Source organism: Macrotis lagotis, chromosome X (assembly GCF_037893015.1).
Source record: "Macrotis lagotis isolate mMagLag1 chromosome X, bilby.v1.9.chrom.fasta, whole genome shotgun sequence".
In the NCBI taxonomy this organism is placed as follows: Eukaryota; Metazoa; Chordata; class Mammalia; order Peramelemorphia; family Peramelidae; genus Macrotis; species Macrotis lagotis.
The window spans coordinates 139,947,212-140,235,569 of record NC_133666.1 but is presented as its reverse complement, the minus strand read 5'-3'; the positions used below and the strand labels follow the sequence as shown (position 1 = coordinate 140,235,569).

General features: G+C 34.4%; 1 protein-coding gene, 1 long non-coding RNA gene and 2 pseudogenes across 3 annotated transcripts; 2 read left to right on the top strand and 2 right to left on the bottom strand.

Annotated features, from left to right (window-relative positions):
* The first annotated feature begins 65,657 nt into the window (after positions 1 to 65,657).
* On the top strand, positions 65,658 to 110,480 carry LOC141497278 (cytochrome P450 3A24-like). The gene is made up of 13 exons (XM_074199917.1): positions 65,658 to 65,734; positions 71,668 to 71,761; positions 73,742 to 73,794; positions 85,359 to 85,458; positions 86,937 to 87,050; positions 87,487 to 87,575; positions 90,070 to 90,218; positions 90,771 to 90,898; positions 92,147 to 92,219; positions 94,494 to 94,654; positions 96,396 to 96,622; positions 109,369 to 109,531; positions 110,107 to 110,480. Exons 1-13 carry the CDS (start codon positions 65,658 to 65,660, stop codon positions 110,200 to 110,202), a joined length of 1,524 nt encoding a protein of 507 aa, XP_074056018.1. The 3' UTR covers positions 110,203 to 110,480.
* Positions 110,481 to 125,209: 14,729 nt separating this feature from the next.
* LOC141502388 (cytochrome P450 3A19-like) lies at positions 125,210 to 187,118 on the top strand (annotated as a pseudogene).
* Positions 140,899 to 141,453, bottom strand: LOC141502389 (kinetochore protein Spc24 pseudogene; annotated as a pseudogene).
* LOC141502390 (uncharacterized) lies at positions 168,310 to 184,052 on the bottom strand. Of its 2 annotated transcripts, XR_012472512.1 has the most exons (4): positions 183,881 to 184,052; positions 182,834 to 183,006; positions 171,182 to 171,393; positions 168,310 to 169,059 (listed from the first exon to the last, which is right to left on the bottom strand). It is a non-coding gene; the product is annotated as an uncharacterized LOC141502390 (long non-coding RNA). The 2 variants fall into 2 exon arrangements; XR_012472511.1 differs by lacking the exon at positions 168,310 to 169,059 and having other exon boundaries at positions 170,571 to 171,393.
* Positions 187,119 to 288,358: the final 101,240 nt, after the last annotated feature.

The following is a 288,358-nucleotide window of genomic DNA, read 5'->3' as shown; positions in this document are numbered from 1 at the left end:
TCCCTGGTTTGAAGTGACTGCTGATTTTTGAGATGTCAGTACTCATACCAAAATTTAATAATAGACTCTAGCAAACATTTTAGAATTGACTCCAATTTATTCCTGCTTAACACTTAAGGACAATGATAATGTTGCTGTATGAGGAAAGGTAAGTATTCTAAGAAATGGTAAGGGAAAAATCATTGGAAATTGTGCCTAACTGGAATATTTTCTCTTTCTTAGCCTTATAAAAGCTAAAGTCTGGTTTCTGGATTACTGTTTTTCTGATTTTTTTTTAATTTATCTGTGTGTTGTATGTCCTAGGGAAGAGTCCCATGGAAAGCTTTTGATCAGAAATTAGCAATTTCCCTTTCAAATTGACCACTTTCAAAGGACCAATTCTCTAATTACAGTATGCCCAATTCTGATTGTGAAGTTTATACATGTATTTTTACATCCTCTCTACAATAGCAATTTTTTCTGAACTGTCCATGAACCCTGAGGGCCTTCCCCTCCCAGAGTTTTTTTGAGTAGGCAAAATGGAGCATCTATTTTCCTCTTTTCTTATTTAGCTTTAAATCACAGAATGAGTTTTACCTCAAATAAACTGAGGCCTGGAATAGACAGCTTAAAATGGTCCAAGTTTCTCACGGCATCTGGGGTCATCTCTAGTTGTTCTGAGTCATATCTTGCCCACTGGACTCAGATGACTAGAGGATTGAGTGAGGTTTGTGACTTTCACTTAAATCCAACTTATTTGCAAGTCAAGACATCACTCTCTAGATGTCATTGGTCTTCTTCTAGAATTAAGGACAAACAACAACTTCCTTAATGTTTCACTGCATATCTTTAGCATGACTAACAATGCTTAGAATAGGACTGCTGAAATCTAGTAAATTAAAGTTATAACAAAGTCTACAGCTATTTAATATTTGAAAACAGACTTTGTTCAGCTTTCTTTCCCTTGTGCTCCACTATCTCTCTTAAGGTATTTGGTTGATTTTTATTGATTGGTAAATCACAAATATTAATGAAAACTCACCCTGAAAATTAATTCAAAGTTTAGAAAATATTTTTGTTATAATACCTGGTGAATTATTTTAAATGACCTACTTAACTTAATATTTTTGTCTATGGTGTCTCATAGATCTTGAATACCTTCCTCACTCAGTTTTGTCAATTACAATCTTACCCATTCTTCAATGATCATTTCAGACATAATTTGGCCAAGAGGTTGCCCATGTCTCCTCATCAGAAATAATATTTTCCTGATTTGAATTTTCATAGACCTTTGGTTATATTTCATATGTGTACATTTAACATTTTATTTTGTGTCGATCAATTAATTAAAAATCATTTATTGCGCATCTGCTGGGTGACATGCAGTAAGATAGATTCTATAGATACAGAGCAAAGAACTTACATTCTACTGGGGATATAATATGTATATGGACTCATGATGTATATAGCATATGCATAAAAAACTAAATCCAAGAAAATTATGGAAAAGTAGGCAATTTTAAGGAGGAGGATGAGATAAGGCTTGTTGCAGATGATGATGTTTGAGCTGAGCTCTGAATAAAATTGGAATTCTTAAGAAGCAGAGCTGAAGAGGAAGAGAATTCCACATGTGGAAGACAATGTGTGCAAAAGTTGGAGATAGGAGATGGAGTGTGAAATATAAGGAAGAGGATGAAGATAAGTTTTACTGGAACATAGATTCTGTGAAGGAGAGCATTGTATAAGGAGACCAGGAAGTTAGACTGAAGACATTTTCATTGTGAAAGACTGTAAACACCAAATAAAAGATTTTGAACTTGAGTATAGAGGCAATTGGAATTTCTTGAGCAAAGTGCATGGAGAATATTATTTATTATAATAACTAAAAGGGGATGTTTTCTAAAGAAACCAATGTGAGTATACAGGGAACTTATCAGAATACTTAAATGTTTAGAAAGACAGGTAAGGAAAATGAAATCTATAGAAATAGGACAGGTTGCTAAGTCTCAGAATGAACTGAGGGTGTCAGAGAAAGCAATGTATAGCAAGTGTTATTTTTATGTCTGTTTGGGAAAAGAGAAAACTCATAAGAGGGGTAGAGCTGCTGCTCAGAATAGTTGGGACAATGACAAAAGATGATAGGGAGAATAAAGTTCCATAACTATTATTTTTGCTTCTTTTTTAATCTGCTGAGAGGAATGAGCTTTGGATTGAAAAGATTAGAACAAATTTTGGCAACAGGAATTAAATTATGCAAGTTATCTCAAAAGAGCTCTTAGCTGTCCTCTATGAGTTTCATCATCAGGTTTGTACTTCTTTCCAGAGTACCAAAAGACCTGCAATTATGGTGTTATTGAGTCATTATCAGTGATCTTCAAAAGATTGGAAACAATTAGAGAATTATTTTAGGATTGGATAGTGGCACATATTGACAAAATGGAAGAAATTAAATGTACAAATGGCAAGAGAATGAGTTAAGAAAATTTTAGAACAAATGAAATTTGCTTATTATGTTTATATGTAAAATATTTATACAGGTTATAAAAACAACTTCACAATTGATGAGACATGGCTAGACAGAAGTTTGTCTGGAAGTTTTTATGAATTGCAAGCTCAATATAAATGAACAACATGATATGGCAGCCAAAGGATGTAATATAATCTTAGTCTCAAACTATACAATGACCAGATGATGAGAGGTGCAGGAGAGGAAGAGGTCTAAGATGATAAATAGTTACCAATCAAACAACATAATTTCAAAGGTTACAGTGTCAGACAAGTAGATAAAAATGATTAATAAGCACTTTATATATTACAATTCACATTGCTGAATGATGGAAATTCTAATATAGCCAAAAAAGGCTGTTTTTGCTATCAGGCAGTTTACATTCTGATCGGGGAATATAACAAAATGGAACTGAAAAGTGAGGGATGAAAAAGAAAGAAGGTACAAGTGGCAGTTACAGTAGTGAAGTCCAGAGAGACATATGCAAAACTAGGAGAGGGATTAAGCATGACTTTCTTGGACTGTTTCTCAAAATGGAGGTCTCTGGAAGGGACTCAACAATAGGGCAATATATGAAGGGCTTATATGAGAGTGAGAAAGCTACAGTACTGAGGGTATTTCAAGATTGAGAAAGCAGCTAATCAGAAGCATATTATGGAGGGCAAGGTAAAGGGTAATCAGTTGAATTTCTGTACTTGATATATAGCACTAAGATGATTGGAAAAAAAAGGTTGGGAAGTGGTGGTATAAGGGTTGGTTGAATTTTGCTTAAGCATTCAGGGACATTGTATTACTTGAACTAGAAAAGTAAGTGATAGGCATTTCCTATACATAGTGTTCACAAAATCTTTTGACTCAAACTAACATCCTCAGGTGTCTTTTGATTGATAAAGACTCCTTTAATTTTATTTCAAGTTTTCTGAAAAATCTTGTAGATGAGCTACTGTTATATAAGTCTTTGACTTTGGATAAAGTCCCAAAAGGAATTGGCAGCTATTGGAAGCTGTGGTGCTGGGACCTAGTGTTATGGTACTTGAGATAAGATATAGGATCAGTCTTGAATCCTAGATATGAAGATATGATGTCTGAAACTCAAGTCTGGAGATGAAAGGCATGTCAAGTACAACTTTGGTCTTGGATTGCATCTAGTCTAGTAAGTGTCTTTTCCCTAGATATAGCACAACTGCAACATTGATGAAGTGAGTCTAGGCAGAGGAGTTTCCTGGTCACCTTGAGACCTGTCCACCTTACCTTCTTCTGTGTGGAGTTTCAAACCTTACTGAGTTTTGGTGGGGCAAAAAAACCCCATCTTAAATGGACCCTGCAATGTCTCAGGCTGTGTGTGGGAGCCTTGAAGTATTTGGAACTGAGTGAACTGAACCTTGCTTCAAAATTACTTCATAATTCAATTCCTTTTGATTATTGAGAGAAATGTTTACCACATTATGTATGTCTTTGTCTTAACTGATGCTTTTAAATTTTACCTTTACTTTACAGATATGAACACATGGGTGCTTCAAAGACCTGAAGAGTCTCTGGGCTAGCATCCCTGTCTTTAATTGGAACTATTTTAGTCTATTTCAATGTATTCCTTTTCACAAAAATACCATCTCAGCTCTACTCTACTAGCAATAATTTATTCTCTATCCAGCATCTAATAACAATAAAAAAATCACCAACCCAGAGTCAAAGGACTTGGGTTCAAATTTCACCTCTGATACTTATTGCATTTGTGATCTACCTTCCCTGGGCCTCAGTTTCCTCAAACTAAAATGATGGGTTTTGGCTAGATAAGTTCCTGCTACCTCTAGGATCCTCTGATTCTTTTGGAAGACTTCAGAGTTTTCAGAGATAAGTTAAAATGTTGTTGTCCTTGTGTGTTAGAAGAAGAAGTGTGCTAGATGCAGTTCCTCCTTTCATAAAAGGAAAGGGTCTTTTACAAGTGTTATAGACTGAATATCATGTGGTAAATTCTACCTAAATGTCTTTCCATGTTATAAAGTATTTCTTGAGGATTCCACTATTAATTCAATGGAAATTTATTTTTCAAAATTGGAACCTCTCTCCTCTATTGAAAAGTACTGGCATAAGAACTTCCAGGTAAATAACACTTGTTACCAATGTATATCAATACTTTGTCAAAAACATAGGATTAACTGATTTGCCCAAGATTACACAGCTAAGTAATTATTAAGTTTCTGGGGTTACATTTGAAGTCAGGTCCTCCTGACACTAGAACTGGCTCTCTATCCCCTGAGCCACCTAGCTCTCCCCTTACTTAATAATTAAAAATAATGTTTTCCCCATTCTTCTATGCCCTTGTTCCCCCCAATAAAGAGTTGTTTCCTTTAGGGCAATGATAATATCATTAGTACACAACACAATACCTTGGCCCTAGAAGAGACCTAATAAATTCTTTTTGAATTGAGAGTTGTTGTGATAATCAAATAAAACTCATAGAATTATATATTGGATTCATAATGACTTTAGAATATTTAAAGTGTTAAATGGACATTAAAATTAATTAATAATCATTAAACATTTATTAATCACTCATTATAAGGAAAGGACTGGGTTAGGTACTAGATCAAGGGTTCTTAACTTGAGATCTTTGAATTTATTTTTGAAACTATTTAATGTCTATTTAAATAATATTATTTTATTCTTTAATCTAATATATTTTATTTTTTGTATTTAAAAACCTGGATCTGAGATGGGATCCATGAAAAAAAAGCATTGAGAATGTCTGTATTGGGGAAACCCAAAGAGAAATAAGACATGGTGATTGGACTCAAAAGGTCTATAGTCTAGTACATAAAATGGTATGTATTGGAATAATTACTGTATGAACAAGAATATAGTGAGTGTACAATAGTTTAGAGTGTGATCAATGAATCAATGAATCAATCAACAAGTAATCATTGTGGTGGATAATGTTGCAGTCAATGAAATGATTCCCACTTTAAAGGAACCCAGATAGCATACCAAAAAACCCCCATTAAAGTCAAGAGAGTGCTATTTTGGAGAACTCACTTTCTTCTGGAGAACTTCTTCCTGGAGCAATCAGGAAAGGATTTATGGAAGAGACTGCATTGGGGCTACTCCTCAAAGGTTGAATAAGTTAAAGATATAAGTTTATCTTTACCTGATATATATGTATAAATATAATTTTCCTTACTCTTGATCTTAATCCCCATGGTCCTTCCCCTTTTCCTATTTTCTTGCTCTCTATTTTTCATTTGAACTTGAAAAGCTTTCATTTTTAGCTTTAAGTTTCTGGAAGCATTACTTTCTATTTATTTTTATTTTTATTTATTTATTTTTAGGTTTTTGCAAGGCAAATGGGGTTAAGTGGCTTGCCCAAGGTCACATAGCTAGGTAATTATTAAGTGTCTGAGACTGGATTTGAACTCCTGTCTCCAGGGCCGGTGCTTTATCCACTGCACCACTTAGCTGCCCCAAGGAAGCATTACTTTCAACATTATCCATAGTTGGTGTCTATGGTAGAAGATAGAGCTGAATTGTATATATGTAATGACCAGAGTCTCCTTGTTATACTATAGATAAAATCTAGTACTGAGATATCTCCATTATGTTTCCATGTACTCTTGATTTGATTAGAAAAATTGTGGGAAAGCTTTTACTAATTATTCTTATTTTAAAATCTGATAGCAATTATCCCCTAGATTGTAGGTGGGAATGGGATGATTTAGAAAGACTTCTGTGGTCAAGAGACCAGGACTGTAGAAAGAAAAAAACAGTTGATATTTAGTCATATAAAAAGGAATAATGAAGAATTTGTAGAAATTACACTTTTAGCACAGACACAATTGTAAATGAGACAGGTATGTGAAAAGAATAGAACATATTTGAAGAGAAATGCAGTCCAGTTTACCCAGTTTAGACCTAGTTTTGTGATAACTATTGTTCTTAAAACTCTTATCACATCTGTGAATGAATTTGAAATATTTTCTAGAAAATTTGGAAGTTCAGATAGATCTTTACTGATTTTTTATCTATTAACTGAAGGATATAACAAATGACTTTGACACAATGACTTTGAGTGTCTACCTTGTCTCTATTTTCAGTGCTGAGTGATAATGAAAAGGTGGCCCAATCCATTCATTCTTTTTTGCTGGTTATGAAACCACCACCTTCCTTGCTTCCAAGTTATGACCCCTCACTATGATATCCATCAGAGACTTCAGGAGGAGGGAGATTCAATTCTACCCAAGATGATGAGAGCCTGAAGCAAGTAGAGATTCAGATGTTATCCCTTCCCCTCCTACCTTCTATTCACCTACTTGCCTCACTTTTTGGTAAAGGTTTTGTGATAAGCCTGTTATTGGGAAATAGCCAATGCTATATAAGAATGAGTTGAAAAGACAAATTCATTCTGAAACACCCTATTTTATACAGCAACAAGCAACAACCCCTTCCCCCCAAATAACTCTAAAGCCATCAATGCCATCTCTTAGCAAAAGAATGAAAAAGGAAATTTGTTTCTATTTCACATGGCATGCTATGGTTTTTATCCCCATTTAATGACATATATTTTTCATCTCCTCTTGTATCACACTTAGTGTCTTGTCTTCTCATCTACCCTCTTACCTTTCCTCCCTTCCTGTTTATTCCATTTTTTTAGATTTTCATTAATCCATTGATGTGATTTATAAAAGAAATTATGACCTCTTTCTGTGTGTAGAACAGATTTTTGACATTGGAATCTGTCCATATTCAGAAGGCTCTTATTAATTCATCAGAATTACCTGTCCACATCATGTTTGACTATAGTCTATAGGACAATAAATCTTATTGAGCAAAGTCTGAACCTACATAAAGATGTAGAGACCATTCAAGTACACATAAGTGAAGAGAGCTAGATTCTGTTTCATCTTGGTTTGGAAACTGATCTTTCCATGTGTGATTTTCTTTAGTAGTCTGCAAGTTAGGAGCGTTTTATTTCTCAGAGATGGGTGGTAGTCATTAAGTGTCAATTCTCCCATCACCCAACCTTCATACTCTTCTCTGAGATATATCTACTGAAGAGTGTAGGAACATAAAAATATGAGTAGAACTGGCCTTGTTAATGAGTAACTGAAGTTTTGATTTCATGTGAGGTATACTGAGAAAGCCTCCCCAGTCTGTTCTCCTAAAAACTCCCTTACATATTTATGTCTTTGAATTTTTCAATTCTTAAGGTACCAATGAAAATGCAAATATCCTTTTAAGGAACAAAAATTAAATTGCTATCAACTAATACTCGAAACTACAGGTTGTCTTTATTTCACCCAGACACTCCTTCTACACAAGTGAAAATTCCAAAGAATTCTTGGCATTTCAGTTTTCCATCAATGAATTCTTTTTTTTTTTTAGGTTTTTGCATGAAAATGGGGTTAAGTAGCTTGCCCAAGGCCACACAGCTAGGTAATTATTAAGTGTCTGAGACTAGATTTGACCTCACTTACTCCTGACTCCAGGGCAGGTGCTTTATCCATTGTGCCACCTAGTCACCCCTATAAATGAATTCTAAAGCCTTTGCCCACTTAATATGAACTCATTATAGCTTGTAAGAAATGTTGATGATAAACCAAAAAATGGGGTTGGTAGAAAGACTAGATATTCACTCAACTATTTTTCTTTTTCAAACTGATATTTTATTTTTCCAATTACATATTATGAAAATTTTCAACATTTATCCACTTGCATATTTATAAATTACACAGTTTTCTACCACCCTTCCTTCCCACTCCACTCCCCTCAGCAGCAGTCTGGCAAAAGTTGTACATGTATATTTTTGTTTCACATGTTTACCTATTAGACATTTTTGGTGTATGAGGAGTTAGGACTAAGAGAAAAGAAAGAACATTGTGGGTTAGAAGGAAAAATATAAGAGAAATTTCATAGTAACCATTCAGATTCTGTTCCCCCCCCCCCCCCCCGGATGTAGTTGGTGTTGTCCATAACACTTCTCCCAAGACTGTCTTAGATGTCTGAACTTCTGAGAGGAGCTGCATCCATTATAGTTTTTCAGCTCACAATATTGTTACTAATATAACTGATGTTCTTTTGGTTCTGCTCCCTTTGCTCCACATCAGCTCTTGTAATGCTTTCAATGCTTCTCTAAAGTCATATTAATCCTGGTTTCTTATAGAACAAAAGTACTCTATAACATTCATACACCATAATTTGTCAGTGATTCCCCAATTGATGGGCGTCCCCTCAGTTTCCAATTCTTGCCACTACAAAAAGAGCTGCTATAAATATTTTCAAACATTTTGTTATTTTATTATTTTTTTATTTTGAACTTTTTCCATTATGATTTTTTTAAACATATAGGACTAATATTATATTGCTGAGTCAAAGGATATAATCAGTTTTATTGCTCTTTGGGCATAGTTCTATATTGCTTTCCAGAATGGTTGGATTAGTTCATAACTCCACCAGTAGTGTATTAATGTCTTTCCCACAATCTTTCTAACACTGATCAATTTTCCCTTTTTAATTTTATTTTATTTTTTAGGTTTTTGCAAGGCAAATGGGGTTAAGTGGCTTGCCCAAGGCCACGCAGCTAGGTAATTATTAAGTGTCTGCGACCAGATTTGAACCCAGGTACTACTGACTCCAGGGCTGGTGCTTTATCCACTGTGCCACCTAGCTGCCCCCCTTTTTATTTTTCTTAAGATTTGTACATCAATGTTCATCAGGAGAATTGGTCTGTAATTTTCTTTGTCTATTTTGGCTCTTCCTGGTTTAGGTATCAGAACCATATTGGTATTATAAAATGAATTTGTCAGAATTCCTCCTTCTATTTTTTAAAATAGTTAATATAAATTTGAAATTAATTGTTCTTTAAATGCTTGGTAGATTTCACTTTCAAATCCATTTTGACCTGGATAATTTTTCTTATAGTTTATTGATGGTTTCTTTCACTTCATTTTCTGAAATAAGGTTATTTAAGTATTTTATCCCCATTTCTGTTAATCTGGGTAGTTTTTTATTTTTTGCAAATATTCATCCTTTTCATTTAGGTTCTCAAATTTATTGGCATACAGTTGGGCAAAATAGCTCTTAATTACCTCTTTAATTCCCTCCTCATTGATAGTGAGTTCACCCTTTTCAATTTGATACTGGTAATTTGATATTCTTCTTTTTTTAAAAATCAGATTAATTTAATGTTTATCTGTTTTAATGTTTTTTATAATGCTAGCTTATTTTTTATTATTATAAAGATGGTTTTTCTTGCTTTTGATTTCATTAATCTCTCTTTTGATTTTCAGAATTTTTTATTTGGTATTTAATTGGGATCTTTAAGTTTTTTCTGTTTTCTTTAGTTGTATGTCCAGTTCATTTATCTCTTTCTCTATTTTTATTCATATCAGCATTTAGAAATAGAAAATTTCCTCTAAAACCTACTTTGCATCCCAGAAATTTTGGTATGATGTCTCATTATTTTCATTTTCTTGGTTGAAATCGTTGATTATTTCTCTGATTTATTGTTTGATTCACTTAATTTAAAAAAATTACATTATTTACTTTCCAATTAATTTTTGGTTTATCTTTACGTGGTCTTTTATTACATGTAATTTTTATTTCATCATGATCTGAAAAATATACATTTATTATTTATGCCTTTCTACATTTTATTGTAAGATTTTTTTTGACATAGTACATGGTTAATATTAGTAAAGGTGCTATGTACTACAGAGATAAATTGGAGATACTATCCCCATTCAGTTTTCTTCAGAGATTGATTATATCTATGTTTTCTAAGATTTTACTCATCTTCTTCACTTCCTTTTTGTTTATTTTCTAGTCAGATTTATCTAATTCAGAGAGAGGGTGGTTGAAATCCTCCACTATTACAGTTTTTTCTTGCTGACTCCTTGCAATTCATTCAGCTTCTCCTCTAAGAATATGGATACTATACCACTTGGTACATATATGTTTAATAATTATATAGCAGCCCAAAAGAAGCAATTGAAATACAAAGGAAACACAATCAGAATTACAAAGGGCTTATCAGTTTCAACATTAAAGGATAAGAGGACCTGGAATATGTTTTGAGAGCAAAGGACCTTGAGTTACAACCAATTAGCTACCTTGAAAAATTCAATGGAATAGATGAATTGTCAGTGAAATAAAGGACTTAAAATTTCTATTTAAAAAGACCAGAGCTTAACAGAAAAATTTGATCTTCAAACAGAGTACTCAAGAGATGTATAAAAAAGGTAAAAAGAGAGGGGAGAAATGTTAGTCAAGAACATTAAACTGTATCATCTATCTATCTATCTATCTATCTATCTATCTATCTCCTGTGCCTCCTTCTAACTGCCTTACTAAATGAGAAGATTTAAATAAGTCATCAATATCATCTTCCCATGCAGAAATACAAGCAGTTCAACATCATTAAGTCCCTCATAATTTACTCTTCTCATTTGCCTTTTCTGTTCAGCACTGGATGTTTCATCATGAAAGTTTGAAAGTCCTCTATTTCATTGAGTGTTCATTTTTTTCCCCCTGAAAGAGAACATTTAGTTTTGCTGGATAGTTGATTCTTGGTTTTAATTCACGCTCTTTTGCCTTTCAGAATATCATATTCCAAGGCTTATGCACCCTTAATGTAGAAGCTGCTAAATCTTGTGTTATCCTGACTGTAGTTCCATGATATTTGAATTGTTTCTTTGTTTTGGCTTGTAATATTTTCTTCTTGACTTGGGAGTTCTGATATCTGGCTATAATATTATTGGCAGTTTTCTTTTGGGATCTCTTTCAGGAGGTGATCAGTGGATTCTTTCAATTTCTAGGGTATCAGGGCAATTTTCTTAGAGAATTTCTTGAAAAGGAATTACAGGTTCTTTTTTTTTGATCACGACCTTCAACAATCCAATATTTTTAAAATTATCTCTACTGGTTTTGTTTTGCAGGTCAGTTGTTTTTTCAATGAGATATTTCCCATTTTCTTCTAGTTTTTATTCTTTTGATTTTGTTTTGTTTTTTATTTCTCAGTCATCAGCTTCCCTTAACTCCATTCTACATTTGAAGGAATTATTTTCTTCAGAGAGAGCTTTTGCATCTTCTTTTCCATCTGACCAATTCTGCTCTTTAAAACATTTTTTAATTGAAATTTTATTTAATTTTGCCAATTACATGCAACAATTGCTTCATTTAGGCCCCTTTAAGCTTATGCCTTTAACAGATATCAGTTTTACTGAGTTAACAATCCATTAAAATAGATAAGAAAGAAAAGAAGCAAAGAATGGCTGCTTTTGCATAGAAAAAAAAATCATTCTTGTAGTAAAGAACCTCAAGGTCAGAGAGTAATTACTTGCCCAATGTCATACAGCTAGTATTAGGCAAACCTGGGCTTCTGATTTCCAAGTTCTGGCTACCCTGTCAAGGATAAATCAGTGTTATAGTCTGACTTGTGTTATGGAGTTAAGAAAGCTCGGACAAAGGAAAATGAAAATATTAACTATTTAACATGTCTCTCCTCTCATAAAAGTGCCCTTCCTTCAAAACCATTGCTCCTTTTCTAAGAATGGATAGTGGGATAGAATCCTGGAATTGGTATTGGGAAGACCCAATTTCAAATCCTGCCTTTAGAAACTCAGTAGATTTGTGGTCTTAGGCAAACTATCTTGACCTCTGTCTGAGGCAGTTTCTTCATCTGTAAAAACAGGGTAATTGTGCCCTTCATATTTGTAATTTGTAATATTTGTCAAATGTTTTGCAATAGAAAGTTCTACATAAATACCAGCAATTATCATCATCATCATCATTTTTTAAAGCATGTGATTAAGTTTAATTTCTTATAAACTTTTAAAAAGGGGTTTCCTGGAATGATTACAGAGTGGCAGATATTTCAGTTAATTTAGAGGGGGAAAAGTGGAAATTTTTCCTTTACAGTTAATTCTTTTTTTTCTTTTGACTTTTTAAAATATTTAATATTTATTTATTCTCATTTTGTACAAATAATGTTTTTCATACATTAATAAAATATTCTTGTTTAAGAGTAAACAAAATACCCCCTCCCCCCAAAAATATAGACTCGCTTGAGCGATAAAGTAAAGGGGAGAGAAAAAATTTAAAATAAAAAAAATAATAGTAATAATTATAGCCAGGTGGCATAATGGATGGAGCACCAGCCCTGGAGCATCTGAGCCTATATCTGGTCCCATACACGCAGCAATCACCCAGCTGTGTGACATGCAAGCCACCCCAACCCCACTGCCCTGCAAAAACCAAAAAAAAAAAAAAAAAGAAAAAAAGACCCAAAATAAAATAAAATAGTAATAATAGTAGGGGTGGCTGGGTGGTGGACAGAGCATTGGCCCTTGAGCCAGGAGCACCTGGGTCCAAATCTCTCCTCAGACACGCAATGATCACTCTGCTATGCAACCCCAGGCAGGCCACCCAGTCCCATGTGCCCTGCACCCCCCACCAATAATAATAATAATAAAAAATGTGCTTCAGCCTTTGTTCTAACACCAACAACTCTGTCGTGGGTGGATCACATTCTTTATGATAAGTCCATCACAAAAGTTACTTCCATATTTTTCCACCATTGCCATTGCTGATCGCAACTCCCTCCTTTCATATTTCTCCACTACCATGTACTATATTTTCTCTCTCCTTTCACTCTGACTCTGTTGTCGGGTAGCTGAGTGGTGCATCAGATAGATACCTGATCCTGGGGCCACGAGGTCCTGAGCCCCTCTACCACCCCTTAGGCCCAGCATACACCTGGCCGAATGGTTCCAGACAGGCCATCCAATCCCAGCCGCTTGCAAGAAGTAAAAAAGAAAATGTGTTATATCTGATCACTCTCCCCCCATGGTCCATCCTTTCCTCCATCACTCACATCCCCCGCTTCCCCCTGTCCCCCCTTTCTTACTCCAGATGTCTATAACCCATTGAATATATTTGCTGTTTCCTCTCCTAGCCACCTCTGATGAGAGCAGATTCCTTCATTCCCCCTTGTCTTCCCTCCTTCCATATCATTGCAATAGTTCATTGTAATAAAGAAAAATCTTATTATATGTAATATCTTGGCCTATTCCCCCCTCTCCTTTTTCTTTCTCCCATTCTATTTCCCTTTTTTTCTATTGACTCCATTTTTACACACTATTTTATCTTCAAATTCAGCTTTCTACTGTGCTTCAACTATAAAAGCTCCCTCTACCTGTCTATTAACTGAGAAGGTTCATATGAGTATTATCAGTGTCATTTTTTCTATGCAGGAATACATGCAGTTCATCATCATTAAGTCCCTCATATTTTCCCCTTCTCCTCCAATCTCTATGCTTCACCTGCGTCCTGTATTTGAAGATTAAACCTTCTGTTCAGCTCTGGCCATTCCAACAGGAACATTTGAAATTCCCCTGGTTCATTGAAAATTCATCTTTTTCCCCTGGAAGAGGACATTCAGCCTTGCTGGGTAGTTGATTCTCGGTTGCATTTTAAGCTCTTTTGCCTTCTGGTATATTATATTCCAAGCCCTACGAGCTTCCAATGTAGTTGCTGCTAAGTCCTGTGAGATCCTGACTTCAGCTCCACAATATTTGAACTGTGTCCTTCTGGCTGCTTATAATATTTTGTTTTTGACTTGGGAGTTCTAGAAGTTGGCTATAATATTCCCAGGGGTTGTTTTTTTGGGATCTCTTTCTCGGGGGGATTGGTGGATTCTCTCCATTTCTATTTTGCCCTCTGCTTCTAGAATATCAGGGCAATTTTCCTGTAGTAATTGTTTGAAAACGATGTCAAGGCTCCTTTCCTGATCATGACTTTCAGGTATTCCAATAATTTTTAAATTATCTTTCTAACGTCTGTTTTCCATATCAGTTGTTTTTTCAATGAGATATTTCACATTTTCTTCTAATTATTCATTTTTTTGGTTTTGAAGTATTGATTCCTGATTTCTGGTAAATTCATCAATGTCCCTGAATTCTATTCTTTGTCTGAAGGATTTGTTCACCTCAGAGTGTTTTCTTATCTCTTTTTCCATCTGGCCAATTCTGCTTTTTAAAGCATTCTTTTCCTCAATAACTTTTTGAACTGTTTTATCCATTTGACCTAAGCTGGTTTTTAGCATGCTATTTTCTTCAGCATTTTTTTTGGATTTCCTTGGCTAGGCTGCTGACTTCATTTTCATGTTTTTCCTGCATCTCTCTCATTTCTTTTCCCAGTTTTGCTTCTAACTCCCTCATTTGATTTTCAAAGTCTTTTTGGAGCTCTGTCATAGCCTGAGCCCAATTTCTGTTTTTCTTGGTCTTTAGATGCAGTAGCTTGTGCTTCCTCATCTTCAGACTGAGTATTTTGATCCTTCTTGGGCTCATATGCAAAATATTTCTCAATGGTGTTCCTCTTTTTTCTCTGCTTGCTCATTTTCCCAGACTAAGGCTGTTTTTGTTGTGCTTCCTGAGCTTTTGGGACACTCCCACAAGGGTTTCAGTGTGTGAGGCTCTGTCCTCCCTCCTGGTCTATGAATGACCATGTGTTCCCCCCTCTGCTATGGGGCTGAGGTGGAGGGGGCCCCTACTGTTCTATGGGGTGGGGCTAGAATGCAATCAGGATCTGAATCTGTTCAGAGCCTCAGAGTCCTGTTCCCGGGGCAGAGGACAGAGCTTGGCAGTCTCTCTTCACTTCCCACCTTCAGCTCAATGGGCTCATGCCCTGGGGGCTCCTGCTTACCGGCTCTGCATGCTTATGTTTCCTGGATCTGGAATGCAGTGGCCATGCTGCTTGCTGTGTGCCCTGAGATCTGGAATTCATATGCTCCCTCTGGCAGAGGTCCCCTGCTGTTTCCCCAATTTGTGCCCCATGCTCCCCAGGGTGTAGCTCAGGAAACTCCCCCACTGCTGTGAGCTGTGGTTCTCAGCGAGCTGGGTTTGCCTCCAGGAGATTGAAGTTCTTTTGCTCTGGTGGGCCACCCCTCTGGTGGGCCGCACCTCCAACACCGGGGGAGCAGAGCCTTTCTGCTCTTTTCCAGTTTACCTTGAGTAGGAGAACTGCCTCACTGGGCCCCTCTGTGGGTTCTGTCTCTCGAAAATTTAGTTAAAGTCCTTAGTTTAGAAGATTTATGAGAGAGTGCCTAAGACACTATCTGCTCTTGTCGCCCTTGCCTCTGCCCCCTCCAATTTTGCTTTGTAAGGCAGTTTTTATCATCATTGACTTTTTGGACTGCTTTTCCAATTTGACCCAAACTGGTTTTTAAGATTGATTTTCTTCAGTATTTTTTGTAATTCTTCTCCAAGCTGCTGACTTTGTTTTCATGATTTTCCCACATCAGTCTCATTTCTCTTCTAATTTTTTTCCTCTACCACCTTTACTTGATTGTCAAATTCTTTTTTGAGCTTTTCCATAGCCTGAGACTAATTCTTATCTTTCTTGGAGGTTTTGGATATGGAAGCTTTGACTTTGTTTTCTTTTGCGTATGAATTTTGATCTTCCATAGGACCTCTTGTTTGCTCATTTCTCCAGCCTATGATGTATTTTTAACTCTTTGTTAAGGTGGAGCTCTACTTCCAATACATATAAGACACACTGTCCCAAGTTTTTGAGGGCTTTTGAAGCTGTTTTCAGGGATACCCTCTAGGGAACTCAATTCCTCCAAGGTCTTATGAGAGGCTAAGGGTGTTCTCTTTCCTTATGCTCTTTTCTGTGGGTGACCACAATCACTCCTTTCTGCTCTGGAACTGTGAGGAGAATCCCTGCTCCACTAAGGCAGTAAAGATTCTTTTACTGGCAGTGGGACCCCAGACTACAACCTGAATTTGAGTATGGGCAAAGCAACAGAGTCTTGCCTCAGCAATAGGAGAGAGATCTCTGCAATCTCCCCTGATTCCCTTCCCTTATTGTGCATGGACTGAGAGCTCCAGAAGCAGCTGTTGAGTGGCTTCCCAGGTCTAATCCTGGTCCTCAGGGACTGGGCTCCATTCTCACTCTGTGGCAGAGTTTTGCTGCTTTCCTTCTCAATTGTCCTTGACAATCCCTGACTAAGAAATCTGGAAACTGTCCCCACTGTTCTGGATCCAGACCCTGCTCCCCCCTTACCCCTCCCCTCACTGGAGCTGGTTCACTCCAGTGTGACTGGACCATACCATCGTCTTTTCTAACCCCAGTATAACAGACCTTTCCCATGCATCTTCCATGTTGTCTTGGACTGGAAAATCATTTCATTCAGGCTTTCTGTGCATTCTGCCACTCTCGAATTTGGTTAGAGTCATTATTTCAAGGTTTTTGAAGTGGTCTGGGGAAGAGCTTGTGGGAATCCCTGCCTTTGGAATTCTAACTTTGCTCCATTCCCCTCAACCTAATGTGTATCTTTTAAGTCCAAAACTATCATTATTGGTATTGCAGAAAATAATAGGCATTTTTTGCTTAAAGATAGATGACTGCAGCAAAAAATGCCTATTATTGACTTAGTTTTAAAAATTCTATCAATTACCATAGGAAAAAATGATAGAAATTAAATTGACAAGGAGAAGATGAAATTATATCCATTTGTAGATGACTCACCCAACTCCAGAGAAGTGGCAGTGAATTAACTAAGATACTGACTTCATTAAAACGATAGGTCACAAAACAAATCCAGAAAAATTACTTGCATTTTCATATCAAAATAACAAAAATCAAGAGGTAATAAGAGAGAAATAAATCACTTTAAAATAAAAAAATAACCTGGAATTCTAACTATCCAACATATAGCTTAGACTTATGTAAGCACTTGTGCTATTTTGGTCTCTCCTACTCCAGGTATCACTTAGGAGGTCATAACTTCTGCTTTTGTACACACACACACACACACACACACACACACACACACACACCATAGTGTCTTCCTCATTTCTTCCAGGAAGTTTGATCCTGATGTTCCAAAAGTAGGAGATGAGGAATTTGTAGTTGTCTCATTCTTTAGAATTGTAAGGGGAAGGAAAAAAAAGTGAGAGCTAAAGAGGTGGAAACATCTGATGAATTGAACCATAAAGGTTTCCAGTCCCCAGATCCAAAGGAAGCGTTTTTCAATGTGTAATTTGTAATGTTGAAGAAAAAATGTGGTCATCTTTTCCCTTCTTCCATTCAACTTTCATTTTGGAAGGAAGGGCTTGAATCTGATTAATTTCACTCAACCTCCACTTCTGAGATGCTTAATTTAGGAAGTTAGTACATGTTTCTTAGAAGTATACTTACCTATGTTTTTAGATTTAATTTGTTCTTAAGCTTGAAAGTATTGTGAAGCTGTCAGCTAGCCATTTTGCTAAACTGTTTGCAATAGTTATTTAAACACAGCATTTGAAGGGGTTTGAAAATCAGACATTTTTTCTCAGAGTGAGATTTCTGACTGGAAGCTTGGAGCTACATAGATGCTCTAGAGATTCATCTTATAAACTTGTCAGGGACAAAAATCACGTATTGCTAGGGAAACTAATCAGTGACTAGAGCTTATGAGAGCCTGGGTGAGCTGCCAATAAAGCAGTAATTTGCCATTTTTGAGAGCTAATTTGTAAGAAAGGTCTCTAAATGGTAGTGCTAAATGGTGGAGTAGCAGGAAGAAGTACAGTGAAGATTTCTTCCATGAGTCGTACAAGAATATCAAGACATGGCATGAGATCAAATTTTGATTGAGAAATTGAAGGGAAAAAATCTATGGTGAATATTTTTTCTCAGTGAAGGAAAACATAAGGATGCCAACAAAGAGATTTGCAAATAGTAGGGATGAGAAATAGCCAGAAATGACTGTGCAAAGCACTCTAACAAAACTGCTGAAAGAAGACTGAGGTTTTACATCCAGACAAGAAATGGTTCCAGTTACAACACAGAGTGGTCTAAATTTGTAGGTATTAAGAAACAGAAGCTAGCAATTCTTCTTCTCAATTCCCAGGATACATACCTAGTGGTGGTATCCATGCTATATGTCCTAGACAAATAAGGAACAAGTTCTGAATCAACCATTCTTAGATCTCAGGAGTAGAGCAGAACCTCAGTTTCACTTTGAAAGAGACAAATAATTAGGGTAGAATTTTCAGTTAAAAGGGTATCTACAGGGACAGCTAGATGGAAAAGGGGATAAAGCACTGACCCTGGAGTCAAGAGAACTTGAATTCAACTGTGGTCTCAGACACTTAATAATTCTCTAGCTGTGTGACCTTGGGCAAGTCACTTAATCCCATTGCCTTTCAAAAAACAAAACAAAGCAAAATTCAAAAAGGGCAATCTGAAGTTCTGTCATACTGAACCAACAGAGATTTCCAAGGGGCTGATCAAGTCAGATTAAGATCATTGGCATGTTGCTTAGACCTAATATCAGGTTAGAAACTCACAAAACTATATTAGGAGGAAAGAAATTAGATTTTCCCATATCAGATAACTTTGGGATCACAGAAGGCTTGCAAATCATAAAAGCTAAACTGTTCATAGATGTTAGAATAACAAAATTATCAATAGTCCAAGAAAGAAAGAGCAGGATCAGCTTATGTACTCATTGGACAAAATAGATAGGAAACTAGGATAAAATAAGAGAGTTAAACTATTATAATGGGAAACCTTACTCTAACCTTCTCAAATATAGATAAATTGTACCAAAAGTACACATGGAAAATAGAATTCTAGAAAAGTTAAATGTGTTAAAAATCTGGAGATGAATTGGAAATAGTAGGGAATATATCTATTTCTTAGTTGTGCATGGGAATTTTTCAAATACTGACCATATATTAGGGCAAAAAAACCTCACAATCATATACCTAAATATTAAATACATCTTTTATGAACCATAATGAAATATAATTACATTTATTAAAGGACCTTCACAGCATAAGTAAAAAATTAATTGGAAAAATAGATTAATGCAAAAAATGAGTAAGTAGAAGAACAAATCACTGAAACAATCAACAATTTAATTAAAGATAGTTGTAGCACTGACAAAACATACCAAAATTTATGAGAAATGGAGACACAATACATGGGGAAAATGTATATCTCTAAATGCTTTCATCAAAAAAAGAGAAAGAGCAGATATATAAAAAAAGCCAATTATTTCTAGGCTACATAAGTAATAAGACAGTAACCTAAACATATCCTCTGATTCCCCAAATTTCCCAGATCTCTCCAAAACAAATATTATGTACCAAAAATAAATGAATTTATTTCCATGATCTAGGACACTTAGAATTTAAAAGAAGATAATTTTTTCTCATTAAATCAGGAAGTGATGTTGATTAATCTTCAATTAACTTAGAACCATTCTCCCACCTCTTGTACTACTGGCAGCAAGACCATCACAACTTAATCATACTCCTGTGTTTCTCCTTCTTCTTTGCAGTGCTGTGGAAACCATGACTTAAAGTTGTGAAAATTTCTTTATGTCTCAACAGAGAGCTTGACCATAATCTGATAAGAGCAATGTATGCCAAGGGATGCAACCTAGAGGCAACGAGGACCATAGGTTCTCCCAGATATGATGATAGGAGAAAACCTTAACACTATAATGAAGGAAACTAAAAAAGAGAGCCCCTCAGAACTTCTGAACATAGAAAATAAAATTCCTATAGAAGGAATTCATGGATCACAACCAGGGAAAAAACCCAAGGCTGCAAACTCCAAAAACACTTGTGATTCAAAATAATAACCTTGATTCAGAAATAAAAAATTCTGCAAGTCATTAGAAGAAAAAACCTTCAAATAAAAAGGACAATGAATAAAACTTATACCCATTAGAAAAAGGAAGAGGAAATGAAATAATTTATTTAGAAGAATCTTGGTACTCAGGATGCCTCCTAGGGTGACCTGTTCAGCAAATCTAAGCTTCACCATATAGTACAAAATATGGATGTTAAATAATAAAGACAAGTTTGAAACACTTTTAGCAAGGAAATCAGATTACTTGCTTCTCTGTCAACCCAAATAGTGGAAATGCAAGTGTGTATATGTGCAGACAGAAAGAGCAACAGAGTGACAATAGAAAGAACAGTAAGAAACTTCTTTCTGAATGTACATAAAAAGACAGGGGAATCTGATGATTTCAGAAATTTGGTAGAAATAACTGAAAAGATGGATATGGAAGTTCATGGATAGAACCTAGTGATACTCTACCTACATTTGAAAGCTTCTTTTATGTTTCTACAAGATAACATGAGAGGTTACATGACACAAGTTGCGAAGAGGAACAGGAAGATAAAGATGAGTGAGAGTGATGCACCATAGGCAAGATCTACTAGTAATGGGAAGGTGACCTTTCTTATCTCAGTTCAAAAAGAGTCTATAGGAGTATGGGTGAGAAGCAGGGGAATAAACTGAAAAGGGAAGAGAGGCAGAAAGTTTTACTTTGGATCTGAGATGGGTTCCCCTGATAAATAATCATTTGGGTAAAAGGAGGTTGCATTGGATTATGACTTTGAAAAGTCTATTTGTTTTAGGAAAGGAAAATTAGAATCACCAGGGGCAACTGGAACCTGGAGAAATGGGAGAAGTGAACATTTCTAGGCAAATGTTTAAAAAAATGGACAAATGAAATGTTACATGATAGTGATGGGGAAAAAAACCCTGCCATGGGGTAGTATCCTGTCAGGTTCTTGCAATAATTGGCATAGTTATGAAAATGCGGCATCATGGAAAGGGGGAAATGCATGGGATGGGGTCCAGAAGAAAATAACATAAAGAACCTAGAAGGAAGAGCCTAGAATGGACACCAATTACCTGTACTGTAAAAAATGATTTGGACGATGAAGACAGAGAAATATGGAAACATATTTATTACCTGATGCAGAGACAAGTAAATAGCCAAGAAAAATGATGTGCATAGTAAATACAACAATGTAAATGGAAAGAATGACACACCAAAAAATCAAGTGTAAATGTAATAAAATTATAAAGATCAAGGGGTATTCAAATTAAGAGAAAGAATAAAACACCTTTAACTTACTCCTTTGTGAGATCTGATTTACACTGATATTACATGTTTTCCTGAATTTTTCAGTATATTGATTAGTTGTGCTGACTTTCCTCTCTATAACTACTATTTGTTATATGACATGGCTAAAGAGAGAAAGAAATGAAAATGATCCATAGATACTGAAATATTCATAACAGTTCTAAGAAATGCTGAGAAGGCAGATTTCAGAAAAACCTGTAAAGACTATAAGAACTGATGCTGAGTGAAGAGAGCTGTGGAATTATGAACTAAGAAAGATTTAGCTCTTCTCAGCAATATAGGGATCCAAGAGAATTCCAAAAGACTCATCCAGATAAAGAATTGTGAATGCAAATTGAATCATACTATTTTCATTTTTTTGTTTCTTTTCTTTCTCTTGATTTCCCCCTTTTGTTATGAATCTTCTTTAACAGCATTACTAACGAAGAAATTTCTTTAACATGAATTGTATATGTACAACCTATATCAGATTACTTGTCTTGGGGAGGAAGGAGAAGAGGGAGACAAATTTGGAATTCAAAATCTCATGCTGAAAAACTCTTTGCATGTAATAGGAAAAAAAATTAAGATACTATTAAGTGGAAATTAAAAAAAATTTTGCAGCCCTTTTTGTGGTAGCAAAGATTTGAAATCTGAGGGGATATCCATCAATTGGAAAATGGTTGAACAAGGTGTGGTATATAATACTGTTGTGCTGTAAGAAATAAAAAAAAACCTAGTTTAAATTGATACAAAATGAAGTGAGAAAATGAAGAGAATAATTTATACAATAACAACCATATTGTAAAAATAGTCAACTTTGAAAGATTTTAAAACTCTAATAAACACAACAACCAACCACAATTCCAATGAAACACATATTTACCTCTAGATAGATAGTTGAAGAACTTCAGTCCAGCATGAAACATATTTTCCATACTATCTTTCTCCCTTTTTTGGATATGGATAATGCGAAATTTATTTTTCCAGACTATAATATCTGCAATTGGTCTTCTTTTTCTTGTCTTCCTAATGGGTAGAGGTGGCAGCATGATGTAGGCAGAAAATTTGGCAGTGAAAATGTAATAAAATTTAAATGAAAAAAATTATGTCCTGAATGGCAAAGACATAAGTCCCAATGTCCTATGCCATAGCCAGATCAAATACCACAAATATAGTACTTATGTCAGGCCTGGGTGCTACATTTGAGAAATGACACTAAAAAGTAAGAGCATAATTTAAGGAGTATTATCAAAATTGGCAGGGAATTTTAAGGCATGTCATATGGAAATCATTTGAAGGAAGTGAGACTGTTCTATTTAAGACTGAAGCAGGTGAGGGTATGTTGTTTTTAAATGTTTAAAAGATCATCAAATTGAAAAGAGATTAGATTTGTTCTATGTGGCAGCAGAGAGAGAACTAGAATCAATCATGAGAGCTACAAAGAGATAGATGTTGGTTTAGGGAGGGGAAAATTCTTAAGCATTAGAATTGTGCTTTTCTAAGGAGTAATGGGTTTCCCTTCTTTGGAGGTATTCAAATAAAGACTAGATGAACTTTCTTGATATACTGGTCAACATTTGTTCATGTATATGCTATGGCAAAATGTCATTTCAGGTCCCTTTTAACTCTGAAAGCATATGATTATGTGATTTAGATAAGAATATAAACATATCTTTCCCCCTTGCAGTAATTGGAAGTTAGTAGTTAATCAGTTAGGGAGGCTATTCACTTGCATTGGGAAGATGGTTCTGATGCTGGCCAATAAGTGGTGATAGGTTGCATGATGGAATTCTGTGGTATGCTACCAGGTATGCTTTCATGGTGAGCACTTTCCTTTTATTCCAGCTCTTTGATATCTGGTATGAATATAGCTATGTCTCCTTTTGCCTCATTTGTGGAGAAAAGTATTAATGAGAGTTAACCTTTATGTATAATTTGAAGTTTGCAAAGCCCTCTGAATTTTTTGGTTATTTTGAGTTTCACAAAAACCTTTCAGACAGATACTAAAAAAATAGTTATTCTTCCCATTTCACAGATGATAATGCCAAAGTTTAATGATGATACATTTAGATTTGGAAAGGACCTCAGAACTCTCTGAATCCAATCCTTTATCTCTTTTTAATAAGGAAAACTGAGAGGTATAATATAATTTTCTCCAAAATTATACATATTATAAATTGCAGAGCCTGGATTCAAATTTGAGTTTCATGGATTCATAGTTGTCTTTTTTTCATAGTACCATGACTTATGACTTGCCTGTGTTTGTGCTCATATAGACTTATTTATTGTGAGGAATTTTGTATTTCAAGCACCTATAGCACTGTCTTGTCAGATTTAGATTTTTTTTATCTCATGTGACTAGTCTAGTATCTAGAACATGGTAGGTATTTAGTAAATTCTTGTTGTCTGTTAGGTTAATACATTAGTTTGTTTTTTGCAATTTTCTTTGCAAAATTTATGAGTTCCATGAGAAAGGAAGAAAAAAATAAAAAGTTTTTAAAAAGTGGACATATTATGTCTTCAAACTCCATAGCTTTTTCCCTCTGGATGTGTTTGTCATTGTCCATAGTAGGTCTCTCAGGGTTGTCTTTAATTTCTGGATTGCAGAGAGGAGCTGCATCCATTATAATTGATCATCTCACAATGTTTATTTTAATGTATATACATTAATTTTTAATTAAACTTTAGCTCTTCTAATTTTGTCAGGATTTCTGATAAGGATTCAATATCTTTGGATTATTATCTATTCAAAACTGGCTGTTTAATTATTGTTTTCTGTACTTAACTATGAAATGTTACTACAAGTTTTATAGTTTTGTTTAGAGAAACTAGCTAAGGTTAATTATTGCTTTGTGAACTTAATTGACCATCAAATGGTACAAAGATTTTTACTATTGTGCAACACATCTACAAAGAAGAACTTTGAGATTTCCTTGTAATAAATTTAGTGCATTTCCTCCTACTTGAATGATGAAAGTGGGAAATTCCTGAGGATTAGAAGAATCCAGAAATGAAACTTTAATTTCTCAGGAAGCAATGTGTTTCACTCATTGGAGATCTTCCAAGAAAGACCTGAATGAGCTCTTGATTAGTAGTCTGTAGAAAATGACTTTTGAGTCCCTTTCAGATTTGAAATAGTTTGATTAAGGAAAGAAGAGGAAATTATTTTTTCCATTAGTTGTTGAAAGTTAGAAGCTAATTAGTAGCTGAGGCTTCTTATTTGTCTTGAGAGGATTACCCTCATCTTGACCAGCATCTGGAATTTAATTGGATTGTGGGACATCCCTGGAGGCTGCCAAAAGAACATATGACAGATACTTTTTTTCTCACCTCAATGTTTCCGAACATTGGATGCTATATGTTCTATATACCATGTCTTATTCTGCCTCATTTTCAAAGGGGCAAGCTTAAAAAGTAAATTAAAATCTTAAAATGAGGGGCAGCTAGGTGGCATAGTGGATAAAGCACCAGCCCTGGAGTCAGGAGTTACCTGGGTTCAAATCCAGTCCCAGACACTTAATAATTACCTAGCTGTGTGGCCTTGGGCAAGCCACTTAACCCTGTTTGCCTTAGAAAAAACTAAAAAAAAATCTTACAATGAGTAAGATTTTGTGAAAAAATATAATAAAACATTATTGTAAGAATATTTAAGGATTCTAAGAAAACAACTCTAAGAAAAAATGAGCATCTATCTAATAATAGCTAATATTAATAATTTTTCAAGTTTTCAAAGTATTTTGCATATATATATATATATATGTATATATATATCTATATTAGATCTTTTAGTTTTCCCAATAAGCTTGTGAGGAAGATTCTATGAATGTTATTTTTCACATTTTTAAGATGAGAATGCTAAGATGAAAGATGATACATCCTGAGCTGAAAGGAATCTTTGAGTCCTCTCAGTCTATCTCTCACCTTTTCTTGATGAGAAATACAAGACAGTAATGTGAAGCAAAATTTACATGATCATAGAAGAACATGGATTCAATCTTATGCTTCACACATCCAAGTGCATCTCTTTTTAATTTGGTTCCATGACCCAAGATTTTGCCCATGTACATAAAGCAAAATTTTTATGCAGGAATTTTGTCTTTGTATTCCAAGGACCAAGTACAATATCTGATATATGATAGGTACTTAAGAAATTGTTGTTGTTGATAAAATAAACTGTTTGATGAATTAATTTCAGTTTTGTAATTTCCATAAATTTATGAGAATCAAGTTCTTACATTAGTAAATATGTAAAACTAATGGAGAGTCAGCTGGAGGTATCATGCTATTTGCTGCCACTTCAACATTTGTTGCCATTAATTTTCAAAGGTCTCTGATGGCTGCAAGGACTATCCTTAAATTATTCTCCAGAGTTAGGAACTCCATTAATGCGCTCTCTAAGAAAAATTTCCAAGAGCATGTGGTTTTACAACTGAATTCTCTGTAGATCAGTGAATATATAAGTAAAGACTACATCCCAATACTTTATAAAGTATTTGAAAAATAGGTAAAGAAAGGGTTCTATCAAATTCCTTTTATGACACTAATATAACACAAAGGAGAATAAAACAGATAAAGTTATTGGAAAATTTCCTTAGTGAGTATCAATATAAAAATTTTAAATAAAATACTAGCAAAGAGATTACAGTGATATATAGGAAAAGTCATACACTATGGCAGGGTGGGATTTATACCAAAAATTCAGGGTTGATTCAATATTAGGAAAACTATCAGCAAGATTGACTATATCAATAATAATAACAGCAAAAATAATATCATCTCAATGGATTCAGAAAAAGCTTTTGAGAAAATATAATACCCCTTCCTATTAGAAACACTAGAAAGCATAGTAGTCAATGGACCTTTTCTTAAACTAATAAATAGTATCTATCTAAAACCAAGAGCAGACATTATGTGTAATGGGGATAAACTTGACTTCTTCCCAGTAAGATCAGGGATGAAGCAAAGATTCCATTATTGTAATTATTATTTAATATTGTACTAGAAATGCTAGCTATAGAATTAAAACAAGAAAAAAGGAATTGAAAGAACAGACATTGGATTTGAGGAAACAAAGCTATTTTTCTTTGTAGAAGATATAATGACATACTTAGAGAACCTTAGAGAAGCAACTAAAAATAATTAGGAAAAAATTAACAATCTGAGCAAAATTGTAATACATAATGCAAGCCCACATAAATCATCATTATTTCTGCAGACTACAGAAAAACTAATAGGAAAAGACAGACTAATAGGAAAAGACAGAAAGAGAACTTCCACTTAAAATGACTGAAGACTATATAAGATACTTGAGAATCTACTTGCTACGAAAAACTCTAGGGTTATAGAAACCCAATTATAAAACACTTTTCACCCAAATATAGACAGATCTAAACAAATGGAGAAATTAAAGTTGCTAATAGGTAGGGTGACCCAACATAAAAAAATAAAAATTCTATTTATTGCTTTACTTATTCAGTGCCATGGCCTTTGATCCAACAATATCATTACTAGGTCTGATTCTAAGCGATTGAAGAAAAGGGAAAAGGATCTATTTGTACAAAAAATATTTATAGCAGTTCTTTTGTGGTGGCACAAAATTAGAAAATTGAGAGGATGTCTGTTAACTGAAAAATGACTGAATAAGTTGTAGAAGAATATTACTGTGCTATAAGAAATGATAGTTGAGATAATTTCAGAAAAGTCTAGGATGACTTAGATTAACTAATGCTATGTGAAATAACGGGCAACTAGGAGAACAATATACATAGCAACAGCAACCTAGGGATGAGCTACTTTGAATGACTTAGTACTTTGATCAAGACAATGATTCAAGACAATTCAAAAGGATCTGTGATGCAGCTATCCACCTCCAGAGAGAGCAAATGGATGAACAAATGCAAATTGAAGCATGATTTTTTAAAAATTTGTTTTTTTATTGTTTAATTTTGTTTGTATGTTCTTATAAAATAACCAATATAAAAGCATGTGTTGTGATCTCACATGTTTAATCAACATAAAATTACTTACCTTCCCAAGAAAGAGGGAAGGGCAGAAGGGAAGGAGGAAATTTGGAACTCAAAATAAAAAAAAAATTGTTAAAAATTTTTTACATGAAATTGAGAAATATTTAATGAAAGAAATAAAAATAATAAACAATCTAAATGAAGCAGTAATAATTGCTCTATGAGAGGGACAATTTACAGAAGAATTTGTACAAATTGTTTAATTTTCATAAATTGTTTGAATTGTACTTTAGACTTCAATTAAACTTTAGCACCACTGTGGTTTTGTCAAGTTTCTGAAAAGAACATGTTATCTTTGTGTCACTATGTATTTGAAAATCGCAAAAGTTAATTATTAATTTCTGAACTTAACTGACCATTAGCAGATATCATGAGTTTTTTTTCTCACAACAATAAAAGCAAACACTGAAACTTTAGAGATGAAGATTTGTGAGGAATTCAGATAGATCATAATTTTATTGATTATACTTTTAACTCTACCCCTTCATTTGTAGCATATGTATTCTTTTCAGAATTTGTCAAGACATTTCAGCAGCACTTGAAGTTGGAATATTGAAAACTGAGGTACAGAGAAGAAAAAGAAGAAAGAAAAAATAAGTGACTGAAGAGTATGTTAGTGAACATCATTCCAGCCCTTAGTTTTGGAGCTTGATCTCAGCTAGTTCTTTTTCTGACTCCAATTTCTATTATTGAGATCCTGCTATTTTTCTTTCACAATTTGCCAAGGGATTAAGGCCAGCTGCAATGTGTCTGTCATAGGATATTTTACAATGCCTGGTTTCCAGTGGCCACTACTCTGCATAACTTACCCAAAAACATGTTTATTATTTAGGAGATTTGTAACTGAAAATGCTGATATTTTTAGCTATGTGAACTGATATACTTTGCTAGAAAAAGTACAAATGGAGAATTATAGAGTCCTTGATCAAAGACCCAATTGTCTTTCACCAAAAGAACAACACTTTGAGATAGTCCTTTTTCAACTGTTAAGTGATTTAGAAAAGATTGAAATCACCTAAGGAAAATTGAGTTCTTGCATGAACTGATGCTGAGTGAGATGAGCAGAACCAGAAGAACACTGTACACCCTAACAGCAACATGGGAGTGGTGTTCAACCTTGAAGGACTCGCTCATTCCATCAGTGCAACAATCCGGAACAATTTTGGGCTGTCTGCAAAGGAGAGTACCATCTGTATCCAGATAAGGAGCTGTGGAGTTTGAACAAAGTGCAAGGACCATTCCCTTTAACTTAGAAAAAAAAAGATAGCTTATTGTCTGATCTTGTTACCTCTTAGACTTCTCTTCTCTTTAAGGATATGATTTCTCTCTCATCACACCCAATTTGGAGCAAGGTACAACATGGAAGCTAAGTAAAGACTGACAGAGTGCTTTCTGTGAGGGGGAGGGGGGAGGGAAGCAAGATTGGGGGAAAATTGTAAAACTCTAAATAATATCTTTAATAAAAATAAATTTAAATTAAAAAAGAAAAAAGAAAGAAAATTGAGTTCATATCAATTGTTCATTTTTTCTTACTTTTCCAATATTTTATCTGTCTTATTTTTGAATCCTTAAGAATTTAAAAGATATTTTCTTAAGTCCAAAAAAATGATAACATATTTGCTCATATTCATCATGACTAAAACACTTAGTCTTCTATCAGACAAGTTCCAAGGATGTTGTGTGACATATTTCCATGGTCTCTTCATCAGGGAAGGTCTTAAAAAGATGAACACTCCTGTCTCTCCCTTCCAACCAATTCCTTTTATATCTGAGAATTAGAAAACTTCAATTAAACTTTATCTAGATGGTGATTTTGTTACTTGTTTCTTGTTTTTTAATTAAAAATATTATTTAGAGTTTTACAATTTTCCCCCAATTTTACTTCCCTCCACAGAAAGCAATTTGTCAGTCTTTATATTATTTCCATGTTGTGTATTGATCCAAATTGAGTGTGATGAGAGAGAAATCATATTCTTAAGAAAGAAACATAAAGTAAAAGAGATAACAAGATCAGACAATATGATATAGTTTTTTCTAATTTAAAAGGGAATAGTCCTTGAACTTTTTTTCAAACTCCATGGTTCTTTATCTGGATATAGATGATATTCTACATTGCAGAGAGCCCAAAATTGTCCCTGTTTGGGTGTACAGTGTTTTTCTGGTTCTGCTCATCTCACTCAACATCAGTTCATGCAAATCACTTCAGGCTTCCCTGAATTTCCATCTGTCCTGGTTTCTAATTGAACAATAGTGTTCGATGACATACATATACCACAGTTAGCCAAGCCATTCCCCATTTGAAGGACATTTACTTGATTTTCAATTTTTTGACACCAGAAACAGGGTTGCTATGAATATTTTTGTACAAGTGATATTTTTTACTCTTTTTCATCATCTCTTCAGGGCATAGACCCAGTAGTGGTATTGCTAGATCAAAAGGTATGCACATTTTTGTTACCCTTTGGGTGTAGTTCTAAATTTCTCTCCAGAAAGGTTGGATGAGTTCACAGCTCCACCAACAATGAAATAGTGTCCCATATTTCCCACAACCATTCTAACAATGATCATTATCCTTTCTGGTCATATTAGCCAGTCTGAGAGGTGTGAGGTGGTACCTCAGAGAAGCTTTAATTTGCATTACTCTAATACTTAATGATTTAGAGCAATTTTTCATATGATTATGTATTGCTTTGATCTCCTCATCTGTAAATTGCCTTTGCATATCCTTTGACCATTTGTCAGCTAGGGAATGGATTTTTTTCAAAAAAATATGACTCAGTTCTCTGTATATTTTAGAAATGAATCCTTTGTCAGAAACATTAGTTGTAAAAATTTTTTCCAATTTACTACATATCTTTTGATCTTGGTTACAGTAGTTTCTATCTGTGCAAAAATTGTTTAATTTAATGCAATCAAAATCATCTAAGTTGGTTTTTGGTGATGTTCTCCAACTCTTCCTTAGTTATAAACTGCTCCCCTTTCCATAGATCTGATAGGTAATCTAGTCCTTGATCTTCTAATTTGCTTATAGTATTGTTTTTTATGTCTAAATCCTGTAACCATTTGGATCTTGTCTTGCTAAAGTGTGTGAGGTGTTGGTCTAACCTACATTTCTTCCATACTAACTTCCAATTTTCCCAGCAGTTTTTATCAAAGAGAGAGTTTTTATCCCAATAGCTGGACTCTGGGTTTATCAAACAGCAGGTTACTATAATTGTTTCCTGCTATTGCACCAAGTCTATTCCACTGGTCCACCCCTCTATTTCTTAGCCAATACCAGATGGTTTTGATGACTGATGCTTTATAATATAATTTTAGATCAGGTAGGGCTAAGCCCCCTTTTTTGCACTTTTTAAATTAAATCCCTGGAAATTCTTGACTTTTTATTTCTCCATATGAATTTACTTACAACTTTTTCTAACTCATTAAAGTAATTTTTTGGAATTTTAATTGGTAGGGCACTAAACAGGTAGTTTAGTTTTTGTAGAATTGTCATTTTTATTATATTAACTCTACATATTCATGAGCACTTGATGTTTGCCTAGGTATTTACATCTGATTTAATTTGTGTGAGAAGTGTTTTATAATTGTTTTCAAAAAGTTTCTGAGTCTGACTTGGCAAATAGACTCCCAGGTATTTTACATTATCTGAGGTTACTTTGAAAGGGATTGATAGTTATATATAGAACAGTTGAGGATTTATGAGGGTTTATTTTGTATCTTGCAACTTTGTGAAAATTGCTAATTGTTTCCATTAGTTTTCTCTAGGTATACCATCATGTCATCTACAAAGAGTGAGAGTTTTGTCTCTTACTTCCAAATTCTAATTTCTTCAATTTCTTTTTCTTCTCTAATTGCTGAAGCTAACATTTCTAATACGATATAGAATAGTAGTGGTGATAATGGGCATCCTTGTTTCACCCCTGATCTTATTGGGAATGCCTCTAGCCTCTCCCCTTTGAATATAATGTTTGTTGATGGTTTCAGATATATACTGCTAATTATTCTAAGGTACAGTTTATTTATTCCTACACTCTCTACTGTTTTTAGTAGGAATGGGTGTTGTATTTTGTCAAAAAGTTTTTTCAGCATCTATTGATATGATCATATAATTTCTGATAGGTTTGTTGTTGATATAATTGACTATACTGACAGTTTTCCTAATATTGAACCAACCCTGAATTCCTGGAATAAATCCTACTTGATCATAATATATTATCCCAGTGATGACTTGTTGTAATCATTTCCCTAAGATTTTATTTGAGATTTTTGCATCTGTATTCATCAGGGAGATAGATCTATAATTTTCTTTCTCTGTTTTCACTCTTTCAGATTTAGGTATCAGCACCATATTTGTTTCTTAGAAAGAGTTAGGCAGAGTTACATCTTCCCCTATTTTTCCAAAACATATATCTAGAATTGGAACCAATTTTTCCTTAATTGTTTGAAAGAATTCACTTATGAATCCATCAAGCCCTGGAGATTTTTTTCTTAGGGAGTTCAATGATGGCTTGTTGAATTTCTTTTTCTAAGATAGGGTTGTTTAGGTATTTAATCTCCTCATTTAACCTGGGAAAATTATATTTTTGTAAATATTCATCCATTTCACTTAGATTGTCAAATTTATTGGCATAGAATTGGGCAAAATAATTTTGAATTATTACTTTAATTTCCTCCTCATTGGTGGTGAGTTCACCTTTTTAATTTATGATACTAGCAATTTCGTTTTTTCTTTCTTTTTTTAATCGAATTGAACAGAGGTTTATCAATTTTATTATTTTTTTCATAAAACCAACTTTTTTATTTATTAATTCAATAGGTTTTTTTGATTTTGCTTTTTATTAATTTCTCCTTTAATTTTTAGAATTTCTAATTTGGTATTTAATTGGGGATTTTTAATTTGGTCTTTCTCTAATTTTCTTAGTTGCATATTTAGTTCATTGATTTCCTCTTTCTATAATTTATTAATGAAAATATTTAAAGATATAATACATCCCCTGACAGCCTCTTTGAGTGAATCCCTCAGGTTTTGGTATGTTGTTTTATTATTGTCATTATCTAGGAAAAATGATTAATTCTATAATTTGTTTTTTGATCCACTCATTATTCAAAATGAAGTTATTCCATTTCAAATTGGTTCGGGGTCTATATCTCCTTGTCCCAATATTATATATGACTTTTATTGCATTTGATCTGAGAAAAATGTATTCACTATTTTTGCCTTTCTGTAGTTGATCATTAGGTTTTTATGTCCTAATACGTGGTCAATTTTTGTATAAGTGCCATGTACTGCAGAGAAAAACGTATATTCCTTTCTATTCCCATTCATTTTCCTCCATAAGTCTACCATATCTAGTTTTTCTAACAATCTATTTACCTCCTTCACTTCTTTCTTGTTTATTTTATGTTTTGATTTGATTTATCTAGATCTGAGAGTGGGATATTGAGGTCTCCCACTAGTAGAGATTTGCCATCTTTGTCTTCCTGTAGATCTTTCAGCTTCTCCTCTAAGAATCTGAATGCTATCCCATTGGGTGCATATATATTCAGTATTGAAATAACTTTATTGTCTATGGTACCTTTTAGGAGCATATAGTTTCCTTCCTTATCTCTTTTAAAGCTATCTATTTTTGCAGCTGCTTTGTCTGAGATAAGGATTAATACCCATGCTTTTTTCACTTCTGCTGAAGCAAAATATATATTTCCTTCATCCTTTTACCTTTACTCTATATGTGTCTCTCTGCTTTAAATGAGTTTCTTGTAAGCAGCATATTGTAGGATTCTGGTTTTTAAATCCACACTGCTATTCGCTTACATTTTAAAGGAGAGTTCATCCCATTCACATTCAAAGTTATAATTACTAATTATTTTTTACACTCCATGCTATCTCCCCTCTGTTTGTATTTTTCCCCTTCCCCTCCGTTTATTCATATTCCCCAGTATTTTGTTTCTTAATACCACGCCCTTCAGTCTGTTTTCCCTCCTATATCCACCCCTCCCCTTTCTTTACCTTTTTCCTTTTTACCTTTTCCCTTCCCTTCCTTTTTTTAGTTCCCCTTTTTATCTCCCTCTCTCTGTCTCTGTTCCCCCTCCCCTTTTCCCCTTTCAGTACTTCAGAGGTTTGATGTTGTTTAATTAACTGAGTATGTGTGCAAATTGACTTTAAGCCAAGTCTGATGAAAAGAAGATTCAGGTGTTTCTCATCTCCCCCTTCTTCCCCTCTATTACCATACGTATTTTGTACCTTAGTGTAGAGATTTACCTCTTTCAATCCCCTCCCTCCTCATGTCTCCTTCCTGTCCCTCCTTTTAAGGAGGTAGTGGTTATAAAACATTCTGGGTCATAGAAAATTCTGAGTTGCCATCACTTTTAGCTAAGTAAATTCTATCTAATAGAATTACAATTCTTGAGTGTTATTAGAGTCTTTCTCCCAAGTAGGGTTATAGCAAGTTTCCACCCATTGGATAGCAGTCTCATGGATAAGTCATAAGTGTCCATCACTTCTGGTTAGGTATATTCTCTCTGATAGAGTTACAATTCTCAAGAGTTATGAGAATCTTTTTCCCATTCTGGGATATAGCCCATTTCAACTTATTGGATAGCAGTTTTTTCTCCCCCTCCTTTTTTTAACCTTTTCATGTGTCTCTTGAACCTCCTGTTTCAAGTCCAAATTTTCTATTTAGCTCTGGTGTTTTCATCAGGAATCTTTGGAATTCTTCCATTTTGTTAAATGTCTGTCTTTTCCCCTGAAAAAGAAGGCTCAACTTTGCGGGATAGTGGATTCTTGGCTGCATTCCAAGCTCCCTTGCTCTTTGGAATATCTCATTCTGGGCCCTTCAATCCCTTAATGTTGATGCAACCAGGTCCTGTGTAATCCTTACTGTGGCTCCTGGGTAGTTAAATTGTTTCGTGCTGGCTACTTGCAGGATTTACTCTTTTATCTGGTAGTTCAGGATTTTGGCTACATTTCTTGGTGTTTTCATTTAAGGATACCTTTCTGGAGGAGATCGATGTATTCTTTCAATAACTAATTTGTCCTCTGGTTCCATGCTATCAGGCAAATTTTTCATCACTAGATCCTGTAAGTCCAGGCTTCTTTTCTCTTCAGTGTTTTCAGGAATTCCAATAATTCTCAGGTTGCCCCTCCTCAATCTATTCTCAAGGTCAGTGAATGAGTTTTTTTTTTACATTTTCTTCTATTTTTTTAAATTTTTAAGTTTTGTTTAACAGGCTCTTGCTGTCTCATGAAGTCATTAGTTTCCCACAGACTCCATTCTTTTTTTTTTTTAGAGAGGAGTTTTCTTCATTTATCTTTTGCAACTCCTTTTCAAATTGGTCAATTCTACTTTTGAATGAACTTTTCATTTGACCAATTGAGGTTTTGAGAGAATTATTTTCTTTTTGCATTTTCCCAATTGAGGATCTGAGAGAATTATTCTCATTTTGTATTTGTCCAATCAATGATCTGAGAGATTTATTCTCACTTTGTATTTGTCCAATTGTGTTTGCCAACAATTTGTTTCCTTCTTGCAAAATTTTAATCATCTCTCCCAAATTTTCCAATTGATTTTTTTGCTCTCTTATATTTTATTTATTTTCTTTTTTTATTAAAGATATTATTTGAGTTTTACAATTTCCTACCCAATCTTGCTTCCCTCTCCCCACCCCACCCCACAGATACCACTCCGTCAGTCTTTACTTTGTTTCCATGTTGTACCTTGATCCAAATTGGGTGTGATGAGAGAGAAATCATATCCTTAAAGAGAACAGAATTCTCAGAGGTAACAAGATCAGACAATAAGATACCTGTTTTTTTCCCAAATTAAAGGGAATAGTCCTTGTACTTTGTTCAAACTCCACAGCTCCTTATCTGGATACAGATGGTACTCTCCTTTGCAGACAGTCCAAAATTATTCCCTATTGTTGCACTGATGGAATGAGCAAGTCCTTCAAGGTTGAACATCACTCCCATGTTGCTGTTAGGGTGTACAGTGTTTTTCTGGTTCTGCTCATCTCACTCAGCATCAGTTCATGCAAATCCCTCCAGGTTTCCCTGAAATCCCATCCCTCCTGGTTTCTAATAGAACAATAGTGTTCCATGACATACATATACCACAGTTTGCTAAGCCATTCTCCAATTGAAGGACATTCACTGGATTTCCAATTCTTTGCCACCACAAACAGGGCTGCTATAAATATTTTTGTACAAGTAATGTTTTTACCCTTTTTCCTCATTTCTTCCAGGTATAGACCCAGTAGTGGTATTGCTGGGTCAAAGGGTATGCACATTTTTGTTGCCCTTTGAGCATAGTTCCAAATAGCTCTCCAGAAGGGTTGGATGAGTTCACAGCTCCACCAACAGTGTAACAGTGTCCCAGATTTCCCACATCCCTTCCAACAATGATCATTATCCTTCCTGGTCATACTGGCCAATCTGAGAGGTGTGAGGTGGTACCTCAGAGAAACTTTAATTTGCATTTCTCTAATAATGATTTAGAGCATTTTTTCATATGGCTATGGATTGCTTTGATCTCATCTGTAAATTGCCTTTGCATATCCTTTGACCATTTGTCAATTGGGGAATGGCTTTTTGTTTTAAAAATATGACTCAGTTCTCTGTATATTTTAGAAATGAGTCCTTTGTCAGAATCATTAGTTGTAAAGATTGTTTCCCAATTTACTACTTTTCTTTTGATCTTGATTACATTGGTTTTATCTGTGCAAAAGCTTTTTAATTTAATGTAATCAAAATCATCTAATTGGTTTTTAGTGATGTTCTCCAACTTTTCCTTAGTCATAAACTGTTCCCCTTTCCATAGATCTGACAGGTAGACTAGTCCTTGATCTTCTAATTTGCTTATAGTATTGTTTATTATGTCTATGTCCTGTAACCATTTGGATCTTATCTTGGTAAAGGGTGTGAGGTGTTGGTCTAATCTAAGTTTCTTCCATACTAACTTCCAATTATCCCAGCAGTTTTTATCAAAGAGGGAGTTATTATCCCAGTGGCCGGACTCTTTGGGTTTATCAAACAGCAGATTACTATAATCCTCTCCTGCTTTTAGGCCTAGTCTATTCTACTGGTCCACCATTCTGTTTCTTAGCCAATACCAAACAGTTTTGATGACTGATGCTTTATAATATAATTTTAGATCGGGTAGGGCTAAGCCACCTTTGTTTGCATTTTTTTTCATTAAGCTCCTGGCAATTCTTGACTTTTTATTTCTCCATATGAATTTACTTACAATTTTTTCCAACTCATTAAACTAATTTTTTGGAATTTTGATTGGTAGGGCACTAAACAGATAGTTTAGTTTTGGTAGAATTGTCATTTTTATTATATTAGCTCTCCCTATCTATGAGCAGTTGATATTTGCCCAGTTATTTAAATCTGATTTAATTTGTGTGAGAAGTGTTTTATAATTGTTTTCAAAAAGATTCTGAGTCTGTCTTGGCAAATAGACTCCCAAACATTTTACACTGTCTGAGGTTACTTTGAATGGGATTTCTCTTTCTAGATCTTCCTGCTTTTTTTTGCTAGACATATATAGAAAAGTTGAGGATTTATGGGGGTTTATTTTATAACCTGCAATTTTGCTAAAATTGCTAATTGTTTCCAGTAGTTTTTTAGATGATTTCTTGGGATTCTCTAGGTAGACCATCATGTCATCTGCAAAGAGTGAGAGTTTTGTCTCTTCTTTCCCAATTCTAATTCCTTCAATTTCTTTTTCCTCTCTAATTGCTGATGCTAACATTTCTAATACAATATTGAATACTAGTGTTGATAATGGGCACCCTTGTTTGACCCCTGATCTTATTGGGAATGCCTCTAGCCTCTCCCCATTGAATATAATGCTTGTTGATGGTTTCAGATAAATACTGCTAAATATTTTAAGGAACAGTCCATTTATTCCTACATTCTCTATTGTTTTTAATACCAATGGATGCTGTATTTTATCAAAAGCTTTTTCAGCATCTATTGATATGATCATATGATTTCTGATAGGTTTGTTATTGATATAATTGATTAACTAACAGTTTTCCTAATATTGAACCATCCCTGCATTCCTGGAATAAATCCTACTTGATCATAATGCATTATCCTAGTGAAGACTTGTTGTAGTCATTTTGATAATATTTTATTTAGGATATTTGCATCTATATTCATCAGGGAAATAGGTCTATAATTTTCTTTCTCTGTTTTAACTCTTCCTGGTTTAGGTAACAGTACCATATTGGTTTCATAGAAAAAGTTAGGCAGAGTTCCATCTTTCCTTATTTTTCCAAAGAGTTTATATAGGATTGGAACCAATTGTTCCTGAAACGTTTGGTAGAATTCACTTGTGAATCCTGGAGTTTTTTTTAGGGAGCTCAATATTGGCTTGTCGAATTTCTTTTTCTGAGATAGGGTTGTTTAGGTATTTAATCTCTTCTTCATTTAACCTGGGCAACTTATATTTTTGTAAATGTTCATCCATTTCACTTAGATTATCAAATTTATTAGCATAGAGTTGGGCAAAATAATTTCGAATTATTACTTTTAATTTCCTCCTCATTCGTGGTGAGTTCACCTTTTTCATTTATAATACTAGCAATTTGGTTTTCTTCTTTCTTTTTTTAAATCAAATTGACCAGAGGTTTATCAATTTTATTGGTTTTTTTCATAATACCAACTTTTGGTTTTATTTATTAATTCAATAGGTTTTTTGCTTTTGCTTTTTATTAATTTCTCTTTTAATTTTTAGAATTTCTAATTTGGTATTTAATTGGGGATTTTTAATTTGGTCTTTCTCTAATTTTTTTAGTTGCATATTTAGTTCATTGATTTCCTCTTTCTATAATTTATTAATGAATACATTGAAAGATATAATACATCCCCTGACAGCCTCTTTGAGTGAATCCCTCAGGTTTTGGTATGTTGTTTTATTATTGTCATTATCTAGGAAAAATGATTAATTCTATAATTTGTTTTTTGATCCACTCATTATTTAAAATGAAGTTATTCCATTTCAAATTGGTTCGGGGTCTATATCTCCTTGTCCCAATATTATATATGACTTTTATTGCATTTGATCTGAGAAAAATGTATTCACTGTTTCTGCATTCATTTCTGCAGTTGATCATTAGGTTTTTATGTCTTAGTACATGGTCAATTTTTGTATAAGTGCCATGTACTGCAGAGAAAAAGGTATTTTCCTTTCTATCCCCATTCAGTTTCCTCCATAAGTCTACCATATATAATTGTTCTAATAATCTATTTACCTCCCTAATTTCTTTCTTGTTTGTTTTATGGTTTGATTTATCTAGATCTGATAGTGGGAGCTTGAGGTCTCCTACTAGTAGGGTTTTGCTGTCTATGTCTTCTTGTAATTCTTTCAGCTTCTCCTCGAAGAATTTGGGTGCTGTCCCACTTGGTGCTTATATATTCAATATTGAAAAAACTTTATTGTCTATGGTACCTTTTAGGAGGATAAAGTTTCCTTCCTTATCTCTTTTAATGCTATCTATTTTTGCTGCTGCTTTTATCTGAGATAAGGATTGCTACTCCTGCTTTTTTTACTTCAGCTGAAGCAAAATATATTTTGCTCCAACCTTTTACCTTTACTCTATATGTATCTCTCTGCTTTAAATGAGTTTCTTGTAAGCAGCATATTGTAGGATTCTGGTTTTTAATCCACTGTGCTATTTGCTTACGTTTTAAGGGAGAGTTCATCCCATTCACATTCAAGGTTATATTTACTAATTCTTTATTGCCCTCTGTGCTATCTTCCCTCTGTTTGTATTTTTCCCCCTTTCTCCCTTTTATCCATATTCCCCAGTATTTTGTTTTTGAATACCACCCCCTTCAGTGTGTTTGCCCTCTTATATCACACCCTCCCCTTTCTTTCCCCTTTCCCTTTTCCCTTCCCTTCCTTTTGTTATTTCCCCTTATTTCCCCCACTCCCCTTCCATTTCTCCATCCCCCCTCCCCTTTTCCCCCTTTAATACTTGAAAGGTTAGATGTTTTATAAGTTAACTGAGTATGTGTAGGTTGACCTTAAGCCAAATCTCATGAGAAGAAGATTCAGGTGTTTCTCTTCTGCTCCCTTCTTCCCCTCTATTACCATAGGTTTTTTTGTACCTCTTAGTGTAATGAGATTTGTCCCATTCAATCCCCTCCCTCCTCCCATCTCTTTCCTGTCCCCCTTTTTAGGGAGGTAGTGTATTTTTTTAGATCATTCTATCTAGGTCATAGAAAACTCTGAGTGTCTGTCCCTTCTAGGTCAGTATATTCTATTGAATAGAGTAAAAATTCCTGAGAGTTATTAGAGCCTTTCTCCCAAGTGGGGTTAATGCTAGTTACATCCCATTAGATAGCAGTCTCATGGATAGGTCATGGATGTCCATCATTTCTGGCTAGGTATATTCTCTCTGTTAGAGTTACATTTCTCAGGATTTATGAGAGTCTCTTCCCCCCCCCCCCCAACACACACATGCTGGGATATAGCCAGTTTCAACTTACTGGATTGCATTTTTTTCCTTTTACCACTCCCCCCCCCCTTTTACCTTTTCATGTGTCTCTTGAACCTTCTGTTTGATGTCCACATTTTCTGTTTAGCTCTGGTCTTTTCATCAGAAATTTTTGGAATTCTTTCATTTCGTTAAATGTCCATCTTTTCCCCTGGAAGGCTCAGCTTTACAGGAGAGTAGATTCTTGGCTGCATTCCAAGCTCCTGTGCTCTTCGAAATATCTCATTCCAGGCCCTTCGATCCCTTAAAGTTGATGCAGCCAGGTCCTGCGTGATCCTTACTGTGGCTCCTTGATATTTAAATTGTTTCTTTCTTTCTGACTGCTTGCAGGATTTTCTCTTTTATCTGATCGTTATGGAGTTTGGCCACAACATTCCTTGGTGTTTTCATTTTAGGATCTTTTTCTGGTGGGGATCGATGTACTCTTTCAATAACTACTTTGTCCTCCGATTCCATGATGTCAGGGCAGTTTTCCATCACTAGATCCTGTAATATTAAGTTCAGGCTTTTTTTCTCTTCAATGTTTTCAGGAAGTCTTATAATTTTCAGGTTGCCCCTACTCGATCTATTCTCAAGGTCAGTAGTTTTGTTGATGAGGTATTTTACATTTGCTTCTATTTTTTCTATTTTTTTAATTTTGTTTAACTGACTCTTGCTGTCTCATGGAGTCATTAGTTTCTGTAGACTCTGTTCTTTTTGGGGGGCGGGGAGGAGTTTTCTTCATTAACCTATTGCAACTCCTTTTCCAATTGGCCAATTCTACTTTTGAAAGAGCTTTCCATTTGACCAATTGAGGTTTTGAGAGAATTAATTTCTTTTTGCATTTTCTCATTTGAGGATCTGAGAGATTAATTCTCCTTTTGTGTTTGTCCAATTGTACTTTCTAAGGTTTCGTTTTCTTGTTGCAAGGTATTAATTGTCTCTCCCAAATTTTTAAGCTCCTTCCTTATTTCTTCAAGGAAGTCTTTCTGTGCTGGAGACCAGATTGTATTCTCCTGAGAGGTTCCAGGTCTCTCTGAGTTGGGGTCTTTCCCTTCCAGGAACTTTTCTATGGATCCACCTTTTTGCTGACCCTTCTTCATTATGCTAAGACCTTGAGTTGGGGGGGCGGCTGGTTCACCTGGGCTTGGGATTGTTAAAGGCTTTACTGAGTGAAGTTTCTCTGGCTATCCAGTAGGAGGTGCTGGTTGCTTTCTCTGGAGTGTCTGTGACCTTAGTTGCGAGGCTTTCTCCCTTTGCTTGAGGGCAGGAATTGGAGCTATTGAATTCTTTTGCCTTCAATCAATGGTGGGCTTTACCCTGGCCTGAGGTCATTCCTCAGCTGGGCTGGTTCTTTTGCTCACACACCTGGGCCTGAGGCAGAAGTAGTTTGCAATTGTTTGTTTTAGAGGAAGCTTCAGTGCAATGTAGGCATGGATGCAGAATTTCTCAGACCTGAGGAGCCCAGGGATGGCGTCCACAGCTCTCCTGCACCAGACCTCTCCCCGAAGCCCCTTCCTGAAGCTCCAGGGGGACAGCACCAACATCAGCCCCTCTGCTTCCCCGCGGGCCCAAGCCCCCTTCATCCAGCCCCCCTGCTGATGCAGCAGGTCCGGCTCTCGCGCCCTCAGACTCCCGGTTCCAATTCAGCTGTTAATCTGGCTGGTCCTGGGCTGATCTTTCCTCGGAATCCAGACTCACCTGCCGGTACTCAGCCAAGGCTGCTGCGGGAGACCAATCCTGAGGTAGATTTTCCTCTCCTGGCTTTTCTTTCTGGGTTTCCTGGTTCGGATTTCTTTTAAGAGGTTTGTTTCATGTGATAGATGGGGAAGAGATCAGGAGACTTTAGAACTTTGCCTGTCTTCTCTCCACCATCTTGGCCCTGCAATTGATTTTTAAACTCCTTCCTTATTTCTTCAAGGAAGTCATTCTGTGTTGGAGGTCAGATCATATTCTCCCTCCCCATTTCAAGGTCTTAGCAAAATGAAGAAAGATCAGCAGAAAGGTGGATCCATTGAAATATTCTTGGAAGGAAAAGACCTTAATTCAGATAGACCTAGAATTTTGGGAACGCAGGCTATTCTAACGGCCCCACCACCTGGACAGTCTCAGGAGCTGGCATGCTGCCCTGAAAGATAAGGTGCATCAGAGTCCTTGGGAGCTGCACATTCTGCCTCACAGCCCAAGGGCACAGGACACAGCTGTGTTTTACCACCTCCCCTCAACATACCCCCTTATCCTGTAACACAAGATGCTGCATGTACACCGCTGGTGTAGTACCCCATTCCCTCATTTTTTTTTTTTGTTCTACCCTGATAGACCTAAGAGTTGAACTGGAAGCATAAGGCAGTGTGGCTTGACTCCTTATTCTCAGCTCCCCTCCTGGAGGGCGGTCATCAGGTGAAGGTGAAGCAAGCTACAACATAGAATCTCTGAGGAGAATATGTTACTAGTTCCCAAAAAGAGTATGATATCTTTGTGTCATTCTGTATTTGAAACTGGAAAAGGTTAACTGAGTTTAACTGAACACTAACATTTGGGCAAAATAATTCTGAATTATTACTTTAATTTCGTCCTCATTGGTGGTGAATTCACCTTTTTTCACTTTTGAAACTAGAAATTAGGTTTTCTTCTTTCTTTATTTTTTTAATCAAATTAACCAGAGGTTTATCAATTTTTTTCCATGAAACCAACTCTTGGTTTTATTTATTAATACAATAGTTTTCTTGCTTTTGATTTTATTAATTTCTCCTTTAATATTTAGAATTTCTAATTTGGTATTTAATTGGGAGCTTTTAATTTGTTCTATCTATAATTTTTTAGTTGCATGTTTAGTTCATTGATTTCCTCTCTCTCTCTCTCTCTCTCTCTCTCTCTCTCTAATTTATTCATATAAGCATTTAAAGATATAATATATTACCTGACAACTGCCTTGACTTTATCCCATAACTTTTGGTATGTTGTCTTGTTACTTCCATTATCTGCGATGAAATCAATAATTCTTTCTATAGTTTATTGTTTTATCCACTCATTCTTTAAAATGAGGTTATTTAGTTTCCAATTAGCTTTAGGTCTATCTCTCCGTGGCCCATTATTGCACATGATTTTAATAGCATTATGATCTGAGAAGGATGTATCCACTATTTCTGCCTTTTTGCATTTGATAATAAGGTTTTTGAGCCCTAGTACATGGTCAATTTTTTGTAAGTGCCATGTACTGCAGAAAAAAAGTATATTCCTTTCTATCCCCATTCAATTTCCTTCAAAGGTCTCTCATTGTCTAGGTTTTCTAACATTCTCTTTACCCCCTTAACTTCCTTCTTGTTTATTTTGTGGTTAGATTTATCTAAATCTAAGAGTGTGAGGTTGAGGTCTCCCACCAGTAGAGTTTTGCTGTCTATATTTTCCTGTAACTCTTTCAACTTTTCCTCTAAGAATCTGGATACTATAGCACTTGGTGCATACTTAATTAGTATTGAAATTGCTTCACTGTCTATGGTAACTTTTAGAATGATATAATTTCCTTCCTTATCTCTTTTAATGAGATATATTTTTGGAGCTGCTTTGTCTGAGATAAGGATTGCTACCCTTTCATTTTTTGCTTGAGCTAAAGCATAATATATTCTTCTCCAATCTTTTACCTTTACTCTATTTGTATCTCTTTGCTTCAAATGCATTTCTGGTAAGCAGCATATTACAGGATTCTGGTTTTTAATCCACTCTGCTAATTGCTTACATTTTATGGGAGAGTTCATCCCATTCACATTCAAAGTTATAATTACTTTTTATTGTCCTCCATATTATCTTCCCTCTGTTTCTATTTTTCCCTTTTTTCACCTTCTCCCTGTTTCTCAGTATTTTGCCTCTGAAAACCACTTCCTTCAGTGTGTTTGCCCTTTTATAACCAACCCCTTCCCTTTTCTTTTCCACTTCCCTTTGCCTCTTCTTTCTTTCTTTCCTTCTGTCTGTTCCTCTTTTCCTCCCCTCCCCCTTTCCCCCTTTAATACTTGAAAGTTTCTAACTTATCTGAGTCTGAGAATGTGTGTGTGTGTGTGTGTGTGTGTGTGTGTGTGAGAAGGAGAGAGAGAGAGAGAGAGAGAGAGAGAGAGAGAGAGAGTGTGTGTGTGTGTGTGTGTGTGTGTGTGTGTGTGTGTGTGTGTATGTTAATCTTTCTTTGAGCCAAATCTGGTGAAAGTAAGATTCAGGTGGTTCTCACCTCCTCCCCTCTTCACCTCTATTGCAATAGGTCTTTTGCACCTCTTCATGTGATGTAATTTACCCCATTCAGTCTCCTCCATCCTCCTGACTCTTTACAGTCCCCCCTTCTTAAGGATATATTATTTTTCAATCATTTTATCTGAGTCATGGAGAAGTCATGAATGTCCATTATTTCTGGTTAAGTATGTACTCTCTAATTGAGTTACAATTCTCAAGAGTTCTGAGAATCTTTTTTCCAGGTTGCAATATAGCTAGTTTCATTTTATTCTATAACACTTTTTTTCCTTTTCTCTTTTTGACCTTTTCATGTATCTCTTGAGTCTCTTGTTTGAAGACCAAGTTTTCTATTTAGCTCTTTTCATCAGGAAAATTGGATGTCTCCTATTTTGTTAAATGTCTGTCTTTTCCCCTGGAAGAGAGTAGTGTCACATAGTGAATTCTTTGCATTCCAAGCTCCCTTGCTCTTCTGAATATCAAATTCCAGGCCCTTTGATCCCTTAATGTTGATGTATCCAGGTCTTCTGTAATCCTTACTGTGACTCCTTGGTATTTAAATTGTTTCTTTCTGACTGCTTGCAGGATGTTCTCTTTTACCTGATAGTTCTGCAGTTTGGCCACAATATGCCTTGGTGTTTTCATTTTGGGATCCCTTTCAGGACGGGATTGATGTATTCTTTCAATTACTATTTTTCCCTCTGGTTTTTGGGCAATTTTCCTTCACTATATCCTGAAATATGCACTCTAAGCAAGTTTTCTCCTCAATGTTTTCAGGAAATCCAGTGATTCTTAAGTTGTCTCTTCTGCATCTATTCTCCAGGTCAGTTGTTTTGCTGAAGACGTATTTTACATGTTCTATTTTTTTTTTTGTCTTTTGGTTTTTTGTTTAACAGATTGCTGTTCTCTCATGAAGTCATCAGATCCCACAGATTCCAATCTTTTATTTTAGAGAAGAATTTTCTTCATTTACCTTTTGCAATTCCTTTTCCAATTGGAAAAATTCCTTCTATTTTTGAAGGAATTTTCCATTTGCCCAGTTGTGGTTTTGATAGAATTATTTTCTTTATGTACTTGTCCAATTGTATTTTGATTTTCTTTTTGCAAGATGATAATTTTCTCTTGCAAAGTAATAATTTTCTCTTATATTTTTTAAGAGTTAATTTTTTATTGTATAAATATTTTATTTTATTGTTATATATATGTATATATATGTATATACATACATATATATATATATATATATATATATATATATATATATATATATATATATATATAGTAGTTTCTACCTATCATTTTTGGTAAGGTTTTCAATTTTATACATCTTCCCCCCATCCTCCCTTCCTTTCCCCTTTCCTCTTACAGAAGACAATCTGATAAACTTTACATTGTTTCCTTGCTATACTTTAATCAAAATTGAATGTGTTGAGTGAAAAATCATATCCTTGAGAAAAAAGTAAAATATTAGAGATAGCAAAATGATGTAGTATATATGACAACTTTTTTTAAATTTAAGGTAATAGTTTTGGTCTTTGTTTACAATCCACAGTTCTTTCTCTGGATACAGATGGTATTCTCTATTGAAGATACCCTAAAATTATCCCTGATTATTGCACTGATGTAATGAACAAGTCCATTAAGTTTGATCATCAACCCCCATATTGATGGTAGGTTGTACAATGTTCTTCTGCGTCTACAAATCTTGCTCAACATAAGTTCATTTAAGTCTTTCCAGGCTTCTCTGAAATCCCATCCTTCCTAGTTTCTCATAGAACAACAATGTTCCATAACATACATATACCACTGTTTGTTCAGACATTCCCAACTGATGAACATTTAATCAATTTCCAATTCTTTACCATCACAAACAGAGCTACTATGAATATTTTTGTATAAGTGATGTTTTAACCCTTTTTTCCATAATCTCTTCAGGGTAGTCATTTTGCTGGATCAAAGAATATACACATTTTAATTGCCCTATGGGTGTAATTCCAAATTGCTCTTCAGAAAGCTTGGATCATTTCACAGTTCCACCAACAATGTATTAGTGTCCCAGATTTTCCATATCCCTTCCAACATTGATCATTATCCTTTCTGTTCATATTTGCTAATTTGGGAAGTGTGAAGTGATACCTCAGAAATGCTTTAATTTGCATTTCACTAGTCAGTAATGATTTAGAGAAATTTTTCATATGACTATATATAACTTTGATTTCCTCATCTGTAAATTGCCTTTGACTATTTCTTAATGGAGAAAGACTTTTTTTTTAATACATTTGACTCAGTTCTCTCTATATTTTAGAAATGATTCCTTTAATTAGTTGTTAAAATTTTATTCCAATTTATTACATTTCTTTTGATCTTGGTTACAGTGTTTTTTTTATTTGTGCAATACCTTCTCTTACATTTCTTTTCCTAATTTTTCCAAATGATTTTTAAACTCCTTCCTGATCTTTTCTAAGAAGTCTTTCTGGGCTACAGACTGATTCATATTCTCCTCTGAAACTCTCTCTCTGGGTTTAGATCCTTGGCTTCAAGGAAACATTCAATGGATCCTGCTTTATGCTTGCCTTTCTTCATTTTCCTAGGACCTTGTTTTGGAGGAGACTCTTGGTGCACAGACCTTCGGTGTTGAGATCTCTAGAGGCTTTGCTCACTGGGCTAAGGAACTCCAAGTAGGTTGACCAGTATGGGATGCTAGACACTTTCTCTCCAGTGTCTGTCCCCCTATACCTGTGGGGGGTGGGGTGGGGAGCAGGATCTGGGTTATCCTCAAACAATGTGAACTGGGACCTCAGCTATACAGTCAATCTACTTAATTCTCAATCAACCATCCACGCTTGAACGTGGAGAGAGTGGGAAGGTTTGTTACTATGTTCTGGGAAGGGTCACTTTCTCCCACAGGAAAGGCAGGGTAATCAACTGGAAACATGAGGATTTTGCTGAAAATAGAGGGGCTCTTGGCCCTGATCTTCCAGTTCAGTTGAACTGACTGGATTGATGTCTAGCTGCCATGCTGGAGTTCTCCTGCCCCACGCTGTAACACTTATGTGCTGGACCTTTCTGTGCCACCATGCACACAGCAAATACTTTCCTGCTGTTCTCAGGTTAGTCCTGAGGCCTCTCCCTGCCACTCCTGTGCTGGCTCTCTGCTCTCTACCCCTAGCTTTCCCATGCTTTCCTGACACAGACCTTGTTGCTAGATATTCTTCTCCTCAGTTCTTCTCTGGGTTTTGTGGATACAAATTCTGTTAAGTGGCTTGGTTCATGTTAGTTATGAGGGAAAGCCAGGAGAACTTAAGACAGTGCCTGACTTCTCTCCACCATCTTGACTGGAAGTCCCCTGGGTTTGTGTTTTGAATGGTCCTTTCACCATAGTGACCTTTTATTGTGGGATTTATTTTATTGTTGTTGCTTGTTCATTATTTTCAATTTACTGACTAGACTTTGTGTTAGGTCCAAGTTCTAAACACTTATGGTGGGAATATCAGAGTTGATTTTGTTGCAGTTTTCTTGGGAGTATTGGATGTTTTCTTATTCTAGATTCCAAAGGCCAACTCATGATGGAAATTTACAAACTTTGGTTATTCTAAGTAGTTTTTTCCAGGGCAAAGTCTGATCAGTTTTTCCTTTCTTCTTTCCCCAGAGAAGTCTGAGCTCTGCATGTTCCTGACCTGTATTTGGCTTTAAGTAGCAACAGGCTACCGTTGAACTGAGATCCTTCAGATTGATTCAAATTTAGTTTAGAACAAACTCTTGTTTCTGGTGCCTGAGGCACATTGTTGCTATTTGCTTCTGAATTTTCCCCTTGTTTGTGACTGATCCTTACTTCTGGATACTAGTCCCCTCCACAATTCATATTATATCTATGACCTGTCATCTGATTGACCAATCATCAGTATGACCTTTCCTCTCAGACTTTCTGTCTTTAACTTGTGAACTATTCATCAGTATGATACAGTTGGCTAAAACTTTAACCCTCTGACAATGCCAGTTTGCCATTCTTTGTTCTATGCTGTATAGCTATTAGTATACTTCCTAGAGCTTGATCTTTAGATTCATTGAATGAAAGATTAGGGTGTTGGAGATTGTTGTATTCTTCTGGTAGATGTCACATGTTAGTGCTTGCCTGGTGTTGTTGGTGCTCCATGATTCCTCAGTGATGTAGGGTAAAGAGAAAGCAAGGAAGATCTGTTGAAGAAAGATTAAACAGATTGATTTGTCCATGGAAAGACAGATTAGGATGTACCTGGTAGTCAGATTCTGTTTTCAAATATCACATGCTGTGCTTACCTGGTGTAGATGATACTTCATGTTACCTCACTGTTAAAGGAGGAAATAAAGCCAATTTAAGGCCAAGAAACTCCCATAGCTGATAGACTATCTCTAATAATTCTGTTTCCTATAAATCAGGCCATGCAGAGAATGATTGTGGTAAAGACAGATGAGAATAACTTGCACAATAATACTCCTCCCTATAATAAAGATAATTGTGCAGCTCATGCCATCAATTGGTTGGTTGTGTGGTCCTCTTTGACACTGAAGGGATAGTAGTAGCTAGCAGTATATCAGTGGTAGTAGTAGTAGTAGTAGTAGTAGTAGTAGTAGTAGTAGTAGTAGTAGTAGTAGTATAGTAGTAGTAGCAGTAGGAGTAGTATCTGTGACTCAGAAAAGTGTAGGAACCAACAGTCTGGCAGCTGGCACGTATTTTTATAACCTGTAACAGATCCTAGAGTCCCCTTTTATTCCCTTTGGGCAAGGGCTTTAGTTGTTGGAATATTCCATAGGACTAATTTCTGGTCTGAATGTAAAGAATTTTATTTGTCTCCTTATGCCAACTTGGATTGGTCAAATGATTCATAGAGACATATAATTTATACTCTACTTTTTGGAGCCAGTTTGGTGCATTTTCTACACTTGTTTGTACATGGAGGGAGCTCTTTGCACTTCTCATTTCTCTGCCATCTTAACTCCTCTATTATTGCTCTCTTAATTCTCTAATATAATGATTTTTTGTTAATTTTAATTCTTCCTGAATCCATCACAGCATTTGACACATATGACAAATTAAATCATAGATTTAGAGATGGAAGGAAACTTAGAAGCCATCAAGTCTTACCCTTTTATTTAACAGAAGAAGAAACGTGTATAGAGAGATTACAACACAGTCCAAAGAATTTTGAGGATTCAGTTCTTTATTTTTTAGATATGAGAAAGGGAGGCCATTTATTCAACAAATAACCTAAATCTTCATGGAAATTTTAATTGAATCAAGAATAAGCATGAGGGGTGGCTCAGTGGTGCAGTGGATAGAGCACTGGCCCTGGAGTCAAGAGTACCTGAGTTCAAATCTGGCCTCAGACACTTAATAATTACCTAACTGTGTGACTTTGGGCAAGCTGCTTAACTCTATTGCCTTGCAAAAACTAAAAAAAAAAAAAGAATAAGCATAGGACACTTGATTTTGGAAAGAGATTCTGTTCTAGTGCTGGATTTTTCATTGACTCCCCCCCCCCCCAGCAACTCACAAATAATTAGTGATTTTAAAAAGGAAATGATTAAACCAATTACAATTTGTACCTCTGGTACCATGTCCTCATCTACATTCCAAACAAGGGTGATACCATCTCTCCTAAAATTTTACAATTTCATAAGGATATTTTTGTTTTTTCTTCAGAGATATTTCCATTCCTTCTTCCTTTGCTTAAAAATTGAGTGTAATTATATTTCCAAAGTAGTTAACTAACATATTACAGAATAAATTAAAAAATAAAGAAACAATGGAACAAAAATTCACAGAAGGCAATTGGGCCTCTGCAATGTTAAAATAAGAATATATGTACATTATTAATGGTTGTATTCTTTTTCCTCAGAGTAGAGCAAAGAAAATTTGTGTTCCATTTCACTTGATGTTTGACCTATATCACTAAGTTTTATTCCATTTCATTTGTCAAATAGATTTGATGAATTTCTGTAACATGAAGAAGTGTCACTTGGTGACCTCTAAGCTTACTTCCAGATTTAAATCTGTATTCATTTGTTCTTCTTATTTAATATTTGTCAGACCTTGTGATGTGTGTCTCTGTGAGTACAAAGAGAGAAAAGACCTTGTCCAAACTCTTGGTCTCATAGGTGGACCAAGATATATACCCAATTATGTACTGTGAATTAATGTGCGGCATGTAGAAAGAACCCAAGAGTGAAAGAGTTATTTCCCCCTTTCAACTTCTTATTAATTCGTTTGCCTCATTCTCTAGTCAGTTTTGTCAAAATCATCTGACTGGATATTTGTCCATTATTGGAACATGGTCATTGTTTGAAAAGGCAAAGTTATGTTGATATGATATTTGTTTGCACGAAGTTCTAATTGCAATATTCTGAAAAACCAATTTGTTCTCTCTTCACAGTCATTCATACTCCTTTCTTCACATAATGTTACTTATTTCTCATCTCTTCTAATACTGGATATCTTTGAGACTTTGGGTCTCCCTTTTACTCTTCATCTCTCTCCCTTTTGCATTCATTTTTCTTATTTCTTACTTGTCCTCCCCTTCTTTACTCTTTTCTCATCTCCTCAGATGCTCATTTAATAGCTCATGACACTAATAGCAGGTTTTAGAAACTCTTCCTCATGTTAGAAGACAAAATACTTTTTTAATGGACATTGGAGTTTGTCCATACCCAGGAATGTCTATTTGATACACAAGTATCATCTGTTTCCTTTCTGGATCAAACTGAATAATAACCATTTTAGGACTTAAACAGTCATTTCCTTATGAAGTTAGGGGATAACTTTGAGGATGTGTTGAAATAGACAATTTAAATAGTGATGAGTGAAGAAGCTAGAGTGGTGGCAGTAGGAATGAAGAAGAGAATTTATAAAGTGTCTCCACAGATCTCCTTGATCACTTGGCAAAGTCATACCTGATGCTCTATAACATGTTGAAAACAACCTAGAGGATTTAAATGAATGGAGATACATTCTGTCTCATCTTTGTTTGGGACCATATCTTTTTTGTATGAAGTTTGGCAGGATATTTTGTTTCTTGGAGATAGCTAATGAATACTAAGTAGTGATTCCACCATTCTCTTTCTTAAGTTCTATAATATTCTCTAAACTATGCAGAAGTCTCAGAATTGCCCTTGTAAATTGATAAGAATATTCAAAGTCCATCTCTGATACCACTTAGTTTTATAGCTAAGATGAATCACTATTCCACTATACACAGTGGCTCTCCCATTTTCATGCTCCCTTCAAATTTATTTCTCCTTCTCTTCTTAACTGAGAACCTTCCCTCATATTTTACAGAAAAAAATGGCCACCTTTAGTAAGTCTTCCTTAACTCCTCTTTAGTGCAGACACTTTTCTCTGTTAATCATATTCTATTTATCTTGCATACTATAAATTTCTTTTCTCATTGATTTTCCCATTAGATTTTAAGCTCTTTGAGGGCAAGGATTTTGTCTTCTAGTATCTCTAGCACATAACAGAATGCCTGACACAAGGCAGGTACAAAATAGATGTTTCTTGATTGATGCTTAATTTCCAGAATGAGAATCTTTTTCAACAAGGTTTTTTCTTTCATTCACCTTATTTCTCCTGTCATTTTGAAAAACCAGGTTCAGTAACAAGGAGAATATCATTCCCTATGTAAACTTGCCCTTTGGTACTTTGGTATTGGTCCTCAAAACTTATTTGCACTTATGAGTACAAAAGTTATTTTTACTTGACTCATGCATTCAGATCTCCTACACTCAAGTGTAGTCATGCAAGACATATTTCCATATTATCCTTGTGAAAAACAATTTTTATTTCAATTCTTAGGATTGTTTTTATATCAAGGTGATTTTATTTTCAAATTAGAGAAATACTCCATTGACAAATTTAATTGATAAAATTTGCTTTTTATTATGTACCTATTTATTATTAGCATGCTTTAAGAGCCAATTCACAGGCATTAATATTGAAATATGTAGAAGGCCAAGAAATCTATAATAAAAGCATTGTTAGCTACATAATTAATTTGATTAACTCAAAAGAATAATTTTAAATTCATGGTAGCAAACAATATGGATTCTGAAAACCAAAGAATAGCATTTCTGTTAAATTCCTTTTCTTTTAAATGAGAGAAAAACATACATTGCTAAAAGTCAGGGGAGCTAATAAATCTCTTAATTTCAGCAAGTTTTTCATCAGTCCTTTATCTGAATGTAAGTCTTTTAGAATTGTCTTAAATCATAGCTGAGAAGAGCTAAGTTGATCATAGTTGATCATCACACAGTATTGCTGGTACTTTTTGCAATGTTCTCCTGCTTTTGTTCACTTCACTCAGTATTAGTTCATGGAAGTCTTTACAGGATTTTCTAATATCTGCCTGCTTATAATTCCACTATATTCATATACTACAACTTGTTCAGTCATTTCCCATTGAATTAGTATCCACTCAATTTCTAATTCTTTGCTATCACAAAAATAGCTGATAGAAACATATTTGCTCATGTAGATTATTTCCCTTTTTCTCTTTGGAATGCATGTATAATCTGGGTATTGTTGAATCAAAGGGTGTGTACAGTTGATTGACCTTTGACCATGCTCCCAAATTCATTTCCAGAATGTTTGTATTGGTTCACAATTCCACCAACAATGCATTAGTGTCTGAATTTTCCCACATTTTAACCAATATTTATCATTTTCCTTTTGGATTATATGATCTAATGAAGATTATCAGAGTTGTTTTAGCTTGCATTTATATAATCAAAAGTGATTTAAAATATCTTTGTTTTTAGGTTTTTGCAAGGCTAATGGGGTTACGTGGCTTGCCCAAGGCCACACAGCTAGGTAGTTATTAAGTGTCTGAGGCCAAATTTGAACTCAGGTACTCCTGACTCTCGGGCTGGTGCTCTATCCACTGCACCACCTAGCTGCCTCTAGAATATCTTTTTATATGACTAAAGCATTGACTTTTTTCATCTTAAAACTGCCTGTTCATATCCTTTGACCATTTATCAATTAGGGTACAACTTTTATTCCTATAAATTCAGCTTATTTCTCTATATTTTTGAGAAATGAGGCTGTTTTCAGAGATACTTGCTGTAATGATTGTTTGTTTCCTGCTTTCCTTCTCTTCTTGATTCTTTTACTTTTGTTTGTGCAAAACCTTTTCAATTTAATATAATCAAAGATATCCTATTTGCATTTCAAAATGCACTCTCTCTCTCTCTCTCTCTCTCTCTCTCTCTCTCTCTCTCTCTCTCTCTCTCTCTCTCTCCCCTTTGGTCATAAATTCTTCCAATCTCCATACATCTGAAAGGCAAGGTATTGTTCTCCTTATTTGCTCATAGTATTATCCTTTATCCTTTGTATGTAAATCAAGTACCTCTTTACTCTTATCATCAAAAATGATGTGAGATCTAATTTCTGCCATATTATTTGCCAGTTTTTCCCAAGCAGTTTTTTTTTCCAAAAAAATGACCTTTTATTCTTGATGCTAGAGTTTTCGGATTTAAACTGATTGGATTTTTAAATGAAAGAAGAAATCCAAATTAACTTTCATAAATGAAAAGGATAAGCACAACCAGAAAAAATCAAAGCACTTATTGGGAACTACTTTACCCAAGAATGTGACAATAAAACTGACAATCTAAATGAAATAGAAGAATATTTACAAAAATATAAATTAGCTAGTTATCAGAATAAGCAATAGAATGCTCAAGGAATTTATCTTAGAAAAAAGTAATTGAGCAATCCCTAAATGAACTCTCACAGGTGAAAAAATAGGACTAGATGGATTTACAAATGAATTCTACCAAACACTTTAAGAACAATTGTTTCAAGTATTACATATACTGTTTGAAAAATCGAAAAGAAGAAGTCCTGTTGAATTCAAATTATTATCTTGTTATCTTTGCTAGAGAAGGAAAACTATGGATCAATTTCCCTAATAAATATTGATGCAAAAATCTTAAAGGAAATACTAAGATGTTAGCATATCGCAACAGATAAGATTTAAATCAATAACTTAGGGCAGATGCACTATTAAGAAAACTAAAATCATAATTAAATAGTAGTTATAATAAAACAAGTCATATATATGATTATTTAAATAAATTAAGAAAGCAGTTACAAAATATAGTCATTTTCATCAAAACATTATAAATTATAGGCATAAATGAATCTCTACTTAAGATGATAAGTGCCATGCACCTACAATGAAGAGTAATCATCATCTGTTATGGGGGACAAACTAGAAACTTTTCCTATATGATGAGGAGAGAACATTGCTATCTATGCCAATAAAGCAAGAGATAGAAATGAAAGGAATAGTTATGTGGAAAGAGGAAGTAATTTATCACTTTTGCAGATGATATGATAGTTTACTTATAGAAATTTAGAACACCAACTAAAATTAATTGAAACCATTAGCAACTTAGATATTGATTAGATGCACAGGATACACAATATACAAAAGCAAATTCCCACAATAACCTTGTGGGCTATAAACTCAATCCTGTGCCAATGTCTCCAATGGTGAACAATCAATTCTAAAATTCTTAACAGAGACCTTCAGGGTGTCCCAATGTCACCTTTCCTGATCCCCTTGGAATGTCTGCCATGTGAGTTCTCCATAAAATAGTCTTTTTGGCAAGTGTGCTTCTGGCATTCTGATAATGTACCCAGCTCATCATGGTTGTACTCTGTGTAGTAATGTTGGAATGCTTAGTATCTTAGCTCAAGAAAAGATTTCAGTGTCTGGTATCTTCCCCTGTCAGATGATCTTCAGAATCTTCACAAGGCAATTTAATTGGAAGCAATTCAGGTTGCTGACATGGCACTGGTAGGTTGCAAACAGCAATGAGGTCAGCACAATGACTCTTAAGACCTTCAGTTTGTATTTGGTCTAATACTTCTTCCCTGCTACACTTTCTTTTGGAGCCTCCCAAATACTGAGCTAGCCCTGGCAATGGGAGGGTCAACCTCATTGTCAAAGTGTTCCTCTTTGGAAAGGACATCACCAAGGTAAGTGAACTTGTCCACTCAAAACTTCATTTGTGGTTCCACATATAGATAGTATAGTGCTAGCTGACGGAGCACCTGTGTTTTCTTGGTATTTTTGTTAGGCCAAAACTAGCACAAGCAGCAGAAAATCAATTCATACTTTGTTGCATATCAGTTTCAGAGACTGCACTGTGTGTATAATCATCTGCAAAAAGAAGATCATGTACCAACAATCACTCCACTTTGGCCTTGGTTTGTAGCTTTTCAAGTTGAGTAATTTACTATCATGCAGTAGCTTACTTCAGTGAAGAATTTTGATAACATAGTTGAAAACATTATTCTAAAATGCATAGGAGCAAGGACACATTCTTGCTTCTGTCTATTGCTCACTGGGAAATTGCAAAAGCATTATCCACTACCCATATTAGGCAAGCATGCCATTATAAAATTGATGTACAATACTGACGAACTTCAGGTGTCCTAATGTCATTTCTTCTCACCCCCTTGTAGTGTTTTCTATGTGTGAGTTTTCCATAAAATAGTCTTTTTGGTAACTGTACTTCTGTCATTCTAATAATTTTCCCAGTTTATCATACTTACACTCTGTATTGTAATGTTGAAATGCTTAGCAAGAAGTTTTTGTCAAAATTTTCAATAAACTCTTATGACTGATAGTATCAAATTCCTTGTTCAGATCTAGAAACATTATATACAGCCTCTCTTCTGCTCCTGGTATTTTTCCTAGAGTTGTCGGGCAGCAGATATCACACTGACAAGTCCTCTAGTGAGAGTCACACTGGCTGTCAGGATGGTGACCATCTTCCAAGGAAAAGATCAATCTATTGAGAAAGATTGTGGCAAGAATCTTAGCAACAATGATTAAAAGAGAAATACCTCTGTGATTGTCACAGTACAATCTATTCCCTTTAACTTTATAGAGATGGATAATGGAGGGATCCTTGAATTTTTGGGGAAATAACCTCTTCATGACATATAATCTGAAAATTTCTGTCAACTTTTGGATGAGCAATGGACCCTCCACCTTGTAGATCTTAGAATAAAATCAGCACCAGGTGCTTTGCCACTTGAAAGGAGTCTAAGGGCATTCAAAACCACTTCTGCAGTTGGAATTTCAGCTAAGGACAAATTGATTTTAACTTGAAGTAAACAGTCAATGGCTTCTGCATTGCTTGATGATGATCTGTTAAGATCACTATGGAAATGTTCAATCTGTCTCTCTAGGATCATGTCTCTGTTGTCAATCAATGTGGCTCCATAAGCACTGAGTAGTTGATATGCCCCATAAAAGCACTTTGGATTGATTTTGCATTTCATCTGTCTTCTTACTGAGCCAAGGGTCCTGCATCTCTCTAAGCTTTATTTGTACTTTACTTTTGATGAATTAAATGCTGTCTTCTTAGAAGTGGATGAACTATCCTTCTGGGAAATCCTGTGGAGTTCTTTTTTTTTCATTTAGCAGCTTCTGTATTTCCTTGTCATTTTCATTAAATCAGTCTTGATGTTTGTAAGTGTTCTGACCAAGATGAATAAATGCAGTGATGTACAACAAATATCTGAACGTTTTTCCATTCTTTTACTTCTCCACTGGTGCCAACTCAGTTTCACCTCTAAGTTAGCAACAAACTCTTTCTGCTCAGAGAGACACTCTAATCTCTTGATATTAATTATTCTAGTAAACATTTTGCTTTAGGGCTGCCACTTTGATTGAATGTGAATATTTAACTTGTAGATGATGGATCTGTGATCACACCAGCATGCTGCACCGCATTGCCTTTCCCATTCTCACATCCTATCTATCTCTTCTTACAATCACATAGGTCTATTAGATGTCAATGTTTGCTGCAAGGGTGCATCTAGGAAGTTTTATTGCGTTCAAATAAATGAAAGACAGTATTTATGATGAGAACGTCATGAGATGCACAAATTTTCTGTAGTAGATGGCCATTTCTGTTGCTGTTTTTAACTCTATTCCTCTCAAGGACTCCCTGCCATGACTGGTAGTCAGAGCCTACTCTAGCATTAAAGTCACCCAAAATTACAAGCTTTTTATCAATTTTTTCATAATTTTTTCTTTGACTTTGGTGGGGGTTTGTCATGGTGGAAGCATAGGCACCGATGATAGTGATATGGCATTGTCTTGCAAGTGGCAATCTCATAGTCATGAGCCTGCCATTCACTCCTTTTGTTAGACATTCAAGCTTGTTGACTAGATTAATTTTGATTGCATGATGAATCCCTTCACTGCAGCCACTCCAAAAAAAAAAAGGATATCCAGCTCCAACATCAGGAAGTTGACTTTCATTTGCCAGCCTTGTTTCACTCAGGGCTGCTGTTTGGATATGATACCTGCTGAGTTCTCTTACAACAAGAGCTGTTTATCTTTCAGGCTTATTGGATCTTGTGTTATCTATGAGTGAGTTATTACATCCTCCAATGGATGAAAGGAATCTTTTTTTAATATTAAATAAAAAGTTTTATTTATTATTTTTTGATCACTTTTTTAATTAAAGATTTGATTTGTTTTACAATTTTTTCCCCCAATCTTACTTCCCTCCCCCCACTCCCCCACAGAAAGCAATCTGTCAGTCTTTAATCTGTTTCCATGTTGTACATTGATCCAAATTGAATGTGATGAGAGAGAAATCATATCCTTAAGGAAAAACAAAAAGTATAAGAGATAACAAGATCAGACAATAAGATATTTGTTTTTTTCTAAATTAAAGGGAATAGTCCTTGAACTTTGTTCAAACTCCATGGCTCTTTATCTGGATACAGACTATATTCTTCATTGTAGATAGCCCAAAATTGTCCCTGGTTGTTGCGCTGATGGAATGAGCAAGTCCATCAAGGTTGATCATCCCCCCCATGTTGCTGTTAGGGTATATGTTGTTTTTCTGGTTCTGCTCATCTCACTCAGCATCAGTTCATGCAAGTCTCTCCAGGCTTCCCTGAATTCCCATCTCTCCTGGTTTCTAATAGAACAATAGTGTTCCATGACATACATATACCACAGTTTGCTAAGCCATTCCGCAATTGAAGGACATTTACTTGATATCCAATTTTTTGCCACCACAAACAGGGCTGCTATGAATATTTTTGTATAAGTGATGTTTTTAACCTTTTTCATAATCATCTCTTCAGTGTATAGACCCAGTTGTGGTATTGCTGGATCAAAGGGTATCCTCATTTTTGTTGCCCTTTGGGCATAGTTCCAAATTTCTCTCCAGAAAGGTTGGATAAGTTCACAGCTCCACCAACAGTGTAATAGTGTCCCAGATTTTCCACAACCTTTCCAACATTGATCATTATCCTTCTGGTCATATTATCCAGTCTTAGAGGTGTGAGGTGGTACCTCAGAGAAGCCTTAATTTGCATTTCTCTAATACTTAATGATTTAGAGCAATTTTTCATGTGGCTATGGATTGCTTTGATCTCATCTGCAAATTGCCTTTGCATATCCTTTGATCATTTGTCAATTGGGGAATGACATTTTTAAAAAGAAATATGACTCAATTTTCTGTATATTTTAGAAACGAGTCCTTTGTCAGAATCATTAGTTGTAAAGAGTGTTTCCCAATTTACTACATTTCTTTTGATCTTGATTACATTGGTTTTATCTGTGCAAAAGCTTTTTAATTTAATGTAATCAGAATCATCTAGTTTGTTTTTGGTGATGTTCTCCAACTCTTTCTTAGTCATAAACTGCTCCCCTTTCCATAGATCTGATAGGTAAACTAGTCCTTGATCTTCTAATTTGCTTATAGTATTGTTTTTTATGTCTAAATTCTGTAACCATTTGGATCTTATCTTGGTAAAGGGCATGAGATGTTGGTCTAATCCAAGTTTCTTCCATACTAACTTCCAATTTTCCCAGCAGTTTTTATCAAAGAGAGAGTTTTTATCCCAATAGCTGGACTCTTTGGGTTTATCAAACAGCACATTACTATAATCGTTTCCTGCTATTGAACCTAGTCTATTCCACTGGTCCACCATTCTATTTCTTAGCCAATACCAATCAGTTTTGATGACTGATGCTTTATAATATAATTTTTATCAGGTAGGGCTAGTACCCCTTTTTTGCACTTGTTTTCATTAAATTCCTGGAAATTCTTGACTTTTTATTTCTCCATATTAATTTACTTACAACTTTTTCTAACTCATTAAAGTAATTTTTTGGAATTTTGATTGGTAGGGCACTAAACAGGTAGTTTAGTTTTGGTAGATGAATCTTTTTGGAAGAGATTTTGATAGTTTTTTTTGTGACTCAACCACAGGGTGGGATTCCCATCTGCCAGTTATCAGGACAGAGTTGGATAAGCAGGCAATTTTTAGGCCACCTTTTGTAGTCCTTTCCTCACACCAGGATACGAATGCTGTGATCCTAGGGCTTCTCAGTCACCTAGGTGCTGCTTAATCCTGCTCCTGATTTCATTGGAGAAACAACCCTATGGCAGAGACTGCCATGTACAGCAGGTTGTACCTGCTGTTTCATCATTTGTCTGTTGCCAAAGGACATTGAGATAGGAATGGTAAAGTGATATGGGTGATGTCTTTTGGATTTATGTATACATTGGATTTAAATGAGGCAGAGTTGAATGAAGTTGTCAGCCTCCTTCTCTCTTCCAAATTCATCATGATCCAGTAGCAAGAATTGTTCTAAATTCAGTAGATGACCTTGGAATCTTTGATGTCTAACCAAGCTTTAGGCTCACCACAGCATCTGCTTTCATGGCTTTGAAGTGTTCTCATCCACCAATTCCACCAGTGGAAGACTTTATATGTCTGGGGTAGATACTCCTGTCAACTCATCAATGAGTTTGAGACTCTCTTAGTTACTCTCAATATACCATCTGCCAAAATGCTTTACTTGGGTGTGGTCACTGTGCATGCTACAGTTTCTTGAAGTCACAGGTGAAAATTAGTTGACTTAAGTGGACATCAAAGGTGGAAAAGAAGCTCTGAAAAGGGCTCTGCAGCTCTTATACCAGAGGTGCTAGTCTTCCTTGACCATTCTCTAAACAAATAAAAAAAAGATATAAATAGTTGAAATAGTGAATTATTCATGGGTAGAGCAAGACAATATAATAAAAATGACAAATAAATTGACAAAATGACATTAATTATTTTATTTAATTAATACTACACCAATTAAAGTATCAAAGAATTATTTTATGGAGCTAGAACAATAATAGCAAAACTCATTTAAAGTTTTTAATTCAATTTAATTTCAAAAGCATTCGTTATATATTCATTATGTGTCAAGAATTAAGTTATTTGCTGTAGATATACATAAAAGTCTCATCTCTCCTTAAACTTGCAATCTTATTGGGGAAGACAATACAAGAAAGATAGAAATTATGATGGTTGAAGTAGGAGATAAGTTACTCAGAATAGAATGAGAATGGTAGAGTCGAATAGAAGGAGTATAACTGGTGGGAGAAGGAAAAAAAGAGATCAAGAAAATCCAGGGAATCAAGGGAAAAAAAATGAAAAGGAAGGGTGTTTAGTAGTGCCTGATTCCAAACTATGCAAACTATACAAAGTCATATTTGTAAAAATAAATTGCTTTTGAGAAAAAAATAGAGAGTTTAATCAGTGGAAAAAATAAGGAACACAATACACAGCAATAAATGAGCAGAATAAACAATTTTTGATAAAAGTGAGTATTTCAGATTTGGGCACAAGAACTCAGTCTTTAACAAGAACTATTGAAAAATAGCCAAAGTCAAACATATGCTAATACCTCTTATAATATACCAGACTAAACTCAAAATAAATATATGATTAAGATAGAGGTTAAAATCACAATCAAATTAGAGGAGTGTGAACAAATTACTTGCCAAGTCTATAGAGAGAAGAGTTTTTGACAAAATAAGAGATAAAAAAGATACATAGAAGGTAAAATGAACAATTTTGGTTCTATAAACTACACAATTTTGCATTAATAAAACTGATGCAGCTAAAATTTATAGAGAGAACCTGGGAAAAACATATTTGCAACAAATTTATCTGACAAGGTCTCAATTATAAGCCAAGTAGGACACACTTAAAATCAAAAGAACAGAGCCATTTGTCAATTGATACTTGGCCCTAGGATGTGAATAAGCAGTTTTCAGAGAAATCAATCCATACTCTTACAAGTATATGAAAATTGCTCTATCACTAATTTTTAGAAAAAGCAAAATTAAAACAACTCTGAAATACAATCTTACATCCATAGATAGACTACATTGACAAAAGGTGGAATGAAATATCCTGGAGTGGTTGTGGGAAAATAGGAACTATAATGCATTATTAGAAGAGCACTGAACTGGTCTAATCATTGTATTAAGTAAGTTATTTGGAAGTATGAACAAAAAGATATTAATCTCAATTTAAACATTCATCAATACTGGTTTTCTTTAGGTTTTTGCAAGGCAAATGGGGTTAAATGGCTTGCCCAGGGCCCCACAGCTAGGTAATTATTAAATGTCTGAGGCTGGATTTGAACTCAGGTACTCCTGACTCCAGGGCTGGTGCTCTATTCACTGTGCCACCTAGTTTCCCCCAATACTGGTTTTAAGACTAAAATCCAAAGATGTAATAAATGACAAAATGAAGAAATGAGGAAATATGGAATGATAGCTCATATTTGCAGAAATATTTTCAACAATTCTATTTGTTTTGGTGAGGGGATATACAGTTGGGGAATGGCTAAACAAGTTCTGGTATATCAGTATGGTAAAACAAATACTATGCAGTTATAAAAGAAAGACAATGTATTCAGAAAATCTGGAAACCCTTGTTTGGACTGATTCAGAGTGAAGTGAGCAGAATCAGCAGAACAATTTATATAATTGTAATAGTATAGAAATAGTCAACTTGAAAGTATATAGAACTCTGATAAGTACTCATGAGGAACCATGCAGAGAAGTAATGGTCAGATTGGAATAAACTTTCCCACTTTTTTATTTTTGGAGGATATAACTAACGTAGATATTGGTTTGCATTAGCATATATATATATATATGTATATATATATATATATATACATATATATATATGTATGTATTTTTAATTGATTTTTTCCCCTTGCTTTCTCAAAGGGTAGGGGATGGGGGAGAGGATAGAGAAAGAGAATATGGAACTGAAAATAAAATAAAAACTGAATTGAAAAAGAAAACGGGTATAATGCCTTACCTGAGGAAGATGTTAATTACAATGTCTTTTGCCAAGCATATATACAATATGAAGCACTGCTTTAGTAATGGCAGTCATATTTGAGAAATGACACTAAGAAATAAGAAAATTTTTTATTAAATATTTTATTTATTTTGAGTTTTACAATTTTCCCTCTAATCTTACTTCCCTCCCCCACCTCCAGAGAAAGCAATTTGTCAGTCTTTATATTGTTTCCATGTTGTATATTGATCCAAATTGAGTGTGATGAGAGAGAAATCATATCCTTAAGGAAGAAACATAAAGTATAAGAGATAACAAGATCAGACAATAAGATATCAGTTTTTTCTAAATTAAAGGGAATAGTCCTTGGTCTTTGTTCAAACTCCATGGTTCTTTATCTGGATACAGATGGTATTCTCCATTGCAAAGAGCCCAAAAGTGTCCTTGATTGTTGCACTGATGGAATGAGCAAGTCCATCAAGGTTGATCATCATCCCCATGTTGCTGTTAGGGTGCACAGTGTTTTTCTGGTTCTGCTTATCTCACTCAACAACAGTTCATGCATAGTGTTCCATGACATATATATTCCACAGTTTGCTAAGCCATTCCCCAATTGAAGGACATTTACTTGATTTCCAATTCTTTGCCACCACAAATAGGGCTACTATGAATGTTTTTGTACAAGTGATATTTTTACCTTTTTCATCATCTCTTCAGGGTATAGACCCAGTAGTGGGATCAAAGAGTATGCACATTTTTGTTGCCCTTTGGGAATAGTTCCAAAGAAATAAGAAATTATTTAAAGAATAAATCAAGATTTATAGGGAACTTTATTCTATACCATCTAAACATCAGCTGAAAGAAATGAGGATGCCTGGTTTGGGACAGAGACATTTTAGGAAGGTGTGCTAGCTGTCTTCAAATGTTTGAAGTATTGTTATGTTGAAGAACAGTAGAAACAGTAGAAAATAGAACTAGAACCAACCTTGGAAATTAATGGGAGAGAGATGTTAGCTTGATGGAATTGAAAGTTCCCTAGGATTAGAACAACCTAGAATTAGAATTGAGTTGTCTCAGGAAATAGAAGGTTGGCCTTTTTTTTGAGGTCTTCAAAGAAGGGTTGGGTGGTACAGCAGAATTCCAGATCTTGATTAAGTTCAAATCCAGCCTTAGATGCTTGTTGGGTAACCCTGGGAAATTCATTTATATTTTCTTTAGTTAACTTTTATATTTCTTTTTCTAGTTGAATAATTTTACTTTAAAATGAGTTGTCTTCCTTTTTTCCAGTTGATCAATTTTACTTTTTGATAAGTTTATTTCTTTTCTCATTTAACCAATTTTATTTTTTAAAGATATTGTTTTCTTCAGTCAATTTTTCATAATTCTCCTGCATGACTCTAATTTTTTTCCTCCATTTTCCTTCTTTGGTTGTTAAAATATCTTTTGAGTTCTTCCAAGAGATCTTTTTGAATTTAAGACTAATTCATAAACATCTTTGGGTTTTCACATTTTGACACTGCTTTCCTCTTCTGAGATGGTGTTTTTATTGTCCCTATCAGAATAATAGCTATCTATGGTTAACACTCTCTTTTTTGCTCATTTTGATAGTTGAGCTCTGCTCCTGGCGCAAGGGGGTGGTTCCAACCTTTTTCTGTTTTTCTCTGGCATCTCACATGCTTGTGGTTTCTTCCCTGTCTAAGGCCTAGTCCTGACCTAGTCCTACCTGTTTCACTAGCATTCATGGTCTTGAACTTTGCCTTCTGAGCTGAGGTTTGGATCTTCACTATTGTCCTGTGGTACTGCTGGCCTGCTGAGCTGGGACCTGAGCTATGTCATGACTAAGAGTCTCTCACTGTCTTCCCTATCCTGCTGCCTATATGCGCTATACTCCCTTTTTACCTATGTGTAATTGATCTCATCTGAAGTTTTGAGTTGAGAACTTGTTTTACTCTGTTTTTTATAGTTTCTGTCACTTTAGGGTCTGTTTAGAGGCTTCATTTAGAGTTCTGGGAGCTTTCTAGCTTCATGCCACCATCTTGGCTTTGCCCAGGAAATTCTCAGTTCCTCATCTCTAAAATGAACTCGAAAAGAATACCACAATAGGGTCTTTGCCCCCCCAAACTGCAAATAATGTCACAGTGAATTGAGCAGAATAAAACAAGTCAACAACCACTAAGAGAAAGGATGAATGAGCACTTGCTTGAACTGCAGGCAAGATTTCTTTTTGCACTTGATGTAAGATCCTGTAAGATCCTTTTTGGCACTAAAATTATATGATTACATGATTTAGCAGAGAAAAAAAGAATTATTTCCCCCTAATCTGTTGGCAGAAACAAATAATCAATTGCTACTCAAGGCTTCTTATTTACCTTGGGATAATGTCTATAATCCTGGTTAGAATCTTGGATTTGGTCACAACATGAAGCTACCATAGAGAATTCCTCCCCAGGTATGTTTCTCTCCCAACACATTGGGGTTTTGAATTCCATAGCTATGAATGATATTATCTCATTAGCAGAGGGCAGTTTTAGTAATAACTAACATTTCTATGGCATTTAAAGTTTGCCAAATATTTTGTAGTATTTAATTCTTTCAAATACCACAAAAAATCAATTAGAAGTTTACTAAAAGTTTGCTACTCTTTTCTCAGATATTGCAATTATGGTTCAAAAATAATAGATCTAGAGCATGAAGAGACCTTTGAGCTCTCAGAGTTAGCATAATTGACGAGAAATGTTAGGTGCTGTGAAGCAAATTTTCCATGATCATAGAGGCCATAGCTGATAGATGCTACATTCAAACTTTTCTAACCAGTAAGTTCATCTCCCTCCCCCCACCCATGCTTCTATGTTGCATGACTTTCCTGTAGTCGTACAGCTATTGTCACAGGTAGAATTTTCATCTTTGTATCCCAAGGAGTACCTGTAGCAACTGACACATTTAACTTGTTGACTGTTTTCTTTGTACTTTAGACCTCCATAAAACTTTAACTTCACTCTTATTGCTGATAAGGATTAAAGATATATTTTTTAATTTTTATCATTAAATATTTGAAATGACTCAGTTTAATTATTATTTTTTGAACCTAATTGAACCATCAAAGGATTCCAGAATAGGTCAATAAAGGTAAACTCTAGGACTTCAGAGATGAATATTTGCATAGAATCCACAAAACTTTCCAACTGTATCACAGTTTAATTGGTTGTCCCTTTAACTCCACCTCTTGTTTTACAGTCTATATATTGTTTTCAAATTTTTTCAGTGAACTATAAAAGCACTTGAAATTTGGGTATTAAGAACTAAGGGGCAAACACAGAAAAGGGAAAGTGAAAGAATTAAAAAAGCTGCCTGGAGAGCATGACAATGAACATCATCTCAGGTTTAAGTGTTGGAACCTGGACACTGCTTGTTCTCTTTCTGACTCTTCTGTATCTGTGAGTGAAAATTTGTGTTTTTCTCTTGTTCTAGTTGCTCCAATTCTTTGCATAAAATCTGTAAGGATATACTTGTAATTTACTGTACAATATTTACTTTAACTGAAAATGCTGACATCTCTTTGTTCATGTAAATGAATTGACATAGTTTGGAAGATAATGTACCAAGGAAAAACCATAAATTTCTTGATCAAAAGCTCTATTATATTTTCAAAAAAAGGAGTGATTTTTGAGGATATCCTTTCAGCATTGGTCTAGTGACTTAAAAAGAAAGAACACTCTTTAAAGAAACCCAAGTCCATATCAATTGTATTTTTCTTATCATTTTTCCAATTGTGTTTCCTATAATTTTCTTTTTTAAAATTTAAGATATTTCCTTATGTTCAAATAAATTACAGTTTATTTGCTAATTCTCATCTTGACCAAAAGCACTGAAGATGTATCTACCAGTCCGTTTTTAAGAATTCTGTATGACATATTTTGGTAATCTCCTTTTCACAGTATTTTGGGAAATTTGAGACTTCCTGTCCTGCTTCATCTTTTAACTAGTCTGTCTTGGAAATACAGGGAACTAGAAAACTGTTACGGATACATGTTATAGATGGAGGCTTTTTTTGTGGTAATTCTTTTTTTTCCCTTAGTTTTTTCCCCCCAGGCAAATGGGATTAAGTGACTTGCCCAAGACCACACAGCTAGGTAATCATTAAATGTCTGATGTCAAATTTGAACTCAGGTACTCCTGACTCCAGGGCTGGTTCTCTATCCACTGCACCACCTAGCCGCCCAATGGGGCTTTTTTGTACAAAAATATAAGTTGATCAACTATGTTTAATTTTTAAATTCCACAAGTCGATGTGATCCAAGATTCTCTACTGGCAGTAGATCCAGTAGAGCCCCAATTGCAGATATTTCCACCCTCTAAATTTCACAATTTGTTGTGAAATTATATTTAAATGCTTCTGATGGCTCCAAGATTTATTTGTTAATTATGCTCTATAGGATATAAACATTGCATGCCTTGGTCTTTATTTATTCCATGGCATGTTGATTAGTTTAACCACAAAATGAGGAACTGCAGAATGGTAGAGGAAAATTCACCAAAGTACTTCATCAATCTTCCTTTTTATTTTTTCCTGTAGGCTCTAAATCATAATAATTTAGCCAGGTTGTAGAAATTGATATTCACATATACCTTGTATACTAGAATTTTCAAAATCCCCTGAAAGTGAATGGAATGAACTTGATTGATGGAATGAACCTGGGAAGCTGTTATAAAACAGGGATATAGTTTAATATAGTCTCAATATCCATGTTCTTTCTTAGGGATATCAAGAAACACTAGAAGGTCACAGAACTGGAGAAATATGAACATTAGATGCCTTGGGATCTTTCTCCATTCATGCCAAAAATCACAGCAACACTAGTGGCTTAGTAGGTACCTAGTAAACCAGATTGAAGTCCTGGAGTGAAAGGACTAAATTCAGATTCCTCTCTTGATGCTTTCAAAGTTATGTGACCTTAACCAAGGTTGTTAAATTGGTAAGCCTCAGTTTCTCATTCATATCATGAGGGAACTCTGAAACCTCCTAAAGCACTAGATTTATGATCCTATCATTCTAAGTCCCGTACTGGAAGTCAACATTGCTGTGTGCTGCTTTGAGCTATTGCTGACTGAGTATAATGATGCACTACAGTGTATATAGGACACGGAATATGAGACCTAGGAAGGATTGTGAGGATTGTATACTACAGTTCCCTCATTTTCTTCCTCATTTGATAGATAAAAAACTTAAAGCTAAGACAAGAGAAATATATTTTTGAATATACTACTTTGAGGTTTTAATCAGCAAGGAGTCATGCTAAATAAAAGAGAAACAATACCTTAGCAGAATAAATAATATCAAAATTAATTATACAGATGAGTGTCATATACCCAGTACTTTGAAAAATTATTAGAAACTTTATTGTGAAGTCAATGCTTAAAGAATTGAGCCTTTGAAATAAGTCGATCTTTCACTACTCTCCAATCTATATTGAAGTAGAATCAGGTGAAATAACATATAAATAACAAGGAAAGTAAATAATATAGTTCCCAGCCAGGTTTGCTAGAAATTTTTACCATGCTTGACTCCATATTCTTTTCTTTGTTTTTTTTTGTTTTCTCTTTTATATAGGTGTGAGGGTGTAATTATTCTAACTTTATTGATTTTGCTGTACCTCATCTCATAAAGGTTCTTCCTTATTTCCTTATGTACATTAACATATGAGAGTTCTATTATGTTTGCTTATGATAATGTCCATAATTAGTTTAACCAAATTTGAAAAAGATATTTGCGTCCAATTTTTAAAAAATAATGAACTAATGAATATTATCTTATGTTCATAAGTAATTAAAAATTTTATGTTCATTACTGTGACACTGTTTTGGTAGAAAAATTCCTTGATTAAAAGTTATATTCAATGTTATGACTCTTATAATACATTGAGACACTGTTTTCCTAAAAATCTTATTGATTCTGAAGTTCTATCAACAATGAATTAGGGTACCTGATTCCTCCTCCCCTCCAAAAGTGGACATGACCATTATGGATCTAATTACAACGTTCTGAAATGTATTCTGATTTAGGATAATGAATTCAAAGGCACCTGAAAATGGAAACATAAGTAGCACCTCACTATTTACCATCTTTATTTTGACTTTTACTGAACATCCTGTTTATTAATGTCAAACACCTTTAGCAAGACTGTTTCCTTACTTCTTTACTTAATGCAAAAGTCTTTGAGGAATTAAAGCTGAGGGCCCCCTAAAGCATATTGGATAGGTACAGGATGAGCTTGACTTAACTTCAGCATATAATGAAAGAACAAAAGAAAGTTAGAAAGGAAGGAAATTTGTAAGGAAAGTAAAAAGAAAATAGAAGTAAGATGACAAGAATGTGTCAAGTATGTACTATATTCTAGGTACTGTGGTACCTACTATGACAACACACTTTTTTGATCCCCACAATAATCCTGAAAGGTAGGTACCATTATCTTCCTTGTTTCACAACTGAGAAAACTGTGGCAAGTAAAGGTTTAAGTAACTTGCACAGGGTCACACATCTACTTAGTGTTGAAAATTGCATTTGAACTAAAAGGTTTCCTCATTCTAGGCCCAGTGATCCATCCAGTGGACCACCTACCTTTGAAGAAGTAAGGATATCATGAAAGAGGTCTCACATCTTTTTCCACCCTACCACAATTACTGATTTTTTTAAGGGTAGGAGCACAAATCCTGTTTATAATTAGGTGTGAACATGTTAGAGGTATTAAAGAGACAGCATCCAAGAGGAAGGGGTTGTGAAGAGGTAAAGAGAGGTAAAGAACTCTGAAAATTGAGAAAAAGTCATTGAATTTATTTTCACAATTAAGAGAATTTTCTCGCATTGTAGGAAGTGATTTCAACTGAATAATGAGATCATAAGTCAAAATGCAAGTCAAGTTAGGCTAGAACAAATTGAGTCATAGATTCAACTTCTAGCACAGGGGAGAACTTGGAGAGAGAGAGCCTGAAATCAGTACTCAAAACTCTGAAGAAGTTCTGCAGTACAAATTTTTGTAGTTAGAGTAATCCTAGGCTAGCAAATTGGGGTTTGGGAAAACCTGCTAACTAGGTTCTTAATACTCAAATTCCCCAGTTGAATATACTGTGGACTTAATGCCCTACATAGGAGAGCAGTATAGAAAACTCTAGAAGAACTATCATCACATCCTCAATTCCAAAATGTCTCTAGGTTGAGACTACAATGCCAGGTGCCTAGAAAAAAATGAGTGAAGGAATGACAAAACAAACAAAGAAGCAAAAAAGTCAAGAATTACTAAGATACCTAGAATACATAAACAGTAAACCAAGAAGAGAATATCTTTTTACGTATGTGTGTCTGTCTGTCTGTCTGTCTGTCTGTCTGTCTCTATCTATCTATCTATCTATCTATCTATCTATCTATCTATCTATCTATCATCTATCTATCTATCAACTATCCCTGATGAAAATCATATCATGCCCACAAAATAAATTAGAATGTTTAGTAGAAACAATGCAAGCATTAAAATATTAAAATATAAAGGGTATTATAAATTAATTTAGACTTAGGGAGAAAGGAATTGGAAAAATAATGATGTATGTGGAGAATACTCTTAGGAGAATTGACTATTTGTCACAAAATCTTATACAATTAAATACCTTGAATGGATCAAATTAGAAGATAATGATTCTATGAAATAAGAAGAAATATTAAATTAAAACCAAAAGATTGAAAAATGGATTATTTAAGGTCTCTCATATAAAAAAACCTGACTTGGATAATAGATAAAGGAGAGAATATTTAAAAATCAATAGACTACCTATAACCCATGACTGGGAAAAGAACCCAGGGATTATATTTCAGAAAATCAAGAGAGAAAACCTTCCAGATTTCTTTAAACTAGAGGGCAAAGTAAAAATGGAATGAATTTGTTAGACAGTTCTGGAAAGAGATGCCTAAATGCAAACTCCTGGGAAAGTCAGAACCAATACTGAAAAGTTCCAAAGCAAAGCAAACTATTGCAGATACTTAGAAAGAATTTATGAGTAGCCACAGACCGAATCTCATAGGATTTTTGAAGCTTCTATTAAAGCAGGGCAGATAGTGTAATATAATGGTGTTCCCTGAAGCAAATGATATATACTAAGAACTAAATATAACTTATTCAGTAAAGCTAAGTTTAATTTTACTTGGAGTAAAGGGATTGATGATGAAATAGAAATCTTCCAAACATTTTTGAAGAAAAGGCTTGAAAAAGGTTGAAAAATGATTACAAACTAGAGAGTAGAGAGCTATATAAAAAGGCGAGCAACTGGAAAAGACTAAAGTTTTTAAGACAAAGTGTTTGCATTATAATTTAACAAGATATAGAGAATGCAATTATTTCATAAAATTATCATGTCAGATCAGGTCATAGAAGAACCAAATATGACAGAGGCCTTGGAAATTATTTTTGTAATGCTTTGATTATGCTAAAAGAGAAGGGAAAGAAAGGAGGGAACGAATATACTGGGGAAGAAAGAAAAAGGATGGAGGAAACATATCTCATAATTGAAGGTGAAAGTAGAAATCCAAACAAATGAGGAAGGACTGGAGAAAGGTATGACTTGAACTTCACTTTGAACTGAATGCAAAGCAAAGTGAGCAGAACCAGGAGAATAATTAATATTATAACATTTTAGCCTAATTTTGAAAATTCTAAAGACTTTCATCCTCATAATGATTAACTGAGAGCCAAAAGGATTAATAATTTAAGAAGACTGCCTATCTTCTGACATGATGAACTAGCTATGCACAAGGATACATGCATTTTTGGATATGGACAATGAGGGGATATGTTTTGCATGATTTATTTGGTTTAGAGGTTTTACTGGAGAGGAGGTGGTTCATGTCTGAGGCTCACAGACTGAGTATATAAGTATATATGTAGTATAAAGATTCATTGACCCTGAACTGGGTCTATTCTAGCAACTGAGATTTGCTCAGAGCACATGAGAATTAGAGTTAAGTTGTAGTAATCATGGAATGAGTCTGGACAGAAGTATATTCCAGAAGCAATGCTGATGATGGTTTACTTGAAGCTTGTCAAATTTGATTATATCTACTTTGTTGTCTCAGACCTTACTGAGTCTCAGGTGGAACTTCCAGGAATCTCAGCTTGACTTTGTAATATCTCAGGATATTTGTGAGAGACATGGAATTTCTCTGTAAAGGCCCCCTTGGAATCTGGATCTGAGTGAACCAAGCCTTATTTAAAAGTGATCTTTATTATTCCTGCCCTTCAGATTACTGACAAGAGCACTACACCATTTCTATGTTTGGCCTTTGCCTTGGAACTAATGTTTTTGTAATTTTTCCTTCATTTTACAGATATGGGACTTGGACACACAAGATCTTTAAGAACCTGGGAATTCCAGGACCAGCACCTCTTCCTTTCTTTGGCACTATTCTTTCTTATCGCAAAGTGAGTTCTCTGAGTTAATTCTCTTTTATTGTCGTTGTACAAAAGAAACAGCATTTACTCTAGTTTCTGGAGACTTGAGAATCAATGATAGTTCTGTTTTGTTTATTCCCTTTGTGATTTTGAACAAATAATTTATTTTTCCCAGGCTTCAGATTCCTCATCTGTGAAATGAGAACCTTGGATTTTTATCTTGAGCTCTAGGATCTTATGATTTTTTGTTAGATTTCAAGTTTCCCAAAGATAAGTTATAGTGTAATTTTCCATCAATTTTGTAGGATGAAGTGTGAAGTAGTATTCGGGGCCCCTTTTATTAAAATCAAAAAGTCTTAGAGACTGATTTTTTTTTTTGTGGCAAGGCAATGGGGTTATGTGAGTTACCAAGGTCCCACAGCTAGGTAATTATTATTTTTTTTAGGTTTTTTTGCAAGGCAATGGGTTTAAGTAGCTTCCCCAAGGCCACACACAACTAGGTAATTATTAAGTATCTGAGGCCAGATTTGAATCAGGTACTCCTGAATCCAGGGCTGGTGCTCCATCCACTGTGCCACCCAGCCACCCCACAGCTAGGTAATTATTAAATGTTGCAGGCCAGATTTGAGCTCAGGACCTCCACACTCCAGGGCTGGTTCTCTATTCATTGCTCCATCTAGCTGTACCAAGGGTCTGAATGTTTTACACTAAATTCTGCCCTTGAGGCCTTTACCTTCTGTGTTTTAGGGGATAATATCTAGATATGTGATTTAAAGGCATCAGAATTCCCAGAAGAAGTGGCATTCCTGCTGCCTGACTCTCTTCACAATCTTTAAATTTAGAAAGTTACTTATAGTATTGATTAATTACCTTATTCACACCAGATTGTGAGGAAGGCAGAACTTGAATCCAGGACTTACTGGTTTTGTGATGTGTTTTGAAGATCTACATAAAAACATTTATCTCCAGGATTGATTCAGAGTAAGGAAGGACTACATGTAGAGATATTAGAAGATGTGTCAGGTACTGAAAAGAATTAGAATCCAAAGACCCAGATTGACATGTCAGTGAATGAGATAGGACAACTACTCATCTTTTCTGTGTTTCTGTTTGCTTATTATCGTATTAAGTTGGTTTGAGCCTCAAATGAGACACATTGACTCATTAAATGTATGTGAGATAGCTTGAGAAAGTGTATGAAGTTACTAAAAGTAAAAGGATTTGTCAAAGGATTTCATCAAAATAATTATAATAGCAATAATCAATAACCAGTTAGTAATCATTTACTTTTCTTCAATGGGCTAGACATTAAGTCAAGGATTCTTAAAATAAGAAATATAAATTTTTTGGATAACAATTTTTTAGAAAAATTGGTTTCTTTTTTAATACTGTGTGTTTTAAACATTATAAGAGATCATTTTGAGAAGGGGTTCATAGGCATTTCTAGACCATTAAGAATGTTTATTATACTTAAAGAGTTAAGAATTCCTGCAATTGGAGAAATACAATGATAAAAAATTATAGTAGATGACCTCAAGAAACCTATAATGCAGTACAGAAGATGACATTGAAATAATTGTAATTTAAATGAGAATATATTGAAAGCATAAATATATAGAGTGTATCAATCCATCAATCAAAAAGTTTTTATAAAGTGCTTATTATTTCCAGGTACTGGGTGACAAATACAGTGAAAAGAACAATCCCTACTTTAAATAGGCATTAGGAAAAAGGTATTAGAGCTAAAATAAGGAGTGTAAGAATCCTGGAGAAATATCTTTCTGCTGGTGAGATCATGAAAGTCTTCTTGGAAGTGACAATATTTGAACTGAATTTAATGTCAACAAGTAGAGATGGGAGTGGGAAACAATCTCCAAACAAAGTAAAGAACATAACAATAGCAGTTACAAACTACAATGATTTTTTAATTTAGTTTTTCAATATATTATATTTTAAACATTATTGATTAAGACTTCATGACCATATCTGATTTAAACATTTTTTTTGCAGGGTTTTATTGATTTTGATGTGGCTTGTTTTAAAAAATATGGGAAAATCTGGGGGTGAGTATTCCAAGTAATCTTTTCTATACTTGTATTTCTTTTTTGAAAATTTTATTTATTTAAGGCAATGGGGTTAATTGAGTTGCCAAAGGTCACCCAGCCAGGCAATTATTAAATGTCTGAAATCAGATTTGAACTCAGGTCCTCCTGACTCCAAGGCTGGTGCTCTATTCACTGAACCACCTAACTTCCCCTACTCTCACATTTCAATGGTCAGTCATCCCTAGCTCCCAACCCAAAGGCATTAGTGAAGGTAAAAAAGTAATAGAAAAATATGATTAAGCCACAGAATTCTAGTTCAGGCCCATAGCATCATAACAGATGCACCCATATGCTAATACTCTGGGCCATGAATTTGGTACATAATCCTTGCTTTTGTACATACTCACATTGCATATCAGTGCTATGAAAATATGGATGTTGAAGAAATAAGAAAACTTTGTATAAAGTATCTACTAAGTATAAACTTACTCAGCAGTGCAGATACAAAGATAGAACTGAAAGAGTTCTTTGCTCTGAAGAAGCTTCTAGTCTTCTATTCAATTAAACATGTAAAGAGGATAGTAATTAAAAAAGATCAGAGAAGTAATAAGATACAGGGTAATGAAGGTAACCAATATCACTTTCATCATTAAATTTATTCCAAAAACCTGTTTCTCTAATTTCCTTAATTTACTGCCTAAAATTTTAATTCTGACTCATGATTTTGGACCCAATGAATTTGTGATAATTCACATTTAGTAAATATCATTAACATTGAGTATGAAGAGTTAAACAATATAGGCATTTTTAGAAAAGATAGAAATTTTTTGTGATACATGATTATATTTATAACTGCAAATTTCATGATTTAATATCAACCAATCTCACTTTAATTTACATGAGCCATCAATGATATTCTGGTTAATATTAGTGTAATACATAGTACTGTGTCAATCTAGACTTTTCTATTAACTACTCAAGATTCTTAAGATTTGGGAAGATTGTCAGAATCCTGTCCAAATCTTAGCTCTTGAGCACTAACACAAATGTTTTACTTTTACTAGTCAGTAAAAGGACACATGATCTTTTACAGGGAATATAACTAAATAGCAATGATAATTAATCAGTAGCAGAGCATAATCTCAATAAACTGTTAGTTAACTCTCCCACAAACACATTAAAAGTTAATGAGAAGAACACATCATCATTGGAATTATGTCTGAACACCTTCATATTGATACACATATGAGTTAGAGCACACTGTGAAGGGAAAAGTACATAGGAAGCACATCTGAATAAACATATATGTATAGAGACACCTCATGTCAGCAACACTGCACGGCTGTCAATGTCCTTTGCTAATATCATTGTTCTACTCTAGTAGATATTCCCCACCAATCATATTCCACATCTTTCCTCCTTGTATTACATCTTAGTTCCTTTGGGATACCAAGATGCTAAATTCTATCTTAAATTCTCAGGGAAGTCATCTATTGATTGGTTTTGGAATGGCATGTCATGCTAACACATCCTGTTATAATGTCTTCATAATCATGGTCAGCCATTCTTATCGCTTCAGCTGCAAGTAACCATAATGCTTCATCCTGAACACTTCTCTCTATTCCATGCTCTCTAATTGCTTCCTAGGTCCATTCAACCCAATTTTTCATCGTCTTTTGCTTCTACAATTCAAAACACTTTCAACCTATCATCTACCAATTTTACATCAAATCTGTAAACTGTTCAACCAGTTTAATATATAATTCCTTGCTTTAATAGAAACCTAACTCTCTCCTGAAAATACTATATCCCTTAAAATGCTTTCTGCTCTTTCTCCTACTCCATCCATCCCCTATTCACAGGGTAAGATGTTGAAGAAAGCATATTCCTTAATCAACACTCTTGTTTCCAAATCAGTCTTTTCCCATTATCCCAGAAATACTTTTCTCTTTGATATCTGCCCCTCTCCAAATAACTTTTGCAACTTTTCCTATGATGTTGGAGTCAGATTCACCATCTTCTCTACTCACCCTCTGCTCTTGGCTACAAAAGAATATTTCAGTTTATAGTATGATCATGCAACTTCTCAATAACAGAGTTCCAAAGACTTTCTTCCCCTCCAGTCAGTGTGTTCATATCTTTGAACTAATACCAAAATTTAGAATTGAAATTCCATAATTTATCCACCAACTTACATCCTTTTTCCTATCCCACTCATTCCCACCCAGCCTAATAGACCTCAATCTTATTGTACAAGGAGTTTCTTGGCCTATTCCCATTTTTCTTTTCTGCATTTCACCATTAGCTGTTTTTTGCCTCAGAGTTTGATTTTGATCCTATTGCTACATTTAATCCCAACTTCCAAATTCTCATTCTGGGATGAATTCCAAGAACAGATATCTTTACTTCTATTATAGAACAATGTACGATTTATAGAGAAATTAGGTCAGTCTCACCAAATTCAAAATCATGATGTAACTAGGAATTTGGGTGGTACAGTGAATATCAGGAAGTTCAAGGACTAAAATCAGGGAGACCCAAGATCAAATTTGGTCTCAGACATTTGCAAGCTGTGGGACCTTGGGCAAATCATTTAATCCTGTTTTTCCTCAGATTCCTCATCTATGAAATGAGCTGGAGAAGTAAATGACAAATCATTCCAGTTTCCCTGCCAAGAAAACCCCAAATGGGGTCATGAAGATTTGCACATGACTAAAATGAGCAGTCACAGCAATACTGTATTATATTTTTATTTATTTTGCACAGCATTTCCCAATTTCATTTTCATCTGCCTATCAAGAGTTTTAAAGCTGTTTGTGTCACCTATTAATTTTAAAACCTCAAATCTGTATGGATTTCTTTTTCTTAACTTGGAGTTTTATATTCAGTTCCTTTTTCTCCCTCTTATCTCAGATTCATTCTGTTTTCTGGAATTTTTCTTTTTTAAAAATTTTATTTATTTATTTATTTTGAATTTTACATTTTTTCCCCTAATCTTGCTCCCCCCCCCATAGAAGACAGTCTGTTAGTCTTTACATTGTTTCCATGGTATATGTTAATCTAAGTTGAATGTGATGAGAGAGAAATCTTATCCTTAAGGAAGAAAAATAAAGTATAAGAGAACAAAATTACATAACAAGATAACAGTTTTTTTTAAAATTAAAGGAAATAGTCTTTGTATTTTTTGTTTCAAACTCCACAATTCCTTGTCTGGATACAGATGGTATTCTCTATCACAGATATCCCAAAGAAACTTTTCTTTTTTAAAAAATTAGCAATGTATTTTTCTAACACAATGCAAAGGTAGTTCTCAACAATCATTTTCTGTAAGATTTCCACATTTTCCCACATTTTTCTCTTCCCTCCTTTCCTTCCAACAGAGAGCAACATTATGTAGGTTATATATGTATAATTATTTTTAAAACTGCTTCCATATTAAACTTGTTGTGAAAAAAGAATCAGAACAAATAGGGGGAAAAAAAACCATGAGAAGGGGGAAACCATAAAACATTAAACAAATTTTAAAAATAGAAATGATTATACTTTGGTTTGCATCCAGACTCAATAATTCCTTCTGTGGATGGGGATGGCATTTTCTGTCACAAGACCTTTAGAACTGTCTTTGATTATTGCTGAGACTGCTGAGATTAGCAAATCTATCATAGTTGATCATCACACAATGTTGTGAGATAATTTGTACAACTTCTTTCTTATTGTGTTCACTTCCCTCAGCATTAGTTCATACAAGTTTTTCCAGGCTTTTCTGAAATCTTCTGTTCATGATTTCTTATACAATAATAGTGCTCTACTATATTCATATACCACAACTTATTCAGCCATTCCCCAATTTATGGGCATCCTCTCAATCTCCAATTCTTTTCCACAATAAAAAGAGCTGCTATAAATATTTTGTGCATTTGTGCTTTTTACTCTTTCTTATGATGCCTTTAGGATACAAATCTAGTAATGGGATTGCTGAATTGAAGGGTAGACACAGTGATATTGTCCTTTGGGCCTAGTTCTAAATTGTTCCCAGAAAGATTGACTTGGTTCACAACTTTACCAACAACGCATTACGGTCCTAGTTTTCCTATATTCTCTCCAACGTTATTCTTTCTTGTGATATTGGTCAGTCTGGTAGGTGGGAGGTGGTACCTTGAGTTGTTTTAATTTTCAATTCACTAATCAATAATGATTTAGAGAATTTTTTCATATCACCATATATAGCTTTAATTTTTTCATCTGAGAATTGCCTGTTTATATCCTTTGGTCATTTATCAGTTGGGAAATGATTTATTTTCTTATAAATTTGATTCAATTTTCTCTGTATTTTATTCTTTTTTTTTGCAAGGCAATGGGGTTAAGTGGCTTGCCCAAGGCCACATGGCTAGGTAATTATTACGTGTCTGAGGTCGGATTTGAACCCAGGTACTACTGACTCCAAGGCCACTGCACCACCTAGCTGCCCCATTTTTTTCTCTGTATTTTAGAAAAGAGTCCTTGATCATAAGCCCTAGTTGTAAAAATTGTTTCCCAATTTATGGTGTTCCTTTTAATCTTGGTTGCTTTGGCTTTGTTTATGTAAAATCTTTTTAATTTAATGTAACAAAATTATTCATTTTGCATTTTGTAATGTTCTCTCTCTTCTTTGGTCATAAATGCCTTTTCTTTCTGCAGATCTAACCATATAATTATTCCTCTTCCAGTCCTAACTGGCTTATGGTATTCCCTTTATGTCTAAATCCTGTACCCATTTTGACCCTATCTTGGCATAGGGTGTGAGATGTTGTTCTACACCTAACTTCAGCCATACTGTTTTCTATTTGACCCAGCAATTTTTGTTAAAGAGTAAGTTTTTATCCTAGAAGTTGTAGTCTTTGCATTTATCTAACCATAGATTACTATTTGCATTTACTGATGCTTCTTTTGTACCTAATCCATTCCACTGATCCACCTCTCTATTTCTTTACCAGTACCAGTTTTGATAACTGTTCCTTTATAATATAATTTTACATCTGTTAAGGCTTCCTTGCATTTTTCCCCCATTAATTCCCTTGATATTTGTTTTTTCCACACTTAACCATTTCTTGCAATATGTTGTTTGGTAGTTGGTATGGCTTTGATTTTTTTTTTTTATTAAAGATTTTATTTGAGTTTTACAATTTTTCCCCAATCTTACTTCCCTCCCCCCCATGGAAAGCAATCTGTCAGTCTTTACTTTGTTTCTGTGTTGTACAGTGATCCAAATTGAGTGAGATGAGAGAGAAATCATATCCTTAAAGGAAGAAACAAGTATACAAGATAACAAGATAATAACAAGATATATGTTTTTTTCCCTAAATTAAAGGGAATAGTCCTTGAAATTTGTTCAAACTCCATGGCTCTTTATCTGGATACAGATGGTATTGTCCATTGCAGACAGCCCAAAATTGTCCCTGATTGTTGCACTGATGGAATGAGCAAGTCCATCAAGGTTGATCATCACCCCCATGTTGCTGTTAGGCTGTACTGTATTTTTCTGGTTCTACTCATCTCACTCAGCATCAGTTCATGCCCTCTAGGCTTCCCTGAATTTCTGTCCCTCCTGGTTTCTAATAGAACAATAGTGTTTCAAGACATACACATATACCACAGTTTGCTAAGCCATTCCCCAATTGAAGGACATTTACTTGATTTCCAATTCTTTGCCACCACAAACAGGGTTACTATGAATATTTTTGTACAAGTGATGTTTTTACCCTTTTTCATCATCTCTTCAGGGTTATAGACATTTCCTTGATATTCTTGACCTTTTGTTCTTCCAAATGAATTTTGTTACTACTTTTTCTAGCTCATTAAAATAAGCTTCATTGTAATGGCAAAGAATAAGTAATTTAATTTAGGTAGAATTGTCATTTATATTATATTAGTTTGGACTACTCTTAAGCAAGTGACATTTATCCAATTACTTAGATTTGATTTTATTTGTAAGAAAAGTATTTTGCAATTGTTTCCATATAGTTACTTTGTCCTGGCAGGCAGATTCCAAAGTATTTTATTTTGCCTATAATTACTTAAAATGGAATTTCTACTTCTATCTTGCTGTGTTTTATTGTTAATATTTAGAAATACTGATGATATATATATATATATATATATATATATATATATATATATGGATTTATTTTATATCCTCCAACTTTACTAAAGTTGTTAATTTTTTCAAATAGTTTTTTAGTTGATCTTCTAGGATTCTCTAAGTGTGCATCATATCATCTGCAAAGAGTGAGAATTTTGTTTCCTCATTGCCTATTCTAATTCCATCAATTTTTCTCCTCTTATTGCTAAAGTTAACATTTCTAGTACAATAAAGAATAATAGTGGTGATGATAGGTATTCTTCTTTCACCCTTGTTTTTATTGGGAATGCCTCTAGCTTATCCTATTTTGCACAATTCTTTGTTTGCTTATTTGTTTTGCAAGGCAATGGGGTTAAGTGACTTCTCAAAGGATACACAGCTAGGTAATTATTAAGTATCTGAGGTGGGATTTGAACTCATGTCTTCCTGACTCTAAGGCCTGTGCTCTATCCACTGCCACATCTAGCTGCCCACATGCAATTCTTTCTGATGGTTTTAGATATATACTGCTTATCATTTTATGGAAAACTCCATCTATTCTAATGCTCTCTAGTGTTTTAAATAGGAATGGGTGCTGTTCTTTGTCAAAAGATTTTTCAGTATCTATTGTTTTCTATTAGTTTTGCTATTGATACGATCAATTATGTTGATAGTTTTCCTAATATTGCCTCAACACTATATTACTTATAGAAATTCTACCTGATCATAGTGTGCTATATTAGTGATAACTTGTAATCACTTTGCTAATATTCTATTTAAAATTTTTGCCATAATATTCAATTGGGAAATCAGTCTATAATTTTCTTTCTCTGATTTGACTCTTCCAGGTTTAGGTATCAGCACCAATTGGTGTCACAGAAGGAATGTGACATAACCCCTTCTTCACTTATTTTTCCAAATATGTTATATAGAATTGGAATTCATTGTTCTTTAAATATTTGGTAGAATTCATTTGTGAATCCATCAGACCCTGGTTATCTTTTCTTAGGAAAATTCTTTGATGACTTTTTCAATTTCTTTTTCTGAAAAGGAATAAATTACTTAATTCCTCTCCTATCAATCTGTTCAGTTTATATTTTTGTAAACATTCATCCATTTCACTTAGATCATAAAATTTATTGGTATACAGCTTGGCAAATTATTCTGAATTATTATTTTAATTTCCTCCTCATTGATGTTGAATTCATCTTTTGATACTGGTAATTTGCTTTTCTTCTTTCTTTTTTTAAAAAATTGAGTTAAACAAAAGGTTAATGTATTTTATTGCCTTTTCATAAAACCAATTCTTAGTTTTTCAGTAGTTCAATAGTTTCAGGATTTTTAAATCAGTATTTAATTGTAGATTTTTAATTTGTTTTTTTTCTAGTTTTCTTAGTTGCATGCTCCATTCATTGAGATCTTTCTCTCTTTTATTCATGTAAACATTTAGAGATTATATAATTTCCTCTAATAACAGCTTTAGCTGTATCCCACCAATTTTGGTGTATTAATTTTATTGTTCTAAGTCTCTTGGATGAAAGTAGGAATGATTCCTATGATTTGTTGTTTGATCCACTTATTCTTTAAAATTATGTTGGGGGTGGCTAGGTGGCGCAGTGGGTAGAGCATGGGTCCTGGAGTTAGGAGTACCTGAGTTCAAATCCAAATCCTCAGACACTTAATAATTACCTAGCTGTGTGGCCTTGGGCAAGTCACTTAACCCCATTGCCTTGTAAAACAAATAAACAAACAAATTAGAGTATGTTGCTATTTTTGTCTATGGAGAGATAGACATGACCCGTTATTCCATATGATTTTTATTGCATCAAGTCTGAAAAGGATGCATTTAATTTTTCTTCTTTTTTCCATTTAATTGTGAAGTTTTTAAAGCCCTAATACATGAACAATTTTTGGGTGGATGCTATGTGCTGCTAAGAAAAAAGTACCTCTCTATTATCATTCACTTTTCTCCAGAAGTCTATCATATATAACTTTTCTTAAATTCTAATTCACCTCCTTAACTTCCTTCTTGTTTATTTTATGTTTAGATATAACTATTCTGAGAAAGGGAGGTTGAATTCCTTACCAGTCTTGTTTTGCTGTCTATGTCTTCCTGTAACTCATTTTACTTCTCCTCTAAGAATTTGGATATTATACTACTTGTTGAATATATGCTTGGTATTGGCATTGCTTAATTGTCTATGATGCCTTATAGGAAAATGCTGTTTTCTTTCTTTTTCTTTAAATGAGATCAATTTTTGCTTTTGCTTTGCCCGAGATAAGTATTGCTACCCCTGAATTTTAAACCTCAGTTGAAGCATAATATATTCTGCTCCAGTCTTTTACCTTCTGTTGTGTATAATTCTCTGCTTCAAATGCATTTCTTAAAAACAACATATAGTAGAATTCTGGGTTTTAATCCACTCTGCTAGAGATCATCCCATTCATATTCACAGTTCTAATTGCTAACTCTTTATTACTCTCCATCATACCTCCCCTCTGCTTGCACTTTTCTTTTTCTTTTTCTCTATCCCTCATCACCAGTGTTTTGCTTCTGAATACTCTCTCTCAATTTGTCCTCCTTCCATTAGCCCCCCTCCCTTTATTTTCCCTTTCTGCTTTTCCTTTTCCTTTCCTTTCTTCCCTCCCTTCTGAGTCCCTTCTTTTCTTCTTCTATCCCTCTCCTAATGCATGAAGGGTAAAATAAATTTCTAAACCCAACTAAGTATATGTGATATTTCCTTTTTGAACCAAATCTGATGAAAGTGAAATTCAAGTAATTTTCCATCCCCTTCCTTCCTTTCCTCTACTGTAAATAGGTCCTTTTTGCCTCTTCATGTGATGTGATGTAATCCATTCTTCCTCCCCCTTCGTCCCATTCCAGTATAATTCCTTTCTTAAAAGTCTTATTTTTTCATTTTAAATCATTCCATCAAAATCAGCTTATTTACTTGATTTATTTCTAAATATCTCCATCTAATAGAGATACAGTCCTCAAGAATAATGAATATCACCCTCCCATGTTGGGTTATAACCCATTTAATCTTATTAAATAGCATTCTTTTTTCCCTCCTGTTTAGTTTTTATGTATCTCTTGAGCTTCATGTTTGAAGATTAAATTTTCTATTCAGTTCTGGCTTTTCCTCAGGAAAATTTGGAAGAAATTTATTTTGTTAATTGTCCATTTTTCCCCCCTGAAAGAATGTGCTATATTTTTCTGGGTATTGATGCTTGGTTACATGCCAACTTCATTTTCCCTCCTAAATATCATATTCTAGGCTCTTAGATTCTTTAATGTTGATGCAGCTGAGTCCTGTGTAATTCTGACTGTAGCTCCTAATATTTGAAATGCTTCTTTCCAATTGCTTGCAGGATGTTTTTCTTGATCTGATTTTTCTGGAATTTGGCTACACTATTTTTGATGTTTTCATTTTGGCATCCCTTTCAGGAGGTGATAGGTGAATTCTTTCAATGACTATTTTATCCTCATGTTCTAAGATCAAGGCAGTTTTCCTTTGTGATTTCTTATAAGATATTGTCCAGGTTCTTTTCTGGATCATGACTTTCAGGTGGTCCAATGATTCTTAGATTATTTTCCTGGATCTATTTTGCAGGTCAGTTGTTTTTCCAATGAGGTATTTTATATTTTCGTCTTTTTTCCATTTCTAATATTTTTGCTTGACTAATTCTGGCTGTCTCATAGAGTCATTAGCCTCCATTTGTACCAGTCTATTCTTCAAGGAATTATTTTCTCCATTTAGATTTTGCATCTCTTTTCCCATTAGTCAATACTCTTTTTAAAGGAACTATTATCTTTTTCCACTTACCCAATCATGTTTTTAAAAGATTTATTTTCTTCAGTCAATTTTTGTGCTTTCTTTTGTAAAATGTGGAATTTCTCCTGAATTTTGTTTCCAAATTTTTCTTTTTTTTATTATATAAATATTTTCTTTTTTCCAGTTATATACAATATTAGTTTCTACCTATCATTTTTTGGTAAAGTTTTGAATTTTACATATTTCTTCTCCCATCCCTCCCCTTTTCTCCTCACAGAAGGCATTCTGATAATCTTTACATTGTTATACATTGTTCAAGATTTAATGTGTTGAGAGAAAAAAATCATATCCTTGAGGAAAAAGTAATATTAGAGATAACAAAATTCTGTAGTACATAAGACAGCTTTTTAAAAAATTAAGGTAATAGTCCTTGGTCTTTATTTAAACTCCTCTGTTCTTTCTCTTGTTACAGATGGTATTCTCCATTGTAGATACCCTAAAATTGTCCTTGATTATTGTATTGATGTAATGAGCAAGTCCATGAAGGTTGATCATTCATGTTGCTGTTAGGGTGTACAATGTTCTTCTGGTTCTACTAATCTCACTCAGCATCAGTTCATGCAAGTCTTCACAGTCTGAAATCCCATTCCTCCTGGTTTCTAGCAGAAAATAGTGTTCCACACCATTTGTTTGTTTAGCCATTCCCCAGTTGATGACATTTCCTTGATTTCCAATTCTTTGCCACCACAGAGAGCTGCTATGAATATTTTTGTACAAGTGATGTTTTTAACCTTTTTCATGGTCTCTTCCAGGTATAGAACCAGGAGTGGTGTTGCTAGATCAAAGGGTATGCACCTTGTTATTGCCCTTTGGACCAATTGCTCTCCAGAAAGTTTGGATGAGTTCACAGCTCCACCAACAATGTATTAGTGTACCAGATTTCCCACATCCCTTCCAACATTGATCATTGTCCTTTCTGGTCATATTGGCTAATCTGAGAGGTGTCAGGTGGTACCTAGAGATGATTTAATTTGAATTTCTCTAATCAGTAATTTTTTTTCATATGCCTATGGATAGCTTTGATTTCCTCATCTGTAAATTGCCTTTGCATATCCTTTGACCATTTGTTAATTGGGCCCAATTTTTCTTCTTTATTTTTTGAGCTCTTCCAAGACTCTTTTTGGGCTAGAGACCAATTCATAATCTCCTGCAGTTTCATATGCAGTATTTTTTCTGACATTCTCTTTTGATGTGATGTTTTTCCTGTTGCTCTCTGAGGTAACTTTGTATAGTCCTGGTTTTTCTCTGACTTTTCTTACCAATTCTGAATAAAGGGTATTCTTATACTTCTTATGTTTGGGGAGATGTCTACTCACAGACGTTCTGTATTGAGAACCCTAGGGGTCTGCTTCCTGGACTCGGGCTTTCTGGGTTGGGAATGCTAGTGGCTTTCTCTCTGGGCTGGGCCAACCACCCCAATCTATGTGCTGAGCAGGGGGTCTGGGGTACCTGTGTTGAAGTCATCCCAGGAGAATATTCTCTGCTGAGTTTTATTTTGGAACCTTGGTTTGCTTTCACACCTGAAATTAAAGAAAAAAATTAAGGCAGCAGCAAGCATATGGTCATAAACTTATAGTTTCTATTGGAAAACTCTATTTATGACAGTGCCATTTAATGACTGATATAATTTGTTCCCTTTTGGGGTCTAGGTTTTATGATGGTAGACAACCTGTATTGGCCATCATGGACCCAGAGATTATAAAATCAGTGCTAGTAAAAGAGTGCTATTCTGTCTTCACCAATCGTCGGGTAAGTGAAAAAGTGATGTTGACAGCAATGGACAAAGCATGCTAAGCATGTTAAGGACACACAATTTTTAGATCAACCATAAACACTAACTATACTATTGATTGATGTTTGTCCTTCATTTTTTTTTTTAGATTTTTTTTACAAGGTAACAGGGTTAAATGCCTTGCCCAAGGCCACACAGCTAGTTAATTATTAAGCATTTGAGGCTGGATTTGAACTCAGTTACACTTGACTCCAGGGTTGGTGCTGTATCCACTGCTCCACTTAGCCCCCCCTTGTCCTTCATTTTTGAAGAAGACAGTGACATCACAGAGGTGATGCCATGACAAGCAAACGAGTTAGTCTTGAGTGCGGAGATGCTGTGCTCTGTCAACCAGTCTCACTTTCTCCTTTAGAACTATCTGTGTACAGTGATCAGATATGAATCAGGACGACTGTAGATGGCCCTGCATATGAGGAAATCAGAGTTAAGTGACTTGCCCAAGGTCACATAGGTAGTAAGTGTCAAGTGTCTGAGGTCAGATTTAAACTCAGATCTTACTGAGTCCCAGGCTAGTGCTCTATCCACTGTACCACCTTGTGGCTCCTTGTTTTACTATTATTATTCTTGCAAAAGACAGGTAAACTGAAGGCAAGTCAGTTTGAGTTTGAGACAGAAGGGAACTCTTGCTGGATGATTTTAACCTCTATCAGCATCTCTTGGGTTAAAATACTCGGGAGCGAAAATGTCTTCCCACAAACAAGACTTGGTTATAATGCAGCTCCCAGGGCCATTATTAAAGGGAAATGTCATTGTGGATAATAGTCCTGCTTTCCTCATCTCCACAGGCAAAAACTGTTGATCAACTTCCTTCAAGAGACAAATTGGCACAGGAGACATAGTACTGGAAATACTCTCAAGTCTTCTTCTTCTTCTTCTTCTTCTTCTTCTTCTTTTTTTTTGCTTTATGCCATGCATTCCCAGTCATGATCCTGAGTAAAAATCCTACAAAGGAGGTGTTGGTCATTCCCACTAATTGGCAAACAACTATTTCAAATGTGACAGATCAGTCAAAATAACTGAATCAAATGATGCCCTGAGGAAGAGATATGAGTTGATGTGTGACAGGAATGTCAAATTACCATCTCCACACCACCATCACTACCTTTACCCCTACTTCACTTTAGACAGACTGGAATATGACACACTAAATCCCTGGGAATAGCATTTTTTTTTTAGTTTAGTATACCAGGCCTATCCCAGGAAGGAATTTCTGTAGTGATGCAGCCTGGAAACTGCTCCTCCAGGTCCAATAATCACAGGTTTTCAGGATCTAGAAAAGAAAATTCTTGCCACCAGAGTCCATGGTCTATGGTCAGTTAGCAACTATAGATTCTTATCAAGAGTTAGTTCATTACATGAAGTGTAAAGACTTCTAGTTCTGGTTGTACCACTAAATACATGAGGAGTCTTGCCTTTTCTTTTTTTTTCCTCTTAGAGTTTCGGTCCAGTAGGGATTTTGGAGGATGGTGTTACAATTGCTCGAGATGACCATTGGAAGAGGATTCGAACAGTGTTGTCACCAACATTTACAAGCGGAAAACTCAAGGAGGTAAAGCAATGGAAATTGATCAGATTTTAGAAAACTGAGTCTAGAGGAGAGTAAAAAAATTACCAGTCATTTTTCTAGTTAAGCCAAATTAATTGTCCAACAAATTTCAGCCTCCTCTAAGAAAATATTTTATTTTCTATTTTTTTGATGATAGAATGAAGAGAACACTTTCTCTGTTATCAGAGAATCTGATCTCCATCCTCTGTTGCCTATAACCTGATTGACCATTGGCAAGCCATTTAACCAGTCTGAATGTAGTTTGCTCATATTTAAGAAGCTGCTTGATTACATTCACTGTAAGAGCTATAGATCTATGATTCTTTACATTTTAGAAGAGAGAAATTAATTCATAAAATATCATCATGTATCTCCTTCACAAATTTTGTTTTTACTGGAACTGGATTTTCCACATTGTAACTTATCATTTGGCATTTAGATGTTTCCCATCATTAACCAATATGGAGATGTTTTAGTGAAGAACATGCAAAAGAATACAGAGAAAAACAAGACTGTAACTGTGAAAGAGTAAGTATGGGGCAAACACTGCAGGAATCCATGGAACAAGAAGAAATACTGCTTACCTAAGCCTCTCTCCTGACAGCTTTTCCCAGAAATGCAAGCATTAATTTTAGAGTTATTTTCTTGGCATTTTAATTAACAAAGTTTGTATTGAGGTCAGCACGATTGGTTCTTCCCCTCTAACCTAAACCACTTGAGAGAGCCATTTATATGAAATGACTCTACTTTTGATAGTTTTTTCTTTATCCTTTCTATTCTAAACCCTCTGTAGTCTGGCTTACAAATTTATCATTTAGCTTAACCTTGAAAAAAATTTCTTTTAAAAATATCTAAAATTATTATTGATTGTTTTTAATTTATAGAATCATTTTCAACTTTTTTTCCTTAAACTCTTGATTCATTTCTTCCAGAAATTGTAATAGAATTTTTGCCAAAGTTTGTTTTACTTTGAAACTTTGCTTCTAGATATTTTGGGGAGTAATTTTCATCTTCTTGGTTTGTGTTTTAAGTGTCTCTATAACCGTAACAATTTTTAATTATGGTATTCCCCCCCACCAAATGTTTTATTTTAGGTTTTTTGGTTAGGCTAGATTCTACCTACATCTAGAGTGCATATCTGTTTTTGTTCTGGTTCAGCTTTCTTGAGGGCATTGTTTGTTTTACTATTCCAGCCTCCAAAGGTAACCTAGTTCTGGGTCTTATAAGCTTTTGATGTTCTAAGTGGTCTTGTTCTGGGCAAAGTCCAAAACTTCCTCCACTTTTCCCCTTTACCAAGTGAGGTCTGAGTTCTAAAGTTTCCTGATCTATATTTGGGTTAGAGTAGCAATAGCAAATAGCAATGCTATTGAACTTAGTCACTATCATCCAGTTGGAAAACTGCTAGTTTAGAGAGAGAGAACTGTAGGCTTCCCCTTATTCTGAGATTCCTTTCATGATTTTTCCTTTGTAGGCTTTAGTTTGGAAAGAAACTAGAGCTGAGGATAAACTCTTTTCTTGGTATCTGAGGCATTATTGTTTCTTGCTTCTGAACTTCTCCATTGTTTTATAGGGCCTGTGACTGATTCTCACATTTCATTATTGGTCTCTTCTTTAGTCCACATGACTTCTGTGACCCAGAAGTTTGTAGGAAGTGACAAACATGCCAGTTGGTACCTATTCCTATCACCTACATGAATTCATGTGTTTAATATTTGTTTAATACCTTTATTTTTCTTGGGCAAAGTTTCTGTTTGTTGCAATGCTCCATAGGTCTAATTTTTGGTCAGAATCCATAGACCTTTATCTCCTTCTTGTGCCTACTTGGGCTAAACTCAGTGTTTTTTTGATTTGGATTTCCCAATTGTTAGCCAATCTAGGTACATTTTCTAGACTGTTTGCCTGTTGAAGGAGTCCTCTGTGCTTTTTCTCTGCCATCTTATCTATGTTTATATTACTGTTCTCTTATTTGTCAAATTAATCACTTCTTTTTGATTTTAATACCTGCTGATCCCATTGCAACATTTGACAGTCTTAACCATTTTTCTTTATCTATTAACTCTGGTCCATATGCTTTGTGATTCTGCTCCATTTTGGTCCTCCTATTTGTATGACTCTTCTTTCTCACCTAGCTATTTTTTTTCATTCATGAAAATCAAATAATTGTAATTTAGTCAAAATACATTTCTTAAGTGGTTTATTTATTAAGAAAAATGTGAAGATCAGAGAGGCAATGATAGAGCAGGTTATCTGAAGATGACATGAGAACAGGGGGTTAAAGCTGTTGGTACCTTCTCCACTGAGGCTACTTTCCACATCTTCAGTATCTTATAGGAATTGAGTTATATGTATATATGTATGTATGTATGTATGTATGTATGTATGCTATTCCTGTTGGAATAAACCTTTCTTGAGGCCAGAATTTTTTCCCCAATTTCTTCATATCTCCAGTGTCTAGAATTTTGCCTGGCACATAATGAGCCCTAAATAAATGATAGATATTAACTGAAAGTAGACAGTATTCACACTATGGGGAGAAAATTGTACCCTTGTTAACATGGGGAAAATCTAAAATTTTCTATACCAATGAATCCTGTTACATTTTGTCCCACGAATGTCCAAGTTATCATTTATTAATTCATTTATTTATAAAATGATTTTTGAACTTCTAGGTAGTTGATGAAAAGAATCAATACTTTTCAGAAAAATTTCACCTAGTAGATGCTACTGACCATTTTTAACCCTGACCTACATACTTAGTGGTTTGAAAAGAGAGCATACATTAAACCAGCTCACATTAAAGTTGGGAAATATGTAAAAATAGAAAAAATAAAAGAACAAAGGTAATATTAATATGTGTCCTTTCATGCGTGTCCTTTCAAATGGTTTAGTGGCCTCAAGTGCTATTGAGCTTTACACTACTGTTTTAAAGTCTCATTTCAGGTGTTAGCTTAGTGGTGACAGATACAGTGCTTTTTTTGAGTGTTGGTTTTGTTTTTGATTTTTTTTTGCTTTCTCTCCTCAGCATTTTTGGGGCTTACAGCATGGATGTGATCACCAGTACTTCATTTGGTGTCAATATTGATTCCTTGAATAACCAAAATGATCCCTTTGTCAGAGAAATCAAGAAGTTAATTAGATTCAATTTTCTGGATCCACTCCTGCTTACAATAGGTAAGTTGGCTCTTTACAGAAATGGATAATTAAAAATTCAGTGGTCCTGACATTCCTGGAAGTAACTCAATAAGTTGCATATAGTCATAGAAATGCACAGAAATTTAGAATCCAGCAGCTCTAATCTCTTTATTTAACATAGGATTAAACTAATGCCTAAAGATATTACAACTCAATCTCAGGGATTCTGGGGATTAAGTTCTTAATTTCTATCTGCTAGAAATGAAGGCCTTTCAGGGAATAACAGATCAAATTCTTCAAGGGAATTATTTGCTGATTTGGTCAGACATAGTTAGGTTAACAGTTAACTTAGAACACCAGGCTATAGGGACGAGTATAGGACATTTGATTTTGGAGAGGGATTCTCTCCCACAGTTGGGCTTTTTATTGATTCCTTCCAGTTCACAGACTGTCATGAAGTGAAAAAGAAAACAAATTATTGCAATTTATACTTTTGGTACCTCCTCCCAATCTATACGTCAAATAAAGGTGATAACATCTCTCATAAAATTCTACAATTTCATAAAAATATTTTTACTTTTTTCTCTTTAGCAATCTTTCCATTCCTTGTTCCTTTGTTTAAAAAACTGGATGTAAGTATATTTCCAAAAGAGGCAATAGACTTCTTGACAAAAGCAGTTAAAAAAATAAAGGAAGAACGGAAGAAAAATCCACAGATAGTAAGTAGATCCCTCCACTGTTTAGGTTAAGAATATGTGTACATTATAAATAGTTGTATTCTTTATCCTCAGAGTATCACAACAAAACAAAGCAAATATAACAACAAATTGAGTTCCATTATTCTTGAGGTTCATCTGTGCTCACTGCATTTATCTTTATTCAGTTTCAATAATCAGATATTTTTTGAGGACTTGCTGAAATGTCACTTGGTGACCTCTAAGCTCACTTCCAGCTTTAACTGTATGTTCTTATTTTTAATTTTTTTACTAGACCTTGTGATCTATAACTCTGTGAGTACAAAGAGAGAAAAGACATTGTCCCAACTCTCAACTAAATCACAATCCCATAAGTGGAAGAAGACATAAAACCAATATTAAACTGCAAATTAGTATATGAGAGAGAAAATACTTTTCTCTTTAATTAATGTACTTCCAAAACAGACCTTGCCAACAATGCCAAGGGTTATATAAGAATGGGCACAAATATTATAATTGTGTCAGTACTTTGTATTCAAATTCTTCATATGGGCTTTTGACCCAAATATAGACCATTTTTCATTTTCCACAAAGCTCCTATTCTGAGGCCTTTTCATGGAACTGTTTTGACCCTTGATTCTTGAAGGACAGGCCAGAAAAGAACAACCTATTGTTTACCCTTGCAAGCTACAAAATCTTTCAAGTATGGTCATTTTGGTTCTTTGTATGCTTCTGACCTAGGATCAATTTATCTGAGTTTAAGGAGAGATGTCCATAAGTTGATCACCGTGACATTAATTCTTTGCCTAGAATGGTCCTGAAAGACCAGCCATGAAGTTATTGAAAAATTGTCATCAGTGGTGTCCACAACAATATGAACATTGCTTCCATTGAAGCATCAGCTTTCTATATTTGATGTTAAATTTAAGAGAATTGACTTTCTGAAATACCTAATATTTTCTTTTAGATTCTTCAGGGTCTATTTTCCTTTCATAACTCTGGAACCATAATTGGGACATAATCTTTTAAAATGTAGAAATCTGATTTTGTTTTTATTTCCTTCACTTGAGCATCAGGCTCTTTGACCCTCCAGGGTCCTTTGTTGGAGTGTATTAGTTAGAATTCCAACTCTGCCACTGAGCTGAAGATGCAGTGTTTCTAATCATTCAAATTATCACATATTTGTACTGCAGTAGGGATATTAATTTATCATATTCTTAGCCAATTTCTGTATTCTCAAATGTTTCCTCATGATTTCCACCGTTTTTCCAGCATCGTGTAGATTTCCTTCAGCTTTTGATGGAATCTCAGACTTCTAAAAATTCAGAGACAGACTCTTACAAAGGTAACTTGGGAATTGGGGTTGTCTCAAATTGAATTCTTGAAACCATTATCTCTGGAAGTATGGAAAAAGATTTCTAATTTGTTTATATGATATTACAAACTGCAGTAAAAATGATGCCAAAGATGATGCTACGAGGTTTTAAGATTTGCAGAGCATTATATTTATATATGTACATACACACAGATTTATAAATATATAATGTATATATTACTCCATTTAATCTCCATACCAATTCTGTATACTTTGTGTCAATATTATTTGTATTTTAGAGATGAGAAATCCAAGACTGAGAAAATTTGAGTAACTCCTGCCAAAGGAGTTAGGATTTGAAATAGGATTTGAAATGACATCTGATTGACCTCAAAGTCCAATATTGTATGGTATCACCTAGTTATCTCAGTTAGATGCTTGCTGTTTACAGAATGAGCTCAATGGAGACAATTTTCAAAATTATATTGTATTTGTGATGGTCAAATTAGTCTGAAACTTGAATGATGATAGAAGAATCCCTTTGGCATCTATTGCCTAGGATAACAATGAAGCATAACAAGGTGGGAAAAATAATTTGATATGAGAGAAATTCTGTGGTCTTATCATAACTGTACTACTAAGTACTTGTGTGAACCCATTGGTACATCAGTTCACTTGTTTGGACTTGCTTGTTATAGATAAAAATTAGATCTTGACACAGATGATCACTTAATTACCTTCTAATTTTAAATTCTATAATTTTCTTCTTTTCTGTGGGCCTAAACCATATTTCTTTGTGCTCAGCTACATGGACACCTTGATGGCACATAGAATAGAGTGCCAGGTCTGGTGTCAGGAAGACCTGCATTCAAATTTAGTCTCAAACACTATCTATATGACAAATCACTTAATCCTGTTTGCCCCAGGCTTCTCATCTTTAAAATGAACTGGATAAGGAAATAGCAAATCACTCTAGTATCTTGGCCAAAAAATGACAAATGGGGTCATTAACATTTATTTGTACAGGACTGAAAAATACATGAACAACAGCAATACAGGAAAGAAAGATTATACTTAGTTACATGTTTCTTTTACAATATAAAACTTGTGGGCAAGCTTCCCAAATTGTATTTTAATTAGCACTCTTACCATTTAACCTTAAATAGGATACAATTTTTCCTATCTTGCATCTAAGCATCATTTTTATTTTGCCAGGTATTGGGGTTAAGTGACTTGTCTAAGGTCACATAGCTAGGTAATTATTTGGTGTCTGAGGCCAGTTTTGAACACAGGTCTTCCTGACTCCAGGGTCTGTGCTCTACCCACTATACCACCTAGCTGCCCTGCCCTTAAGCATTCTTACAAGAACTTTTCCCCAGGGAGGAAGCATATTCTGATTGAAGGGTGGAGTTATGATTCAGAAAAGACAGAATTTAGTCTCAGTTTCAGTCACATGTGATTTTGGAACAATAGGCATGTTATTGCTCTGAACCTCAGTTGCCTTATTTGAATAATAGAGTGAAGCATTCTTGCACTAGCAGTTTTATACTTATTATGATAATAAAATGAAATAAAGCAGGTAAATATAAATACTAGGCACTATGTAAATGTAATCAATCTTTATTGTTACCTTTTGGACACCTTCCCTTAAAGGAAGCATCAGAGATAGGATGTAGCGGGATACAGAGGGAAAAGAGAACAGGTTCCTGAAGCCTGGGGAATGAGTTCAATTTTTATTTCTGAAAATGTATACAAATTTGTTTAATTACAGAGATTTAACCTCTTTGAGCCTCAGTTTATTCAGCTGAAAAGTCAATGTCTTAGACTATATGGCTCTTGAAGTCCCCTCCAGTTTTAGATCTGTGATCTCCCTTCAAACATCTCTCCTCCACATTTGCTTCACTGCATTCAAAACTATCCTACCACAGGCACCTAAACCCTCTCCTCTTGGTTGTCAGAGCCTTCTAAAGTGTCTGTGCTATAACACAGTGTTTTAGAAAGAAGAGAGAATTTCCTGAATTGAAGTGTCACTTTTATTACATCCAGAAACAACAACTGAGAATAAGGAGGTCAGTTGAAAGAACAGAACAGAGAAGTAAGGTTGAACAATCCTGGTTAGACTCAACCTCTTTTCTGCCTTGTGTTCATAAATTTAAGTGGGAAATTCCTATTATATCAGTCAATGTATTTTAGATTTCTTCTGTGTATTTTGGAGACTCAGGTAAATGCCATTCCTAAATTTTAGAGATGTGTCTGAATATATAACAAATAGATGATGACTTTGAATATCTTCCTCTGTTTTAGAGCTGAGTGATGAGGAAGTCCTGGCTCAATCTATTATCTTTCTATTTGCTGGCTATGAAACCACCAGCTCTGTCCTTTCCTTCCTTTTTTACAATCTGGCCACCCATCCTGAGGTCCAACAGAAACTTCAACAGGAAATAGATGCATCTTTGCCTAACAAGGTGAGGAACAGAATTCTTCATACCCTACTCCTAATTTACTTTCTAGTCACCCAATTACTTCATCTCCTAATAGAAGTTTTGTCAAATGCTGACTTGGTATTCGTCCATTATTGGAACATTTCAGGGTTTGACAAGGTAAAAATATGCTGAGACTCCATATGTTTACAATAATCTTTCATTGCAAAGAATGAAATCTCAGTTACTAGTGCCAAAACTTGGAAAAATTCTGAAAAAGCTCCTTTGTCCTCTGTTCACAGAGCCATTTTATAATGTTTCCTCCACTTAATGACAAACATTTCTGATCTCTTCTGATACTAAATGTCATTGTGACTTTGGGTCTCCTCTTCACTCCTCACTTACTCTCTTTCCCTGTCTCTCCTTTCATATACCTTGTCCCCTGTTTGACCTCCCCTTCCCTACTCTCCTTTCATCTCTTCTTAGATTCTCATTCAGTCTCTCAATGGGACAGATAACAGGGGTTATTAACTTTTCTTGATATCACAAGATAAAAAGTTTTATGAATGGACACTGGAGTTTGTCCACACCCAGGCACCTCTTTTGGATGCACCAGGATCACCCTTTTTATCCCTCTTGGACAAAGTAGAATAATAACTATCATGGGAACTCTTAAATAGTAATTTCTCTATGAAGTTAGGGAATAGCCTTGAGGGATTAGCCTTGAGGATGTATTAAACATAAAATTTAAACAATGATGAGGGACCAGGCTACCATGATAGGAGGAGGAATGGGGACTAGATAAATTCCTAAAATTAGCCCTATAGATCTCATTGATCACTTAGCAAAGTCCAACTTGAACCCCCATACTTTTGCTGAGAACAATTAAGGGGACATAAAAAAATTCTGAGAGATTCTGTCTTGTCTTGGTTTGGGATCAGGTCTTTTTGTATATAACTCATTTTCTCTAGTATTCTGAAGGTTGACAGAATGTTTTTCTGGGAATTAGGTGATCTCTCCTAAATAGTAATTCCTCCATACTCCCTCTTAGACCCATAATATTCTTCAAGCTATATAGAAGTCTTAGAATAGAAGGATATGATCAGAGTTGCCTTTCCAAACAGATAACTTCATTGTGAGGGATGCTGGGAAAACACCTCTGGCCCCACCTCAAGTGTCTTTTCTAAACTCTGCCATTGCAGATGCATTCCTTTATGTCTATTCTATTTTGAAATACCTTCAGTTTAATAACTGTTATGAAATACTACCAGAGCACCTCAACATTGATGGTATTTTTAGAATTTGGATAGAATGCAATTTTCAGAAGGATAAGAAGAGATGACAAGAAGTGAAAGTTGGGGAGCATTGAAGACATGGAAAGTCTTTTTTCACCCCAAAACTTCAGTGCTAGCCTGATTTGTTCCAAAAGAAAACCTGGAAGAACAGGAGAAAACAATATTTATCTTAGCACAACTTCCTTTTACTGAGGTTTGAGTTTTGCCACAGCTTCAAAGGTCTCATTTGATGAAAACACTTATACATATATAACTTTGAGGGATTTCAGAATTTTTGAGTCACTTCATTAGTTCATTGAAAACTATAATGACTTCCAACTTTCCATGGATTCATTAGTAAAAAGATTTTTATACTTTTCCTTCAGAGGGTATTACACAACATCTGGTGATTAGACTTAGAATGAAGATGATATAGACTCATTCTAAGACCAAGTGAAAAAAGGCAGATGAGATGTCACCTTAATACTTAGAACTGTTTGTTCTCTTCTCAGGAATCAGTCACCTATGAAAATCTGATGCAGATGGAATACCTAGACATGGTGATACATGAAAATCTCAGAATGTTTCCTATAGCTGGTAGGATTGAAAGGGTTGCTAAGAAAACTGTAGAGATCAATGGACTAACGATTCCTAAAGGCACAGTGGTGATGGCCTCACCATTTGTCCTTCATCGTGACCCAGAACACTGGCCAGAACCAGAGGAGTTCCGCCCTGAAAGGTAAGAACATTTTTTATTTTTAAATTAGGGAAAATATTTCTTCTCATCATGATTAACTGAAATAGTTTTAAAAGAACATTGATTGGGAGACTGGGTAAGGATTTGAATCTATTTTTGTATTTATCATTTAAAAATAAAAATAATAATAAATAATAATTGTCCTTTTTATGATGACTCTGAGTCTGTAACTTAAATTCTTTCTGCAACCCTGTAGAATGTTTAGAGTAACCATTTTAGGAGCTTAGACATAGGCACTTTAGACATGATTGCCCTTATTTTATGGATGCAGGAACTGAAACACATATATAATGGCTTGGCATTAGCTATGCAACTGAGAAGTTTCAGAAGTGAATTTTGAATACTGGTCATTATTAGAGTTTCCAAGTTGAAAAATGAATGTTTTAACTGTCTGCCATCTAAGACCTCTTCTGGCTTTAAATTATATAATCTTTGACTCTTTTAATTAGTAATTTTATATGTCATCTATTTTATGGCCAATGCAAATATATATATATAATTTTTTCATGTATCAATTATTTGTGGATGTTTGTCAAGGCTATAGTAGTAACTGAAATTTTTTAGGACATATCAAATAAAGGATATGATGGACCAGAATTCAAAGTTCACCTCTGACATGACTTAGCTATATGGCTAAAGGAAACCAATGATCTCAATCTACATAGAAACTCTTTCAAACATTTTCATCCCTCTAACCTCCCATTGTTCTTTCTCTTTCCATTCTCTCCACTGAGGACCTTCCCTCATATTTTGCCAGAAAAACTGTGGCTATTCAGAATGAACTGCTTGTTTTCCCTTCTTCCTCGTCTCCCATCAGTCAGGTACCTCCTGCCACTAACCCCTCCTTTTTGCTTCTATTATATGATGAAGTAATCTTATTCTTTACAAAGCCAAACTCACCTACTTATTCAAGATTTCATCTCTTCTAACAGATTGTCCCATCAGTCTTCCTCATCCTATTTTCAATCTATCCCTGTCTACTGACTCATTTTTTGCTCTCTATAAACATATTCATGTTTTTTCTATCCTGAGCAAACCCTTACTAGATCCTCCTCCCTTCCTGCTATTATCCAATTTCTCCTGTCCTTTGTAACTAATCTCCTCAAGAAGGTTATGATTATCTACAATAAATAATCCACTTTTTCTCCTGTCAACTTCTTCTTTTTCTTTGAATTTTAAATACTTACTTAAAATCTTTTGTTGTTGTTTTCTTGTTAGTTGTGACTGATTCTTCATGACTGAATTTAAAGTTGTTTTTTTTTTCTTTTGTAATGCAATGGGGTAAAGTAACTTGCCCAAGGCCACACAGCTAGGTAATTATTCAGTGTCTGAGGCTGGATTTGAACTCAGGTACTCCTGATTCCATGGCCAGTGCTCTATCCACTATGCGACCTAGCTGCCCCTTTAGAGTTTTCTTGACAGAGATATTGGAGTGCTTTGCCATTTATATCCCTAGATCATTTTAAAGATAAGGAAATGGAGGTAAACATAGTTATATTTATTGCTCAGGGTGGCATTGTTGGTGTTAAGTGTCTGTATTCAAATTTGAACTCAGATCACTGACTCCAGATCTGGCTCTCTATTCACTATGACCTGCTACCTAACAGCCTCAAAAAGAATTTAATCTAATTGAAATGCTATTGTAGTAAAAGATGAGTAATCTCAGGGCAGCCACGGGGCTCAGTTGATAGAGCACTGGCCCTGAGTTCTAATTTGACCTCAGTCACTTAATAATTGCCTAGCTGTGTGACCTTGGACAAATCACTTAATCCTATCACTTTAAATAAAATTTTTTTAAAAAAGAGATAAGTAATCTCATTCCTTACATTTCTTAGAAACTCAAAGTTTAGAATTGTTACAATCTAAAGAATGCTACTATAAGAACAGATTATTTGAGTTTGTAGCAATTTCTGTCTTTCAAACTCAGTTTGGGATTTTTAAAAATGACAAGTAATAAAGAGGACATTCTGATAAATAAATTTGCTCCAAAAACAAATAAATGATGCTTCAAATATTTTCAGCATCTTCTTAAGGCAGATTTCTTAATGTCTGATTGTTTTCTCTCCCTTTTTATTTTTCCATTGTTCAAAATTTTGATTTTCAAATTTTTCCCCTCTTTTTTGAGAAGACAAGAAATAGCATATCAATTTTACATGTGAAGTCATGAAAAAAACATATTTCTTATTAGCTGATGGTGGGATTCAAATAAATTAACAACCAATTCTCTGCCCTAATGATTTTAAGTATACAAAAAGTTATTCCAAGATACCTCTAAGAGGTAGTTTAATATCTCATGCATTTTATACTCAATGAAGAACAAAAAAAGAGATACACAAAACTAGATTGTTATATATATTACTCACAGAAAGGAAACATATCCTCATGGAGCAAAAGCAGCCAAGTGACCACAGCAGCCAATGTTGGAATATATGCAGAAGCAAAACTCATTCTACCTATTTTACCTCTTTTTTTCCCTTCTACTCATCTGGCTTCTGAAATGGGTGATAAGATAACCCTTGAAATTTTTGTTTCTATTGGTTCATTGTGTTCCAGCTTCCTATTGGTTATATGATCCAGGGAACTCAAATGCATTCATAATATCTCAAGGGAATTTTGGGCATAACATAAAATAGTAACAAATGACAGCTTGTCACCACCTGGTTATTTGACACTTTTTCTCCTTACATTATATATTTGTTTGAAGTAAAAAAAATGAGGGAATTAAATTGTAGTATTTCATCAAAGGTATAATGAATTTTAAGAAATGAATAAAGAAATTTTACAAGTATAGTTCCATCAATTTTTTTCACCTATGAATGGAATGAAAATACTATGGGCACTTAGAAAATGCTTTTGCTCAGATAAGCATTAAAAAGAATAAGGAATGTAATTTTGTGATTTCCACATTGAATGATTGCCCAAGAGATACCTTAGAGAGAACCCTATTTGCAAGTGCCATTTTAGCAGCTGGTTCATTGAACTCAATATAAAATTATGTGCTCATTCTGTTGAGCTTGCTAAATCCAACCACTGATATTAACATTGTGCAAAAAAAAACTAAGAAAAATGAAGTGAAAAACAATATACTTCAATCAAGACTGAGAGTTCCTAATTTCTCTCTGTAGAGATGGATAGAATTTTTCATCATGGGAACTTTGGAATTTATTTTGGTTCATTGAATCAATCAGAGTAACTAAGTCTTTCACAGTTGATCATTATCACAATTTTCCTGTTACTATGTAAATAGTTTTCCTGGTTTTACTTATTTCACTTTGTATCAGTTAAATATGTCTTCCCATTTTTTCTGAAACTTTCCCTTTATCATTTATTTTTTCCAAGTTTTAAAAATTTCATTTATTTATTTTTTCCAACTATACACAAAGATAATTTTCAACAATCCCTTTTTCTGTAAGGGTGTGAGTTTCAAATTTTTATTCCTCTATCCCTTGCCTCCCTTCTCCCCTGATAGAAAGCAATCTAATGTAGGTTATACATGTGTAACTATGCTAAACATATATTCAGATTAATCATTTTGTGAAAGAAGAAGGAAAAATACAACATGAATGGAAAAAATTCATAATACATAAAACAAATATAAAAAACTGAAAATAGTAAACTTTGGTCTGCATTCAGACACCATAGTTGCTTCTCTGGATGTGGATGATATTTTCCATCACATGTCACTTAGAATTGTCTTTGATTATTGTAAGAAGAGTATATTCATCATAGTTAATCATCACATAATATTGTTGATATTGGCTCATTTTACTCAGCATCAGTTCATACAAGTCATTCCAGGCTTTTCTGAGGTCCTGTCCCTTATGAGTTTTAAAATTTTTTATTTTATTTTTCCAATTATACACAGAGGTAGTTTTCATCATTCCTCCATTTGCAAGCTTATGAGTTTCACATTTTCACATTTTTCTAATACCCTTTATTTCTTCTTCCCTCCCCATGGCAGTGAGAAATTTGGTAAAAAGTTGTATATGTACACTTATATTTAACATATTTCCATATTAGTCATGCTGTGAGAGAGAAATTAGAACAAAGAGGAAAAATCATGAGAGAGAAAGAAAAAGAAAAAAAAACATCTCATTCACAATTACAGTTCTTATTAACTTTATATTTTCCTCCATGCTTTCTTCCTTCATTTATACTTTTGCTTTGCCTCTGATTGCTGTCTCCTAATCAGTTCTTCTCTTTTTAAAATATTTTATTTATTTATTTTTCCAACTGCATGCAATGTTAGTTTTACCAATCATTTTTTCGAGGTTTTAAGTTTTACTTTTTTTCTTCTCTCCCTCCCTTCCCCCCCCCCCCCGACAGAAAGCAATCTGATATAGGCTCTACATTTATGACCATGCTAAACATAGATCCATATTTGATCAACCTTTCTTTCTTTCAGCCCTTTTCTCTTTCATTCTCTTTCCCCTTTTATTTTTCTTTTTAAATTTACTTTTTTCATTATTTTTTACTTTCACCCTTCCTTATTATTGGTTCCATCTTTCCATTTCTTTCTGCTTCTTCCTCATTTCCCTATAGGGTAGGATAAATTTTGAAATTCACTTGTCATTCCTTCAGAGTAAAATATGTTCACTGCTCATGCCATCCCTTCTTTCCCTCTATTTAATAGGTCTTTGTGATTCGGTATAGTGTTATTTATCCTTCCGTGCCTCACCTTCTCCTAGCATAGTTCTTTTCATGTCTTGTTTTTAACCTGTCTTGCACTCACCTGTGTTAGGATTTGCTCCTTTTATCTGTCTTAATAGAAGAGCAATTCTAAGGAGTTGACTTATTGTCTGCTAGATTTGATTTATAAACAACCTTAACTTCATAGTCACTTCATAACCTTCACCTTTGTCCAAGGACATTCCCCTCAACTGTCCTATTACAAAAATAATTCTCAAGAGCCATAAAAATCATCAAATTATAATTAATTTATACCATACCCTCTTTCCAAATATGCTCTATAGAAATATAACCATCATGAGCTAAAGTATCATGTAAAGTAAAATCAATCAAGAGCTAAAAGTTGGATCAAATCACAGTCAATCCCCCCACATACCCTTTGTCTAAATATGTTCCTTTAAATTGTCCTAAGACAAATACAGTTCTCAAGAGTTAACTAACATCTGCCCTCACCCCCAATTTCTATTTACTTTCTAAAACATTTCTTGAGTCTTGTATTTGAAGATCAAATTGTCTGTTCAGTTCTGGGTTTTTTATCAGATAAGTTTGAAAGTCCTCTATTTTTTTGAAAAGCCATCTTTTCAACTGAAAGAATATGCTGAATTTTGCAGAATAATTGATTCTTGGTTGTAATCCAACCTCCTTTGTCCTTCAGAATATCAAATTCCAGGCCCTCTGATACTTTAATGTTGTTGCTAAATCCTGCATAATCCTAATTGTCACTCCCTAATATTTAAATTGCTTCCTTTTTGATTGCTTGCTGTAATTTTTCCTTTATGGAGAATTGTGAAATTTGTCTAAAATATTCCTTGGAAGTTTTGTTTGGGGGTTTTTGTCTGGGGGGTGACTGATGGATTATTTCAAGGACTATTTTATTTTCTTGTTCTAGGACATTAAGGAAGTTTTTTATAATAATTTCCTGTATGATATTGTCCAGGTTCTTTTTCTGGTAATGGCTTCAGATGAACAGTAATTCATAATCTCTCCTGGATCTATTTTCCAGATCAGTAGTTTTTCCTAAAAAGTACTTTACATTGTCTTATATTTTCTCAGCTTTTTGGTTTTGCTTGATGGAATCTTGATTTCTGAGTCATTCATGTCCATTTGCATAATTCTTGTTTTGGACATTTTATTTTCTTTGTTAACATTTTTGTTTCCTTTTCCAATTAGTTAATTTTATTTTTCAATAGGTCAATTTTTACTTTAAAATTATTATTTTCTCTGGTTATTTTTTCATAATTCTCCTGAATGGTTCTCATTTCTCTTCTCCATTTTTTTCTTCTTCTCTTCTTTGGTTTTTAAATCCATTTTGAGCTCTTCTAAGAGGTCTTTTTGCAAATGAGAACATTTGCAAATGAAGATTTTACATGTAGGCATTTTAATTTCCCTTCTGTGATGGAGTTTTTAATCACCCCTATCAAAATAGTAGCTGTCAATGGTTTGAGCTTTTTTAAATTATTGTTTCTCTTGTCATTTTGTCAGTTGAATCTGTTCCTGTGGTAAAGGGTATATAGTCCGAAGCTTTTTATTTGACTGGGGGTTTGGGGTTTTGGTCCCTGGGTTTCTGCTCTGTTGTTCCCAGTTTGCTCCCTGGCTAGGGGAGCCTGGCTTCCAAGGGCTTGAATTCTTGCTTTACAAGCTGGACTTGGGACCTTTATTGCTGGCAGAGAGGCATTGGCTGCACTATGACTAAAAGCCTCTCACTGGCTTCCCAACTCTCCCACCTACACTGAGCTATATTACCCTTTTATCCATGAGACAGAACTATTTTTGAAGTTCCTGCAAGATGTGTCTCACTGAAAAGTTGTTTCACTGTTGTTTTTTTCTGGGTTTTCTAATTTTAGGATTTGTTTAGCGGCTTCACTAAAAGTTCTTTTAGGAAAAGCTCTGGGAGTTTCTTAGCTTAGCCCACCATCTTGGCTCCTTCCTTTATCATTTCTTTATAATTTTTTTCATCATTTCTTACAAGACAAGAGTATTCCATCAAAATCATACCACAAATTGTCTAGCCATTCTGCAACCAATATATATCCTTTCAATTTTAATTTTTTTTTGCCATGACCAAAATTTCTATAAATATTTTGCTACTTGGGTTTGCCCTTTTCTTTGATCTCTTTGGAAGATAGACATAGTAGTGGGTTACTAAAGACCAAAGGGTTTACTGTTTTATTGCCTTTTGGGCATAGTTGCATATTTTTCTCTAGAATCATTGCACCACTTCTAAAGCATCTATTTTTTCTTATGACCGCCATCATTGGTCATTTCCCTTTTTCTATTACGTTAGCCAAACTCATAGGACTGAAGTTGTATCTCAGAGTTGCTATAATTTTTCTTTCTCTAATGAAAAATGATCTAAAGCTTGTTTTTCTGTCATTATTGGTAGCTTTGATTTCTTCTTTTGAAAACTACTTTATTTGACTTTTTATCAATAAAGTATTGCCTTTTAAATTTTTTTATTTTATTTTAATTAATAATTAGTTTATTTTAGAAATTTAACTTATCTTCTTATATATTTGAGAAATAATTCAATTTTCAGAGGAAGTTGCTCTAAAATTTCTTTCTCCATTCAGTTGACTGTTTCCTTCAAATTTTAGGTGAATTGGTTTTGTTTGTGCAAAAAGTTTCAAATTTCATGTAACTCAAATAATCCCTTTTACTTCCTGGAATCCTCTCTGTCTCTTGTTTGTATATACCCTCCCCTTATCCATATATATCTGAAAAGATTGTTTTTTGCTTATGATATCACCTTTTGTACCTAAAGCATTCACCCATGCCTATACCATGTGAGATGTTTATGTATGTCTAATGTCTGCCTATTTGTATTCCTTTAATATCTATTTCTTGCCTATTGCTAGAACTAACATTTGTTGCACAGTATTGAATAACAAAGGTTATAACGGGTATGCTTATTTCACCCTCCCAATGTTATTGGTAAGGATTCTAGTTCATTTTCATCACAGATCATACCTATTTGTGGTTTTAGAGAAATACTACTTATCATATCTCTTTCATCCTTAATTTCTATGCTTTCTATTGTTTTTAATGGGAAAAGATGGTGTGTTTTTTGAAAAGCCTTTTCTGTAACTATTAATACAATCCTATTATTTTTTGAATTAATATCAATTATTCTTATACTTTTAAAATAGCTTTTAATTTTTCAATTTGAAGGTTTTTTCTCATATTAAAAATAATATCTCCTATACTTTTTTATTTTGTTGTTTTTATTTTATGCTTAAATAAGGATTTCTAATTTTTCTTTTTCTAGTTTTTTCAAATTTCATGCCCATTTCATAGATAGGTACTTTCTTTGTTTATTGATTAAGTGTTTAGAGATATAAAAATTTCCCTCAGAAATACTTTGATAGTATGCCATAAAATTTTAGTTATCTCATTGTGGTCATTATCTTTTATCAAATTATTGCTTGTTTTTATGATTTGTTCTCTGATTCATTCTTTCTTGAAGATTATGTTATTTAGTTTTCAATTAATTTTTAATTGGTGCTTCAAAGGTTCTTCATTGAATTCAATTTTTATTTCATTATGGTTCAAAAGGAGTACATTTAATATGTCTTCTTTTATGCATTTATTTGTGAGGATGTTGTACTCTTATAAATGATTAATTTTGTGAAAATTCCATTTATAGTTTATAAAAAAGTATTTTTCATTTATATTCCAAATTAATTTTCTCCAGAAGTCTATCCTAATTAAAAAAATCTATTTATCTCTTTAACTCATTTATTATGAATTCAACCCTTTATCTTATTCATTTTGTGAATTAGATTCCTCTAGTCCTAGGAGGGGTAAATTGTTCATTCCCAATAGCACAATTTTACTATCTATTTTCTCCTCATTGAACACTACTTTTAAGATTATGAATGTGTTTCTATTTTGTGCATCTATGTTTTGCATTGATATTACTTCACTGTTTATGGTACCTTTTAGCAAACTGCATTCTACCTGATTATCTCTTTTAATTAGGTTTATTTTTGCTTTGTCTGAGATCATGGTTGACCATTTCACTTCAAGTGAAGCATACCAGATCCTGTAAAGTTATTTACGTTAACTTCATGTGTGTTTCTTTCTGTTAAAGGTAGATGTCTTTTAAACAACACATTGCTTGATTTTGTTTTCTAATACATTTGCCAACTGCTTTCAATTGCAGTACAAATAACTGGTTTCATTTATATTCATAGCTGTGAATTGCTAACTGTGTATTTTCCTTAGTTTCCTCCTTCTTTTTCTTTTCCCTCTTTTTTGTGCTCCTCCTTCTTTTCCTTTTCATATTCTTCCTTCTTCTTCTTTTTCTCTCTCTTTGTCCTTTACCATCCTCAAAAGACTTTTTTTATTGCTGCCTACAGATTTTCTTTATCTACCTTCCTTCTTATCACATCCTCCCTATCTCCAACTTCCCCTTCTCCTCCCCATCTGTCCTCTCCTACCCCATTACTTTCTCTTAGTCTCTTCTCCTCCTACTTCCCTATTGGAATTTCTGAATACAACTGAGTGTGTACATACATACATCCTTCTTTGAACCAGTGCAAATGAGTGAAATTGAACTATTGCCCTTTCCCCCACCTCATTTTCCCTTACATTGCAAATCTTTGAAGTATGATAACATTTCTCATTTTTCTTCTCCCTTACCCCTTTTTTCTCAGACTTTTACTATCTCTTGAGAACATCTCAACATAATCAGTTCACCCCCATGCCCTTTGCCTAGCAGACTACTTTTAACTACTCTAAAATGATAATAAAGTTCCTGCAGATAAAAGTGCATCATCTTCCAATTCATGAGTACAAATGCATTAAACTTTTTCAGCTCTTCATTATTTCTCATTCATGTTTGCCTTTTTATGTTTCTCTTGAATCTGTTATGTGAATGTTACAATTTCTATTCCACTCTAGCTTTTTCATCAGGAAAACCTAGAATTCTTATATTTCATTTTGACCCTGTAGGAATATATTCAATTTTACTGAGTAGTTATTTTTTGTAATTCTATCTTCTTTGCCATTTAAACTCTCATATTCCTAGCACTCTATTTCTCTATTTTGGTTGCTGCTAAATCATGTGGAATCCCAACTGTGGCTTCACAATATTTGAATTGTTTCTTTCTTGCTACTAGCATTATTTTCCCATTGACCCTGTAGCTCTGGAATTTCATTATAATATTCTTGGGAGTTTTTATTTTAGGATATTTTCCAGAGTATATTCATGAATTCTTTCAATTTTTAACCTTACTCTCTGCTTCTATGATTCTGAGTATTCCTTTCTAACTTTTGAAATATTATGTCTAAGTTTTTATATTTGATTATGGGTTTTAGGTAATCCAGCAATTCTTAAATTGTTTCTTCTTGATCTATTTTCCAGGTCAGTTGATTTTCTGATGAAATATTTGACATTTTTTCTAGTTTTTCATTCTTTTGACTTCATTTTTTCATTGATGTTTCATGGCTTCCTTATTTCCATTTGTGCTATTCTAATATAAAGGATTATATCTTTCAGTGAGCTTTTAGACTTCTTTTTCTTACTAGTTCAATTTTGCTTTTAAGGGATCATTTTCTTCAGTATTTTTCTGTTATATTTTATTTTTTTAACCAATCTGTTCTTCTCTTTCCATAATTCTCTTGCATTGTCCTCATTCTCCCTCCCATTTTTCTTCTACTGCTCTTTTTTAATTTGTAAAATATTTTTTTCCTTTTTAATAAAAGTCTTTCTTTTTTAACTCTTCTGAGAATTCTTTTGGGGGATTTTATCCAATATGGAGTTTTCTGTAAAGTTTTGTTTGTTTATTTTTTCAAATCATTGACTTCTTCTAAGTTTGCGTCTTGAACTTCCTTGTTGTTTTCATAAGTTTTTAATGATTGTTTTTCTCATATTTTCCCATATTTTTTATGGACTTTAAACATTATGTTAAAGTTGGATTCTGCTCATTTCAGGTCAGAGATGTGGATTCATTTTTCTGAATTTCATGCTTTTTTTGCCCTGCTGTTTTAACAGGTTTTTTTTTTGGGGGGGGGACTGTAAAGTTTTCAGTGATTATAAATTGGTGTGATTCAGGAAGAAGTGTGGTCCTTGCTATTCTGGAAAGCATTCTGCTCTTACCCTGGTAGGGTCCTGGCTTTCAGATGATCATAATACTTCTCTTTCCTGAAACTTGTACCTGGACCTGCATAATGGAAATTGGAGTTGTTAAACAGATCCTGTGTCTAATCTTTGAACAAGCGATCCTTGGAATTGTTTTCTGATCATGTGCTCAACCTTCTTATGATCTGCAAGCTACAAGAAGACCTGGTGTTAATTCTGCCATGGCCACCTCCAAGACCCATCACTAGCATCTCTGACATACTCTTTTTTGCGTCATGCTCTGCTCTTCTCCCACTCCTATGTCATCAATCTCTCCTTCTGAGCAGCCAAGTTGTTGTGGGTTAGAATAAATATCTCAACCCCCCTTTTTAACATGTCATTTTAGAATTTGATTTGATATGTTATTTTAAAATTGGTTAGAGGAAAATATTACAAGAGTTCAACTGACATGCTTCCTTTGCTCTGCCACTAAAACATTGCCTCCTATCCTCTTACGATTTTCCTCCTGACCTTATCATTCCACTGAAAGACCTTTCTCCAAATTTGCTAATGATCTCTTGGTTTCCAAATGCATTCGCCTTTTCTCAATCCTCATTCTCCTTAAGCTTTTTGTAGTCTTTGGCATAATTGACCATTCTTTTCTTTGATACTCTCCTCTCTCTAGTGTTTTGGATATGTCCCCTCCCTCCCAAACTCTCTCCTGATTCTCCTCCTACCTCTCTGACCACTCCTTCTCTGTATATTTTACTGAATCTTCTTCAAGATCACACCCTGGATGTCTGACCTTCTTCTATTCTCCTGCTATGCTACTTCACTTGCAAATACCAGTTTCATCCTAGTGATTTTCAAGTTTATCTATTCTACCCCAAATTCCCTATTGATCTTCAAATGCCTTTCAGGCATTTTGAACTGGATGTCCAGTAGACATCTTAACTACAATTTAATCAAAACAGAATTCATCATCATTGCCCATAAAACCCCCTCCCTACCTTTCCTATTGCTAGCAGCATCATCTTCCCTGTCCTTATTCACAACCTGGGAGTTATTCTTGACTAATCACTCTCTTATTCCTTCATATCCAATATGTTGAGAGGTCCTTCTGATTTTACATTTATATCATTCAAAAATATTCTCTTCTCTCCTCTGATGCTGCTTTCACTCTAATGTAGGGTCTCATCACCTCACAAAGGGATTATTATGATAGCTAACTGAGGGATATACCTACCTTACTTCTTTCCCCACATCAATTCATTCTCCATTCAACCATGAAAATGAGGCTCCTAAAATCTAGATATGATTATGTAATTCCCATCCTCTATAACCTTCTCTGGTTCCCTAGTACCTCCAGAAGCAAATACAAAAATGCTGTATTTGACATTTAACAATCTTTATACCCTAACCCCCTAATACCTTTCCAATCTGTTCCTACCTTACTCCCTGTCAGCTATACTTTGATACAGTTTCAGTGACTTCCTGGATGTTTCACAAGCAAGACACCCATCTCATATCCAGACTTAGCTACTCTCACTGTTCCCCATGCCTGGAATGTTCACCCTCCTTTTCTCTGACAACTGACCTCCATCTTCCTTTAATTTCCAATTCAAATCTGACCCCCTGAAAGAAGCTTATTTAAACCCTCTTAATTCCACTGCTTCCACTCACTTAATTATTTCCTACTTATCTTGCATATAACTTGGATTGTTTATATTTCTTTGTATATTAACCTTCCTATTAATTGCAAGGTACTTGAGGACAAGGAATAACTTTTGTCTTTTTTATGTATCCACAGCACTTAATATAGTGTCTAGAACATAGCAAGTACTAAATAAAGCTTTCCTAAGTGAGTGAATGACTGATACATCTCTTCCAGAATTAGATTCCTTATTTTCCTGATAAAACTTGAATCTTCTTAACCATCTCCACTTAATTCTTTCCTCTTGGCATTTTGACAAACCAGATTTAGCAAGGAAAACAAGGAAAGTATCAACCCCTATATGTACCTGCCCTTTGGTGCTGGTCCCCGAAATTGCATTGGGATGAGATTTGCCCATATGAGTATGAAAGTTGCTACTAGCAGACTCCTAAAGGAATTTTCCTTCAGAACTTGTAAAGAGACACAGGTGAGTAGTCACATCTTTTGTTTCACTACCTAGGTTGTTTTATTTTATCAAGATGATTTTATTTTCAAAGTCGAGAAATGTCTTATACCACATGCAAAGAACAAATTTAAATCAATAGAATTTGCATATTTATTGTGAGAAGATGATTAAAATTAGTTTGCCATTATTAATATGGAAATACACACAAGTTCCAAAAGAGAAACAATTAAAATGTTAATGGCTATATTCCTGTGTTTTATGAGAGAAAAACATGTAGTGTTAAAGGTGATGAGAGTGAATAAAATCCCTTAATTTAAGAAAGACTTTTGATTCTACTTTACAAAAGACTACCATTAATAAAACTTGAATATAAAGTTAAAAGCAAATTTACTAAGTTTTGTGACAGTCTCTGAGGTCAAATCTACATTGAATCTCTACTATAATTATATCACTCTAACAGCACTTTGCATGGCATTCTTGCTAGTTTGTCTTCATTTATGTAATCTTATTTTCCATTAGATATCATAAAAATTTGCCTAGTCTTTCTATTGTTTGGTTCTGGTCACGTATTGTATTGTTTTTCTTAATTGTTTCAGGTTCCTCTAAAGTTCAGCAAACTGACATTCCTCTCACCAAGTGAACCCATAGTCCTGCAGGCTGTGCCAAGGGTCAAGAAGACAAACCAAGATTAGAAATCTTCCTCATTCTACTTCCCCCATCTACAATCATACTCCAGATTTTTCTTCTATAGTCCAAAGACACTGAATCCCATAACTGAATTTATCTTATGAACTTGATGAAAGAATATAAATGAGTTTGTTTTAACCACAGGAGATGAGTATTTAGATATTTCAGATTGATTTTTGGAACTCTATATGTTTGATGATTTATTTCATAATGCTCAGTTTTGTCAAGTGTCACATATACTGATCCAGTTGATTATGTTCTAAAAGAAATTACCCCCAACAGATTAGAACCACTTGCGATTACATCTATAATGATTCAGTGGATCAACATGGAAAAAATGATGAATTGAATGTCTTTTCATTATTTTTTATCAACAATAGTCCTTAACAATTATCATAATATTTAATGTAGTAATAATGTGGTAATAGGGTAGCTATAGTATCTAAAGGATTAAATACAAGCTCCTGGTATCTGATGTATACTATATATCATTAATACTTTTTATGGTCTTTTTTCATTTTTTCCTTTGGTTCTGTGTCTTCTTTTATAACACGACTGCTATGGTAATATAATTTGAATAACTAGACATGTATTTGGGTAGGGGGAAGTGAAAGAGGGAGAAAGAAATTTGGATTTAAAAATTTTTTTAAATGAATGTTTAAAATTTCCTTTATATGTAACTTGGAAAAAATAAAATATTATTTCATTAATATTCAATATAGAACAATAATGATACAAAACAGTAAAGATATTTCTGGAAACCTTTTGTTTGATGTCTAGTATTCATTAAAGTCATTTTAATATCATTTAGTTTAATGTGTGATGTATTGGTTTTGATTATAATTTTTCTTTTTGCCAAGTAACTGAGCAGAATACCATACATGAATCCAGTTTAAACATTTATAACTTAGTAAGAGAACACATAATTCAGTTAGTTCTTTTTCCCCTTCACAAACCTTCCACAAATATTTGTCTCTTGTAACCTGACAAAAACTTGTCTTACTTTGATCATTTTTAGTCCTCAGAAGTCCTTACAAGTGACACTGTTTTGGTTGTGTCCCCATCCATGGTTTCATCCAAGAACATCAGCAATTTGTCTCCTTCTTTATTCTCTATTCAAATGGCAAAATAATAGTCTGTTTACACCCAAATAATTATGCTGCCAATTGATCAAATACAGAATGACAAAATACAGGTGACAAAAACTAAAAGAAAAGCATTTATACCTAAGCTGAAGCAAGTCTCCTTACTTATCTGGTTGCCCTCTTACCCAAGGATACTATGTGGTTGAGGTACAATCAAATAGAAAAATATTTGGGGCTATTAGAAGGCAAACCCCTTTCAAAGTTTGTTTCTCTTTACCCAGTCTCTTTGTCAAGGTTAGTTCAATGGAATTGTTATTTTAAATCTTCACAACCCCTTCCAATAAATTTAAGTCCTTTGCCTGTTAAATAAGGACTCTTGATTATTTAAAAGAAAAATCAATGATGGGCTATAAAATAGGTCTAATGCAAAGACAAGATGTTTTTCAGCTGGAAGAGTCTAAGACTTTTTTCACCATCTCCAATGAGCAAACAATTTTTTATCTTGCATTTGATTAGTCAATGTCTTTCTATTTGACTACTCTGGTGCAAACCTACATTATCTCATTCCTGTATTACTACAGTATTGCAGTTGATTTGTAATTCAGGTCCCTTCTTTATCCATAATAGATTATTTGTCCTAAACTATTAGTTGAAAAATGCTATTCTCCTAGTCAAATTTTCCATTGTTTTTTCATTGTCTACTGGATTAAATATAAACTTTTGGTATCTGTTGTATACAATATATCATTAAAAAGAACCATCAATTTATTTTTCCAAAGTAAATTTTAATGTGTTTAAAGAGAAAATTATATTGGGCAGCTGGGTTTGATAGCAGATAAGATACCTGCTTTGGAATCAGACATTTATGTGGTAGTCAGTTTATTTAACTCCTTTTGTCTCAGTTCCTAATCTGCAAAATGGCAGGAATGAGAAGTAAATGGCAAATCATTCAAGTTCCCTTACCAAGAAAACTCAAATGTGGCCACAGAGAGTCGAAAACTGTAAGAACTCAAAAATATAAGGACATATATGTTTTCTTACCATTGATAAGTCATTTAACCACTCACATCAATTTTATCTTCTATAAAAATGGTGATAATACTTATTTTATTCTAACTGTAAAGGTTATTATGAGGAAAGTGCCTTTTAAATCTTTAAAGTATTAAATAAAAATGACCTGTGATGATGATCAGAATAAAATATTTCAAATATTCAGGGAGAACTGAACATAAAAAAAGTGCTATTATTTACACTATGCCTTGAGATACCATTACTTTGTTTCTATTTCCACATATTCATTGTTATTTAACTGGCAATGATTGTCCAACATTTTTTGCTTATCCAAAAGATGAAATTAGTTTAGGTTTACTTTAAGTCCTTCCTGTTCTCTGAAGCCTTGGTGATTTTGTGTCTATAAATCTCATGTAATCCTCCATTCATTTGACCTGCATTGTCTTTTGTTTTTAGTTAATTAGTTGTCTTTTAAATGTCTTAATTCTACAGGATAATCATAAATTCCTTGAAGGAAAATATCATGTATTATTCTTCATTTACATCCTTAATATGGCCAACTTAATATTAGGTTCTCAAAAATTTTCACTGATGGATAAATAGAAATGCACATGGAAAATAACTAAAATACATAAAAAATAAAATATATGTCCCGATCATGGTGGGAGAGTGGTTTCAACACTGTTCAAGGAGGACAGACAGCACACTATCTTTTTTCATTCTCAATCAATTAACCAAAGCATCACTATTTTGGTGAATGTGTTTATCATTCTTTCACAGAGGTTCTAAGATGGTGGAGAGAAGACAGGCACAGTTCCAAAGTTTTCTGATCTTTCCCCATCTATGATATGAAACAAACCTCCTAACAGAAATCCGAGCCACAAAACCAAGAAAGAAAAGTGAGGAGAAAGAGCATCTATCTCAGGATTTGTTTTCTGCAGTCCTGGGTGAGTCCAGGCACAGAGGGCGGATCAGCCGTGGATCAGCCTGATTAGCAGCAGTGTTGGAGCCCGGGGAGACTGAGGGCCTGAGAACCGGCCCTGCTTGATTAGCAGGGCTAGAGCCAGCTCCACTATGGATGCTTGGGTCAACTAGGGAGCAGAGGCATTGGTGTTGGAACTTACCAGCAGGGCTGCGGGGAGAGTTCTGGTGCAGGAAAGCTGCAGACATTATCCCTGGGCTCCTCTGGTCTGAGGAACTCTGAGTCCATGCCACCATTGCACCTGAGTCCTCTTCCCAGAACAAACATATTTACAGACCACTTCTGCCCCGGGCACAGGTATGTGAGCAGAAGAACCAGCCTAGCTGACAATAGGGAGAGGGGTTACCTCATCCCAGGTAAACCCACTACTGATTGAAAACAAAGGTATTTAATAGCTTCAAACACTCCCTCCATTCAAAGGGAGTAGGCCTCAATCAAGTTCACAGACACTCCAGAGAAAGCAACTAGCACCTCCTACTGGCCGGCTTCAGGTATTGCACTCAGTGAGAAAAGACTCTAGGGATCCCAACACCAAATCTCTTTGAACCAGCCCCTCCCCAACTCAAGATCTTAACAAAATGAAGAAAGGTCAGCTAAAATGTGGATCCATAGAAAAATTCTTGGAAGGAAAACTCCATAACTCAGAGAGGCCTAGAACCTCTGATGACCATATGATCTGGTCTGCAACACAGAAAGACTTCCTTGAAGAAATAAAGGAGTTTAAAAATCAATTGGAAGGGGCAGCTAGGTGGCTCAGTGGATAAAGCACTGGCCATGGAGTCAGGAGTACCTGGGTTCAAATCCGGACTCTGATACTTAATAATTACTTAGCCGTGTGGCCTTGGGCAGGCCACTTAACCCTATTTGCCTTGAAAAAAAAGCCTAAAAAATATCTAAAATAAAATCAATTGGAAAATTTGGGAAAAGAAACCCAAGAGAAGATTAACACCTTGCAACATGAAAACAAATCATTGGAAAATACAATTGGACAAATACAAAATGAGAATAATTCTCTCAGATCCTCAAATTAACAAATACAAAATGAGAACAATTCTCTCATATCCTCAACTGGGCAAGTGCAAAAAGAAAATAATTCTCTCAGAACCTCAATTAGTCAAATGGAAAGGTCTTTCAAAAATAGAATTGACCAAATGGAAAAGGAGTTGCAAAATGCAAATGAATAAAACTCCTCTCTAAAAAAAAAAGAATGGTGTCTGTGGAAATTAATGACTTCATGGGAAAACAAGAGTCTGTTAAACAAAACCAAAAAATAGAAAAAAATAGAAGAAAATGTAAAATACCTCATCAGCTGAATATAGATGCAAAAATCCTAAATAAATTCTTAGCAAAACGATTACAAGAAGTCATCACGAGGATAATACATTATGATCAAGTAGGATTTATTCCAGGAATACAGGGTTGGTTCAATATTAGGAAAACTGTTAGTATACTCAATTATGTCAACAACAAACCTATCAGAAATCATATGATCATATCAACAGATGCTGAAAAAGCTTTTGAAAAAATACAGCATCCATTCCTATTAAAAACACTACAGAGTGTAGGAATAAATGGACTGTTACTTAAAATAATTAGCAGTATCTATCTGAAACTCAAATAATATCTTTAATAAAAATAAATTTAAAAAATACCTCATCAGCAAAACCACTGACCTCAAGAATAGATCAAGAGGAGGGGCAACCTGAGAATTATCGGACTTCCTGAAAACATTGAAGAGAAAAAAAAGCCTGGAGTTAATATTACAGGATCTAGTGATGGACGATTGCCCTGATATCATGGATCCAGAGGACAAAGTAGTTATTGAAAGAATACATCGATCCCCTACAGAAAGAGATCCTAAAATGAAAGCACCAAGGAATGTTGTGGCCAAATTCTAGAACTATCAGATAAAGGAGACAATCCTGCAAGCAGCCAGAAAGAACCAATTTAAATACCAGGGAGCCACAGTAAGGATTACACAGGACCTGGCAGCATCAACATTACAGAATTGAACGGCCTGGAACATGATATTCTAAAGAACAAGGGAGCTTGGAATGCATCCAAGAATCCATTATCCTGCAAAGCTGAGTCTTCTTTTTCAGGGGAAAAGATGGACATTTAACAAAATAGGAGATTTCCAATAATTCCTGATGAAAAGACCAGAGCTAAATAGAAAATATGGACACCAAACAGGAGGTTCAAGAGACACCTGAAATGGTTAAAAAGAGGTGTAAAGAAAAAAAAAAACTGCTATCCAATAAGTTGAAATGGGCTATATCCCAGCATGGGAAAAAGATTCTCATAACTATTGAGAATTGTAACTCCATCAGAGAGACTATACCTAAGCAGAAGTGATGGACACTCATGATTTATTCATGAAACTGCCATCCAATGGGATGAAACTGGCTATGACCCTACTTGGGAGAAAGACTCTAATAACTCTCAAGAACTGTAACTCTGTTAGATAGAATCTACTTAGCTGGATGTGATGGATACTCAGAATTTTCTATGGCTCAGATAGAATGATTTAAAAACTATACCTCCTTAAAAAGGGGGGACAGGAAGGAGACAGAAGGAGGGAGGGTATTGAATGGGTAAATCTCATTACATTAAGAGATATAATAGACCTATGATAATAGTGGGGAAGAAGGGAGGAGATGAGGAAAAACCTGAATTTTCTTCTTATCAGTATTGGCTTAAAATTAACTTATACAAATACTCAGTCAACTGAAAAAACATCTAACATTTCAAGTATTAAAAGGGGAAAAGGGAGGGGCTGGAGAAAGGAAGGTGATGAAGAAAGGGGAACTAACAGAAGGAAGGAAAGGGAAATGGGAAAAAGGGAAAGGGGAAAGGAAGGGGAGGGATGGATATAGGAGGACAAACACACAGAAGGGGGTGATATTCAGAAACAAAATACTGTGGAAGATGGATTGAGGGGAAGGGGAAAAATATAGATAGAGGGAAGATAGCATGGAGGGCAATAAAGAGTTAGTAATTATAACTTTGAATGTGACTGGAATGAACTCTCCCTTAAAATGTAAGTGAATAGCATAGTGGATTAAAAAACAGAACCCTACAATATGCTGCTTACAAGAAACTCATTTGAAGCAGAGAGATACACGTAGTGTAAGGTAAAAGGTTGGGGGAAAAATATATTTTGCTTCAGCTGAAGTGAAAAAAGTAGGGGTAACAATCCTTATTTCAAAGCAGCTGCAAAAGCAGATAGCATTAAAAGAGATAAGGAAGAAAACTATATTCTCCTAAAAGTTACTATAGACAATAAAAGTATATATATATATATATATATATATATATATATGTATATATATATGTATATATATATGTATGTATTTATGTACCCAATGGCATAGCATCCAAATTCTGAGAGGAGAAGCTGAAAGATCTACAGGAAGACATAGACAGCAAAACTCTACTAGTGGTAGACCTCAATATCTCACTTTCAGATCTAGATAAATCAAATTATAAAATATAAAAGAAAGAAATTAAGGAGGTAGATTGTTAGAAAAACTAGATATGATAAACTTATGGAGGAAACTGAATGGGGATAGAAAGGAATATACCTTTTTCTCCATAGTATATGGCACTTATACAAAGAAATGATCATGTACTAGGGAATAAAAACCTAATGATCAACTGTAGAAATGCAAAAATAGTGAATACATATTTCTCAGATAATAATGTAATAAAAGTTATATGCAATATTGGGTCAGGGAGATATAGACCCAGAACCAATTGGAAACTAAATAACCTCATTTTAAGGAATGAGTGGATCGAACAACAAATAATAGAAAGAATTAATTATTTTATCATAGATAATGATAATAATGAAACAACACATAGCAAATCCTATGGTATTCACTCAAAGCAGCTGTGAGGGAATATATTTAATCTTTAAATAGTTACATGAATAAATTAGAGAAAGAGGAAATCAATGAACTAAATATGCAACTAAAAAAATTAGAAAAAGAACAAATTTAAAACCCCCAATTAAATACCAAATTAGAAATTCTAAAAATTAAAGGAGAAATTAATAAAATTGAAAGCAAAAAACTATTGAATTAATAAATAAAAATCAAAATTTGGTTTTCTGAAAAAAACAATAAAAATTGATAAATGTCTGGTCAATTTGATCAAGAAAAAAAAGAAGAAAACCAAACTGCTAGTATCATAAATGAAAGAGGTGAAGTTACCACCAATGAGGAGGATATTAAAGTAGTAATTTGGAATTATTTTGACCAACTGTATGCCAATAAATTTGATGATGTAACTGAAATGGATGAATATTTATAAAAATTTAAGTTGCCCAGGTTAAATGAAGAGGAGATTAAACACCTAAACAACCCTATCTCAGAAAAAGATATTCAACAAGCCATCATTGAACTCCTTAAGAAAAAATCTCCAGGGCGAGATGGATTCACAAGTGAATTCTACCAAACATTTAAGGAACAATTGGTTCCAATTCTATATAAAATCTCTGGAAAAATAGTGGAAGATGGAACTCTGCATAACTCTTTCTATGAAACCATTATGGTGCTGACACCTAAACCAGGAAGAGTTAAAACAGAGAAAGAGAATTATAGACCTATCTCCTTGATGAATATAGATGCAAAAATCTTAAATAAAATCTTTGCAAAACAATTACAAGTAATCATTAGGATAATACATTTTAGCCAAGTAGGGATTCATCCCAGTAATTCAGGTTTGGTTCAATATTAGGAAAACTGCTAGTGTAATTAATTTTATCAACAACAAACCTATCTGAAATTATATGATATCAATAGATGCCAAAAAAAGCTTTTGACAAAATACAGCACACATTCCTACTAAAAACACTAGAGAGTGTAGGAATAAATGGACTATTCCTTAGAATAACAAGCAGTATCTATCTGAAACCATCAACAATCATTATAATCAATGGGGAGAGGCTAGAGGCAATCCCAGTAAGACCAGGAGTGAAACAAGGATGCCCATTATCACCACTACTATTCAATATCGAATTAGAAATATTAGCTTCAGCAATTAGAGAAGAAAAAGCAATTGAAGGAATTAGAATTGGGAAGGAAGGAACAAAACTCTCACCCTTTGCCGATGACATGATGGTATACCTAGAGAGTCCCAAGAAATCATCAAAAAAACTACTGGAAACAAGTAGCAATTTTAGCAAAGTTGCAGGATAAAAAATAAACCCTCATAAATCCTCAATTTTTCTATATATGACTAGCAAGATACAGCAGGAAGATCTAGAAAGTGAACTCCCTTTCAAAGTATCCTCAGATAATATGAAATACCTAGGAGTCTATTTCCCAAGGCAGACTCAGAAACTTTTTGAAAACAATTACAAAACAGTTCTCTCTCAAATTAAATCATATTTAAATTACTGGGCAAACATCAACTGCTCATGGATAGGTAGAAATAATATAATAAAAATGACAATTCTTCCAAAACTAAACTACCTGTTTAGTGACATACCAATAAAAATTCCAAAAAATTACTTTAATGAGTTAGAAAAAGTTGTAAGTAAATTTATATGGAGAAGTAAAAACTCAAGAATTTCCAGGGATTCAATGAAAAAAAAAGTGCAAAAGAAGGGGCCTTAGCCCTACCTGATCTAAATTTATATTATAAAGTGTCAGTCATCAAAACTGTCTGGTATTTGCTAAGGAATAGAGTAGTGGACCAGTGGCATAGACTAGGTGCAATAGCAGCAAACAGTTATAGTAATCTGCTGTTTGATAAACCCAAAGAGTCTAGCTATTGGGATAAAGACTCTCTTTGAAAAACCTGATGGGAAAATTGGAAGTTAGTATTGAAGAAACTTAGATTAGCCTAACCCTGTACCAAGATAAGATCCAAATGGATACAGGATTTAGACCTTAAAAACAATAATATAAGCAAATTAGAATATCAAGGACTAGTTTGCCTGTCAAATCTATGGAAAGGGAAGCATTTTATGACTAAGGAAGAGATGGAGAACATCACTAAAAACAAACTAGATGATTTCCATTACATTAAATTAAAAAACTTTTACACAGACAAAAACCACTTTAACCAAGATCAAAATAAATGTAGTAAACTGGGAAACAATCTTTACAATTAATGATTCTGACAAAGGCTCATTTCTAAAATATACAGAGAACTGAGTCATATTTTTTTTTAAAAAAGCCATTCCCCAATTGACAAAGCTTTAAAGGATATGCAAAGGCAATTTACAGATGAGGAGATCAAAGTAATCCATATACATATGAAAAATTGACCTAAATCCTTACTTATTAGAGACATGTAAATTAAAGCTTCTCTGAGGTACCACCCCCTAACTCTCAGATTGGCCAATATGACCAGAAAGGATAATGATCATTGTTGGAAGTGTTGGGAGAAATCTGGGACACCAAAACATTGTTGGTGGAGCTGTGAAATGATCCAATTTTCTGGAGAGTAATTTGGAATTTCACCCAAAGGGCAACAAAAATGTGCATAGTCTTCGATGCAGCAATACAACTACTGGGTCTATACACTGAAGAGATGATGAAAAAGGGTAAAAACATGACTTGTACAAAAAGATTCACAGCAAGCTGTTTATGATGGAAAAGAATTGGAAATCAAGTAAATGTCATTCATTTGGGGAATGGCTTATCAAACTGTAGTATATGTATGTTATGGAACACTATTGTTCTATTAGAAACCATGAGGGATGGGAATTTAGGGAAGCCTGGAGAGATTTGCATGAACTGATGCTGAGTGAGATGAGCAGAACCAGAAAAATACGGTACACCCTAACAGCAACTTGGGGACGATGATCAACCTTAATGGACTCGCTCATTCCATCAGTGCAACAGTCAGGGACAATTTGGGGCTGTCTGCAATGGAGAATATCATCTGTGTCAAGGGAAATAACTGGAGTTTGAACAAAGACCAAGGACTATTACCTTAAATTTAGGGAAAAATTTGATATCTTAATGTCTGATCTTGCTATTTCTTATACTTTATGATTCTTCCTTAAGGATATGATTTCTCTCTCATCACACTCAATTTGGATCAATGTATGCCATGGAAACAATGTAAAGACTGAGTAATTGCCTTTTGTGGGGGTGTTGGGGAGGGAAGTAAGATTAGGGGAAAAATTGTAAAACTCAAAATAAATAAAATATTTATTTAAAAAAAAGAAAAATATCATTCACAGATCAGAATTTCATCTCACGGGAAAAGAAGTCAAGAGAAAGAAAAAACTGGATATTCAGTATCAAAATGATAATTAGGAATTAAGATATTAGCTATTGCTGGCAAAGAATTCTACTTTGAGGGGATGTCCACTATTCTAGAGAACCAGGGAACAAGTTGTGATATATGAATGCATTGAAATACAACAATGTATTAAGAAATGATGGACAGATGGATTAAAAAACAACCCACAGGAGCAACCAGGTGGTGTAGTAGATAGAGTACCAGCCCTGGAGTCAGGAGTAACTAAGTTCAAATCTAGACTCAGATACATAATAATTGCCTTACTGTGTGACCTTGGGCAACTCACTTAACTCCATTGCCTTAAGCAAATAAAAAAAATGTTAAAAAACACAAAGAGTTACAGGAGTTGATGTTGTGTAGAGTGAGTAGAATCAGGAGAACATTGTATACAGTAACAGCAACATTGTGTGATAATAAACTATGATTGACTCAACTCTTCTCAGCTATATGATTCCAGGCAATTACAAAAGATACATGGTAGAATGAACTGAGTCTGAATGCAGATTGAAGAACACTATTTTCACTTGTTTCCCTTTTCTTCTCTTTTCTTTCTTTCACAGCATGACTAATGTGGAAATTTTTAACATGATTGTACATGTATGACCTGTATCAAATTGCTTACTGTCTTGGAAAAATTTGGAATTCAAAATTTATAAAAAAGATTGTTGAAAAGTAAAAATAAAACCAAATACATTAAAAAAGGAATTAGCAATTAAGAAAGTAAGCTTTATTTTTTAAAAGAAATTTGCATCAATAGATAAAGAAGTCTTTGACCATGTGCATAACTCATTTGTTAAAATAACAAACTTAAAGTATATATGCATTGAAAGGTCATTTTTTTCATATTTTTGCATCCATATATTTGAAGTCAAGTGTACACATAATTTGAGGGAGAGAAAGACTAAAATTTTCCTAAAATTAGATGATTAAAGCAAATATGCTTAAAATTAATTTTAAAAATTTCATTAATAAGCATAAGAAAAGGTAAACATATTTTTAAGACATTGACAAAGATAATATGAAATGGAAATACCATTATCAAATTTCATTATAGATTTCTTAGATAATCCCAAAGCATCAGCCAGAAAACTAATTGAGATTCTGGCTGCATTAAAGTAATAGTTTACAAAACAAATTCATAAAAATCAAAACAATTTTTATACTGTAATTACCAAACCAGAAAGAAATAATGAGAATGAACTATCACTCAAAATCTTTCTAAAATCTTACCAAAATCATGGAATCTAACTTCAGAAATATGATCCAAACTTATGTAAATACAATTGTAGTTTTTCCTATATGAACTGATGTAAAGTAAGTAGAATGAAGAAAACAATATACATATTAACCACAATTAAACTAAAAAAATGACACTGAAAAATCAAAACTAACTGTTACAAATAGTATAAAGATCAAAATTTTGTTTATATTCATTTAAGGAAATGGGGTTAAGCGACTTGCCCAAGGTCACACAGCTAGGTAATTATTAAGTGTCTGGAAAAGGATTTGAACTCATATATTCCTGACTCTAGGGCCTGTGCTCTATCCACTGTGCCACCTAGCTGCCCTAAGACCAAATATTTGAAGAGATATAGAAGGCACTCTCAAGCCATACCGTAGTAAAATTGTCAGGTTCATAGATGTTACACATTGGACATGTATGTGGACTTTTTCTAAATATCAATCAGTTGTATGAAATTTCTTTTCACTCTAAAAATATTATTTGACATTATGGGATGTCTTTTGGTAGTTGTTAAGTGTAGGGATAGTTGGGATCCTGGGGTTCTGTAAGAACAGGATATATCAATAAAAAGTATAAAATATTTAAAAAACCAGTTAAATTCCAAAATTAAAATCCTAAAAATCAAATGTAACATTAACATATTTAAAAGTTAAAAATTGAATTAATATGTAAAGCTAGAAATTTTATTCTCAAATCAGCTAACTCACTGGATTTTAACAAGAAAAAGAAAACTAAATGAACTACCAGAAATTTTAAAAAAGATGATTTCTCAACCAATAAAGGGAAAAAAAGTTCATTGTGGTGAATTTTAGTAAAATGCACATCAATAAAAATTACTATCTAATTGAAACAGAGGGATTAGAGTTCTATTACTGCAGAGAACAGAACTAATACCAATCACGGAAAGTACAGGGAGAGAGATATTGGCTTCAAAGGAGTGGAAAATTCCTTAGGATTAAAATTACCCCAAATTAGAATTAAGTTGTTTCATGATGTAGAGCTTTGACCTTCTTTGGAGAAATGCTGGGTGATGGATAGTAGAGTACCAATCCTAGAATAAGATGGATTTAAATTTAAATCCAGCTTTAGACCCTTATTAGCTTTGTGACCTTGGTCAAATTACTTCACCCTGTTTTTCTTAATTCCTCATTTGTAAAATGAGCTACAGAAGAAAATAGTAAACCACTTGTGTATCTTTGCCAAGAAAGTCACAAATGGGGTCACAGAGCGTCAGATCCAATGGAAACAATTCAACAATATGGGAAAGAATAAAGTGTTTTGCTTTCACAAGGGTGAGAAAGGGTATTGCCAGAGTCTCATAGATGTCTGTGAAAATAAAACATTACAAAAGCCAGGATGTCTGGTTTTTGTGGAACTCCAAGAGAGGTCAACCTGTTATTAGGAAGGAGAGAATTAGACAAAGGGAAGGGTGAATAAAGAAATAACTTTGCAAGGACTGAATGTACCTGCTCAAGGAGGTAGCTGTTCTTTTGCATTATTATAATGAGCGGGGTGGGGAAAAGATATGGGGGAAAATGTGTCAATTACATTGTGACCCCAGCCAATGACTGGCACAAAGGGAAAGGACTTTCTTTTTTTTTTTTTTACTTAATTTTTATTAAAGATATTATTTGAGTTTTACAATCCCCCCCCATGTTACTTCCCTCCCCCCACCCCCCATGGAAAGCAAACTGTCAGTCTTTACTTTGTTTCCATGTTGTACCTTGATCCAAATTGGATGTGATGAGAGAGAAATCATATCATTTAAGAAGAGACAAGAAGTCTAAGAGGTAAGAAGATCAGACAAAAATATATTTGTTTTTGCTAAATTAAAGGGAATAGTCCTTGAACTTTATTCAAATTCCACAGCTCCTTATCTGGATACAGATGGCACTCTTCTTTGCAGACAGCTCCAAAATGTCCCCGATTGTTGCACTGATGGAATGAGCAAGTCCTTCAAGGTTGATCATCACTCGCATGTTGCTGTTAGGGAGTACAGTGTTCTTCTGGTTCTGTTCATCTCACTCAGCATCAGTTCATGCAAATCCCTCCAGGCTTCCTTGAAATCCTGTCCCTCCTGGTTTCTAATAGAACAATAGTGTTCCATGACATACATATACCACAGTTTGCTACGCCATTCCCCAATTGAAGGACATTTACTGGATTTCCAATTCTTTGCCACCACAAACAGGGCTGCTATATATATTTTTGTACAAGTAATATTTTTACCCTTTTTCCTCATCTCTTCAGGGTATAGACCCAGTAGTGGTATTGCTGGATCAAAGGGTATGTAAATTTTTGTTGCCCTTTGGGCATAGTTCCAAATAGCACTCCAGAAGGGTTGGATGAGTTCACAGTTTCACCAACAGTGTAATAGTGTCCCAGATTTCCCACAACCCTTCCAGCAATGACCATTATCCTTCCTGGTCATATTGGCCAATCTGAGAGGTGTGAGGTGGGGAAGGACTTTCTAAGTGCATCTAAGACCTAGCATTTTTGGAGTTCTGGGCCCCTCTTCCCTTAAAGGAGTGATGGCCCTTTTACCAAAATATTTGTCTTGTTCATATACATTCCCTCTATTCTAATGCCTTCATACATGTACTTTATCCATGTGTTCCAACATGTAAATATCCAGGTATAATTTCTAATCGCTAGAAATATCCCCTCTTCTCATTGACATATAGTGTGTTGTAAAAGAGTAAGTTCAAAGTTTATAGAGACTGATTTATTTTCACTGCTATTTTATTATATTCCTTGTTATGGACCAGAGTCCTATAGTTGATTAATAAAAGTAAAAATTTGTGTTAGTGCTCAGGAGCTAAGATTTGGATAGGATTCTGGCCATTTCTCAATTTTCTTGAATCTGGGATAGCTAATAGGAAGGTCTAGAGATTCTTGGGAGGACTGATCTGGGTTTGGATTCAAGTAACTAAAATATTGGGAGTAAAACAGTGCAGAGTGGTTGGCCAAATTACCTTTACCTGGCTAAGAAATCCTTTTAGGGGGCTGAGATACAGATGAGAGGCCAGTGGATCAGAGGAGAAATGGGAAGGAGGATTTTGGTTCCCTCTCCAGGAATTTCCCCAAAAGTTAAAGCCTACTATGGGAAAAGTTGCCAGTTGCATGCAGGAGACCAGTGAGTCTCTTGGTCAGAAGCAGGAAGGCAGGAAGCCAGAATTGTGTTATTGTCTGCGTGAGTGTGTGTGTGTGTGTGTGTGTGTGTGTGTGTGTGTGTGTCTCTGTGTGTGTGTCCCCCAAGGGAGTCTTTGAATCTCTGTTCTGTCTTGTGTCAGTGGTCTGTTTGGTTGTTCTGCGCCTGGGGACCTGTGGAGAAAACTGGGAGTACAGCCAAGGAGTTTTGGTAGGGGGAGGAGGAGGTCTGTATGCAGGGAGTCTCCCTCCCTGCACTTGGCCCCACCCTCACTGAACCAGCAGTAGCAGCTGGTGTATGGATCTGGAGAGAGAGGGAAGCATCTTAAAGAGAAAGCTGTAGTTCAGAGTGAGTTTAGGAAAGAACTTTTAAGGGAAATGATTAAGATTGAGAAGTTGTAGAAGGGAAGATTTCTACTTTAACTCTAAATGTGATTTTAGCTGGAGGAGTGCCCCACTTGTGGAGAGAAGGGGTGGGGGCAGGAGATTTCAAGTGTGTAAGATTAAAAGAAAAGAGACCCAGCTACAGGTAAGGTGGCATGTGGGTAGGGAAAGGAAGGAAATATAAAAACTAGGGTCTGGGAGACGTCTTTATTGAAAGGAAATAACGTTTAATGAATGCCTCTGCTCTGGCCATGACTTTGAAGAAGGCACAATTGCAAATTTCTTCCCTCATGTAAACTGCAGACAGAGAAACAGGAAACTGGAAAGTATGTAGGACTGAGGGATGTTTTCTGCTGAGGGTGTGGGGCTCTGTGAGTAAGATGTGGAAACATCTTTATTAGTTATGGGATATACTTTTGTAACTGCTGAGAGATTATATTTACAGTTATTTGGTTACTTCTTGTAATGTTAAAGCCTGGAATTAACATGTGATCGCTTTGAAGGGGTGATAGTATTAAGAATTATGACCCCTTCTGGGATAGATCTGTGGTTTAATGCTTAATGTGATAATGGAAGGATTGTGTTGTACAATCTAGTGATTCATGTAGTATTCTTACTACTGTTTTGTTGTATTGGAATTAATAACACATGCTAGGGAATTAAAGTCCTCTGATTCAAATGGTTTGAAAGATCTCTGAAAGCCATGATTTTTATGTTAAGCATGGCTAGTAGTTAAACAAGTTTAAGTACAGAAATTTTCTGGTTTCATATATGTATATTATATATATATATATATATATATATATATATATATATGTATGTGTATGTGTGTGTGTGTTTGTGTGTGTGTGTGTGTGTGTGTGTGTAAATTGGTATTATTGTGGTTATATATCCAAAACTGTGGTTGTTTGCTTTGAAGTGAAAGCAACTTTGTAATATGAGAAAGACAAATAATAGTGGTAATTTGAGATTTTTCTGTGACAATATTTAGGTGATTGTTATGTGCGAATTTAGAATATGATAGGCAATCTCCTAGCCAAAGGAGGTTTTTAGTTATTGTATATTACAACAGGATAGAAAGAGGGCTCTCTAGCCAAGTCGAATCTGATATATCATCTTTATATAGGGATGGAATATATATGATTTCAGACAAAGGGAACTGGGTCTGGAGAGCATGGGCCTCAAGTTTGAGGTAGGAGATGAGGCATGTAGAGCCAGAAATAGAATTTTTGGTTTTAGCAAGGTCCCAGGAAGGGCATTCGGAGCTTTAGGTAGGGAATTCATTAATTGGGACCCCATTAAGATTATAATTGGGAATTTAGTGAATTGGACTCACTTGATGTTCTAATTAGACAAAATTACTATTTTATTTAAGGCAATGGGGTTATGTGACTTGCCCCAGGTCACACATCTAGGTGTCTGAAGTATCTGAAGTCGGATTAGAACTCAGGTCCTCCTGACTCCAGGGTTGGTGCTCTATCCACTGTGCCACCTAGTTGCCCTAAAATTACTATTTAAGATCATGAGACTTTTAGGATTTATTTTCTCTTTTATGTCTGATGTCAGGATGGTCAGTAAAAAGGAAGTGTTATTGGGTCAAGGCAATGGAACCAAAGAAGCCAATGGGCTGAATATTTCAGAAGGCAGGGATAAACAGTTGAAGTGGTAGCTTCCTACTATGACCTGAAGTTGGACCCTTTTGACTTGATTTTCCCAAATATGACATTTGAATAATGTTTCACCTGATAGAATAAATCTGACCTAAGACATTTCACTACCCACATGACCTTTGCCTGTACACAGACATTCAAATATTATATCTATTAAGGAAATTTACTTTGATGACCTGGATCTTTATAGTAAGCTATTTTAAGCTAACTAGATAATGAAGTTTTAGTTCAATTTGATTTAATTGCCAGACAGGTTAGATATGTGACTAGAAGGAGGGATTGCTGGCCAAGGTTTATTTGATATATCATCTGTATGTAGCAGTTGTAGATTCTGCTATCATTTATATGTTTAGATAGGAATTCAGTTTCCTTAATTTTTATGTTAGAGGGGATATATAGGTAAGAAGAAGAATGGGGGGGCTAGGTGGCATAGTGGATAAAGCAGCAGCCCTGGAGTCAGGAGTACCTGGGTTCAAATGTGGTCTCAGACACTTAATAATTCCTTAGCTGTGTGGCCTTGGGCAAGCCATTTAACCCTGTTTGCCTTGCAAAAACCTAAAAAAAAGAATGGGAAGTTTTTAGGATAATTACAGTTTCAAGGTATAGTTTAAGGAAAGGAATGTGAGTCAGTTAAGTACATCAGGAAAAGAAAACCTATAGTATATTTGGGAATATTTTGGGAAGAAAAATTCATTTTTGTTAATGATATTGCATTCATTATTATAATGAGAGCAAAAAGTTAAGACTGTTTTTCTTTTAAGATCTTTGCTAAGGGGTGGCTAGGTGGTGCAGTGGATGAAGCACTGGCCCTGGAGTCAGGAGTACCTGGGTTCAAATCCGTTCTCAGACACTTAATAATTACCTAGCTGTGTGGCCTTAGGCAAGCCTCTTAACCCTATTTGCCTTACAAAAAAAAAACCCTAAAAAAAAGATCTATGCTAGGGGAGGCTAGGTGGTGCTGTGAATAGAGCATCGGCCTTGGAGTCAGGAATACCTGGGTTCAAATCTGACCTCAGACACTTAACTTAATAATTACCTAGGGGTGTGGCCTTGGGAAAGCCACTTAACCCTATTGCCTTGAAAAATCTAAAAAAAGATCTATGCTGGGTAAACTTTGTACTGAAATGAGTGCTAAGTGTATATGTTACAAACCTAACTTTTTGTGGTAATTATCAGTTAGTACACTCATAGAGTGAAACACTTATGAAAGTTTATTATGTTAAAGTGAAGTATGTATGAGAATATGATGGTGAGTAAGGCAAAATATGAATTGTAATAATCACCAGAATCTTATTGTCTTGTTATGAAAACATGTGTTTTGTTCTGAATAAAATGTTAAACAGTTTCTTTACCAGAAGAGACAGTCTCAACAAGTAACCTGATATGGAAAGGACCTTTTGGTACAGATTCAGAAAATGCAGAGGACATCAGATGTCTCCAGGGCAGAATAGAAGAGAGAGGGAGAGACACTGGATCAATTCATTTCCACCATTTCTTTCCTATGTGTACATTGTTTAGTCAGGGGATCTGCCCCTTTTGATACCTGTAACTTCCCCTTGATTCTGTAAGTGTGCTCTCTCTTATGCCCCTCTCCTTATAGATAAGATACCAACCAAGGGATGAAGTTTTTGACAGAAAGGAAGGGGAGACGCAAGTTGAAGATGTACTCCATTGAGAGAAAAGGAGGTCGAAATTATTGAGTAGCATGATTACATCCTACTGTATATCCTGTCTAGGGAGAGACCTATATCTGAGAATATTAGAGATTAGGGTATTATGACAGAAGTCATTGCCCAGTCTTTGTTATGGCAGTCCACAGCAGTTGTAGAACTGGCCTTGGGTGCCATTCTTGTCTGAGTCCAGCCTAGATTCTCAGTTCCTGAACAGAGGTGCACTATGGCCCAGGATTCTGGTCTGGAGGAAATAATCACCAGTGGCATATGACCGAGTCAGTTCAGGTTGACTATTGTCTATACCAGCTTGGACAGGATATTTTCCTGGGACCAGTGAAGGTCTGTGGACTGAACAATTTACTGAGACTCATGTGAGATGCAGTGATAGTACCTGGATTCCTTGTAATGATGCACAAGCTAGAAGATTCATTAAGGAAAACTGATTATGAATTAGTGTGGACTTGCAAAAATGATATGTTCAAGCTTGAGATGGATTTTTCCAAGAAAAATCATTTAACAAACATCATTAGATATGTTAGCTATTCCTGAGTTTGATCCAATGGCACAAATTCAGGATTTATTCTGATCAATTTTGGAACCAGAGAGATCTACCTAAAGATATTGGTATAAAGACTTGATAGTGGGAGGCGGAACAGTTTTCTTTGTAAGTGTATGGTTATATGGCTTATCAAAGAGGGCTCCTTGGAAGTAAAGATGGGAATTATTATCCATTTGTAGCGAACTGGAAACTCTATTCCTAGAATATCAGTCAGCACTAAAGGGACATTATTGGATTTGCGGGACCACTGCATATACCCATCTGCCAAGGGTTGGTCAGGGAGCTGTTATCCAAACTTATGTGTCTACTACCTTGGTACAGGATAGAAGTTAGGGTTATAGCCCCAGTTTATATCCTGATAAAATTCTAAGCTGTATTGGAATCAATTACCAATCGGACAACTAGGGCCCTGAACTTCCTGGCTGACTAAGCCATGCAAACAAGAGATAGAGTTAGTCAACATAAAGTTGCATTAGACAATCTGTTGATTAATGAAGTATGAATTTGTGGTCAATTGAATATATCAAGTTGTTGCCTAAAGATAGATGACAATAAACAAGTAGTAAAAGAAATAAGCAGAGATGTCAGAAAGTTGGCACATGCTCCCTTAAAAATATAGAAAATAGGAAGATCCATTCCTGATAATGAGGAAGTAAGATGTTGTTAGAAAAGGTCATTGTCAATAACAAGGATTATGATTTGAAGCAGGAATTACTAGGAAGGTATGGAAAGCAAAATTGATAAGAAAAACAATAAGGGGGAAATTGTAGCAAAGAATCAATTGTTTTGCTTTCACAAGGAGAGAAAGGGTATGCCAGAGTCTCACAGATGTCTCTGAGGATAATACATTACAGAAGCCAGGATGTCTGGTCTTTGTGGAAACCCAAGATATGCCAACCTGTTTACAGGAAGGAGAGAGACAAAGGGAAAGGTGAATAAAGAAATAACTTCTCAGGAGTTGCATGAGAGTCTGTGTTACTGTCTTTTGCACTTACTCAAGGTAGCTGTTTCTTTCATTAGTACAATGAGCAGGGCAGCAGGGGTGGTGGGGTGGTGGGAACATATGGGAGCAAATTTATCAATTAGATTGTGACTCCATCCAATGATTGGTTTAAAGGGGAAGGACTTGCGAAGTGCAGATAAAACACAGCATTTCTGCAATTCAGGGCCCCTCTCCCCTTAAGGGAGAGATGAGCTTTTTATTAAGATGTCTTATTGAAAGCTATTTTAATCACTCTTGACTAAATATTTAAGAGTCATTTATACAAGAAAGACTGGATGAGCACTTGCTTGGCTTCATCCAGGAAAAATGTTTTGTTTGTTCATATCCATTGCAGTAGGATGACCTTTAAGGTCCCCTTCACCTTTGAAATGACATGATTATGTTATTTAGGGAAGAGGATGACCAGGTTCCTTTTTTTCCCTATCAGCAGTTGGAAGCTAATGGTTAATAGCACCTTATTGTCATGGTATGAAGAGTCTAATCTTTAGGCATCTATGGTTTGGTCAAGTTGTTGTGCTTCTATGCAGACCCATATGCTATTGAGACAAAATTCCCCTAGGTGGTTTTTCTTTGAGGATGTTTAGAGAGAATATGATGAATATTTCCTCCTTCAAATACTTCAGGATATTTCATGCTAATATTATGTATGATGCTACCTCATTAGCATAGGGCTTTCTTAGTAATAGCTAACAATTATTATAGAGTTTAAAATTTGCAAATCACTTTTTTCAACATTAATTCTTTTGAGGGAAACAAGAAACCTGTGAAGAATGTATCATAAATGAAATTTTTTCCATTTCTCAGATGATATAGTTAAAGCTAAAAACTGATATATCTGAGCTTGAAGACATCTTTGAAATCTCAGAATCTTATTCTTTTGATGAAAAATGTTAGAGTCTGTGACTTAAAGCAAATTTTCCATGATCATAAAATTCATAGTTGTTAGACCTTGCATTCACATTTCTGCCTAATGAATTTGAGCAGATCTCTTTTTTCAGGGTTCTGTGACTCATAATTTCTTGGTACTTTTATAGTTATTAATTGTACAGAATTTTGTGTGCCAAGGAATAAGTTCAGTGTGTGTAAAACATAGGCATTTAATAAATGGTTGTTGATTATTTTATTTGTACTTTAGACCTCCATAAAATTTTAACTCTACTCCGGTTTTACTATCACTATTTCTGATAAGGATTGAAGATGTTTCTTCATTACCATTATATATTTAAAATGGCTAAAGCTAATTATTGTTTTCTGAAAAACTGATCATTGCAAGTTTCCATGATTTTGCTTCTGAGTAATAGATCAATAAAGACAAACTCTGAGACTTCATTAAACTTCCCCAGTTGTTCAAATTTTCATTGGCTATCCTATTAACTCCAGCCCTTGTTTTACAGCTTTTATATTCCTTTTCAGAATTCATCAGGGAATTACAACACCACTAAGGCACAAGCATAGAAGAAGAAAAGAGAAGGGAATAAATAACTGACTAAAATGATAATGAACATTATCCCAAGCTTAAATATTGGAACTTGGACAGTCCTTGTTCTCTTCCTGACTCTCCTGTTTCTGTAAGTGAGAATCTCCCTTTTTCAATTTCTCAAGGGATTTAGGACAAGCTGCTTTGCTGTCACAAGAAATTTCACAATATTGTTTTCTAGTTACTTCTCTTCTTTGCATAATTAGCATAAGGACATGATTGTTATTTAGAATTTCTATAACTAAAAATGCTGATCTTTGTTTATATAAATGAAGACATAGTTTGGTAGAAAAAAGTATCAAGGATAAAAATCATAAACTCCTTGATCAAAGGTTCTTTTGTCATTTTCCAAAAGAAGTGACTGAGGAGATTCTTTTTATTTTGATTAAGGAATTTAAAAGCAAAAAAAAAAAAACTTTTTAAAGAAACCTGAGTTCATGTCAATTATCTTTTTTTCTTCATACTTTTCCAATTTTGCTCCCTTTAAATTTCCCCCCATAGTTTAGAAGGTATTACTTTATGTCCAAAATTTAAAGTTTATTTGTTCATGCTCATCTTGAGCAAAACTCTGAATTCTTATCTATCAGTCAGTTTCTAGGTACTCTGTATGACATATTTCTTTATTCTCTTTTTCAAAGGCTTTGGGGTGGCAGCATCATCAATGATCACTCCTCTATTCTGTTACAACAGATTTTTTTTAACTAATCACTGTCCTGGAAAGGCAGAGACAGGTCACTGACATGAATACATATCAGAGGTAGAAGCTTTTCTGTACAAACAATTCAAGTTGATCAATTATGTCATGTTCCATTCCAAACAAACTGATGAGACCCAATGTCCTGTATTGGAAGGAAAACAGGCAGACTTTCTAAAGCAGAAATTGCAAACACCAAAACCTCAGAATTAGCTGTTTTTATTTATTTTAAGGCTTCTGATGACTTCAATGGCTATCATTTAATTATGGTCCATGGGATGTGCTTAGGTCTTAGCTGTTTTTATTTATTTTAAGGCTTCTGATGACTTCAGTGGCTATCATTTAATTATGGCCCATGGGATGTTCTTAGGTCTTTATCTCCCTAATATGTTGTTTATTTTACCACAAAATGTGACACAGGATACTATTACTAGAGGAAAATTCACGGAACTTCATTAAATTTTCTTTTTTGTTTTTCTTGTGTCATACTAATTTAGTCAGATTGCAGAGGTTCATAATCTTATGCCCCTAGTGTATTAGAATTTTCAAAATTCCCATCAGTAAATAGAAGGAAATAAAGGTCCAAAATGACCAGTCTAGAACAAATTAAATTGTTTTTGCACAGGGAGATAATCTAATATCAAAATATCAATATCCAATTTCTTCTTTTTAGAACTGTCATGAAAGCATGAGAAATTCACAGAAGTGGGGAAATACAAACATTATATGTCATGGGATCCCTCTGCATTCATGTCAAAATCACATCAACACTGATGATGGTTTAGGAGGCACCTAGTGAACTAGATTCCCTTTTTGATGTTCACTTACTCTTATGATCTTGATTGAGGATCTTAAACTGCTGAGCCTCAGTTTCCTCATTCATAGAATGAGGGTGTTCTTAAGTGAATTCCAAAGCTTCCTAAAACTCTAGATATATGATTCTTTTATCCTTAGTGTCATATTGGAAATCAGAACTGCCAGTTTGTGTATGGGCATTGCTCGCTGAGGGCAATGATACACTAGAGTGTTTATTGGATAGGATGTGAGATCCAGGAAGGACTTAAGGGATTATGTAGTGCAGTTCCATCATTTTCTCCCTCATTTGACAGATGAGAAACTTGAAGTTAAGACAAGAGAAGTAGTCTGTCTAAGAAAACCACGCAACAAAAATATAATAAAAATACCATATTATGATATAATATATTTATGGAATCTACTATTTTGAGGTTATAATCAGTAAATTGTTAGGCCAAGCAAAACAAAGAGAAACTATGTACCCTTTCTGAAGAAATAATATCAAAATTAAATATGCACATAATGAATTATAAACCAAGTCATTTTAAAAAATGTCAGTAGATTATTATGAAATCAAATATTATTGAATTATGTCTTTCAAATAGCAGTCATAATCTTACCCCTTACTCCAGCATATATTGAATTAGAATCAAGTGAAGTAACATATAAATCAGAAGAAAAGAACATAATATAGTTGTCATTCAAGTTTGCTAGATAATTTTACTAGATTTGAGTCTATATGCTTTTTTCCTTCTTTTCCCTTTTATGATGGTAATGTTATAACATAAGGGTGTAACTATTCTGGTTTTGTTGATTTTGCTATGTCTTCTCTCATAAAGGTCCTTCCTTATTTTTCTTGTCCCTAATTATTATGGAATATTCTATTATGTTTGGTTTTGATAATGTGCAATAATTAGATATCAATTTTAAACATATTAGTCTCCAATTATTACATTTAAAACTAAAGAATCAAAGAATGTAATTTTATGTACATAAGAAATTAAAATTTTTGTTTTTTCTGTAATATTGAATTGTAGAGGAATTGCTTGATTAAAAGGTATATTTAGTTATGTGACTTTTATAATATATTGGGTCATTGCTCTCCAAAATATTTTCTTGTTTCTGAAGTCTTACTGGCAATGTTTTAGGGTACCTGATTCCTCATCAAAAGTGGATGTGACCCTTATGGATCTAATAAAATGTTCTATAATGTATTCTGATTTAAGACAATGAATTCAAAAACATCTTCAACTGAAAACATGTGAGGTACCTCACCATGAACCATCTTGATTTGGATTCTTTTGCTAAATATCCTCCCTCTCAATGCCAAACATCTTCAATAAATCTCCATATTCAATAAAAAAGTCTTTGAGGAATTAAAGGTGTAGACTTCCCAAAACATATTGTATAGGTACATGTTGAGCTTGAGTAAGATGTACCCTAAAAATATATAAGGGAGAAAGGAATTTAGGAAGGAAGGAAGGTAGAAGGGAATAAGAAAGTAAGAAAGAATTTTTCAAGCTTGTACTATATTCCAGATTCTCTACCACTCAGCTCAAGAATGTACTCATTTCATAATCACAACAATCTTGAATGGTAGTACTATCATTGACCCTATCACAACTAAGCTATTGAGGCAAACAGAGGTTAAACATAACTTTTCCAGGATCACACAAATGTTCAAGACTTTATTTGTATTTGAACTAAGGGTTTTCTTATTCTGGGTCCAGGGTTCTATCCACCAGGTCTCTTAGCTCTGGAGAGTTAGTGGCACAAGGCTGTCATGAAAGAGGTGTTTCATATTTCTTCCAGTGCTACTGAAATTACTGATTTTTATGTGTGGGTGAATAAATTCTGTTTGTAATTACCTGTGAATATGGTGGAAATATTAAAGAGATAGGAAGAGAAGGGGTCAGCTTTTAATTTTACAATTAAGAGATTGTTGTTGCCATTGGAGAAAGCAATGTGAACTGAATAATGAGATCATAAGCTAAAATGTTGGCAAGTCAAGATAGTCAAATCTAGAGTAGATCATAGATTCAGCCTCTAGCTCAGGGTAGAGCTTGGAGATGGTGTCTGAAATCAGAATTTAAAACTCTTTAGTAGATCTGCAGCATGTGAACATTTAGAAATGTTTTTGAACTCAGTTCAATTCCAAGCTAGCAATTTAAGGCTTGGGAAAACTTGCTTACCATGAACTCAGTGTCCAAATTCTCCAGGTGAATATACTGTGCATTTAATACTCAAGCAGGAAAGCAGAATGAAAAACTTGAGGGGCCTTAGTTCCAGAAGGCTCTAAACTAGGTTTTAAATGCCAGGTTGCCTGTACAATCAAGAAGAGTAGAATATCTATCTATCTGTCTGTCTTTGTCTGCTTTTCTTTCTTTCTTTCTTTCTTTCTTTCTTTTTCTTTCTTTCTTTCTTTCTACTTTCTTTCTGTCTATCTATCTATCTATCTATCTTTCTATCTATCTGTTTATTTTTCTATCTATCTATCTTTAAAGAAAACATTCATGAAAACCATGGCTTGCTCACAGAATCACTTAGAATCCCTTGAAGAAAGAATGAAAGAATTAAAAAATTGAAAATAAAATGGTATTATAAATCAATTGAGACTGATTCAGAAAGGTAATAGAAAGATATGAGAGGTATAGAGGATATACTTGGAAAGAAAATTAACTTCATCATAAATGGTAAAAAAAAAAAATCTTACCCAAGTAACTGCCTCCTTGAAAATTAGAAGGGATCAAACAGAAGATAATTGTTCTGAGAGAAGAAGAAATAATAAAATATAAATAAAAGACTGAAAAATAGAAGACTATCTAAAGTCTCTCATATATAAAACTGACTTGGATAACAGATCAAAAAGAGATCATTTAAGAATCAATGGAATGGGAGTGGCTAGGTAGCTCATTGGATAGAGCACTGGCCCTGGAGTCAGGAGTACCTGAGTTCAAATCTGGCCTCAGACACTTAATAATTATCTAGCTGTGTGACCTTGGGCAAGGTACTTAACTCCATTGTCTTGCAAAAACCTTAAAAAAAAGAATCAATGGAATGTCTGAAAGTCCTGATTAGAAAAAGAGGCCAGGAATCATATTTCAGGAAAGCAGGAAAGAAAATTTCCCAGATTTCATTTAACTAGATGGAATAATAGAAATTGAAATAATTTTCCAGACAGTTTTAAAGAAAGATATTTCAATGAAAGCCCCTAGGAATGCAATAACCAATATCCAAAATTACCAAAGGAAAGAAAACTTCTAAATACTAAGAAAGAAAGTATTTAAGTAATAAGTAGCTATGAACAGGACTTCTAAGATTTAGAAGCTTACTTTAATGAGGAGCAGAGAGAGTATGGTTTATGGTGTTCCCCAAAGCAAATGACTATATTTGGAACTGAAATAACTTATCCATTAAAACTGAGTTTAATCATACTGGGTGGGGGGGATTGATGATGAAATAGAGAACTACCAAGCATCTTTTAACCTTTTTTTTCCTTTTTGTAGTATTTTAATTTTTCCTCAATTACATGTCAAGGCACTTTTTACCATTTAGATTTACAAAATTTTTAGTTCCAAATTTTTCTCTCTGCTTCTCCTCTGCTCTTCTTAAGTGAAATGCAATTTGTTTTAGGTTATATGCATGCTATCTTGTGAAACATATTTCCATATTAGTCACAATTGTCAAAGAAGTAACAGTTCAGAAAGAAAAAAAACATGAAAAAGAATAAAATAAATGAGAAAAGTATACTTCAGTCTGTATTCAGAGTCCAACAATCATGTGGATGTGGATCACATTTTCCTTCTTCAGTCTTTTCTATTTGTCATTGATCATTGTGTTGCTGAGAAGAGCTGAGACATTCATCATGGATCGTCACAGAATTGTATTCATGCTTTGTATAAGAGTTTCCTGGTTCTGCTTATTTCATGTTGCATCAGTTTGTACAAGTCTCTGCACAATAATATTCTATTCCATTCATATACAATAGTTTGTTCAGTCATTCTTCAATTGATCTATATTCCCTCAAATTCTAATATTTTGTCACCACGAAAAAGGCTGTTATAAATATTTTTGCACAAGAGTGGTCTGACGTCTGAGAAAAATGGGTTTCGACCTGGAGAGAAGGGCTTCATGTCTGAGGTTCATAACCTGAGCTGTCTTGATTGTATGTAAGGTGCATTGTGCTTGGACTAAGTCCATTCTAGCAACAGTAACTTGATCCTGTTACTGCCATAATAGATTTACATTGTGGCAATGGCAAAATGAGTCCAAACACTTGACATTTTTTATATTCCAATAGCAATGCTGAGGATTGTTTATTGGAAGTTTTGCCAAATTTGACTATAGCTAATAAGTTTTTCTAGGCCTTACTGTCTTAGGTGGGATTTCAAGGAATCTTATCTTGGTCTTATAGTGTCTCAAGTTCTTTGTGGGATATGTAAAGTATCTATATAAGGGCCCCTTTGCATCTTGGTCTGAGTGAATCAAGTCTTACATCAGAGTACCTTTATAGTTTCACCCCTTTTGATAGCTGACAAGTGATCAGTTTATGTCTGAAGTCTTTGTCTTATCTCTAATATCTTCCCCCCCCCTTCACTTTACAGATATGGGACTTGGACACACAATGTCTTTAAGAACCTATGAATTCTGGGACCAACACTCTTCCTGTCCTTGGCACTATTCTTTCATATCGCAATGTGAGTTTTTATGAGTTCTCCTTTTCTCTCTTTGGATAGTGAAAAGAACTTTAGCTCTTGGCTCAGGAGGTAGGGAAAAATACCAACTCTGATGTTTATTGCCTTTGGAATTTCGGGTAAGTCATTTGTATTCTCCCTAGGCCTCAGTTTCTTCAACTTAATGTCAAGACTTGGGCTTTAAATTTGAAGTCCAGGATCTTCTGATTCTTTGTAAGATCTCAGATTTTAAAAAGACACTTTACACTGCACTTTTCCTTCAGATGGAATGCGTATTCAGGTCTTCTTTTCTTTAGACAATGGGTTTCATTCACAAGACTTAGGGACTGAATGCTTTATAGAAAATTCTTTCTGAATGCTTGTCAGTGTTATTAATAGTCACTAGATGATTTTAGCCATTTATTCAAAAGAAATTTCCTTTTGAATTCTTTGTACTCAGCATTCTAGTGGATAATGACTGGGCCTGAGATTTAATGGGCTTAAAAATTTCTAGGTGAGGTAACTGCTATTATCACCTGACTTTACTTACAATTTTTAGTCTAAGAGAGTCACCTGAAGTAATGATTAAATATTTTGTCCAGTTCCACACAAGTGGATTGTGTGAGAGGTAGAACTTGAACCTAGGACTTCTTGATTTTGAGGCTAGTTTTGAAAGTTCTTTGTACCTTTCTACTGACTATATAAAATCAAAAGATTTGTCATGTATTGAAAACAAATATGGAATAGATTGATGGATCAGTGACTTTAATAGGTGATGCAACCTCTCATCTTTTCTGTGCTTTGCTTAACTATATTATTAGCTTGTGGGGAGAATCAAATGAGACATGCAAACTCATGAAGCAGATATGAAATAGCTCCAGAAAATTTACTATGAACATTAAATAAGAATTCTCAAAGGATGTAATCATCATTATATTAACAATTATCATTCAACGAATATTTTCTAATCTATTTTGAGTGATACACTCCACTAAATCAAGGATTCTTAATATGGGAAATGTAATTTTTAATAACTATTTTAGTAAAATTGGTTGTTTTGTGATGTTATGTGTTTTATGTATTCAGAAGGGTTCCATAGGTCTTTTCAGATATAAAAAAATCTAATGACACTTAAAATGTTAAGAGCTTCTTAAAAATCCATAGTGGATGAGGATCCTGTTATCTGGGACAGAGAATGACATGTGCTGAGATAATTGCAATATAAATGAGAATATAGTAATAGCATAAATGTGTAGGGTGTATTAATCCATCAATAATAAACCCTTTAATTAAGTGCCTACTATGTCCTAGGTACTGCATTAAAAGTACAGTGAATAAAATAATCACTACTTTAAGCATACTTTCATAATATAATAAAAAGATATTAGAGTTAAAATCAAGAGAGCAAGGATGTTGGAGAAATTTATGTTGAAGAGATCAGGAAAGGAAGAGATGTTGAAGAGATCAGGAAATAGTTACATTTGAATTGGACCAGATCCTCCAAGCAAGCAGAAAGCACAACTATTATTTTATATTTAATTTCATAATATAAGGCATTTAACATTATTCATTATTTTTTCTTTAGTATTTTATTTTCCCCCAGTTACATGTAAAAGCAACTTTTAACACTCAGTTTTAATACTTTGAATTCCACATTCTTTCTCTTCCTCCCTTCTTACCACCCAACCCCAAACTGAGAAGGCAAGCAACTATATAGAGATTTTATATGTGCAGTAATGTAAAACATTTCCATGATAGTCATGTTGTTAAAGAAAATATAGAACAAAAAAAAAAATCCCTCAAGAAAAAGAAAGCAAAAGAGAGCCAGTGAGGTGGGGCATTGGATAGAACACTGGCTTAGGAGTCAGGAGGACATGAGTTCAAATCAGGCTGAAGACACTAAAGAGCTACTTAGCTGTGTGACCTTGGGCAAGTCACTCTCCCCCATTGCCTTGCAAAAAAAGAAAAGAAAACCAAAAAAAATGTGCTTCAATTTATATTCAGAAACCATCAGTTCTTTCTCCAGGGTTGGATAACATTTTTCACTTTAAGTCCTTCAGAATAGTCTTGGATCATTATATTGCTGTAAGTAGTTTAGTTTTAGCTATAACCGAGGAACATCTTACAATATTGCTATTACTGTGTCCACAAAAAATTTCAGCTTGCATCAGTTCACATAAGTCCAAAGTTTTCTGAGAGCATACTGCTCATCATTTCTTAGAATAGTATTTCATTATGATAACATATGACAGTTAATTCAGCCATTCCCCTGTTGAGGGTATCCTCAATTTCCAAATCTTTTCCATCAGAAAAGAGCTACAATAAATATTTTTGTACATATAGGTCCTTTTCCTTTTTGAGTGTTTAATCTCTTTTGAGATACAGACCTAAGGGTGGTATTGCTAGGTCTAAAACAATGCTTGATTTTTTTTAGTCACTAATTCCAAATTTCTATATGGAATGATTGAATTAGTTCACAACTCCACCAACAGTACATTTATTTCTCATTTTCCCCACATTCTCTACAACATTTGTGATTTTTCTTTTCTGTCTTGATAGACAATCCAATAGACATGAAGTAGCACCTTGGAATTGTTTTAATTTGCATTTCTCTAATCAATGGTGAGAGGATTTTATCTATGTCTAAATATAACTTTGATTATTTCATCTGAAAACTTTTCATATCTTTTGATCATTTATCAATTGGGGAATAGCTGTTATTTTTATAAAGTTTATTCTGTTCCTTCTTTGTTTGATAAATGAGACCCTTATCAAAGAAATTTGCTTCAAATTTTTTTCATTTACCATTGCTAAGCTCTCTGATACCCTCTACCTTTTTTCAAAGCAAAAGCAAAATAGATTTAATTAAAAGGGATGAACATTTTTCTAGAAGGTAACATAGACAATAAAGTAATATCAATATTAAATATATATACCAAATCATATAGTATCCACATAAATGAATTTTCCTACAATTACCTACCCTCCACTTTCACATTCCCTGTCCCCATATATACACCAGTGAGACCACTGGATTGGTCACCATTGTGTATTCACCATGTTCCAGAGATAGTCACTGATAAACTCCTTAGAGTTCTGGGTGCTATCGAAATAGATAGACTGGGCAATAGTGAGACCATGATGAATGCCCATAATCCCATTCTATTTTACTGACTCGAAGACAAAATTGAGATATGTATATAGCTGGAGGGATCTCAGCTGTTGAAGATCATTCTGTTTTTGTGAGGTCTTGCTCCATTTCCTTCTGTTCTTTCAGCTATTTTGTCAACAGATGTAGATCAGCCTTTAGATTGGCATCTTTCTCACTGTCCTGAAGCTCAGATTCAATTTTTTGTAACTTGGATTCAACATGTTGTGCTGTTTCATCTTCATCAATAAGTTTTTGGATCACATCTTCCTCCACAGAAAGGATCTCTGTGAGGAGCAGATGGGTGGTCTTTTTTGTGTCCATCAATTCTTGATCATCTACTCCTGCCACCTTAGGAGTCACTGCAACTGTGCCCTAGTCCAGTTGGGATTGAGCAGACCAAGCAATCCCTGGCTCACCTCCTCCATGTCCTAAAATACTGCCATAGCCAGGGCAGGACCCCCTAATTTCTTACCCCTTTCCCTTCCTACTTTTCTGAGTGTGTTATCCTTCTTTGAGTCAATTCTGATTAGAATAAAATTTACTTAGTATCTCTCAACTGCCCCCTCTTTCCCTCCACTGCAAAAGTTTTTTCTTGTGTCTTATATATGACGTAATTTATCCCATTCTACCTCTATTTTTTCTTTTTGCCAGTACATTTCTTTCTCATACTTAATTTTATTTTTTATAGATATCTTATTCATGTGTGCCCTCTGAATAATCCTTATAACTATCCTAATAATAAGGAAGTTCTTAAGAATTATAAGTATCATCTTCCCATTTAGAAATTTTTAACATTTTAAAATTTAAATTTTTAATTTAAATTTTTAAATTTTACCCTCATTAAGTCCATTAAGCTTTCCCTTTCCTGTTTGCCTTTTAATTTGAAGACTGAGTATAAGATTTTGACTTGTACTTGAAGATTGAGATTTCTATTCAACTCTGGTCTTTTCATTAGGAAATTTGAAAGTCTTCTAATTCATTGAATAGCTATCTTTTCCCTTGAAAATTTATGTTCAGTTTTGTTGTGGAGTTGATTCTTGGTTGTATTCCAAGCTGTTTTTTGCCTTCCAGATGATCATGTTCCAAGTCTTCTAAATTTTAATGTAAAAGTAAATCTTGTGTTATCCTGACTGTGGCTCAATAATTCACTTGTTTCTTTCTAGCTATTTATATTTTCTCCTTGACCTGGGAGGTCTGAAATTTGACCATAATATTACAGAGACTTTAACTTTTGAAATCTCTTTCAGTAGATTCTTTCAGTTTCTATTTACCTTCTTATTCTAGAATACCAGTAAATTTTTCCTTGATAATTTCTTGAAACCTGATGTCTGGGCTCTATTTTTGTTCATGGCTTTCAGGAATTTTATCTCCTGAATCTATTTTCTAGGTCAGTTGTTTTGCTAATGAGATAATTCACATTATCTTCCATTTATTCATTCTTTGGTTTTGTTTTGTTTATTGATTTATCATAAAGTCAGTTTCCATTTGTGTGATTTTAATTTTTAATGAATGATTTTCTTCAGTATGCTTTGTAATTCCTTTTTCATTTGATCTATTCTGCTTTACAGGGCATTCTTTTTCTCATTGATATTTTTGTACCTCTTTTTTAAGTCTAGTTTTTTAAGGTGTTATTTTCTTCATCATTTTTTTGTTTCTCCTTTAATATACTGTTGACTTCCTTTTTCCATGATTTTTGTACCTCACTGTCATCCTTTTTCCCAAGTGTTCATCTATATGTCTAAATACTTCCATAACCTGAGACCAATTCATAATTTTTCTGGAGACTTTGGAGGTAAGAACTTTGACATAGTTATCTTTTTCTGAGTGTGATTTTTTCCTCTTCCTTGTTACATAGTAACTTTCTGTGATCATATTCTTTTCCATTGCTTGCTCTTTTCTCCAGTCTATTACTTAATTTTAGCTCTTTGTTACAGTAGGTTTCTGCTTCTAGGATGAAGAGTGCAGGGTTTTGTGCAATAGTTTTGCAAAGCTATTTCTAGGGACCTGTAAGTTCTTAGTTCTTACAAGGTGGAATGACCTAAGGGGAGGTATGTTTACTACTCTCCTGGTCTGTGCTCTGAGAGTGACCACAAGCACTCGTTTCTGCCCTGTGAAGAGGGTCCTTGATCCATTATGGCTGTAAATTCTGGTATGCTAGTGTTCCTCCTCACTCTGAGACTGTCACCTTGGACCTGGAGCAGAGTATGGACAAAGTAAAAGAGTTTTACAATTAGTGTTAGTAAAGAGATCCCTATAATCCAATCAATTGTTCAATTCCCTTATTGACTATGGAATAGTAGCTGCTACTGCAGATTCAGTGGCTTCAAATTTCTGTTCCTAGTTTGCTAGCAATCTTTTGGTGCTAGACTGTACTCTCCCCTTTCACCCTGGAGCAACAGATTTTTCTCGGTAATTTAAATTGTCTTAGCCTGGAAAACTGTTTTATTCTATCTTTTTATGGGTTATACCACTCTAGAATTTTTAAAGAGTTATTATTTAAAAGTATTTTCAGGGCATTGGAGGGTTTGGGTTAGGGTTACCTTTATTCTACTATCTTGACTCCATCCTCAACATTATATATTATTAGGAATTCATGAAAATATTTGATTTAAATTTTTTGTAGGGTTTTGCTGCTTTTGACCTGGCTTGTTTTAAAATATATGGGAAAACCTGGGAGTAAGTAATCTTTCAATTTTCCCTACATATTACTATCATTAGCCACACATAGCTCTCCATCTCAACTCAAATATATTTGTGTAGTTTGATGTATTAGAGATCTGTTTAATACCACAGAATTATAATCCAGGATCATCATAACAGGCACCTAATATTACATTATTCTAGGTTTTGGAATTTGGACATACCCCTCTTTGATTCCAGTGCTATGATAACATGAATGTTGAAGAAATAAGGAAACTTTATTTTAAATATCTACCATGTATAGACTTGCTGAACAAGATACAAATTGAGATACAAAGAAAGAACTGAAAACAAGTTCCTGCCTTGAAGAAGCTTATACTCTATTGAATGATTTGGCATGTAAAAATTATTAGAATTGAGAAGAGATCACAAAATAATGACATGTAGGGCTATGAGGACAATCATTATTTCTTTTAGCGTTAATTTTTTTTTTGTTTTTTGCACTGCAGTGTGGTTAAATGACTTGCCCAAGGTCACACAGCTAGGTAATTATTAAGTGTCTGAGGTCACATTTGAACTCAAGTTCTCTTGACTCCAGGGCAGGTGCTCTATCCACTGCATCACCTAGCTGCCCCCTTTTTTTAGCAGTAATTTTACTTCCTAAGGTGCTGCCTCACTTTATTTAATTCATTATTTAAATCTTTATTAAATTTGAGCCATGAATTTGGACCCAATGTATTTATGACAATTTATACTTAATAATTAAATGATTAAATGAAAATTTAATGAGTATGAAGAATTAAACAATTGATGTCCTTTTAAGAAATGTTTGAAATTTTATGTGATATGCTTATATCTATGCAACTGCAAATTATATGATATCTCATTAACCTTACTTTCTATGAATAATCTATGGTATATTGATTAACATTAATGTAGTATCTGATCTCTTCTCAGTCTAGACCCTCCTATAAGGTATCCCAGATTCAAGAAAATTGAGAAGAGAGCCAGAATCCTGTCCAAATCTTAGCTCTTGAGCACTAACACAAATTTTTACTTTTATTAATTAGCTATAGGACACTGGTCTATAACAGGGAATATAACTAAATAGCAGTGAAACTTATTCTGCAACAGAACATTATCTCTATAAACTTTGAGCTCACTCTCTCCTAACACACTAAAAATCAGTGAGAAAAGGGGATCTTTCTAGAAATAATGTCTGGACATCTACATGCTGGTATACATATGGGTGAATCACATGTGTAAAGGAATAAGTATATATCTGTATATGTATATGTGTTTATATACATATACTGTATGGTACGAATGCCCTTTGCTGATGTTATTGTGCTATTCTATTAGCCTTTATTTCTACCAATCATCTTCTACCACAGTTTTTCTTCTTGTGTTGCATCTTAGCTGCTTTGGGATAACAAGATTCTAAATTCTATCTTACAATCTCAGGAGGGTCATCTATTGATTGGTTCTGGAAAAGTATGCCATTATATTATACCTCTTATATTGTCTTCATAGTCATGGTCAACTATTCTTCAATATTTAGGTGCAAGTACCCACAATGCTTCATCCTGAATACTTGTCCTTACTGTATTTACTCCTATTATTTTTAAGGCAATTTTCCATCACCTATTGCTTCTATCCTTCAAGGAATCCATACCCTTTTATCTTCCAATTTTCCTACATTATCTGTAAACTTTTCAACTAACTTGATTTCTAATTTTTTGCTGTAATAGAATCCTGAATCTCTCCTAAACATTCCATATCCCCTAAAATGCTTTCTGCTCTTTCTCCTATTCCATCCATCTTCTACTTATGGGTTTGGGTGATGAAGAAGGTATATTCTTTAATCATCACTGTAGTTTCTAGATCATTCTTCTTTCACTATTTCCCAAATACTTTGCCCTTTTTTTATTTGCTCAGCTCCAAATAACTTTCCCATCTTTTTTTCAATGACCATGGTTCTGAGGTCACTGTCTTCTTCTCAACTCACTCTTTACACTTGGCTACAAAATAATATTTCAATTTATATCCTGTCCATGAGACTCCTCAACTTCTAATATTTCAAAGAGTTTCTTTTTCTACATTCAGGCAGCATGTTAACACCTTTGAACTAATAATCTCATCAGGATCAAAAAATCAAGAATTGAAATTTCACAATTTAATCACCAAATCATTTCCTTTTGCCTATCCTACCCACTCCCCCTAAATCTCATGTTCTCATTCCTACTTTACATGGTGGTTCTTGACCAATTGCTACTTTTCTGTTTTGCACCCACCCATTGGCCTTTATTTGCCACCATGCTTGGATTTGTTCCTATTTGTTTTCTATTTTAATGCTTTACTACCACCACTTTTGGTATCCCTCAAATTCTTTTCTTTTACCAATCCCAACTTGCATATCCTCATTCTACAAATCCAAAGCTTGCAAATTCCAAGAATAGATTTCTCTACTTATATTACAGGACAAAATCCCATTTGTAGAGAAATTGGGTCAGTTTCACCCAATTCAAATTCATGGCAAACATTTTTAGCTGAGAACCTAGGTGACACCATGGATACAGAGTTAGGCTTGGAATCAGGAAGAGGTGATTCAATTTGTCCTCATCAACTAACCTGTGTGATACTGGGCAGGTTACTTAACCCTGCTTGCTTTAGTTTCTTCATCTGTAAAATGAACTGAAGAAGGAAATGGAAAACCCCTTCAGTATATTTTCCAGGGAAACCCCAGAGAGGGTTATGATCATTTTCACATGAATGAAGTGACTGAATAACAATATTGTAATATATTTTTACTTATTTTGCTAAGTGTTTTCCTATTTCATTTTAGTCTTTTAATCACAAGTTTTAAAGTCTTTAGATCCCCCAATGAGTCTGAAATCTCTATACTATGTTTTTTTCTCTTTTCAATTTTCTCCCTCTTATCTCAGATTTATTCAATTTCATGTAATTTTCAATTCCATCTCTACATCATCTCTAAAATCTCTTTTATATTCATACTGTCACCACTTTCAACTCTAATATAATTTGTTATTACTACTCTTAAACTATTACTGTGGCCTCTTGACAGTATTGTTTATGCCTCAACTCTCCTTTCTGGTTGATCCATTTAAATTTTTTTTAATTTTTAAAAACTTATATTTAAGATTCCTTTAAGAAAATGGAGTTTGATGCACTTGCCTCCACTCTAGTTTCTACTTCACGTATTGAGAGGTCTAATAATTTGATATCACTTATATATGTAAAATCATGCAAAGCCAGTTTCCATATTGGCATGTTTCCAAAAAATTCCAAGAAAAATCAAGAAGCCACAAAGCAATACATTTCTTCAGTTCTCTCTTTGGGTGTGGATGGCATTTTGCATCCTGAAAGGATCCTTTGGAATTTTTTTTAGACTGTCAGAATAATACTTTTTGTGCATAAATCTGTTTATATTTACTCTAATACACAAAAGTCCTCCCTGGCTACCAATTATCTTCTAAGCAAAATTTAAAAATGATTGCTTGATAGTCAAAACTCTCCTAGAATATTAGCACCTTATCTTCCCAGGCTTATTTCCTATTACTTCCCTCTATACACATTGTTCTTTAGCCAAACTGATTGACCCTGGCTCCCAAATACATTTGCCACTCTTATGACACTATTACTTCTCAGGCTATTTTCCCTCCTTTCTTTCTATTCCTATCGAGTACTGACCATTCCTTAAAGATCAGTTCAAATGCTACTTTCTCAATGAAACCATTCCCTTTTTCCCATCATACATAACAACAATGAAATCTCTTAATTTTTTAATGTACTTTATCCATATTATCTTCATTGATCTCCCAACAACTCTTTAAGACTGGTGCTACTGTTATCTTCATTTTGCTGATGAGGAAACTGAATTGAGAGAGATTAATGATTTGCATGGGGTCACAGAACTAGGAAGTGTCTGAAGCAGGATTGTTACTTAAGCATGCACTAAATATTTTGTAAATATTTCCTGATGAGTTTTATTTTAGATTTTTGGTTCAGTTCCACATCTCAAATTAAAGACAAATTAAGGCAGTAATGAACACGTGGCCGTAAATTTATAGTTTCCACTGGAAAATTCTGTTTTCAGCAATGTAACTTTGTGACCAGTGTAATTTGTTCCCTTTTGTGGTCTAGGATTTTTGATGGTAGACAACCTCTATCGGCTGTCATGGATCCAGAGATTATCAAATCAGTGCTGGTAAAAGAGTGCTATACCATCTTCACCAATTGTCGGGTAAATAACAGTGGAAAAGTGTTTCTGGCAGTCATGTAGAAAGTATGTGAGAAATGTTAAGGATCCCACAGTTTTTAGACCATCTCTAAAATATTAATTTCATTATTGATATTCTTTCAGAAGAGAGAGAAGGCAAGATAGCCTAGCTGAAGGCAAAGTAGCTTGAGCCAGAAACAGAAACAGCTTTTATTGGGTGATTTGGACCCCATAATTTTGGGGCTTGAAATCATGGGAGTAGCAATTACCCCCCCCCCCCAACAATTAGACTTACATATATTGCAGCATTAGGATCATTATTAAAGGGAAAAATCACTGTGGATATTAGGTCTACTTCACTCATCTATACAGGCAATAACTGTTCATCAATTGCCTCCAACAGCCAGATGGGCATGTGAAACATATTCTTAAATGTTCCTCTAAGTTTTTTGCTTTTGACCAGGCATTTCCGGTCATCATCCTGGGGGGAAGTTCTATGGAGGAGCTGCAGGGCATCCCCATCAAATGTCAAACATTTACTTCACATGCAACAGGCCAGTCAAAATAACTGGAAAGTGTAATAGAAACATGATTCTGGTTTCATCACTTAATACAAGAATAGTCTTGTCTTTTACATATTTCTCCTAGAATTTTGGGTCTATCAAGAATTTTGGAGAGTGCTGTCTCACTTGCTGAAGATGACTGATGGAAGAGGATTTGAACAGTGTTGTCTCTAACATTTACAAGTGGAAAACTCAAGGAGGTAAAGCAATGAACATTGATCAGATTCTAGAAGACTGAGTCTAGGAGAGATCAAAAAATGAGTTTCAATGATTTTTCTGCCCACAATTTTGAGCATCCTGTAAGAGAATATTTTGTTTCCTATGTTTTTGTGATTGAATGGAGATGACACTCTATTTTTAGAGAATCTGATCTCCAAACTCACCTCTGATGTCTATTAACTGACTGAGCATTTGCAAGTCACTTGTCACTTAGCCATTCTGGCTGCAGTTTCTTCATCCTTAAAATGAATTATTCAGACTACATGTACTACAAAGTCTTTTATTTCAATTGTAGTATGATTCTTTTTTAAAAAATTTCTTATTGTTTTTTGAATTTTACAATTTTTCCGCCAATATCGCTTCCCTCTTCTCATCCTCACAGAAGGCAGTCTGATGGTCTTTACATTGTTTCCATACTATACATTGATCAAAATTGAGTGTGTTGGGAGAGAAATCATATTCTTAAGGAACAAAATAAAATGTAAGAGATAGCAAAATTACAAAATAGATAATTTTTTAAAAAAATTAAAGGAAGAGTCTTTGGTCTTTGTTTAAATTCTACAATTCTTTCTTTGGATAAAGATGGTATTCTCCATCACAGATATCCTAACATTGTCCCTGATTGTTTCACTGATGAAATAAGCAAGCCCATTAAGACTGATCATCAACTCCATAAGTAGTATGATTCTTGAAATCCTAATAGAGAGAAATCAATTTATGAAATACCATCGTGCTTTTTCTGGTTTGGGCAGCCTGTTTTGTTTGGGAACTAATTTTTCCATATGTAATTATTGTCATTTGGCTTTTAGAGGTTTCCCATCATCAAGCGATATGGAGATGTTTTAGTAAAGAACTTGCAGCAGGATACAGAGAAAAGCAAGTCTGTAACATTGAACGAGTAAATATGGTGCCACAAGTAGAGAAATCTAAGGAGCAATAGGAAATCTTGGTTGCCTAAACGTTTCTCCTGCCATTTCCCCCAGAAATGGGAGCACCTACTTTTAGAGTTACTTTCAATTGTTTTAATTGACAAAATAAGTGAAAAGGACAACATAGTTAAATCTAGCCTTCTGAGGTTAAATACCTTGAACAGCTATTGAAAAATTGATGACTCTATTTAAGCTTCTTTTCTTTATCCATTTGCATTCTCAACTCTCTAATCTAGCTTTGAAACATATCATTAAATTAAACCTTCAAAAAGTTTTTAAAAGTTTCTCCAAAATTTCTAATGTTTTTTTTGCTTTCATGAAAGCATTTTTAAATCCTTTCCTTGACTTCTTCTTTCATATCTTCCAAAGATTGTATTTGAATTTGTGCCCAAGTTGTATTTTCATTTGAGGCATGGCTTGTAGATTTTTTGGGGTGCAGTTCTTCTGAGTATGTGTTTTGAGTGTCTCTTCATCAAAATAGCTTTTTATAATGGGATTCTTTTTGTTTCTTTTTTCATTTTTTCAACTTCCTGACTTCATAATTTCTCTTAGACCCAGATTCCACATACTTCTTGAGTAAATAGCTACTTTGGCTCTCTTGCAGCTTTCTTGGGTTATTGGTTATTTTGTTATTCCAGGCTCCAAAGGTCTGGCTTCAAAGGAACTTAGGCTGAAAACTTCTACGCTTTGCATGCTCTAAATCACTGGTGGGGAATATCCTGCCCAGGGGTCATATGCGGACAAAATCATTTGGTCTAGTGCTGCCCCAGCAACTACAAATGGAATTCAAAATTGAATAAATCCAATCACTTTTAAGGGATGAATTAATTAAATGTTTGGTCATATATAGTAGACAAATGTTGCTGTAAATATCCAAATAACCTTTGGCAGAAAAGAGGGTTCCCCACTCCATTCTATGTGGTCATTTTCAGGTGAAAGTCTGATTATTCCTTTGTTGCTCCCCCCATCACTAGTGAGGTCTGAGCTTTACAGGCTCCTGACTTCTATTTTGTTTATGTAACAAAAGACTGCTTCTGGACTTAGGTACTATTGTCCAGTTGGAGAACTCTCCTAGTTCAGTCATGGAACTATAGGCTTCCCTTCAGTCTGAGATTCCACTCATGATTATCCCTCACACACATTGGTCTAAAAGCTACAGCATCGAACTTTGTTGTTGCTTGCTTCTGAACTTCTCCCTTGTTTTATAAATGCCTGTGATTGATTCTCACAGCTGGGTTCTGTTCCCTTCCATAGTCCACACTGCATATGTGACTCAGAAAAGTGTTAGAAGTGACAACCTTCAGTTGGTACCTGCTCCTGTACCTTACATAGGTTCATAGTATTTCAGTATTTGTTTAGAACTTTTTATTTCCTTTGGGCAAAGTCTCTTGTTGCTGGAATGTTCCATAGGGCTAATTTCTGCCCAGTATCCAAAAACTTTATGTATGTTTTGGAAGGAGCTCTTTGTGTGATTACTACTTCTCTTCCTTTAACTTCATTTCTATTACTGCTCTGTTAAATTTCAAAATGATCACTTCTTGCTAATTTTAATTCTTGTTGACCTGATACTAGTGATGATCATTTATTTTTTCTGCAGGAACTTTATGATCCGTGTTTGAGATTCTATTCTTTTTGGTCTTCCTCCTAATTATCTGACCAGCCTTTCTCTTTCTGCTTTGCTGAATGTCCATCCATGTACTACCTAGTAATTGCAGCTTAGTTTGTCAAGAATAATTTGTTGCTATTTAATTTATTAAGAAAAAAATCATTAAAGGGCAGCTAAGTGGTGCAATGGATAAAGCACCTGCCCTGGAGTCAGGAGTACCTGAGTTCAAATCCGGACTCATACACTTAACAATTACCTAATTGTGTGGCCTTGGGCAAGCCACTTAACCCCATTGCCTTGCAAAAAAATAAAAAACCTAAAGAAGAAGAAGAAGAAGAAGAAGAAGAAGAAGAAGAAGAAGAAGAAGAAGAAGAAGAAGAAGAAGAAGAAAACATTAAGCAGATATCCCATTCAAAATAATTCTAGAATACTTAGGAGTACAACTACCAAGCCAAACCAATGACCATAAGAACAAACCTAAATACGAAGTTTTCTGCAAATAAAATAAGAAGGAAATAAGTGAAGAAATATTAGTTTTCCTGTGTACACTGGGCCATTATAATGAAAATGAAAATTTTATGTGAATTAATCTGTATACAAAGTCATTCCAATTAAAATGCTAAAATAGTTTGCCGAGTTAGAAAAAATAATAAGAAAATTAATTTGGAAGAACATAAATTCAAAAATATAAAATAAACAAATAAAACATTTAAAAGACCAGGTTTTAGCAGTATCGTCTTAAAAAATATTACAAATTGGTAATGATCAAAAATGCCTCTTACTGGCTAAGAAACTGAAAGGTAGATCAATGGAACAGAGTAGTAGACCAAAATTTTGCAAAATCAAATAAATATAGTAACCTTGTATTTGCTGAATGTAAAGAATTAAAATTTTGCGATAAGAATTCATTATTTGGTAACAATTGTAGGGTAAATTGTAAAAGTATATGGTAAAAATTGGGTGTAGATCAATATCTTACACCATCTACCAATATATGATTAAATGGATGAACAACCTGTATATAAATAGATATTAAAAGAAAATTTGAAGAATTTACATCATATTACTTATTAGACATGAATAAATGAATAATTTAAAAAGAAACAAGAAATAGTTTGCAGAGTAGTGTCCATTAAAGTGGATAATTTAGATTACACTAATCTATAAAATTTTTTTATCAAATAAAACACATGGAGCCAAGATCAGAAAGAAAGTAAAAATTGGGCTAATTTTTTATAGACAATTTCTCAGATAAAGTTCTCATATCTCAAATATATAAGGTACTTTTTCTATTCTATTAATAACTGATACAAGGATATGATCAAGCAATTTTATCATAAAGGAATTAAAACAATTTATGATCATATGTTCTCAATCATTTTTAGCATCTTCTTTAAATTGTCCTTTTCTTAAAATTTCAGTATCCTCAGTTTCTTCAATAAATATTTGATTTTGAATAATCTCATAATATTGATCATTGCACCTCATTTACCTCCTGCTTATCAATGTCCTTCTCCAAATGGGATTGTCAGACCTTTGGAACACAATGCTATATGCATGGTTTGACCAGGGACATACACTGGGTCTATCATCTCCTTCATTCAGGAAAATATGCCTTTCCTGTACTCTATAGGCCCACTAATTTTCTACATAATTATTTTTTAGAGAAATGTAAATTAAAACAACTTTTGAGATATCATTTTTCACATATCAAATTGGGTAAAATTTTGTAAGAGGATAGTGACAAATGTTGGAGGGATGTAGAAAAATTGGGACACTAATTCATCATTGGGGAACTTGTGAAGTGATGCAGTCATTTTGGAGAACAAACTGGAAATATGCTCAAAGATTTATTAAACTGATTACAATTTAATTAAATGATTACAAAAATGATTGGGGCAAAAGGAAAAGAACCTATATGCATTAAAATGTTTATAGCAGCTTTTTTTGTGGTAGCAAAGAACTAGAAATTGCAGAAATGTCCATCAATTAGGAATTGACTGAACAAGATGTGGCATGATTGTGAGAGAATACCACTGTGCTAGAAGAAATTATGAACTAAGCGATCTTTGAAAAGCATAGACTTGCCTGAAATAATGAAGTGAAATGAGCATTGTATATGACAACATTGTTTCAAGAACAAGTTTGAGTGACTAAATAATTTTTAACTCCTAAATATCTAAGATAACAAAGGATGATTTCTCTTTCAGAGAAAGAACTGATAAATATTAGTATGTTTAGAATGATTTTAAATGTGCATGCACACAGAAGCACACAAACATACAAACATATACAAAACTGTGGTAAATGGTAGCTACCTCTAAGGTGGGGGGAAGGAAAATAAAGGAAAAGATGAATTTAAAAGATAACTGTTATATATTTACAAGGAATAGTATGTTGTATTTAATAATTTGCATTTTCATATGAAAGTAGCTTTTTATTACATCATATAATGGAACTGCTTGTTTTATTTCAAAAACTAAAAATAAAATAAATCAAAAAACAAAAAATAGGTTTGGGTGGATGTGATCATGGAACTAATTTGAGGAAGACAGAAAATATATATACTTCTATATGCATAGAATCTATATTTAAATCTAAGCTCCTTGAGGTCAGAGAATGTATTTGTATTTTCTTCCTATCTGCATTTAATAAATGATAGTTTATTAATTGAAACTAGACAGTATTCATACTGTGAGGAGGAAAATGAACCACTGTTTAAATGAGGGAAATTTAACTTTTTCTAACAACTTAGGAAAAGGAAATAAGACCTGTCAGCACTGCTTTGCATTTTATCCCAGGAATGGATAAACTATCATGTATTAATTTATTTACTGAACCATTTATAAAATGCTTTTAGGACTTTTAGGTAGTTTATGAAAAGAATCAACACTCTTTTGAAAATATATCACCTAGTACATGCTACTGACCATTTTCAACTATGGTTCATAAAGCCTGTTGACTTGAAAATTAAGCATTGTTGGCAAATCTAAACAGAGCACATTAAAGGGTAATTAAGAAATATGTAATAAAACAAGAAATACAATAGAGCATAGACAATATTAATATGTGGTTTTCTGATTTCAATACATAGTCTACAGATGTCCTTAGGAATGTTTTAATGAGCCAACTTTCTATTGAGTTTGACATCACTGGTTTACTGCCTCACTTCATGTTTTAATTTGGAGATAAAATCTCTCTTCTGAGCCTTTTTTTTTTCTGTTTTCTCTCCTCAGAATTTCTGGGGCCTACAGCATGGATGTGATAGTTAGTACTTCTCTTGGTGTCCATGTAGATTCCTTGAATAACAAGAATGATCCCTTTGTCAGAGAAATCCAAAAGTTCCTTAAATTCAAATTTTTGGATCCAGTTTTACTTACAATAAGTAAGCTGACTCTTCTTTACAAAACTGAATAATTAAAAATTTAGTGGTTCTGCCATTCCTGAAGGTAACTAAAGAGGTTGCATCAAAGATTTAGACATGGACAGAAATCTCAGGAATTCTGAAGATTCAATGCTTTAATTTCTATTAAAGGAGGGAGGCAAGACTTTTTGCATACAACTGACCTAATCTTCAAGGGAACTACTTGCTGATCGGGTTAGCCATTTTCAAAGAAGACCCCGACATCAGGGAGGTTATGCCATGACAAGCATATGAACTGCATTTGAGTGAGGGGGTGCTATGCTAAGTCATCAGCCTCACTTTCTCCTCCAGAGCCATCTGGGTCCAGTGACCAGGTATGAATCAGAATGACTTGAGATGCCCCTGGATGTGAGGTGGTCACATTTAAGTAACTTGCCCCAGGTCACACAGCTAAGTGTCAGGGTCAGCCATTTACCATTTAATCTACTTACTACTTATACTGGGTCTATCTTTTCTTTCATTATGGATAATATTCCTTTCTTCCTGTACTCTAAAATCCCATTAAGTTTCTAAATTATTATTTATTAGAAAAATGCAAATTAAACCAACTTTGAGATAACATTTTACACATATCAAATTTTTTGAAGAGGAAAGTGAGAAATGTTGGAGGAATCTGGAAAAATTGGAACAATAATTCTTCATTGGTAGAATTGTGAACTGATCCAGTCTTGGAGAGAAATTTCCTGCTAGTGTTGGCATCATCTTTAACCCCAACTAGTCACAGACAATCAATGATTTGATAAAGAAAAAGTTTGAATCATATTACAATTTCTAATTTTGGTTTGATCTCCTTATCTACACTTCAATTAAAGGATTATCTATCATAAAATTCTGCAATTTCATAAGATTTTTGTTTTTGTTTTGTTTTTGTTTTATTTCCATTCCTTGTTTCTTTGCTTGACAAACTGGGTGTGTCTATATTTCTGAAAAAGTCAGTAAACTCCTTGGCAAAAGCAGTTAAAAAAATAAAGGAAGATGAAAGAAAAACCCACAGAAGGTAGTAAGGTCTCTTCAATGTTCAGAATAACAACATGTGTACATTATAATGAGTTATATTTTTATCCTCTAAGTAGAGCAAACAAAATATCCATTCAAAGTTTATTTGATGTTCATATGTATACATTATATATATTTTTATTCATTTGAACTTGTCAGATTTTTTTGAGAACTTACTGTAACATGGTGATGTGTTATTTGTGACCTCCAACATCACTTTCAGCTCTACTCTAAGATCCTATTTTTTAATATTTGGCAAATCTAATGATTTCTGTCTCTGGAAGTACTAAGAGAAAAAAAGACATTGCCCTAGTTTTCAAGTAATTTGCAAACATATAGGTGGAATAAGATATATAGTACTGAAAACTTTTATATGGTGTATAACAGGAACCGAAGGGAGAGAAGTAAGTACCTTTCTCTTTTATTTGTGCATTTTCAAAAAAAAGCATTGTTAACAATAACTAAAGCTATATCAGAATGGGCACAACATTCTCTTCTGTCAGCAATATTATATTCAAATTCTTCATGAGGGTTCTTGGCTCAAATTTGGAACATTTTTCATTTTCCCAGAAAACTCCTGTTCTGAGGTCTTGCTTTTTTTAATTTTTGCAAGGCAATGGGGTTAAGTGGCTTGCCCAAGGTCACACAGCTAGGTATTTATTAAGTGTCTAAGGCTGGATTTGAACTTAGGTAGTCCTGACTCCAGGGCTAGTGCTCTATCCACTGTGCCACCTAGCTGCCCCCGATATTCTGAGGTCTTTTACAGAACAGATATGACCCTTAATTCTTGAATTATAGGTCTGGAAAGGAACAATCTACGGCTGACCCTTGAAAACTTCAATGTCCTCAAACTTGGGCATGTTGGTTCATTTTATGTTTATGATCTAGGACAAATCTAGCTGAGTTTGAAGAGAGATATTGATTTGTTGACCATAGAGAGATCAATATTTTTACCTAGAGCGATCCTAGAAAACCAGCCATCAAGTTATTTATTGAGTGACTGTGATCACTGTGTCTATGCCATTGATATTTTAAACCTTTGAAACTTTATCTTTCTATCCTTCTGTCAGACATAAGAAAATCTATTTCCTGAATACTTTATATTTTCCATTATGTTCTAAGTCTGCTTCCCTTTCATAACTGTGGTGATTGGGACATAATTATTTTTAGCACTTTGTTTGTTTTCCAATTATGTACAATAGTAATATGTGCCCATCATTGTTTGCAAGACTCTGAATTCTACAGTTTCACCCCCCACGTCCTTCCCATCTGTCATTCTCTACATTGTTTGTATGCCATACATTGATGTAAATTGAATGTTATAAGAGTAAAAATAAGAATAAACATTACACCCCCTCCCAAGAAGATGAGAAACCTCAAGAAAAAAAGAGATAGATAGATAGATAGAGAGAGAGAGAGAGAGAGAGAGAGAGAGAAAATTTGTACTTCAGTCTGTGTTCAGATTTCAATGACTGTCTGTAGGGTGAGTTACTTTCTTTATCATAAGTCCACCAGAGACTTCAATATTTTTCCCTCAGTTGCTATTACTAGCTATTACTTGATCTCTCCCCACTCTTATTTATTCTATTCTCTCTTTTCTTTCATCCTGGCCCTGTCCAAAAGTTTGTTGAATCTGAGTACCCTCCCCCTCAATCTTGCCTCTCTTCTATCACCTATTCTCCCCTCCCCACCCATTCTCCCTCATCTAGTCCCTTTCCTCCCATCCTTCTCCAGGGCAAGGCAGATTTCCTCACCCTATTAAGTGTGTATGTCATTTCCTCCCTAAGCCATTTCCGATGAGATTCAAGGCTCACTCATTCCCCCTTGCCTCCCCCACCATTCCATTGAAAAAGCTTTTTCTTGACTCTTATGCAAAATCTCTCAGCTTCTTCTTAATCTCCTTTTCCTTCCTCCCAGTACTTTCCCCCATCACCCATTGACTCTATTCCTTTACCACATCATAGCATTATATTCTGCTCCCTCCTATGTCCTGTCTATATATGCTCCTTCTAACAGCTCTATAAATGAGAAAGTTCAGATGAGTCGTCAATATTTTCTTCCCATGCAGGAATACAAACAGTAAAACATCATCAAGTTCCTTATAGTTAGTGGGACATAATATTTTACAATTTGGCAATCTATTTTTAAAACTTCATTCGCTTCACTTGAGTCTCAAAGTTCTTTGCCCTTCTGGAACTTTTATGGGAGTGCTTTGGGTAGAATTCCAACTCTGCCACTGAGCGGAAGTCACAGTATCTCTAAGAATTCATTTCCTTACTTTATCCTTAAGTAAGGATATTAATTTGCTGTGTGCATAGCTTATTTCTGTGTTCTCAAGTGTTTTCTCAGCAATTGTGCTTTCTATGGCTTTTTCAGAACCTGGTTGATTTCCTTCAACTTTTGATGGCTTCTCAAACTTCTAAAAATTCAGAGACTGACTCTCACAAAGGTAATTTGGGAATGAGGCTTGTTACAAGTTGGAATCTTGAAGGCCTTATCTGTGGAAGCATGAAAATTTTTTAATTTGAGTAGAAGATATAACAAATGGCAATAACAATGTTAATGAGTACAATGATGTTACATGTTTTTAAAATTTGTAGAGCACCTTACATAAATCATTTCATTTAATCTCCATAACAATTATATGTAATAGGTCTCATATTATTTATATTTAAGAGATGAGAAAACTAAGGCTGAGAGAGTTTAGATAACTTCCACAGGATAACTGCTAATAAAACTTTGAAGCAGGATCTGAAATCAGATCTGCCAGTGGTATTTGATATATGGTGAGATCCTTGACATAGGTATGATGAACTAAGTGGAGACAAAGAGCAAAGATATATTTGTATTTGTCTTGATCAAGTTAATGATAGTGACAAAATACTCACTTACAACAGTGAGGCATAGAGAGGGCAAAACTACAATTTTGTCCAGAGAAAATCTGTGCTCTTATCCTAATGGTGCTACTAAGTACTTGTGTGACCTTGGGTACATCACTTTACTTGCTCAGACTTGCTTGTCATAGGTAAAAGTCAGGCCTTTGACCAGATGATGTCTCTATTCTCTGGTCTTGACCGTGCTTAGCTGGCTGAGGATCTAGAGGGAACAGTGGACAGAATACTAGACATGGAGTCAGGAAGACATTTCTCTGTTTTCAATTCTGACCTCAAACATTTATTACATATTTATAATGGTGGGCAAGTCATTTAACTTGGTTTGCTTTGGTTTCCTCATCTGTAAAATGAAAAAAGGAAAAGGAAATACAAACCAAATGCAGTATCTTTTCTAAGGTAACCCAAACTGGGTAACAAAGTTGGACATAATTGAAATAACCGAGCAACAGCAACATAGGAAAGAAAAAAACTGATACAAATATGTAAGTTTCTCTTGCAATATAAAACTTTTGGCAGACTTCTCAAACTGTTTTTTAATTAGTAATATTTCCATTTAATTTTAAGTAGTGTATAGACTCTCCTATGCTGTATCTAAAGATTTGTATAAGAACAGCATATTTTAAGGGAAGGGGCATCTGAATTTTGGAGTCCTAAGGCCAGATTCTAGTGACAGCTTTAGCCACTTGCTAGCTCAGTGACTTAGGAACAGTCATCATACTGCTCTGCACCTCTGTAGCCTGATCTGAAAAATGGGGAAAAATATTCTTGCACTAGCAAGTTCATAGACTTCTTATTGTCTTCAAATGATATAGTATAGGTAAAATATAAACACTAGGTCCTATGTCAAATATAATCAATGTTCTGGTCACTTTTCCTCCATGGAGTCCATCAAAATAAGATGTAATTGTGTGCTATAGAAAGAGCCTGGTCTCTGAAGTCTAAGGATCTGATTTTGAATCCAAATTCTCTCACCTGTAAGACTTTGGAAAAGTCACTTAATTTCTTTGGGCCTCAGCTTACTACATTTAAATGTCAGGAAGCTGGACTCACCTGGCTCTTGAGGTCTTCTCTAATTATAGTTCTGTGATTTCTCTTCACCCATCTCTTCTCCATATTTGCTTCACTGCATACAGAACTACCCTATCACAGTGACTTAATCCTCCTCTGGACTATTTTTAGAATCTTCTAATGTGTCTGTCCTATCACACAGTTTGTTAGAAAGAAGAAAGAATTCCTTGAAATGAAATGTCATTTTTATACATCCAGAAGCAACAACTGAAGATGAGGCATGTGTGTGGAAAGAATAGAACAGATATAGCAGAAATAATATTAAGCAGACCTGTTTAGACTTAACCTCTTTCCTGAATTATTATGTTAGATTTAGCTGGAAAATTCCTATCTTATGAATGAATGTATTTCAGATCTTTTCTAGGTATTCTGGAGAGAAGTAAATGCTTGACTTTTCAAAAGTCTTGTGATATGTCTGAATAATATAATAAAGGTATGAATATCTCCTTGGGCTCTATTTCAGATCTGAATGATGAGGAAGTCCTGGCCCAGGCCACAATATTTATTTTTGGTGGCTATGAAACCACTAGCTCAGTTCTTTCCTTTCTTTTTTTACAACCTGGCCACCCGTTCTGAGATCCAGGAGAAACTTCAGAAGGAAATAGATGAAGTTTTGCCGAACAAGGTGAGGTGAGTGAAACAGAACTTTTCCACTTCTCAAATTATTTGCTTTTCATTCATTTGTCTCATCTTCTAGTAAAACTTTGTCAAAATAAATTATACTGACTGTTTGCCCATTGTTGACAACAATCAAGCTTTGAAAAGACAAAGATACCACAGATTTATATGAAGTCCTGATTGCAGAAAAAGAAACATTTTAGGAACTAGTGTCAAACTTTTGCCCTAGAAAAATTCCATTTTTCCTTTGTTCACATATTCATTTCACAACCTTTCTGTCATTTAAAGGCATTCCTTTCTCCTCTCTTCTAATATTAAAGATCATTGTGACTTTGGGTTGACTCTTTACTTCTTGCTTCCTCTCTTCCCCCATCCCTTCATTCACAGTCTCTTTTATTATCACTTGATTGTCTTTCCCACTCTCCCTCTCATCTTCTCTTCTCAGATTCTCATTGAATCTCTCATGTGTCTTGTATCAATGATTATAAAGTTTACCTGGTCTTGAAAGGTCTACCCATGAATTTCCTTTTGGCACTGTCTCCATTACTCTTGAACCAAGTAGGATAATCACTATTGATGGGACAGCTAAATAGTCATTTACCTATGAAGTTAAAGAATAACCTTAAGGAAGTATTGAAATAGTTCCTTTAAGCAGTAATGAGTAGTGAAGCTATGCTGATTGCAGCAGAAAGGAAGAGATTCATGAACTCTTTGGATCTCATTGACCACTTAACTAACCAAACCTGAGCCCCTATATTGCTGCTGAGAACAAACTAAGAAACACTAAATGAATGGGGACAGATCGTGTTTCATCTTGGTTTGGGATCAGATCATTTTTGTACGTAACTTATTTTCTCTAGTATTTTGTAAGTTACAAGGATGTTTTATTTTTTTGGAGATAGGTGATGACTGCTAAATAAAGATTTCCTCATATTTCTTCTAAGCTTTTAATGTTCTCCAAGTTATATAGACGTGTCATAAAAGGATGATATGATCAGAATTGTCACTGTAAATTGATAACTGTGTATGTTATGTGTTGTGAGGGACACTGGGAAAGCCTTTCTGCCCTCACCCCAAGTATTTCTTATAAATTATATCATTGCAGATGCATCCCTTTAATTCTAATCTGTTGTGAAGTCCATGGGAGGTATAAAATACTAACATATTATGAAATACTACCAAAGCATCAAAATAATGATTGTAGGCTGAGAGTGAGGACATCTAGAGTCTGAATAGAAGAGAGTCAATTTTTGCAAGGATGAGTAAAGATGAGAAGAAGTGGAAACTGGGGAGAAAAAGAGACCAAAATGTCTCTTTTCAGGTTTTAAGGGTATGTATAGTAAACTTAACTGAAGTAAATTTTGTCAGCTATCCCTTTGTAGATATAGCTGACCCAGTTTGTTCCAAGATACAACTTGGAAGAACAGATGAAAAATATTCATCTTAGCACAACTTCCTTTCACTGAGCTCAAAAGTTTTGTTGTAGGCTCAGAAGGGTCCATTTTATGAAAACAAGCTCAGAGCTCAGAAGTTAAGAGTAAATTCATGAGCAAGTTGACTACTGCAGTGACTTCCAACATTCTGTAAATTCAGTAGTAAAAATATTTTATAGCTTTCTCCAGAAGGAATTACTGCCACATTTAGTAATCAGAAGTATAGTATAGAGTCATTTTGAGACCAAATGAATAAAGATATATGTGATTTGTCATTTTAGTACTTGGAACCTAGTACTTAGAACTGTTTGTTCTCTTCTCAGAAAGCAGTCACCTATGATGCCCTGGTACAGTTGGAGTACCTAGATATGGTGAAATGAAAATCTCAGGCTGTTTCCCATAGCTGGCAGGGTTGAAAGGGTTGCTAAGAAAACTATTGAGATCAATGGGCTAACAATCCCTGAAGGTGCAATATGCTGGTCCCAGCTTATGCCCTTCATCATGACCCAGAATACTGGCCAGAACCAGAAGAATTCCTCCCTGAAAGGTAAGCACACATTTTTTTTCTTTTTAAATTAGAGAAAATGTTTCTTCTCATCATGATCCATTGAGATAGTTTTGAGAGAATATTGACTGGGAGACTGGGTCCGGATTTGAACCCTGCTTTTGTGTCTTCCTTAGGTTGATGACTATACAATAAATTTGCATAATGCCATAGTAGCAATTTCAGTAGTTTGACTTTAGGCTTTTTAGATATTATATTAATGAGAGAAATGAGGCTTATATAAATCAAATAATTTGGCATTAAACCCATAGCTAAGTGTCATAAGTGGACTTTGAATACCATTGTTTTTTAGAATTCTGAAGTTGAAAAATGAGAGTTGAAACTAGATGCCACCTGAGATCCTTTACAGTTTTAAGTTTGATATCATTTATTTCTTTTTTATTTACAAATTTTAAGAGGATGTTTATTACAGATCAAGACTTGGAGATGAATGCAACCATTTTAAATAATTTTCCTGAATCATTTATTTGTAGATGTTGTAAAAGTCCTTAGCAGTGACTACACTTTTATAGGGCATATCAGACTTGTGGACATGGTTCAATACTCAGAGTCAGTAAGATATAAATTTAAGGCCCATTTTTTTATACAATTTAACTCTGTCTAAGGGCATTAAAGATTCCCATCTTCAATAGTGACTCTTTCAAACATTCCCTCTGCAAACCACCCATTGCTATTCCTCTTTCCATCTTTCAAGTACAAATACTATCTCATATTTTGCTAGAAAATCTAAGGCTATATCCAGTGAACTCCTTCTTTTCCATTCTTTTTCATTTTCCATCACTCAGATACCAAACTCCTTTATGCCTGTACTACATAATGAAGTAACCTTATTTCTTAGCAAGGGTAACCTTCCTGCTGGTTCAAGTGATCTGGTCTCTTCTAACAGATTGCCCCATCTATCATACCAGTTCTTATACTTATTTTCAATCTGAAGCAGTCTCCTGACTCATTTCATACTGTTTCCAAACCTGCCCATTTGACTGTTATCCTGAATAACCATTCACTTGATCCTTCACTCCCTGTTCTTATCTTATATCACTGCTGTCCTTTGTAGTCAACTGCCTCACAAAGTTTACAATACAATAAATACCTACAAAGGTTACATACATTAGTTGTCTTCACATTCTTTTCTTTTACCTTCATCTTTGAACTTAAAGAGTTACTTTAAGTCTTTTGTTGTTGCTTTCTTGTTGATTAGTCATGTCTGAATTTTCATCGCTTCATTTGGTGTTTTCTTTGCCATTTGCTTACTCAGCTCATTTTATAAATGAAGAAGCACATGCCCAGAATCACACACACAGCTAGCAAGTTTCTATTCTATTCTATTCTATTCTATTCTATTCTATTCTATTCTATTCTATTCTATTCTATTCTATTCTATTCTATTCTATTCTATTCTATGGATTATTCAAGAATAATTAATATATCTCCAATTGTTTAGAACTATGTTTGTGAGAAAAGTCTTTTTTAAATTATGTATTTCCAGGGGGTGGCTAGGTGGTGCCATAGATAGGGCACCATCCCTGGAGTCAGGAGGACCTGAGTTCAAATCCGACCTCAGACACTTAATAATTACCTAGTTGTGTGGCCTTGGGCAAGTCACTCAACCCTATTGCTTTGCAAAAAACCTGAAAAAAATTATGTATTTCTTGGAAGGTAGACTTGATTTGCTTTCAGATCATTTTGACTTCAGACTTAATTATTTTGTCACCCAGCAGATAAAAAACTTTATTCTAAATGAACTATTATTGCAATAAAAGAGCAAGTCTTATTTCTTATATGTCTTTGTAATCCAAAATTTAACAACTCTATAACATAAATAATATTGATATTAAAATAGGATGTTGATATTGAAATTCCTGCTTTTTAAGCCTCATTTAGAATTTTTTTAATGACAAATAAGGAATAGGGCCTCATGTTGGGAAAAAATTGTTCTGAAGACAGACAAGTGATGCTTCAGATAGTGTCACTGTTTTCTTACAGCAGATCTCTTGATGCCTGTTTTTGTCTCCTTCTTATTTTTTAATATTGATTTTTAAAATTTTATTTCCCAATTCTCTCCCTCCTTCTGGCCCATTTCCCACTCACTGAGAAGTCAATCAATATATATATATTAATTTTCCCCCTGATGTCATGATTATTACAATTCCATTTTAGTCTTGTGCAAAAAGGTAAGGGAAAAAAGTGAAAAAATATGTTTGTCTGTACTGAGAGTACATAATTTATCTCTGTGGAGGTATATATCATTTTTAACCACGATAACTTTGGAATTCATTTTAGATCACTGTATCAAGTAGAGTAGCTAAGTCTTTCAAGGTTGATTATTATTACAGTTTTCCTGTTATTGAGTAAATTGTTCTTCACTCTGTATCAGTTCATATAAATTGTCGCATTTTTTTCTGAAACAATCCCCTTTACCATTTCCCATAACACAATCACGCCACAATTAGTATATTCATCTTCCATTTGACAAGTATTCTTTCCATTTGCAATGTTTTTTGCCACCCCAAAAGGGCTGAGATATTGATTTTTCTCTGTACTTTGTTCTCCTCGGGGTTTAGATGTAGATATGATATAGTTGGGCCAAAATTTATAATTTTATTGCCTTTTGACCATCATTCCAAATTGTTCTCCAGAATGACTGGACCAGTTTTCAACTCTATGTCAGTGTTCTAGTGTAAAATTTTTTTCCCCACGTTGCATCCAGTGTCTTTCATTTTTTTTCCCCCGCCAGATTAGCTGATCTCATAGGAGTGAGATGGTACCTATGAGAGGTTGTAGTTTTAATTTTACTGATGATTTAATGGTCTGGAATATGTTTCCATGTGACTATCGATAGATTTGATTTCTTCTTAAAATTGTTTGTTCATGGACTTTTAACCTTTTGTATAGCTCTTATTTTTTTTTTTTTTTGCAAATCTGACTCAGTTCTTATGTATTTGAGAATTGAGACTTTTATCAGAAGAACTTGATATAAGCTTCTCTCCACTCTCACAGTTTTCTGCATTTCTTCAAATTTTGGCAGAATTGGTTTTGTTTTGTGCAAAACTTAAATTTTGTGCAACCAAAACCATCCATTTATTTCCTATGATTCTATTTCTTTTGGGGACATAAATTCTTCCCTTATCAATAGCTCTGAAAGATAATATTTTTCTAAGCTCCCCTAATTTGCTTATTATATCATCTTTTGTGCCTAAATTATGTACCTGTTTCCTTCTTTTTCTGGCCTTATAGTGTGAGATGTTTATATATACTTAGTTTCTGCTGGTCTCCTTTGCAGTTATCCCAGAAGTAGTTTTTTAGGTTTTTTGCTAGGCAATGGGGTTAAGTAGCTTGCCCAAGGCCACACAGCTAGGTAATTATTAAGTGTCTGAGACCGGATTTGAACTTAGGTACTCCTGATTCCAGGGTAGGTGCTTTATCCACTGTGTCACCTAGCTGCCCCGAGTATTTTTTTTTTTTTTTTGAATTGTGAGTTCTTGCTTCCAAAGTCTGAATCTTTTGGTTTATCAAAGAGTAGATTGTTGTGACCATTTTAGTTATGTGTATTGTGTACCTAATCTATGTCACTGATTAATCACTCCATTTATTATACAGTACCAGAATTGTGATATTTACTTTTTTTATAGTGCATTTGAAATTTAATAGTGCTATGTCACTTTACTTCATTTTTTCCTTCATTTTTGAACTTATTTCAGATTCATTTTGTTCCCCCCCATAATTATAAAATGAATATTTACTGGCTTTATTAGCATGGTACTAAATAATTAAATTTATTTGAGTAGTATTGTCATTTTTATTGTTGGTTTGGCCTATTCATGAACAATTAATATTTCTTTATTTGTGAGAAAAGTCTTTTCAAATTACCTATTTCTTGGAAGGTAGACTTTCAAGTATGTTATATCTTCTATAGTTATTTCAAATGAAAATTGTATTGCTACCTCTTCCTTAATGTTGATGATTTATGAGGATTTGTTTATATCCCACCATTTGGAAGTTATTTTGACTAGAATTTGATTCTCTTGGGCTCTCTGTCATCTATTTTTTTTTTTTTACGTTTTTGCAAGGCAATGGGGTTAAGTTGCTTGCCCAAGGCCACACAGCTAGGTAATTATTTAGTGTCTGAGGCTAGATTTGAACTCAGGTACTCCTGACTCCAGGGCCGTTGCTCTATCCACTGCTCCACCTAGCCGCCCCCATCTAATCATTTTCAAAGAATAATAGTTGCCTCTCTTCTTTTTCTCTTACAATTTCTTTAAGGTTTTTTCTTATCTGAATAATAATAATGATTATGGATATTCTTGCTTCACCTCTGATCTCATTAGGAAGAATTAGAGTCTATTACCATTATAGAAAATGCTTTTTCTTGATCCTAGATAGCTACTGCCTATCATTTTAAGAAAAAGCTCCATTTATTCTCATGCTATTCTAGGAATAAGTGATATATTTTGTCAAAAGACTTTTTGGGAGTTGTTGGCATAATCATATGAATTTATTTTGATAATTGATGTGATCAGTTATGATTTTCCTAATATTTAACCAGTCCCATATTCCTGTAATAATACATTCACATTACTTTGGGTAGAATTGTCACTTTTATTTGATTTGATCTATTCATGAGCCATTAATATTTTTCCTATTGTTAAGGGTTATTTTTATTTTTATGACAAGTTTTTATAATCATGTTTGTATAATTCCTTTATGTTTCTTGGCAGGTCGACTTCCAAGTATTTTGTATTTTCTGTAGTTATTTTAAATGAAAGTTATATTTCATTCCTATATATATTCCATAATATTTGTGATACATTACCATAGTCTTTCAAACATTTAAAATTTTGAATTAATATTCTTCAGGGAGATTTGACAAAAGTTTTCTTTCTCTGTTTTTACTCTCCCTGGTTTAAGTATAAAGTCTCTATTTGCATCACAAAAAGAATTTGGTAGGACTCATTCTTTAGTGACTTTTTGAGTTGATCTTTAAATATTTGCTGGACTTCACTTGTCAATCCATGTAATTATATGGATTTTTTTCTTAGTGAGCTTGCTTATGACTTGTTAAATTTCTCTTTCTGATTCAGGATCATTTAAGCATTTTATTTCCTCTTTCCTTAACCTGTGCGATTTATGTTTTTATTAATGTTCATCTAGTTTATGTGGATTTTCAGTTGTATTGGCATATAATTAAAAAAACTGCTCTTAATAACTGCTTTAATTTCATCTTCATTGGTAGCATATTTAACTTTTTAATTTTTAATACTGTAATTTGAGTTTATTTTTTAAAACATCAGATTAAGCAATAGTTGATCCATTGTATTTATTTTCATAAACCAGATTACATATTATTTTTAATCTAAATATTTTTACTTTAAAAATCGCTTCTTTGCTTTTTGTGATTCTGTTTTGTTATTCAAATGGAGATTTTGATTTTTTTTAGTTTTTATACCCAATTCATTGATTTGTAATTTCCCTTTTTTATTGCTCATAGGGAGTAGAGCTATAAAATTTCTCCTATGTATACTATTGGTTACATTCCATCAATTTTAAATGCTGTCTCATTGATGTCATTATATTTAATGGAAATGCTGATTGTTTCTATGATTTACTCCTTGAACTATTATTCTTGATGATTATATCATTTAGTTTTCAATCAATTTTAAATTTAAACTTCAAAAGCTTTTTGTTGAATTTAATTTTTTCACTGCATTATGGTCTCAAAAGAGTGCATTCAATATTTACTTTTTTATGCGTTTGTTCATGCAATACTTGTGAAGGTTCCATGTAAACTATATTATCCTTTATATTCCCATTTACAGTTCTTCAAATTTATATCATATTTAAGTTTTTTAAAAATTCTATTCATCGGGGCAGCTAGGTGGTATAGTGCATAAAGCACTGGCCTTGGAGTCAGGAGTACCTGGGTTCAAATCTGGTCTCAGACACTTAATAATTACCTAGCTGTGTGGCCTTGGGCAAGCCACTTAATCCCATTTGCCTTGCAAAAACCTAAAAAAAATTCTATTCATCTGACTCATTTATTAATGAGTTAAAGTATTTATCTCATTCATGTTATAAAGTAGATTTAGTTCTGAAAGGGTTAAAATGGATGTTCCAAATAGTACAATTTTGCTGTCAATTTCCTCTTCATTTTACTTTTCCTCTAAAAATTTGATTGTGTTTATATTTGATACATGTAGTCTATGGTACCTTTAAGCAAAATGTAGTATTACTGATTATGTCATTTAATTAGGTCTATTTTTAGTTTTTCTTTGTCTGATATAATGTTTGCAACCTTCCCCATTTTACTTCATTTGAAGTACAATACTTTCAGTTATAGTCTCTATTTTAAGTTTGCATGTTTCTTTGTGTTTCAAGCATGTTTCTTGTAAGGAGCATATTGTTGCATGCTGATTTCTAGTCCATTTTCCAAACCATATTCATTTAGTATGTAAGTTCATTTCATTTATTTTCATAGTTATGATTAACTTTGTTTCCCACATAACTTTCTCATCATCCTCCTCCTTTCATCATATCATCATCTTCATCATCTTCTTTTTCTCCCCTCTTTCCCTCCTCCTCCTTTCTTCTTTCATCATAATCATCTTCATCATCATATTCTTTCTCCTTCATCTTCTCTTTCTCTTCGTTTTTCCATCTCCTCCTCCTCCTTCTGTCTTCTTCATCTTTTTTTCTCCTCCTTTCTTATTCACTTTTCCTCTTCATCTTCTTCCTCCTTTCTCTCTTTTTGTCTCTTTTTCCCGACTATCCTCAAGAATCTTATTTTGTTAGTGACTCTCTTAATCCACTTTCTTATGATTGACACCTGTATTTTCTTTTCCATTTCTTTTTCTACTTCCCTGTTGGTTAAGAATTTCTATATTCAATTGAGAATGTAAATATACTGTTCCTTATTTGAATGTGTCAGGTTCAACTATTGCCTTTCCCCCCATTCATTACCCCTTTGTGTTGCAAAGCACCAAGTAATTGTAGCTATAATTTACTTATGGCTCAGATTGGAGAATAAATGATCCTGTATCTCAGATTATGAATGTTATCATCTTTAATAAGCAGATAAAATCACAAGTCTCAATAAAGTTAAAAGTCTTGGTAAAGTCATAAGTCATAATGAAAATCTCACTAAGATTATTGCAAGTTTCTATAAAATCACAAGTCACAATAGATTATTTTACCACAATCAGTCATCCCCTATGAGGGATCAACAACATCTGAATTCATACATCTGGGGTGTCCTAGGAACAGCCCTTCAGAGTCTCTCAGGGAAAATTCCCTGACTATATTTCCATACCATGGGGGTGACCAGAAGGAACAACTCCTGGGATTCCATCTTACATCACCTTCCAAGCAAGTTCATGTGGTCTGCTTAAGGTTGTGTTTTCAGATACCAGGAACTGGATATGCAGAAAATACCTCAAAGGAATGTTTATGCTTAGGGGGATTGATCAGTTCTCCCCAAGGCTAATCATTTCTCAGCAAGCTTACATAGTCAGACTCGGGCTTATCTGGTCAATTTGAGGACAAATAATGGACTACTTTTAGTGAGAACAATATGATTATTCATATTCCCTATGCATCATTATGTTGGAATAATTCTTCCTTCTATGTCTCTTTATGGTGAGTTAATGTTCTCTTTAAGTACTTGTTTAGTTAATAGTTTCTTCTTCCTTTCCACTTCTAGTATATCCTTTTTCCTCTGACTTCTATTTTTCTTTGAGATCATCTGAATATAACTGACTCACTCCTGCCCTCGTTCTGGTAGGCTCTTTCTAACCTCCTAAAATGTGACCTTCTTGCAAGTTAAAGTATTGTCTTCACATTTGTGAGTGTAAATGTATTGACCTTTTTAAGTTTCTCATAATTTCTCACTCATATTTACCTTTCCAGTTTGGAAAGGTACATTGATTCTGGTGTTTAAATGTCACATTTTCTATACAGTTCTGTTCTTTTCATCATGAATGTCTGGATTTCCTCCTTTTTCATTTTTCCCTTTGGAAATTTTTTACTGGGTTTTGCTAGACATGGAGTTCTTAGCTGTGATCCTGGTTACTTCACCTTCTGCAAAATAATATTCCTAGCCTTTCCTTCCTTTATCTTAGTAGCTGCTAAACCTTGTGGGATCTCAACTGTGGCTCCACAATATTTGAGCTGGGTTTTTTTAAGAGGATTTATTATTTCCTTCTTGTGCCTGCAGCTCTCAAATTTGGATTAAAATATTCAAAGAAGATATCATTTGGGGAATCTTTTCTAGAGATTATCAGTGGAGGTTTTCAGTTTTGTATTACTCCATCGCTTTATGATATCTAGGATATCTAGGCAGTTTTCCTATTCAGGATAATCATTTGAAAAAAAAGATGTCTAGGCTCTTTATTTTGATTCTGATTTTTAGGTAATCATCAAAAATTATCTCATCTATTTGTGAAGTCAGTTAATTTTCTGATGGACTACTTGATATTTTCTTTTCTTTTTATTTATTTTGTTGAATTTTATTTCTTCCAGATGTTTAATTGAATTAATCACTTCCTAGTGATCAGTTCTAATTTTCAAGGAATTATTTCCTTCAGTGAAGTTTTATATTTCCTTTTCCCACTAGGCTAGTTCTGCTTTTTGCAGAATTATTTTCTTCAATAATCTTTTGTGTCTGTTTTACCCAATTGTTAATTTGTTTGCTATAATTCTCTTATATTGCTGTCATTTCTTTCTCCATTTTTTCCTCTGCTACTCGTACTTAATTTGTAAAATTATTTCTTCCTTTTAAAAAAATCCTCTCTTTTGTTTGGCTTTTCTGAAAATTCTTTTGGGCTTTTGTCCAATGTAAATTTTTCTTTGTAGAGATTTTCATGTCATTTTCTTCTTCTTTCCCCAATGCTCATAGCTTTCATGATCAGATTTTCTTTTTATTTGTTCATTTTTCGAAAATTTTCATTGACTTTAAACTTTCTCTTAAAGTTGTATTCTACTCACTTCAGGCATGAGGTTTGTTGTCCCAAACAGGAGGCTTTCTTTTCTGGCTGTTTTAATGGTTTTGAGGGTCTGTTAAGTTTTGAAAGCTTCCAAGATGGATTAATTTAAGTAGGGCTGTGATCCCTGCTCTTTTGGTCAGCACTCTGTTGCCTGTTGTGTTAGGGCCTTTGTCAGCTCATGATTACCATTTCTCTTCTTCCTGGAGCTTGGACCTGGAAATGCATAATGGACAATGGAGTTGTTAAATGGTGACTAATCCTATGTCTTGTCCCAGAACAATGGGTCCCCTGGAATCTATTTCTTATCATATGTTCAATCCTTTTATGATCTATAGATAGAGAGAGCTCCTGGTATTGTTGCTGCTTTGACTACCTTCAAGGCCTATTAATGATGTCATTGTCATTCTTACTTTTGTGTATCCTCCCCCTCCCCCACTCCTGGGAAACAGATCTTTCTTTCTGACTTTCTAACTTGTTCTGGTCCAGAAGAATGTCTCAGTTTATCCTTTTATTGGATATGCCATTTTAGAATTTCATTTGACATGTTATTTTAAAATTGTTTAGAGGAGTATGTTGGAAGAATTTAGTTGGAATGCACCTTTTACTTTGCCTATTTTGGGTCTGTCTTTACTCTTCCTCATTTCTTAATGACTTACAATTTTACTTTTGACCTTATCATTCCACTTAAACTGCTCTTTCCAAAGTTACTCATGATCCTTTACTTTCCAAGGGCAATAACTTTTACAGTGTCTTCATTCTCCTTGACCTCTTTGCAGCCTTTGACATAGTTGATCATTCTCCTCTTTGATACCCTCTTCTCTGTAGGTTTTTGTGACACTCCCCCCCCCCACTCTCTACTGCCTCTTCTCCTAGTGATCTGAATACTCCTTCTCTGTCTCTTTTACTTAATCTTCTTTTGGATCCTACCCTCTAATTCTCTGATATCCCTGGACCCTCTTCTAATCTCCTGCTATGCTACTTCACTTGCTGAACTTGTCTACCTCCATGAGTTTAATTGGCATGTTTATGCCAATGATTTTCATATTTACCTCCCTTCTCCCAAACTCTCTACAGATCTCAAATCTCTCATTTCCAAAAGTTTTTCAGACACCTTGAATTGAAACTTCAGTAGATATCTTAATTCCAATATGATCAAAACAATTCATTGCCATTCCCTATATAACCTCTCCTTACCTTCCCAATTTCTGACATCATATTCTCGTTCTCTTAGGATTACAACTTCAGAGTTATAGTTGACTACAATTAATCTTAATTTACTTAGGTTAAATATTAAATAGTTAAAAAGTTCAGTTATTCATGGTATTTTCTAAGATCTTACTGCAAAACCTATAGGTAGAAGACATAAATAAAAATATCAACCAAAAGCTTAAAGGGGGGGAAGTATTTATAGAAATAACAAAGAATCTTAAAATTTTGGTGGGCCAAACAATCAGGTTGATGTTTTGATACTGATTCCTTTATGATCCTCTTATCTATCCATAAGATCTGTTCTATGTCAGGATTGCCAAAGATTAAAAAAACAGGACTATGTTCTATTCTGACTTGCTAATTTTATGCTGTTATCAGATATGATATAGACATATAAAACATTGAAATTTCTACCTTTCCAAATTCTCATAAGAATTCATTTAAGTCTCTTAGAGAGATAACCAGACCAGTTTCCTGCCTTCTCAGGATAGAGTTTGTCTTCCTGTTGACACAACTTTGAAATATATACCTGTAAATGCAATTAGAGGGGGACCAGACTGTTTCACACAGGCAGAATCTGTCTTCAGATTTATAGCTGGATCAACACAGATCTTGAAGAGAGCAGAGCCTAACATTCAGACTTACATACTCTAATTAGAGACTGAGAAACCAGTTTTTCATCACAAATATAAGATTCTTCTTTTTTTTTTTGGCAAGAGAATGGGGTTGACACAGGTGCCCAAGGTGAAACAGGTAGATAATTATTAAGTGTCTGAGTTCAGATTTGAACTAGGATCTTCCTGACTCTAGGGCTAGTGCTCTATCCACTTTACCACCTAGCTTCCCCAAGAAATATGAGATTAAAGAAATAAATGATTACTTTTAGATTCTATTCACTGTCTCTCACTCCTTTGTATCCTGTATACAAATCACTTTGTATATGGTTCTTGGTGTACTGAATCTCCCTATAGATTGTAAAGTACTTGAGGGCAAGGAATGTCTTTTGCCATGTTATTGATTATCCATAGCACTTAGCACAATGCCCGTAGTAAAATTAGCATTAAGTAAATGTCCATTGGTTGATTGATTGATTGACGTATCCTCTTCTTTTTTTGTATCTGTTTTCTTCTGACAATTTTAAAAACCAGGTTTAGCAAGAAAAACAAAGACAGCATGAATCCCTATGTGTACCTGCCCTTTGGTGCTAGTCCCTGAAACTGCATTGGGATGAGATTTGCACTCATGAGTATGAAAGTTGCTACTAGCTGCCTGCCACAGGAATTTTCCTTTAAACCTTGTAAAGAAACACAGGTGAGGAGTCACATGTTTTATTTCAATGATTTTTTTATTGAGATGATTTCATTTTCAAAGTAGAAAAATATCCTATGTCATAGGAAAAATTTAATTTAATTCAATCTATCTATTTATTATGAGCAAACTATTGAGTTAACCTACCCTTAATAGAATGGAAATACACAGAAGACCAAGAAAGAAATGGTTAAATATTGTTGGATATATAATTAATTTGATTTTTACCATAATAGGAATAATACAAACTTCTTTGTTGCAGATATATACTTTTTGAAGACCAAAGTATAAGTTTTGTTTAATTCCATTTTTTGATGAGAGAAAAATATGCTGTATTAAAGGTCATGGGAGTAAAGGAAATCTCTTAATTTCTGAAAGATTTCTGATTCTTACAACAGGCAGCATAAACAAAATCTGAGTATATGGTTAATACATATTTATTGATTGATTTTCTATTTTGTGACACTCTCTGAGGTCAAACCTACTCTGGGTTTCTATCACAATCATATCAATCTGACAATTCTTTGGATGATATGCTGACGAGTTTATCTCCATTTGTATAATCTTTTTCTTAGGATATCACAATCATTTATAACACCTTCTTTGTCTCTCTGTATTGTTTGGTACTTGGTACTTATTGAACTCTATATTTTTCTTAATTGTTGCAGATTCCTATGAAACTGAGCAGTCAGTCATTCCTTACACCAGCTGTACCCACTGTCCTGCAGGCTGTACCAAGGATGAAGAAGGCAAATTAACACTCAGAATTCTCTTACTCATTCTACTCACTTCTATTTACAATCACATCCCAAATTTCTCTTTTAGAGTCCAAAGACACTGAATCTTATGATTTGAAAAGTAACTTATCTTATGAAACAAAGAAAAAGAAATTAAGTTGATTTTTTAACCACAGGAGATAAGTACTTAGCTTATTTTCAATGGTCTTTTGGAGGTCTTCATGTTTGAGTACAATTAGATAATGCTCAGTCATGTAATGTCACATACACTGATACAGCTGATCATGATCAGCTTTCAACAGAAAAGACTCTCAACAGATTACTACCACTTGATATTTTTTCTCTTCAATGTTTTCAGGAAGTCCTATAATTTTCAGGTTGCCCCTCCTTGATCTATTCTCAAGGTCAGTGGTTTTGTTGATGAGGTATTTTACATTTTCTTCTATTTTTTCTTTTTTTTTTTTTGATTTTGTTTAACTGACTTTTGCTGTCTCATGGAGTCATTAGTTTCTGTAGACTCCATTCTTGTTTTGAGGGGAGGAGTTTTCTTCATTAATCTTTTGCAATTCCTTTTCCAATTGGTCAATTCTACTTTTGAAAGAGCTTTCCATTTGACCAATTAAGGTTTTGAGAGAATTATTTTCTTTTTGAATCTGCCCAATTGAGGATCTGAGAGAATTATTCTTATTTTGTATTTGTTCAATTGATGATGTGAGATATTTATTCTCCTTTTTTATTTGTCCAATTGTACTTTCTAAAGATTTGTTTTCTTGTTGCAAGGTATTGATTGTCTCTCCCAAATTTTTAAGTTCCTTCCTTATTTCTTCCAGGAAGTCTTTCTGTGCTGAAGACCAGATTGTATTCTCCTCAGAGGTTCTGGGTCTTTCTGAGTTAGGGTCTTTCCCTTCCAAGAATTTTTCTATGGATCCACCTTTCTGCTGACCCTTCTTCATTTTGCTAAGACCTTGAGTTGCTGAGGGGCTGGTTCATAGGGGCTTGGGATCACTCGAGGCTTTACTCACTGAATGCATTTTCTCTGGCTGGTTAGTAGGAGGTGCTGGTTGCTTTCTCTGGAGTGTCTGTGACCTTGATTGAGGTCTTCTTCCTTTGCTTGAAGGGAGGACTTGGAGCTATTGAATTCTTTTGCCTTCAATAAATGGTGCTCTTTACCCTGGCTTGAGGTCATTCCTCAGCTGGGCTGGTTCTTCTGCTCACACATCAGGGCCTGAGGCAGATGTAGTCTGCAATTGTTTGTTCCTGGAAGAGGTCTGAGCTGTAATGGAGGCGTGGACTCTGTGTTCCTCAGACCAGAGGAGCCCAGGGATGGTTTCCACAGCTCTCCTGCACCATAACTCTCCCCTCAGCCCTGTCCACAAGCTCTCAGGGGACAGCATCAATCCCAGTGCCTCTACTCCCTATTTGACTCAAGCCCCTTCAGTCTAGCCCCACTGCTGATCCAGCAGGTCCGACTCTCTGGCCCTTAGACTCCCGGCTCCAATTCCACTGTTAATCTGGTTGATCCTGGGATGATCCTCCCTCTGAGCTCAGACTTACCTGGCCGAATTCATCCAGTGCTGCTGGGGGAGACAGATCCTAAGGTAGATGTTCTTTCTCCTGGCTTTTCTTTCTGGGTTTTTTGGGTTGGATTTCTTTTAAGAGGTTTGTTTCATATGATAGATGGGGAAAGATCAGGAGACTTTAGAACTGTGCCTGTCTTCTCTCTGACATCTTGGCCGGAAGTCCGCAATAGCTCATTTTAATAATAAATCTTATTATATGAAATATCTTAGCCTATTCCACCATTCCCTTTTCCTTCTGCCATTACATTACCCTTTTAGCCATTGACTCCATTTTTATAATATATTATATCTTCAAATTCAGGTCTCTCCTATGCTTCCTCTATAAAAACTCCTTCTAAGTGTTCCATTAAATGAGAAGGTTCATAAGAGTACTATCAGTATTATTTTTCTATGCAGTAATACATGTAGTTCATCATCATTAAGTCTCTCATATTTTTCCCTTGTCCTCCACTCTCTATGCTTTACCTGAGTCCTGTATTTGAATATCAAACCTCCTGTTCAGTCTTGGCCATTCCAACAGGAACATTTGAAATTTCCCTGGTTCATTGAAAGTCCATCTTTTTCCCTGGAAGAGGATGTTCGGTTTTGCTGGGTAGTTCATTCTTGGTTGCATTCTGAGTTCTTTTGCCTTCTGGAATATTATATTCTAAGCCCTACGAGCTTTTGATGTAGTTGCTGCTAAGTCCTGTGTGATCCTGACTGCAGCTCCACGATATTTGAATTGTGTCATTCTGGATGCTTATAATATTTTCTCTTTGACTTTTATGTTCTGGAACTTGGCTATAATATTCCTGGGGGCTGTTTTTTTGGAACTCTTTCTCATGGAGATCAGTGGATTTTCTCAATTTCTGTTTTTCCCTCTGCTTCTAGGATATCAGGGCAGTTTTCCTGTAGTAATTTTTTGAAAATGATATCAAGGCTCTTTTCCTGATTATGACTTTTAGGTATTCCAATAATTTTTAAATTATCTTTCCTGAATCTGTTTTCCATATCAGTTGTTTTTTCAAATGAGATGTTTCACATTTTTCTTCTAATTTTTCATTCTTAGTTTTGAACTATGGTTTCTTGATTTCTCATAAAATCAGCAGTCTCCCTCAGTTCTATTCTACACTTGAAGGATTTTTTCCCTCAGAGAGCTTTCCTATCTCCTTTTCCATCTGGCCAATTCTGCTTTTTAAAAAATTCTCATCTGCAATAACTTTTTGAACTGTATTATCCATTTGACCTATGCTGGTTTTTAGCATGCTATTTTCTTCAGCATTTTTTTGGATCTACTTGTCCTAAGCTGCTGACTTTGTTTTTATGTTTTCCTTCATGTCTCTCATTTCTTTTCCTTTCCTTTTAATTTTAGAAATATATTTTATTTTGTGCAAGTCTATAATTGCCTATATTTTAACAATTGACCAAATATACATCTTTTAAAAAATCAGTACATCGCCAATAATTTAACATAGTACTGGAAAAAAACTGTTTTACTGTACACTATAATCAAAATGAAAATCTATTATTCAGAAATAAGGCAAAAGATTTCTAGTCTGCTAATAAATAACATTTTATAACTTTTCTAAATACATAATTGAATACAGCAGTTATAGCACAGAAATTGCACAAAGAGTTAACAAGAAATTTTCAGATTATATGAAACTTGCCAAATAAAAGAAATATCAGGTGGGAAAAATTTCTGTTACTGAATTTCAAGTAATAACAATAATGTATTCCCTTCATTCTCAAAGAAGACCATGACAATCAGGGAGGTGTTGTCATGACAAGCAGTTGAACTGGATTTGAGCATGGGGGGATGTGCTAAGTCTCCAGTTTCACTTTCTCCTACAGAGCCATCTTAGTCCAATGGCCAGAAATGAATCAGGATTACTGGAGATGGCCCTGGATGAGAGGCAATCAGGGTTAAGTAACTTACCCAAGGTCACACAGCTAGGTGGCACAGCAAATAGAGAGCACTGGTCTTTTGGAGTCAGGAATACAAGAGTTTGAATCCATGTTTTGTAGTAATTAATGGCTGACTGAACAGAATTTTGGCATTGTGTGCACAAATCAGTTAACCAACTGACAAATTATATGCTCAGACACATCTGCTAATTTATATTTGGAAGGAATATCCTTACAGTTTACTTGATTTTCATATGATCAACTTAAAATGAACAAAGTAATACCAACATAATTCATTCAACACATTAGATTCCCAGGAAATTTGGAAAACCAAAAAAGACTGAAGAAATGGGGGAGTGTTCTAATTTAATACAACTGACAGGCTAGAGGTGCAGTTAACACTGGCAGAACACTGCTGTAAGGAGGGAGTCAAATTTTGACTTCCAAATTTCATTTGAAATTATGAAAAATACTGTTATTTACAAAAATGAAATAAAAAAATTAAAATTCCTGGAACAAGAGCATTTATGTGTAAGCACATTTGTCATTATATAATTTATAAGTGTAAGTCTGACTGCAGAAAATTAAAAGGCAACTTTATACATGCCTGGCCTTCAAACATGAAACATTTTGCTTATACTTTTCAAAGTAGAAAAATCCATTATAGTTTTTGAGAGTGGTCAGAAGCATGTCTATTGCTTCACTGAGAAGCACCATAATAACCTAAAACCCAGTATGATAAAGACATTGACTAGAGGGTTCATACTGATAAACATAAAACTTTAGGTGGTCATAGTGACAAGAACAATATCAAAATTAACTCATGCTTCACAATATTTCCAAAAATAATGTTGTTTTCCATTGCACATGTCAATTCTGTAAAAGTAAAGCACTTCTAACCACATGCAAAAAATATCAACAAGTTCTACTTTTTCAGGTCATTCATTGCATAAAAGAGAATTTTCAAGCTAAATACATCAGTTATTAAACCCAATAATTTTACTGAATGTAATATATATATATATATATATATATATATATATATATACTTTTAGAATGAAATAAAACATGGCAGTATTTATTTTCCTTTTTCTTAATAAACTAGACATGTCCTGAAAATAAAACAAAAATCATACTGATATCTAAATTAACAAATTCGGTGGGAACAAATCTCTCTGAGCAATGAATAAATTGGAATAAAACTCCAGCACTGCAATAACTTCAGGTTCAAACACTCAAGGACAGACCAGCACCCAGATACTTCTGAAGAGAGGGCCACTTTCCAGACTTGCATTGTTCCATCAAAAGAACATGGAGGAGCCATCCTATTTTTGCTGTATTATGGGCTATCACTTGGCCAGAGACAGTTTCAATAGAGCCAGAATTACTCTCCATTCTAAAGGACTATGAGGAGGGGAAGAATGTCAGTTGGAAACAGAATCTGGGCCCTGAAAATCTAGATGTTTTTGCTTTTGGTAATAAAGTTTCTGATTAAGAAGAAATTATCATTACTGCAATTAACAGGCTCAAAATTATCACTCAGATATTACCAGTCAATTTCTTTATTTTTGTTCAAATAATATAGTTTAACAATCAGATTTTATGGTAGTAATCTAGTGGGTTGAAGAAATTCACATTAAAGTGGCTAAATAACATTCAGTTTAGTTGTCTAGCACAATGTCTCCCAATAATGTAATGTGCCCATTGTTAGCTATTTCAGGTAGTGGAACTGGAAGCAAGAACTCAGTTTTTTCTATAATCTTCCATATTTTGAACATAATTTAAAAATAATCATCCCTAAGTAAACAGGACAATGATAGTATGAAGGTTTAAAAAAATACTTGTTTAAAAAAAACTCCATCTTTACAACTAATGATTCTGACAAAGGACTCATTTCTAAAATATACAATTTTTAAAAAATGATGCTGCAGGGAAAGCTTTAAAAAACCAATCACTCTGTAACATTTGAGGTTTAATAAAATATAACCTATTACTACATTTATGGTGTGATTAGAATTTAGGGATTCAAGTTTATGAAGACCTCTTAAATTCTGATAGGGAGGCTTCAGAACAGCTTTTGCCAATTATTGCTCCTATAACTACTTACTTAATCTAAGGCATAATCAAATAAAAATCAGAAACTATTAAATTTAACAGGTTGAATTACATTATAGTTAAGAGTGGTTTAAAGAAAAATGTTTTCTTCAATAAGTTAACTTTTCAAGAACTTCCCATTATGGTGCAATAAAATGAGGAAGATCAAGCAATTTTACCATTTGTAATCAACTTAATTAGCACACATAACTTGGATTTTGGTACTGAGAATTTGACAAATATATCAAATTACATATAATCCAAGTATTTTCTACTATTAGCATTTCTATGATCTGTATTTTCTAATTTTCCTATTTAAAATGGCAAATTATTGTCAATTGTAATCCTTAAAAGGTTCAGTATAGATTTATTCATTGCTTATTAAATGCCTTTTTGAATAAAAATAATCTGAGAGGAGGTATCTATTTAGTAAAGGAATTTCAACAATTAGGACTAATTTTCATAGAATCAGAAATAAAGATCTTCTAGTCCTACCATTGTGATAAAAATACAATGAAACAGGCTTGGGAATGGTAAGTCAGAAACAAGCATTTATGATGACTCAGGTAACTTGCTCAGTGTCATAATGCTAAGCTAGCAGACTATGTTTGGAACCAGAAACCTAACTGCCAGCCTAATCAGTGTTCTTTGTGCAACACCAACTCCTGCTATAAAGTTTCATAGTGATGCCTCTTGTGCCATAAATATTATATAGATAATGCAATGTGGAGGGGGAAGAACCCCAAATCCTAGTTTTCTTTCCCCTTTAGCAAAGTAATACATAATAATTTACATTTTTTTATGAAAACAACAAATCTGTTATTTTCTAGCATGGGTATTATTATCAGTTTAGCATACTAGCCCACTGGTTACTTGGGGACATGGGAGATGTTAAAAAAGATACAAATTTTAATATTATCTTGATCATTTACTTTTTTTTTAGGTTTTTTTTTTGCAAGGCAAATGGGGTTAAGTGGCTTGCCCAAGGCCACACAGCTAGGTAATTATTAAGTATCTGAGACCAGATTTGAACCCAGGTACTCCTGACTCCAGGGCCGCTGCTTTATCCATTGCGCCACCTAGCCACCCTGATCATTTACTTTTTAAAGTCATTGATTGCCTCTAAACTGGTGGGGGAAACAATGAAAAGCCTGACAATCTCTTTCCAAAACCAGGTGTCCTGTGCCTACCTCTGATCTTCCAAACTAATAGCTACATGACATATGACTAACACAATAAACAAGTAAATACCCTGAAGTTTTGTGGCAGCTGATTTATGAAAGCCATCCCTCTCTTATAGGCAACAATTACTATTTCCCCATATATAAGACACACCCATTTCTGAAAATTTGGAGTCAAAAACTGGGAGTGTCTTATACAGTGGGTGCAGTTTTTTTTAACTTGCATTTCCTATTTTTTTGTATTTGTTGTCTTTGTGTTCATTGTTTCACTTGCCATGTTCTGCCCAGAAATCGTTCAGAAAAGATTTTACATGTGGTGCTGAATTCAAACTAAAAGTGATTCACTTTGCAAAAGTAAATGGAAATAGAAAAAAATCCCTTCTGAAAATGCCATGTCAGAAGACCATGAGAGGCAAGTCAACAAAATGGCCTGGTGAGAGCGGGAACTGAAGAGATGGACTGAAGAGCAAAGGGCCATTGGAATTTGTGTGTCTACAAAGATGGATAAGCAGGAAGCAAGAAGAATTGCTGATGAAAAAGAGGTTACTGATTTCAAAGGAGGATACAACTGGTGCTTCAGGTTCATGAAATGGAATAGACTAAGCTTGTGTACATACATCAGACTTGCCCAAAGGATACCTGAAAGCTATGAACAGAATGTCCTTGAATTTCATGATGAAAAAAACTTGAGTTCAATAACTTTATGTAATACATTTTTCTTTCAAATTTTGGGCCCCAAAGTGCCCAAATATGATAAACAACTGAGTTCTCAGCATTTTTGAGATTGTGTTGTGATCTCATGTACTTCATTTTCTTCCTCTGTTGAATGAAAGAGGTAGACTTGATGTTTTCTGAATTTTCTTCTATCTTTAAATCTCTGATCCAATTTATTGTTAACTCCAGGACTACTGGGTTTTTAATCATTCCATAAAGAACCAAAATATACCTATTGAAACAATGAGTGGATTCAGAAAATGGAATTTCATTAAACTTCTTGATTTCTCTGATAAAAGGATCATTCTGGTTATTCAAGGAATCAATATGTATTCAAGTGATGTTTTGATGATGACATCCATGCTATAAGCTTCAAAGATTGATGAGAGAAAGAAAAATTCCCATGGAACATTTCATCTTCCACCTCTAAACAAAAACTTAAAATGGTGTTCTAAGCAAGTAGTATCAAACTCAAATAGAAACTAGGGTCACCAAATAGTGTAAAAAGATGCTCTGTCAAATATTAACTCTGAAAACTACATATTAATAATCTATGTACTATTACATTTTTATTTATTTTGTTAACTATTTTCCAATTGTATTTTAATGTGTTTCAGTCTCCAGATACATGTTTGACAACTGTATTGTATAACCAAAACCATAAGGAGTACAAGGTCAGAGTTAAATATGTTTAGTAATGTGTACTCAGTGAGATTTTTTTCAGAAAAGTTAGTATTCTCAGCAATTACATAAAAATTCAAAAAAATCTAATGAATGAAGGATTGAATGCATGAGTGAATTAATGAAAACTAGTGTAGGCACACATGGAGCACAATGCATAGCAGTACTGGTCAATATTATCAATTTCTGGTCCTAAACTATTAGAAAAAGTAAAACATGTGAATGGATTTATGAGATAAAGACAAAAGAAATGAGAACTTACCTCAAAGGAGGGAATACCAACAACTGTACATTTCATTACATCTATTCTGGTCTTTCTCAGTAGATAATCTTCATGCAGATCCTCACAGTTTATCTTTTTTACTAATAATTTAAACTTTTAAGGCTACTTATTGAGAGACTGAGTCATAGTTGGCTGTCATATGAAAGAAGATCCTGCAAAGGATGAGGAGGGATGTTCAACATATAGGACGAGGACAAAAACAAAGCAGAATTACAAACACAGAGAAGACAGAATATATGGAAAGAAAATGTGATTAACATCATTAAGTGATGCTATTGGTTTAAGAAGGCTTAAATCAGCAAGAAATCATTTAATTTGTCTCTTAATAGAACAATTAGAAATGGAATGAATATGGCAGAGAAATAGGTCTATAAAATTCAAGGAAATTCAAGAAAAAAATAACAGTGAATCATTTGTTCATCCCAGGTTGGCAGATATAGAGGTCTGAGGATATTAGCCATAAATGAGCCCCAAGGGGCATTTCATCAACCAAAGACTTTGCCCAAGGTAACAACAAGATTTTAAACACATAATGGGGAACTGGGGTCTAATGCAAGAGTTGGAAACAGGTCATAAGTAGTGGAATGTTGATCCCTAGATTTTTTTTTTCTGAGTCACAGATCCAGTGTGGACTGTGGGAACAAATTGTATCTAGATTTAAGGATCACTCACAAGCCCTTTCCTATCTAACAAGCAAGAAGTTCAGAAACAAGCAGCAACAATGTGACTCAGATACCAGGAAAAGAGCATAGTCTCACTTCCAAATTTTAGACCAATCTGAGTCAGACTTAGGGATAACCATGAGAAGAAGCCCAAACCAAAGAGAAGTCTGTGATTCTGTCACTCTGAACTAGTGGAGTTTTCTGAGTCCAACAATAGTCTACATTTCTCAAACCCAAATAAAGTTAGGAAATTGTTAATTCAAATATAGCTTTTGGGACTTGCTATGTGCTAATGTGCTAGTCACTTAACTTCTGTTTGACCCAGGTTCCTTAGTTGGGAAATGAGGTTATTAAAGGAACCTGCCTTTCAGGAATGCTTGGAAATTTTTCTTTCTTTCATGTTTCTTCTTTCCTTTCCTTTCTTTGTATTCCTTCCTTCCTAACTTCTCTTCTTGTTGCTTGAGCAAGTTTGGTTTAAAAGTCAGTTATGACTAACAGGCCCAGGCTTTGGTGGCCCTCAGGCTGAAGACTTCCCATGGAACTCTGCTGTGATAACACAATTGCGTCATTCATGACCTCATTTGGTGATGGTCTGGTACCCAAACTTCTTGACCTGGGATACATCCTGCTAGGTTATATCCTACCCAAGTAAAAGAAATATAATTGTTTTTATCCCTGTATGCTGATTCTGTGGTTTTCTGCTATAAAGAACTGTTTGATACTATCAATAAAGGGCTCTGCTGGTTGTTCTGTTAGCACCCCCACCTGTGTGTGTGCATTTCATCTCTCTCTTGACTAATCCCCCTGCTGGTCGGGGGGCCCTATTATTTGGCACCCCTAATGTGGAGTAGGTCAGGGACTTGAAGCCAGTCCATTGGCTGAGAGAGTCTTTCAAGAGAAGAAACCCCTTGTGGAAGAGCTGTCAAAAGTCCTGGGATGAATTAACGATAAAGGGGAGGCTTGGAAGAAAGTCAGATACAGCAAGGCTTTCTGTTTCATTTTAACAGGGTAGTACAGAGAAGGAACTATATAAAGTCATAAAGAAGCCAGGACAGGATGTAAACATTTTTAAGAAACTGGCTAAAGAGAGGGGCTTAGAAATTATTAACAATAATATTAAAAAATAAGTTTTTACAGACTGTTTATGAATGTTCTCCATGATTCTCAAGGAAAGGGGAATTGAGCTTAGAAAGTACTTTGAATCTACATGATTGAAGAATAGTGTGTGAACAGATAAATGAATATTAATATGACAAAATGGTGTTGATGTTTTCTCTTCCCTGCTGCTTCACTATGATTTTGCCAGAATGTTTCCCCCCCTCCTCCCTCTCCACAGTTTGTCTGTTTGCTTATCTCTCAGCCTTGAAGTTTAGCAGAAAGAATGTTTTTAGAAAAAGGACTAGCGAGAGAGAGAGAGAGAGAGAGAGAGAGAGAGAGAGAGAGAGAGAGAGAATTCATGAAGATTTGGATAAACAAGTGTTAAAAAGGAAATTTATTTGGAGTTAAAAGAATTAAGAAAGAGACAATATTTATTACCAAATATATTATATAAAGAAATCATAAAAAATGCCATTTTAAATTTGAGAAAGTTTTAGGGAAGCAAATTGCAAAAGGACAAGATAGGTTAATTATAAAGTATATAATTTGGGTACTAAGTAATGCCAAAAATAAATGAACAAAAGAAATAAGGGGAAATTAAATAGTTAATCTTTTACCAGAATGATATAGTAACATTATAGCTTCAGGAGTTTATCAATATAGATTTTGATAATGTTATTACAGAAAAATAATGGGTCTAGTGAGAATTTAAAAACAGAAGATTCCACCCCCCCAAAAAGACTTAGGACTGTCCCCTTAAAAAAGAAGTTTTATGGTTTATGCTATTTGAATAAGGGAGACAGGGGACATTCCAAGTAGACTGATGGATTTTTGAGTGACTACTTTCTCAAAAGTTATACGTTAAAATCTAGAAGTGTTAAATATATTAATACCATTGAATGGAAAAAATGTATTGTGATTAATGGAATGTTCTCTGTGTTTTCTCTAGTGTGAGAGTAAGGTGGGGTTTTCCCTGGAGTTTGGGGACCCCTCTCGTTCAAAGTGCACTGATTCTGTTTGTTGCGTTTTATGTGTTTGTTTCAAAACACAGGCAGAGTGAGCTCTTAGCTGAATCTGCATGATCAGGCCTGCTGCCATGTCTTTGTTTTCTGGTTGGCTAATCCACTTCCCTCTCTCTCTTTTCAGAATTGGATCTTCTTCTTTTTCCAAAACCTCATGATCTGGCACCACAGGAGATTTTCCTGAAAATCATGTTGGTTTTGGGAAAGAAGGAGTTCTATTATTTTCTCTAACTTTCTATTGTTTGTTTTCTAGTCTGATTGTCTAACAAAGTTTTACTTACTGATTTAGCATATTATACTTATAAGGGACCTAGTAGAAATTGAAATTGTCCCTAAAATTATTTTTTCTTAACTGATCTTGATAAAAGAGTTAATGGAAAAGAGTAATGAAACAGTATATTAAGGGATTATGTATGTATTTCAATCTGAGTAATGGGTTCTGAAAAGATTTAGATAAAGAAAAAAGGAAAATTGAAAAGACATATAGAGACAATTGGAGTTTTTTAACCATTTGTGAAGAGTGGAGGTTGGTTAAACCTGTAGAAGGTAAGTATGAGAGATTTCACTTTGAATAAATAAAAGATGTATTATTGAATTTTGAAAAGTGATCTACAAATCATTGGAGGAAGATAAGAAAGTATAGAGACATATAAGTCTAAACAGAGATATGTGTTTAAATGAAGTTGGGATAATCTGAAAAATTGCATTAAACCACCACTTTTCCAATATCTGGCAGTAAATTGATTGGAAAAATAATAAACTCCATAAAATGAAAAGTTTAATCTGGAAGCAAACTGCTTTCTTCAAATTGGCTAATTGTCTAATATGTATTAATCCTCTCAACAAAGTCATCTGAAAATACATGTAAGTGAATTAAGGGGTTTGTAAAAAATCATATTGGTTTTACTTTTTGCTTATATTTTTTTGGCTCCTCCAGAGTCATAGGAAGAAAAAGAACTTATGTAAATGCTAAAATATATAGGGTCAGAATGGCCTTGATAGAGGCTGGGACTCTGCCAAAACCTTTGCTAGCAAAGACTTCTGAGTTATGTGCTCTTAATCAGCCTTTATGATTGCTAAAAAAGGGGGTACATTTCATGTATTTGAAAAACTTGGAATTATCGAGGAATGATAAACACTACAGGTAAAGAATTAATATACTACTTTGATATCTCAAAATGTGGGGAATCTCCAATCCCAGAACATTATTTTGTCAGTGGGGATAGAAAGCTCTTATAAGTTAGAGTATTGAGAAATTAGAATAGCACTGATACAAATAAGAAGAATTTGCAAATTTAAGATAATTTTAATACGAGTTTTGGAATTTACAATATTATTAAGAGTACTATAAAGAAATTCTTGTAATCATAAAAATGTTTAAAAAAATCTGGTCTTAAAAATTTTTTTTATTGCAAAGTTTTAGGGAATAAAGGGAATATACTTTAAATTGAAAATGTGTTCTGTATAATTAGTAAACTTGGTATAAGAACAGATTCAAATAATTTTTTTTGAAAATTTAAAATTGTATTACAATAACAAAATATGAATAAACTGAAGTGTCATCCATCACATTCATAAATATTTGTTATAAGAAAATTAGAGAATACCTTGCCAACAGGTTATATTTTTCAATGTCTTTTTTGGCCCAGAGAATTTGTGAAAAGCTTTGGTTTTCCTTCACATGTATATGAAATTATACATATTAGAAATTACATATGTATCTTGTAACACTGGCTTTGGTAAAAATTTACAATGGGCTTTTGAAATTTATACATACATATATATTTAAAACTAAATTCATAAAGAATCTTATTTTCTTTTTGAAAATAAGAGTGCACTTGGTATAAGAAGAAAATAAGCTTATAATACAGAGATGAGAAAGAAATTTGAGTGTAAAAGATTTCAGTTCTAATGTTAATTTTAAGAGAACTTGTTTTAGTTTTTGCTTTAAGAGAATGAATGGCAGCCCAGAAATTTTATGTTTCACATAGGTTAAGAGTTAAATGTTCATTTTTTTTTTTAGTTTTTGCAAGGCAATGGGGTTAAGTGGCTTGCTCAAGGCCACATGGCTAGGTAATTAAATGTTCAATTTTAAAGAAGTAAAATGGTAAACTCAGAAGAAGAGTGTATAAGAGATTGGGAAGTATGCCTTAACTGCAATTATTTCCAATAATATTTAGTATATGGAGGGACTATGAAAGATGATTGGGAAATTGAAAATTATGTAACCCATAATTAGGTGACGTGCTGATGAACAAGATGTTGAAAAAGTTATGTTATCTAGTTTTGTCTATATGTTATTTTACTGTAATAATATCTAAGCCTAGAATTAATAATTGATTGCCTTGTAGAGATAATGAGGGAAAATATCAGAAGTTATCACTCTCTGTGTTCCCTGAAATTTAAACAATGTGATGGACCTTACTCTAAACCTGTAGATCCAAGTATATTGCAAAAATAAAAAAGAAATTATATACGCCTTTTACATCAACACATAACAATGAATTATATGTTATATTATTAGTATTAAGAGAAAGGCCACAACTCCTTAATATTTTTACAGATAGTAAGTATGCTTATCATGTTGTCAGATGCATAGAAACAGTCTTTCTTAATTATAGCATTGATGTGGTATTATATCAACTCTTTTTTTTTTTAGTTTTTGCAAGGCAATGGGGTTAAGTGGCTTGCCCAAGGCCACATAGCTAAGTAATTATCAAATGTCTGAGACCAGATTTGAACCCAGGTACTCCTGACTCCAGGGCTGGTGCTTTATCCACTGCACCACCTATCTGCCCCTATATAAACTCTTAAAAGAATTGTTAGAAGTTGTTAGAAATAGATACAATTCTTTTTTTATTAAACAGATAAACTCCCACCCTGGATTGCCTGGACCTGTATATATGAAGGTAATCATAGAATCGATCAATTAACCCTTCCACTCCTTATAAACTTAGTAGAAGAGTATGCTAAACTGTTTTAAAGAAAATTTCATTAGAATGACTCTTTACTAAGGAAAGAATTTAAAATGAACAGAGAGCAAGCTAGGAATATAGTAATATCCTGTTCACAAAGAGGTATTTACTGACCCCTCCAAATTATTTTAAGAATCCTAGCGGCCAGACTCCTAATGAGTTATGGCAGATGGATGTGACTCATTATGTACCTTTTGGTAAAAATGAAATCTATACATGTTGCTGTAGATACAGTTAGTTCATCTACAATGGCAACAGCACAAAGTCCAGAGGCTATCCAAGGTGTGATTGATCATTTATTACATTGTTTTGCAGGGATACCAAAATCTATAAAAAACATATAATGGCCCTGGATATACTTCTATGGCATTTGAATTCTGTCTATATAACAATATAAAACATATTACAGGCATTCCTTATAATCCCACAGGTCAAGCTAATAGTTGAGAAGAATAGGTCATTGAAAATGTTTCACATAAACAGAAAAGGGGGAATGTGGGGGAACAGATACTGAGCATGCCTAAATAAAGCTTTGTATTCATTAATTATTTGACTTTGGATGATAAGAATAAAACCTAGGCTGAAAAACACTTTGGTTACAAAATTACCATAGATAGCATTATAAATACCCCTAAAGAGTACTCATAGAGTTATGTGGAAGGGTACAAAAGATGGACATTGTAAAGGACTTGATCAATGACTAACCTGGCATCGAGGGCATGCTTTTGTTTTGTCTCAGATGGAGAAACTGTCTGGATGCCAGAAAGGAAAATCAGACTGTGCAGACCAGATGATCAAGTAATACAGAAATGAATTACTTACACTTAAGAAATAGAAAAAAAAGCATAAGAGGAGAAGGAAGGACAGACCACACAAAAGGAAAGCATCACATGGACTTATAGGGCAACTTGTGATACTTATACTAATCCTGAACAATTTGAGGACTTTAAAAGGAACTGAATATTGGACTTATATTAAAAATTATACTATGGAAAGAAAAGTATGACTGAAGTTGTTTTGGTAGGGGGAGCTGAAAATTATTTGTGATTTAAGAAGTTACTATTGAAAATATCAAAGAAGAGATGCTGAGAAGCTAGGTATAATTTTTCTGGCTTAAACAGTATCACACCCCATATAGAGGAATTTATGATCATTACTGAGAAAAAGAAGGGGAAATAATATTAACTGTACAATTGCATTATTTGAGCATGTATATGTAAAGAAGTGATGCATAAGGAAAAGACAGAAACAAAATATACTCAAGAATTATCAGAAAATATTATTAGAGCATTAGGCTCAGAAGAAGACTTTAATGAAAATCTTTATCATTTGATTAATGCATTACAAACTTTTAGAATGAACAGCTTGTGTTAGGGAAGAAGATAGAGATTTGAGCAAGAAACTGTATTATTGGCTATCTTCTCCACCTGTAATTGGTGCATGATTACATGATATTATTTCCTCTTTTCAGTTTTGTTATAATTATGATATAGATCATTTTTTGTTTGTCTCTCATTTTAAAAATTATCTTTGCTCTAAGTAAGAGTGTGGGTTTCACATTCAAGTTGTTAAAAACCAAAGGATGGTACAAATCCAGTGTTGATCATATTTTTGGTGAATTAATTCAATGACAGGAGAACCTCCAATCTGGAATGTTTAAGTGATGTATTAGTTGTTATGTAGTTGGAGTTATTATGCTTGTATCTCTTATAACCTCATCTGTATCACTTACCCTTTCTATATGTAATATACAAAATGAAGTAGTTCAAGCACATTATTTAGAGGAACTTAGTAATAATGTAAGTTTGGGCCTCCAAAAACTGTTAAGATGTTGATAAGCAGTTTTTGCAAATGTTAAAGGGTTTGAAGAAGACAGTAGTTTCTTTAGGGGATGAATTGGATATGGTAGAGTTTAGATAGATACTTAGTTGTGAATATGGATACATGTGAATTTGTGTGACCCGTCTGGAGAATAATGACAATCAATGGGAATAGAAAAAAAGGTTAAGAATCACCTTAATGGACTGCTTGGGAATTCTACTATATCTTTTGGTATTGATGATATGGATAAGCTGGGTAAAGACATCCAAGAAGATTTGATTCCTGCAAGACTTGATTCCTGAAAAGACAGCAGGTAAGATTGTGCTTTATATTGGTTCTCTTGATGTTTTTACTTTGTTGTTTATCAAGTTTAATCAAAGTATTTTTTTCTGTAACCAAAGCTACTGTATATGCTTTTAATAGAATTCAGAATCCTGTAACCCAGGTTGAGCAACAGGCTGGGTAACTATGAGTTGTTGTGTAAACAGAAAAGAGGGAATTGCTCAGGGCTGCTCAAGTGAGTTTGGGTTAAAGTTATGCCTAAAGGCCCAGGCTTTGGTGACCCTTGGGCTATAAGATTTCCATGGAACTCTACTGTGATAACACAACTGCTTCATTTATGACTTCACTTGGTGATAGCCCTGTTTCTGAAGTTTTTTGATCTGAGTTACATCCTGCTAGGTTATATCTGCCCAAGTCAAAGAAACATCATTTTTTTATCCCTGTATGCTAATTTTGTGGTTTTCTGCTATAAAGAACTGTCTGATACTATCAATAAACAGCTCTGCTAGTTGTCCCGTTAGCACCCCACCTGTGTGTGCACATTTCATTTCTCTCTTGAGCCAAACTTATCCCCCCATAGGGGGCCCTATTATCCTCTTCCTTCATTATATATTTCAGCCTACTTGAGCTCATCATGTACCTGTCCAGTAGTCCTTGAGAGACCCACAGTTTTAATCTCTCAAAATCTTTGTCACAGAAGAGTCAGGTTTATTGAAAAAGTTTGACATTAATAGGGAGGATGTTTAGCATAGAATCCAAAACAACATGGTAGATGGTGAGGCACCTCATATGATTACACTTTCAGATGCTTTTGAAATCATTATCCTAAACAAGAGTATATTGAATAACCTGAAATTAGATCCACAATGATCATATTCACTTTTAGGGGAGTTATGTGTAATCAGGCATTCTAATACTATGTTGGTGGGATGGAAAAGTCAAAAAAATATTTTGGAGAGCAATGTGGCAATTTACTATGAAAGTCACATTATTGAGCAATTCTAATTGAATGATTTCTCTGCTAGAACTGTATCAGGAAAATAAATAATTTGTAAAACTTATTTATGTATGTAAAACATATATTCTTTGCTTTTTTATTTTTTAAAAAAATCTTATTTTCACACAAAAATTATGTTCATGATTGGCCAACCAATATTATAATCCAATATGATAGATTTTTCCCCAAAACAATAATTATTTTATCAACAAATAAATAAGCACAGACCTTTAATGAGATAATATAAAGCAAAATAAACAAACCCAACATCATCATACCTTACACTGTAACTTCATCTACATACAAAAGTAGAAAAACAAAGAAACAGAAGATGATATACGGTAAAAATATTTTAGTGTTATTTTCAGTCCTTGTTATTAATTAATATTAATTAATATTAATTCATCTGACTAATTCAAAATAAGCTGGAGTTTGGGGTATGAATATAGCAGCTTATTTGAAGACTGACCTGATTACATTTTGACATTACGATAAAGTTTCTAAGAATTAAATTAGCTATATATTTAACTATATATTTAATATTGATATTATTTACTCAGATTAGGTATAGTTTCCCCTTTTCTTGCTTGGCTGTATTTGATTGCTTGTTATAACCTCAAAGTAGTGGGTTCCAAAATATATTTTATCATATTTTGTTGCATTGTGTTCAGAGTCCATTTTCTGAGTTCCCTCATTATATGAATGTGGAAACTGAGGCAGTTTAAGTTCTGTGCCAAGGTCTGTAGATAGGTGAGCATCAAATGAAGAATCTGAATTTAGATCCTTTCACTACAGAGTTCATTATCATTTTATTTTGCTAGGTGCATCCTAAGGAATCAGTGTTGTGTGATTTTGGCATGAAAACAGAAGAATCCCATGAAATATAATATTTGTATTTCCTCAGTTCTGTGACCTGTTGGTGTCAACCTATTAGCTCTAAGAAATAAACCTGGATATTGAGATTTTGATAATAAATTATCTCACCATTCAATAACTTAATTTGTTCCAGAAATATAATTTTTTTATATCCTGGAGATTTTGAAATTCCTAGTACACAAGGAATATATATATATATGAATATCAATTTCTATTACCTGGTTAAATTTGTAAGATTCAGAGTCTGCAGGAAAAAAAGAAAAAGAAAAATTTATGAAGTTCTATCTACACTTTAGCAGTGTCCACTGTTTTATTTTGTGGTAAACTAACCAACATACTAGGGAATAAATAAAGATCCAAGAACAAAATTTTCATCCCATGAAGCATAATTAAATGATAATCCTTACAGCCATCATTAGCCTTAAAAACATAAAGATAACACACACTGATGTTTAAGGGGTATGCAATATCTACAATTGGGTCTCTGCTTGTTCTTCTGCCACCTAAAAAGCTCTAAAAAAGAAATATATCACACAAAATTCTTTGAAACCAACTGATAGAAAAGATTACAGTGTTTTGGACAAGATAGTATCAGCAATAAGTTGAAATATCTTTTAAACTGTGAAAAGTAAAATTAGGGAGAAAAATTGGAAGTCAATAAGGAAAACTGCAATTGACATGAACTTAGTTTCTTTAAGGAGATTTCTTTTTTAAATCACTTGACCAATACCAAAAGAATATCCTCAAAGTCTCTTCTATTGGGAAAACACAATAGAACACAGTATTTATAAATTTCCTTTGGTACTTTTTCTAGACAACTATATCAATTCACTTATATTAACAAAGAAAAGTCAGTATTTCCAGTTACAAAAATTCTAACCCAGAAGTACATTCCCTCAGTCTTGTGCCTTCCCTTTCTTCCATGAAATAGAATTTCCCGCTGCAAATGACATTTAACACATTCACCTATATTGGGATCCTTTGATTATTTATCTGAGACTCAAAGCTTACCTCAGGTGAGAGATCCCTGGAGAGCCAACAAATCCATATAATAAGCAAGAATACACACATATCTCTGATGGAAAAGATCACCAAGGATATGTGTAAATCACTCCCAGAAGCTGGACCTCAACAAACACAGTCAATTATATTGATAGTTTTCTTAATATTGAACGAGACCTGTGCTCCTGGTATGAATTTCACCTGATCATAGTGCATTATCCTGGTGATAACTTGCTGTAATCTCTTTGATAATTTTTTATTTTAAACTTGTGTATCAATATTCATGAGGAAAAATCGATTTGTAAATTTTCTTTTCAGTTTTGGCTCTTCCTGGTTTAGGTAGTAACAGCATATTTGTGTTTTAAAAAGAATGTGGTAGACTCCCTCTCTGCCTATTTTTTAAATAGTTCATATAATATTGGAATGTATTATTCTTTAAGCATTTGATATAATTCCCTTGGGAATCCATCTGGTCCTGGAGATTTTTTTCTTAGGGAGTTCTTTGATGACTTGTTCAATTTCTTTTTATGAAATGGGATTATTTAAGTACTTTATTTCCTCTTCTACTAATCTGGGCAATTTGTATTGTATTTTTGTAAATAATCATCTATTTTGTTGTGATTGTCAGATTTATTGACATATAGTTGGGCCAAATAACTCTAAATTATTGCTTTAATTTCCTCTTTGTTGGTAATGAGTTCATTCTTTTCATTTTTGATACTGTTAATTTGTTTTTTCTTTCTAGTTTTAATAAAATTAACAAATAGTTCTTTGATTTTGTTGGGTTTTTTTCATAACCTCAGTTTTATTTATGGATTCAATTGCATTATTACTTTTAATTTTATTAATCTCTTCTTTGATATTCAGGATTTCTGATTTGATATTTAACTGGGGATTTTTAATTTGTTCTTTTCCTTTTTACTCGCATGCTCTATTCATTAATCTCTTCTTTCTCTAATTTATTCAAATATCCAATTAGAGCTATAAAATTTTGCTAAAGACTGCTTTGCTTGAATCTCATTTGCTTTTGGTTTCTTGTCTCATTATTGCCATTCTCTACATTTTTCTCCATTCTATTTTCCCCATTTATACTTTTTTCTCTCCTTTTCCTCTTCATCATTATCTTGTTTCTGACCCCCACCACCCTCAATCTTTCTTTTCTTTCTATCAGTCACCTTTTTTAAAAAAAAATTATTTGTTTTTCCAAATACATGCAACAATAGTTTTTACCATTCCTTTTTTTTTGCAAGATTTTGATTTTTGCATTTTCCTCCCTCTCTCATTTCCCTCCTTCTTCCCCCTGACGGAATGCAATTTGATAAAGGTTCCGCATTTATAATTATACTAAGCATAGATCCATCTTGATCATGTTGTGAGAGAAGAATCACTCCCAAATGAAAGAATGAAAACATTAGAGAAGAAAAAAAGTGACATAATACATAAGACGATTTATGAAAATTTTAAAATAATACAGTTTGATCTTCATTTAAACTCCACAGTTCCTTCTCTGGATATGGATAGCATTGTCCAATACAAATCATTTAAAATTGTTTTTGCTCGTTGTATTGATGAAATAAACAAGCCTATCATGGTTGATTGTCATTCCATGTGGTCATTAATGTGAATAATGTTCCTCTTATTCTGCTTCTTTCACTCAGCATTAATTCATGTAAATCTTTCCAGGTTTTTCCAGAATTCCAACCCTCATGATTTCTTGTTGAACAATAATATTCGTCACATACATGCACCTCAATTTGTTTAGTTATTCCAAAATTGATGAGCATTTGCTCAATTTCTAATTCTTTGTCACTAGAAAAATAACTGCTATGAATTGTTATACATGTGTGATATTTACCCTTTTTCATGACCTCTTCAGGATACAGACCTATTTGTGCGATTGCTGGATCAAAAGGTATGCACATTTTTATTGCCCTTGGGGCATTTGGATCTGTTCACAACACAACCAACAATGCCTTAATGTCCCAGTTTTCCCACATCCCCTTCAACAATGATCATATTCCTTTCTCGTAATATTGATCAATTTGAGAAGTGTGAGGTGGTACCTCAGAGATTGTTTAATTTGTATTTCTCTAATAAATAATAGTTTTGAAAAGTTTTTCATATGACTATAGATAGATTGATTTCTTCATCTGAGGATTGCCTTTCCATATCCTTTGACCATTTATCAGTTGAGAATGTTGTCAGTTCCTTCTAACCATGTATTTCTCCTTCCCCTCCTATTTCTCTGTAGGCATGTATAAAATTTAAACTCAATTGGGACTGTATATTATTTTTCTCTGAGCTCTGTCTGTTGAACATTAGAGTCAATCTAGGTTCACAGGCTCCATTCTTTCCCTCTTCTATAAAAAGTGCTTCGACCCCCTTCATATGATTTGATTTACCCTCTCTGTCTTCCTTTCTTCACCTTGTATAATCCATTATATGTTCTAATTTTTTATATTAACACATCATATTTAATTTATACACATTCTCTAAGTAAACACCTTTCAGCTACCCTAAAAGATGATAGAATTCTCAAGTCATAAGAATCATCACATCATAAGCAATTAATATCCACACCCTCTGTCTAAGTATACACATTTCAACTATCCTAATAGAAATACATTTTTCAAGAGTTATAAGCATTATCTTCCCTTAAAGGAATGTGAAAAGTTTAGTCACTTTTTTTCAATTTAATTTTCATTTTTTTTCAATTTATGCATCCCTTGAGTCTTGTATTTGAAAACCAAGTTTTCTGTTCACTTCTGAATATTTTATCAGGTAGGATTGAAAGTCCCTATTTTGTTGACTATCCATCTTTTCCCATTAAAGAATATGCTGAATTTTGCAAGGTAATTCAAGTTCCTTTTCTCTCTAAAATATCAAATTCTAGTTCTTCTGATTCTTCAATATTGAAGTTAATGTGTCCTGCACAATCCTGAATGTGATTCCTTGGTATTTGAACTGTTTCTTTTTGTCTGCTTTCAATCTTTTCTCCTTTAGCTGATATTTCTGAAATTTGGTTATAATATTCCTAGGAATTTTTATTTTAGGACCAGTTTCAAGAGATAAACAGTGGATTCTTTCAAGGACTATTTTACCAGCTTGTTCTAGGATATTAGAGCAGTTTTCATTGATAATCTCTTGAAAGATATTGACCAGGCTGTGTTTTTGATCATGGCTTCCATGTAATCTATTTCACACTCCTTTTGTACATGAGGAAGACAGACTTTTCCTTAAGTCCTTCCCGAGGTGTTTTGAGATGGAAAATTGGTCCTCTCTTTCTTTTTGTGGGTTCTGTCTCTCCAGAATCCATTTATAGGAGAATTCAGGGAAGTTCCTGTCATAGTGGCACTACCCCTTTTCATCCTTGGACAGCATTTTTTTGAGAAATTATCAAGGAAAATTTCCCTGATATCCTAGTTCCAGGGGCATGAAATAAAGCTCCCTGCCAATCTTCTTTACATATTTTCTTGTTTTTTTGTGTGTCATTTCTCAAATGACTGGCACAGCTCATATTGGATATTACTGTGTTAAAGGACAGTGTTAATAATGTGTTCCTCATGTAAGATATGACACCCACTTTCTGTAGGTTTCCTTAAAAAATATTGACAGTATCTATCTAAATTCATCAACAAGTATTATCTGTAATGGGGGTGAACTAGAATTTCTTATTCTAGGCCCTGCTTCAACCCAAAAAGCAAGGGTGAAGCAAGAATATCCATTATCACCACTATTATTCAATATTGTACAAGATTGCACTATATCAATAAGAAAAGAAAAAGAATCTGAAAAAATTAAACTAAGCAATGAAGAAACAAAATCATCACTCTGTCATTATAATATGATGGTACATTAGCCATAAACTCCAAAATAGAAAGTAAAGTAAGGGAAGTGTGGTTCAATCTGCAGCTTTCTGGCTGCAGTTGAATGGGGTGCTTCATGATGAGTCCTTTGGATATGATTGCTCATAGTGTTTTTCAGGGTTTCATAGACATTTAAGTTGACTATCTTTACAATATTATGATGATCTAAATTGTTCTGATTCTTCTTAATTCAAACAAGGCTTTTGGGGCTTTCTGAAAATCTCCCCTTTATCTTTTTTATAGCATAATATATGTATCACCATTTTGATGTATCACAACTTGTTCAGCCATTCCTCAATTGATGGCTAACCACTTAGTTTCCAATTATTTGCTATCACAAGAGTTGCTGTAAATATTTCTGTACATTGGGGCTATTTTTCCCATTCTTTGACTCCTTTGGATTGTAAACCTAGTCTCAGTATTGATGAATTATAACTGTATGGTGAGATTAATAGCTTTTTGTTCATAGTTCCAAATTGCTTTATAGAATGTTTAGACCAGTCCACTGCTCCACTAACAGTGCATTAAAATAAATGTATTCCCATAGTCCCTCTAGTATTTGCCATACTGTTTTGTCAATACATCCTACCTGATGGTTCAAAATGGTACCTTAGACTTGTGCTAATCTGCATTTCTTTAACTATTAGTGACATGGAGCATTTTTTTATATCATTAGTTATATTATGGTTTTATTCTTTTGAAAATGGCTATTCACATCCTTTGATAATTCCTCAATTTACAAATAACTCTGTTTTTCTAAATTTGGCTAAGTTCCCTACATATCTTAGAATTGAGACTTTTACCAGAAAATATTACTGCAAACATTCTTTCCTCAATTTCTTCAAATTTTAGCTCTATTAATTTTATTAATGCAAAATCTCTTTAAATTTACACAATCAAAAATTCTCTTTTTACCTTTTATGAACTTCTATATTTCTTATTTGGTCATGAACTCTTCTCCTATCCATACATCTGACAAGTAACTTGTCCATTCTCTTAACTTGCTGATGGTATTTTACCTATGTATCTTATTCATGGGCTCATTTTGAGCTTATTCAGGTATATTATGTGAGATATTGGTATATACCTGCTTTCTGCCAGAGTATTTTTCCAACAGTTTTTGTTGAATATTGAGTTCTTGACTTAAAATCCGGGATCATGTTTAACAAAAAATTGATTACCATATTCAGTTTTTTCTATATATTGTCATCCTAATTTGTTCCACTCATCAAGTTCTCTGCTTTTTTATCCAAGACCATTTTTTTTTGACAAATAAGGTTTTGTTGTAGTAAAGTTTGAAATAAGAAAAACTTCCCTTAATTAAATACCTTAATTAACTCCCTTAATTGTCTTTTCTTCATTGATTCTCTGGATATTTTTGACCTCTTGTTCCTTATCCTACTTGTTACACTTCCTATATTTAACTACACCATTCTCATGCTTCTATTGTAGGTACTTCTCTCACTCCAACTACCCCCAGTTTCATGTTCTTTTCACATATTATCTTCCACAATTAGATAGCAAGCTCTTTGAGGAAAGAGATTTGTTATATATTCATTTATAGATATAGGACTTAGCTCTTTTTTTGTTTGTTTGTTTGTTTGTATTTGGACTTTTGCAAGGCAATGAGATTAAGTGACTTGCCCAAGGTGACACAGCTAAGCAAATTATTAAATGTCTGAGATCAAATTTGAGCTCAGGTCCTCCCGACTCCAGGGCTGGTGCTCTATCCACTGTGCCACCTAGCTGCCCCTGCTTACCTTAATTCTTGACACATATTAGGTAATTAATAAATATTAAATTAAAATGAATTTTTAATGAAGTTTTTTCTTATTGTTCTAGCTCTATAGTTGAATTTGAATGGCACAAAATAAGTAAATGAATTTATATAAATTCGTCAATTTTATTGTATAGACTTGTTCAACCCATTAATTATTCACTTTTTATTTAGAATTTTTATCAATAATATTTTGTAATTTTTCACCTAATTCCTCAGTGTTTCAGCAGGTAGATTTCCAAATATTTGTCTTGTCTATAATTATTTCTTTCTTTCTTTATTTATTGTCATCTACCATATTTTTCCATTTTGGTTCAACTTTATTTAATTTTTAGTTTCCTATTATCTTCCTACCAACATTTCCCTCTACTATTATGAAAGCAAGAAATTTAAAAAACCTATTATAAAAGGTGAAGTTGAGGCGGCTAGGTGGCGCAGTGGATAAAGCACTGGCCCTGGAGTCAGGAGTAACTGGGTTCAAATCCAGTTTCAGACACTTAATAATTACTTAGCTGTGTGGCCCTGGGCAAGCCACTTAACCCCATTTGCCTTGCAACCTCCCCCCCCCCCGCCAAAAAACAAAACAAAACAAAAAAATAAAAGGTGAAATCTTACAAAAGAAATTGCTACATAAGTCATGTTTCAAAAAGAAAAGAAAAAATGTAATCTGCACACTGAATCCAACCCTTCTTTCTCTGGAAATGGATAATATTTTCTGCCACGAGCCCTTTGGAACTGTTGAGAGTTAGTGTATTGATTCAAGTTACTAGTAGTCTTTCACAGTTGATAATCTTTACATTAGTGCTGATATTGTATGAATTGTTCTCCTAACTTTATTTTGCATCAGTTCATATAAGTCTTCCCAGTTTTTTTCCTGAAACTATTCCCTTTATTATTTCTTACAAAACAATAACATTCCATCACATTTTAAATCCATAATTAATTAAGCCATTTCCAAATTGATGGATGCTCCCTGCATTTCCAGTTTGTTTTTTGCCATAACACAAAAAACATCTGCTATTAATATTTTTGGAGATATGGAAGATTTATATCTTTTGATTGTTTTCCATATCTCTTCATTCAAGTCTCATTTATTATTTATAATTTTGTTATTTTTTATCTTTTAGTGTCATTGTTATTTAAATTTACGTTATTATGGTCATTGTATGTGCTCTTCTTGGTTCTATTTATTTTATTTTGCATTAGCTCATGTAGAAGTGGAATTCCCATCTGTGAATGACTGCTTAACACATTCACCAATACTTAGATGTTTTAATTTTTTGAGACTCAAAGAAAGATAGTGTACTATCTGTCCTGTTTGTACAGTGTACATTGTCACACCATGAAAAGGGCATATAGATTTTTTGTATTTTATTTGTCCTTCAGAAGTAGTGGTATATTAATATTTATTAATTAGTGGCAATTTTTTAAACCCAACTAAGAATATAATGGTTATCTAAACATAGTGAAGGATTCAAATGAAGGCTAATATATTGTCTTTTCTTGTAAGGAACTTATAGTCTTATTGTGGAAAAAAAGACATGTATAAATTTTTTTTAAAAAGACAATGCAGGTTAAATGAATGGAAGATCACATGAAAATTATATGTAAACCAAGATCACTGGAACTTCAATGAACAAGGAATGATGTATGTTAAATCCAGAAGTATGTCATCATTTGGATATGATGACTGATCACAATTAGGATAACAGTCTGTTTGTAGTTAAAGTTGAAACAAGGAAGGAATCTCAAGGACTTGTGTACATAACAGGTTTTATTTTAATTACTGAGATGGTTAAAAATAAGAATCAAACTAAAATCATTGATTTTTTTTCAAATATCCAAGAGACCATTTTAAATAGGCAAAGCACTTAGCATTCAGTTAACATTCAGAATTCCACTGAATTTGCCTTGGCAATAAGAATGGGTCAACATGAACAAACTTTGATAGGCGTTGGCATTCCAGTGGCCCCAAATGTTTTCCTGTTTTAATTGTATCTCACCTATATGATATCCCTGAATAAAATAGAAGCTAAGTAGATATATAAGGGGAGTTATCTTGACTTATTACATTCTTAGATATACTTTTCTTTTATAGTTTTTATCACCTGAAAGTCTATTCTATATTTGATAAATTGTTAGTGTAAATAGTCTGTTGGAAAATGAAGATATGTTTACCATTTGCATAATCAATAAAAAAGAAACAAGTGCTGATGTACTTGGGTAGAACTCTAATTGGTTCTATAACCAAAAGACTGTGACATGTGTTGAATTCTCAAAACTGAATTTGATCTATGTAAACCCAACTATTTTATCTGAGTTTATGCTAAAATGTTTGTGGAAGAAATGGAAAGGTGAAAAAGAAGTATCCAAACTATTTGGCACTTTACCAGAGCTGTTAAAGTTACATTGGACTTCTGTATAAATAGTCTTATTAGTTAACTGGTCAAAAATTAGGATAATCAGAACCAATTCAATTAAATGATATTGATGGGAGTTTAAGGCATATTAGAAATCAAACAAGAGGTTTCCAGAAATATCTTTAGTGATTTGTAGCAGTAGTTGCTAAATTAAAAAACATTAAATAAATATTTTCCCCAAGTACATGCTAGCACAATTTTAAACATTACTTTAAAATATTCTTGAGTTCCAAAATGGCTCTCTCCCTCAACTCCCCACCTAACAAAGACAGGAAACAATTTGAGATAGGTTATAAATATTTAACCATGCAAAATATATTATCATATTGTTTATGTTGTAAAAGAATACAAAGATCCAAAGGAAAAAAAGGAAAATAGTATGTTTCTAATGCAGAATATTGAAATTATGTAATAAGAACCCCCACAATATTGCTTCCTTTAATTATAATAGTCAAGGACTATTGTAGATAAAAATAAGAAAGAAACACTCAAATCATTGTATTCTTCACATTCATTCCTTGATATTACTAGGATATAGTAATTTAATGGGACTTTATTGGAAATTCTTTCTTTTGGAACATGATCAGCTGCTTGACACCTCTTAACATTATATGACGTCCTCAAACATGGATATCTCTAAAAGACCATCTGAAAAATGTCCAAGTACTTCTCTCCTGTGGTTTAAAACACCTCAACTCATTTTTCTTTGAATGGTTCATGAGAGAAATTAAATTACTTTTGAAGTCTTGGATTCAAGCTTTGGAATATAGAAGAAAAATCTGGGGCATGATCATAAACAGGGATGAGTAGAATGAGAAGGAAAATTTTTGGTTTTGGTTTGCCTTCTTGGTCCTTGGCACAGCCTGCAGAACAATGAGTACTGTTGGTGAAAGGGGTGGCTGACTGCTCAGCTTTAGAGGAATCTGCAGCAGTCAATACAAACAATTAGAGTTCAATTAGTAACCACTACCTAATAAAATGGAGAAAGAAAAGTAGTTACAAATGTCTATATGTTATGAAAAAAGAGATTATACAAATGAAGACAAACTATCTAAAATGTCAAGCAAAGGAGTGTTAGATTCTTATGATTTTAATAGGGACCCAATGTAGATTTGACCTCTGAAAATTGTCACATAATAGACAACGAATCACTAAATATATATTTATTTAATTAATAGCCTGTTGTGTGAAAGAATCAAGAATATTTCTGAAATTAAGAGATTTTCTTCAATCCCGTGATCTTTTATTATAGAAATCTTTCATATAGAAAAGAAATTCAAAAAGGACTGATATATGTGAAACTTTAAAAAATTATATTGTTTTGGCAAAAAGGTTTTAATGTTATTATTATTATTATTGTTGTTGTTGTTGTTGTTATGGTTAAATAAAATCAATTCTGGAGTCAGCAGCACTTTAAGTGTTACTCTTCTGGTCGTCTATGAATTTCCATCTTAATAATGATAAATTAACTCTTACTATCCTACTCCCAATAAATAGGAAAATTGTTTTGAATTAAATTTGCCCACGTGGCATATGATATTCCTCTACTTTGAAAATTAAATCATCTTGATAATATCCATTCTAAATATTAAACAAAAACATAAAACAAAAGATAGGATTCTTTACCTGTGTCTCTTTACAAGGTCTGAAAGAAAATTTCTGTAGGAGTTGGCTAGTTGAAACTTTCATACTCATAAGTGCAAATCTCATCCCAATGCAATTTTGAAGGCCAACACCAAAGGGCAGGTACATATAGGGGTTGATGCTTTCCTTATTTTCTTTGTTGAACCTGTTTTTTTTTTTCAAAATGGTAAGAGAAAAGGAATAAATGAAAAGATAGAAGATCCAAGACTTTTCAGAAAATATAATGTGATTCTGGCTCTGGAAGAGACCCAACAATCAGAGGTGAGATTGGAGATCAGGTCCTCTAACATCAGAGACAGTGCTTTTTCCATTCTATCACATAAAAATAGGAAACAAAATGTTTCCTAATGGGAAACTCCAAATTATTAGCCTTCTAATTAGACTTTAACTGGAGAAAAATCATTGGAACCTTTTTTTTACTTTCCCCTTGATTCAATCTTCTTGATTCTGATTAGTATCCTTTGCTTTACCCCCTTGAGTTTTCCACTTGTAAATGTTGGAGACAACACTGTTCGAATCTTCTTCCAATATTTATCTTCAGCAATTGAGACAGCACTCTCCAGTATCCCTGCTGGACCAAAACTCTAAAAGAAGATTATAAACGTCAAGAACCAGAAATGGATCTATTGAACTTTCTGGTATAAAAATAATTCTCCCTCCACCTTGTAATCTCTCTCTCTCTCTCTCTCTCTCTCTCTCTGTCAATTTCTCACTTTCTCTCTGTCGATTTCTCACTCTCCCTCACTCTCCCTTGCTCTCTCTAAACATATATGTATAAATGTATAGTTTAATATATATATATATATGTAGTTATTATCTAACACTTTATAGATCAAAGACTTAAATGACTTAAAATCTTCTTGGGGTCCTTAAAAGTTATGACTGTTGGACTTGCAAGAGCAGTTTGCCAGATGCATCACTACAGATGGTGGTTCCCATGATAATGGCTAAAACAATTTCTATATCCAGAGGTTCTGTGTACCACATTTTTAGGATGTCTCACCCAGTGTCTGAAGTGAAGTATAGGGAGTAATGGTGGTGGTGGTGGTGGTGGAGGTTTTGGTAATATTAGTGGTGGTGGTGGTGGTGGTAGAAGCAATTTGACCTGCCTAACACCCATCACCCTCTGTCTCTTCTTCATGGTTTCAATTAATGATGGTGCATGGTTTCAAATAATAATAACAAAAAATGTGCTTCAGGCTTTGTTCCAACACCAACAACTCTGTCATGGGTGGATCTCATTCTTTATGATAAGTCCATCACAAAAATTACTTCCATATTTTTCCAATGTTGCCATTGCTGATCGCAACTCCCTCCTTTCTTATTTCTCCACTACCATGTACTGTATTTTCTCTCTCTTTTCACTCTGACTCTGCTGTAGGGTCGCTGAGTGGCACAGCAGACAGATCCCTGGTCCTGGGGCCAAGAAGCCCTGAGCCCCCATACCACCCCTTAGGTCCAGAATCCACTTGGCCCTATGGTCCTGGGCAGGCCATCGAATCCCAGCCCCTTGCAAGAAGTAAGAAAGAAAATGTGTTATATCTGACCACTCTCCCACCATGGTTCATCCTCTGCTCCTTTATTCACATCCCCACCCCTTCCCCCTGCTCCCCCCTCCTTATTCCAGTTGTCTATACCCCATTGAGTATATTTGCTGTTTCCTCTCCTAGCCATCTCTGTTGAGAGCAAAGGTTTCCTCATTCTCCCTTGCCTTTCCCCCTTCCATATCATTGCAATAGCTCATTGTAATAAAAAAAATCTTATGTGAAATATCTTGGACTATTCCCCCTCTCCTTTTTCTTTCTCCCATTCCATTTCCCTTTTTTTCTATTGACTCCATTTTTACACCATATTTTACCTTCGAATTCAGCTTTCTTCTGTGCTTCAACTATAAAAGTTCTCTCTACCGGCTCTATTAACTGAGAAGGTTCATATGAGTATTATCAGTGTCATTCTTCTATGCAGGAATACATGCAGTTCATCATCATTAAGTCCCTCATATTTCCCCCCTCTCCTCCAATCTCCATGCTTCACCTGAGTCCTGTATCTGAAGATGAAACCTTCTGTTCAGCTCTGGCCATTCCAAAAGGAACATTTAAAATTCCCCTGGTTCATTGAAAGTCCGTCTTTTTCCCTGGAAGAGGACATTCAGCCTTGCTGGGGAGTTCATTCTTGGCTGCATTCTAAGCTCTTTTGCCTTCCAGTATATTGTATTCCAAGCCCTATGAGCTTCCAATGTAGCTGCTGCTAAGTCCTGTGTGATCCTGACTGCAGCTCCACGATATTTGAACTGTGTCCTTCTGGCTGCTTGCAATATTTTCTCTTTGACTTGGGAGTTCTGGAACTTGGCTATAATATTCCTAGGGTTGGTTTTTTTGGGATCTCTTTCTCGGCGGGGGGGGGGAATCGGTGGATTCTTTCCATTTCTATTTTGCCCTCTGCTTCTAGAATATCAGGGCAATTTTCCTGTAGTAATTCTTTGAAAATGATGTCAAGGCTCTTTTCCTGATCATGACTTTCAGGTATTCCAGTAATTTTTAAATTATCTTTCCTAAGTCTGTTTTCCATATCAGTTGTTTTTTCCATCAGATATTTCACATTTTCTTCTAATTTTTCATTTTTTTTGAAGTATTGATTCCTGATTTCTGTTAAATTCATCAGTCTCCCTGAATTCTATTCTTTGTCTGAAGGATTTGCTCTCCTCAGAGAGTTTTCTTCTCTCTTTTTCCATCTGGCCAAGTTTGCTTTTTTAAAGCATTCTTCTCCTCAATAACTTTTTGAACTGTTTTATCAATTTGACCTAAGCTGGTTTTTAGCATGCTATTTTCTTCAGCATTTTTTTTGGATTTCCTTGACTAGGCTGCTGACTTCATTTTCATGTTTTTCCTGCATCTCTCTCATTTCTTTTCCCAGTTTTTCTTCCAACTCCCTCATTTGATTGTCAAAGTCTTTTTTGAGCTCTGTCATAGCCTGAGCCCAATTTCTGTTTTTCTTGAAGTCTTTAGATGCAGGAGCTTGTGCTTCCTCATCTTCAGACTGAGTATTTTGATCCTTCTTAGGCTCATTTGCAAAATATTTCTCAAAAGTCTTTCTTTTGTTTCTCTGCTTGCTCATTTTCCCAGCCTGGGCCTGATTTGGGGGTGCTTCCTGAGCTTTTGGGACACTCCCACAAGGGTCTCAGTGTGTGAGGCTCTGTCCTCCCTCCTGGTCTGTGAAAGACCATAAGCGCCCCCCTCTGCCACGGGGCTGAGGTGGGGGGCCCCTGCTTTTCTTTGGGGGGGCCTAGACTGAGATCAGGATCTGAATGTGGTCAGAGCCCCAGCGTCTTGTTCCAGGGGCAGAGGACAGAGCTCCCAGTTTCTCTTCACTCCCCTCCCTCAGCTCAATGGGCTCATGCCCTGGGGGCTCCTGCTTACAGGCTATGCCTGCTTCTGTTTCCAGCTCTATGGCTGCAGTAAGACCAAGCTGCTCCCTGTGTGCCCTGAGGGCTGGGCTCTACTGGCTCACTCTGGCAGAGGTCCCCTGCTGTTCCCCCACTTTGTGCCTGGTGCTCCCTGGGGTGCAGCTCAGGAGACTCCCCCGCTGCTGTGAGCTGAGACTCCCAGCGCCCTGGGGCTGCCTCAGGGAGGCTGAAGTTCTTTGGTTTTGGTGGGCCACCCCTCTGGCAGGCCGCCTCTCCAATCCTGGGGAGCAGAGCCTTTCTGCTCTTTTCCAGGTTACCTTGAGTAGGCGAACTGCCTCACTGGGTCCCTTTGTGGGTTCTGTCTCCAGAAAGTTTAGTTAGAGTCCTTAGCTGATGAGTTTTATCAGAGAGCTCCTAACACTGGATCCCTTCTTGTTGCCATCTTGGCTCCTCCCCTCCAACATTTACAAGTGGAAAACTCAAGGAGGTAAAGCAATGGATACTGATCAGAATCTAGAAGATTGAGGCAAGGGGGAAGTAAAAAAAAAAAGGTTCCAATGATTTTTCTACAGTTAAAGTCTAATTAAAAGGCTAATAAGTACAGGTGGCTAGGTGGTGTAGTGAATAGAGCACTGGCCCTGGAGTCAGGAGTACCTGAGTTCAAATCCAGTCTCAGACACTTAATAATTATCTAGCTGTGTGGCCTTGGGCAAGCCACTTAACACCATTTGCCTTGCAAAAAAAAAAAAAACTTAAAAAAGGCTAATAAGTTGGAGCTTCTCATGAGATAATATTTTGTTTCCTGTTTTTATGTGATAGAATGGAGAAAACACTGGCACTGTTATGAGAGAACATGATCTCACCTTTGATGCCTATTACCTGAGTGACCATTGGCAAGTCTCTACCAATCTGACTGCAGTTTCTTCATCTTTAAAATGAAGTAGTTTAGCTATGTGTTCTTTCTAGTGATCTATGATTCTTTACATTTAAAAAGAGAGAAATGAATTCATGAAATACCACAGTGATTGTTTTAGATTTGAAAATCTGACTTGTTTGGGAACTGACTTTTCCTTATGTAACTATTGTCGTTTGGCATTTAGATGTTTCCCATCATTAAACATTATGGAGATATTTTAGTGAAGAACATGCAGAAGAAGGCAGAGGAAAACAAGCCTGTAACACTGAAAAAGTAAGTATGGGACCACAGATGGAGAAATCTGGAGAGCAATAGGAGACCTTGCTTGTTGAAGCCCTCTCTCCTGCCATTTTCCCTAGAAAAGGAACCACCTACTTTTACAGTTATTCTCTTAATTAATTTTAGTTAGGAAAGTAAAAGGACCCTCTGAGGCTAGATACCTTGGAAAGCTATTTGGCTTTGAAATCTATCATTTAGCTAAGACTTTAAAATGTTTTTAAAAGTTTCTCTAAAAATTCTAATTTTTTTGCGTTCACAAAAGCATTTAAAATTTTTTCTTGACCTCTTCCTTCATGTCTTCCAAAAATTGTATTTGAATTTGTGCCCAACTTTTATTTTCTTGAGGATTTGCTTGTAGATTTTTTTTAATAGTTCTGTACTTCTGGGTGTGTGTTTTGAGTGTCTCTGTCATCAAAATAGCTTTATAATAAAAGGATTCTGTTTCCTTTTTCATTTTTTTTAACTTCCTTACATGTTCTGTTAGGTCCAGATTCTATATACTTCTAATAAGCAAAATTATTAAAAAAAAACTTTATTTACAAAAAATCTGTTGTAATAATTGGAGCAGTATTATTCATTCCAGGATAGACTGGGCCAAAATAATAAAAAAATGAATATTTTACATGAAATAATTTATATATGCAATGCTATCTCAATTAAATTACTAAAATATTTTTCTGGGCCAGCTTGGTGGCGCATTGGATAGAGCACTGGCCTTGGAGCCAGGAGTACCTGAGTTCAAACCCAGCCTCGGACACTTAATAATTACCTAGCTGTGTGGCCTTGGGCAAACCACTTAACCCCATTACCTTGCAAAAAAAAAAAAAAAACTAAAAAAACCCTAAAAAAATAAAATATTTTTTAAATTAGATTAAGAATAATAAAATTCATTTATAAAAATAAAAAGTCAAGAATATCAAAGAAACTAATCATAAAATGCAAATATAAGGGCAACTAGGTGGCACAGTAGTCAGTGGCGCTCCTGGAGTCAGGAGTACTGTACCTGAGTTTAAATCTGGCCTCAGACACATAATAATTACCTAGTTGTGTGGCCTTGGGCAAGCTCCTTAACCCCATTGCCTTGAGAAAAAAACCTAAAAAAATGCAAATATAGGAGATTTAGCAATAGTGATTTTTAACTGTATCAGAGGATAGTAATTATCAAAACTATCTCTTACTGGTTAAGAAGCAGAATGGAAGTTCCATGAAACAGAGTAGATACAATTTACAGCAGCACATACATATAGGAACCTCATATTTGACAAAAACAAAGACTCAAAATTTGGAGATAATTCATTATTTGTTCAAAATTATAGGGAAAATGGGAAAACAGTATGGCAGAAACTGAACAAAGAACACTTTCTTTTGACATTTACTAAAATAAGCTAAAATGAATACATTTCCTAACTATTTAGGGAGATATTACAAGAAAATTTAAAGAACTTGGAACTTATAACAAGACTTATGGATAGTGAACTATTTATGAGCAAAGAGTGAGGTATTAAAAAGATAATTTTGATAACATTAAGTTTAAAAGTTTTGTGCAAAAAAATAAATATAAATTTAGCCAATATCAAAAGGAAAGAAGAAATTTGAGGAAATTTTTTATAGGTAGCTAATCCAGTAAAGGTCTCAAATCTCAAAAATAGATTTTTTTTTCATATCTATGAGAGTATGTCTTTCCTCAGTTAATAGTTGGTCAAAGAACTTATGTGTTTTAAGATATTTATAGCCACCAATTTGTCAAAGAACTAGAAATTTCAGGGATACCCATCAATTGGCAATGGCTAAACACTATGCTATAACAAATAACAGTTTAGTGACCCTAGTTTGTTCCAAGTTTGACACCACTGGTTTAGATCTTACCTTTGTATTTTTGCTAGGAAATGAAAAATGGATGCCTGTTCTGAGTTTTATTTTTCTTTATCTCCTCAGCATTTTGGGGGCCTACAGCATGGTCGTGATCACCAGTACTTCTTTTGGTGTCAATATTGATTCCTTGAATAACCAGAATGATCCCTTTGTCAGAGAAATCAAGAAGTTAATTAAATTCGATTTTTTCTGGACCCACTTTTACTTACAATAAGTAAGTTTATTTTTCTTTAAAGAAATGAATGATTGGGCAATTGGGTGGCACAATAAATAGATAGAGCAATGACCCTGGAGTCAGGAGGACCTGAGTTCAAATCCAGCCTCAGATACTTAATAATTGCCTAGATGTGTGAACTTGGGCAAGCAACTTATCCTCATTGCATTAAATAAATTTAAAAAAATTTAAGAAGAAATATATAATTAAAATTCCTGGTATTCTTGAAGAAAACTCACTAAGTTGCATCATGGATATAAGGTTAGATAGAAATTTAAAAAAACCACCAAGTCTATCTCCTTTATTTAACAGAAGATTAAGCTGATTCATAGTGAAATTACAGCACAATTTCAGGAATTCTGGGAATTCAGTTCTTTAATTGTTATCTATTAGGGAGGGAGATCTTTCAGAGAGCAAATGACCTATATTCTCAGGGAAATTACCAGCTTGATTGGGTTAGTCACAGGTAGTTTTACAGTTAATCTAGAAGACTAGGAATGGGCACAAGATACCTGATTTTTGGAGAGTAATGTCCTGCCACTCCTGGGCTTTTCATTGATCCTAATAACTTCACAGGCTACTAGTGAAATAATAAAATCATATTACAATTTGCATCTCTGGTACCATCTTCCCATATATATTCCAACTAACATGATGGCTTCTTTCACAAAATTCTAAATTTTCATAAGTATTTTATTTTTGCTTCTGTTTTCCTTAGCAATCTTTCCATTCCTTAATCCTTTGTTAAACAAAATGGACATAACTTTATTTCCAAAACATTCCACAGTTTTCTTAGTAAAAGCCACTAAAAAATTAAAGAAAGAATGAAGAAAATAGTTCACAGAAGGCGAGTAGTTCTCTCCTATGTTCAGAATGAAAATGTGGATATTATAGTTGTATTCTTTAACCTCAGAGTAAAGCCAACAAAATGCATATTACATTTTCCCTTGATTTCATTCTTGTTCACTATAATTTTCATTCAATTCCAACTATCTGTTTCTTTTTGAAGACTTCCTGCAACCTGAAAAATGTCACTTTGTGGATTCTAAGCTCACTTGTGACTTTAATGATGTTCCTGCTTTTTTTTTTTAATATTTGCTAGACATAATGATCTGTATTTTTGGGAACATAAAGAAATAAAAGATAGTTCTAACTCTTAAATAATAAAGCACATGAGTGGTATAAGACATATACCCAATATTAAACTAAAATTAGTATATGATGTGTGGCAGGAAGCATAAGAAGAAGAAATTATTATCTCAAAATAAATCTTGTTAAGGATACCAAAGGCTATATTTGGCTATATCAGAATGGGTACTAAAATTATAATTGTGCCAGTACTGTTGTATTCAAATTCTCCACAAGACCTCTTGGATCAAATTTGGAATATTTTTCAATTTCCTACAAAGTTATACTTTGAGGCCTTTACATTAGAACAACTATGATCCTCGATTCTTGAAGGGCAAGTAAGAAAAAACAACTTGTTGTTGACCCTTGCAAGTTACTATTTCTGCAAGTATTCATTGTCTGCTTGCTTCCCAAGGACCAATGTAGCTGAGCTGGGTGACCATGGAAAGATCAATTTTTTTTTGCCTATAGTGATCTCTCAAACCAGTCATCAAATCATTGCAGGATTGTGATGAGTGGTGCCTATGTCAATGATATTATAAACCATTCAAGAATTATCTTTCTTTTTCAATTTAAGAATTTATTTATTTATTTATTTTCCCAACTACATGGAATAGTAGTTTTCAACACTAATTTTTTCAAGGTTTTGAGTTTCACATTTTTCTCTCTTCTTCCCTTCTTTCCCCCCACTCCCTGAAAGAAAGCAATCTAATATAGGCTATACGAGTATAACCTTGCTAAACATAAATCCATATTAAGAAAGATGGATCAAATCAAACAGGAGTGCCTTGCATAGAATTCTAACTCTGTCACTGAGTTGTAGCCACAGTGTTTTTTCTAATAGTTCAGAGTTTCACTAGTCTATCCTCCAGTAGGGATATTAATTTTCTATGTTCATAGCTGATTTCTGTGTTCTCAAGTATTTTCTCAGTATTTATGTTTTCCATGATTTTTCCAACATTGAGTAGATTTCCTTCAGCTTTTGATGGATTCTCTGTCTTCTAAAAATTCAGAAGCATACTCTCACAAAGATACCTTGGGAATAAGAATCATCATAAATTGGAATCTTAAAGCTATTATATGTAGAAGTATAAATAAATTTCTAATTTGCTTAGATGATATGCCAAATGGCAATAATAATGTCAATCTAAGGTTTCTAAGATTGCAGAGCACTTTACATATATCATTTCAATTGAGCTCTATTGCATTTCTGTATTATTGATGTCATTCTGTTTGTGTTTTAGAGATGAGGAATCTAAGGCCGAGGGAGTTTAAGCAACTTCCACAGGATCACAGCTAATAAAACTATGAAGTTTAGATCTGACTTACTACTAAATCAAACACTCTATGATACCACCTAGCCATCTCAGTGAGATGTTTAAAATTTGTAGGACAAACTAAATGGAGACAGTTTTCAAAATTATATTTGTATTTGTGATGGTCAATATAGTCTGCAACCTGACTGGTGACAGAAGTATCTCATTTTCATTTCATCCTTAGGTCAACAATGAGGCATAATGAAGTAGAAAAAGCAAAATATTGTCAAGAGAAAAACATTGATGAACATTGTGGGCAAAAACAAGATGGACAATCTCAATTTTTGAAATCTCTCTCTTTTTCTAGGTCCTAGTCACATATGATGCTATGATGCAGATAGAATATTTAGATATTGTGAATGTTTCCCATAAGAACTAGGATTCAAAGAGTTGATATGAAAACTATTGAACTCAATGGATTGACTATTCCTAGAGGGATGGTGGTGTCAATCCTAATCTTTGATTTTCATCATGACCAAGAATACTGGTCAAAGTCAGAGGAGTTCAGCCCTAATTGTGCAGATTGTTTTATTAGGAAAACTGTAGGGAGATCCTGGAAAGAACAATAAATCGGGAATCAGAGCAAAAAGATTCAAATAATGTATCTGTTTCTTTGAGAAAGTTAATTAATTCCTTTTAGGGTCATCATTTTAGAGTGTTCTTATCTGTAAAAAGAATGGACTGAATTATGTGATTGCCAATATTATTTCTTGCTCTAAATCCTTTGATCTTTTTCTTCCATCTGCTAATATCCAATAAGGAATATTTTGGGGATCCCTGGAGAGAATGGAATGTAAACATACTTTTTTGTGAATTATTATTTTGTACATTAAAAAATCACATGTAGTACCTACCTACCTTGGGGAACATTTCCAAATGCTGAACCTGGTTTTCTCAAGAATATTCATAAAAACATTGACTATTGGTGAAAGCATTTAAAATGGTAATGTCAAAAGACAGCAACTCAGACAGAGGAGACTCAAATGAGATCATAGATGTAACATACTTTTCAAACATCACAGAACTGTAAACATGACACTGAAAATTATTTGTTATAAATAACACAATGCAATACTCAATAATAATAATACTAATAATAAGCTTCTAGTCACCAGACCTCCAGTACAGTGATGACTTCATCCCTGAGTCTTCTATTGCATTCCTGCTAAGGTCAAGTGATGGTTATAGAGCAATAGAGAGGTGTGCTACTAAATTTTTAACTTCCATGCTTTCACTAGGAGAAAAAGTTTATGCTCACACACTTTAAAATTTAAATTAAATTAAATTAATTATTATATTATTGTAAAATAAATAATATGATAAGTAATAAAATAATTTAATTAAATTTTAATTTTATTGGACAGCTAGGCAATTCTAGGATAGAGAGTTAAGTCTGGAATAGCGAAGACCTAAATTCAAATCTGGTCTCAGACATTTACTAGCTGTTTGATCCTAGTCAAGTCACTTAAACCCTGTTTGTCTCAGTTTCCTCATTTATAAAATGAGCTGGAGAAGAAAATGAAAAAGTATTCTAAGTATTTGTGTTAAAACAATCCCAAATTGTGGTACATGACTGAAAAACAACATTAACACTGTCCTATATTTTATGCAACCAACAAAATAGATAACAAATAACAAAACAATAGGCCCAGCCTTGATTTGCAGATTGAAGATATCTGAGTTATAAATGCTCATAGTGAAAATTTAACAACGGGTTTTAATGAGATGGTTAGAACTGGCTCTAGCACATGCCAGAGTCCACATCTCCTAGGTATGCTTTTCTAATGACCTATAAAAAAACTCAAAACTGAAAAATGAGCAGGAAATTCAAGTAAAACCTGAATAAGTTCCTTTATTTGGTCTAGGATTGCACAAAGAGAAATTCAGAAATTGTATGCACTTAAAGAGAATAGTTGGAAGAAAAAGAGAGATAATGTGGGCAATGCAAAAGAAAAAGAAAGGAAGAAATAAAAAAGCTTATCTGAAGTTGTTAAAATGCACAGAAAAGATTGGAGGAATGTTTAGTGGACAACATAGACAAAAAGACAGTTTTAGACTAATGCATTGATTTGAATCTATACTTTATATAAAACAACCAATTTTTTGTGATAAAATTTTTGAGCTGCCTTTTCTGTTCCTTCCATATAAAAATTTTCATTTTTGATGTTTGTCAATTTCATACTAACAAAAAACTTCAAAAATATATTTTTAAAAAGAATTTTCAATGATACAGGAGATTTTAATGCATTTGTTATATACGATCCCCAATGATCTACTCTTGACCTCTTTTCCCACAAAAAAGCTTCTTAAGAACTTTTCATTCTTGGGATAATCAATAAGAAGATGTTGACTCTGTGAAGTCACCACTTCACAAAAGCTTAATAAGCTTTTCCCTAAATGACCCTAATTCATTCCTTTTTAAGAAATCAAGGTCAATTCATTTGTTCCTGAGCCTAACCATCTAACAACTAACCAACTGTATGGTTAACATAGGATATAAGATTTTCCATGGTAAGGCCTTATAGTTTACTTCAGAGAATTACTGGCTCTCAGTTTACTTCTGGCATACAGAGAATCCTTGACCCCTAATTCACCCCTGATGTACAGGGAGGGGAGATGAGCAGGATTGATCTCATGCACATATTTAAAACAGCTTGAGTATTTAAAAGAGCTGTTGAACATCCTTGATTTATCTTGGCCAGACTCTCAAGACCTTGCTTGATTAACATTACCTATCTCTTCAGGAACTAACCCTTCCTGAATGTAAACACCATAATTCTTGGGGTTCAGGGAGGGGTGGCTCCCTCCTCAGACTACCTGGAAAATTTGGTTTTATTCCACAAAAAATTGGCAAGAAGACTTCTTTGTTCTTAAGCTATATAAGATCTAATTAAACTCCAACTTAACAGAGTTTCACCCATGGAGAGGATGTTCTGTCTGGGGCCTTCCCAACTGGGACTCTGAAGGCTGTACCCCAGGTCTCCTCAGCTGTTGTTGATTCAGAGGTTGAAGCTCCCCCGATTGGTGATGCTTTCTCTTAATGTCTATTTTTGTAGACTTTGCTCTTCTTTTTATTGTATTGGGACTTACTGGTTACTTATGTTGTAAAACTGATTTGTTTCTACCTGTTTTATAATCACTTTATTAAATATACTCTTTTTAGTTTTGTTGGTGTGAATGTGTCATTTTGTAGCAGCGAATCGAAACTAAAACTCCTTATTCAAATACCAACTAACTAATTAACTATGCTGTTATTTTTCCATAAAATTAACATGATCAGATAGATATAGCATGAATTCAGTCTTAAGATATTTCTTTTATCATTTCTGTTAGAAATAATGAAATTCCTAAAGTATAATGAAAGGAGGACCATAAACTGAGTTTTCTGAGTATAAATTTGCCTTGCTTTCAGAAATCTCAGTATGAAAAAGTTTATGAAAGGAGAAGTTATGCACACTACATAAAGATGTGGTGTTTCCAAGCATGATGGTTTCTGTATGCAAAGAGCTTACATTCTAATAGGGGAAAGTGAAAACATTAAAAGAAGACAAAAATCTTGGAAGGAGGTATAGAAAGGTAAGTAGAGAAAATTGGCTTCTCCTCTATATGGATTTCACTATGAAGTAATTCTATTAATATCCTTCACAAACATGGATTCGAAGAACTATGAATAAAACTCTGGCAGAATAGTCATGGAGACTGTATATTTGTATATATATATATATGTGCATGCATGTGTGTATATATTCTTTCATTCATGTAGTGGCAACTACTACTCTTCAGTTATTTCAGAAGTCTTAATTAAAAGCCAGTAATGGAGGTATTGCAGAAGTTTCTAGTTGAAGAACAGATTCCCTACAATTTCAGAATCAAACTCTATAGATTACACTGAAACACTAAGACAGATCTTCACTTTTTTGATATCTTGGATATCTTTTAGAAGTCTGGTGAAGACTCTGTAGATGCCTTCTCAGAATAAAATAAAATACATAGGATTTGACAGAAAACATAATATTGGATTACAGTTATCAAAAATGAAAAGAAATGCCATTTCAAATATCTCAGTTTTAAAACCCCTGGATTAAAGTTGATCATTAGAATATTATTTAGGAGTCAAAAGCAGAAATTAGAGAGCAAAACTGTAATCCTCTATATTGGAGAGACCTATTTAGTTGCAAGATAGAGAAATATGTTAATAGAAGAAGTTCATGCTTTAGCAAAGATATAAATGCATGCACACATATGTATATATTTATATATGTGTACATGCATACATGCATACATATACATACATATGTATATATTTATATTTATATGATGCAGTAGAATATAATTAATCAAAAGAAGGGCAACTGTTTGATTTACTTTTCATATTTCACTGTAACAGCACCACAAGAAAGAATATGCTTTAAAACTATTGTAAGAATAGAAGATAGCTTGCTCATAATAAAAAAAAACTCAAATCAAAAAGAACTAGGTAAATATGATTGCAATCAAGTTTATTTAAGTTGGGATTTAAGGGTTAGTGATAGTAAGGTTAAAAAAAAAACTAGAGGACCACTGTAACTTGTTCTGAATGCACAGAAGAGTTTAACAGTAGGACATTCATAAAGAAGCACAGAAAAGTAGGACAATTTATGCAGAATATATTCTGTACTTAAAAAGAAAAAGCAAATAGTACAAAATGGAGATTTTGGTTTCAGAGGAAATCTTCCCTTTGCTTTGTGCTATGTATTTGGGGATGCATTTTCTTTAGGTGATTTTCGGGGTGGGGGGGAAGCTTTTTCAAAGTTGTAAGTAAAATAGTAAGTAAAATGTAAAAAATCCAGAATACTGAATTTAATAAAGCCTACCACTCCTCTACATTCATTTTTTGACTCTGTGGCTGATGAGGGTTTTTATTTCTCATCTCCATGAGTTACTCTTAACAAGCATTAATTCCTTGAGACACACTACACAGTTTGAGAACTGAATCTAAGTGTCTTGAATGGTTAAGGAGATTTTCTAGTTTGACTTTGATTAGATAGGGTGATTTTTTTTTTTAAATTGTCTATGGAGCAGCAGCTTTTAGAACCAATGAAATTGCTTTAAAAGGTTATATGAACACAACTGAAAACTCAATGCTATAATGTTGAAAGAGACAGCAGGTATTGCTCCTTTTTTTTCAGGAATTTTTTTTATCATCCTCAAACAGGAAAAATTGAAGATCAGAGTCAGTGATTATAATTTTGTGAGAACTTTGCTGCTTGATTTATGAATTGATTATTATTGGATCATTAGATGAAAGAGTTAATCCATGATTTTCATGGTTCATAATTATCTGATTATGATGGACTACCATTGTGCTATGAGAAAGGATGAGGGGGGGTAGTTTCAGAAAAACAAGAAAAGAACTATATGAACTGATACAAAGTTAAATGAGCAGAGCGGGAGATCATTTATCTTCTCTAATCAATACAGTGATCCAAAACAATGCCAGAGGACTCATGATGAAACATTGCTATCAAGTTGAGCTTGAGTGCAATTAAAGCATATTATTTCTCACTTTAATTTTCATTTTTGTTTTCTTTTGAGTTGTTGAAATATGGATAATTTTGACATGTTTTGCATGATTTCACATGTATAATTGATATAATCAATTGGTGCTGTGGATAGAGCACTAACCCTAGCGTCATGAGAACCTGTTTTCAAATCTGCTCTCAGTCCTTTGACATTTACTATCTGTGTGACCTTGGCAAGTCACTTAACTCTGATTGCCTCACATCCAGGGCCATCTTCAGTCATCCTGATCCATATCTGGTCACTGGACCCAGTTAGCTCCAGAGGAAAAAGTGAGACCGGTGACTTTGCACAACATCTCTTCACTCAAATCTAATTCACATGTATGTCTTGGCATCACTCCCCTAAATGACTATTTCAAGAACAAAGCACAAACATCATCATCATCATCAATTGATATCATTTTGCTTCTCTTCTCAATGGGTAGGGAAAAGTGGATTGAATTCTGAAAATGAGAAACTGAGGTCTAGTTCGATTAAATAATTTGTCCAACATCAAACCGTTAGGTTTTTTAATTGATATTTTATTTTTCCAATACATGTTTTGGACATTTTTTAAGCATTCATCTATGTGCATATGTATAATTTTAAGTTACAAAACTTTCTTCGTCCCTCCTTTCCCACCCCACTCCCCTCAGCAGTCAACAGTCAGTTAATACTGTCCATATATATTTTGATAAACTTTTACAGATTTGTCATTTTTAGTATGAGGAATTAGGATTAAGGGAAAGAGATACATAAGAGATAATTTTTATAAAATATTCATCAGATTCTGAAGGGTTTTTTGGGTTTTGTTTTGTTTTTCTTCCTCTGGATGGGGATAGTATTGTCCATAGCCTGTCTAATTTTATTGTCCTTGCTCTCTCAACTGCTTGAAAGGAGCTGCTTCCATCAAAGTTGATCCTCTCACAATGTTGTTGTTAATGTGTACATTGTTCTCTTGATTCTACTCCCTTGACTCAATAAAACTAATACTAAGTTGAAGAGGAGAGATTTGAACCCAGGCTCTGTGACTCTAAATGCAATACTTTTCACACTTACATTGCCATAATAATATAGAATTGTTTTAGAACAGTAAAAACTAAATATAAAGCTGGTTAAATATGGTTTGAGTTAAAGATTGGGCCCTGTGAACAAGGATGTATAAAAGGAGAGAAATTGATTTCTGAAAGAATATATTCTGGGTCTGTATTTTTATGAAGGAGAGAGTAAGGAGAGTATAATGGGTGTAGTGGATATACATGTGCAGGAGTGATTGAGTTAGTGAATGAAAACAGATGAATAGAGACTGGAAGTCCTGGACCCAGTGGAATTTTTCATGACTCACTTTCCTTTGTTTGGATATTGTATGTTTAGGGGACCTTGTTGCTTGTATCACTGACATAGAGTCCAGAACAATTCTCCTCCTGGAATGAGTGATAATGAGTCAGATTCTGTTTCAACAACTTGATAGAATTTTAGGGGACTGGGCTTTCTTTGGCTTTCTGTTCTGTAAAGAGATTCATTGGATAATTTAAAAAACAGGTTTCAAACAATATATCATGAAAATTTACAATCCCTAATCCATAATTTGATCTATATTCCTTAATATATGTACATATTTACAACATCACATCTATTATTTTACTAAAATAAGAAGAAACTGATGTTCTTTTGTGCCTCAATTTATTATAGATATAAATAATAGCAATGTATAGTTCCAAAATTTTATCTTTCCTTAAGAGGTCATAAACATTTCTATTACAAATTTCCTTTTTTTTTGCAAAGCAATGAGTTTAAGTGACTTTCCCAAGGTTACACAGTTATGTAATTAAGTGTCTGAGGCCAGATTTGAGCTCAGGTCCTCCTGACCCCAGGGCTGGTGCTCTGTCCACTTCACTACCTAGTCACCCTTGTAAGGTTTCTTATTTTTATTGGTTGATATTTATTTTTCAGACTCCAGCTCAAGAATTTTTAAGCTTTTTGTGTCTTGGACTCCTTTGGCAGTCTAGTGAAATCTATAGAACCTTCCTAAAGTTGTTTTTAAATTCTAAAAACAAAAATATCCATAGGATTATAAAGAAAAACATTTACATTGAAATAGTTACAAAAGTATTTTTAAAAACCCTTTACATACCTCAGATAAAGAACCTGCATTTTAAATACTCTTTTAGTATTGTTGCAGATTACCCAGCAATAGAACATGAACATCTTTATGGAACTAGCAAGACCCATTGTCCTGCAGGTTGTTTCTAGAGTTAAGACAGTAAGCCATTTGTAACTACTTGCTCTTTTTCTTAGTCCTTCCTACTCATCAATTCCAGATTTTTGTAATTTTTTCAAATATACTAGAATGAGATTCAAATCCCAAAGTGACTTAATTTACTTTTTTTTTTTTTTTGGCCAAACACAGAAAAGAGAGGATTTCCTTAGTGCAGAGAATGAATGGTGAGCGATTTCTGTTGGGTGTTTAAAGATCTCAATGACTGAGAAATATTGTGCAATCTTTACTGATAATCAGGTTTAAGTAGATAAATGTTTCCAATGATTAATACAATCTGGAGCTTTTGGTCTCTGTACTGTTTCAGTGAATGAACTTGTATAATACCATGAAGTGCATGACCTTTTATCAACAAAGTTAGTTTGTAATTGAGATGAAAACAAATGAAGTAATGTCATTTTGGGAAGTCTACTTCTCTTTAATATTCTGGAAGAAATTAATTATGCTGATGAAAGTCAATAAAGATTTTAGAAAACTAACCATATATATATATATATATTTATATGATGTTTATTAAACATTAAGGTCAATATGTAGTTCTTGATCATCATTAATATTAACAGCTAATAAGGCTGATCATGCAGAGTTCAAATTTAATTGTTAGCATACTTCAATTAATTGGACTGATAGTATTATGTTGAATTAGTTCCCCTTTGTATATATTCTTTTCCTCCCAAAATATCTGTATTTATATAACTCATTGCACATGATGAAAACTCTGAGTTTAACAGAGAAGCTTCAATCTTTGAATATATTTTTTCTGACTTACATATAGCAACAATTTTAAAATTATTTAAAAATTTGGGGGGGTTTCAAATTATCTCTCTCTCTCTTTTCCCTTCATTGAGAAAACAACCAATTTGACATAGGTTAGACATGTGTGTTCTTGAAAAGCATATTTCCAAGGAATTCATTTTGTGAAAGAAAACAAGCAAAAAGCCCTCCAAGAAAATAAAGAAAATAAAGTATCTGCATTCTGTCTCCATCAGTTCTTTCTCTGGAGATGGGTAGCACCTTTCATAAGTCTTTCAGAATTTTCTTGGATCATTGTATAGTTGAGAATAGCTAAATTATTCACAGTAGATCATCTTACAATATTGTTGTTCCGGTGTACAATGTTCTCCTAGTTCTGCTCATTTCACTTTGCATCAGTTCATGTTGTCTTTCCACATCTTTTCTTTCTTTTTCTTTTTTTCCAGTTACATGCAAAGATACTTTTCAACATTCATCCTTTTGTAAGCTTTTGAGTTCTATATTTTTCTACCACCCTCCATTTCCTCTCTCTCTCCCCATGGTATTGAATAATGTGATATAGGTTATAAATGTGCAATTATATTTAACTTATTTTCATATTAGGCATGTTGCGAAAGAAGAATGAGGACTAAGGGCAACAAAAGATCATGAGAAAAAGAGGTATCAAAACTTTTAATTTCTTTTAATATTCTGTTCCCCTATTTATACCTTTCTCCTTTTCTGTTATCCCTCCTTCCTTGCTATTGTTTTGCTCCCGATTGTGCCTCCCTACTACTATCTTCCTTTTCCCCTCTTATTTTTTTGTAGGGTAGAATAAATTTCTAAACCAAATTGAGAATATTAATCATTTCCTCTTTGAGCCAAACCTATTGAAAGCAAGTTTTACTTTCTTTCCCTCTACCATATTAAGTCCTTTATGCCTCTTTAATTGATGTTATTATTCTCTAATGCCTCCACCTTTTTTCCAGTATAATAATCTTTTTTTTCATGTCTTGTTTTATATCTGTCTTGTACCTCCATCCTCTGTTGAAGTCTCCTCCTTTCAATGATCCTAATAGAAATACAATTATCAATAACATATAAATAACATTGTTCCCCTAATGATCAGCCATAAGTATGATCAGTTTGTTCCCCCAGCCTCTGAACAAATATATTCCCTTCACTTTTCCCAGTAGAAATATAACCCTCTTGAGCTAAAGTATCATCACATCATGAACAATTTATACCCACACCCTGTGTCTAATTATGTTTCTTTCAATTGTCCTAAGCAAAATATGATTCCCAAGATGAACAGATCTTGTCTTCCTGTTTAGTCTTAAGTAACATTTTTCATAGTCTTGTTAACTTTTTTTCCTTTCCATTTACCTTTTAATGCATCCTTGAGTTTTGTATTTGAAGATGAAATTTTCTGTTCTGTTCTAGAATTTTTATCTGGTAAATTTGAAGATTATCTATTTTTGTTGAAAGTTCATTTGTCCCTTAAAAGAAAAGGCTGAATTTTGACGGTAGTTGACTTTTGGTTGCAATACCAATTCTTTTGTCTTCTGGAATATCATATTCCAGATTCTCTGATCATTTAATTGAAGCTGATATGTCCTGTATAATCCTGTGGCTCCCTGGTATTTAATTGCTTCTTTTTGGCAGCTTGCAATACTCTCCTTTACCTGAGAATTCTGAAATTTGTCTACCAATATTCCTTGGAATTTTTATTTTGGAATCTCTTCCTGGGGGGTGATTGATGAATTCTTTTAAGAATTATTTTATCCTCTTGTTCTTGAATATTAGAACAGTTTTCTATGATGATTTCCTGCAGGACATTTTTCAGGTTCTTTTTCTGATCATTACTTTCACTTAAACCTCTATGGAACTATTTTCCAAGTCGGGTGTTTTTCCTAAGTCATACTTTATATTTTCTTCTATTTTTTTTTAACCTTTTGGTTTTGTTTGATAATTTATAGGGTCATTAGTTTCCATTTACCTAATTCTAATTTTTAGGTTTTCGTTTTCTTCAGTTAGTGTTTCATGATTCATTTTTCAATTGCTTAATTTTATTTTTAGAGGAGTTGATGTCTTTTTTCATTTGACAAATTTTACTTTTAAAATTACTGCTTTCTTGGTTATTGCTGTGGCTGATGCTGTGAGTTGCCATCTTGAGGGTGTGAAACTAATGCTTGGAAAGCCAATAAAAAGGAGTAGCAATTGCTCATGGGTGAAGAAATAGGAAGACTGAGACTCAGAGTGGGGAGGTTTCTTTTGCCGATGTTCAATACATCACACTTGGAAATGTGGATATACTTGCTAAACTTTTTTTTTCACAGCAATATGTACTTTATTTGATTCTTCAAACATTAGTGAGGATGTTGCTGGGTAACAGTAGTCTACTCCATGTGAGATTTATTTCTACTTTGGTTTTTTTCTTTTTTTTTATTAAAGATATTACTTGAGTTTTACAATTTTTCCTCCAATCTTAGTTACCCCCACCCCCATGCCAGGGAAAGCAATCTCAGTCTTTACATTGTTTCCATGTTGTACATTGATCCAAATTGAGTGTGATGAGAGAGAAATCATATCCTTAATATAGAGAGAAATAGTCTAAGAAATAACAAGATCAGGTAATAAGATATTTTTTATTCAAAATGAAAGGGAATAGTCCTTGAACGTTGTTCATACTCCACAGTTCTTTCTCTGGATACTGATGGTATTCTCCATTGCAGACAGCCCAAAATTGTCTCCGATTGTTGCACTAATGGAATAAGCTAGTCCTTCAAGGTTAAACATCACCCCCATGTTGCTGTTAGGGTGTTTTTCTCGTTCTGCTCATCTCACTCAGCATGAGTTGATGCAAATCCCTCCAGACTTCCCTGAATTCCTCTCCCTCCTGGTTTCTAATAGAACAACAGCGTTCCATGACAAACATATACCACAGTTTGCTAAGCCATTCCCCAATTGAAGGACGTTTACTTGATTTCCAATTCTTTGCCACCACAAACAGAACTGCTATGAATATTTTTGTACAAGTAATGCTTTTACCCTTTTTTCATCATCTCTTTTGGATATAGAAAGGGTATGATCATTTCTGTTGCCCTGTGGGTATAGTTTCAAATTTCTCTCCAGAAAGGTTGGATGAGTTCACAGCTCCACCAACAGTGTAATAGTGTCCCAGATTTCCTACAACCCTTCCAACATTGATCATTATCCTTTCTGGTCATATTGGCCATCTGAGAGGTGTCAGATGGTACCTCAGAGAAGCATTAATTTGCATTTCTCTAATAATTAATAATTTAGAGCAATTTTTCATATGGCTATGGATTGCTTTGATCTCATCTGCAAATAGCTTTTGCTTATCCTTTCACCAATTGTCAATTGGGTAATGTTTTTTTTGTTTTAAATATATGACTCAGTCCTCTGTATATTTTAGAAATGAGTCCTTTGTCAGAGTCATTAGTTGAAAAGATTGTTTCTCAAATTACTACATTTCTTCTGATCTTGGTTACAGTGATTTTATCTGTGCAAAAGCTTTTTAATTTAATGTAGTTGAAATCATCTAGTTGGTTTTTTGATGATGTTCTCCAACTCTTTCTTAGTCATAAACTGCTCCCCTTTCCATAGATCTGACAGGTAAACTAATCCTTGATCTTCTAATTTGCTTATGGTATTGTTTTTTATGTCTAAATCTTGTAAGGTGTTAGGTATTGGTCTAATCTAAGTTTCTTTCATACTAACTTCCAATTTTCCCAGCAGTTTTTATCAAAGAAAGAGTTTTTATCCCAATAGCTGGATTCTTTGGGTTTATCAAACAGCAGATTATTATAATCATATCCTGTTTTTGCACCTAGTCTATTCCACTGGTCCACCACTCTATTTCTTAGCCAGTACCAAACAGTTGTGATGACTGATGTTTTATAATATAATTTTAGATCAGGTAGGGCTAAGCCCCCCTTATTTGGAACTTGTTTTCATTAAATTCCAGGAAATTCTTCACTTTTTATTTCTCCATATGAATTTACTTACAACTTTTTCTAACTCATTAAAGTAATTTTTTGGAATTTTTGATTGGTAGGGCACTAAACAAGTAGTTTAATTTTGGTAGAATTTTCATGTTTATTATATTAGCTCTACCTATCCATGAGCAGTTGATATTTGCTCAGTTATTTAAATGTGATTTAATTTGTGTGAGATATGTTTTATAATTCTTTTCGGAAAGTTTCTGAGTCTGTCTTGGCAAATAGACTCCCAGGTATTTTATATTGTCTGAGGTTACTTTGAATGGGATTTTTCTTTCTAGCTCTTCTTGCTGTATCTTGCTAGACGTATATAGAAAAGTTGAGGATTTATGAGGGTTTATTTATAACCTGCAACTTTGCTAAAATTCCTAATTGTTCCCATTTGGTTTTTGGATAATTTCTTGGGATTCTCTAAGTATAGAAAGAGTGAGAGTTTTGTCTCTTCCTTCCCAATTCTAATTCCTTTAATTTCTTTTTCTACTCTAATTGCTGAAGCTAACATTTCTAATACAATATTGAATCATAGTAGTGATAATGGGTATCCTTGTTTCACCCCTGATCTTATTGGGATTGCCACTAGCCTCTCCCCATTGAATATAATGTTTGTTGATGGTTTCAGATTGATATTGCTTTTTATTCTAAGAAACAGTACATTTATTCCTACACTCTCTAGTGTTTTTACTAGGAATGGGTGCTGTATTTTTTCAAAAGGTTTTTCAACATCTATTGATATGGTCATATAATTTCTGATAGGTTTATTGTTGGTATAATTGAGTATACTAACCGCTTTCCTAATATTGAACCAACCCTGCATTCCTGGGATAAATCCTACTTGATTAAAATGTATTATCCCAGTGATAACTTGTTGTAATTGTTTTCCTAAGATTTTATTTAAGATTTTTGCATCTATATTCATTAGCAAGATAGGTCTATAATTTTCTTTCTCTGTTTTAACTCTTCCTGGTTTAGATATCAGCACCATATTGGTTTCATAGAAAGAGTTAGGCAGTGTTCCAACTTTCCCTATTTTCCCGAATAGTTTATATAGAATTGTAACCAAATGTTCCTTAAATGTTTGGTAGAATTCACTTGTGAATCCATCGGGTCATGGAGATTTTTTTCTTAGGGTGTGCAGAAATTGCTTGTTGAATTTCTTTTTCTGAGATAGGTTTATTTAGGTATGGCATTTAATCTCCTTTTCATTTAACCTGGGCAACTTATATTTTTGTAAATATTCATCCATTTCACTTAGATTATCCAATTTATTGGCATAGAGTTGGGCAAAAAAATTTAGAATTATTACTTTAATTTCCTCCTCATTGGTGTTGAGTTCCACATTTTTCATATATATATGATACTAGCAATTTGGTTTTCTTCTTTCTTTTTTTAAATCAAATTGACCAGAGGTTCATCAATTTTATTGGTTTTTTCATAAAACCAAGTTTTGGTTTTGTTTATTAATTCAATAGTTTTTTTTTTGCTTTTGCTTTTATTTATTTCTCCTTTAAATTTATAGAATTTCTAATTTGGTATTTAATTGTGGATTTTTAATTTGTTCTTTCTATTTTTTTAGTTGCATATTTAGTTCATTGATTTCCTCTTTCTCTAATTTATTCATGTATGAATTTAACGATATAATATATCCCCTGACAGCTGCGTTCAGTGAATCCCATAGGTTTTGGTATGTTGTTTTATTATTGTCATTAACTAGGATAAAATGATAAATGCTTTCTATAATTTGTTTTTTGGTCCACTCATTCTTTAAAATGAGGTTATTCAGTTTTCAATTGGTTCTGGGTCTATACCTCCTTGGCCCAATATTGCATATAACTTTTATTGCATTGTGATCCGAGAGAGATGTATTCACTGTTTCTTCCTTTCTGCAGTTGATAATTAGGTTTTTATGTCCTATTACATGGTCAAGTTTTCTATAAGTTTCATGTACTTCAGAGGAAAAGGTATATTCTTTTTTATCCCCATTCAATTTCCTCCATAAATTTACCATATTTAGGTTTACTAACAATCTATTTACCTCCTTAACTTCTTTCTTGTTTATTTTATGATCAATTTATCTAGATCTGAGAGTGGGAGGTTGAGGTCTCCCACTAGTAGAATTTTGCTGAGTATGTCTTCCTGTAGTTCATTCAGCTTCTCCTCTCTAAGAATGTTGATGCTATCCCATTGGGTGCACACATATTCAGTTTTAAATAACTTTATTGACTATGGTACCTTTTAGGAGGATGAAATTCCTCCCTTATCTCTTTTAATGCTATCTATTTTTGCTGCTGCTTTGTCTGAGGTAAGGATTGCTACCCCTGCTTTTTTCACTTCAGCTAAAGCAAAATATATTTTGCTCCAAACTTTTACCTTTACTCTATATGCATCTCTCTGCTTCAAATGAGTTTTTTGTAAGCAGCATATTGTAGGATTCTGGATTTTAATCCACTCTGCTATTCACTTACATTTTAGGGGAGAGTTCATCCCATTCACATTCAAAGTTATGATTACTAATCTTTATTGCCCTCCATGCTATTTTCTCTCTCTTTGAATTCCCCGCCTTTCCCCCCTTTATCCGTATTCCCCAGTATTTTATTTCTGAATATCACCCCCTTCAGTGTGTTTGCCCTCCTAAATCACCCCCTCCCCTTTCTTTACCCTTTCCCTTTTTTCCCTTTTCCCTTCCTTTTCTTAGTTCCCCTTTTCCCCCTCCTCCTCCCTATCTCAGTCCCCCCTCCCCTTTTCCCATTTTAATACTTAACAGGATAGAAGTTTTTTTAACTTAACTGAGTATGTGTTTAAGTTGAGTTTAAGCCAAGTTTGATGAGAACAAGATTCAGGTGTTTCCCATCTCATCCCTTCCTCCCCTCTATTACCATAGATATTTTGTACTTCTTGGTGTAATCAGATTTACCCCCTTCAATCCCCTCCCTCCTCCTGTCCCCCTTTTTAAGGAGGCAGTGTTTTTAAAATAATTCTGAGTCATAGAAAATTCTAAGTATCCATCACTTCTAGCTAAGTACATTCTATCTCATAGAGTTAAAATTCTTGAGAGTTAGTTGAGTATTTCTCCCAAGTGGGGTTATAGCCAGTTTCTTCCCATTGGATAGCAGTCTCATGGATAGGTCATGAATATCCATCACTTTGGGCTAGCTATATTCTCTCTGTTAGAGTTATAATTCTCAAGGGTTATGAGAATCTTTTTCCCCATGCTGGGATATAGCCAGTTTCATCTTATTGGATAGTAGTTTTTTTTCTTTTACGTCCCCCCTCTTTTTTTAACCTTTTCATGTGTCTCTTGAACCTTCTGTTTGATGTCCAAATTTTCTATTTAGCTCTGGTCTTTTCATCAGGAGTTTTTGGAATTCTTCCATTTCGTTAAATGTCCATCTTTTTCCCTGAAGAGAAGGCTCAGTTTTGTGGGATAGTGAATTCTTGGCTGCAATCCAAACTCCATTGCTCTTCAAAATATCTCATTTCAGGCCCTTGGATCCCTTAATGTTGATGCAGTCAGGTCCTGTGTAATCCTTACTGTGGCTCCTTGATATTTAAATTGTTTCCTTCTGGCTGCTTGCAGGATTTTCTTTTTTATCTGATAGTTCTGGAATTTGGCCACAACATTCCTTGGTGTTTTCATTTTAGGATATTTTTCTGGAAGGGATTAATGTATTCTTTCAATAACTACTTTGCCCTCTGGTTCCAGGATATCAGGGCAATTTTCCATCACTAGATCCTGTAATATTATGTCTAGGCTTTTTTTTCTCTTCAATGTTTTCAGGAAGTCCAATAATTCTCAGGTTGCCCCTCCTTGACCAATTCTCAAGGTCAGTGGTTTTGCTGATTGGGTATTTTAGATTTTCTTCTATTTTTTAGGGAGGAGTTATCTTCATTAACCTTTTGCAACTCATTTCCCAACTGGTCAATTCTACATTTGAAAGAGTTTTCCATTTGACCAATTGAAACTTTGAGAGAATTATTTTCTTTTTGCATCTGCCCAATTCAAGATCTGAGAGAATTATTCTCCTTTTGTATTTGTCCAATTGAGGATCTGAGAGATTTATTCTCCTTTTGTATTTGACTAATTGTATTTTCTAAGGATTTGTTTTCTTGTTGCAAGGTATCAATTGTCTCTCCCAAATTTTCCAGATGATTTTTAAATTCCTTCCTTATTTCCTCAAGGGAGTCTTTCTGTACTGGAGACCAGATCATATTCTCCTCAGAGGCTCTAGGACTCTCTGAGTTAGGGTCTTTTAATTCCAAGTATTTTTCTAAGGATCCACATTTTAGCTGACCTTTCTTCATTTTGCTAAGACCTTGTGTTGGGGGGCTGTTTCACAGGGTTTTGGTGTTGGGATAGCTAGAGGCTTTACTCACTGAGTGAAATTTCTCTGGTTGACCAGTAGTGGATGCTGGTTGCTTTCTCTAGAGTGTTTATGACTTTGATTGGGGTCTTCTCCCTTAGCGTGAAGGGAGGGGTTGAAGCTATTGAATCCTTTTGCCTTCAATTAATGGTGGGCTTTACCCTGGGGTGAGGTCATCCCTCTCCCTATTGTCAGCTGGGCTGGTTCTTCTACTCACACCCTGTGCCTGAGGTAGATGTAGTCTATGATTCTGTTTGTTTTGGGAAGAAGCCTCAGCTGCAATGGAGGAATAGACCCAGAGTTCCTCAGAGCAGAGGAGCCCAGGGATGGTGTCCACAGCTCTTCTGCACCAGAACTCTCCCTCTAGCCCTGTCCTCAATCTCCAGAGGGTCAGTGCCAACAACAGAGCCTGTGCTCCATAGTTGACTCCAGCCCCTATGGTCTAGCTTCACTGCTGATCAAGCAGATTTGGTAGATTTGGCCCTCAGGCTCCCCAGCTCCAATTCAACTGTTAATTTGGCTGATCAAGGGCTGATCTGCCTTCAGTGCCCCAACTCACCCACTGGAACTCACCTAAAGCTGCAGAAGACAAATCCTGAGGGAGATGTTCTTTATTTTCTTTTTTTTTTAGGTTTTTGCAAGGCAAATGGGGTTAAGTGGCTTGCCCAAGGCCACACAGCTGGGTAATTATTAAGTGTCTGAGACCGGATTTGAATCCAGGTACTCCTGACTCCAGGGACGGTGCTTTATCCACTATGCCACCTAGCTGCCCCAGTAGATGTTCTTTCTCCTGTCTTTTCTTTCTGGGTTTTGTGGGCCGGATTTCTGTTAAGAGGTTTGTTTCATATGATAGATGGGGAATGATCAGGAGACTTTAGAATTGTGCCTGTCTTCTCTCCGCCATCTTGGCCCTTGCTAACCTTTTCAAGAGGTGTTTGGCAAGAAGGAATTGTATATTCCAATGATTGGTATGAGTCCTGCAGTAAAAAACATCTATTTTGTACAAACTGAAGCTGCATGAAATCATAATTACTACTCCCACTATAGTTTCAAAATAGAACCTATAGAGTATAAACACATTAGCTTTATAGTGTAGGATATAGATGACTGGGAAAAGTGTTCCAACCCCTATGGCAGTTTCCAGAACACATAAGGACTGATTTTTGTAGTTAACAATTATGTCAGCAAACCAGTGAATGAAGCCTGAGAAGAACCCTTGAGAAGGTTGGCAGAAGATGAGCTTAGAGATACTGTCTCATTAATGTTTGCTAACAAACAGGTTTCCAATGCCAGGAATGCAATTGAAATCACAGAAAAATTTGGACTGCTTTCTTTTTGTATAGAAACTGGTACAATCCAAACCACTTGTGCCTCTAAGCAGAGAGGGGGTTTTCTGAAGGACTGAACTGCTTGTCCAAAGAGCTCTGAAACCAGAAATGAAACAGCAAAAATACATATTCCCCCTTTTCTTTGATCCCTCTTATTTCCTTCTATTTGTCCTTTGCTTTACTTTCAATAGGCTAATTGTGCTTCTTTGTGGCATAGTGTCAAAAGCTCTTTTTTCCTTTTCCTTGTCAGCGTATGCATTGCACCATGCTATAAATGTGGAAAATACAAGTCTGAAAACAGTTCTTATTGAATATAAATTGTTTTTACTTTCCAATGGGGCAGTTTCTAGCACTACTATACAATATTACTCAGCTTTTTTATTGTAAAAAATATCATCTCACCATTTAGTACTGGGTAGGGATTTTAAGCTGCAGGTTAAAGTGTAACAGCAAAGCCAAATCCTCCCTTTATTGGCTTGTGAGGTCTACATTGACTCCATTTTGGTGAATGGTTTTTAACCTGAACTTAGTATAATTTTTTAAATAATAAAAAATTAATAAAGACAAGTAAAACTCTTGAACACATGGAACAGAAAAAATATGTTTAGTGTAGCTTTTGCTGTAACAACTTTAATACTAGATCATTGTAATTGTCAGTAGTGTTTCTCTTTTGAAACTTGAGAAATGATGATAAAAATCAAGCAAGTGATTGATTTTGCATGGTTAAAATAGTGATCTATGTAATGCCATGACTTTGTATCTTTTTTTAAAGAAAGATTTTATTTTGAATTTTACATATTTTCCTCTAATTTTACTCCCCCCCCCAGAAGGTAGTCTGTTAGTCTTTACATTGTTTCCATGGTATACATGATCTAAGTTGAATATGATGTCAGAGAAAACTTATCCTTAAGGAAGAAACATAAAGTATAAGAGATTGCAAAATTATATAATAAGATGTTTTTTTTTAAATTAAAGTTAATAGCTCTTGGTCTTTGTTCAAACTCCACAATTCTTTCTTTGGATACAGATGTTATTCTCCAATGCAGATACCCCAAGATTGTGCCTGATTGATGCACTGATGAAATGCACAAGTCCATTAAAGTTGACCATCACCCCCCTGTTGCTGTTAGGGTGTACAGTGTTCTTCTGGTTCTGTTCATCTCACTCAGCATCAGTTCATGTAAGTCCTTCTAGGCTTCCCTGAATTCCCATCCCTCCTGGTTTCTGATTGAACAATAGTGTTCTATGAAATACATATACCATAGTTTGTTAAGCCATTCCCCAATTGAAGAACATTCCTTTAATTTCCAATGCTTTGCCACCACAAACAGGGCTGTTGTAAATATTGTTGTACAATTGATATTTTACCCTTTTTCATGATCTCTTCAGGGTATAGACCTAGTAGTGGTATTGCTGGATCAAAGGGTATGCATATTTTTATTGTCCTTTGGTTTTAATTCCAAATTACTCTCCAGTAAACTTGGATCATTTCACAGCTCCACTAACTATGTATTAGTGTCCCAGATTTCTCACATCCCTTCCAACATTGATCATTGTCCTTTCTGTTCATATTTACCAATCTGATTGGTGTGAGGTGGTACCTCAGAGATGCTTTAATTTGCATTTCTCTAACAAGTAATGATTTAGAGCAATTTTTCATATGACTATGGATCTCTTTGATTTCCTCATCTGTAATAGTATTTTTTTCTTTGAGGTTTTCTTAGTAACTATTTTCATAGGCTTGGTTTGTTTTTTGAGTTTATATCTTGGTCTTCTCTGATGAGATAGTAGTTTTTAATGGTTAAACTCTTTTTGTTGTTGTTGTTGTTCAATTTCCTGGTCAATTTCTTTATATTTTATGTTAAAGTTGAGCTTTGTTCACTGGGGTTGGGAGGCATTGTCTCAAGCTTCACTCTTAAGTCTTGTGTTTCTATTATCAAAACTAGTTCTGGAATTCTGAAAATTCTGCTATTTGCAATGTATTATCTAGGGAGAGTTGAGGTCACTGATTTTCTGGTCTGAATTCTAGTCTTTAACCAGGAAGAGACCTTGCTCTCTTGTAGCTATAAGTGCTAGTTCTCTTTTCCATTCTGGGATTTTGACCAAGTCTTCTACTTTCCTGAAGACACTAGCACTAGTGTTTCTCACTGTATTAGAATTGAGATCACTGTGCCTATGTCCCTGTGCCTTTAAGTGCTGGTACTCCTCTTCACCAGGGAGCTGCAACTTAAAACTGAATAAGAGCATTGCAACATGGTTTTATATCCAGTGATAGCAATAGACACACTTTAATCTTTCTTTCTTTTCTAGATTATTATTTTTATTATTATTTGTAAATATTAATTTATTTTTTCCAACTGCTTATAAAGCTATTTTTCAACATTCATATTTTTACAAAATTTTAAATTCTCAATTTTTTCTCTCTCAGCCTCTCATCTTTCCTACCCAAGAAGGTAAGGAGTCTGAAAAAGGTTATACATGTGCAATCATGTTAAAGTATATCTCCACGTTAATCATGTTGTAAAAAAAAAAAACAGAAAAAAGGGCAAAAAATGAAAAAAACAAAGAAAGTGAAAATAGTATGCTTTGATCTGCATTCTGATCCCTTTGATCTTTCTCCCGGAATGGATAACATTTTCTATCATTAACCTTTTGCAATTGTCTTGGATAACTGTATTCCTGAAAAGAGTTGGGTCTATTATAGTTGGTCATCCTGCAATGTTGATTTTATTATGTAAAATGTTCTCCCGGTTCTGCTTACTTTACTAAACATCAGTTCAGAAGTCTTTCAGGTTTTTCTGAAGTCCACTTTCTCATTATTTTGTAAACCTCAATAGTATTTCATTACATTCATACGTCATTTGTTCAGTCGTTCCCCAAATGATGGGCATTCCCTCAATTTCCAATTCTTTTTCACCACAAAAAGTGCTACTTTAAATATTTTGTATATGTAGGTCTTTTTCCCTTTTTTTAATGATCTTTATAGAATACAGAACTAGTAGTGGCATTGCTGGATCAAAGGTACAAGAGTCTGAAATGGAAAGAATAAAAGAATTGTCTTAGAATATCAAAGTTGGAGGGGTTTTTAGAGATTATTTAGTCCAAAACTTACATTTTATATGTGAGGCAACAGATGCCCCAGAAAAGAAAATTACTTACCCAATGTCACACAACAAGATAGTGATCAAGTATGCACTAGATTCTAGGTATCTTGTTTCTATGGTCTATCATATTTATTTTGATATGTTTGGGATAATTGAAACTGGTGAACTTTTAATCATATCATAAACTATAGAGCTATAAGAACATTCTTTTTTTTACTTCAACCTCTAAATCCTCTAAATAATTCATGTATCTTTATCAATACCGTTGAATTCATATTTGTTAAAGTGGGCTATTTGTATTTCTATATTTCCAGACATATCTCTCAGGCATAAGCTCCAATCCCAAACTATAGTTTACTTCATTAATCATCTCTTTAAAAAATATTTCATGAGAAGCAATATTATACATCAAAACAAACAACTATGATTGTCTGGTGACTATTTACATTTAAGCTTAAATAATTTTAATGCATTGATTACCACAATACTTTTTCAGTTTCTCTGTCCAAATCTTTAGCAGATTTCAATGTTGTATTCGTTTTAATTCTTTCTTCCTATAATTATAACTGTGTACCCTATTCATCTGCTTCTCTTTTATAGGGGTTATGCTATTTCTGAAATATCTTTACAACTTTGTTCATATTGCTTCTATTGTTCACCTTAATTACTTTGCTGTACCTCATTATTTTTGTCACAGTTTATTTAAATGCTCTTATTGTTCAACATTTAAATCATTTATAATTTTTTCAATCTATATAATGTAGATATAAAAATCTTTGAACAGAACACTCCCATTTGCCTCTCAGAATAATAGTAATATTAATACTAGAAATAATAGCAGGAATAAGTTAACAAAGCATTTATTAAACAGCTACCATGTACCTGGTCCTACGCCAGGCACATTAAAGATATTATCTCCCTTGATCATCATAACAGATCTTTGAAAGAATGACTACTATTATTCTAATTTTATAGTTAAGGAAATTGAAGCAGATGTAGTTAAAATGCCCTAGATCTTTCATCGAATAAGTGTGTGAGGTCAAATTTGAACTCAGGTCTTCCTGACTCCAGGTCCAGCCTTGACAGTAGGACATTAATAATAAGAAATAGCTAATGGGCGGAGCCAAGATGGCAACATGAAGGGATCAAGTCTTAGGAGCTCTCTGATAAAAACTCAAAAACTAAGGACTCTAACTAAACTTTCGAGAGACAGAACCCACAAAGAGAACCAGTGAGGCAGTTCTCTGACTCAATGTAACCTGGAAAAGAATGCCCGCTGGAGGGAGGGGTGGCCCCCCAGAGCGAAAGAACTTCAGCCTCCCTGAAGCAGCCCCAGGGCGCTGGGAGCCGTGGCTCACAGCAGTGGGGGAGTCTCCTGAGCTGCACCCTGGGGAGCACCGGGCACAAAGTGGGGGAACAGCGGGGGACCTCTGCCAGAGTGAGCACCTGGAGCCCAGCCCTCAGGGAGCACAGCAAGCAGCTTGGTCTTTCCCCAGCCCTGATCCAGGAAACAGAAGCAGGAGAGCCAGTAAGCAGGAGCCTCCAGGGCAACCATTGAGCTGAGGGAGGGGAGTGAAGAGAGAGAGACTGCAGAGTTCTTTTGTTTTCTGCCTCTGGAACAGGACTCTGGGGCTCTGAACACATTCAGATACTGATCGCAGTCTAGCGCCCCCTCCCAATAGAACAGCAGCAGCCCCCCATCTTGGCCCCATGGCAGAGAGGGGGGTACATATAGTCATTCACAGACCAGGATGGAGGACAGAGCCTCACACACTGAGACCCTTGTGGGAGTGCCCCAAAAGCTCAGGAAGCACCCCAAAACCAGGCCCAGGCTGGGAAAATGAGCAAGCAGAGAAACAAAAGCAAGACTATTGAAAAATATTTTGCAAATGAGCCCAAGAATGATCAAAATACTCAGTCTGAAGATAAGGAAGCACAAACACCTGCATCTAAAGACTCCAAGCAAAACAGAAATTGGGCTCAGGCTATGACAGAGCTCAAAAAAGACTTTGAAAATCAAATGAGGGGGTTGGAAGAAAAACTGGGAAAAGAAAGGAGAGAGATGCAGGAAAAACATGAAAATGAAGTCAGCAGCTTAGTCAAGGAAATCCAAAAAAATGCTGAAGAAAATAGCATGCTAAAAACCAGCTTAGGTCAAATGGATAAAACAGTTCAAACAGTTATTGAGGAGAAGAATGCTTTAAAAAGCAAAACTGGCCAGATGGAAAAAGAGATAAGAAAACTCTCGGAGGAGAACAAATCCTTCAGACAAAGAATAGAATTCAGAAAGATTGATGAATTTACCAGAAATCAGAAATCAATACTTCAAAACCAAAAAAATGAAAAATTAGAAGAAAATGTGAAATATCTCATTGAAAAAACAACTGATATGGAAAACAGACTTAAGAAAGATAATTTAAAAATTATTGGAATACCTGAAAGTCATGATCAGGAAAAGAGCCTTGACATCATTTTCAAAGAATTACTACAGGAAAATTGCCCTGATATTCTAGAAGCAGAGGACAAAATAGAAATGGAGAGAATCCACCGATTCCCCCCCCCCCCCCGAGAAAGAGATCCCAAAAAACCAACCCCTAGGAATATTATAGCCAAGTTCCAGAATTCCCAAGTCAACAAGAAAATATTACAAGCATCCAGAAGGACACAGTTCAAATATCGTGGAGCTGCAGTAAGGATCACACAGGACTTAGCAGCAACTACATTGGAAGCTCCTAGGGCTTGGAATACAATATAACAGAAGGCAAAAGAGCTTAGAATTCAGCCAAGAATGAATTACCCAGAAAGGCTGAATGTCCTCTTCCAGGGAAAAAGATGGACTTTCAATGAGCCAGGGAATTTTCAAAGGTTCTTTTTGGAATGGCCAGAGCTGAACAGAAGGTTTGCTCTTTAGATACAGGACTCAGGTGAAGCATGGAGATTGGAGGAGAGGGGGGAAATATGAGGGACTTAATGAGGATGAACTGCATGTATAGAAAAATGATACTGATAATATTCATATGAACCTTCTCAGTTAATAGAGCAGGTAGAGGGAGATTTTATAGTTGAAGCACAGGAGAAAGCTAAATTTGAAGATAAAATATTGTGCAAAAATGGAGTCAATAGAAAAAAAGGGAAATGGAATGGGAGAAAGAAAAAGGAGAGGGGGAATAGGCCAAGATATTTCACATAATAAGATTTTGTATTACAATGAGCTATTGCAATGATATGGAAGGGGGAGGCAAGGGGGAATGAGGGAACCTTTGCTCTCATCAGAGATGGCTAGGAGAGGAAACAGCAAATATACTCAATGGGGTATAGACATCTGGAGTAAGAAGGAGGGGGGGAGCAGGGGGAAGGCGTGGGGAATGTGAATAAAGGAGGAGAGGATGGACCATGGGGGGAAAGTGTTCAGATATAACACATTTTCTTTTTTACTTCTTGCAAGGGGCTGGGATTGGAAGGCCTGCCCAGGACCATAGGACCAGGTGGATTCTGGGCCTAAGGGATGGTATGGGGGCTCAGGGCTTCTTGGCCCCAGGACCAGGGATCTGTCTGCTGTGCCACTCAGTGACCCTAAAGCAGAGTCAGAGTGAAAGGAGAGAGAAAATATAGTACATGGTAGTGGAGAAATAAGAAAGGAAGGAATTGCGATCTGCAATGGCAACGTTGGAAAAATATGGAAGTAACTTTTGTGATGGACTTATCATAAACAATGTGATCCACCCATGACAGAGTTGTTGGTGTTGGAACAAAGACTGAAAAAAAAATAATAAAAAAAGAAATAGCTAATATTTTTGATAGAATTTATTTTTGTATCTGGTACTTTGTGAAGTACTTTTACAAGCATTATCTCATTTTTTTCCCTCACAGTAATATTGGGAGGTAAGTATTCTTATTATTTACATTTTACAGTGGAAGAAAATGAGGTAAACAAAAGTGAAGTGACTTGTCCAAGGTCACACTGTTAGTAAATGTCTGAGGCCATTATTTGAATTCAACTCTTCCTGACTTCAGGTTCATTTGCCTTGTTTTGCTTAAAATCACACAGTCAATATGAGGCAAAGATAAGCCTTTAATCCAGGTCTTCTTAATTTCTAGACCATTCTTTATCTATTAAATTATTCTGCCCCTAGAATTTACATTCTTTTTTATACTTTTGGCAAGTTTATTAGAGTTGATTCAGAAGGATTCCTACCAAGGTTAGTTGAATTCATTTTCTGAAGTATCTTGATTAAGTTTGATAAAAAACTTAAATAAGGTTTCCCTTTCCAATTGAGGTTATTGTTTAATGATTGACAGAGCTGATAAGAGAGGCCAACTCCAGGGGAGTGATCAGACATGTGTTGTTTCAAATGGTACTCTTTAATGAGCAAATGGCAGCAGTCTGTTGATCTTTCATTTTTTGATCCTGTATATTCTTCTTTCTGAATGTAGTTTTGTAAAAATGGAGCCATTTTGAGTTCTCCCCTTAGTCATCTTAATTTAGTTAGCAGATCCTGTTCAGTCTTTCAGATGTCTTTCTTCTCTTCCTTTTCCACAGATACCACCTCAGATATAAACTTCATTATCTCATATGAGGTCTAATATATCAGTCAACTGAGTGTTTCCCTGATCTCCATTTTTGTCCTCTCTCTAGTTCATCCATCATTAAGTACCAGCACAGCTTTCAAACATTATTTTCACCATGTAATTGGTTTGGTTAGACACTATAGTGACCCTTTGTTCTTTAAAGGAATGTCTGAGGGGTGGCTAGTTGGTGCAGTGGATAAAGCACTGGGCCTGGAGTCAGGAGTACCTGGGTTCAAGTCTGGTCTCAGACACTTAATAATTACCTAGCTGTGTGGCCTTGGGCAAGCCTATTAAACCCATTTGCCTTGCAAAAAAACCCTAAAAAAATAAAAAATAAAAATAAAAAAAGGAATGTTTGAGTCCCTTCAAAGGTGTTGTGAAGATCAAATGGAAAACTGAATATAAACTGTAATATAAAAAATGTAATATAAACTGTAAAAAACAATATAAATGCTAGTTGTTGTTCTAAAATTGGCAGTTCTGCAGTCAGATGATCATTTATTCTGTGAACTTTCTATTGGAGTATTGTTGAGCCCAAGCAATGTTCATAGAGACAAGGAGGTAGGGGATAGTATTATGTAGGTAAATGTTGAATAATGGTTTTCTCAGGGAAAAGAAAAGTTTGCAAACAATATAAATTTTTCCTACATTACTAGAATTTACTTGAATCCAGACAATCATGAAAAAAATAATTCCCTGGTTTGAAGTGATTGCTATTTCTGAGATGTCAATACTCATACCAAATATTTAATAATGGACTCTAGCAAACATTTTAGAACTGGCTCCAATTCTTTCCTGCTTAACACTTAAGGACAATGATATTGTTACCCTATGAGGAAAGGTAAGTAATCTGAGAAACAGAAAGGGAGAAATTATTGGAAATTTTGCCTAACTGGAATATTTTCTATTTCTTAGCTTTATAAAAGCTAAAGTCTGGTTTCTGGATTACTGTTTTTCTGATTCTATTTTTTTGTTTATCTGTGTTTTGTATTTCCTAGGGAAGAGTCCCATGGAATACTTTTGATCAGAAATTAGCAATTTCCCTTTCAAATTGACCACTTCGAAAGGACCAATTCTCTGATTATAGTATATCCAACTCTGATAGTGAAGTTTCTAAACTTATTTTTACAGCCTCGCTAAAATAGCAATTTTTTCTGATCTGTCCACGAAGCCTAAGCGCCTTCCACTCCCAGATTTTTTTTGAGTAGGTAAAAATAGATCATCTGTTTTCCTCTTTTCTTACTTAGTTTTAAATCATTAAATGAGTTTTGCCTCAATAAACTGAGGCCTGGGAAAAGACAGCTTAAAATGGTCTAAGTTTCCCACTGCATCTGGGGTCATCTCTAGTTGTTGCGACTCATGTCTTACTCACTGGACTCAGATGATTAGAGGATTGAGTGAGGTTGGTGACTTTCACTTAAATCCAATTTATTTGCAAGTCAAGACATCACCCTCCTGATGTCTTTGGTCTTCTTCTAGAATTAAGGACAAACAACAACAAATTCATTAAGGATTCATTGCATATCTTTAGCATGACTAACAATGCTTAGAATAGAACTGCTGAAATCTAGTAAATTAAAGTTATAGCAAAGTGTAAAGCTATTTAATATTTGAAAACAGACTTTGTTCAGCTTTCTTTCCCTTGTGCTCCACCAAATCTCTTAAGGTATTTGGTTGATTTTTTATTGATTAATAAATCACAAATAATAATGATAACTCAGCCTAAAAATTAATTCAAAGTTTAGAAAATACTTTTGTTATAATAACCTGGTAAATTATTTTAAATGACCTACTTAACTTAATATTTTTGTCTATGGTGTCCCATAGATCTTGAATACCTTCCTCACTCAGCTTTGTCCATTACAATCTTACCCATTCTTCAACGATCATTTCAGATATAATTCTGACCAAGAGGTTGCCCATGTATCCTCATCAGAAATAATATTTTCCTGATTTGAATTTTCATAGATCTTTGGTTATGTTTCATCTATGTGCATATAACACTCTATTTTGCATTGATCAATTAATTAAAAATCATTTATTGGATACGTACTGGGTGACATGCAGTAAGATAGCTTCTATAGATACAGAGAAAGGAACTTACATTCTACTGGGGATATAATTTGTATACAGATTCATGATGTATATAGCATATGCATAAAAAGTAAAGCCAAGAAAATTATGGAGAAGTAGACAATTGTAAGGAGGAGGATGAGATAAGGCTTGTTTGAGCTGAGCTCTGAAGAAAATTGTAACTCTTAAGAAGCAGAGTTGAAGAGGAAGAGAATTCCGCAGATGGAAGACAACTTGTGCAAAAGTTGGAGATAGGAAATGGAGTGTGAAATATAAGGAAGAGGACGAAGATAAGTTTTACTGGAACATAAATTCTGTGAAGGAGAGCATTGTGTAAAGAGACCAGAAAGTTAGACTGGGGGGGGCGGAGTCAAGATGGCGACAAAAAGGGATGGAGTCTTCGGTACTCTCTGATAAAACTTTGAAAGTAAGGAATCTAACTAAACTTTTGAGAGACAGAACCCACAAAGGGACCCAGTGAGGCCGTTCTCCTACTCAAGGTACCCTGGAAAAGAGCAGAAAGGCTCTGCTCCCTGGGTTGGAGGGGCGGCCCGCCAGAGGGGTGGCCCGCTAGAGCCAAAGAACTTCAGCCTCCCGGAGGCAGCCCCACGGCGCTGGGAGCCACAGCTCACAGCAGTGGGGGAGTCTCCTGAGCTGCACCCTGGGGAACACTTGGTACAAAGTGGGGGAACAGTGGGGGAGCTCTGCCAGAGCAAGCACGTGGAGCCCAGCCCTCAGGGCACACAGCAAGCATGCAACTTAGTCTTTCAGCAGCCCAAATCTGGAAACAGAAGCAGGTGGAGCCTGTAAGCAGGAGCCTCCAGGGCATGAGCCCATTGAGCTGAGGGAGGGGAGTGAAGAGAGAGACTGTAGAGCTCTGTCCTCTGCTCCTGGAACAGGACTCTGGGACTCTGACCACATTCAGATCCTGATAGCAGTCTAGGTCCCCCCATAGAAGAGCAGGCCCTCCCACCTCAGCCCCGTGGCGTGGGGGGGGTGCGTATGGTCAATCACAGACCAGGAGGGAGGACAGAGCCTCACACACTGAGACCCTTGTGGGAGTGTCCCAAAAGCTCAGGAAGCACCCCAAAACCAGGCCCAGGCTGGGAAAATGAGCAAGCAGAGAAACAAGAGGAAGAACAATGAGAAATATTTTGCATATGAGCCCAAGAAGGATCAAAATAGTCAGTCTGAAGATGAGGAAGCACAAGCTCCTACATCTAAAAACTCCAAGAAAAAACAGAAATTGGGCTCAGGCTATGGCAGAGCTCAAAAAAAGACTTTGACTATCAAATGAGGGAGTTGGAAGAAAAACTGGGCAAAGAAAGGAGAGAGATGCAGGAAAAACATGAAAATGAAGTCAGCAGCTTAGTCAAGGAAATCCAAAAAAAATGCTGAAGAAAATAGCATGGAGAGAATCCACTGATCCCCCAGAGAAAGAGATCCCAAAAAACCAACCCCTAGGAATATTATAGCCAAATTCCAGAACTCCCAAGTCAGAGAGAAAATATTACAAGCATCCAGAAGGACACAGTTCAAATATCGTGGAGCTGCAGTAAGGATCATACAGGACTTAGCAGCAACTACATTGGAAGCTCGTAGGGCTTGGAATATAATATACCAGAAGGCAAAAGAGCTTAGAATGCAGCCAAGAATCAACTCCCCAGCAAGGCTGAATGTCCTCTTTCAGGGAAAAAGATGGACTTTCAATGAGCCAGGGGAATTTCAAAGGTTCCTTTTGGAATGACCAGAGCTGAACAGAAGGTTTGATCTTCAGATACAGAACTCAGGTGAAGCATGGAGATTGGAGGAGAGGGGGGAAATATGAGGGACTTAATGAGGATGAACTGCATGTATAGAAAAAATGATACTGATAATATTCATTAATAATATTCATTAATAGAGCAGGTAGAGGGAGATTTTATAGTTGAAGCACAGGAGAAAGCTAAATTTGAAGATAAAATATTGTGCAAAAATGGAGTCAATAGAAAAAAAGGGAAATGGAATGGGAGAAAGAAAAAGGAGAGGGGGAATAGGCCAAGATATTTCACATAATAAGATTTTGTATTACAATGAGCTATTGCAATGATATGGAAGGGGGAGGCAAGGGGGAATGAGGGAACCTTTGCTCTCATCAGAGATGGCTAGGAGAGGAAACAGCAAATATACTCAATGGGGTATAGACATCTGGAGTAAGAAGGAGGGGGGAGCAGGGGGAAGGGGTGGGGATGTGCATAAAGGAGGAGAGGATGGACCATGGGGGGACAGTGTTCAGATACAACATATTTTCTTTTTTACTTCTTGCAAGGGGCTGGGATTGGATGGTCTGCCCAGGACCATAGGGCCAGGTGGATTCTGGGCCTAAGGGGTGGTATTGGGGCTCAGGGCTTCTTGGCCCCAGGACCAGGGATCTGTCTGCTGCACCACTCAGCGACCCTACAGTAGAGTCAGAGTGAAAGGAGAGAGAAAATATAGTACATGGTAGTGGAGAAATAAGAAAGGAAGGAGTTGTGATCAGCAATGGCACTGTTGGAAAAATATGGAAGTAACTTTTGTGATGGACTTATCATAAACAATGTGATCCACCCATGACAGTAGTTGTTGGTGTTGGAACAAAGACTGAAGCACATTCTTTATTATTACTACTTGGGGGAGGGTGCAGGGCCAATGGGGCTGGGTGGCCTGCCTGGGGCCACATAGCAGGGTGATCTTCGGGTGTCTGAGGCCAGATTTGGACCTGGGTGCTCCTGGCTCAAGGGCCAATGCTCTGTCTACCACCCGGCCACCCCATTATTACTATTTTATTTTATTTTGGATCTTTTTTCCCTTCTTTTTGGTTTTTGCAGGGCAGTGGGGATTGGGTGGCTTGCATGTCATATGGTTGGGTGATTGTTGGGTCTATGGGGCTGGATGTAGCCTCAGGTGTTCATGGCTCTAGGGCTTGTGCTTTGTCCATTGCACCATCTGGCCATACCTGCAATTATTACTATTTTTTTTAATTTTAATTTTTTTCTCTCCCCTTTACTTTATTGCCCAAGCAAGTCTATATCATGGGGGGAGGGGTATTTTGTTTACTCTTAAACAAGAATATTTTATTAATGTAAAAAATGCATTTGTACAAAATGAGAATAAAAAAATTAAAAAATAGAAAGTTAGACTGCAGACATTTTCATTGTAAAAGACTGTAAATGCCAAATAAAAGATTTTGAACTTGAGTTTAGAGGCAATTCGAATTTCTTGAACAAAGTATAGGGAGAATATTATCATAATAACTAATTTTTTAATAAAACCACTGAAGTAATTGAATTTTGAATGTATTGGTGTTCTGAGAGATAAGACTAACAAACCTAATAGTAGACTATACTAATACTCCAGATGGTAAATTATGGGGCTTGCATTTGGATGGTAGTAGTGTCAGAGGAGAGAAGAGGAATCATTTGAGAATTGTGGCAGATGCATTATGAAGGCCTTGGTAACAGATCAAATGTGGAGTGGGGAGTGAGAGGTGTGATGAGAAGAGGATGATACCTAGATCATGAGCCTGCAATACTGGGAGAATGATATTGCCCTCAACAGTAATAGGGAAATTTTGAGGACTCAGTGTTTAGAAAGAAAAATAGTGAGTTTGTTTTTGAATCTTAAATTTAAGATGACCACTGGACATCTATTTTGAGATATTTGAACAGTAGTTGGATAGAGAAAATTGCAAGTCAGCACAGAAATTAGGGCAGGATAGTAGTTGAGAATCACTGGGCTATCCTTCATGTGATATAGAATATTAATGTGGATTCAATGCCCTGTGTGTGATGCACCATCTACTTTAGAATTGTGATAGAAAAGGTGAAAATTTGGCTATAGTGTAACATATAACCCAAATTTTAAAAAAATGCAAGCCTAAAAGATTTCAATGAAAAAATAGGTAAGATGAGAATGACCAAAAGTTCTTTAGGGAAAATCAGCCCAGAAGAGATAAGGATTTCTTATGATTGAAATTATAGATTTATTAAGGAAACAATTTTGGTGAGGAAGGAAAGGGGATCTTTTCTAAAGAAACCAATAGGAGTGTACAGGGAACTCATCAGAATACTTAAATTTTTAGAAAGACAAGTAAAGAAAATGAAAGCTATAGTCTGGAAATATGAGTGACAGGGTACTAAGTCTCAGAATGACCTGAGAGTGTCAGAGAAAGCAATGTACAGCAACTGTTATTTTTATGTCTGTTTAGGCAAAAGAGAAAACTCATAAAAAGCATAGAACTGCTGCTCAGAATAGTTGGGATAATGACAAAGCTGATAGGGAGAATAAAGTTCCCTAACTATTATTTTTGCTTCTTTTTTAATCTGCTGAGAGGAATGAGCTTTGGATTGAAAAGATTAGAACAAATTTTGACAACAGGAATTAAATTATGCAAGTTATCTCAAAAGAGCTCCTAGCTGTCCTCTATGAGTTTCATCATCAGGTTTGTACTTCTTTCCAGAGTACCAAAAGACCTGCAATTATGGTGTTATTGAGTCATTATCAGTGATCTTCAAAAGATTGGAAACAATTAGAGAATTATTTTAGGATTGGATAGTGGCACATATTGACAAAATGGAAGAAATTAAATGTACAAATGGCAAGAGAATGAGTTAAGAAAATTTTAGAACAAATGAAATTTGCTTATTATGTTTATATGTAAAATATTTATACAGGTTATAAAAACAACTTCACAATTGGTGAGACATGGCTAGACAGAAGTTTGTCTGGAAGTTTTTATGAATTGCAAGCTCAATATAAATGAACAACATGATATGGCAGCCAAAGGATGTAATATAATCTTAGTCTCAAACTATACAATGACCAGATGATGAGAGGTGCAGGAGAGGAAGAGGTCTAAGCTGATAAATAGTTACCAATTGAACAACATAATTTCAAAGTTTACATTGTCAAACAAGTAGATAAAAATGATTAGTAAAAACTTTATATATTTCAATTCACATTACTGAATGATGGAAGTTCTAATATAGTCAAAAAAGGCTATTTTTGCGATCAAGCAGTTTACATTCTGATGGGAGAATATAACATAATGGGACTGAAAAGTGAGGAATGAAAAGAAAAGATGGTACAAGTGGCAGTTATGATAGTGAAGTCCAGAAAGGGACAGATGACAAATTAGGAGAGGGATTAAGCATCACTTTCTTGGACTGTTCCTCAAAATGGAGGTCTCTGGAAGGGACTCAACAATAGGACAATGCATGAAGGGCTTATATGAGGATGAGAAGGCTACAGTACTGAGGGTATTTCAAGATTAAGAAAGCAGCTAATCAGAAGTATATTTTGGAGGACAAGGTAAAGGGTAATCCGTTGAATCGCTGTACTTCATATATAGCACTAAGATGATTGGGAACAAAAGGTTGGGAACTGGTGGTATAAGGGTTGGGTGATTTTTGCTTAACCATTCAGGGACATTGTATTACTTGAATTAGAAGAGTAAGTGATAGGCATTTTCTAGACATAGCATTCACAAAATCTTTTGACTCCGACTAACATCCTCAGGTTTTTTGATTGACAGAGACTCCTTTAATTTTATTTCAATTTTTTGGAAAAATCTTGTAGATGAGCTACTGTTATATAAGTCTTTGACCTTGGACAAAGTCACAAAAGGAATTGGCAACTATTGGAAGCTGTGGTGCTGGGACCTGGTGTTATGATACTAGAGATAAGATATAGGATCAGACTTGAATCCTAGATATGAGGATATGATGCTTGAAACTCAAGTCTGGAGATGAAATACATGTCAAGTACAACTTTGGTCTTGGATTGCATCTAGTGTAGTTAAGTGTCTTTTCCCTAGACATAGCACAACTGCAACATTGATGAAGTGAGTCTAGGCAGAGGAGTTTCCTGGTCACCTTGAGACCTGTCCACCTTACCTTCTTCTGTGTGGAGTTTCAAACCTTACTGAGTTTTGGTGGGGCAAAAAAACCCCATCTTAAATGGACCCTGCAATGTCTCAGGCTGTGTGTGGGAGCCTTGAAGTATTTGGAACTGAGTGAACTGAACCTTGCTTCAAAATTACTTCATAATTCAATTCCTTTTGATTATTGAGAGAAATGTTTACCACATTATGTATGTCTTTGTCTTAACTGATGCTTTTAAATTTTACCTTTACTTTACAGATATGAACACATGGGTGCTTCAAAGACCTGAAGAGTCTCTGGGCTAGCATCCCTGTATTTAATTGGATCTATTTTAGTCTATTTCAATGTATTCCTTTTCACAAAAATACCTTCTCAGCTCTACTCTACTAGCAATAATTTATTCTCTATCCAGCATCTAATAACAATAAAAAAATCACCAACCCAGAGTCAAAGGACTTGGTTTCAAATTTCATCCCTGATACTTATTGCCTATGTGATCTACCTTCCCTGGGCCTCACTTTCCTCATACTAAAATGATGGGTTTTGGCTAGATAGGTTCCTGCTACCTCTAGGATCCTCTTATTCTTTGGAAGACTTCAGAGATAAGTTAAAATGCTGTTGTTCTTGCGTGTTAGAGGAAGAAGTGTTCTAGATGCAGTTCCTCCTTTCACAAAAGGAAAGGGTCTTTTACAAGTGTTATAGACTGAATATTATGTGGTAGTTTCTACCTAAAGGTCTTTCCATGTTATAAACTATTCTTGAGGATTCTACTATTGATTCGATGGAAATTCATTTTTCAAAATTGGAACTTCTCTCCTCTATTGAAAAGTACTGGCATAAGAACTTCCAGGTAAAGAACACTTGTTACCAATGTATGTCAATACTTTCTCAAAAACATAGGGTTAACTGACTTGCCCAAAATTATACAGCTAGGTTATTAATAAGTGTCTGAGGTTACATTTGAACTCAGGTCCTCCTGACACCAGGAATGGTTCTCTATTCCCTTGAGCCACCTAGCTCTCCCCTTACTTAATATTTAAAAATAATGTTTTCCCCATTCATCTATGCCCTTGTTCCCACCCAATAAGGAGTTGTTTCCTTTAGGGCAATGATAACATCATTAGAGCACAACATAATACCTTATCCGTGGTCGAGACCTAATAGATTCTTTTTGAATTGAGAGTTCTTGCAATAATCAATAAGACTCAAAGAATTATATATTGGATTTATAATGACTTTAGAAAATTTAAAGTGTTAAATGGACACAAAAATTAATTAATAATCATTAAACATTTATTAATCACTCATTATAAGGAAAGCATTGGGTTAGGTACTGGAGCAAGGGTTCTTCTTAAATTTATATCTTTGAATTTTTTTAAAACTATTTTAATGTCTATTTAAATAATATTGTTTTCTTCTTTAATCTAACATATTTTATTTTATGTATTTAAAAACCTGGATCTGAGAAGGGATCCATGGGAAAAAAAATTGAGAATGTCTGTATTGGGGAAACCCAAAGATAAATAAGACATGGTGATTGGACTCAAGAAGCCTATAATCTAGTACATAAAATGACATGTATTGGGATAATTACTGTATGAACAAGAATATAGAGAGTGCATAATAGTTTAAGTGTTATCAATGAATCAATCAAAAAGTAATCATTGTGGTATATAAAGCTGTAGTCAATGAAATGATTCCTACTTTAAAGGAACTCAGATAGCATACCAAAACCCCTCCATTAAAGTCAAGATAGTGTTATTTTGGAGAACTCACTTTCTTCTGGATAACTTCTTCTTGGAGAGATCAGGAAAGGATTTATGGAAGAGACTGCTTTGGGGCTAGACCTCAAAGATATAAATATATCTTTACCTGATATATATATATATATATGTGTGTGTGTGTGTGTGTGTGTGTGTGTGTGTATGAAAATATCATTTTCCTTACTCTTGTCATGCAATCCCTATGGTCGTTCACCTTTTCTTGTTTTCTTGGTCTCTATTTTTCATTTGAACTTCAAAAGCTTTCATTTTCAGTTTTAAGTTTCTGGAAGCATTACTTTCAACATTGTCCATAGTTGGTATTGGTGGTAGAAGATAGAGCTGAATTGTAAATATGTAATGACCAGAGTCTCCTTGTTATACCATAGATAAAATCTAGTACTGGGATATCTCTGTTATGTTTCCATGTATTTTTGGTTTGATTTGGAAAATTGTGGGAAAGCTTTTAATAATTATTCTTACTTTAAAACCTGGTAGCAATTATCCCCTAGATAGTATGTGGGAATGGGATGCTTTAGAAAGACTTCTCTGGTCAAGACCAGGATTGTAGAAAGAAAAAAAAAGTTGATATTTAGTCATATAAAAAGGAATAATTAAGAATTCCTAGAGATCATACTTTTACCATAGACTAGAACCACATTTGTAAATGAGACAGGTGTGTGAAAAGAATAAAACAGATTTAAGGAGAAATGCAGTCCATTTACCCACATTAGACTTAGTTTTGTGATAACTATTGTACTGAAAACTCTTATCACATCTGTGAATGAATTTGAAATATTTTCTAGCAAATTTGGAAGTTCAGATAGATCTTTACTGAATTTTTATCTATTAACTGAAGGATTTAACAAATGATTTTGACACAATGACTGACATAAAGCTGAGTGATAATGAATTGGTGGCCCAATCCATTCATTCTTTTTTGCTGGCTATGACACCACCACCTTCCTTGCTTCCAAGTTATGATCCCTCACTATGATACCCATCAGAGATTTCAAGAAGAGATAGATTCAATTCTGTCTAAGATGACGAGAACCTGAAGGAAGTAGAGAATCAGATGTTATCCCATCGCCTCCTACCTTCTATTCACCTACTTGCCTCACTTCTTAGTAAAGGTTTTGTGATAAGCCTGTTATTGAGTAAATAGCTAAGGCTATGTAAGAATGAGTTGAAAAGACAAAATCATTCTGAAGTACCCTATTTTATACAGCAACAAGCAACAACCCCTCCCCCCTAAAATAACTCTAAACAATCAATACAATCTCTTAGCAAAATAATGAAAAAGGAAATTTGTCTCTCATTCACAAGGCATGTTATGGTTTTTACCCCTATTTAATGGCATGTAGTTTTCATCTCCTCTTGTATCTCACTTAGTGTCTTGGCTTCTCATCTACCCTTTTATGTTTCCTCCCTTCCTGTTTATACCACTGCTCAGATTTTCATTAATCCATTGATGTGATTTATAAAAGTAATTATGGCTTCTTTCTACTTTTAGAAAAGATTTTTTTGACATTGGAATCTGTCCATACACCAGAGCCTCTTATTAATTCATCAGAATTACCTGTCCACATCACTCTTGACTATAGACTATAGAACAATCATCCTCACAGAGCAAAGTCTGAACCTACATAAAGATGTAGAGCCCATTCAAGTACACATAAGGGAAGAGAGCTAGATTCTGTTTCATCTTGGTTTGGAAACTGATCTTTCCATGTGTGATTTTCTTTAGTAGTCTGCAAGTTAAGAGCGCTTTGTTTCTCAGAGATGGGTGGTAGTCATTAAGTGTCAATTCTCCCATCACCCAACCTTCATACTCTTCTCTGAGATATATCTACTGAAGAGTGTGAGAACACAAGAATATGAGCAGAATTGGCCTTGTAAATGAGTAGCTGCAGTTTTGATTTCATGTGAGTTATACTGAGAAAGCCTCCCTACTCTGTTCTCCTAAAAACTCCCTTACATATTTATTTCTTTGAATTTTTCAGTTCATAAGGTACCAATGAAAATGCAACTATCCTTTTAAGGAATGAAAATTTAAATTGCTATCAACTAATACTGGAAACTACAGGTTGTCTTTATTTCACCCAGACATTTCTTGAGGTTCAGGCACAACCAAAACAGAAACATATTTGAGATTAGTAGGGAGTCAATCCCTAATCACATTTTTAATTACTGATACAATTCTTTTTACACAAGTCAAAATTCCAAAGAATTCTGACATTTCAGTTTTTCCATGAATGAATTCTAATGCCTTTGCCCATTTATTATGAACTTGTTGATGATAAACCAAAAAAATGGGGTTGGTAGAAAGACTACATATTCATTCAACTATTTTCTTTTTCAAATTGATATTTTATTTTATTTTTCCAATTACATATAATGAAAATTTTCAACATTTATCCACTTGCATACTTATAAATTACAGAGTTTTCTACCACCCTTCCTTCCCACTCCACTCCCCTCAGCAGCAGTCTGGTAAAAGTTGTGCATGTATATTTTTGTTTAATATGTTTACCTATTAGATATTTTTGGTGTATGAGGAATTAGTACTAAGAGAAAAGAAAGAATATTGTGGGTTAGAAGGAAAAACATATGAGAAATTTCATAGTAGCCATTCAGATTCTGTTTTTTTTCCCTCTTGGATGTGGATGGTGTTGTCCATAACACTTCTCCCAAGACTGTCTTAGATCTCTGAACTTCTGAGAGGAACTGCATGCATTATAGTTTCTCAGCTCATAATATTGTTGCTAATATAACTGATTTTCGTTTGGCTCTGCTCCCTTTGCTCAGGATCAAATCTCGTAATTCCTTCTATGCTTCTCTAAAGTCATACTAATCCTGGTTTCTTATAGAACAAAAGTACTCTATAATATTCATATACCATAATTTGTCAGTGATTCCCCAATTGATGGGCATCCCCTCAGTTTCCAATTCTTGCCACTACAAAAAGAGCTGCTATAAATATTTTTGAACATGTGGAACTTTTCCCATTATTTATGAATTTTTAAGATACAGGACTAATATTATATTGTTGAGTCCAAGCATATGATCAGTTTTACTGCTCTTTGGGCATAGTTCTATATTGCTTTCCAGAATGGTTGGATAAGTTCATAACTCCACCAGTAGTGTATTAATATCTTTTCCACAATCTTTCCAACACTGATAAATTTTCCCTTTGTATTTTACTTAAGATTTTTACGTCAAAGTTCATTAAGAAAATTGGCCTGCAATGTTCTTTGTCTAGTTTGGCTCTTCCTAGTTTAGATATCAGAAGCATACTGGTATTATAAAATGAATTTGTCAGAATTCCTCATTCTATAGTTAATATAGAATTAAAATTAATTGTTCCTAAAATGCTTGGTAGATTTCACTTTCAAATCCATTTTGACCTGGATAATTTTTCTTAGAGTGTATTGATGGTTTCTTCTGCATTTTTAGGTTTTTGCAAGGCAATGGGGTTAAGTGGCTTGCCCAAGGCCACACAGCTAGGTAATTATTAAGTGTCTGAGGTCAAATTTGAACTCAGGTACTCCTGACTCCAGGGTCAGTGCTCTATTCACTGTGCCACCTAGCTGCTCCTGCATCTTTCTCTGAAATGGGATTATTTAAGTATTTTGTCCCCATCTCTGTTAATCTGGGTAGTTTTTTATTTTTTGCAAATATTCATCCTTTTCACTTAGGTTGTCAAATTTATTGGCATACATTTGGGCAAAATAGCTCTTAATAATCTTTTTAATTTCCTCCTCATTGATAGTGAGTTCACCCTTTTCAGTTTTATACAGGTAATTAGGTATTCTTTGTGTTTTTAAAAATCAGATTAATGCTTATCTGTTTTAATGTTTTTTATAATGCTAGCTTATTTTTATTATTAGATAGATGGTTTTGTTGCTTTTGATTTTATTAATATCTCTTTTGATTTTCAGAATTTCTTATTTGGTATTTAATTGGGGTCTTAATTTTTTTCTGTTTTTTTAGTTGCATGCCCAGTTCATCAATTTCTTTCTCTATTTTATTCATGTAAGCATTTAGAAATAGAAAATTTCCTCTAAAACTACTTTGCATCCCAGAAATTTTGGTATATTGTCTCATTATTTTCATTTTCTTGGTTGAAATGGTTGATTATTTCTCTGATTTGTTGTTTGATTCACTTATTTTACTTTCCAATTAATTTTTGGTTCATCTTTCCATGGCCTTTTATTACATATAATTTTCATTTAATTATGATCTGAAAAATTTACATTTATTATTTATGCCTTTCTACATTTTATTGTAAGATTTTTTTGACCTAGTACATGGTTAATTTTATTATAGGAGCCATGTACTACAGAGATAAAATGGAGATACTATCCCCATTCAGTTTTCTTCAGAGATTGATTATATCTAAGTTTTCTAAGATTTTACTCATCTTCTTCACTTCCTTTTTGTTTATTTTCTAGTCATATTTATCTAATTCAGAGAAAGGGAGGTTGAAATCCTCCACTAGTATAATTTTGCTATCTCTGACTCCTTGCAATTCATTCAGCTTCTCCTCTAAGAATATGGATACTATACCACTTGGTACATATATATTTAATAATGATATAGCAGTCAAAAATTAACAATTGAAATACAAAGGAAGCACAATCAGAATTACACAGGGCTTATCAGTTTCAACATGAAAGGATAAGAGGACCTGGAATATATTTTGAGAGCAAAGGACCTTGAGTTACAACTAATTAACTACCTTGCAAAATTCAGTGGGAAAGATGGATTGTCAATGAAATAAAGGATTTAAATTTTCTATTTACAAAGACCAGAATTTAGTAGAAAAATCAATCTTCAATTAGAAGACTCAAGAAATGTGTAAAAAGGTAAATAGAAAGGGGAGAAATGTTAGTCAAGAACATTAAACTGCATATATACTTCCTGTGCCTCCTTCTAACTGCCTTACTAAATGAGAAGATTCAAATGTGTCATCAACATCATCTTCCCACTCAGGAATACAAGCAGTTCGACATCATTAAGTCTCTCATAATTTACTCTTCTCATCTGCTTTCTCTGTTCTTCACCTGAGTACTGTATTTGAAGATCAAACTTTCTGGTTAGCACTGGATGCTTCATCATGAAAGTTCGAAAGTTCTCTATTTCATTGAATGTTCATTTTCTTCCCCTAAAAGAGAACATTTAGTTTTGCTGGATAGTTGATTCTTGGATGTAATTCACACTCTCTTGCCTTTCAGAATATCACATTCCAAGCCCTATGCACCCTTAATGTAGAAGTTGCTAAATCTTGTGTTATCATGACTGTAGTTCCATGATATTTGAATTGCTTGAAATATTTTCTCCTTGACTTGGGAGTTCTTAAATCTGGCTATAATATTCCTGGAAGTTTCCTTTTGGGATCTCTTTCAGGAGGTGATCAGTGGATTCTTTCAATTTCTAGGTTATCAGGGCAATTTTCTTGGAGAATTTCTTGAAAAATTAATTCTAGGTTTTTTTTTTTATCATGATCTTCAACAGTCCAATATTTTAAAAATTATCTCTTCTGGTTCTGTTTTACAGGTCAGTTATTTTTTCAATAAGATATTTCACATTTTCTTCTAGTTTTTATTCTTTTGGTTTTGTTTTATTTTTTGATTTCGTACAGTCATAAGCTTCCCTTAGCTACATTCTACATTTGAAAGAACTATTTTCTTCAGAGAGAGCTTTTGTGTCTCCTTTTCCATCTGACCAATTCTGCTTTTTAAGGAGTTCTTCTCATCATTGACCTTATAGAATGCTTTTTCCATTTGACACAAACTGGTTTTTAAGATTGATTTTCTTCAGTATTTTTTTGTAATTCTTCATCAAACTGCTGACTTAGTTTACATGATTTTCCCACATCAATCTCATTTCTCTTCTAAATTTTTCCTTTACCTCCTTTACTTGATTGTCAAAATCATTTTTGACCTTTTCCATATCCTGAGATTAATTCCTGTCTTTCTTGGAGGTTTTGGATATAGAAGCTTTGACTTTGTCTTCTTCTGGGTGTGAATTTTGATCTTCTGTAGAACCTCTTGTTTACTCATTTCCCCAGCCTATGATGTGTTTTTAACTCTTTGTTAAGGTGGAGTTCTGCTTTCAGCATGTAAGACACAGTGTCCCATGCCTTTGAGGGCTTTTGAAGTTGTATTCAGGGACACCCTCTAGAGAACTCAATTTCTCCAAAGTCTTATGAGAGGCTAAGACTGTTCTCTTTCCCTATGCTCTTGTCTGTGGGTGACCACAATCACTCCTTTCTGCCCTGGAACTGTGAGGAGAATCCCTGCTCCACTATGGCAGTAAAGATTCTTTTCCTGGCAGTGGAACCCCAGACTACAACCTGAATCTGAGTATGGACAAAGCAACAGAGAGTCTTGCCTCAGGGATAGCAGAGAGACCTCTGAAATCTCCCCTAACTCCCTTATTGTCCATGGACTGAGAGCAGCTGTTGAGTGGCTCCCCAGGTCTGATCCTGGACCCCAGGGACTGGGCTCCATCCTCACTCTGGTGTGGTAGATTTTTGCTGCTTTCCTTCTCAATTGTCCTTGGAAATCCTGGAATGAGAAATCTGGAAACTGTCCCCACTGTCCTGGATTTAGACTCTGCCTCCCTGCTTCCTCTTACCCCTCCCCCCACACTGGAGCTGGTTCACTCCAGTGTGACTGGACTATACCATGGGTCCTTTCTAAACCCCAGTGTAACAGACCTTTCCCATGCATCTTCCATGTTTTCTTGGACGGGAAAATGATTTCATTTAGGCTTTTTGTGCATTCTGCCACTCTAGAATTTGGTTAGAGTCATTATTTCAAGGTTTTTGAAGTGGTCTGGGGAAGAGCTTATGGAAATTCCTGCCTTTACTCTGCCAACATTGTTCCACTCCCCTCAATCTAATGTGTATCTTTTAAGCCCCAAACTAATTTTATTGGTGTTGGAGAAACTTAAAGCTTAAAGATAGATGACCACAGCAAAAAATGCCAATTATTGGCTTAGTTTTAAAAATTCTATCAGTTATCATAGGAAAAAATGATAGCAATGAAATTGACAAGGAGAAGATGAACTATACTCATTTGCAGATGACTCACCCAACTCCAAAGAAGTGGCAGTAAATTAACTAAGATACTGACTTCATTAAAACTATAGGTTACAAAAAAATCCAGTAAAATTACTTGCATTTTCATATCAAAACAACAAAAATCAAGAGGAAATAAGAGAGAAATAAATCACTTTAAAATGAAAAAAAAATTATCTGGGATTCTAACTACCAACACATACCTTATACTTATGTAAGCACTTTTACTATCTTGGTCTCTCTTACTCCAGGTATCACTAAGGAGATCATAACTTTTGCTTTTGCATATACACATCGTAGTGTCTTCCTTGGTTCTGCCAGGAAGATTGATCCTGATGTTCCAAACATAGGAAATGAGAAATTGGTAGTTATTTGTCTGTTTCTTTAGAATTGTAAATGGAAGGAAAATAATGTAAGAGCTAGGGAAGGTGGAAACATCTGATGACTCAAACCATGAAGTTTCCAGTGCGGGACCCAGATCCAAAGGACATGGTTTTATGTTTGTTTGTTTTTTTAGGCTTTTGCAAGGCAAACAGGGTTAAGTGGCTTGCCCAAGGCCACACAGCTAGGTAACTATTAAGTGTCTGAGACTGAATCTGGACCCAGGTACTCCTGACTCCAAGGCCGGTGCTTTATACACTACACCACCTAGCTGCCCCAGGATGAGTGTTTCAATGTACAATTTGTAATGTTTGAAGGGGAAGGGGAAAAAAAGTGAGAGCTAAAGAGGTGGAAACATCTGATGAATTGAACCATAAGGTTCCCAGTCCCCAGATCCAAAGGAAGAGTTTTTCAATGTGTAATTTGTAATGTTGAAGAAAAAATGTGGTCATCTTTCCCCTTCTTCCATTCAACTTTCATTTTCGAAGGAAGGGCTTGAATCTGATTAATTTCACTCAATCTCCACTTCTGAGATGCTTAACTTAGGAAGTTAGTACATGTTTCTTAGAAGTGTACTTACCTATGTTTTTAGACTTAATTTTTTCTTAAGCTTGAAAGTACTGTGAAGCTGTCAGCTACCCATTTTGCTAAACTATTTGCAATAGTTATTTAAACATAGCATTTGAAGGGGTTTCAAAATCAGACAGTTTTTCTCAGAGTGAGATTTCTGACTGGAAGCTTGGAGCTACAAAGATGCTCTAGAGATTCATTTTATAAACTTCTCAGGGACAAAAATCGCATATTCCTAGGGAAACTAATTAGTGACTAGAGCTTATGAGAGCCTGGGTGAGCTGGCAATGAAGCAGTAACTTGCCATTTTTGAGAGCTAATTTGTAAGAAAGGTCTCTAAATGGTAGTGCTAAATGGTGGAGTAGCAGGAAGAAGTACAGTGAAGATTTCCTTCATGAGTCCTCCAAAAATATTAAGACATGGCATGAGATCAAATTTTGGTTGAGAAATTGAAGGAAAAAATCTATGGTGAATATTTTTTCTCAGTGAAGGGGAACATAAGGATGCTAACAAAGAGGTTTACAAATAGCAGGGATGAGAAGTAGCCAGAAATGACTGTGCAAAGCACTCTAATAAAACTGCTGAAAGAAGACTGAGGGTTTTACATCAGGACAAGAAATGGTTCCAGTTACAACACAGAGTGGTCTAAATTTGTAAGGATTAAGAAATAGAAGCTAGCAATTCTTTTTCTCAATTCCCAGTTCATGGTCACAGGTCCAATGATAGGATACATACTTAGTGGTGGTATCCATGCTATATGGCCTAAACTGATAAGGAACAAGTTCTGAATCAACCATTCTTAGATCTCAGGAGTAGAGCAGAACCTCAGTTCCAGTTTGAAACAGACAAATAATTATGGCAGATTTTTTCAGTTTAAAAGGGCATCTGCAGGGACAGCTAGGTGGCACAGGGCATAAAGCACTGACCCTGGAGTCAAGAGAACCTGAGCTCAAATCTGGCCTCAGACACTTAATAATTCTAGCTGTGTGACCTTGGGCAAGTCACTTAATCCCATTGCCTTGCAAAAAACAAACCAAAATTCAAAGAAGGGAATCTGTAGTTTTGTCATACTGAACCGACAGAAATTTCCAAGGGGCTGATAACAGCTGAGTTCAGCAGAAATGTACTGGAACTCAAGGCAGATCGTTGGCATGTTGATTAGACCTAATATCATGTTAGAAACTCACAAAACTATAGTAGGAGGAAAGACATCAGATTTTCCCGTATCAAATAACTTTGGGATCACAGAATGTTTGCAAATCATGAAGACTAAACTTTTCATAGATGTTAGAATAACAAAATTATCAATAGTCCAAGAAAGAAAGAGCAGGTTCAGCTTATGCACTTTTAGGACAAAATAGATAGGAAAATAGGATAAAATAAGAGAGTTAAACTATAATAATGGGAAACCTTAGTTTAACTCTCTCAAATCTAGATAAATTGTATCACAAGTACACAATGAAAATAGAATTCTAGAAAAGTTAAATGTGTTAAAAGTCTGGAGATGAATGGAAACAGTAGGGAATATATCTATTTCTTAGTTATGCATTGGACTTTTACAAATATTGACCATATATTAGGGCAAAAAAAAAACCCTTACAAACATATACTGAAATATTAAATACATATTTTATCAACCATAATAAAATAAAATTTACATTTATTAAAGGACCTTCATAGCATAAGTAAAAAATTAATTGCAAAAATAGATTAATAGAAACAATGAGTAAGTAGAAGAACAAATAACTGAAACAATCAACAATTTAATTAAAGATAGTTGTAGCACTGACAAAACATACAAAAATTTATGAGAAATGGGGACACAGCACATGGGGAAAATGTATATCTTTAAATGCTTTCATCAAAAAAGAGAAAGAGCAGATAAATAAAAAAAATCAAATATTTCTAAGCTCCATAAGTAATAAGACAGTAAAGGTAAACATTTCCCCTGATTCCCCAAATTTCCCAGATCTCTCCAAAACAAGTATTACATACCAAAAATAAATCAGATTGCTTCCATGGTCTAGGACACTCAGAATTTAAAAGAAGATAATTCTTGCTTTTTTAAATCAGGAACTGATGTTCATTAATCTTCAATTAACTTAGCACCATTCTCCCACCTCACATAGTACTGGCAGCAAGACCATCACAACTTAATCATACTCCTGTGTTTCTCCTTCCTCTTTACAGTGCTATGGAAACTGACTCAAGGTTGTGAAAATTTCTTTAGTTCTCAACAGTGAGCTTGACCACAGTTTGATAAGAGCCCAGTGATGCCACCTAGAGGCAACAAGGACCATAGGTTCTCTCAAATATGACAGGAGAAAACCTTAACACTATAATGAAGAAAACTATAAAAGAGAGCCCTTCAGAAGTTCTGAACATAGTAAATAAAATTCCTATAGAAGGAATTCATGGATCACAACCAGGAAAAAAACCCAAGGCTGCAAACTCCAAAAAACCTTGTGACTCAAAATAATAACCTTGATTCAGAAATAAAAAATTCTGCAAGTCATTGGGATAAATACCTTCAAATAAAAAAGGACCATGAATAAAACTTATAACCACTAGAAGAAGAAAGACGAAATGAAATAATGTATTTGGAAGAATACTGGTATTCAGTATGCTTCCCAGGTTGACCTATTCTGCAAATCTAAGCTTAGCCATATAGGACAAATATAGATTTTATTTTATTTTATTTCATTTTTAGATTTTTCAAGGCAATGGGTTTAAGTGGCTTGCCCAAGGCCAGTGCTCTATCCACTATGCCACCTAGCCACCCAAAAATATGGATTTTAAATAAAAAAGACAAGTTTGAAACACTTTTAGCAAGAAAATCAGATTACTTGCTTCTCTAATACCCCAAATAATGGAAATGCAAGTGTGTTTATATGCATACAGAAAGAGCAACAGAGTGACAACAGAAAGAACAGTAAGAGACTTCTTTCTGAATGTATATATAAGAAGACAGGGAAATCTGATGATTTCAGAAATTTGGTAGAAATAACTGAAAAGGTGGATAAGGAAGTTTATGGATAGAACCTATTGATACTCTACCTACATTTGAAAGCTTCTTTTATGCTACTACAAGATAACATGGGAGGATACATGACGCAAGGTGGGAAGAGGAACAGGAAGATAAAGATGAGTGAATGATGTACCATAGGCAAGATCTAGCAGTAATGAAAAGGTGACCTTTCTGATCTCAGATCAAAAAGAGTCTATAGGAATATGGGTGAGAAGGAGGGGGGAAAAGCTGAAAATGGAAGAGAGGAAGAAAGTTTTACTTTGGATCTGAGATGGTTTCCCCTGATGAATAATCCTTGGGTAAAAGGAGCTTGCATTGGATCATGACTTGATGATTTGGTGCTTGAAATGTCTATTTGTTTTAGGAAAGGAAAGTTAGAATCACCAGGGGCAACTGGAATCTGGAGAGGTGGGAGAGATGAACATTTCTTGGCAAATGTTAAAAAAAATGAACAAAAGAAATGTTACATCTCAGTAATGGGGAAAAAACCCTGCCATGGGGGTAGTATACTATCAAGTTCTTGCAATAATTGGAATAGTTTTGAAGATGAGGCATCGTGGATAGGGGGAAATGCATGGGATAGGGTCCAGAAGAAAATAATATAAAGAACCTAAAAGGAAGAGCCTAGAATGGACACCAGTTACCTGTACTGTAAGAAATGATTTGCATGATGAAGACAGAGAAGTATGGAAACATATTTATTACCTAATGCAGAGACAAGCAAACAGCCAAAAAAAAAATGATGTGCATAGTAAATACAAAAATGTAAATGGAAAGAATGACACACCAAAATATCAAGAGTAAATGTTATAAAATTATGAAAGTCAAGGGGTATACAAATTAAGAGAAAGAATGAAACACCTTTAACCTACTCCTTTGTGAGATCTGATTTCTACTGATATTACATGTTTTCCTGAATTTTTCAATATATTGATTAGTTGTGCTGACTTTCCTCTCTATGAGTACCATTTGTTATATAATATGGCTAAAGAGAAAAATGAAAATGGTCCATAGATGATGAAATAGTCATAGCAGTTCTAAGAAATACTGAGGAGGTAGATTTTGGAAAAATCTGTAAAGACTATAAGAACTGATGCTGAGTGAAGTGAGCTGTGGAGTTATGAACTAAGAAAGATTTAGCTCTTCTCAGCAATACAGGGATCCAAGATAATTCCAAAAGGCTCATCCAAATAAAGAATTGTGAATGCAAATGGAATCATACTATTTTCAATTTTTTTCTTGTTTTCTTTCTCTTGATTTTCCCCTTTGGTTATGAATTTTCTTTCAGAAAATTACGAACATGGAAATTGCTTTAACATGAATTGCATATGTATAACCTATATCAGATTACTTGTTGTCTTGGGGTGGAAGGAGAAGAGGGAGACAAATTTGGAATTCAAAATCTCATGCTGAAAAACTCTTTACATGTAATAGAAAAAAATAAGACACTATTAAGTGGAAATTAAAAAAACATTGCAGCCCTTTTTGTGGTGGCAAAGATTTGAAATCTGAGGGGATATCCATCAATTGGAAAATGGTTGAACAAATTAAGTTATATAATACGGTTGTGCTGTAAGAAATTGAAAAAAAATCCCTTCTTTAAACTGATACAAAATGAAGTGATAAAACGAAGAGAATAATTTATACAATAACAACCATATTGTAAAAATAGTCAACTTTGAAAGATTATAAAACTCTGATAAACACAATAATCAACCACGATCCCAATGAAAGAGGTATTTACCTCTAGATAGACAGTTGAAGAACTTGAGTACAGAATGAAATATATTTTCCATACAATCTTTCTCCCTTTTTTGGATACGGATAATGTGAAAAATATATTTTGCCAGACTATAATATCTGTAATCGGTCTTCTTTTTCTAGTCTTCCTAATAGGTAGAGGTGGAGACATGATGTAGGAAGAGAATTTGGCAGTGAAAAATATGACAAAGACATAATGTCCTGATGTCCAATGTCCTATGCCATAATCAGATCAAATACCAAAAATATAGTACTATGTCAGGCCCAGGTGCTACATTTGAGAAATGACACTAAAAAGTAAGAGCATAATTTAAGGAGTATTATCAAAATTGGCAGGCAATTTTAAGGCAACTAATATGGAAATTATTTGAAGGAAGTGAGAATCTTCTGTTCATGACAGAAGCAGGTGAGGATATGCTGTCTTCAAATGTTTAAAGAGTTGTAAAATTGAAAAGAGATTAGATTTGGCTTATGTGGCAGCAGAGAGAGAACTAGAACCAATCATGAGAGCTACAAAGAGATAGATGTTGGTTTAGGGAGGGGAAAATTCTTAAGGATTAGAATTCAGCTTTTCTAAGGAGTAATGGATTCCCCTTCTTTGGAGGTATTCAAATAAAGACTAGATGAACACTTTCTTGATATTCTGGTCAACATTTGTTCATGTATGTGAACAAGATGTCATTTCAGGTCCCTTATAACTCTTAAAGCATATGATTATGTGATTTAGATAAGAATATGAACATATCTTTTCCCCCAGCAGTAGGTGGAAGTTAGTAGTTAATCAATTAGGGAGGCTACTCAGTTGCATTGGGAAGATGGTTCTGATGTTAGTCAATACGTGGGGATAGGTTGCATGATGGACTTTTGTGCTATGCTACTATGTATGCTTTTATGGTGAGCACTTTCCTTTGATTCCAACTCTTTGATATATGGTATGATATAGCTATGTCTTCTTTTCCCTCATTTGTGGAGAAAAGTGTTAATGAGAGTTAACTTTTATGTATAATTTAAAGTTTGCAAAGCCCTCTGAATTCTTTGGTTATTTTGAGTTTCACAACAAACCTTTCAGATGGATACCAAAAAATAGTTATTCTTCACATTTCACAGCTGATAATGCCAAAGTTTAATGATGATACATCTAGATTTGGAAAGGACCTCAGAACTCTCTGAATCCAATCCTTTATCTCTTTTTAATAAGGAAAACTGAGAGGTATAATATAATTTTCTCCAAAATTATACCTATTATAAATTGCAGAGACTATATTTAAATTTGAGTTTCATAGATTCATAGTTGTCTTTTTTTCATAGTACCATGACTCATGACTTGCCTGTGTTTGTGCTCATATAGACTTGTTCATTGTGATGAATTTTGTATTTCAAGCACCTATAGTAGTGTCTTGTCAGATTTAGATTTTTTTTTATCTCATGTGACTAGTATAGTATCTACAGCATGGTAGGTATTTAATAAATTCTTATTGTCTGTTAGGTTAATACATTAGGGTTTTTTTGCAATTTTCTTTGCAAAATTTATGAGTTCCATGAGAAAGGAAGAAAAAAATAAAAGAAGTTTTAAAAAAGTGAACATAATATGTCTTCAAACTCTGTAGTTTTTTCCCTCTGATGTGGTTGTCATTGTCCATAGTAGGTCTCTCATGGCTGTCTTTAATTTCTGAATTCCTGAGAGGAGCTGCATTTACCATAATTGACCATCTCACAATGTTTATTTTAATGTATATACATTAATTTTTAATTAAACTTTAGCTCTTCTAATTTTGTCAGGATTTCTGATAAGGATTCAATATCTTTGAATTATTATCTATTCAAAACTGGCTGTTTAATTATTGTTTTCTGAACTTAACTATCAAATGTTACTACAAGTTTTATAGTTTTGTTTAGTAAAATTAGGTAAGGTTAATTGTTGTTTTTTGGACTTAATTGACCATCAAATGGCACAAAGATTTTTACTTTTGTGCAACACATCTATAAAGAACTTTGAGTTTTCAGAGATCAAGATTTAAATAAAGTTTATAAAGTTTCTCAGCATAGTCTTAGCTCTCCTTGTAATAAATCTAGTGCATTTCCTCCTACCTGAATGATGAAAGTGGAAAATTCCTGAAGATTAGAATAATCCAGAAATGAAATTTTGATTTGCCAAAAAGCAATGTGTTTCACTCATTGGAGATCTTCCAACAAAGACCTGAAATGAGCACTTGATTAGTAGTCTCTAGAAAATGACTTTTGAGTCCCTTTCAGATTTGAAGCAATTTGATTAAGGAAAGAACAGGAAATTAGTTTTTTCCATTAGTAGTTGAAAGTTAGAAGCCAATCAGTAGCTGAGACTTCTTATTTGTCTTGGGAGGATTACCTTCATCTTTTTTTTTTATTAAAGATATTATTTGAGTTTTACAAACCCCCCCCCAGTCTTAATTCCCTCCCCCCACCCCCCAAGGAAAAGAATCTGTCAGTCTTTACTTTGTTTTCATGTTGTACATTGATCCAAATTGAGAGTGATGAGAGATAAACCATATCATTAAGGAAGAGACAAAAAGTCTAAGAGATAACAAGATCAGATCATAAGATATCTGTTTTTTTCCCCTAAATTAAAGGGAATAGTCCTTGAACTTTGCTCAAACTCCACAGCTTTTTATCTGGATACAGATGGCACTCTCCTTTACAGACAGCCCAAAATTGTTCCTGATTGTTGCACTGATGGAATGAGCGATTCCTTCAAGTTTGTATATCACCCCCATGTTGTTATTAGGGTATACAATGTTTTTCTGGTCTGCTCATCTCATTCAGCATCAACTCATGCAAATCCCTCCAGGCTTCACTGAAATCCTGTCCCTCCTGGTTTCTATTTGCCAAGGCAGACTCAGCAACTTTTTGAAAACAATTATAAAACATTTCTTACACAAATTAAATAAGATTTAAATAAATGGGCAAATATTAATCTCTCATGGATAGATAGAGCTAATATAATAAAAATGACAATTCTACCAAAACTAAACTGCTTGTTTAGTACCCTACCAAACAAAATTCCAAAAAATTGCTTTAATGAGTTAGAAAAAAACTGTAAGTAAATTCATATGGAGAAATAAAAAGTCAAGAATTTTCAGGAACTTAATGAAAAAAAGTGCAAAAAGAAGGTGGCTTAGCCCTACCTGATCTAAAATTATATTATAAAGCATCAGTCATCAAAACTGTTTGGTATTGGCTAAGAAATAGAATGGTGGACCAGTGGAATAGACTAGGTGTAAAAGCAGGAGATGATTATAGTAATCTGCTGTTCAATAAACCCAAGGAGTCCAGCCATTGGGATAAAAACTCCCTCTTTGATAAAAACTGCTGGGATAATTGGAAGTTAGTATGGAAGAAACTTAGATTAAACCAACACCTAACACCCTTTAATAAGATAAGATCCAAATGGTTACAGGACTTAGACATAAAAAGCAATACTATAAGCAAATTAGAAGATCAAGGACTAGTTTACCTGTCAGATCTATGGAAAGGCGAGCAGTTTATGACTAAGGAAGAGTTTGAGAACATCACCAAAAACCGACGATTTCGATTACATTAAATTAAAAAGCTTTTGCACAGATAAAACCACTGTAACCAAGATCAAAAGAAATGTAGTAAATTGGGAAACAATCTTTACAACTAATGATTCTGACAAAGGACTCATTTCTAAAATATACAGAGAACTGAGCCATATTTTTAAAATAAAAAGCCATTCCCCAATTGACAAATGGTCAAAGGATATGCAAAGGCAATTTACAGATGAGGAGATCAAAGCAATCCATAATCATATGAAAAATTTCTCTAAATCATTAAGTATTAGAGAAATGCAAATTAAAGCTTCTCTGAGGTACCACCTTACACCTCTCAGACTGGCCAATATGACTACAAAGGATAATGATCATTGTTGGAAGGGTTGTGGGAAATCTGGGACATTATTACACTGTTGGTGGAGCTGTGAACTCAACCAACCTTTCTGGATACCCTCATCTTGACTAGCATCTGGAATTTAATTGAATTGTGGGACTTTCCTGGAGACTTCCACCCTGAGGGTTTGCCTGAGAATGCCAAAAGAACATATGACAGATAATTTTTTGTCACCTCAATATTTCAGAACATTGAATGCTATATACTATGTCTTATTCTGCCTCATTTGCAAAGGGCCAAGCTTAAAAATTAAATTTAAAAATTTTATAATCAACAAGATTTTCTGGAAAAATATCAAAAATATTACTCTAAGTATCTATAAGGATTCTGAGAAAAAGTATTAATATTAGCTAATTAATATAGCAAATCTTAATAATTTTTCAAGTTTTCAAAATATTTTGCACATACATATGTATATATATGTACATATATATATATATATATATATATGTGTGTGTGTGTGTGTGTGTGTGTGTGTGTGTGTGTGTGTGTAGGTGTGTGTGTGTGTGTGTGTGCGTATATTAGCTCTTTTAGTTTTCCCAACAAGCTTGTGAGGAAGATTCTATGAGTGTTCTTTTTCACATTTTTGAGATGAGAATGCTAAGATGAAAGATGATACATTCTGAGCTGAAAGGAGTATTTGAGCCCATTGAGTCTATCTCTCACTTTTTCTTGATGAGAAATGTAAGACTTAGTGATGTAAAGCAAAATTTCCATGATCATAGAAGGCATAGATAGCAGATCATGGATTCAAACTTATGCTTCACACATCCAAGTTCACCTCTTTTTAATTTGGTTCCATAACCCAAGATTTTACCCATGTACATAAAGCAAAATTTTTATGCAGGAATTTTATCTTTGTATTTGAAGGACCAAGTACAATATCTGATATATGATAGGTACTTAAGAAATTGTTGGTGATAAAATAAACTGTTTGATGAATTAATTTTATTTTTGTCGTCTCCGTAAGTTGATGAGAATCAAGGTCTTACATTAGTAAGTAAAACTAATGGAGACTCAGCTGGAGGTATCATGCTCTTTACTGCCACTTCAACATTTGTTGCCATTATTTTTCAAAGGTCTCTGATGGCTGCAAGGACTATCCTTAAATTATGCTCCAGAGTTAGGAAGTCCCTTAATGATCTCTCTAAGAAAAATTTCCAAGAGCATATGGCTTTACAAATGAATTCTCTATAGTTCAGTGAATACATAAGTAAAAAATAATCCCAATACTATATAAAGTATGTGAAAAATAGGTAAAGAAAGGGTTCTACCAAATTTCTTTTATGCCACTAATATAATACAAAGGAGAATAAAACAGATAAAGTAATTGGAAATTTTCCTTAGTGAATATCAATACAAAAATTTTAAATAAAACACTAACAAGGAGATTTTAGTGATATATAACAAAAGTCACATACTATGGTGGGGTGGGATTTATACCAAAAATTCAGGACTGATTCAATAGTAGGAAAACTATCAGCATGATTGACTATATCAATAATAATAGCAACAAAAATAATTTAATCATCTCAATGAATTCATAAAAAGCTTTTTACAAAATATAATACCCATTCCTATTAAAAACACTAGAAAGCATAGTAGTCAATGGACCCTTTTTTAAACTAATAAATGCTATCTATCTAAAACCAAGAGTAGACATTATGTGTAATGCCGATAAACTTGACACCTTCCCAGTAAGATCAGGGATGAAGCAAAGATTCTATTGTTGTAATTATTATTTAATATTGTACTAGAAATGCTATCTATAGAATTAAAACAAGAAAAAGGAATTGAAAGAATAGAAACTGGATTTGAGGAAACAAAACTATTATTCTTTGTAGAAGATATAATGATATCTCTCTAAGTATACTTAGAGAACCTTAAAGAAGTAACTAAAAACAATTAGAAACAAGTAACAACTTTAGCAAAATTGTAAGACATAATACAACCCCACATAAATCATCATTATTTCTACATACTAAAAAAAAAACTAATAGGAAAAGACAGAGAACTTCCATTTAAAATGACTGAAAAGACTTGAGAATCTACTTGCTAAGACAAACTCTAGGGTTACAGAAACCCAATTATAAAACACTTTTCACCCAAATATAGACAGATTTAAACAAATGGTGAAATTAAAGTTGCTCCTAGGTAGGATGAACCAACATAAGAAAAATAACAATTCTATTTATTGTTTTACTTATTCAATGCCATGGCCTTTGATATAAAAATATCGCTACTAGTTCTGATTCTAAGAGATTGAAGAAAAGGAAAAGGATCTATTTGTACAAAATAAAATATTTATAGCAGTTCTTTTGTGGTGGTACATAATTAGAAAATTGAGAGGATGTCTGTTAACTGAAAAATGACTGAATAAGTTCTGGAAGAATATCACTGTGCTATATGAAATGATAGATGAGATAGTTTCAGAAAAATCTAGAATGACTTAGATTAACTAATGCTATGTGAAGTGAGGGGAACTAGGAGAACAATGTACATAGTAACAGCAACACTGTAGGGATGAACTACTTTGAAAGACTTAGTACTTTGTTCTGTGATGCGCCTATCCACCTCCAGAGAGAGAATGGATGAACAATTGCAAGTTGAAGCATAATTTTTTAAACTTTCTTTCTTATTGTTTTATTTTCTTTGTGTGTTCTTATAAAATGACCAATATCAAAGCATGTGTTGTGATCTCACATGTTTAATCAACATAAAATTACTTGCCTTCCTAAGAAAGAGGAAAGGGCAGAAGGGAAGGAGGAAATTTGGAACTCAAAATAAAAAAAAATTATTGTTAAAAAATTTTTACATGAAATTAAGAAATATTTAATGAAAGAAATAAAAATAATAAACAATATAAATGAAGCAGTAGTAATTGCTTTATTAGAGAGACAATTCACAGAAGAATTTTTTTGTACAAATTACTTAATTTTCATAAATTGTTTGATTTGTACTTTAGACTTCAATTAAACTTTAGCACCATTGTGGTTTTGTCAATAATTTCCAAAAAGAACATGCTATCTTTTTGTCACTATGTATTTGAAAATCTCAAAAGTTAATTATTATTTTCTGAACTTAACTGATCACTAGCAGATACCATGAGGTTTTTTTCTCACAACAATAAAAGTAAACACTGAAACTTTAGAGATGAAGATTTGTGAGGGATTCAGGTAGATCATAATTTTATTGATTATCCTTTTAACTCTACCCCTTCATTTGTAGCATATGTATTCTTTTCAGGATTTGTCAAGACATTTAGCAACACTTGAAGTTGGAATATTGAAAACTGAGGTACAGAGAAGAAAAAAAGAAAGAAAAAAAGGTGACTGAAGAGTATGTCATTCCATTTGTAGAAGATATGATATACTTAGAAAATCTAAGAGAAGCAAATAAGAAACAATTAGAAACAGCAACTTTAGTTTTGGAACCTGATCTCAACTAGTTCTTTTTCTGACTCTTCTATTTCTGTTATTGAGATCTTGCTATTTTTGTTTCACAATTTGCCAAGGGATTAAGGCCAGCTGCAGTGCGTCTGTCATAGGAGATTTTACAAAGCCTAGTTTCCAGTGGCCACTACTGTGCATAACTTACCCAAGAACATGTTTATTATTTAGCATATTTGTAACTGAAAATGCTGACATTTTTTAGATATGTTACCTGATATACTTTGCTAGAAAAAGTACCAATGGAGAATTATAAATTTCTTGATCAAAGGCTCAATTGTCTTTTACCAAAAGAACAACACTTTGAAGATAGTCCTTTTTCCCACTGTTAAGTGATTTAGAAAACATCGAAATCACCCAAGGAAAACTGAGTTCATATAAATTGTTAATTTTTTCTTACTTTTCCAATATTTTATCTCTTGCCTTATTTTTGAATCCTTAAGAAATTAAAGGATATTTTCTTAAGTCCAAAAAAATAACTTATTTGCTCATAATCATCATGATCAAAACGCTTAGTTTTCTATCAGATAAGTCTTAAGGATTTTGGGACACATTTACATGGCCTCTTCATCAGGGAAGGTCTTAAAAAAGATGAGCACTTCTGTTCTATCCCTTCCAACCAATTCCTTTTATATCTGGGAATTAGAAAGCTTCAATTAAACTTTATCTCCATGGTGATTTTGTTACTAGTTTCTGAAAAGAAGTTGATATCTTTGTGTCACTCTGTATTTGAAACTGTAAAAGGTTAACTGAACTTAACTGAACACTAACAGTTGAGCAAAATAATTCTTAATTATTACTTTAATTTCCTCCTCATTGGTTCACCTTTTTCTCTTTTGATACTAGCAATTTGGTTTTCTTCTTTCTTTTTTTTAATCAACTTAACCAAAGTTTTATCAGTTTTATTGTTTTTCCCCCAATAAAACCAACTCTTGGTTTTATATAGTTTTCTCACTTTTGATTTTATTAATTTCTCCTTTAATTTTTAGAATTTCTGATTTGGTATTTAATTGCAGGCTTTTAATTTGTTCTATCTCTAATTTTTTTAGTTGCATATTTAGTTCATTGATTACCTCTTTCTCTAATTTATTCATATAAGCATTTAAAGATATAATATATTCCCTGACAACTGCTTTGACTATATCCCATAAGTTTTGGTATGTTGTCTTGTCGCTGTCATTATCTAGGATGAAATCATTAATTCTCTTTATAGTGGTTTGATCCACTCATTATTTAAAATGAGGTTATTTAGTTTCCAATTAGTTTTAGGTCTATCTCTCCATGGCCCATTATTGCATGTGATTTTTACTGCATTATGATTTCATATGGATGTATCCACTATCTCTGCCTTTCTGCATTTGATTATAAGGTTTTTATGCCATAGTACATGCTCAAATTTTGTTTAAGTGTCATGTACTGCAGAAAAAAAAAGTGTATTCCTTTCTATCCCCATTCAATTTCCTCCAAAGGTCTATCATTATCTAAGTTTTCTAACATTCTATTTATCCCTCTTAAATTCCTTCTTGTTTATTTTATGATTAAATTTATCTAAATCTAAGAGTGCGAGGTTGAGGTCTCCCACCAGTAGTTTTGCTGTCTATGTATTCCGGTAACTCATTCAACTTTTCCTCTAAGAATATGGATACTATACCATTTGGTGCATACATATTTAGTATTGAAATTGCTTAATTGCCTATGGTAACTTTTAGGGTAATATAGTTTCTTTCCTTATGTCTTTTAATGAGATCTATTTTTGGAACTGCTTTGTCTGAGAGCAGGATTGCTACCCCTGCATTTCTCACTTGAGTTGAAGCATAATATATTCTGTTCCAACCTTTTACCTTTACTCTATATGTATCTCTTTGTTTCAAATGCATTTCTGTTAAGCAACATATTATAGAATTCTGGTTTTTAATCCACTCTGATAATTGCTTACATTTTTTTGGAGAGTTGATCCCATTTACATTCAAATTTATAATTACTAACTTTTTATTGTCCTCCATGTTAACTTCCCTCTGTTTATATTTTTCCCTTTTTTTACCTTCTCCTAGTTTCCCAGTATTTTGCTTCTGAATACCACTTCCTTCTGTGTGTTTTCCCCCTTATATCCAACACCTTCCCTTTTCTTTCCCCTTTCCCTTTCCCTCTTCTTTCTTTCCGTCTGTCTGTTCCTCTTTTCCTCCCCCTCCCTGTTTCTTCCTATGATACTTGAAAGTTTATAAGTTATCTGAGAGTGTGTGTGTATGTGTGTGTGTGTGTGTGTGTGTGTGTGTGTGTGTCTTAATCTTAATACTTCTTTGAGCCAAATCTGGTGAGAGTAAGATTCAGGTGATTCTTACCTCCTCCCTTCTTCCCCTCTATTGCAATAGGTCTTTTGCACCTCTTCATGTGATGTAATTTACCCCATTCAGTCTCCTCCATCCTCCTGACTCTTTAAAATCCCCCCTTCTTAAAGATATATTAATTTTCAATCATTCTATCGGATTTATGGAGAAGTCATGAGTGTCCATTATTTCTGGTTAAGTATATACTCTCTAATTGAGTTACAGTTCTCAAGAGTTTTGAGAATCTTTTTTCCTAGGTGGGAACTATAGCTAGTTTCAACTTATTCTATAACACTTTTTTTTGCTTTACTCCTTTTTAGCTTTTCATGTATCACTTGAGTCTCCTGTTTGAAGATCAAATTTTCTATTTAGCTGTTTTCATCAGGAAAATTGGAAGTCTCCTGTTTTGTTAAATGTCTGTCTTTTCCCCTGGAAAAGAGTAGTGTGAGATAGTGAATTCATTGCATTCCAAGCTCCCTTGCTCTTCTGAATATCAAATTCCAGGCCCTTTGATCCCTTAATGTTGATGTAGCCAGGTCTTCTGTAAGCTTTACTGTGTCTCCTTTGTATTTAAATTGTTTCTTTCTGACTGCTTGCAGGATGTTCTCTTTTATCTGATAGCTCTGTATTTTGGCTACAATATGCCTTGGTGTTTTCATTTTGGGATCCCTTTCAGGAGGGGGATTGATGTATATTCAACTACTATTTTTTCCTTTGGTTTCTGGGCAATTTTTCTTCACTATATCCGGAAATATGCACTCTAGGCCATTTTTCTCCTCAATGTTTTCAGGAAGTCCAGTGATTCTTAAATTTTCTCTTCTGCATCTATTCTCCAGGTCAGTTGTTTTGCTGAAGAGGTATCTTACATGTTCTATGTTTTTTTATCTTTTGGTTTTTGTTTAACAGATTGCTGTTCTCTCATGAAGTCATTAGAATCCACAGATTCCAATATTGTATTTTTAGAGAAGAATTTTCTTCATTTACCTTTTGCAACTCCTTTTCCAATTGGTCAGTTTTATTTTTTAAGGAGTCTTCCATTTGCCCAATTGTGGTTTTGATAGAATTATTTTCTTTATGTACTTGTCCAATTGTATTTTCATTTTCTTTTTGCAAGATGATAATTTTCTCTTGCAAAGTGATAATTTTCTCTTACATTTCTTTTTTAAGAGTTAATTTTTTATTGTATAAATATTTATTTTATTGCAGTTATATATAATAGTAGGTTCTACCTATCATTTTTGGTAAGATTTTCAATTTTACACATCTTACCCCCATCCTCCCTTCCTTTCCCCTTCCCTCCTAAAGAAGATAGTCTGATAAACTTTACGTTGTTTCCTTGCTATACTTTAAACAAAATTAAATGTGTTGACTGAAAAATCATATCCTCGAGGAAAAAGTAAAATGTTAGAGATAGCAAAATTATGTAGTACATACTGCAACTTTTTTTAAATTTAAGGTAATAATTTTTGATCTTTGCACTCCACAGTTCTTTCTCTGGATACAGATGGTATTCTCTATTGCAGATACCCTAAAATTATCCCTGATTATTGCACTGATGTAATTAACAAGTCCATTAAGATTGATCATCGACTTCCAGCCAAGATGTCAGAGAGAAGACAGGCACAGTTCTAAAGTCTCCTGACCTTTCCCCATCTATCATATGAAACAAACCTCTTAAAAGAAATCTGACCCACAAAACCCAGAAAGAAAAGCCAGGAGAAAGAACATCTACCTCAGGATCTGTCTCCCCCAGCAGCAATGGACAAATTCAGGTGGGTGACTCTGGGCTCAGAAGGAGGATCAGCCCAGATCAACCAGATTAACAGCTGAATTGGAACCAGGAGTCTGAGGGCCTGAGAGCCAGACCTGCTGGATCAGCGGTGGGGCTAGATGGCAGGGGCTTGAGTCAGCTAGGGAGTAGAGGCACTGGTGTTGGTGCTGTCCCCCCCAGGGAGCTTGCGGACAGGGCTGGGGGGAGAGTTCTGGTGCAGGAGACCTGGGGACACCATCCCTGGGCTCCTCTGGTTTGAGGAACTGAGAGTTCACACCTCCATTACAGCTCAGACCTCTTCCAGGAACAAACAATTGCAAACTAATTCTGCCTCAGGCCCAGGTGTGTGAGCAGAAGAACTAGCCCAGCTGAGGAATGACCTCAGGCTAGGGTAAAGCCCACCATGGATTGAAGGCAAAAGCATTCAATAGCTCTAACTACTTCCTTCAAGCAAAGGGAGAAGGCCCCAATCAAGGTCACAGACACTCCAGCAAGAGCAACCAACACTTCCTACTGGCCAGCCAGAGAAATTGCACTCAGTGAATAAAGTTAGTGATCTCAAGCCCCTGTGAACCAGCCCCTCTCCAACTCAAGGTCTTAGCAAAATGAAGAAGGGTCAGTGGAAAGGTGGATCCATAGAAAAATTCTTGGAAGGGAAAAACCCTAACTCAGAAAGACCTAGAACCTCTGAGGAGAATATGATCTGCTCTCCAGCACAGAAAGACTTCCTTGCAGAAATAAGGAAGGAGCTTAAAAATTTGGGAGAGACAATTAATACCTTGCAACAAGAAAACAAATCCTTAGAAAGTACAATTGCACAAATACAAAAGGACAATAAATCTTTCAGATCCTCAATTGGACAAATACAAAATGAGAATAATTCTCTCAGATCCTCAATTGGGCAAATGCAAAAAGAAAATAATTCTCTCAAAACCTCAATTGGTCAAATGGAAAGCTCTTTCAAAAGTAGAATTGACCAATTGGAAAAGGAGTTGCAAAAGGTTAATGAAGAAAACTCCTCACCCCCCAAAATAATGGAGTCTACAGAAACTAATGACTCCATGAGACAGCAAGAGTCAGCTAAACAAAATCAAAAAGTAGAAAAAATAGAAGAAAATGTAAAATACCTCATCAACAAAACCACTGACCTTGAGAATAGATCAAGGAGGGGCAACCTGAAAAGTACAGGACTTCATGAAAACATTGAAGAGAAAATAAGCCTGGACTTAATATTACAGGATCTAGTGATGGAAAACTGCCCTGATATCATGGAAGCAGAGGGCAAAGTAGTTATTGAAAGAATACATCGATCCCCTCCAGAAAAAGAACCTAAAATGAAAATACCAAGGAATGTTGTGGCCAAATTCCAGAACTATGAGATAAAAGAGAAAATCCTACAAGCAGCCAGAAAGAAACAATTTAAATATCAAGGAGTCACAGTAAGGATCACGCAGGACCTGGCTGCATCAATATTAAGGGATCAAAGGGCCTGGAATGAGATATTTTGAAGAGCAAGTGAGCTTGGAATGCAGCCAAGAATCCACTTTCCCACAAAGCTGAGCCTTCTCTTTCAGGGAAAAAGATGGACATTTAATGAAATGGAAGAATTCCAAAAATTCCTGATGAAAAGACCAGAGCTAAATAGAAAATTTGGACATCAAACAGGAGGTTCAAGAGACACATGAAGGGAGCCTTACCAACCCTAAGGACAAGATAATAGAATTATGTTGGGCAGTCTGCATGCCACAAGAGACTGAGAGCAGACAGACAGGAGCAGCTTAACAATATTAACCAACAAAGACATCGCCCACCATAAAGTCTTGGGAGCGAACTGATTTCTCTACACCTGTGTCCTGAGCACTTTATATCTATGGGTCAATGTTTCTCTGTGATATATATTGGTGACAAACTCAGTCTAAGGTTTATAATGAAGCTATATCATGACTTCTCTCTTCAATGTCTTTGTGCCCAACATCCTCATTTCCCCCTTCTCCAATTGAACCTCAATCCCTTCAATGCTGATCTCTGAACTTTTTCTTTTTCTTATCCAGAAACAGAACATGAATGGAGCTGGAAAGGACTCCAAGCCATTTCCTAATCATTTCTACAAAAGGTCACACAATACATCATCACCTAGCCCATTCCATTTCCTTTTCTTGTGTTGTCTTCTGATATTTGGATGTAAATTCCTTGAGGGCACAAGGAACACTGAGATTGACATGAAGTTAATTCAGATGTAAACTCCCTGAGGGCACAACGAATACTGAGATTGATGTGAAGTTAATTCAAATTCTGCCTTAGACACATTCTGTGTGATCCTAGGCAGGTCACTTAAGTTCAGTTTGCCTTAGTTTCCTCAACTTATAGATGAGGTACCTACCTCCATATTTGTAGAAAATTAAATAATGCTTGAAAAGTACTTGGCTGGCTTATAGCCATGCAAGTGCTAGCCATTATTATTATTGTTGTTGTTGTTGTTATTATTGTTATGATTAATATTTTATCTTTGACACTTTGTACAGTTATCTGGAACAAATGAACACTTAATTTCCTGTCTATTGATCTCTATCACTAAGTACCTTTGAGAGTGACATGACCAGAACATTGTATATATACTAGAACAGCAATATTGTTTGAAAATCAACTGTCAATGATTTAGCTATTCTCAGAAATACAATGATCCAAGTGACTTAATATTTTCTCTTTTTAAAATTCATTTTAGGTTTTGTGTTTTTTCCCCCTCTCATGGATTTTTCGCTTTTGTTCTGATTCTTCTTTCACAACATATGGAAATATGTTTAACATTAGTTTTATATATATGTATGTATGTATAAACTATATTAGATTACTCACTGCCAAGGAGAAGAAGGAGGGAAAGGAGAGAAGGAGAATATTATGGAACGAAAAATCTTATGTTGAAAACTATCTTTGCATATAGTTGGGGAAATAAATAAGTTATTTAAATGGCAAAAAAAAGTGCTTAGACATTATATAGATGTTTATTTCCTTCCCTTATTTCCAGATAAAACATGAATTGCTTGAAAAGTGGAAAAAACTCATTCTTGGCACCAACTTTCAGATCTGATTGGGTTTCTGATTAGCATAACTCTGATCCTGAATTAAGCCTTAAATGGATTTGGTTTCTAAGCAATAGATTTTCTTTCTCAATCAATCAGCCATACTATAAAGTTTTCCCATAATTTACCACTTTTGGAATTTCAAGCCTAATATTCTATACCAGTGGAAGCACAATTATAGAAGCAGATAAATAGATTAAGATTTAAATTAACTTAAATCAGTGAAGGCATTTCCTTCACTTTTCCTCTTTCAAGAATTTGATAGGTTTATGTTAAGGAGTGATAGGGACCAGATTGGTGGCAATTCAGGCTCAGGGAGATCATATTGGGTAAGCATCAGGAACTATAAGTCAGGGAACTTAGACTTGTGCTGGGAAACAAATGTACTACATAATACTCCAGGATTCAGAGATTTTAAGTGACTTGCCCAAGGTCACACAAATAACAAAAGAAAGAGCTGGGATTCCAGATCAGGTCCTACAACTTAGTTCTCAATTGGAACAGAAGTGTAAGAAATGACTCCTTTCCTTAAAGAATTTATATTCTATAATCTAAGACTTATGCATAAACAACAATTAATTCATGGATCCATGGTTTCATGGATGCGTAAGGTTTTTACCTCTGCACTTCAGGTCATAGCTTTCTTCTTTTCTACCCCGCACAATTTTTATTAATGTTTTTACATAAATTCAATTGAATGCAATATTTGCTAAGTTTAGGGTGCTATACTACTGTTACTATACTAGGTGTTAGATATACTAAGACAAAGAAAAGAAAAAGGAAAGGAAAAAAACAAAAGGAAAGAGAAAAAAAGGAAAAGAAACAAAAGACAAGGAAAGGAAAAGAAAAAGAAAAAGCAAAAGAAAAAAACCTTTCCTCAAAGCACTTAATAGTGTTTACAATATAAACGCATATAATTTGACTACTATGACCACTGGTGCCTGAAGGCCAGATAATTTACTTTCCAACCTTTCCCCAAAGTTCTATGGAACCTATACAGAAGTCATGGCAACTAGGTGGTATCATAGTGGACCAAGTTGAAATTCATATCTAACAAGAAAATATATGCTACATGATCAGCAGAGGGAAACCTTGAGCAGTTCTGTAGAATGAATTGGGGCCTTCAAGTTAGATAATGCTTTTCAATTCAACTGTTTTTTTTAAGGATTGGGAGAAATCACCAACCCACTCTTTTATTATGAAAAATGTTAAATTTTAGTAAAGCCAATTAAATTCACTCAAATTATTTTCTTTTAAATTAGACAATTGGATGCAAAAAATGTCATAATTTGTTAAATTGGCTTTTTTTTTGGTTTCATTCTCTCTCACTTTTCCTTCTCATTTAGTCATAGTGTGTCTTATTCTATTTGTACTTCAATAATACATGAAGTATTATTGTATTATTTCCATAAATACCTTTCCCTATTTTTTCTAATTCTCTAGTTGATATTTATTTTTTCATGATGGTTTTCTATAAATTCTCAATAGGGCATTCATCCAATACATTGAGTACCTTCCTCTGGGTCTTTTAACACTCCAAAGATGCTAATCTATCTTTGCTCTGGCCACATGATTTGTTTATCCTTGAATGTAGGGACTTTGTCTTATTTAAACTTTATATCTTCCCTAATTAATGTGTTGAAATAGACAATTTAAATAGTGATGAGTGAAAAAGCTAGAGTGGTGGCAGTAGGAATGAAGAAGATAATTGATATAGTGTCTCCTTAGATCTCCTTGATCACTTGGCAAAGTCAACCTGATGCCCTATAACATGCTGAGAACAACCTAGATGATCTAAATGAATAGAGTTTGTCTCATTTTTGTTTGGGTCCAGATTTTCTCTAGTATTCTTGAAGATTGACAGGATATTTTATTTCTTGGAGATAGCTAATGAATACTAAGTAGTGATTCCACCATTCTCTTTCTTAAATTCCATGATATTCTCTAAACTATGCAGAAGTCTAAGAATTGCCCTTGTAAATTGATAAGAATATTCAAAGTCCATATCTGATACCACTTAGTTATATGGCTAAGATGAATCACTATTCCACCATTCACAGTGACTCTCCCATTTTCATCTTCCCTTCAAATCTATTTCTCCTCTTCTTAACTGAAAACCTTCCCTCATATTTTACAGAAAAAAATGGTCACCTTCTATAGTAATTCTTCCTTAACTCCTCTTAAGTTCAGACACTTGCCTCTGTCAATCATATTCTATTTATCTTGAATACTATATATTTCTTTTCTCATTGATTTTCCTATTAGATCCTAAGCTCCTTGAGGGCAAGGAATGTCTTTTGTCTTCTAGTATCTACAGCACTTTGCAGAATGCCTGACACAAGGCAGGTACAAAATTGATGTTTCTTGATTGATGCATAACTTCTAGAATGAGAATCTTTTTCAACAAGGTTTTTTCCTTTCATTCACCTTATTTCTCCTATCACTTTGAAAAACCAGGTTGAGTAAGAAAACCAAGGAGAATATAATTCCCTATGTAATCTTGCCCTTTGTTTCTTTTTGAATTGGTCCTCAAACCTTATTTGCACTTATGAGCGCGAAAGTTATTCTTACTTGACTCATGCATTCAGAACTCCAAGTGTAGTCATGCAAAACTTATTTCCAAATTATCCTCATGAAAAACAATTTTTATTTCAATTCTTAGGATTGTTTTTATATCAAGGTGGTTTTATTTTCAAATTAGAGAAATACTCCATGGACAAATTTAATTGATAAAATTTGCTTTTTATTATTTACCTATTTATTAATAACATTCTATTAAGAGCCAATTTACAGGCATTAATATTGAAATATGTAGAAGGTCAAGAGATCTATAATAAAAGCATTGTTAGCTACATTTATTTGATTTAACTCAAAAGAATAATTTTAAATTCATGGTAGCAAACAATATGGATTCTGAAAACCAAAGAATAGCATTTCTGTTAAATTCCTTTTTTTATAATGAGAGAAAAATATACATTGCTAAAAGTCAGGGGAGCTAATAAAATCTTTTAATTTCAGCATGGTTTTTGAGACTATCTTAAAATTGAATAGAATTAAAAGAACATGATTATTTAGTTAATAGTTGTTGATTGATAATTCATTTTATAACAGTATCTGAGGTCAGATCTGCATAGGTTTTCTATAACTATAATTTCAATACCATAATCCTTTGGATGACAGCATAACTTGTTTGTATTCATTTGCATGCTTTACAAATTTTTCAATGTATCTAACAGCTGTAGGTACTTTTTCATTCTAAAAAATAGTATTTGTTATTGGGATCCTATAATGATATAACAAGCAGGAAATATCAGTAAAAGTTACAAAAAATTAAAAATTAAAATAAAAATTCTGAAAATCCATGATAAAATTAACAAATTTGTAATTTAAAAAATTAAAGAAAGAACTAAGATTTTTTTTATTTAAGGTCAATAATCTGTTAGCTGATTGGGTTTATTTTTTAAAATAGTATTTTTTTCCAATTACATGTAAAGACATTTTCCACATTGATTTTCTAAATATGATTTTGAGTTCCTAATTTTTTTCTTTTCCTCTTTTCAAAATGGCAAGCAATCTGATGTAGTTTATTCATGTGCAATCATGTAAAACAGTTCCACATTAGTCATGTTGTGAAAAAAAGAACAAAAAAGAAAAAAACTTTTAAAAAAGGAAATGAAACAGTATGCTTCAATCTGTGTTCAGATTTCATCAGTCATTTATCTGCATGTAAGTCATTTGGAATTGTCTTGAATCATAGCCGAAAAGAGCTAAACTGATCATAGTTGATTATCACATAATATTGCTGGTACTTTTTACAATGTTCTCCTGGTTTTGTTCACTTCACTCAGCATCAGTTCATGGAAGTCTTTCCAGCTCTTTTCTGATATCTGCCTGCTTATAATTCCACTATCATACAACTTGTTCAGTCATTCCACATTGAATTAGCATCCGCTCAATTTCCAATTCCTTGCCATCACAAAAATAGCTGATATAAATATATTTGCTCATGTAGATTATTTCCCCCTTTTAAATGATTTCTTTGGAATACAGGTAGAATCTGGGTATTGTTGAATCAAAGGGTATGGTCCTGTATTGGTTCACAATTCCACCAACAATGCATTAGTGTCTGAATTTTCCCACAGTTTACCCAATATTTATCATTTTCCTTTTCAATTATAGGATCTAACAAAGGTATCAGAGTTGTTTTAGCTTGCATTTATATAATCAAAAGTGATTTAGAATATCTTTATTTTTAGGTTTTTGCAAGGCTAATGGGGTTAAGTGGCTTGCTCAAGGCCACACAGCTAGGTAGTTATTAAGTGTCTGAGGTCAGATTTGAACTCAGGTACTCCTGACTCCAGGGCTGGTACTCTATCCACTGAGCCACCTAGCCACCCCTAGAAGATCTTTTTATATAATTAAAGCATTGATTTTTTTTTGTCTTAAAGCTGCCTGTTCATATCCTTTGACCATTTATCAATTAGGGTATAACTTTTATTCTTATAAATTCAGCTTATTTCTCTATATTTTTGAGAAATGAGGCCATTTTCAGAGATACTGTAATGATTGTTTCTCAGTTTTCTGCTTTCCTTCTCTTCTTGATACTTTTGGTTTTGTTTGTGCAAAATCTTTTCAATTTAATATAATCAAAGTTATCCTATTTGCATTTCAAAGGGCTCTCTCTCTCTCTCTCTCTCTCTCTCTCTCTCTCTCTCTCTCTCTCTCCCTCTCTCTCTCTTTCTCTCTTGTTTGGTCATAAATTCTTCCAATATCCATAGATCTGAAAGGCAAAGTATTTCTTGTTCTCCTTACTTGCTCATAGTATTATCCTTTATGGGTAAATCAGGTACCTATTTTTCTCTTATCATCAAAACTGATGTGAGATCTAGTTTCTGCCATATTATTTGTGAGTTTTTCCCAGCAGTTTTTGTCAAAAAAATGACCTTTTTTTCCTTGATGCTAGAGTCTTTGGATTTAAACTGATTGGATTTTTAAAAGAAGAAATCCAGCTTCTGGCCTACATGGTGGAAAGAAGACAGGCACAATTCTAAAGTCTCCTGATCTTTCCCCATCTATCACATGAAACAAACCTCTTAAAAGAATTCTGACCCACTGGGGTGTGGCTAGGTGGTGTAGTGAATAAAGCATCGGCATGGGTTCAAATCCCATCTCAGACACTTAATAATTACCTAGCTGTGTGGCCTTGGGCAAGCCATTTAACCCCATTTGCCTTGCAAAAAAAAAATCGGACCCACAAAACCCTGAAAGAAAAGCCAGGAGAAAGAACATTTACCTCAGGATCTGTCTCCCAAAGCAGCACTGGATGAATTTGGGCTGGTGACTCTGGGCTCAGAGGGAGGATCAGCCCCAGATCAAGGAGATTAACAGCTGAATTGAAGCCAGGAGTATGAGGACCTGAGAGCAGGATCTGCTGGATCAGCGGTGGGGCTAGACTTCAGGGGATTGAGTCAACTAGGGAGCAGAGGCACTGGTGTTGGTGCTGTCCCCACCAGGGAGCTTGCGGACAGGGCTGAGAGTAAAGTTCCAGAGCAGGAGAGCTGGGGACACCATCCCTGGGCTCCTCTGATCTGAGGAACTCAAGAGTCCCATTACAGCTCAGACTTCTTCCCAGAGTAAGCAAATGCAAACTACTTCTGCCTCAGGCCCAGGTGTGTGAGCAGAAGAACTAGCCCAGCTGAGGAATGACCTCAGGCCAGGGTAAAGCCCACCATTGATAGAAGGCAAAAGAATTCAATAGCTCCAACCCCTCCCTTTAAGCAAAGGTAGAAGGCCTTAATCAAGGTCACAGTCACTCCAGAGAAAGCAACCAACAACTGCTACTGGCCAGCCAGAGAAACTGCACTCAGTGAGTAAAGCCTTTAGTGATCCCAAGCCCCTGTGAACCAGCCCCTCTCCAACTCAAGGTCTTAGCAAAATGAAGAAGGGTCAGTGGAAAGGTGGATCCATAGAAAAATTCTTGGAAGGGAAATCACCTAACTCAGACAGACCTGGAACTTCTGAGGAGAATATAATCTGGTCTTCAGCACAGAAAGACTTCCTTGAAGAAATAAGGAAGGAGCTTAAAAATCAACTGGAAAATTTGGGGGAGATAATGAATACCTTGCAACAAGAAAACAAAACCTTAGAAAGTACAATTGGACAAATACAAAAGGAGAATAATTCTCTCAGATCCTCAATTGGGCAAATGCAAAAAGAAAATAATTCTCTAAAAACTTCAATTGGTGAAATGGAAAGCTCTTTCAAAAGTAGAATTGACCAATTGGAAAAGGAGTTGCAAAAGGTTAATGAAGAAAACTCCTCCCCCCCCAAAAAAAGAATGGAGTCTACAGAATCTAATGACTCCACAAGACAGCAAGAGTCAGCTAAACAAAATCAAAAAATAAAAAAAAAATAGAAAAAATACCTCATCAACAAAACCACTGACCTTGAGAATAGATTGGAGGAGGGCCAACCTAAAAATTATAGGACTTCATGAAAACATTGAAGAGAAAAAAAAAGCATTTACTTAATATTACAGGATCTAGTGATGGAAAGCTGCCCTGATATCATGGAAGCAGAGAGCAAAGTAGTTTTTGAAAGAATACATTGATCCCCTCCAGAAAAAGATCCTTAAATGAAAACACCAAGGAATGTTGTGGAATTCCAGAACTATCAAATAAAAGAGAAAATCCTGCAAGCAACCAGAAAGAAACAATTTAAATATCAAGGAGCCACAGTAAGGATCACGCAGGACTTGGCTGCATCAACATTAAGGGATCCAAGGGCCTGTAAGGAGATATTTTGATGAGCAAGGGAGATTGGAATGCAGCCAAGAATCTACTTTCCCGCAAAGCTGAGCCTTCTCTTCCAGTGAAAAAGATGGACATTTAACCAAATGGAAGAATTCCAAAAATTTCTGATGAAAAGACCAGAGCTAAACAGAAAATTTGGACATCAAACAGGAGGTTCAAGAGACACATGAAAAGGTAAAAAAAACCCAAACAAACAAGGGGACAGTAAAAGGAAGAAAAAACCTACTATCCAGTAAGTTGAAACTGGCTATATCCCAGCATGAGGAAAAAGTTTCTCATAAATCTTGAGAATTGTAACTCTAACAGAGAGAACATACCTAGCCAGAAATGAAGGACATTCATGACCTACCCACGAGACTGCTATCTAAAGAGATGTAACTGGCTTTAGCCCCCTTGGGAGAAAGGCTCTAATAACTCTCAGGAATTTTGACTCTATTCAATAGAATATACTGAATTATAAGGGACAGACACTCAGAATTTTCTATGACTTAGGTAGAATGATCTAAAAAAACACTACCTCCTTAAAAATGGGGACAGGAAAGAAATGGGAGGTTGGAGGGGATTGAATGGGGTAAATCTAATTACACTAAGAGGTACAAAAAAACTATGGTAATAGAAGGGAAGAAGGGAGCAGATGAGAAACACCTGAATCTTCTTCTCATCAGACTTGGCTTAAAGTCAACCTGTACATACTCAGTTAACATATAAAACATCGAACCTTTCAAGTATTAAAAGGGGAAAAGGGGAGGGGGGACAGAGAAAGGGAAGAGGAGTGGGGGAAAGGGGAAATAACAAAAGGAAGGGAAGGGAAAAGGGAAAAAGGGAAAGGGGAAAGAAAGGGGAGGGTGTGATATAGGAGGGCAAACACACTGAAGGGGGTGGTATTCAGAAACAAAATACTGGGGAATATGGATAAGGGGGGAAAGGGGGAAAAGACAAACAGAGGAAAGGTGGCATGGAGGGCAATAAAGAATTAGTAATCATAACTTTGAATGTGAATGGGATGAACTCTCCCTTAAAACGTAAGTGAATAGCAGAGTGGATCAAAAGCTAGAATCCTACAATATGTTGCTTACAAGAAACTCATTTGAAGCAGAGAGATACATATAGATTAAAGGTAAAAGGTTGGAGCAAAATATATTTTGCTTCAGCTGAAGTAAAAAAAGCAGGGGTAGCAAACTTTATTTCTGACAAAGCAGGAGGAAAAATAGCATTAAAAGAGATAAGGAAGAAAACTTTATCCTCCTAAAAGGTACAATAGACAATAAAGTCATTTCAATACTGAATATATATGCACTGAGTGGGACAGCACCCAAATTCTTAGAGAAGCTGAAAGAATTACAGGAAGACATAGGCAGCAAAACTCTACTAATGGGAGACCTCAACATCCCACTCTCAGATCTAGAGAAATCGAAAAATAAAATAAACAAGAAAGAAGTTAAGGAGATAAATAGATTGCTAGAAAAATTAGATATGGTGGAATTTTGGAGGAAACTGAATGGGGATAGAAAGGAATATACTTTTTTCTCTGCAGTACATGGAACTTATACAAAAACCGACCATGTCATAGGACATAAAAACTTAATGATCAACCGCAGAAAGGCAGAAATAGTGAATACATCTTTCTCAGATCACAATGCAATAAAAGTCACACGCAATATTGGGCCAATGAGATATAGACCCAGAACAAACTGGAAACTGAATAACCTCATTTTAAAAAATGAGTGGACAAAAAACGATTTATAGAAAGAACTAACCATTTTATCCTAGATAATGATAATAATGAAACAACATACCAAAACCTATGGGATTCATTCAAAGTGAATCTCAGTGGATATATTATAGCTTTAAATGCTTACATGAATAAATTGGAGAAAGAGGAAATCAATGAATTAAATATGCAACTAAAAATTAGAGAAAGAACAAATCAAAAATCCCCAATTAAATACCAAATTAGAAATTCTAAAAATTAAGGGAGAAACCAATAAAATCAAAAGCAAAATAACTATTGAATTAATAAATAAAACCAAAAGTTGGTATTATGAAAAGACCAATAAAATTGATAAACCTCTAGTCAATTTGAGGATGAAATTAAAGTAATAATTCAAAATTATTTTGCCCAACTTTATGCCAATAAATTTAATAATCTAAGTGAAATGGATGAATATTTACAAAAATATAAGTTGCCCAGGTTAAATGAAGAAGACATTAAATACCTAAACAACCCTATCTCAGAAAAAGAAATTCAACAAGCAATCATTGAACTCCCTAAAAAAAAATCTCAAGGGAATGACAGATTCTAAAATGAATTCTATCCAACATTTAAGGAACAATTGGTTCTAATTCTATATAAACTCTTTGGAAAAACAGGGAAAGATAGAACTCTGCCTAACTTTTTCTATGAAACCAATATGGTGCTGATACCTAAACCAGGAAAAGTTAAAACAGAGAAAGAAAACTATAGACCTATTTCCCTGATCAATATAGATGCAAAAATCTTAAATAAAATCTTAGCAAAACTATTACAACAAGTTATCACTAGGGTAATACATTATGATCAATAGGATTAATTCCAGTAATAGGAAAACTGTTAGTATACTCAATTATATCAACAACAAACCAATCAGAAATCATATGATCACATCAATAGATGCTGAAAAATTTTTTGACAAAATACAGCATCCATTCCTATTAAAAACACTAGAGAGTTTCCAAATAAATGGACTGTTCCTTAAAGTAATTATCAGTATCTATCTGAAACAATCAACAAGCATTATATTCAATGGGAAGAGGCTAGAGGCATTCCCAATAAGATCAGGGGTGAAACAAGGATTCCCATTATCACCACTACTATTCAATACTGTATTAGAAATGTTAGCATCAGCAATTAGAAAAGAAAAAGAAATTGAAGGAATTAGAATTGGTAAGGAAGAGACAAAACTCTTACTCTTTGCAGATGACATGATGGTTTACCTAGAGAATCCCAAGAAATCATCCAAAAAACTACTGGAAACAATTAGCAATTTTACCAAAGTTGCAGGTTATAAAATAAACCCTCATAAATCCTCAACTTTTCTATATATGTTTAGCAAGATACAGCAGGAAGAGCTAGAAAGAGAAATCCCATTCAAAGTAACCTCAGACAGTATAAAATACTTGGGAGCCTATTTGACAAGACAGACTCAGTATCTTTTTGAAAATAATTTTAAAACACTTCTCACACAAATTAAATCAGATTTAAATCACTGGACAAATATCAACTACTCATGGATAGGTAGAGCTAATAATTTAGTACCCTACCAATTAAAATTCCAAAAAATTACTTTAATAAGTTAGAAAAAATTGTAAGTAAATTCATATGGAGAAATAAAAAGTCAAGAATTGCCAGGAGCTTAATGAAAAAAAGTGCAAAAGAAGGTGGCTTAGCCCTACCTGATTTAAAATTATATTATAAAGCATCAGTCATCAAAACTGTTTGGTATTGGCTAAGAAATAGAGTTAGTGGACCAGTGGAATAGACTAGGTGTAAAAGCAGGAGATGATTATAGTAATCTGCTGTTTGACAAACCCAAAGAATCCAGACGCTGGGATAAAAACTTCCTCTTTGATAAAAAACTGCTGGGATAACTGGAAGTTAGTATGGAAGAAACTCAGATTAGACCAACACCTAACACCCTTTATCAAGATAAGATCCAAATGGTTATAGGACTTAGACATAAAAAACAATACTATAAGGAAATTAGAAGATCAAGAACTAATTTTCTGGTCAGATCTATGGAAAGTGGAGCAGTTTATTACTAAGGAAGAATTGGAGAACATCACCAAAAACCAATTAGATGATTTCGATTACATTAAATTAAAAAGCTTTTGCATAGATAAAACCACGTTAACCAAGATCAAAAGACATGTAGTAAATTGGGGAACAATCTTTACAACTAATGATTCTGACAAAGGACTCATTTCTAAAATACACAGAGAACTGAGTCATATTTTTAAAACAAAAAGCCATTCTCCAGTTGACAAATCGTGAAAGGATATGCAAAGGCAATTTACAGATGAGGAAATCAAAGCAATTCATAGCCATATGAAAAAATGCTCTAAATCATTAATTATTAGAGATATACAAATTAAAGATTCTCTGAGGTATCACCTTACACCTCTTACATTGGCCAATATGACCAGAAAGGATAATGATCATTGTTGGAAGGGTTGTGGGAAATCTGGGACACTATTACACTGTTGGTGGAGCTGTGAACTCATCCAACCCTTCTGGAGAGCTATTTGGAACGACACCCAAAAGGCAACAAAAATGTGCATACCCTTTGCCCCAGCAATACTTCTACTGGGTCTATATCCTGATGAGATGATGAAAAATGTAAAAACATTACTTGTACAAAAATATTTATAGCAGCCCTGTTTGTGGTGTCAAAGAATTGTAAATCAAGTAAATGTCCTTCAGTTGGGGAATGGCTTAGCAAACTGTGGTATATGTATGTCATGGAACACTATTGTTCTATTAGAAACAGGAGGGACAGGATTTCAGGGAAGCCTGGAGGGATTTGCATGAACTGATGCTGAGTGAGATGAGCAGAACCAGAAAAACACTGTATACCCTAACAGCAACATGGAAGTGATATTCAACCTTGAAGGACTCCCTCATTCCATCAGTGCAACAATCGGGAGCAATTTTGGGCTGTCTGCAAAGGAGAGTGCCATCTGTATCCAGATAAGGAGCTGTGGAGTTTGTACAAAGTTTAAGGACTATCCCATGCAATTTAGAAAAACACAGATATCTTACTGTCTGATTTCTAAGGATATGATTTCTCTCTCATCACACCCAATTTGGATCAAGGTGCAACATGGAAACAAAGTAAGGACTGACAAATTGCTTTCCGTGGGGGAGTGGGGGGAGTGAAGTAAGACTGGGGGGAAAATTGTAAAACCCAAATAATATCTTTAATAAAAATTAATTTAAAGAAATTAGAAATCCAAATTAACTTTCATAAATTAAAAGAATAACCACAACCAATGAAGAAAAAATCAAAACATTTATTAGGAACTATTTACCCAAGAATGTGACAATAAAACTGACAATCTAAATGAAATAGAAGAATATTTACAAAAAATATAGATTACCTACTTAACAGAATAAGCAATAGAATACTTAAAGAATTTATCTTAGAAAAAAGTAATTGAGCAAGCCCTAAGTGAACTCTCAAAGGTGAAAAAACTAGGACTAGATGGATTTACAAATGAATTCTACCAAACATTTTAAGAATAATTGTTTCAAGTAAAACATATGCTATTTGAAAAATTCTAAAGAACTCTTGTCAAATTCAAATTATTATCTTGTTATCTTTGCTAGAGAAATAAAACTATGGATCAATTTCCTTAATAAATATTGATGCAAAAATCTTAAAGGAAATACTAAGATGTTAGTATATCCCAACAGATAAGATTAATTTAGTAATTTAGGGCAGATATATTATTAAGAAAACTAAAATCATAATTAAATAGTAGTTATAATAAAACAAGTCATATATATATGATTATTTAAATAAATAAAGAAAGCAGTTACAAATTATAGTCATTTCCATCAAAACATTATAAATTATAGGCATAAATGAATCTCTACTTAAGTTCATAAGTGCTATGCACCTAAAATGAAGAGTAAGCATCATTTGTTATTATCTAACTTTTCCTGTATGATGAGGAGAGAACATTGCTAGCTATGCCAATTAAGCAAGAGAGGGAAATGAAAGGAATAAGCATATGGAAAGAGGAAGTAATTTGTCCCTTTTGCAGATGATATGATAGTTTACTTATAGAAATTTAGAACACCAACTAAAATTAATTGAAACCATTAGCAACTTAGGTATTGATTAGATGCACAGGATACACAATATACAAAAGCAAATTCCCACAATAACCCTGTGGGCTATAAACTCAATCCTGTGCCACTGTCTTCAATGCTGAACAATCAATTCTAAAATTCTTAACAGAGAACTTCAGGGTGTCCCAATGTCACTTTTTCTGATCCCCTTGGAATGTTTTCCATGTGAGTT

Coding starts and splice junctions, on each gene's coding strand:
- LOC141497278 (XM_074199917.1), top strand. CDS start 65,658: ATGACAATGAACATCATCTCAGGTTTAAGTGTTGGAACCTGGACACTG. Junction 65,735..71,667: donor TTTCTGACTCTTCTGTATCT/GTGAGTGAAAAT, acceptor TTCATTTTACAG/ATATGGGACTTGGACACACA. Junction 87,576..90,069: donor AAGACTGTAACTGTGAAAGA/GTAAGTATGGGG, acceptor TTCTCTCCTCAG/CATTTTTGGGGCTTACAGCA.